At 49.3% G+C, this 238,556-nt stretch overlaps 60 protein-coding genes and 1 non-coding gene across 61 annotated transcripts, besides 44 other annotated features; 27 read left to right on the top strand and 34 right to left on the bottom strand.

Moving 5' to 3' along the window:
* Positions 1 to 344: 344 nt before the first annotated feature.
* On the bottom strand, positions 345 to 433 carry NFIA_031190. Its single transcript has one exon. It is a non-coding gene; the product is annotated as a tRNA-Pro (tRNA).
* Positions 434 to 6,238: 5,805 nt separating this feature from the next.
* Positions 6,239 to 7,920, top strand: NFIA_031180 (putative MFS alpha-glucoside transporter; the record flags this gene model as incomplete). The annotated part of the gene is made up of 2 exons (XM_001262581.1): positions 6,239 to 6,482; positions 6,536 to 7,920. The coding sequence occupies 2 exons, from the start codon at positions 6,239 to 6,241 to the stop codon at positions 7,918 to 7,920; spliced, it is 1,629 nt and encodes a 542-aa protein (XP_001262582.1).
* Positions 7,921 to 10,747: 2,827 nt separating this feature from the next.
* Positions 10,748 to 10,772: a microsatellite.
* Positions 10,749 to 10,772: a microsatellite.
* Positions 10,773 to 11,185: 413 nt separating this feature from the next.
* Positions 11,186 to 14,644: a mobile genetic element.
* A 1,304-nt stretch (positions 14,645 to 15,948) lies between these two features.
* On the bottom strand, positions 15,949 to 34,231 carry NFIA_031170 (putative nonribosomal peptide synthase; the record flags this gene model as incomplete). Its single annotated transcript, XM_001262580.1, has 6 exons — positions 15,949 to 26,097; positions 26,496 to 29,891; positions 29,992 to 30,570; positions 30,625 to 31,962; positions 32,201 to 34,115; positions 34,176 to 34,231. The coding sequence occupies 6 exons, from the start codon at positions 34,229 to 34,231 to the stop codon at positions 15,949 to 15,951; spliced, it is 17,433 nt and encodes a 5,810-aa protein (XP_001262581.1).
* Positions 34,078 to 34,106: a microsatellite.
* A 1,134-nt stretch (positions 34,232 to 35,365) lies between the features above and the next one.
* Positions 35,366 to 35,467: a mobile genetic element.
* Positions 35,468 to 35,948: 481 nt separating this feature from the next.
* On the top strand, positions 35,949 to 37,236 carry NFIA_031160 (uncharacterized protein; the record flags this gene model as incomplete). The annotated part of the gene is made up of 4 exons (XM_001262579.1): positions 35,949 to 36,185; positions 36,287 to 36,377; positions 36,436 to 36,822; positions 36,878 to 37,236. 4 exons carry the CDS (start codon positions 35,949 to 35,951, stop codon positions 37,234 to 37,236), a joined length of 1,074 nt encoding a protein of 357 aa, XP_001262580.1.
* Positions 36,195 to 36,236: a microsatellite.
* Positions 36,196 to 36,236: a microsatellite.
* A 780-nt stretch (positions 37,237 to 38,016) lies between the features above and the next one.
* NFIA_031150 (bZIP transcription factor) lies at positions 38,017 to 39,328 on the top strand (the record flags this gene model as incomplete). The annotated part of the gene is made up of 3 exons (XM_001262578.1): positions 38,017 to 38,182; positions 38,240 to 38,347; positions 38,589 to 39,328. The coding sequence occupies 3 exons, from the start codon at positions 38,017 to 38,019 to the stop codon at positions 39,326 to 39,328; spliced, it is 1,014 nt and encodes a 337-aa protein (XP_001262579.1).
* A 165-nt stretch (positions 39,329 to 39,493) lies between these two features.
* Positions 39,494 to 39,565: a microsatellite.
* Positions 39,496 to 39,557: a microsatellite.
* Positions 39,566 to 42,812: 3,247 nt separating the features above from the next.
* NFIA_031140 (HMG-box domain-containing protein) lies at positions 42,813 to 44,463 on the bottom strand (the record flags this gene model as incomplete). The annotated part of the gene is made up of 3 exons (XM_001262577.1): positions 42,813 to 44,087; positions 44,154 to 44,228; positions 44,281 to 44,463. The coding sequence occupies 3 exons, from the start codon at positions 44,461 to 44,463 to the stop codon at positions 42,813 to 42,815; spliced, it is 1,533 nt and encodes a 510-aa protein (XP_001262578.1).
* Positions 44,464 to 49,079: 4,616 nt separating this feature from the next.
* Positions 49,080 to 51,485: a mobile genetic element.
* A 6,435-nt stretch (positions 51,486 to 57,920) lies between these two features.
* On the bottom strand, positions 57,921 to 59,048 carry NFIA_031130 (uncharacterized protein; the record flags this gene model as incomplete). The annotated part of the gene is made up of 1 exon (XM_001262576.1): positions 57,921 to 59,048. One exon carries the CDS (start codon positions 59,046 to 59,048, stop codon positions 57,921 to 57,923), a length of 1,128 nt encoding a protein of 375 aa, XP_001262577.1.
* A 1,360-nt stretch (positions 59,049 to 60,408) lies between these two features.
* NFIA_031120 (putative metalloproteinase) lies at positions 60,409 to 61,925 on the bottom strand (the record flags this gene model as incomplete). Its single annotated transcript, XM_001262575.1, has 3 exons — positions 60,409 to 60,782; positions 60,831 to 61,640; positions 61,706 to 61,925. The coding sequence occupies 3 exons, from the start codon at positions 61,923 to 61,925 to the stop codon at positions 60,409 to 60,411; spliced, it is 1,404 nt and encodes a 467-aa protein (XP_001262576.1).
* Positions 60,448 to 60,747: a microsatellite.
* A 23-nt stretch (positions 61,926 to 61,948) lies between the features above and the next one.
* Positions 61,949 to 61,975: a microsatellite.
* Positions 61,976 to 64,775: 2,800 nt separating this feature from the next.
* NFIA_031110 (uncharacterized protein) lies at positions 64,776 to 67,488 on the top strand (the record flags this gene model as incomplete). Its single annotated transcript, XM_001262574.1, has 7 exons — positions 64,776 to 64,969; positions 65,029 to 65,254; positions 65,308 to 65,559; positions 65,612 to 65,721; positions 65,776 to 66,119; positions 66,174 to 66,825; positions 66,873 to 67,488. The coding sequence occupies 7 exons, from the start codon at positions 64,776 to 64,778 to the stop codon at positions 67,486 to 67,488; spliced, it is 2,394 nt and encodes a 797-aa protein (XP_001262575.1).
* Positions 67,489 to 68,555: 1,067 nt separating this feature from the next.
* NFIA_031100 (SUR7/PalI family protein) lies at positions 68,556 to 69,333 on the top strand (the record flags this gene model as incomplete). Its single annotated transcript, XM_001262573.1, has 3 exons — positions 68,556 to 68,685; positions 68,736 to 69,193; positions 69,229 to 69,333. 3 exons carry the CDS (start codon positions 68,556 to 68,558, stop codon positions 69,331 to 69,333), a joined length of 693 nt encoding a protein of 230 aa, XP_001262574.1.
* A 2,136-nt stretch (positions 69,334 to 71,469) lies between these two features.
* On the bottom strand, positions 71,470 to 72,046 carry NFIA_031090 (uncharacterized protein; the record flags this gene model as incomplete). The annotated part of the gene is made up of 2 exons (XM_001262572.1): positions 71,470 to 71,830; positions 71,880 to 72,046. The coding sequence occupies 2 exons, from the start codon at positions 72,044 to 72,046 to the stop codon at positions 71,470 to 71,472; spliced, it is 528 nt and encodes a 175-aa protein (XP_001262573.1).
* A 2,776-nt stretch (positions 72,047 to 74,822) lies between these two features.
* On the top strand, positions 74,823 to 76,234 carry NFIA_031080 (ferric reductase family protein; the record flags this gene model as incomplete). The annotated part of the gene is made up of 2 exons (XM_001262571.1): positions 74,823 to 75,311; positions 75,362 to 76,234. 2 exons carry the CDS (start codon positions 74,823 to 74,825, stop codon positions 76,232 to 76,234), a joined length of 1,362 nt encoding a protein of 453 aa, XP_001262572.1.
* Positions 76,235 to 77,620: 1,386 nt separating this feature from the next.
* Positions 77,621 to 78,029: a microsatellite.
* A 557-nt stretch (positions 78,030 to 78,586) lies between these two features.
* On the top strand, positions 78,587 to 79,561 carry NFIA_031070 (uncharacterized protein; the record flags this gene model as incomplete). The annotated part of the gene is made up of 1 exon (XM_001262570.1): positions 78,587 to 79,561. One exon carries the CDS (start codon positions 78,587 to 78,589, stop codon positions 79,559 to 79,561), a length of 975 nt encoding a protein of 324 aa, XP_001262571.1.
* A 410-nt stretch (positions 79,562 to 79,971) lies between these two features.
* Positions 79,972 to 80,766, top strand: NFIA_031060 (uncharacterized protein; the record flags this gene model as incomplete). The annotated part of the gene is made up of 1 exon (XM_001262569.1): positions 79,972 to 80,766. The coding sequence occupies one exon, from the start codon at positions 79,972 to 79,974 to the stop codon at positions 80,764 to 80,766; it is 795 nt and encodes a 264-aa protein (XP_001262570.1).
* A 10-nt stretch (positions 80,767 to 80,776) lies between these two features.
* Positions 80,777 to 82,507, top strand: NFIA_031050 (uncharacterized protein; the record flags this gene model as incomplete). Its single annotated transcript, XM_001262568.1, has 2 exons — positions 80,777 to 81,636; positions 81,745 to 82,507. The coding sequence occupies 2 exons, from the start codon at positions 80,777 to 80,779 to the stop codon at positions 82,505 to 82,507; spliced, it is 1,623 nt and encodes a 540-aa protein (XP_001262569.1).
* A 661-nt stretch (positions 82,508 to 83,168) lies between these two features.
* On the bottom strand, positions 83,169 to 83,669 carry NFIA_031040 (ankyrin repeat domain-containing protein; the record flags this gene model as incomplete). Its single annotated transcript, XM_001262567.1, has 1 exon — positions 83,169 to 83,669. One exon carries the CDS (start codon positions 83,667 to 83,669, stop codon positions 83,169 to 83,171), a length of 501 nt encoding a protein of 166 aa, XP_001262568.1.
* A 609-nt stretch (positions 83,670 to 84,278) lies between these two features.
* On the top strand, positions 84,279 to 85,203 carry NFIA_031030 (uncharacterized protein; the record flags this gene model as incomplete). Its single annotated transcript, XM_001262566.1, has 4 exons — positions 84,279 to 84,698; positions 84,753 to 84,855; positions 84,906 to 85,105; positions 85,150 to 85,203. The coding sequence occupies 4 exons, from the start codon at positions 84,279 to 84,281 to the stop codon at positions 85,201 to 85,203; spliced, it is 777 nt and encodes a 258-aa protein (XP_001262567.1).
* A 325-nt stretch (positions 85,204 to 85,528) lies between these two features.
* Positions 85,529 to 85,921: a mobile genetic element.
* Positions 85,649 to 85,933: a mobile genetic element.
* Positions 85,934 to 85,965: 32 nt separating this feature from the next.
* Positions 85,966 to 86,475: a mobile genetic element.
* Positions 85,966 to 86,493: a mobile genetic element.
* A 455-nt stretch (positions 86,494 to 86,948) lies between these two features.
* NFIA_031020 (uncharacterized protein) lies at positions 86,949 to 87,670 on the top strand (the record flags this gene model as incomplete). The annotated part of the gene is made up of 2 exons (XM_001262565.1): positions 86,949 to 87,334; positions 87,382 to 87,670. 2 exons carry the CDS (start codon positions 86,949 to 86,951, stop codon positions 87,668 to 87,670), a joined length of 675 nt encoding a protein of 224 aa, XP_001262566.1.
* A 5,344-nt stretch (positions 87,671 to 93,014) lies between these two features.
* NFIA_031010 (dynamin family protein) lies at positions 93,015 to 95,388 on the bottom strand (the record flags this gene model as incomplete). Its single annotated transcript, XM_001262564.1, has 5 exons — positions 93,015 to 94,328; positions 94,382 to 94,452; positions 94,766 to 94,913; positions 94,960 to 95,235; positions 95,284 to 95,388. The coding sequence occupies 5 exons, from the start codon at positions 95,386 to 95,388 to the stop codon at positions 93,015 to 93,017; spliced, it is 1,914 nt and encodes a 637-aa protein (XP_001262565.1).
* A 4,681-nt stretch (positions 95,389 to 100,069) lies between these two features.
* On the bottom strand, positions 100,070 to 105,464 carry NFIA_031000 (glycosyl hydrolase family 71 protein; the record flags this gene model as incomplete). The annotated part of the gene is made up of 7 exons (XM_001262563.1): positions 100,070 to 101,148; positions 101,221 to 101,609; positions 101,715 to 102,455; positions 102,560 to 102,631; positions 102,705 to 103,880; positions 103,981 to 105,317; positions 105,381 to 105,464. 7 exons carry the CDS (start codon positions 105,462 to 105,464, stop codon positions 100,070 to 100,072), a joined length of 4,878 nt encoding a protein of 1,625 aa, XP_001262564.1.
* Positions 100,359 to 100,406: a microsatellite.
* Positions 105,465 to 105,900: 436 nt separating the features above from the next.
* Positions 105,901 to 105,925: a microsatellite.
* A 62-nt stretch (positions 105,926 to 105,987) lies between these two features.
* Positions 105,988 to 106,014: a microsatellite.
* Positions 106,015 to 107,699: 1,685 nt separating this feature from the next.
* NFIA_030990 (uncharacterized protein) lies at positions 107,700 to 108,543 on the top strand (the record flags this gene model as incomplete). Its single annotated transcript, XM_001262562.1, has 2 exons — positions 107,700 to 107,948; positions 108,013 to 108,543. The coding sequence occupies 2 exons, from the start codon at positions 107,700 to 107,702 to the stop codon at positions 108,541 to 108,543; spliced, it is 780 nt and encodes a 259-aa protein (XP_001262563.1).
* Positions 108,544 to 108,972: 429 nt separating this feature from the next.
* Positions 108,973 to 109,609, bottom strand: NFIA_030980 (copper amine oxidase; the record flags this gene model as incomplete). Its single annotated transcript, XM_001262561.1, has 2 exons — positions 108,973 to 109,206; positions 109,250 to 109,609. 2 exons carry the CDS (start codon positions 109,607 to 109,609, stop codon positions 108,973 to 108,975), a joined length of 594 nt encoding a protein of 197 aa, XP_001262562.1.
* Positions 109,610 to 109,997: 388 nt separating this feature from the next.
* Positions 109,998 to 110,029: a microsatellite.
* A 667-nt stretch (positions 110,030 to 110,696) lies between these two features.
* Positions 110,697 to 110,888: a mobile genetic element.
* Positions 110,889 to 112,788: 1,900 nt separating this feature from the next.
* Positions 112,789 to 112,808: a microsatellite.
* Positions 112,809 to 113,720: 912 nt separating this feature from the next.
* On the top strand, positions 113,721 to 114,201 carry NFIA_030970 (uncharacterized protein; the record flags this gene model as incomplete). Its single annotated transcript, XM_001262560.1, has 2 exons — positions 113,721 to 113,897; positions 113,956 to 114,201. 2 exons carry the CDS (start codon positions 113,721 to 113,723, stop codon positions 114,199 to 114,201), a joined length of 423 nt encoding a protein of 140 aa, XP_001262561.1.
* Positions 114,202 to 114,952: 751 nt separating this feature from the next.
* NFIA_030960 (uncharacterized protein) lies at positions 114,953 to 115,717 on the bottom strand (the record flags this gene model as incomplete). Its single annotated transcript, XM_001262559.1, has 1 exon — positions 114,953 to 115,717. The coding sequence occupies one exon, from the start codon at positions 115,715 to 115,717 to the stop codon at positions 114,953 to 114,955; it is 765 nt and encodes a 254-aa protein (XP_001262560.1).
* A 2,060-nt stretch (positions 115,718 to 117,777) lies between these two features.
* On the top strand, positions 117,778 to 118,806 carry NFIA_030950 (DUF2841 domain-containing protein; the record flags this gene model as incomplete). Its single annotated transcript, XM_001262558.1, has 3 exons — positions 117,778 to 118,384; positions 118,438 to 118,632; positions 118,688 to 118,806. The coding sequence occupies 3 exons, from the start codon at positions 117,778 to 117,780 to the stop codon at positions 118,804 to 118,806; spliced, it is 921 nt and encodes a 306-aa protein (XP_001262559.1).
* A 125-nt stretch (positions 118,807 to 118,931) lies between these two features.
* Positions 118,932 to 119,051: a microsatellite.
* A 3,945-nt stretch (positions 119,052 to 122,996) lies between these two features.
* Positions 122,997 to 123,671: a mobile genetic element.
* Positions 123,672 to 123,735: 64 nt separating this feature from the next.
* Positions 123,736 to 124,047: a mobile genetic element.
* Positions 124,048 to 124,651: 604 nt separating this feature from the next.
* NFIA_030940 (uncharacterized protein) lies at positions 124,652 to 126,251 on the top strand (the record flags this gene model as incomplete). Its single annotated transcript, XM_001262557.1, is given in 2 exon segments — positions 124,652 to 125,762; positions 125,782 to 126,251. 2 exon segments carry the CDS (start codon positions 124,652 to 124,654, stop codon positions 126,249 to 126,251), a joined length of 1,581 nt encoding a protein of 526 aa, XP_001262558.1.
* Positions 126,252 to 126,901: 650 nt separating this feature from the next.
* Positions 126,902 to 127,675: a mobile genetic element.
* Positions 127,133 to 129,700: a mobile genetic element.
* A 2,268-nt stretch (positions 129,701 to 131,968) lies between these two features.
* On the top strand, positions 131,969 to 132,543 carry NFIA_030930 (uncharacterized protein; the record flags this gene model as incomplete). Its single annotated transcript, XM_001262556.1, has 2 exons — positions 131,969 to 132,293; positions 132,392 to 132,543. 2 exons carry the CDS (start codon positions 131,969 to 131,971, stop codon positions 132,541 to 132,543), a joined length of 477 nt encoding a protein of 158 aa, XP_001262557.1.
* Positions 132,544 to 134,329: 1,786 nt separating this feature from the next.
* Positions 134,330 to 134,374: a microsatellite.
* A 1,066-nt stretch (positions 134,375 to 135,440) lies between these two features.
* Positions 135,441 to 135,470: a microsatellite.
* A 1,627-nt stretch (positions 135,471 to 137,097) lies between these two features.
* Positions 137,098 to 137,448: a mobile genetic element.
* A 125-nt stretch (positions 137,449 to 137,573) lies between these two features.
* Positions 137,574 to 137,771: a mobile genetic element.
* Positions 137,772 to 138,336: 565 nt separating this feature from the next.
* Positions 138,337 to 138,361: a microsatellite.
* Positions 138,362 to 139,106: 745 nt separating this feature from the next.
* On the bottom strand, positions 139,107 to 140,991 carry NFIA_030920 (patatin-like phospholipase family protein; the record flags this gene model as incomplete). Its single annotated transcript, XM_001262555.1, has 4 exons — positions 139,107 to 140,055; positions 140,205 to 140,259; positions 140,310 to 140,705; positions 140,817 to 140,991. 4 exons carry the CDS (start codon positions 140,989 to 140,991, stop codon positions 139,107 to 139,109), a joined length of 1,575 nt encoding a protein of 524 aa, XP_001262556.1.
* Positions 140,992 to 141,017: 26 nt separating this feature from the next.
* Positions 141,018 to 143,558, bottom strand: NFIA_030910 (uncharacterized protein; the record flags this gene model as incomplete). The annotated part of the gene is made up of 4 exons (XM_001262554.1): positions 141,018 to 143,012; positions 143,074 to 143,095; positions 143,208 to 143,232; positions 143,312 to 143,558. 4 exons carry the CDS (start codon positions 143,556 to 143,558, stop codon positions 141,018 to 141,020), a joined length of 2,289 nt encoding a protein of 762 aa, XP_001262555.1.
* A 1,956-nt stretch (positions 143,559 to 145,514) lies between these two features.
* On the top strand, positions 145,515 to 145,977 carry NFIA_030900 (uncharacterized protein; the record flags this gene model as incomplete). The annotated part of the gene is made up of 3 exons (XM_001262553.1): positions 145,515 to 145,738; positions 145,811 to 145,910; positions 145,969 to 145,977. The coding sequence occupies 3 exons, from the start codon at positions 145,515 to 145,517 to the stop codon at positions 145,975 to 145,977; spliced, it is 333 nt and encodes a 110-aa protein (XP_001262554.1).
* A 3,893-nt stretch (positions 145,978 to 149,870) lies between these two features.
* NFIA_030890 (uncharacterized protein) lies at positions 149,871 to 151,446 on the bottom strand (the record flags this gene model as incomplete). Its single annotated transcript, XM_001262552.1, has 5 exons — positions 149,871 to 150,100; positions 150,154 to 150,643; positions 150,700 to 151,011; positions 151,061 to 151,271; positions 151,316 to 151,446. The coding sequence occupies 5 exons, from the start codon at positions 151,444 to 151,446 to the stop codon at positions 149,871 to 149,873; spliced, it is 1,374 nt and encodes a 457-aa protein (XP_001262553.1).
* A 761-nt stretch (positions 151,447 to 152,207) lies between these two features.
* On the bottom strand, positions 152,208 to 152,678 carry NFIA_030880 (uncharacterized protein; the record flags this gene model as incomplete). The annotated part of the gene is made up of 1 exon (XM_001262551.1): positions 152,208 to 152,678. One exon carries the CDS (start codon positions 152,676 to 152,678, stop codon positions 152,208 to 152,210), a length of 471 nt encoding a protein of 156 aa, XP_001262552.1.
* A 220-nt stretch (positions 152,679 to 152,898) lies between these two features.
* NFIA_030870 (glycoside hydrolase family 18 protein) lies at positions 152,899 to 153,759 on the bottom strand (the record flags this gene model as incomplete). The annotated part of the gene is made up of 2 exons (XM_001262550.1): positions 152,899 to 153,432; positions 153,718 to 153,759. The coding sequence occupies 2 exons, from the start codon at positions 153,757 to 153,759 to the stop codon at positions 152,899 to 152,901; spliced, it is 576 nt and encodes a 191-aa protein (XP_001262551.1).
* Positions 153,760 to 155,321: 1,562 nt separating this feature from the next.
* On the bottom strand, positions 155,322 to 156,237 carry NFIA_030860 (glycoside hydrolase family 76 protein; the record flags this gene model as incomplete). Its single annotated transcript, XM_001262549.1, has 2 exons — positions 155,322 to 155,837; positions 155,902 to 156,237. 2 exons carry the CDS (start codon positions 156,235 to 156,237, stop codon positions 155,322 to 155,324), a joined length of 852 nt encoding a protein of 283 aa, XP_001262550.1.
* A 2,149-nt stretch (positions 156,238 to 158,386) lies between these two features.
* On the bottom strand, positions 158,387 to 159,697 carry NFIA_030850 (uncharacterized protein; the record flags this gene model as incomplete). Its single annotated transcript, XM_001262548.1, has 3 exons — positions 158,387 to 159,139; positions 159,211 to 159,341; positions 159,400 to 159,697. 3 exons carry the CDS (start codon positions 159,695 to 159,697, stop codon positions 158,387 to 158,389), a joined length of 1,182 nt encoding a protein of 393 aa, XP_001262549.1.
* A 3,152-nt stretch (positions 159,698 to 162,849) lies between these two features.
* NFIA_030840 (cytochrome P450) lies at positions 162,850 to 164,642 on the bottom strand (the record flags this gene model as incomplete). The annotated part of the gene is made up of 2 exons (XM_001262547.1): positions 162,850 to 164,217; positions 164,274 to 164,642. 2 exons carry the CDS (start codon positions 164,640 to 164,642, stop codon positions 162,850 to 162,852), a joined length of 1,737 nt encoding a protein of 578 aa, XP_001262548.1.
* Positions 164,584 to 164,637: a microsatellite.
* A 980-nt stretch (positions 164,643 to 165,622) lies between the features above and the next one.
* Positions 165,623 to 166,967, bottom strand: NFIA_030830 (putative MFS monocarboxylate transporter; the record flags this gene model as incomplete). Its single annotated transcript, XM_001262546.1, has 2 exons — positions 165,623 to 166,290; positions 166,460 to 166,967. 2 exons carry the CDS (start codon positions 166,965 to 166,967, stop codon positions 165,623 to 165,625), a joined length of 1,176 nt encoding a protein of 391 aa, XP_001262547.1.
* Positions 166,901 to 166,926: a microsatellite.
* A 140-nt stretch (positions 166,968 to 167,107) lies between the features above and the next one.
* NFIA_030820 (TMEM53 family protein) lies at positions 167,108 to 168,160 on the top strand (the record flags this gene model as incomplete). Its single annotated transcript, XM_001262545.1, has 2 exons — positions 167,108 to 167,159; positions 167,346 to 168,160. The coding sequence occupies 2 exons, from the start codon at positions 167,108 to 167,110 to the stop codon at positions 168,158 to 168,160; spliced, it is 867 nt and encodes a 288-aa protein (XP_001262546.1).
* Positions 168,161 to 168,594: 434 nt separating this feature from the next.
* NFIA_030810 (putative arachidonate 5-lipoxygenase) lies at positions 168,595 to 170,445 on the bottom strand (the record flags this gene model as incomplete). The annotated part of the gene is made up of 3 exons (XM_001262544.1): positions 168,595 to 169,463; positions 169,521 to 170,115; positions 170,170 to 170,445. 3 exons carry the CDS (start codon positions 170,443 to 170,445, stop codon positions 168,595 to 168,597), a joined length of 1,740 nt encoding a protein of 579 aa, XP_001262545.1.
* Positions 170,446 to 171,182: 737 nt separating this feature from the next.
* Positions 171,183 to 172,253, top strand: NFIA_030800 (putative toxin biosynthesis peroxidase; the record flags this gene model as incomplete). The annotated part of the gene is made up of 3 exons (XM_001262543.1): positions 171,183 to 171,563; positions 171,743 to 171,953; positions 172,021 to 172,253. 3 exons carry the CDS (start codon positions 171,183 to 171,185, stop codon positions 172,251 to 172,253), a joined length of 825 nt encoding a protein of 274 aa, XP_001262544.1.
* A 1,180-nt stretch (positions 172,254 to 173,433) lies between these two features.
* Positions 173,434 to 174,497, bottom strand: NFIA_030790 (carbon-nitrogen hydrolase family protein; the record flags this gene model as incomplete). Its single annotated transcript, XM_001262542.1, has 2 exons — positions 173,434 to 174,318; positions 174,453 to 174,497. The coding sequence occupies 2 exons, from the start codon at positions 174,495 to 174,497 to the stop codon at positions 173,434 to 173,436; spliced, it is 930 nt and encodes a 309-aa protein (XP_001262543.1).
* Positions 174,498 to 175,718: 1,221 nt separating this feature from the next.
* Positions 175,719 to 176,578, top strand: NFIA_030780 (hemolysin-III family protein; the record flags this gene model as incomplete). The annotated part of the gene is made up of 4 exons (XM_001262541.1): positions 175,719 to 175,847; positions 175,915 to 176,153; positions 176,218 to 176,413; positions 176,468 to 176,578. The coding sequence occupies 4 exons, from the start codon at positions 175,719 to 175,721 to the stop codon at positions 176,576 to 176,578; spliced, it is 675 nt and encodes a 224-aa protein (XP_001262542.1).
* Positions 176,579 to 180,379: 3,801 nt separating this feature from the next.
* NFIA_030770 (uncharacterized protein) lies at positions 180,380 to 181,083 on the bottom strand (the record flags this gene model as incomplete). Its single annotated transcript, XM_001262540.1, has 2 exons — positions 180,380 to 180,928; positions 181,039 to 181,083. The coding sequence occupies 2 exons, from the start codon at positions 181,081 to 181,083 to the stop codon at positions 180,380 to 180,382; spliced, it is 594 nt and encodes a 197-aa protein (XP_001262541.1).
* Positions 181,084 to 181,271: 188 nt separating this feature from the next.
* Positions 181,272 to 181,299: a microsatellite.
* Positions 181,273 to 181,299: a microsatellite.
* A 1,496-nt stretch (positions 181,300 to 182,795) lies between these two features.
* On the bottom strand, positions 182,796 to 183,418 carry NFIA_030760 (Rieske (2Fe-2S) protein; the record flags this gene model as incomplete). Its single annotated transcript, XM_001262539.1, has 2 exons — positions 182,796 to 183,020; positions 183,146 to 183,418. 2 exons carry the CDS (start codon positions 183,416 to 183,418, stop codon positions 182,796 to 182,798), a joined length of 498 nt encoding a protein of 165 aa, XP_001262540.1.
* Positions 183,419 to 187,171: 3,753 nt separating this feature from the next.
* NFIA_030750 (aegerolysin family protein) lies at positions 187,172 to 187,653 on the bottom strand (the record flags this gene model as incomplete). The annotated part of the gene is made up of 2 exons (XM_001262538.1): positions 187,172 to 187,499; positions 187,562 to 187,653. The coding sequence occupies 2 exons, from the start codon at positions 187,651 to 187,653 to the stop codon at positions 187,172 to 187,174; spliced, it is 420 nt and encodes a 139-aa protein (XP_001262539.1).
* A 3,075-nt stretch (positions 187,654 to 190,728) lies between these two features.
* Positions 190,729 to 190,753: a microsatellite.
* Positions 190,754 to 191,215: 462 nt separating this feature from the next.
* Positions 191,216 to 192,220, bottom strand: NFIA_030740 (NAD-dependent epimerase/dehydratase family protein; the record flags this gene model as incomplete). Its single annotated transcript, XM_001262537.1, has 1 exon — positions 191,216 to 192,220. One exon carries the CDS (start codon positions 192,218 to 192,220, stop codon positions 191,216 to 191,218), a length of 1,005 nt encoding a protein of 334 aa, XP_001262538.1.
* Positions 192,221 to 193,142: 922 nt separating this feature from the next.
* Positions 193,143 to 194,466, bottom strand: NFIA_030730 (NAD-dependent epimerase/dehydratase family protein; the record flags this gene model as incomplete). Its single annotated transcript, XM_001262536.1, has 5 exons — positions 193,143 to 193,610; positions 193,661 to 193,770; positions 193,821 to 193,902; positions 193,951 to 194,076; positions 194,119 to 194,466. 5 exons carry the CDS (start codon positions 194,464 to 194,466, stop codon positions 193,143 to 193,145), a joined length of 1,134 nt encoding a protein of 377 aa, XP_001262537.1.
* Positions 194,467 to 194,937: 471 nt separating this feature from the next.
* Positions 194,938 to 196,083, bottom strand: NFIA_030720 (isocitrate lyase/PEP mutase family protein; the record flags this gene model as incomplete). The annotated part of the gene is made up of 4 exons (XM_001262535.1): positions 194,938 to 195,213; positions 195,267 to 195,590; positions 195,648 to 195,946; positions 195,993 to 196,083. 4 exons carry the CDS (start codon positions 196,081 to 196,083, stop codon positions 194,938 to 194,940), a joined length of 990 nt encoding a protein of 329 aa, XP_001262536.1.
* A 308-nt stretch (positions 196,084 to 196,391) lies between these two features.
* On the bottom strand, positions 196,392 to 197,875 carry NFIA_030710 (acyl-CoA dehydrogenase family protein; the record flags this gene model as incomplete). The annotated part of the gene is made up of 5 exons (XM_001262534.1): positions 196,392 to 196,557; positions 196,608 to 196,911; positions 196,956 to 197,043; positions 197,091 to 197,405; positions 197,462 to 197,875. 5 exons carry the CDS (start codon positions 197,873 to 197,875, stop codon positions 196,392 to 196,394), a joined length of 1,287 nt encoding a protein of 428 aa, XP_001262535.1.
* A 1,099-nt stretch (positions 197,876 to 198,974) lies between these two features.
* On the top strand, positions 198,975 to 200,487 carry NFIA_030700 (aldehyde dehydrogenase family protein; the record flags this gene model as incomplete). Its single annotated transcript, XM_001262533.1, has 3 exons — positions 198,975 to 198,992; positions 199,037 to 199,816; positions 199,861 to 200,487. 3 exons carry the CDS (start codon positions 198,975 to 198,977, stop codon positions 200,485 to 200,487), a joined length of 1,425 nt encoding a protein of 474 aa, XP_001262534.1.
* Positions 200,488 to 200,864: 377 nt separating this feature from the next.
* NFIA_030690 (putative NmrA-like family protein) lies at positions 200,865 to 201,887 on the bottom strand (the record flags this gene model as incomplete). The annotated part of the gene is made up of 3 exons (XM_001262532.1): positions 200,865 to 201,387; positions 201,436 to 201,530; positions 201,579 to 201,887. 3 exons carry the CDS (start codon positions 201,885 to 201,887, stop codon positions 200,865 to 200,867), a joined length of 927 nt encoding a protein of 308 aa, XP_001262533.1.
* Positions 201,888 to 202,266: 379 nt separating this feature from the next.
* On the bottom strand, positions 202,267 to 202,977 carry NFIA_030680 (uncharacterized protein; the record flags this gene model as incomplete). The annotated part of the gene is made up of 2 exons (XM_001262531.1): positions 202,267 to 202,812; positions 202,864 to 202,977. 2 exons carry the CDS (start codon positions 202,975 to 202,977, stop codon positions 202,267 to 202,269), a joined length of 660 nt encoding a protein of 219 aa, XP_001262532.1.
* Positions 202,978 to 204,602: 1,625 nt separating this feature from the next.
* NFIA_030670 (glycoside hydrolase family 88/105 protein) lies at positions 204,603 to 205,709 on the bottom strand (the record flags this gene model as incomplete). The annotated part of the gene is made up of 1 exon (XM_001262530.1): positions 204,603 to 205,709. The coding sequence occupies one exon, from the start codon at positions 205,707 to 205,709 to the stop codon at positions 204,603 to 204,605; it is 1,107 nt and encodes a 368-aa protein (XP_001262531.1).
* Positions 205,710 to 206,356: 647 nt separating this feature from the next.
* Positions 206,357 to 208,192, top strand: NFIA_030660 (putative 2-ketogluconate transporter; the record flags this gene model as incomplete). The annotated part of the gene is made up of 5 exons (XM_001262529.1): positions 206,357 to 206,704; positions 206,776 to 207,053; positions 207,103 to 207,621; positions 207,681 to 207,892; positions 207,951 to 208,192. 5 exons carry the CDS (start codon positions 206,357 to 206,359, stop codon positions 208,190 to 208,192), a joined length of 1,599 nt encoding a protein of 532 aa, XP_001262530.1.
* A 230-nt stretch (positions 208,193 to 208,422) lies between these two features.
* On the bottom strand, positions 208,423 to 208,943 carry NFIA_030650 (uncharacterized protein; the record flags this gene model as incomplete). Its single annotated transcript, XM_001262528.1, has 2 exons — positions 208,423 to 208,459; positions 208,606 to 208,943. 2 exons carry the CDS (start codon positions 208,941 to 208,943, stop codon positions 208,423 to 208,425), a joined length of 375 nt encoding a protein of 124 aa, XP_001262529.1.
* Positions 208,944 to 211,630: 2,687 nt separating this feature from the next.
* Positions 211,631 to 212,602, top strand: NFIA_030640 (uncharacterized protein; the record flags this gene model as incomplete). The annotated part of the gene is made up of 1 exon (XM_001262527.1): positions 211,631 to 212,602. One exon carries the CDS (start codon positions 211,631 to 211,633, stop codon positions 212,600 to 212,602), a length of 972 nt encoding a protein of 323 aa, XP_001262528.1.
* Positions 212,603 to 212,826: 224 nt separating this feature from the next.
* Positions 212,827 to 212,850: a microsatellite.
* Positions 212,851 to 213,227: 377 nt separating this feature from the next.
* NFIA_030630 (uncharacterized protein) lies at positions 213,228 to 213,773 on the top strand (the record flags this gene model as incomplete). The annotated part of the gene is made up of 1 exon (XM_001262526.1): positions 213,228 to 213,773. One exon carries the CDS (start codon positions 213,228 to 213,230, stop codon positions 213,771 to 213,773), a length of 546 nt encoding a protein of 181 aa, XP_001262527.1.
* Positions 213,774 to 214,881: 1,108 nt separating this feature from the next.
* On the top strand, positions 214,882 to 219,060 carry fphA (putative sensor histidine kinase/response regulator; the record flags this gene model as incomplete). The annotated part of the gene is made up of 2 exons (XM_001262525.1): positions 214,882 to 218,691; positions 218,746 to 219,060. 2 exons carry the CDS (start codon positions 214,882 to 214,884, stop codon positions 219,058 to 219,060), a joined length of 4,125 nt encoding a protein of 1,374 aa, XP_001262526.1.
* A 131-nt stretch (positions 219,061 to 219,191) lies between these two features.
* Positions 219,192 to 219,222: a microsatellite.
* Positions 219,193 to 219,222: a microsatellite.
* A 122-nt stretch (positions 219,223 to 219,344) lies between these two features.
* Positions 219,345 to 219,364: a microsatellite.
* Positions 219,365 to 221,189: 1,825 nt separating this feature from the next.
* Positions 221,190 to 222,175, top strand: NFIA_030610 (putative bZIP transcription factor; the record flags this gene model as incomplete). The annotated part of the gene is made up of 3 exons (XM_001262524.1): positions 221,190 to 221,201; positions 221,347 to 221,610; positions 221,663 to 222,175. 3 exons carry the CDS (start codon positions 221,190 to 221,192, stop codon positions 222,173 to 222,175), a joined length of 789 nt encoding a protein of 262 aa, XP_001262525.1.
* A 919-nt stretch (positions 222,176 to 223,094) lies between these two features.
* Positions 223,095 to 227,655, top strand: NFIA_030600 (putative RNA helicase/RNAse III; the record flags this gene model as incomplete). Its single annotated transcript, XM_001262523.1, has 7 exons — positions 223,095 to 223,199; positions 223,258 to 223,286; positions 223,375 to 223,423; positions 223,492 to 223,744; positions 223,806 to 223,953; positions 224,011 to 225,093; positions 225,156 to 227,655. 7 exons carry the CDS (start codon positions 223,095 to 223,097, stop codon positions 227,653 to 227,655), a joined length of 4,167 nt encoding a protein of 1,388 aa, XP_001262524.1.
* A 147-nt stretch (positions 227,656 to 227,802) lies between these two features.
* Positions 227,803 to 229,131, bottom strand: NFIA_030590 (uncharacterized protein; the record flags this gene model as incomplete). The annotated part of the gene is made up of 3 exons (XM_001262522.1): positions 227,803 to 228,751; positions 228,808 to 229,043; positions 229,108 to 229,131. 3 exons carry the CDS (start codon positions 229,129 to 229,131, stop codon positions 227,803 to 227,805), a joined length of 1,209 nt encoding a protein of 402 aa, XP_001262523.1.
* Positions 229,132 to 234,797: 5,666 nt separating this feature from the next.
* Positions 234,798 to 234,919: a microsatellite.
* A 2,780-nt stretch (positions 234,920 to 237,699) lies between these two features.
* Positions 237,700 to 238,488: a mobile genetic element.
* Between the last annotated feature and the right edge of the window lie 68 nt (positions 238,489 to 238,556).

The raw sequence follows: 238,556 nt of genomic DNA, 5'->3' as shown, positions 1-238,556 counted from the left end.
CGAGTCAGGCTTTCCCGGGCGTAGTAATTGCGCTGTGAGAGTTCAAAGCATTCCGTTGATATTTCACGGCCACAGCTAACGATGTTAAATTTGAAAGAATCATCATGGCTGACCGCTACTCCGCTGAGCTGACATACCATAAGTCGATGTCGGTTCACGGCCGTACATTTACCACGAAAGCTCTCGCCGCGTTGTGTATTAAGAACCGTACCATCGCCGAAAATCTGGACCTTCAAAGATCCCAAGGAGGGAAGTCCGTGAAATGGAACTGGCACTACTTCTGTGACTCGAGATAAACAAAAAAAAAAAGGAGCCGAGAGACGCGGAGGGAAAAAAAGAAGATAGGCCCGAGCCGCGGATCGAACGCGGGACCTCTCGCAGATGTGCTTGGGTTAATCCCTAAGCGAGAATCATACCACTAGACCACCCGGGCAACTATGAAGATAGCGGGTTTCTTTAGTCCTCATGATCCAAAGAACAAGCTTACGGATCGAGTCTTACTCTTGAGTTACTAATGTGCTTAAGAGGGAAGAAGTGTACTTATCGCAGCATTGGGAACTGAGGAGCTTGGGGAAAATCATGCGGTACCAATCAACCGCGGTCAGTGTTACATATTACTAGACCACCCGGGCGATGATTGGTTAAATTGCGATATCTTTGACTTATAAGGCAGAGGCATAATGAAAGTGACGAAAGAACGAGTCAGGACTAACGAACTTATTGGAGCCACAAGCAACAAATGTATTATTACAGACATGATCGGATCCAAGACAGTTTTAGACCAGAAAAACAACCCACATATGCAACTCCAGTACTCCTGCGAAAAACGTACTCTGAAACCTATAGCACATCCGGTTATGTGAATCGCAATCAATCGAGGAGTTCTCTACGAGTGCAAATCATCTGAAGCATGCGTACCTACGGCTATTTGTGATTCGAACGGTGTCTCACGTGCGAAGACTATGTGCTGCCGCTGCTTTGGTCTCCAAGTTGCTAAAATGACCTTGCGAGGTGCGACAGCACCATTGTTCGAATCAAATCATGGCCAACAAACTATCCGTACTATGTTCACAACCACGAGCTGGTTGGTAAGTGTTCCGGTGGCCGCCTGGGTCTTTCTCACGTTTCCACGGTTGCGTTGACTTTTAACGATGGTACATGTGGAATCGATCCATGTACGGGTAATATGCCCATGTTGTTGATTCTGCCCATTGAAGGATATATATGTAATCTCCAAGCGATCTCAATGTACTGTGCCAAACCAAAAGATAATTCTATCATCTGTTCAAGTCTTAGTTGTCTCGAGTGTCAACACAATATCCAGCACCAGGAGTGTTCTAGTCTCTGGTGGACTGCACGGGAATATTGTAGCTGATCTGTAGTCAAACATAAGGGCCGCAAAGTCCCTCTTCCTCGATTGATCCGGCGGGTTAGGTGGATGATTGATCTACCTCCCACTCTCGAAACCTCCAAGTCTGTCGCTGCATGACAAGGTTAGGTGCATATGATTGAGCACTATTTCATCGCACTTGCGCCGAGCACGGATATACACCTGTTGCTAAGGCCTGGCTTACAACGGGTACCAATGCGGATATTTCCCTTCGTGATGATGAGACCCCAGTCTGAGCCAGGCTGAGAAATGAGATCTTGCCATAGTTAAATTGCTGATTAAGGATACCGCAGGCAACCTGTCCCTATGGATAGAGCGAACGCGTAATCACAAGCTCACTCTGGCGTTATACCACTCAATCACGCAACATACTCATGGTTCAGGTGCTGCTCTATCCCAGAGCCACATTCGTTCGGATTGGTACCGCTTGGATATTGTCGCTTTCAAGAGAAACAAGACATGAAACATGCTTCTCCTGGAGAGATGTACTACCATCACACATACAATGCTTGTGAACAAGCGGAGGCACGCTTGCTTGTGGACTATGCGGGACGACAGCTCGAACCATCAACCACCTACACCGAATGTTCCGCTGGCAGTGATGTGACGAGCACCTCTATTAAGGCTCTCCTTTTTATCTCAAGGACAAGATGTAAAGTTCAGGAACAACGAATTGGAACTTTGGAAGACTTCATTATGCTGGATGTCACTGTCGTAAGCCGCTCAGTGTTTGCCAGGCCGTCAGCTTGCAAGATGACGTCTCCGCCGGATAGTACCCAGCCCACGAAAAAAATTCGGCAGGCAATCGTGACGGCGTGGGTCTCTCAAACGTGCGGTTGACATCCTAATAAGCTTTCGCTCATCGCGGCGGTAGGACTGACCATGAGTTGACTAGTGTGCTGAAAATGGAGTTCGAGGTTGCTGCATTGGGAGTTTGACCTGATGATGACCTGTTCCTCCCGGATGCCCCCCACTGCGCAATACGCAGCCGGGCCCGAGGAACTGGTGTCATGCCGATGTTGAGCGATCTTCGAACGTTGTGCTAGAGAATCGGGATAGAGAGTCTGATTCTGATCCTCAGGGTGCCGGATCAGGATCGTGGGTGTCCACGCGTAGTGGCTCGTTACGGGGGCCCTGCTGACAGCGGATGCAGAAGAGATAGGCTCAGACGAGATTCAAAAGATGCGCCGTTGCTACTACTAGTAGTCTTGGGAGACAAAGGTCTCTGCCGTGCAGCTGCAATTCCACACGGATGTTAAAGCCGTTGTCTTATCCTCTGGCAAGTCTGGCTTCGACTGCATATTCGTAGACCAATAACTGTTCGAGATCTCTCTAGCCAAGAGGTATATCGGCCAGACATCTGAGAAGAACCAGCGTAATCCACTGGACAAGCTACCATAAGCTGTTCGTACGATATGTGATAGCAGATCGATATCTCTCTCAGTACGTACAATGTCTGCTCTAAGAGGAAGCATTGCCATCACCAAGTGGCAACCTGCCACATATACGGGGTGACCCGATGATACAGCGGGTCTCAAAGCCCGCCTCAGAATCGTTCGAGTATCCCATATCTCCCAGCCTCCCAGGTGGCGGCTTCCAACAGAATCGACCCCATAAGAATCATGGACACGAGCACAAGACCTATAAGAAAGCGAAAGACAGCGAGTCCAACGCATACCACAATGGAGAGACTGAGTCTGCGGGGTAGTTTACCAAAAATAGTCATCAGATTACTACTACGACGGGATTACCACGAAGAATACACGGACAGTCAAGAGCGAGGGCCTGCTAGCGAAGCACACTTTGCACAACCGATCCAATGTCATACCTGCGAGTAGCAATTTCCATCGAATAGTGATTATAAGGCTTTGCATGCTCATGCTCTGAATTGCGAAGGAATGGGTGCAGTTCACATTGATGTTGCAGACCTGCCGGTCAGTAAGGCAACACCCAAGCAAACCGTGTCCACGATGGGAGTACTGATTCGGTATCAAAATAAACGGGTGGAGGTACATTGGCTGTGCCAGGGCTTGAGAGGTCTGGGTGTTCTGGGTACGCCGCTTCTTCCTCGAGTCATCGTTGCTGTTATTGGTGGTGGTATTTCGGGTCAATTTGAATCTTTTGTGTTGGGTGTGCGAGTCATTAGGTCTAGTCAGCTTGTAATTCAAACGGCTCTCGTTATTATGTTGTGTAAAGCCTGATGGGAAGAACTTGGGTGGTTCCTGAGCTGGGTTCAAATTCGATGGTAAGTCTCTGAAGCACAAAGCTCGTATGCGATCTTTTTGAGGAGTCTTTCGGGACAAAAAGGGCAGCCCCTTCTGTCTTTCGAAATTCCTGGGTTGCTAACAATCACTGGTCTTCTCGAGCAAATTCCCCTCGCCCGTCTGCTTGTTACGTATTCTCTCCTCCGCCAGCGTTGCTTCCCTCGAGTCTCTCAGAGTTTGTGTCGCCAGCTTCCTGCTGTCAATTGGATTAACTATCCCTCGGGGTGTTAGGGCTCACGGTGTAGCTTGACTTCGACCGTATACAGCCAAAGGCGAAGATTTTCTCGTCTGGTGTCCTGTCCTCGAAATTTTCTAAGCTTTTGCTGAGCTCCCAGAAAGCAGGTCCTCAGTGATGGGGAAATTGTTATCAAATGTATTGAGGAAACCAAATGGGTGCTGGCAAATAATACAGGGCGCTGAATCCGATCACCACTGGCCAGTGTCGCAGTGCAACTCAGAATGAAAGCTACGGTCCTTGTCTCTGTTCCTGAGGTGCTCGATCAAGTACAAGACAGCAAGCCGTGCCCCTTGCTGTGTTCAAAGATCTTGTCGTGCTTGTATATCGGGATAGATTCTTTTGGAGAGAGTCTCTTCTTATAACACGGACAGCCGTACGTCTGGGGTACTGGCGAGGAGTGGGGTCATTAAGTCTGGACGAATCAAGGAGTGTCCGAGGCTTTTGTTAACGTCACCGGTGATGCGTAGCAGGTTCAGAACTTACCAGCATTCAGCATGACGCCCCCAGTAAAGCTTGCTCTCTTGTGCAGTTGACGGGTTTCATTGTGGTGAAAACGAATGGTTTCGTATGAGACATTGCTTGTAATCTCGCATGATCGAGGTACGGTTCCTTTTCCTGAGTGCCAGTCACTCCTTGACTTCTTGATTAAGGATGGACCAAGCAGTATGGAGATTTGAACCTACCGACATTGTGTTGATGGTTTGCATTCAATTGTAGTCAGGTGTACCTAACACATTGGATGCGCAAGATCTGAACAGTGTAAGCATCGAAAATATATCAAGACTGCGGCAGGCGCAGGACACGAACGAACAAACGTACGAGGGCGTAATTGCACAAACTGAGCGTACTATGACTACTCAGTTAGTCATGGAACGTTTGACCAAAGATCTATTCTGCTATTTATACGTTCGTCTGATAGTCATGCGAATAGGAAGTCGTTGCGATGTGTCCGATCATCGACAGCGGACGAAGAACAACTGGCACAGGTAGTGTTCGATTAAATCAGCAATACCACCGTCGAACACACTTACTAGGTACGCATGGAAGGTAGGTATCGAACTTCGGCTGTCTTTTGCTCAATAATCGAGTGCAGTCGACCGGACGAAAAAGAGGACTGTCCTCCGACCTCGAGCCTTCCATCAGCGCTATGGGCCACGAGGTGAGTATTACGTTCATTTTAGCCTTATGTTCAAAACTACGTCTACTGCTATGTCTCTGGTACAATTTTGGACGAGGTGAAGGGTATTTCTTCGGAGAGGTAGGTTGACGAGCTGGAGATGACCGCACTTGGACTCCCGAAATACTTCATGCGAAGCGCTAGTGTCATCACAGTGTATATCAAATGTGTCAGAACAGCTTCATGAAGGAGCCAAAGACGGCAAATCTAATGATTACTCCGAGAGATTCCTAAATGTAACAGAGTATGTGATTTAGGTTCATGAATTGAAGCTCTGCGAATCTGACGCATGTGGCTTGAGCACTGTGTGGCGCATGTATGTGTGGCTTCACATCGCCCAGCCCCATCCGTCCCGTGACCTCGCTTAACTCCAGCCTCTCGAGCACAGCACAGCCACCTACGTCTCTAGCCACCCAGTGGCTTGTCCACAATCAGCGTCCGAATCCAACCTCGAAACTCAGGCTCAGCGGTCAGTTCGCACGTAACTGGGTTTGGAGCGGATCGATCAGTGATGAAAACTGTGTTTCGTGGACTGTAATGGTTTTAGTAGCTAATTCTAGACTAAGAGGACACTCTTCCAAGTACTGCGGTAGAGCCCAGTGCGACCGTGTGCCCCAACCGAAGTCAAGTCATGTGATCACCACCTGCTCTCCTTGGTCTCAGAGTCAGAGCTCCCTCCATCGAACCCAATTGCACGATGAGAACCGAGTCTCGGTGAACTAATTATGTGGATATACAATTATATATGCTACATATTCACCATGAAATAGTCGTACGTCGGAAATTCCTATGTCTTTGCTCAATTTCTTCTGTTTGAGAGCGTCGGAAGTCCTCCGCAGCGGTAACACGACAGCGAAACAAGTGTTTCGTTTGCCTATTATCTTGCACCAGTATCTGGCTACCAGCATAGATTTTTGAGATCCGAATGGTCCTCGTCCTTATGGCAGATTCTCCTTCATCGCAGCTTGCCGACCGTGGAGATCTGCCAAGGCGACGGATTGAGCAGGAAGCGGAGGTCGACGAAAAATACTCGGCGGCTGATTGGAGACCATCGAATGGCCACGATTCAACGCGAGGGACCTTGTGAGCGCTATTACAATCTCGAATTGCGCAGTAGACATTCAAATGCTTGATCCCGCGCGGATTGTTCCTCAGGAGTGTCAGGGACGATGGCAATGACTGAAAAAGGCACGGCGTTGGTGCAGTCCATCCGCGCCTGCACCCTCGGCGACTCTCAACGGTCGCTTGAATTCACCAATGACGAACATTCGCTGACGTTTTGGGTTGCACTGCGACAACACTGGCCTGCAGTGACTTGGGGATTGTTTATGAATCTGGTACGTGAGGACTGGGACATTCGTGCCATTAGGACGATCATGCTGACCCCGACAGGCGACCGTGCTCAAGGGCATTGTAAGCATCCCGTCAATCGTGTTAAGAATTCCATCTGACCTCTTAGGACGGAGGTATCGTGCGCAGTATAGTCGGACTAGACGTCTTCAAGCGGACCTACGGCTACCAGCATGAAGGAGAGTACATCATCGCCGCCCGGTGGCTGTCAGCCTTCAACTACGCCACGCTCCTCGGCGCCATCATAGGGGCTTTCCTGTCGGGATTGGCCTACGATCGTTTCGGTCCACGCGTGATGATCACCATTTGCTCATGCCTCTCCATCGGCTTCATCTTCGTCCAGTTCTTCAGCCACACGCCCGCCCAACTGTTTGTTGGCGAGCTGGTGAACGGCTGCATCATCGCCTTCTACCCGATCTGCGCCTCCGCGTACGTAAGCGAGGTCACCCCGCTCGTGCTGCGCGGGTTCGTCGCGACAATGACCAACCTCGCCTTCTCGATCGGCTCGCTGATTGCCTCGGGGATCCTCAAGGGTACAGCAGCCATGGACACCACGTGGTCGTACAAGATCCCCATCGCGGCACAGTGGGCTCTCCCGACAGTCATGCTGCTGCTGGTCGCCTTCGTCCCCGACCCACCGTACTGGCTCTGCAAGCAAGGCCGGGACGACGCCGCGACCATCTCATTGCGTCGGCTGACAACCGCACCTGCGGCCGAGGTCCACGTGGCTCGCAAACTGGCGCATATCCGGGAGACGCTACGGCTGGAGGAAAGCTTCCAGGGCGACCGACCGACGTATCGGGAATGTCTGCGGGGTCCGAATCTCCGCCGGCTGGTGATCTGCGTGATGGCGTACAATATGCAGGCGTTCACTGGGAACGTCTTTTTCATCAACTACGCCGTGCATTTCATGGAGGTGGCGGGGCTGGACGCCTCGCATGCGTTCTCGATGAATATTGGTCTGACGGCCATCGGGCTGCTCGGGACGTGCCTCTCATGGTTTCTGCTGTCGTACATCGGCCGTCGGACAATGTACCTGGTCGGCTGTGCGTCGTTGATGGTCCTGCAGCTCGCCATCGGGGCGATTGATCTTGCTCCGCGCCGGACGAGTACGACCTGGGCGCAATGCGGACTTATGCTCGTCTGCAATTTCGTCTACGATCTGACGCTTGGCCCGTTCTGCTACGTGCTGCTGGCGGAAGTCTCGTCGGTGAAACTCCGGGGGCTGACCATCGCTTTAGCCACCGTCAGTTGCTACGTCTGGTCAATTGTCTTTGCGGTTGTCATTCCCTACGCCATGAACGAGGACGAGGGGAATTGGAAGGGCAAATTGGGGTTCCTCTTCGCAGGGACGAGTCTGTTGTGTACTATATACTGCTTTCTGTGTCTCCCGGAGACCAGAGGGAGGACCTTTGAGGAGCTGGATATTCTGTTCGAGAGGAGGGTTCCAAGTCGAAACTTCACGGGCTACAAAACCGAAGTCCAGATACATTCGGAATAAGAAACTAACCACACACTTGTAACGAGTTTATATCTTCCTGGAAACAACAATGGTCACAGATTCATGTAGCGCAGAATTTGAAACAGCAAACACAGGAGGACAAACATTAGTCAAGAGAAATCAGACGACAGAGTCGAGGACGGCAAGCCGAACAGACATGCAGAAAGAACAGACAGAAAGAACAAGCGAAAAGAACGACCAATTCAATAGTATTCCGGCGCTTTTGCAATTTGAAAATTGCGAATAAGAAAGAAAACAGAAGAAAAGAACATAGGAAAGGAAAAAAAGGAAAGAGCCTTTGTCCTCCAGTATAATTGCGAAACCTCAACTCTTCAACCCAGCCCTGGCCTACACGTCCAAATCAGAGCCCTCGCCCCCAGGAGTCGCAAGTGGACGAAGTGTCCGCCATGTACGACGTAACCGAAGTCGCTGAACTCTTTGAATGATGTGAAGAGTTGGAGGAGCCCGAAGAGACCGAGGTGTCCGAATCGCTCGGTGAATCCGACAACGCCGATGAGTCTTCGTCCTTACTCGCACGTTACCCTGGCGTCTGAGGCGCCGCTCCAATACCTCTTTGCGGGCACGGAGCCCGAAAAGCAAGTCCTCAGTCTTGATAATTGACTCTCCCACGCGCAAGAGGTCCCTTTCCTTGAGAGGCTCGGTGGACTGTCGCAGCGTTCGGTCTTCTATCTTCACACAAGAGGACTGCTTGGTGGCAGGAGGAGATGACTGGACCACGACTGATACTTTGGTTCGTCGCCCTTTCCGAGACAGGGCTTCCGACTCGACCTCGCGTTCACGCTGACGTTCACGTTCTCGTCGAATCCGTTTGGGTTCTGCCTGACGTTTCCTTTCTCGTTCAATTCGTTCGAGTTCTTCCTGCTTGATGAAGGCAAGCAACCCGCCGCGCTGAACGATTCCCCTGGACTTCAATCAGCATGCGTACCACAGGATGAGTCGAAGGCAGTCCATTTACTTCGTCTTCGTCTTCTCAGGATCATCAACCCAAGCGCTTCCTCCGTTTGCCTCAAAGTTCCCGCGCAAAGAGCACTCAGAAAGGCGGTTGTAATCAATACAATTCGAGCATGCATAAGTATAAAGTGTTTGATTTTGTAAATAGGCGCCACCCCGCACGACTACCACACGCCTTTACCACATCGGCAGCGTGAACAGGAGTCGGCCTCGGAAAGCTGCTCTCCCCGCTCGTGCAGCAGCGCCACTGATTTTTGATGAGAATCTTTGATGGGTGTTTTGACTGGCCTCCTGCGCGTGTCCGTCGACCAGCCCTTTTTGAAGTCACGGGTTATGTCAAGCAACTCGATTGCACATTGGTCTGCCTCCTTTTCTTACCTTTGCGCGCTTTGGTTAGGGCCGTGCCACGGTGCTTCTTACTACGCCTGCGAACGGCAGTCATTTTCGCGAAGAAGCAAAAAGGAAAAGGACGAATTCGACGAGTGAAGATGAGAACCCGGGTAGAGAGCAGAGGCAAACGAAAAGTGAGCGAGCGCAGCAGGGGACGAGGCCTAAGAGAGTTGCAGAGAATGCTTGGGTTGGAATAAGAAGTGGATTTCGAGGGGGCAGAAGGGGACTATTTAACCTTGCGCGAGGAGGAGGTCAAGAAAATCACGAAGTTGACCTGAAGGATCCAACATCAGAAACTGAGGGAAAAGGGCCTGCTAGTGCTCTCATCCTCCTGGTAAAATTGCTCTGTCACATTTGCTTGTGGATGGCGGGAGGCTGGAGCAGCGAGACAAGCCTGATCATTTCTCACATTGTTCGACTTTGCTGTTTGGAGTTTGGACGGGATCTGCGCTGTCAAATTACCGCCCCTGCACTCTTCAGTATGTGACCTTTTGGGGAAATTGCCGACCATCATTGATGGAAGGTGCTTTGTACCTGCAGCGTGCGTGATCGAGCTTTGAGCTAGACGAATAGGCGAATGATCAGGCTCCCGACGACACTGGAGTCTCGAATTATCACGTCAACGGCTTTACCCCTGTTCATGTTCAATGTGAAATTCTCTTGACATGCCACTAGCTGAATTGCCTACTATGGACCCACTGCTTGTTGCTTGTTGCACCCACACCAGCCTGACTGTATTCCTTGAACAGGGACCCCGGCAATTTCACTTGCTACTGACTGTAGCTTCATCCTCAACTGCAGTCCGATCCGCACTACTGCGATCTGTATGAATGTGATTTTGAGTCGGCAATTAGGCCTGCAGACTGTGGACTTTGTGAGGAGACAATCCCACAGACAGTCGAACGGCTCGGGCTGATGACAGGAGAATTCATGTACAAGAGCCCGTGCAACTTGTAGCTTGTGTTGCTATGCTTCTGAGTCCGTCAACAGTAATCCGTAGTCACCCTAAGGGTGTCCTTGACTGACTCCCTGCTGTTAACGAGATGCGTTGGGATGAGACTCACAGCCATCCCTCTTCGTGCATCATTGAAAACGAGACAAGCGACATCAATTGTGGAAAGATCAGCGAGGGACCCATTTGGCGGCGGAAGTCCAGACGTTCCCCGGACGCTACAGAAGTCGACGTATCTCGTTTTCTCCCGGAGTGAGCTCCAGCCTCCGTCCCCTGACAAGGATTGTAAGGCAAAGGTGCACATGGAATTGCCTGTTGACGATCCAGTTTAATTAAAAAAGGACGTCTGATTGCACATACGACCATAGGGAGTGGAAAACAGGGCTTCCCGTCCGCTCAGCCGTACTTAAGCCAGTATTATCAACGTGGTCGGAAGTTATATGCGCCCTTGAAGGCCTGCTGCTTTACGGGTGAGAGACGCTAAACCATAGTGTGAGTGTGGGTGAGTGAAGGTATTATTATTATTATTATTATTATTCTCATTCACGCATCTGTCAGCCCTATCGGCCGAGTGGCGGCAGGTCCCTGCCGGCGGCTGGGTAGGCCGCTGCTATCTTACATACACTGAATCCACAGCGGGTCTAATTGTCCCTATCCCCCCGTAGATACACCCAGTGTAATGCTCGCTGCCCCTATCTCCGCGTCTAGATGATCTGAACGCCCCGAAGGGCGCTTAGCCTAGTGTTCTTCCTCATCGAATAAGCCTGCAAGCGAGCCATGGCGGTGCGCAGGTTAGGGGTCGCCACCCTTGTCGCTAACCTGGAATGTGTCTGGTAAGCCCCGGAACTGGCCTAGGAGCCTTGTAGCAATCATGAAGCGGGTGGCTTGCTATACTAACTCTGGCTTGCAGAGCAGGCGAACATAGTTAGTCTCCTGTGAGCGCCGCCAGACCGTGCGGAGCCGGAGCCTCGCGTAGGTCGGGCAGGTGATTAGTATGTGCTGAACATCCTGGCGGCCGAGGCCGCAGGCGCAATCCGTCGTTGGTAGTGCACCGAAGGAGCCAAGATAGCTGGCTAGAGCGATCTTGCCCGTCTGCATCTGGACCACCACCGAGCTCGCCGCGCGTCGCAGGCCCGCGTGGAGCCGGAGCACCGCGCGGCTCGGGGTCGTGATGACCCTCCGAAGGGATGCGCCGTGGTCGTGGTCGGCCCAGAGTTGGCGCCAGCGTTCCCTTAGTAAGACCCGGAGGCGACGACGTAGCGAGGCGTAGAGCACCAGCGCTGGCCTACTGGCCCCCACGCTGTCCGCGGCTCCTTTGGCCAGCTGGTCGGCCCGTTTGTTGCCATAGACCCCCTCATGCCCAGGGAGCCACTATAGCTGTACCCACCACCCCTCTGCATGGAGGTGGTCAAGTAGCCTGACAATCCATTATGTATAGTGCTGGCCGGATGAGCTCTTCGGCTCTGCGCAGGCCCGAATCGCTGCTTGGTTGTTGGTGAAGATAGTGATTCGGCGTTCCCTCTGGGGGTTCAGGAATCGGGTGATGGGGCTTTCCGCGCGCGTGGCTAGGTATAAGGCTAGTTCTATGCCGCAGAGCTCTGCTGCATACACAGTATGTGTGTCCAGTGATTCAAGCTGGCACGCCCGGTTCCCTAGGGGAGATACCACTGCTGCACTGACTCCCTTATCAGTTCCACTCCCATCTATGTATGTAATGATCGTGCTTGGGCCACGGGCCCCAGTGAGCACCTTACAGTGTTCCTCTAGGGCCTTCTCCCAGGTGTCTGCAACCATGGTGTCGGGTGGCCGCCACCAAGGGCTGACCATGAACGGTTCAATCGTTTTGATATTAGTAGGGGCGATGCCAAGCTAGTCTGGGAGCTGGCGCTCCAGGCGCTCTAGCAGGGAGGTCAAGGGGTCCTTGTCGGGGTCCGCGTATTGTGAGCCCTCCGGCCTCCGGCCTAATGACTGTATGGCGTGCAGCTCCCAACATAGTGGTGATGTCATTAGCCATGCACATGTCTCCTCCGCCGTCCGGGCAAGATTCAGCATCGCTAGTGGCATGTTAAGGCAGACCTCTAGGGCTGCGCGGGCCGTGGTGCGGAAGGCGCCGGCTATGCGGTACAGGGCTTGGTACTAGATAGATTCCAGTGCCCTGCGGACCGCCGCTTCGGCCCCTTTGAAGCCAAAGCCACCCCGTACGAACCAGGTCGAGCACGCGTACGCGATCTGCGGCCATAGCACCGCGGTGTACATGCGTCGGAGGTGCAGCAGGCCTACTCCCCATGTTGAGCCCGCAATGGAGCTAAGCGCTGAGATAAGGTGGGCTGCCTTCCTCCGGATATGATCTACATGCACTGCGCCAGTGAGATTCTCATCAAGATAGACGCCCAAATATTTCAAGGACGGGCCCGGCATGACCTTAGTGTCACAGAACCAGGCCCCTGGGTCCAGCGGGCCTAGGGGCCTCGGTATACCGCGATGTTGGGACGAGAGATGGATGAGGCTATATTTAGCTGGATTGAATTGGGAGGCATGCCGCGCTTCCCAGTGTTCTGCGAGGGCATGTATTCGCTCTAGCCGGCGGTAGTTCACCAGGGCTGACTTACTCCAGACAAGTATACAGATATCGTCGATGTAGCCTGTGACCATGACCTGGCCGGGGAAGGCCGCATGTATCTCATCAATTAGGTCGGCGTTGAAGAATAGGTATAGTATTAGGGAGAGCGGGGAGCCCTGGGGGATACCCATGTTCACTCTATACCGGCCCATGGGGCCCTCCAGCAGAGCTAACATGGTCCAGCGTTCGCTAAGGAAGCTCACTATCCAGTTGATGATATTGGTGGGGATGCGCCGTTTGCGTAGGTTATGGAGGAGCCGCTGGTGAGATACATTATTAAATGCGCCAGAGACGTCCAGGGTGAGCAAGCTCGCGACCCAGCTATCAGCACGCCAGGCTGCATGCACCTGCTCTAGTAGCAGGTGGATGGCGTGTTTGCATGAATGGCCGCGCCTCCCCCCAACATGGTTAGTGGGGAGAAGCCCGTAGGTTTCCACAAGGTAGCTTATCCGTGTGGCGATGACAGCTTCCAGCGCCTTCCCTATCGTGCTGAGCAGCGCGATGGGCCAGTATGCCTTTAGGGTTGTGTAGTCTGGCTTCCCTGACTTGCGAATCACCACAGTGGTCGATTCGCGGAAGTGCCTAGGGCAATAGCCGAGCGAGAGGCAGGCGTTGAAGAGGTGTGTCAGGTATGGTCCGATCATTGGAAGGGCCCTCTGGATTGCCGCATTTAGTATGCCATCTGGGCCTGGAGCCTTAAGGGGCGCTACGCGCTTCACTGCGCATGTGACCTCCTCCTCAGTCACTAGGGGTATTAGAATTGGCTCTGGGTAGTCATAGCCAGCTGTGTCGGTTAGGTCCGCCTCTGGGGGTGGAGGGAATAGGGCCTCCCGTAGTACCACGGCTTTCTTCTCAGGCCGGTCTATCTCGCGGTCCCCAATGATTAGGGTCGGTATGAAGGTTGGTTGCGTCTCCCCGCAGCGCCAGGCCCAGTGGGCTAGCCTCCAGAAGCCATCTATGTCCTGAGTGGCCTCTTCCACGCGCTCCCTGTGGGCCTTCGTGGCCGTCTTATGGCTCTGGCGTTCCAGCTCATGGATGGCCTGTCGGTAGGCTTCCACGTCGGCTTTGTTGCCCGTGCGGGCCTATTAATGTGCTTGGTTGACCTGTGTGCGTAGTGCCCTTAGCTCATCAGTGTAGCCGGCGCGGGAGAATTGACAGAGGCGGGCTTCCAGAATGGAGGGGCCTGTGGCGCCAACTAGGGCATGTACTAAATATTCCGTGGCCTTGTTGGCCTGGTCAGGGGTGTGCAGGGTGTTAAGCGGCATGGGCACTGCTGCCAGTGCCCCTAGGAAGGCTTCCCAGTTGGCTTCTCGCCATTGTTGATGGCGTATCTCCACGCGAGGTGAGAGGGAGAGGTCGAATTCTGTTAGCATGGGCACATGGTCTGCGGCGTGGATCCAGTCGCGGTGGTCATGGCACTGGACTAGCCGGTCTGCCAGCTCTGTGGAGGCCTATATCAAATTAATTATCATGTGCTGGGGCTGGCCTTCCACTATCTTTTCATATGTAGTGGTGCCAGGCGGGGTGAGCAGCTCTAGGCCATGCTCTCCCATGATGTTGATCAGTTGGTCCGCTGCTTCATGATGGTGCTGATAGCCCTGGCTTACCCACATTGGGTGGTGGAGATTGAAGTCTCTAGTCACTATATGGTCCCCAGAGGTAGTGAGTGCCTGCTGCAGCAGGCCTAGAGCGCTAGGCTGCTGGGTGAACTGTGGGCTTGGGTTATAGATGTTATGGACATGGGCCAGGTGTTGCCCTGGAAGCTGGAGCGTCAGGGTGCTAAGGTCGCGGCACCAGTGCTTTATAGATCAGGTCTCTGGTTGAGGTATTTATTAACAAAGAAGCAAACCTGGGGGGTGTCTGCTATGTCTTCTGGGGCCATAGGCTGCAGTAGAACATGGAATTGGCCCCTAAGGGCCTGTGAGTAGGTAGAAACTGGCGTGGTATACTGGTTGACGCTTGGCTCCTGGATGGCCAGGATCTTGAGCTTCTATACCCCTTTATCACCAAAGAGGTGCATCATGACTTGCTCGCGTGAGTGCCAGATGTTGGCCTGTAATATGTGAAGTATAGGCTCTATGTTCATTACTCTGTGTCTTCACTAGAGCCCTGGTCAGCTGTGCCGCGGTCTTCGGCATCCATAAACTAGTCTGCCTCAGCGGATAGCTTGTCATCAGATTCAGCCTCTCTCTGGCTGTGGTTCCTGCTCTTTCTGCTGACCCTGCTTAGGGCTGCTGTGGAGAGGGCATTAGTGGTATTAGACTGGACCAGCTCTAGCGCAGGGTTTGGCTTAGGTCGGGAGCAGGAGCGCTGACGCTGCTCTGCTGGTGTCTCCATGATGATGGCAGCTATTCCTTCATGATCTAGCAGCTGGGGCGCCCCTTCTGGGTGTTGCCACTGGGCATCTTCATCTATGCAGTCTCTGCTTGCCTGTTGGGCTAGCCGGATCTGCTTGCTATCCCCCGTGGAGACGCTCTCCGCCGGTTCCTCTGGTGCCCATCGGCGGGCGCTTTTGCTGCGAGAGGTCATGATGCGGGCTTTAGACTGGCTCGTTGGCTCCCTGGTCAGGGGCCGGGTTGAGGGCCGGGCCGAGGGCACTATTGGGGGGGTATTAATCTGAGCTGTTGCTGCTGCCTCCGCCTCTGCTAGTGTTGGATTGATGGTGGAGGCGTCTCTAGGGCCCAATGGGCCGCAGGAGCATGGAATTAGGGGCCGCGTAGTCTCTCTGCACGGATAAGGGCCTGCTTATGCCCGCGAATTGGACAGCTTCAGTTATAGGCAAAGGAGGCATTGTCTGGCTGCTTCACTGCAGTGCAGACTGCGCATTTAGCCTTCTCCTAGTTCCTGGCGTTGGGGCATTCAGTGGGGGGATGATTGCCCGCGCAGTAGGGGCAGGTAGTGGGTTACTTGCAGTACTTTGTGATGTGTCTATAGAGTTGGCAGTTGTAGCACTGTTAGAGTTAGAAGTTCTGGTCATAGTAGGCGCAGGCATAGTTCTTACTATTAAGTGTAAGGCTGAGCTTAAGTGCCTGATTTACTGCCCTGTTACTGTTAAAGTTAACTAGGACTAGGGAGCTGCATAGCTTATCTGCATCTACCTTCTGCTGGCTATACAGCCAGCCTGCATAGATAATCTCTGTAGGGGTGGCTGCCAGGCGGCCTGTGTTGTCAGCTTTAAGGTGTTTAATAAAGTCCGCGGCCTTACTATTTTACTGGCAATTCGGCTGGTGTTGTTGAAGCACAAGTAAGACACCAGGCTCAAACCACCTTCTCTCTTCAGGACGTCCACGGCGACCTGTTTGACACCGTCCAGGCTGGCGCGAATGTGATGCTCTATCTCACTCAACTCCACCCGGAAACCCCGGATTTTAGTCTGTGTATCTTTGCGACTGGAGAACTCAATGGTTCCGTCAGAGTTATACGAGGCCAAATCGCCTGATTTGTAGAACCTGTTCCACGGGAATGCTTTACAACGGGGAGCCCAGTCCGGAAGCTCGAGGTCGCGAACGATGCTTTCCTCTGTTTGGTCGTTGTTTGCAAGATATTCACGCATGATGGTAGGACCCTGGATCACTACCTCGCCAACACAGCCGATGGGGGCTAGTTCTCGGGGGTTTGTCGGGTTCACAATCCAACACAGTCCTCCCACAGGGCGGCCAACTGTCAGGGGAGATTCGTCAATTGAGTTCCATTCATGCATAGTGCTGAACACGCAGGTTTCCGCTGGGCCCCAGCCATTGATCAGACGGACTTTCCCAAACCACTTATTCAGGATATCACGGCTGACGGCTTCCCCTGCAAGCATAAGAACCTCAAGACTAGGCACATCTTCAGGCTTGAGCGTTTGGATGAAAGAGGGTGTAAGCAGAGCCCAGCTGACATTATAATCATGAATGAACTCCCGGATGCTGTTCATTCGTATTTCTTCAGATGGCACACAAAGACAGCCCCCTGCAATCAATGTACCAATGGCTTCTCCAATGCAAGCATCGAATACATACGAAGAAAACTGCAACATCCGTATGTCTGATGATATCCCGAGTCGTTTACCAATGGCTCTTTGACTGGTGCAAACGGAACCATGTTCCATTACTAGGCCTTTGGGAGTCCCAGTACTGCCAGAGGTGAACAGGACGTATGAAGCGTTCCGCGGAGACAACTGGAAGGGCAATGGTTTGTTGAAGGCTGTGATCTGACTGAGCTGTGCATCAAGGTCAGGTGTCACGACCAGGACGTCCGCCACGAGGTTGTTGCAGATAGACATTGTGGTAGGGGATGTCAGAGCAATTCTGGCTCTTGTCTGCTCAACCACCTGCTGCTGCCTCTTCTCTGGATGTGATGGATCTAGAGGCACCCAGGCTCCACCGGCTTTATTAATAGCTAGGATTGAAACAAAGAACCAGACTGATTTCTCAAAGCAAACATGGACGAGTTCATCTGATTTGAGCGCGAAATTATCAACCAAATGGTTAGCCAGCCTGTTAGCTGCTGCGTTGAACTCGCTGTAGGTCAATTCCCCATCCCATGCGCATATTGCTGATGCGTTGGGTTGCAGCATGGCATGCCGCTCAATGAATTGGTGGACACAGGTGTCTATGATTTCTGGAGATTCATGATTCCAACCCATTGCCTGCTGGAGATCCCATGGACCAGCCACGGACACTTCAGCAAGACACTTGTCCTCTTGGTGGAGGAGCTGATCCACAACATGCTCAAAATGCTGCGATAACGCCTCGACTCGGCCCTCTGGTAGAACATTGGAGTCGTATATGATGATGAGTTTGACCTTGTTGGCTGATACGTGGCCCTGGACAATCAATGGGTAGTTGAAGTACCCCTCAACCATCTCATCGGAAGAGAAATGCGCGGTGTTGTCGTTCACCAGTATCATATCAGTATCATTCTCATTCGCGAGGGCCACTATTTGTGCTGGTTGGATGACCAGTAAGCTAGAGAAGTTGCAGACCTCTTTAGCTTCAGGGCTGAGTTTGATAATGTTTTGTAATCCAAACTGCTTATGCTTGACCATGTCTGAGGCCTGGCTCTGCATATTCTGAAGGAACGTTGACACTGTGCTCTGGCCGTCAAAGCGGACTCTGACAGGTACTGTTGCCACTGCCGGGCCTGTTATTCTCTCTACCCCATAGACAGGAGCTTGACGGCCAGAAATCGAGGTTCCAAAACAGATGTCATCGCTATCGCAATACCGTGATAGAACCACAGCCCATGCTGCGCGGAGAATCGTCGCCTTTGTAACTGAGGACTGGGTTGATGGAGGGAATGCTATCGTTCTCACCACAGATCGTGTGACTGAGCTGTCCGCACTCGCCTCTTGCTGAGGACCATAGCCTGGAAAGCTGGCACATGTGGCGCCCTGCAGCTCTGTCGCCCAGTAGTCACTGCTGGCCTGGTGGTCAAGACTCTTGACATATTGTATGAAATTGACATACGGCTGTAGTGCCGGAACCTTGCTACCATGGTAGAGCTGGTGCAGCGTTTCCATGATAATACGTCTAGTCCACCCATCGTAAATAGCATGGTGGGCAGTCCAGATGAAATAGACTGATCCGTCGGGTGCCGTGCCAAGAGAGTATTGACAGAGCCTGGAGCCGATAGTCATGCTTATATTGCGTGCATTGTCAAGAGCAGAAGCCAGGTCTGTATCAGCAGTGGTGTCCCAGTAAATGTCATCTTTGACTACAACTTGGATGGCAGACCCATTAAGAAAGAGAATTCGTGTGCGCAAGTTGCTGCAAAGCCTGACTGTCTGTTCCCATGCATCCTTGAATCGTCCAATGTCCACATATTCAGGAATGCGGTATATATATTTGGCTATGTAAGAGCCTGGCTGCTTGACTGCAAGTGCCATGAAGCCTTCCTGGAGTCCAGAGCATGGGTAGGCGTCCGCAATGATTTGGTTGTCCAGTAGGTTGCATTCTTGCCGAATTTGCAACTCAATATCGTCGAACTTGACACTCTCCGGCAATAAGCTGAACGGTTCCGATTCGACAGGAGCGTCTGCAGAATCACCAACCTCCGAAGCCGCTGCTGCAACAGCTGATAGTCGCGGGTCGTCGAAAATATCTTTGACCGTCAAGCGGATGCCGGAATCGCGAGCTTTAGAGACAAGGGTAATGGCAGTAATTGAATCACCTCCAAGACGGAGGAAGCTGTCATCACGTCCGATTTTCTCTGTTGCTGCGATACCTAGGGTCTCTGCCCATAAGCCCTGAAGCCGATACTCCATGGGTGTTTCCGGCGGGCGCTTTTTAGTATCCACAAGTGAATATACAGCTATTTCTTCCTTGCTGAGGCTCTCTGTTAGACCACGAAGCTTCCTTCTGTCTAACTTAGTCGAAGTAATGAATGGCATGTAGCGACAAGGCACGAAAAGTGTGGGTACCATATAACGAGGCAGCTTGATGTTGAGGTCTCCCAGCATGGCCACAACGCGTTCCTCCATGTCAGCAGTGAACGGCATGAATATGCTGCCTGTCTCTGTCTCGTCTTTATTAGCTATCCAGGTGGTCTGGTTGAAACAGAGATAAGCAACCAGGCTTATGCCATTCTCTCCGCCGGTTCTCCTGAATACATCCACCGCCACCTGTTGGACACCTTCCAAGCTCATGCGGACATGGTGTTCGACTTCACTCAGTTCAACACGGAGGCCACGGATTTTAATTTGTGTATCCTTTCGGCTTAAGAACTCAATGGTGCCGTCTGCATTGTATGAAGCCAGGTCCCCAGACTTATAAAAGCAATTCCAGTGAGGAGATAAACGCCGAGGGGCCCATTCAGGAAGATTCAGCACCTTCAGCTGTTGGGTTTGTTCAGGGTTAGCAAGATATTCCCGTAAGACAGTTGGACCCTGAATGACCACCTCCCCTACAGCTCCAATAGGTGTGAGCTGCTTGGGGTCTCTAGGGTCCACTATCCAACAGAAGCCGCCAACAGGCCGGCCAACCGTCAATGGGGATTCATCAATGGACTGCCACTCATGTATTGTACTGAATACACAAGTCTCTGCAGGCCCCCATCCATTGATGAGACGGACCTTGCCAAACCAAGTATCAAGAATATCGCGACCAACTGCTTCGCCTGCAAGCATTAAGACTTTTAGGGAAGGGACCTGTTCTGGTTTCACAGTACGAATAAAAGATGGTGTAAGTAGCGCCCAATTAATGTCTTGTTCGCGAATGAACTCCGTGATGTTATTTATTCGGGTCTCATCGGAGGGAACGCAAAGACAGCCACCAGCAATTAAAGTGCTGATGGTTTCACCGATACAAGCATCGAATACATATGACGCGAATTGTAACATGCGTCTATCAGATGATTCGGATGATCCTCCCACTCGCTTGTTGATAGCCGTCTGACTTGTACAGACGGATCCATGCTCCATCACAAGCCCTTTAGGGGTCCCTGTGGTACCGGAGGTAAAAAGCACGTATGCGGCATTGCGAGGAGAGACGCCACAAGCCGGTGGATTAAGACTCTCAACATTGAGGTTGGTGGAAAAGCCTGACTCACCGTAGTGAGTTAGACGGGTATCGAGTTCTGGCGTCACCTGGATCACCCGGGGTACCAGACCAACACAGATATCAGCGTTCAAAGATGATGTTAAGGCGAGCTTCGCCTTTGTTTGTTGAATGACCTGCTTGTGATACTGCCTTGGATGGGATGGGTCAAGAGGAACCCAGGCTGGGCCAGCTTTATTGATAGCTAAGATTGAGATAAAGAACCACACAGATTTCTCAAAGCACACGTGTATCAAGTCGTCGGGAACCACACCAAAGCTGGCAGTCAGATAGTGGGCTAGGCGATTCGCAGCACAGTTGAGTTGCCTGTACGTGAGGTTGCCATCCCAAGCACGTACGGCTGGCGCATCTGGTCGGATTCTTCCTTGCTCTTCAATAAGTTGGTGAACGCAGGCATCCACAATCTCAGGCTCTTCCTGGTTGCGGTCAAATGCTTGTTGAAGGTCCCAAGGGCCAGCTACCGAAACCTGTGCAAGTAGCGTCTTATTGTCCTGCTTCAGCAGTTGCTGAACGACGTGGTCAATTTGATGAGAAAGCGCAGTGACCTGCAACTCAGACAGATAACGAGAGTCATAGATCATGACCAGTCCCATCTGGTCTTCATACATGTGCCCTTGCACGATGAGCGGGTAGTTGAAATAACCATCTACCATCTCGTCCGCCCCGAAGTGTTCCGCATTCACAGATACTAGGAGTAATCCGGTAGTGTCATTAGAGTAGACCAGCTGTTTAATGGGCTGGATAACCAGCAAACTTGAGAAGTTACATGCTTCCCCGGCCTCTTTGCTGAGCTTTGAAATATTTTGTATGCCGAAGTGCTCGTATGCAACCATGTCAGACGCTTGTTTCTGGACCTTGGAAAGGAATTCTTGGATGCTCTGCTGTCGGTCAAGTTGAATCCTAACAGGCACAGTTGCGACTGCTGGGCCTGCAATTCTCTCCACACCTGCAACAGGGGCATGGCGACCTGAAATGGATGTTCCAAAACAGATATCATCTGTATCGCAGTAACTAGACAGCACGACTGCCCAAGCAGCGCGGAAGATGGTTGCTTTGGTTACAGAAGAACCAGTTAATTCAGGGAAGCTGATGATCTTCTTCGCAGATCGAGTGACACTCTTGATATTGCCTTGTGTTGATGAAGGGCTGTTGTCAATCTGCGGGAAGCTAGCTGCTGTGACACCCTGAAGCTGTGATTTCCGGTAGGTGCTCATAGCCTCGTTATCCAGTTGCTTGATGTAATTCATGAATACCGAGTATGGTCGCAGAGGCTTGATATCAAGACCATAATAGGCAGAGTGCAACATCTCCATAATAAGACGCACTGTCCACCCGTCATAGATGGCATGGTGGACAACCAGGAAGAAATAATGGCGCCCATCCTTCCCTGTTGCCAGGGAATAACGGCAGAGCCGGCAGCCACTGGCCATCTTCACATCTCTCATGGTATCAACAACAGATGCCAGATCTGCATTGCCTGCTGAGTCCCAGTGCACGTCATCTTTGATGACAACCTGGATTGCTGAACCCTCAACAAACACAATGCGCGTGCGTAGGTTACTACTGGCGAGAATGGTTTGCTCCCAGGCATCCTTGAACCGGAGCAAATTGACCTGGTCAGGAAGCTGGTACGCGTACCGAGCAATATAAGACCCTGGCTGCTTGATCGCCAGAGCCATGAAGCCCTCTTGAAGTTTGGTGCAGGGATAAGCATCTTCGATGATCTGGTCCTTATCGAGACCACATTCGTCCCGGATGGTTGTGCGAAGTGTCCTGCTGCCCTTCAGCTCGCCAGTGACCTGGGGCATGCCTTCAGATTGGGACTGAACGCTTTCGCGAACAGGTATGTCAAGGAGACTAAATGGAGCAATCGTAGACGTCGCCGAGTCCCACTCGCTACGGCCTGTTCCGGCTTCAGATGCTTTTATAGCCATAGCTGACAGTCGTGGGTCATCGAAGATGTCTTTGACGGTTAATCTGATGCCAACCTCTCGGGCGTCGGAAACAAGGCGAATTGCAGAGATTGAGTCACCCCCGATGCGCAGAAAGCTATCGTCTCTACCAATTGCATCTGTAGAGATATTGAGTATATTGGCACAAAGCTGTTGTAGCTGTACTTCCATTTCAGTTTCAGGCTTTCGTTTAATGCTTTCAGCAAGTGAGAATCTGGCGATCTCATCAGTCGTCAGCATGCTTGTCAGGCGACGTAGCTCTTTTCTATCCAGCTTGGTTGATGTGATGAATGGCATGCGGCGACACGGGATGAAAAGAGTCGGGATCATGTATCTAGGCAGCTTAACGCTTAGCTGGCTGACCATACTAGCGATTCGGGTTTCCAGCTCGGTTGTCAGCGATAGAAAGACGCTGTTGCTGGCAGATCCGCCCGCAGCATCACTGCTTACAGCTTCTGCGCTCATGTCGACACAGAAATAGGACGCGAGTCCGAGGCCATTTTCCGTATTAAAGGTATCCACGGCCACTTGCCGTACCCCTTCAAGGCTTGAAAGGGTATGATGCTCAATTTCATTCAGTTCCACGCGGAGCCCGCGGATTTTGACCTGTGTGTCCTTGCGGCTGGAAAACTCAATAGTCCCATCAGCATTATAGGAGCAGAGATCTCCTGACTTATAGAACCGGCTCCAGTAGGGAGATGACTGGTGTGGGGCCCATGTAGGGAGAGTTGTTACTATATGCTGCTCAGTCTGCTTAGGGCTGTCAAGATATCCTCGTAGTATTGTAGGTCCTTGAATCATGACTTCTCCAATGCAGCCCGTGGGGGCGAGTCGGCTAGGGTCATTAGGATCCACAATCCAACAGAAACCACCAACAGGTCGACCAACTGTTAATGGAGACTCTGTAATAGACTGCCACTCATGCAGTGTACTAAAGCAGCATGTCTCTGCAGGGCCCCATCCATTCACTAAACGCACCTTACCAAACCATGTGTCCAGGATGTTGTTTCTCACAGGTTCACCAGCTAACAAGAGGAGCTCGAGGGTTGGCACATCCTCTGGTTTTAATGTTTGCTGTACGAATGAAGGCGTAAGGAAAGCCCAATTTATCTTTTCATCCCAGATAAACTCCTTCAAGCTGTTCATCCTGATGTGCTCTGAAGGCACACAAAGACAGGCGCCAGAGATTAGAGGCGCAATGATCTCACCAATGCACAGGTCAAACACAAATGAAGCAAACTGCAACATTCGGACATGTGGTGTTAGGCGGAGTCTCTGGCTAATGGCTGTTTGACTAGTACACACTGATCGGTGTTCCATTACAAGGCCCTTTGGTGTACCAGTGCTGCCAGAAGTAAAGAGGACGTAGGCTGCATTGCTTGGTGAAATGGCACCCTGCGCAGGAGGGCTGAGGCTTGATTCTGGAAACTGGCTTTTCAAGCTCAAGTCAAGCTCAGGCGTGACTAGGAGTACCTGAAGCCCCACCCTGGCACAGATATTAGCGTTAGATGGCGAGCTCAAAGCAAGCCTTGCCTGTGTTTGTTGAACCACCTCTTGGTGGCGCTGCTCAGGGTGAGATGGATCAAGAGGAACCCAAGCTGCACCAGCCTTATTAATAGCAAGAATAGCAATAAAGAACCATACAGATTTTTCAAAACAGACATGAATGAGCTCATCTGTATGAATGGTGTAGTTATTGACAAGGTAATGTGTAAGCCTGTTTGCAGCAGCATTAAACTCATGGTAAGTGAGCACTCCATCCCAGGCTCGTATAGCTGGTGCATTAGGTCGAATCTCCACTTGTCGTCCGATGAGCTGGTGCACAGTTGAGTCAATGATTTCAGGATTTTCAGTGTTGAATGCAGTCGCTTGCTGGAAATCCCACTCGGCCGCTATAGACAGCTCACCCACAGTCCCTTGGGCGCCTGTCAGAAGTTGTTGGACAATGTGGTCGAATTGATGAGAGAGCGCCTGGACCTGAGGCTCAGTTATGACATCTGAGTTGTCAATCGTGAGCAACTCAACATGATTATCTGATACGTGAGCCTGTATGACCAGCGGGTAGCTGAAGTAGCTTTCCATGCGGTGGGTTGATGAAAGCTCATGTAGATCAGCAGGCATCAAGACCGTTTCTGCGCCGTTAGTAGCGTTCGTCAACACTTGGGCTGGCTGGATGACAAGGAGACTTGAAAAGTCACAGGCATCTTTGGCGTCAGCACTCAGTTTGGCAATGTTCTGTAACCCAAACTGCTCGTAGGCAATTATGTGAGATGCCTGGCTTTGAACGTCAGAAAGAAAGCTGGAAACCTTTCGGTCCTGCTCCAATCTGATCCTCACAGGAACTGTCGCCACCAGAGGGCCTAATATTGTTTCCACACCGGGCACGGGGGCTTGCCGTCCGGAAATTGTGGTGCCAAAGCAAATATCATCAGTGTCGCAGTATCGAGCCAGTACCAGAGCCCAGGCAGCACGTAGCACTGTCGCCTTGGTAATACATGAGTTGGTCGAACGGGGGAGCTGAATGGTCTTTCCAGACAGGCGAGTTGCTTGCTTGGACAGAGCAGCAGACGACGCAGACGACCGCTTGTCCCGGGGCCAATTGGCACGCTGGACTCTAAATAGCTGCTCTTGCCAGAACTCGCTGGCAGCTTTGCTGTCAAGCGCGGCTGTGTACCTGATGAAGGAGCTATGCGGATGCAGGGTTGAGATCTCAGTCTGTCTGTACACTTGGCCCAGCGTCTTCAAAGTGAGGCCCATAGACCATCCATCGTACACGGCGTGGTAGACAGCCCAAATGAAATGAGCTCCCTTCTTGTCGTCTTCAATCAGTGCATACTGACACAGGCGGGAAGCCTCTTTCATCTCAATCTCCCACATCTTGCTGATTGTTGCCTGCAGATCGAGACCTTCAGTGCCTTCCCATGTCACATCGTCCCTGACGACAACCTGCATCCAGGAGCCATTCACGAAGACGATGCGCGTACGGAGGTTGCTGCAGATCCTCATTGTCTGCTCCCATGCTGCTCTGAACTGAGCTATGTCAACATGGTCAGGAATACGGTATGTATGTTTGGCGACATAAGAGCCAGGCTGTTTCACCGCAAGAGCCATTAGCCCTTCCTGCAGAGCGGTGCAAGGGTAGGCATCCTCAATAGGCAGGTCCAGCCCTATCTGGCTCTGGACGGCGAGCATGATGTCGTTCAGAGTCATATTGGCTGGGATGAGGCTGAACCTCTCCTTGACAGAGACATCGTCTCCTGATTCCGCCACTTCGGAGGCAGAAAGAGCCACGGCGGACAATCGCGAGTCGTCAAAGATATCTTTAACCGTAATTCGAATCCCGCAGTCGCGAGCCATCGATACAAGGCTAATTGCGGATATAGAGTCGCCACCAATGCGTAGGAAGCTGTCGTCGCGGCCAATCGACTCTGTTGGCAAATTTAGTATCTCTGCCCACAGCTGTTGAAGCCTGTGCTCCATTATAGTCTCTGGTGCTCGCTTCTTGCTGTTGACCAAGGCATACATTGCCATGTTGGCGTGATCGAGGTTCTCTGCCATAGTACGCAATTTTCTTCTATCTACTTTTGTAGACGTGATGAAGGGTATAGAACAGCAAGGGATGAATAACGTGGGAATCATATACCCGGGTAGCTTGACGTTGAGAGTGCCAATTAAGTCCGTGATCTGATCCTGCAAGTCGAAGGTCAGCGGCAAGAACATATTAGCATTGTCGTCTTGGTTAACTGGGAAACTCTGTCAGTCTTTGCGTCGCCATTTGTAAGACGATGCGTGTCTATAGGCTGTGTATCATTGCTAAAGCAAAGGAATGTTGCAAGACTTGGGCCTTTATCTGTTTCGACGACATCAACAACAACTTGTTGCACGCCCTCCAGGGTGGAGCGTATATGATACTCAACCTCGCTCAGCTCAACCCGGAAGCCATGAATCTTGACCTGTGTGTCCTTACGACTCACAAAAAGGATCGTCCCATCAGGTTGATATGAGCACAGATCCCCCGATTTATAGAACCGGCTCCATTGTGGCAAGCCACACCTAGGAGCCCATTCAGGGAGTGCTTTGACTATGCTTCTTTCCGTTTGGTGCTGATTAGCCAGGTATTCACGTAGTATTGTTGGACCTTAAATCATCACTTCTCCCAGACAGCCTGTAGGAGCAAGTTGGGTAGAGTCATTAGGATCTACAATCCAACAGAAGCCTCCCACAGGCCTTCCCACCGTCAGGGGAGACTCATAGGGAGACGTCCATTCATGTAAAGTGCTGAAACAGCAGGTTTCAGCAGGTCCCCAGCCATTAATTAGTCGTAGTTTGCCAAACCATGTGTTGAAGATATCACGCCCAACGGCCTCGCCAGCCAGAAGTAAAAGGTCAAGGCTGGGGACTTTGCTGGGCTGTAAGGTTCGTACAAAGGCAGGTGTGAGGAACGCCCAATTAATGTTCATATCACGAATAAAGTCAGTAATGCTGTTCATCCTTGTAGATTCAGATGGCACACAGAGACAAGCACCGGAGATCAGAGTTGCAATAATCTCGCCAATAGACAAGTCAAAGACAAATGCCGCGAACTGGAGTATTCGCACGTCGGATCCCATACGCAACCGACGGCTGATAGCAGTTTGACTTGTGCACACAGCTCCATGTTCCATGAGGAGACCCTTGGGAACGCCTGTGCTGCCAGACGTGAATAGGACGTAGGCGGCGCTGCCCGAGGACGCGTTGGAAACAGGGGGACCAGAGATCGTGCTGTCAAGGGCGAGTTCTGAGTCCATTTCGGGTGTCACTTGCACGACATCTCTAAACAGACCGGCACAGATCAAAGCATTAGTGGGAGACGTCAACACAAGCTTCGCCTGCGTCTGCTGGACAATCTGTCGGTGATGGTGCTCTGGGTGTGATGGATCAAGTGGTATCCATGCAGCCCCTGCTTTATTAATAGCTAGGATTGAGACAAAATGCCAGGCTGACTTCTCAAAGCAGACGTGGATGAGATCATCTGCTTCAATACTGAATCTGCTAAGCAGGTAGTGCGCTAATCTATTTGCTTTGCTGTCCAGCTGCTCATAAGAGAAATTGCCATCCCATGCACATATGGCTGGTGCATGGGGCCGTAGGATGGCTTGTTTCTCGATGAGCTGGTGAATGGTCGAGTTGATGATCTCAGGGACTTCTTGATTCCATTCGAGTGCCTGATTCAGGTCGCTGGGTCCTGCTACTGAAATCTCGCTCAAGGTGCGTTCGGACTTGGACACAAGCTGCTCTGTGACATGTCCAAACTGGCGACATAAAGCAATCAACTGGGACTTATCCAGAACGCTCGAGTCATACGTAAGATTCAGGTCAACTCGATCATCCATCATGATAGCTTGCACAACCAGAGGATATGTGAAGTAATTTCCTACCCAAGCAGTGTCCTGCTCCTCTTCGGAGTCGGTACTGATGAGGATCCCTTGTGATGACGACCCATTGGCAGCGCTCATTTTCTCCAAGGGCTGTAAAACAAGGAGGCTGGAGAAATCACAGGTGCCCTTCGCGTCGGGGCTGACAGTAGAGATATTCTTGAGGCTGTACTGTTCATAAGCAATCATCTCGGATGCTTGGTTCTGAGTGTTTAACAAGAATTCAGAGACTGTTTGCCTCTGATCCAGGCGAACCCTCACTGGAACGGTAGCTATAACAGGGCCAGGCATCTTGTCGACCCCAGGAACCGGAGCCTGTCGTCCAGAGATAGTAGTGCCGAAACAGACATCGTCTGTCTCGCAGTACCGGGCCAAGACCATTGCCCAAGCCACACGCAGAATTGTGGCCTTTGTAATTGAGCTGTTGGTCAAGCGGGGGAGTTGGATGGCCTCTGTCAGGTTACGCCCCGACCCGTATGTGCGGCTGCCCTGAGCCGGGAATGTAGCAGGCTTCGCACCTTGGAGCTGAGCCTTCCAATAACTGCTTGTGGACTGATTCTGGAGAGCCGTCACGTACTTGATGAAACCTTTGTATGGCTGTAGAGGCGGCGCTTCGGCGCCGTTGTACATCCGCTGCAAAGTATCCAGGACCAGACGATTCGTCCAACCGTCAAAGATAGCGTGGTGGGTGGCCCAGATGAAATAGGTCTCGCCATTTTCGTCTTTGGCCAACGCATATCTGCAGAGTCGAGATCCATACTGCATTTGACCAGCTTCCGTAGAGCTGAGGACTAATTTTGGATGCAGGCCATTCGTATCCTCCCACGTTATGTCATTTTTGACGACAACCTGGATGGAACGGCCATCTGCGAGGAAGATTCTTGTCCGCAAGTTGCTGCAGATGGCGACAGTTTGGATCCATGCAGCCCTGAACCTCTCAATGTCGATATGGCCAGGCAATCGGTATAGATATCTGGCAACGTGAGAGCCAGGCTGCTTAACTGCCAGTGCCATTAGACCTTCCTGGAGACCAGTGCAAGGGTATGCATCCTCTATGGTTTGAGACTCCGATAGCTTGCAAGCAGTCCGGGCAAGAATTTTGACTTGCTCCGCGGTGATACCTTCAGGGAGCAAGCTGAAAGGCTCTGCCTCATACGTCGCGGTGCTATCAGGCTTCATGGCATTAGCTGCCATCGTATCTAGCCGTGGGCTCTCAAATATCTTCGTCACCGATAGTTCGATACCGTGTTCGCGAGCCAAAGCTACCAGCTGAATAGCAGAGATTGAATCGCCGCCGATCTTCAGAAAACTATCGTGCTTTCCAATCGCTTCGGCGCCCATCTTGAGAACGGTGGCCCACAGGTCTCGCAGCCGGAACTCCATCTCTTCGGACGGTGGGAATCTTTCCCGCTGTTCCAAGGAGAAGGAATCGAGTTGTTCCGGCTGGAGAGAGCTCGCGAGCTGTCGTATCTTCTTGCGATCAATCTTGGTCGAGCTGACAGTTGGCATCTCGTGGACCGGGACGAAAAACGACGGTACCATGTAGGCGGGCAAGGCGGCTTCCAGTGCTTCAGTAACCATGGCAAGAGATTTTCTTGCATTCTCGGTCATTGGCTGAAGCCATGAATTAGGGCTGCCATCTCCAAAGGCCTTCTGCTCATCCATGAAACTGACAACTGCAACCAGAAACTCGCCGGAGTTCCGCTGCAATTTGTCTACAACCGCATGCTTCACGGATGGCAAGGCCAGTTTGATGTTGTACTCGATCTCAGAAAGTTCAATCCGTTGTCCTCGGAGCTTTACTTGTGTGTCCTTCCTTCCCAGGAAGTCGATCGAGCCATCGAAGTTGTACTTGACCAAATCCCCTGTCTTGTAGAATCTCCGCTGCTGTTGAGCTCGTGAAGCAGGGGGAAGCCATTGAGGTGCTCCAACAAAGAGCTCTTTTGACCTCTCCTCGTCGTTTAGGTAGTCTCGAGCCAGGGCGTAGCCTTCAACCAGCAGCTCACCCATGCAGCCGATCGGAGCGAGGCGTTGATGATTGTCAGCATCAACGATCCAGCAACGATTGTTGAAGGCACGGCCAATATTGGTGGGGACCTCGTCAGTGGAGATTGTCTCTGCTTGGAGGCTCGCCTCCTAGAATCAGTGTTTTCAGGGTGGGCATGCTTTGTGGGCTGTAGCTTCTCGCGAGAGACGGCGTCATGATGGCAAGATTGACGCGAGTGTCTCCCACAAAGGCCGGCAGGTCCTGCAACCGCTCTGTGTCGGACGGCACGCAGACAGTACCTCCATATACCAGTGGCGTCATGATCTCGCTCAGGTTTCTATCGAAGGTGTAGTTGGCGAATTGTAGAACCCGAGACTCTTCACTCATGTGATAGGCCTTGCCGTGATACATGATGCTGGAGGATATCGCTGAATGCTCAACAACGACACCCTTTGGTTTACCTGTAGAGCCGGAAGTGAATATGAGGTAGGCAGCGTTGCTCGGACTAGGTCGATGGGACGGTTGCAAGGCCCGATCAGACTTCGAAAGCTGCGACAGTATCAGGCTTGGTGACAACTCGAGGACAGTTGAAGCCATACTGGCGCACGGAATTGCCTGCGACGGGGAAACAATCATGACTCGCGCACCTGACTCTGCAACCAACGCCTGCCGCCTGGATTTCGGATGTGCAGGGTCAAGCGGTAGGAACGCTCCGCCTGCTTTCCAGACAGCCAGCTGGGCAACGACGGTCCAGATTGACTTCTCGAAGCATATGGGCACTAGGGACTCTGGCCTCACGCCGTGCTGGGATAGATACACTGCAAACTAAGTTGACAACTGGTCCAATTGAGCATAGGTGAGCGTCTCTTGGCGCGATACAAGCGCCTCGTGGTCTGGAGTCCGCGAGGCTTGCTCTGCCACTAATTCGTGAACACAGGCATTCACAAGCTTCGGTTCTTCCCGGTGCCATTGGAGAACCTGTTCTCTATCCCAAGAGCCAGCGAGGCTCACCGAGCCCAGTTTTCTCTCGTCCTGCGCCGCCAGCTGCTGCGTGACGTGGTCGAAATGTTCGCACATCGCGTGAAGCTGAGGCTCATCTAGCACGCCGGAGTCATAGATGAAGACGAGATCAAAATATTCCTCGTAGGAATGGCACTGAACAATGAGCGGGTAATTGAAGTATCCGTCCATGGCATCCTTAGACCTGTCTTCGTACGATCCTGCCAGGGCCAGAATGCCGTCGGATGAGCTTCCCGTGCCGCTCATCTGGTTAATCGGCTGGACGGCGAACAAGCTAGAGAAATTGCAGTACTCATGAGCATCTTCACTGAGCTTGGAAATATTCTGGAGTCCGAACTGCTCGTAGGGTACCATGTCAGAGGCCTGATTCTGGACATCGAGGAGGAAATTCGACACGGTCTGCCGAGAGTCAAGCCGCATTCTGACGGGGACGGTAGCAACCACCACACCGGGCATTCTCTCCACCCCGGGGATGGGTGCATGTCGACCTGAGACGTTGGTGCCGAAACATATATCATCAGTGTCACAATACCGCGCCAGCACCAACGCCCAGGCAGCGCGGAGAATCGTCGCCTTCGTGATCGAACTATCCTTCGCACTAGGAAAGGCGATGGATCTCGCGAACGAGTGCGTTTTGCTTTTCTGGGCGCTGCGTGATGCCGATACACGCTGCTCTGGTGGGAATATAGCCCGCTGCGCCCCTTGGAGCTGGGATCTCCAGAACTCGCTGGCGGCATCGCGGTTCATGTCTGTGACATATTGTATGAAGCTGCTGTAAGGCTGCATAGCAGGGATCTCGGCATGCTGGTATGCCTGGTGCAGTGTATCCAACACCAACCGATTAGTCCATCCATCGTTGATGGTGTGATGGATGGCCCACAGGAAATAGTGCTTCCCATCATCCTTTGCAATGGCGTAGCGGCAGAGACGCAATCCATAAGCCATGTCCGCGTCCCACGTCGCGCTCAGTGCCGATTGCATATCTGCTCCGTTTTCCCACGATATGTCGTCCTTGACAACGACCTGGAGGGAGGAACCGTCATACAGAATAATTCGAGTTCGCAGATTGGCACAAACTCGCATGGTTTGCTCCCATGCTGCTCGGAAACGGTCAATATTGACATGGTTTGGAAGTCGGTATATATGCTTGGCGATATAAGAACCAGGCTGTCTGGCTGCAAGGGCCATCAGCCCTTCCTGGAGGGTGGTGCAAGGGTAAGAGTCTTCGATTACTTGATTATATGGCAAACGGCACTGATGACGTGCTTGGGCTGTCATACACTCGAGGTCAATTTCCCGTGGGATCAAAGCGAAAGGTCCGGCTTCGTATGAAATATTGTCTGTAGAACGACGTATCTATCTCAGAGGCTGCTAGGGCCATGGTGTACAGTCGTGGATCCCTGAAAATGTCCTTCGCTACGAGATTGATTCCCACAGATCGTGCCCTGGATACTAATTGAATGACAGAAATCGAATCACCGCCGATGCGTAAGAAGCTGTCGTCACGGCCTATCGCATCTAATGGTAGCTTGAGGAGCTCAGCCCAGATCTCCTGAAGTCTAAGCTCCATCGGAGTCTCTGGGGGTTGCTTTTTTTTGTCCATGAGTGAGTACATAGCAATATCCCCTTGGCTGAGGCTGCTGGTCAACTTCCGGAGCTTGTTTCTGTCAATTTTTGTTGACGTGATGACCGGCATGTAGCGGCAGGGTATGAAGAGTGATGGGATCATGTAACGGGGAAGTCTGATGTTCAACTCGCCAACCATGGCAGTAATCCGGCTTTCCAGCTGATCTGTAATCGGCATAAACAAGCCTTCGGCCTCGTCACTACCTTGAGCATCGGGCCCTTTCATGGCAGTTTTAAAACAGAAATACGCTGCAAGGCTCGGGCCGTTTGGAGTCTCATAGATATCGACAGCCACTTGTCGTGCCTCTTCCAGACTTGAGTTGATATGATGCTCAATCTCCCCAAGCTCCACCCTTAGACCACGGATCTTAACCTGGGTGTCTTTTCGGCTGATGAACTCGAGAGTACCGTTCGCGTTGTATTTGCACAAGTCTCCAGATTTATAAAAACGGTTCCAATAAGGTGATGTTCGACGAGGTGCCCATTCAGGGAGCTTCCTAACCGTACTCATTTCAGTTTGTTCAGGATTTGCCAGATATTCGCGCAGCATGGTTGGGCCCTGGATGACAACCTCGCCCACAGTCCCTATAGGAACAAGCCGCTGAGCATCATTGAGGTCAACGAGCCAGCAGTAGGATCCCACGGGGCGGCCGATGGTCGATGGAGATTCACTAGCTGACTCCCGATCCCACTCGTGAAGGGTACTGAAGCAACACGTCTCAGCAGGGCCCCATCCATTCACCAGGCGCACATGCCCAAACCAGATATCGAAAACATCCCGGCCCACGGCCTCACCAGCCAGAAGCAAGAGCTCCAGGTTTGGTACATCGCTGGGCTTCAAGATCCTGGCGAATGCGGGCGTAAGAAACGCCCAGCTGATATTCATGTTATTAATAAAATCTACCACTCCATTCATGCGGGTATCTTCAGAAATAACACAGAGACAGGCGCCGCTAATTAAAGTGGCAATAATTTCTCCAATAGAGAGATCGAAAACAAAGGAGGCAAATTGCAGCATTCGAACCTCTGGTGTAAGCTGCAGCCTGAGGCTGATGGCTGTCTGGCTGGTGCATACGGACCTATGTTCCATCACAAACTCCTTCGGGGTACCTGTACTGCCTGAGGTGAACAGAACATAGGCCGCATGGTGTGGTGAGACGCGAGAGACTGGCACACTTGAAGTCAAATCCCCATCTTGCTTCAGGCGCATGTCCAGCTCAGGCGTCACCTCGACGACATCGGCAACCAGCGCCGAGCAGATAGCAAAATTGGCCGGGGAGGAGAGAGCTAGTTGAGCACGGGTCTGGTTAACTATCTGCCGTTGGCGCTGCTCGGGGTGCGACGGGTCAAGAGGAACCCAGGCAGCGCCTGCTTTGTTAACGGCTAGAATCGATACAAAGAACCAAACAGACTTCTCGAAACACACGTGCACCAGGTCGTCTGGCTGAAGCGCAAAGGAATCTAGAAGATGGTGGGCCAGCCTATTGGCAGCGCTGTCAAGCTGGGCATACGTGAAGTGGCCATCCCACGCGTGCACAGCTGGCGCATCCGGTCGAGCCTTTGTCTGCAGTTCAATCAGGCGATGCACGCAGTTGTCGATGATTTCGGGGTCCTCAGTAGTATTCCACTGGGTTGCTCTCTTTGCATCCCAGTTGCTAGCTAGTGTTAGGTCGGCCAAGAGCTCCTCGCTCTCGTCGCTCTCGTCGCTCTCGTCGGTATATTCGCTGGACTAGGTTTTAGCTACCGTTTGCTCTCTTGCCAGCATTTCGAGCAGCATTTCTCACCTCTCGTCTTCATAGCTCCTTGTGATGTCATATGCATCATCGCCGTTTAGCGTCATGGTGTCGGAATTGGTTGACGTGGTTACAGAGATGTATGTTAGGTTGTTGGCACACACTTTCTTTATCGGCTATGGTGGTGGTATATCCAAATCAAAACTATCAAGTTGGTAGCTAACCGAACTGTGATTACGCCGGTTACAAATCGAGTAGCGACCAGCAAGGAGTGAACCGACAGAGTTACGCGCGAACGTCTAGCTCAGTCTCAGTCTAGCTCAGCCTATCTCAGGCTGTACGCAGTCATGTCGATGATCAAGCAGGCTGTGAGCTTCAGCTGAGACCGTGGCCCCATACAAGGAACGCATGAATAGTACTACTATTATCCGACGATACTTACCGAGCCCCGGCATCCGTAGGCCTTTGCTGTGCGCATCTACTTGTGTCATACGCACTAGTAATTTAAGGTAATAATCTAGCACTTGACTAGCTAGATCCAGACATTTCCTATCTAGCACCTGTACTTGTTCTAATATCCAGATAAAATGGATATTATCTAGTAATCATTTAGTCTACAGCATTCGAGCTGCGTTTAGCGCGGGCCCAATGCCATTCGCTTATTCATGAACCAGGATGCTCGAACGATGTAACATGTCAAAGGGACTTGAACAAATGTACGACGCGGGACGGAGCCGACTGCTTCGATCAGCCAGTGTCGTCTCAGCCTTAGTGCTTAGTGTCGCATCGCCGGACCTATTGAGTAGGTATGGATTGGTCTGCGTACAATGCCTCAAAAACCCACCAACTGAAACAACAGAAGGAATGGCCCCGCATTCCACAGTATTACTGTCGAGTCTGTCGTGATCCCTACTTGATCCTTGACCGTTTTCGGCTGCACCTGTGGGTCAGCATGAGTTGGCTTTACAGGGATCAGGGCGTGGAGCTGTCCTCTACACGAAGCCTTCAGGCCACGCGACTCATACCTACTCGCAATGGTAAGGTCGTAGCCTGTAAGCTGACGGAATGTACAATTCTACGTCAAAAGTTTCCGTCCTCCCCCCTGTAATTGAAAATATATATTTCTCTTGAGAAAATCAATTCTTCCACCATACTATATACAGACTCATAAAATTATATGGAAAGGTACGATTCTAGAGAAAAATAACTGTAGATTTCAAAAAACATAGTATTTCCACCTAGTATGTAGTATACCAACCATTAGCCTTAATGACAGCCTTCACACACTGTGGCATGGATGAAATCAATGCGTTAAAATCAAGCTTAGCCCAGGCGTGCTTAATATTAGGTTATGATTAGGTGAGCATGGCGGCTAGTTAGTAGTACATTTGAAGTATTCTAAAAATAGGTAGTAGACATTCTTCTGATAACAACAATTTCGAATCGTCCCAATCAAGATCACGACCTGGCTACGAACTTGACGTTATCAGGGGACTCGATTATAATTGCCATTATACGCCTGTTACTAGTATATGTAGCTAACTCTCTGAACGTCGAGCTGATCTATCTAAAACGCTAGACTGCTTTAGCCAACTCTGCATGGGTGTTGCAGGTCAGCTGATCTCCATCCGCCCCTGCATGAATTGTGAAATTATTGTCGAATTCAACTTCACTTTGTGCATCTCCCTTCGTCCTTTCTTATCCTGTCCAACATTTTACCCCGCCTCCTCCTCGCTATCCCCATTTCGCAGTGACCTTGCGATCGGCTGACGACTCCGTCCCCTTCTCTTTCAAACCAAACCCTCCCCCTTTCCTGCACGCGCCATGGCGAGTGCGCGAAACGGCGTCAGCAAGGATGAATTGCTTCCCGTCTACGAGCGTCGGTCGCAACGAGATGGCGACATCTCTGGATCCGTGAAGAGCTTTGCGTCGACTATTGGAAATAGTGCCAGCGCTGCTGTGCTCGCCTACTGCCTGTCCTCCATCAGCATGACTTTGGTGAACAAGTACGTCGTTTCTGGTGCCAGCTGGAATTTGAGCTTTCTCTATCTCGCCATGCAGGTGTGTCTCTTTTTTTTGTTTTTTTTTTTTTTTTTTTTTTTTTTTTTTTTTAATATTTATTCGGCATCACTCGAACAAATTGAACCCTAACTTCACACAAGTCTTTCATTGGCACCGTGGCGATATTGGCCTGCAAAAAGACAGGACTCATCCAGAACCTCGCCCTATTTGACTTGAAGAAGGCCCAAACGTGTAGGAGGCTTCCGCTTAGGCCCCGTCGCATGCAAACAAACACTAAACTCAATCGCAGGGCTGCCGATTTCCCTGCTGCTGGTCGGAATGATCTATACGGGCAACAAAGCGCTGCAATTCCTCTCCGTTCCCGTTTATACCATCTTCAAGAATTTGACAATCATCGTCATTGCGTACGGTGAAGTTCTCATGGTCGGGGGCGGCGTGAAGCCTCTCGCCCTGCTGTCTTTTGGCTTGATGGTGCTCAGCTCCGTTGTGGCAGCCTGGGCCGACATCCAGAACGCGACAACCGCTACCGTAGGGGCTAGCTCTGATTCAACAGCCGCGGCTCTGTCGGCTCTCAATGCTGGTTACGCTTGGATGGGGACGAACGTAATCTTCTCTGCCTCGTACGCACTGGGCATGCGCAGGGTAATCAAGAAGACGAATTTTGACAACTGGGACGGTGTGTGTATTGGGCTAGTAGGCGAAGCACCTTTACTGACGGCGCGCTGATTTAGTCATGTTCTACAATAATCTGCTCAGCATCCCCATTCTGCTGCTTGCTTCCGTGCTCGCCGAAGACTGGTCTTCTGAAAACCTACAGAGGAACTTCCCTGCCGAGTTACGACAAAGCTTGTTTATTGGAATCCTCTACTCTGGCGTGGCCGCCGTCTTTATCTCGTACTGCACAGCCTGGTGCGTTCGAGCCACGTCGTCTACCACCTACGCCATGGTGGGCGCCCTGAACAAGCTTCCTCTGGCTGTTGCAGGCATTGTCTTCTTCGCGGCTCCCGTCACATTCGGGAGCGTATCTGCTATTGTGCTTGGGTTTATCAGCGGCCTCGTCTACGCGAGGGCGAAGAGCACCGGTGCATAGAGGCCAACCCGTGCCTATGAGCTCTGACTGCAAACCAATTAGCGAGGCACGACCCGCGACCAATGTATGATTTACTGTAATTTTTACCAAATACTGTACGTGGCCATCCCTATTGAAGGGATATCCAAGTAACCATAGTATGAATGATCCTGATGAGCGAACTATATGTGCGAGTGAGTGTTCTCATATATTCTGGAGCACAATTGATTTGGTTGTGCCCACTGGTAATGGTTCTGGTAGCAGCGGATTTTCGGTACATATAGCAACATAGGTACAGGATAACGAGGTCGGCATCAGGCCAAGACTTGGTCATTACTTCTGAAGTGAAAGTATTTTGCTCTCTTGTCGCTGTCTGGTCTGGGGATATCAGAGGATCAGGGAATCTCATGCTGGGGTTGTTGCTGTCGTTCCTACGGAGTTACGCCTCGGGACTACTCGTAGTACTGGGTAGTTTAGCCGGTAAGCCCCCGCAGGGGTTGAGACTAGGGCTGTGCAGCAGCTAATAAGTACTGTAGCTGCTTGATCCTGAATCCTCCAGCGCCGTGCCGCGACGATGTAACCCCTGCTGAACATATTATTACACTACTATCGCTACTAAGCTAGGATGGTGGTCTGGATTCCCAAGGTGGCTGCTAACCAGCCTGGCGTTATTGCGGCACCACTGTGTTTTTGTATTTCAATTAGTCGTTAGATTGAAGGGTATTAAGTACACAGACTTGTCGATCGCGACCCGACATCAATTGATTGTTGCGAGCTCTGGACTACCTCCACATGCTCATCATGTCGTTCAACACGGACAAGCAGCAACCGTCCTCCAAACTACCTAACATCCCGCTCTATGCCCTGCCAAATCCTGTTGATCTAAGCCCCGAAGATGACTGGACGCGTATCAAAGATCGCAAGATGAAGAATAGGATTCAAAACAGGGTTGCCCAGAGAACCTATCGTAACTCAAAACTTCCCAACCAGCCAGGAAGATGCATACCTAACTAGTCGTCCACAGGCCAGCGCATGAAGTCTCGCATCGTCGAGCTCCAGGCCAGAGTAGAACAGAATGAGGGCAACAGCAAGAGGCAGTCGGCCGTCGATGAGGAGCCCTTTGCCGATAGCGGTTTGGGCAGCTCAATCGTCGATATCCAAGAGAACCACCAACCTGCGACGGACGCTGTTGTCGCCCCGTTGACGTCGCCGACGACGAGACCAGCAACGGACGGCGGCGCAGGCGAACGAAGAAACACCTTTCATGCCGGACAGCCTCTATGGACAACCGCTCTTGAACCATCACAACGATTCCGATTTCTAGAAAACCGACAATCTCTCGCGCTTAATGTGGCAGAATTCGTTCCCCACAGATCCCTTGGACGTCGTCACGCAGCCAAACTTATCATCAACCATGGCTCACATGACGACAGCCGGTATGGCCTCGCCGTCGGACTCGGCGGGCTCACCCAGTCTTCTGGACAATGACGCAACGATAAACGAACGGTTTGAATATATCATGGAATGTGTGGATGCACTGGGATTCAACGACTTCGATGCGCTGGTCATTGCATACTATGGAGAAAAGTTTACAGAGTCCTCGCAGCTCGCGAACGAACAACGACTCAGCCGCAACAGGCGCCTCCCCAAGGCGATAGCAGACATATTCAACGCCTCCAAGGAATGGAGCGCCTGGGAGCGGCGGGGGTTCTTCGAGGAGATATTGCGGTCAACCGAGGCCATGTTGGTGGCGGAGAAGAAGGACGCGAGCAGCGCCATCAACGCTGCCCTTGCGCCTCTAATGATGACGGCGGAGACTCGGAATGGTGCCAACATGGCAAACACAGCACAGGTCCTGCAGGCCTTGAAGAAGACAATTCCGAGGGAAGTAAGTTTGTTCCAAGAGACCAAAAGATTCGGCCCTTCTGCGCAGAAGACAGCTAACGACGGGCAGCTTCCGAACTTGTGGACGATCATGATTGCGTTGGCCTCCTCCAACGGCACCGCGTGGCAGAAAGACTCGGGGTCCGCGCTCGCGGCCACTCTGCTGTTACACTGCGCGGGGCGCGTACCCAAAGAACAGCTTCTCGCTCTGATAGGCGCCTGCCTGTGAAGATGGCTGTTATGATCTGGGATGCAGTATAGACCAGTCGACCTGTGAACCAGGTAAGGGTCCGTTCATACGAGAAGGGCAGTAGGAGAGGTACGAGTAGGGCTCCGAAAGGAATAAAGGAGTATGGATATGCGGGCATACTCATATTCGCGTGCATAAGCCTGTTATTCATATTCGCATTCATATTATTCATATTCGCATCCATATTATTTATATTCGCATCCATATTATTCATATCACCGACCCTGATATTTAATAATTATTCTGCGGTCAATAGCATGGTCAACCAACTCCGTCATCACTGTGCGCCATATCTTGCGCAGCTTCAACCTCTCCTTGGTATCGAATGATCTTTCTTAAGCTTCTAACCTGTGAGAGGCCTGAACTAGATACGGTGACTCCTACCCGTATCCGGTGTTTTGAGGCTTTAGATTGCTGCTCACGGGCCTTCTGCGCGGCAGCTGAATTGTATGGGTCTTTAGAGAGCACAGTATCCAGATGAGCCTGCGTAACAGCACCCTTGTCTAGCATCTTAAGATTATGTATTTGATTATACCCTTGCAGGTGATAAGCAGCATCTCTAACCATTTTGAATTGAGATACCGTCTTTATTGTGCTTCCATATGTCTAGATAGTGTTACTAGTTGCCTCTGAAGCTGGTGTATAATGTTGACATTCTGGTAGGCTCGTGATGATAATATCTGGATTCCATGGAACCAGCCTGGTAAGTTGGAGCCAGCTAAGATAGTAGACTTTTTGAAGGTTTGACGTTGTATCTCTGAGAGAGCATTCATGAATTTGATCTTACTAAACTCCCTGCATCCAGATTGGGTAGCATTGGTAATAGCTTTACTATGCCAGTGCTTAAAGACATTGAATGCAGCAACATTGAGAGGCTAAAGAATATAGTTTGTAAGCAGAATTAGAAAGAAGATTATGATACACCTTTGCTCACAGGATCTGATGAGTTATAGTTGATATAGGAGCCGTATCCATCGCAAAGAAGAAGGTAATATACCCCTTCTTAGACCACTGTAGCGGCATGGGAGTGCTGAATCCATTAATATGCCAGTTTGTCATTGATATGTCCACTCTCAAAGATATGAGTCTATTCAAAGAATCGCAACAAGATTATTTATGTCTAACAGCATAGACTCTTACACTATCACAGTATCACTGTCTAGAGCGCCTCAGTTTTGAAGATTACCTCAATGACCTTGATTGTACTGATGGTGTCATCTCACCATGATCCATAACGAGACGTAGTTATGTAATATACAGCTGAATCAGTATATGAATAATTCGTAATATAATTCTGGCAATACCCAAGTGGAAAGGGGAGATCTTTCCCAAACCCGAAAGCTTTGTTTCTCTTCGCCAACGCCACGCCCGCCTTAGTATTTACCGGATCCGGCCTAATAAGGGGCGATCAGTAAGACGGCGGACTCGAGGCGTCCAACAATCTACTAAGTAGCCCCTCCGTATCCAGTCAGACGTGCCGCTCAGCTGCACCTGTGGCGGGGCCCAACGGTAGTACAGTAGTACAGACTACACAGAGCTGAAGCCCAGCTAGGTGAGCTGCTGATCCCCAAACTCGGAAATTGCTCCGGCTGGGGCTAAAAGTACAGACCCACAGAAGTATGCTTGCGAGGCACTAGGACAGTAACGTTGTACGTTGTATGCCACTTAGCTCCGTAATTCAGGGCTATCAAGACGGTCCTAGAGCAGGGGTCATCCGCTCACCAGCAAGTTGGTATCGTACACGGACAGTCATTGTTATGATCTCCTTTTATAGGTCCTCCTCCTTAGCCGATGTGCCCTATCAAAAGAGATACGTCTGACAGAGCAGGTACCCCGCAGCGGGGGTAAAGTCGTACATTGGACCTATTTAGATTAGGGTGGCCGCGGGTCGGGTTAGGGTCAGACTTCGACCCTGACTCGCGAGCAGGCCGCTCAACCGGGACTCATGACTCTAGATCACATAAGGCCGGGTCAGGACATGACCATGATGACTCAATGGATCAAGATCACCTAACACACTAACCCAGAACAGCAGTTTTCCCTTTCCGTGTATAACTTGATACACTCTGTAATTTGGAGCATCCAATCACCACAGACCCATATTCACTGCCTTTACCACCCTTCGTACATAGATTACAGCGCTTAAGATGTAGTATGCAACCAATAGATGATCGAGGAGCAAGAAACACACCAACATAGAATTATTTAGCCTGGATTATTTGAGATGTCTCAGACATATCACAGTCTTCTTTTCAGAATGGTCACCATAACTCTTTCTCACCATCTTTGGCTTAAATGGCAAAAACTATTCCAAGTACAACACTATAGAAACAATAAGGTGGTTGCACTGTATATATATCCAGACCACCAAAAATGTTACGGTCTTTTCTTCCATGCACTTCCCTTTCTAGTTTCCTTGAGGTTATACCCACCTGACATATTCCCCTAAGAGAAGTGGTTTCTTTCTGCTATAAAATCAGTGGCGTGACTTGATTAGTTGCGCAGCTTGGTGTTCCCCTCTTTTAGGCAGCATGAGATGCGTATCTCTTGCATGGGTCCTTCAGCTGATGAGTTGTCCTTGTATTCAATTTCAAATCATTGATTACGCTCAACAAGGACTTAAGAAGTTTCTTAGGGAGGCTATATGTTAAATAGAATGCTTCATGAAGGATTCTTGAGGGTTCCTCAAGAAACAGTCTTGCCATAATTTGACTTGGTACCTTCTTCCTTACCTGACTGACAGGCCTTCTACCCTGCACAGTAGACACCTTAACACTAGGTAAGATGCTTATAATACTAATAATATTTTATTCTATTTCCTTTAGGGATATCCTACTATAGTTCTAGCCATAATGCTTATAGCAAATCCTGCAGCCTAGCTACTATAGCTATAAGGATCAGAACACTTGTTCTGTCGCAAATCCAGTACAAGTGGACAGGTATGTCAGCAGCACGAGGAATCATTTCACTTGTAGTGGGAGATATGCTCACTCGCTGTTATAACCTACCTTCCACCAAACAGCCGCGAAGACCGACACTGACTCCCTCGTGACCAATTAACCATCTCTCCGCTGAAAGTTTGTCTGCTTTATAGCGGCCCTTCTAGAAAATTCAGCAAATTCACAAAACGACAAGATACAACTGGCTCTGTATTATTTGTAGTTACACCTAATTCCTTATGTAAATGACGCCAATAACAGCCTAAACCTAGGATAGGGCCACCAAAGAGACAGAAGCACCAGGAGACCTGAAGAAAGCAGGGTATCACCCAGTCCCACCATACTAGACTCCGCGCCTGTACAACTCCGACCCTGAGGTTTTCTTCTAAATTACAAAAGGCCAGCCCAACATGACAGAAAGAAATCCCAAAACACACATGAGTAGGCATGACATGTCGCTCATCTTCTCGTTGCAAAAGACAGGGACACAAATGAAGCTGCCTTGATTAATGTCACATTGTCGATTAGCATGAATATCCGGATGCCTGAGAGTTGATCCAGTGTTCGAATTCGCCATTGGAAGCATCAAGGCTGGTCTCGTTGTCGGCAGAATCCCAAGTATCGCGGCTATCCCCGAGAGTCTGCATGCCTTGATTATAGGTGGCGCCGACATGGTATGTAGATGGCAGCGGGGAGGGAACAGGGACATAGCAGTTGCTTGTCGGGACTTCTTGCCAGATTGCATAGTGCGGCTGGCTGTACATCGCATGCTGACTAGAGTGGTCGCTTAATGACAGCAACTGAGGATCCAGCTGACCATTGGGTCCAGTTCCAGGGGTGTTCTGGGGTTGAAGAAGGTTGTGGTGGGCGGCTCCAGGCAGCCCGGCCAGCACCGTCGATGAGGTGAACGGGATGTCCTGGAGTCCAACATGCTTGAATCGAGGATCTTCAGTAGGATGGCCCATGAGGTTGTGATGCATTGACTGCTGGAGGTATGGAGAGGGCCTGGGAGGTGACAGCATGTCTTTGCTGTGATGACTGGTCTGCCACGAAGAACCATAATATGTCGTCGTGAGCAGCCCATGCTCGGGAAAGTTAATGGGTGTTGAGTCGCGGCTGGCCCAACCATTGCTGTCGACCTCGGACGAGCCCGCGGCACGAACCTGGAGGAACGTCGGGCTAGATCCAGAGGTCATCTCGCCACCATCCACGGTCAGCTGGTCGTCATCCGTCTCAGATCGTTTCTTCTTTTCCTTCGATGGAGAAAATTTGTAACCTGGGTGTGCTTTGAGATGATTGGCCTTTTCCATGTTCGCTAGAAGCTCATACTTCTCGCGAATCTCTGGCGTTTCGATCCTCCAGCTGTCACCTGCGACCTTTGAAACGACTTGGTGATTATTCTGTGCAACCCACTCCTTAGTCCGCTCGGCATATGCAGACCGGTAGAGCATGAACGAGTTCATGGGTCTGGCAACTTTGCCATTCTTTCTGGCAACCTCCTTGTGACGCACCTCTCTGGGCCGACGCACCCAGCTATCCATGTCTCTGAGGGGAACATGTGTCAGATGCTTGGTAACTCTGCTCAAAGGACCAGGTAGCTTGGGTTTCGATTCTCGATTGCTCGCCTTTTTCGCTCTGCGCCTAATTCTGGGAGTTTTAGCCACTCTTACTTCCCCTGGGGAAAGCTTCAAGGCTGATGAAGATGGCCAGCGAGGAGGAGTCGCTTTCAATTTGCTAGGAACAACTCCATCGTCCGCGGCAGGAGGCGCCGTATTGACCTGAATAGCTGAGGGTAACATCTGCCTTTCATTAGCACATTCTTGGCTAGCTAAACATGTCATTGAGGACGGGAGCGGGAACTCTACCGAATGCTGAAGTGGCGGAGGTGTTGGGTACTCGTGGTGGGAGACATATCGCGGTGACGATGAAGGGCCATAGGTCTGCTCCACAGTGAGTGGGTAATCAACAAGCTGGAAAAAGCTTTCAACTCACCATCGCTTGTGGCTTCAGCTCACTGTAAGCAGCTTTAGCGCTGCAGGTCAAGCGATATGTGATAAAAGGGTTCTGAGAGCAATCTAGTGAGTTGAGCATCTGTTCAGAAGCGGGATCTCCATTTGTTGACTGAGGGGGAGAAGGAGATTGAATGAATCTCGCAGTTGCAGCTGCAGCGGCCATTGTGTAGCAGATCAGAGGTGATGATGGTAGGAGATCTTGGGAATTGTCGCGCAATAGGAAATATGCGTCTTTAGGACGCAGTGGAAGTGGTTGTAGGACTTCTATCAGAGATCAAGAGTAGAAGTAGGCAAGATAGGTGGCACCAAGAAAAGAGAAGAAGAAGGATAGAGGAGGGGTATGAAGCATGTTTTATGAAAGATATTCAACAAACAGGATGGAAGGATGGATCAATTGGAAGAAAGGACTGGTTGATTGACAGACTGATTGATCAAGGTATGGGGATGTGAACGAGATGGTGAATCCCAAGAGCCCCGTCAATCTTATTTAATATATTTTAATGTCTGATCTCTGGGTAATAGTGGAGGGTATTATGGTTCTTGCATGCATCATTATTGCAGACCTGGAGCCAGTAGACAGACACATCCATATAGGTGGGCGATCATCTGCCAAAATGAGCCTAGCTGGCAATCAGGCACACTTAGTCATGGAACAAGAAAAGCATAATCCACTTAAACTGTGGCTCAGTCATCCTTTTTATGGACTATGACTGGCTGGAACCGGATCATCCCTTGCTTTTCCCGATTGCCTAATTCTGTCATCAATAGATGCTCAATAGGGATGAGAATGAGGAGCTTATGCCGCTACCCGATATGGATGCACCGCCCTGACCTTAATGGGGTCAAGTCAAGCGTGACCATGGCGTTCTCAGCTCCAGGCTACGACCTCTAAGCTTTCTACTCTCGTGTCTCTGGTAAGCTGGACAAAGAAATCAGTCATCGCAAACCACCGAGTCACAGACTAACTCAGCATCTTCTCCGGGAAAGGCGCGGACTGCGACAATGGTCCTTCTAGAGTCATCTGCTCCTGCAAATACTGGCCAACAAGTAGTCACATTCCCTGCCTTGGTGATGTGATGGCTGACCTTGGCATGCGCCTTTTCCCTTGGGAGTTGGGACCAGTCAGTCAGTCAGGGACTCCTCTCTCCCTGATCCGCTCCAGTAGGCTGAGGCCCTGAGTCAATGGCGGCGTTGTACTTGCTGGGAAATCAAACCAAAAATGCTCTGGGCGCTGTCTTTCTTCCACTGTGCTAGGACAGAGAGGAGACCGGGGGCTGCCATTAATATTATCAGGTCCTATTTCCTATTCTTTTCTGGCGTGCCATTTGAAGGCTTGGAACTAAATATACACCAGTGGATTTTCCTCCCAAAGAAAAAAAAAAGAAAAATCAGAAAATAAGTAATAATAATTATTATAATGAGAGAGTGTGTGAAACTGCGCTGCGCCCCTCCTTTGTTCTAATTCTAAATGCAGATGCTTTGAACTGCTTCTAGATCCCTTATTACTGAATCAATATGGGACTGAGTAGCTACAGTGGATGTAGGTACCGCAGTGTGGATGGAGCCATCCATGGATCATTATTTGATAGATGTTGAATATTTCAAACATTCAAGAAAATAAAAAGAAAGGAAGATTCAAAGAAGAATCTAATTACAGACTCAAAGACACAATTGTGTTCTGAATACTTTTCTGTCTATCTATGTCGGACTGTTCAATGTCCAGGCATTGTCACGCATGAGGGAAGATCCTCCTATATGGCTCTAACTGCCCGGAAACTGTCGCGGTAATAAATGCGACTTCTTTTAATTAGCTTCAGGAAAGTGACCAGCACTTACTGGTAAGTAATGGGTCTATGGGTCTATCAGTCTCGAGACGGGATCAGAGGACGAACCAAAGGGGGAAAGGGGGGGGGAAAAAGGAAAAAGATTCAAGTTGACTGGTAGATACTTACATGCCAAGCTGCACTAGTGGATGTCGTCAATACTTCACTGTACTGCAGCGTCAAACAATTGATAGCCAGTCGCAAAGTTGGGAGCCAAAACATACCAGGCACTAGCTATCTGTCCACGACCTGACTTACAATCCAAAGTGATAATGGCGATATGTGTGATGTAGAGTCTCATGATTCGTTTAGGAATACGGAGTAGAAGAGGGAAGACATCTCCACCCTCCGCTATGACACTCAGAGGATCTATCTATGATGATGATATCAGGAGCGATGTTCCATGGGATTGAGGATATAAGACTACATGTCATCGGAGTTCGTGGGTGGATATCTCAAATAGAACGTGAGGCGGTTACTGTACCTACTTCCCTCCCATGGAAAAGGTATATCAATTCAGGGCGAACTCCGTGTGGTGAGGAGACATCAGGACTCGCCCATGGAACCGCACTTTTCCCACATGGCTTTTTGGGACCTTCGTAACTTCCAGCAAATCATCCCATATGTAATAAAGTACGTATTTCAAAGAGGACCATGGGCATTTCCCAATAGTCAACTTAAATCGCGGCGGAATATGGGAACTTGAGATCATCGATCGCTGTCGGGTCCTGGGAGCTTGCAATAGTTCGTTACGGAGTAGATACCCACCTGTATGTGGACGTCTTGAGTGGGAAACGGAGTTGCCGTTATGTTGTCATTGATAGGTAGTTGGTTCGGGTGCAAGTGGTTCAGGGTTAGGAAGCCCCATAGCCGGACCAAACAGAGAGGATGGGGTATTGGGTTGGACTGGGCCAGTTTTGTGGGGAGCTTGACGTGGTTCACAGGTAGATTTGAGAAGAGGTAGATAGAATATCTCAGTATCGACCCTCTCTACCTACACAATCAGCTTCCGTAATTTTCCCTTTTTCCTCTTAATCGTCCCTCACCTGGAGTCCGCCCTATGTCGCCATTTGTAGATGCCGGGTTGTATGGAGTAATAGCCCGGCTTTTACTATTCCATTAAGGGTGGCTGCTGTATCCGTATCACAATTAAGTTCCCTCCCTGCCACGAGGATCCCATTGGTGGTGCTTTTGATTGGGTGAGCCAAATTTGCGCCGCACTGCCGCAGGCTGACTCGGACAACCCATCGGTGTCCACTGGGCGAAGATGCCTCCGGGCGGCCCCCTTGCGGGACGGCCCGAAACACGAACCCCTTAACCCCCTGACCGCGACGAACAGTAAAACTCACCACCACGGATAAGACCGAAACGCGTTACCAGACCACCAAACAAATATGCTCAGGAACAGGAAAATGAAGCTGAGAGGAACAACGCGCGTCCCCAGCGGGGAAGAAAGACCCAAGGCAGGCTGAGAAGCCAAAGTGACGCGCTAATGGGACACGAAGCACCACCTCCGGAAGACACCGCGACAGACGGCGAGGACCGCGAGACACCTAAGCTGCTCGCAGAGCTCGCAAAACTCAGGAGAGAGATTAGGAAACGCGATGAACTGCACCGAGATGAGCTACAGAAGGTCAAGGCTGAGTTTAGAGCAGCGTTAGCCGAGGTCCGACAGGAACTAGAAGACCTGAGAAGCGGAGCGGCCTTTCCGCACCACAACTCTGAGTCATGCTCACAAACTAGCCATGAAGAGATCCTTCAGGAACTCCAGTCCCTACGCAGTGCGATCACCACCCCAAACACAACAAGCGATCATGCAACGTGGGCCCAGGTTGCGGCCGCCGGAGACAAGACACAACCAACGCCCCGCAACCCCGTGCTCAACAAGAAGAAACAGCCCAAGGAGGTCAATTGCATTAGAGTCAGCACAAAACCGAGCGACACTGGCGGCGAAAATGATAACGAAAATACATTTGGGAGATACCTGCCACCTAGATTAGCAGTTACACACATCCAGAACGCACTCTCAATCACACACCAAAAGACATACAGGTCCTGGGAGTGGGAACCACCAGAACCGGGTACGTGATACGGTTCAAGGACCAGTTCCAAGCAGAGATAGCGAGATCCAACACAGAATGGCTAGAAGAACTAGGCAACAACACCAAGCTAGCGCGACCGCGGTTCGCAGTGGTGGCACACAGAACGCCGACGGAAGACTTTCTGTCACCAGAAAATGAAAAAGCCTTCATCGATAAGATCATGGAAGAAAATGAGATGGAACAACACGGCTTCCGCATCAGCCGGATAGCCTGGCTCAAACCAAGAGACAAACCGATTGGCAAACACGGATCGCTGGCTCTCTGGTTCGACACTCGCGAGGCAGCGGAGTGGGCCATTGACAACGGGCTCCTAATGGGACAAAGATATATTGGCAGTGTGATACCATACCAATTCAAAGAGAGAAGATGCTACCGGTGCCAGGGATTTGGCCACCTTGCTTGGGCATGTAGAGAAGAGGCCAGGTGTGGACATTGCGCAGGCGAGCACGAACTACGACGCTGCCCGCCTGGCGTGAGAGCCCGGTGCATCGACTGCACCGGTGAGCACCCGACTAACGACCGAAGCTGCCCCAGACCGGCCAGACCCCCCTTCACTCAATGACTACACCTAACCTACGTCTACTGCAATTGAACATATGGAAATCTAGACCAGGCATGGAAGCCTTGATCAACGACCCCCAAACACAAAACTTAGATATGCTCCTCATCCAGGAACCAGCACTCACAGCATACAACACACACGTCAACCACAGCGCCTGGCATCTCTATCAATCAACATGCCAGGAAGACACCCCCAAGAAACGCAGTTTACTCTATGTAAACAGGAGAATCTCAACAGCATCACAACAGCATCACATCGACAGATACATTGCAACTACCCTGATGTCACAGGAGTGAAACTATGGACCCCAGAGCGGCAGACGCTAATATTCTCAATATACGTCCCGCACACGAACTACAGCCAGGTCCTTGGAGAAATCTCAATCCAGCTGATGCTGAAGGAGATCGAAGCCTGTATCCAACAAGCCACAGAATCCACGGACAAGCCGACAACGATTATCATGGCAGGAGACTTTAACCGCCATCACCCAATGTGGAGCAAAAACCGCATCTACCATGTAGCAATTGAGCACGCCGAAGAGTTGGTCAGTTTCTTCCACAAGCACGGACTCCAGCCATGCCTGCCCCGAGGCACTCCCACATACTGGTCAATGAGCTACCCCGGAAGCAACTCCACCATCGACCTCACCGTAACGGACGCGCCCGAAAATCTCATAAAGTGCCACTTATATCATGATCACTATGGATCGGACCACCGGGCAACCTACTCCGAATGGTCCCTCTAACCAACACAGAATTCCGGACGCAAACCCCGAAGGGCATACGACTGTGCAGACTGGAGACGGATTGGAGAATCTGTGCAAGCTCAAATGGCACAATTCTCGCCCATACAGACGAAGGCCGAACTCGACGAAGTAGTGGCGAAGCTCATCTCATGCACCGCCTCTGCAATAAACCAATACACGCCGATGTCCAAGCCATCGCCGTACTCTAAACGGTGGTTCTCTCCAGAACTGAAGATACAACAAGGCGAAGTCAACAGGGCGCGAAGAAAATGGCAGGAGAGTTGCGCTGAGAGAGGGCGCCAAAATCCAATGTCACTAATCCTATTTGAAGACATGCGCAAGAAACGCAGAGCATGGACAAGAGCCATTGAAAAAGCAAAGGCTACTCACTGGAAGGAGTTCCTCGACAGAGCCGGAGAGGGCCACCTCTGGAAAGCAGCCTCATACATGCGTCCAAGGGAATCATACGGCAACATTCCGCCGTTGAAACGGGAGACGGAAGAAATAGTAGATAATCCAGGTAAAGCAAAACTGTTCATGGAAACTTTCTTCCCTAAGATGGCGGCCCCGGAGAATGAGGCGGACATGGAACAGAGAGAAGAGATTCCGTGGGTACCTATCACTGAGCAAGAGGTCCACCGGGCCCTTCAAGCCGCCAAGGGTATGAAAGCACCCGGGGAGGACGGAATGCCAATGCTAGTATGGAAGCAGCTATGGCAGTACCTGACCAAAGAGATCCTCCGAATCTTCTCTGCGTCGGTCAACCTAGGATACTACCCAGAACAGTGGAAGAGAGCGAAAATCATAGTGCTGCGGAAGCCAGGAAAACCAGACTACACTACGCCGGGCGCATATCGGCCGATTCCTCTCTTAAACACGCTGGGTAAAGTCCTGGAAGCAGTCATAGCCAAACGGCTTTCACACTATGCAGAAACATACGGCCTGCTACCAAATACCCAGTTCGGTGGTCGACCGGGTCGTAATACCGAACAAGCGCTGCTTGTACTGCGGAATGCAATCGATCGAGCATGGCTACGATCGAAAGTAGTAATGCTAGTAGCATTCGACCTAAAGGGGGCCTTCAATGTGGTCAGCAGAAACATCCTCGACCTACAACTCAAGGCCAAACGGATCCCTACCATATTGCGAACCTGGGTCGCTAGCTTCATGGAAGGCCGATCGGCTAGCATCTCGTTTGACGACTTTGAGTCCGCCTTGTCCCCGTTGGAAAACGCGGGCCTAGCACAAGGTTCGCCTCTGTCACCAATTCTCTTTATCTTCTTCAACTCCAGCCTGGTAAACCAGCCGGTGGACTTCCACGGAGGGGCTTCGGCATTCATTGACGACTACTTCCGGTGGCGCGTGGGAAAATCAGCGGAGGAAAACCTCAAGAAGCTCCAGGAGGAAGACATCTCCCGGATTGAACAGTGGGCCAAACAATCAGGATCACATTTCGCCGCAGAAAAAACCGAGCTCATTCACTTCACCAGGAAGAAAAGTGAACAATCCAAAGGGCGGCTACTAATGCAAGGCGCGGCTATCGAACCCTCAGCAACAGCTAAGCTTCTCAGTGTGGTATTTGACCACGAACTGAGAGAGAAGGAACACGTGCAGCAGGCAGTGAAGCGGGCCACAAGAGTTGACATTGCCCTAGCGGGACTCCGACACCTCTGCCCCAGCCAAATGAGACAAGTCTACCAGGCATGCGTGACCCTTATCATGGACTACGCATCAACAGTCTGGCACAACCCTCTTAAGGACAAGAGACACCTCAGAGTGCTCAATACTGTACAAAGATCAGCCTTGATTCAAATTCTGTCCGCGTTTCAAACAGTCGCAACAACAACGATGGAAGTAGAAACATACATGCTACCAACGCACCTGCGACTCAAACAGAGAGCACAGAATGTTATCGTCAGCCTGTGTACGCTCCCCAGAGACCACCCAGTACGGGAGGTATTGTCGAGGGCTCGGAGGCGACGCGATAACGTGGGATCCCAACCCCGGTTCCCTCAGAAAACATATGGGAGCCTATTGAGAACCTGACGGGCTGCCACTGACTTGTTTAATAATATTGTGCGCAGAAAAATCCACGTTCGCCTAAATCAAAGGATCGTTCCACAACTGAGAAGGACTAGGGTCGTCTGTCGCTGCCAGAACCGCGGCCTTATGCTCGTCTGTGAGATGGTCTAGCTCCTGGAGGTCCTGGGGACCAAGAGGGTCCTCCTCATTCAAACAATCCATCACCACAGTATCATGATCCAACATTTTCTTACCATGAGTATCGAGAAATTTGCGACAAGTCTTGAGACTCTTTAGTCTTGTGAATAATGCTTTAATCTGATTTTTGGTTTCATCAATTTGCGCAGTCAACGCGTCGCGATCATGATTTAATCTTTTCTACTCGTTTTCACTATGAAAATGTTTTTCACATTTCCGACCATGTTGAGTACAGGACGAATAGTTGCGACTCTTTGAATCCATAATGTAAAGGACACCATGACGAAGACAGGATTCACAAGGATTTTCAACGGGAATGCCTTGCCTCTCAATCTCATCAGCCTGACGACCAAATTCATGGTAATGATTTTGTTTGGGCATAATGAGGCGACATGAGGAGGAAGAGGAAGAAGAATAATATCACTCACCTGGGGAGCGCCGCCTTTTGAATCAAGTTTCGAGGACGAAATGCTAGGAGAGGGGGAGGTGATGTTATGACACCAACACAGCCGCACTAGCGTGAAGCAGAAGTGATGGGCAGAATCAATAAGGGTCATCAATCACCAATCGATCTCGAAAAGATCACTGAGTGATTAGGGAAAACGCCTAACTCGGATGAACCTTTTGCAGATAAACTGTTCAGTTATACACTACTATAATGCACAACACTAGATCACGTGATGGCCAACTTCTGGTAATGGCAAGAAGTTATGGAGGACAATTCACAATTACTACACGGATGCCAATTACGACCAACACGTCACATGATCAACTACCATGTACGACTACCGCGTAAGGGTAGTCATGATGGTAGACAACTACCATCGCAACTACCAGGGAATGGTAGTAATAATGGTAGACATGGAGGAGTATATAAGGATATTCATTATCATGTATCTAGCACACTTACTTTAGTTCCATGCATTTAATAAAGATATCTTACTTGAGTACAAGTTCACTAGTCTGATTTATTAGTTACTCTCTTACTATTGAGTATACGTACTCAATAGGCCTTGCTTCTATCTCTACTGTTATTGTTCTTGTGTTACCTTTGGTTGTCCTTGATCCTGTTCGGATCATTGTATCATTGCATCGACATATACCCGGTCGGTATATCGTCAGGCTACCTGGTCGGTAGGCCTCAGGCAAGTATCGGATATAGTCAAGGGACTATATCACCCCGTTCCCAAAGTAGTTGACTAGCAGAGAACAGCAGAGACGGATCCCAGGGTGTGACAGTAGGTTATAGGCCTATCTACTTTACATACAGGATAAGCATATAAATAGCTAAATATATATACTTGTCAGCCAGCTTGGCTGCCGAATCTAGTAAAGGATTTACGGAACTCTCTGGAATTCTGATTCGACCAATCAGATCACGAGAAATAGATCATATTGCGATTCAACTCGCCCATTCAATTTCAATTCGCTGGAATCTATCTTTCCTGTCTATAAATTCTAGTATTAGATCGTAGATTAGAAGAATCAGACCTTCTTCCCTTGATATTCCGTGTATATGCGTTCACCATACAAACGTTATTATCTCAGATTGGCTAACAATACTTTAATATAAGAGGCATGTTTTATTTAAGCTATCTAAGAGTATTTCTTATCTATATAATATAAGTAGCTTAGATAGTAATACTAGATTAGTATATTTTCCTACTAGTTTCTATTAGTGCCTATTAATAACATGTATAGGTAGTAATATTTAGTTTATATCTACTCTAATACCTAAGTATAGTAAACTCTTTTCTAAATATATTAGCACCTCTTACCCTATGTTAAGGTGTCTACTGTGCAGGGTAGAAGGCCTGTCAGTCAGGTAAGGAAGAAGGTACCAAGTCAAATTATGGCAAGACTGTTTCTTGAGGAACCTTCAAGAATCCTTCATGAAGCATTCTATTTAACATATAGCCTCCCTAAGAAACTTCTAAGTCCTTGTTGAGCGTAATCAATGATTTGAAATTGAATACGAGGACAACTCATCAGCTGAAGGACCCATGCAAGAGATATGCATCTCATGCTGCCTAAAAGAGGGGAACACCAAGCTGCGCAACTAATCAAGTCACGCCACTGATTTCATAGCGGAAAGAAACCACTTCTCTTAGGGGAATATGTCAGGTGGGTATAACCTCAAGGAAACTAGAAAGGGAAGTGCATGGAAGAAAAGACCGTAACACCCTACCTATAGAGGTTTTATAATCCAGCTTGCTGAACAGCCTAAATACTAGAGTATCTAAGAGGTCTTTTTAAAAATAGATCCTGGAGATAATATGGTTAGACTATAACTCTAAGTTACTAACCTTAATGGAGTCTACTTTATTAAGGATCTTAGTATATAATTTATAATAGTGGAAAGCATAGTCAGCAGAAAATAATAGAAGTATAAAGAAAATAAAGTTAAAAAAGAGTAGGACTTCCTCTTTATATATCTTATAGAAAGCATGCACTAGAGGTTCCTATTTTTTCTTTCTCTAGTACCCCTTCATGAACTCCTAAGCATAGGTTAATACTAATATTAGAATATTATTAACTAGTTTAATAGTAAGGATAAAATACTATATATAGTTAGCCTTAAAAGCCTTCTGCTAAATATAGATAGCTAGATACAGACCTTATAGCATGCAGCTATAGCACTAGCTTAGAGATTTATATTATTATTATTACTACTGTCCTTCTACTAGGTAAGAGATTAGTAAGCTATTAACTTATGTACCTCTCTAGTTTAGGTAGATAAAAAGTAATAGAGTAGTATTAATATAGTAAGCTATAGTCTGCTGACTACTCTAGTTAGGAAACTAGCTATAGTATTCCTTAAAGTCCTAACACTAGAGCTATATTAGAAGGATGGTTAAATTATTTAGAGAGAGTCTATCTCTAGACATCTTAATATCTAGAAGACTAATTTTAGTCTTTAAATCTGATATAATGTACTTTGAGGTTGATTAGTATATAGACTATATTAGGTTTGAAAATCCAAACCTCCTTTAAGGTATTAGATATATTCTTTAGGACATAGAAGCCTCTTAGCTAAGTAAGAGCTATTTTAAAGTCCTAGTAGAAATTCTCTATAGTCTCTATTATAGGCTTTTCCTTAATTTAACCTATTATATTTAGAGTTGCATAACCGAACCGCAAAAATCGAACCCAACCCTCACCGAACTCGCAGCGGTGCGGGTTCGGGGGTAAGCCTAGGGAATCGCTTCGGGTTCGGTTTCTATACCCCGGAACCGTTTCGGGTTCGGTTAAAACCGTACGGTTATTTCTTGCTTACTAATACCTAATTCCTAGGATTTAGCTAATAACTTTTATATTACTAGATAGCCTAGATTCAGGGCTATCTGGTGATATAAATATCGATTCAAAATACCTAGTGGTTGCTAAGATATTAAGGAATGATCACTTTTGTCATGAGTTGGTATGAAAGTGGTGCGGATATATATATATAAGGGCACCAAGGTCTGATAACCACCATGGTTTAGATATATTTTTAACCACCACCCATTCAGACCTATAGATATTGAATTGATATTTTACATATAGCTTAGTATGATGATAATTACTATATATTTCATATAAAAATTATAATTTTATATAAGCATGCTTGATAGGCTGAGAGAATAGGCCTAAGGTAGGAGAAATTGAATTCTGAAAACCATTGAAATTTTGGTTATTGCCTAGGCATACCGCTGGCCCAGATAGGTTAGTAGGGGCCTAGCTATACCTAGCTAGGCATAGTGGCGGGTTTTTGCGGTGAAACCGCAACCAAATCGCACCGGGTCCGGGGGGGTTGCGAGTTCTAAAATTTGAACCCGAAACCGCAGCGGTTCGGGGCCAACTAGGCTGGAACCCGCCCGAACCCGCACCAAATGCAACTCTAATTATATTCCTTACATAAAATTCTAAAAACCCTTTATAGATTTTAATATCTAGGGGAGAGCAGGCAGCGGGGTGTAGCTTAAGGAATCTAAGAGGATAAGATATAAGCCTCTATAGATTTAAAAGACTTACTAGTTAAAAATCTTCATACTCTACTCATATCTTTTAGCTGTTCATGGAAGAATGGCTTATTTAATCTCTTTATTATTATATTTATTAAGGTTAATTATATATATAAAAGTTACTACTAGCTTCTGTAGCATAGTATCTAATTAGTTTAAGTTAGGGATGAAGGTGTAGGAGTAAGATAGACTTATTATAGTTTAAAATAAGTTCTCTCCCTTATATGGGTACTACTATGTGCTTTTATTAAAATATAGCTTCTTAGTGTGACGGCCCGTCACCATCTCTCGTAACCGTCCTTCGTCACCTCGCTTACCTCTGAGCTTTCTGCCTCAGCTGACCGCTTGCCACTTCTGGATGTTTGACCTGTTTGCACTATCGCTCCGCGATATCTTTCTACTCTGTGTACATACTTTTTCTTCCTCTTCTCTAGACTTAGTATTTCTTCCGAATGCTACCATATCTGTTGATTTTGCCTGAGCGAACGTGATACTTAGTAGTTAAGTATAAAATATTTAGGTACCTAAATATTCACCTAACGGCTGCTGGAATATGGGCGGCAAAGCAGCAAGGGAACAGATACTAGGGTGGGTGAGCACTAACATATACAGGCTGTTGTATGTTTTTGTTTTTGTTTTATATTTCTTGACCTTTGATTAGATCTTGACCTTTGATGGCCTTGACGGAGGTGATGAACCATTCTGCCTGCGGGCCCGACCATGTCTCCTACGTTTATTGAAAAAGGGTACTGATTGAAGGGTTGATTGTTCACTGCAAAAGCATCTCAAACCTCTAAGCACTGCAGCAATTGTAGAAGCCAGCTTGCACCAATATTTCAAGACAAACGACGGCATGAACAATCTTTTCCTGCAGGATGCATCTCCCCTAGTCCTGCACCTCCTGCTTCCGGGAAGATCCCCACCCGTTTTACAGATCTATCATCTATCCCACGAGATAATGTCGCACAATCCCTGAATCCTTCTTCTTCAATCGTCCGTCCGATCTTTCATTGTTCAAGCAATCTGCAGCAAAACTGTATTTTACTAAGCGCACACGCGACACTTTTAAGCGCGTTCCATCACCTCTCTGGTTATCAGCTTCAGGATCACCAGACTTCTCCTCGTCATTGGGCCCTTTCTATGGCTGATTCTGCGATTTCTGATACAGACTATTGATACCCGACCTCCTTGATTTCCAAATATACCTTGCAAAGTCGGTGTGGCCTGATGTTGTTCACAAACTCGCCTTCGAGGCCAATCGGGTTGAAAGACATCTTCCGCGGTCGAGGCAGCCGACGAGGCAATGGTCAACGCAGAGCCGTTTGATGGCGATTGAGAGCCACATCTGGATTCCATGAATCGAGTCGCCGATCACAATGTTGTATGCGCTGAAGTATCCCAAGCCTGGTGGACCGTAGCTGGAGTGGATGGATCATGACCAAGTTGTGCACTTTCCTTCCTGGTGACTTGATGACGATTCCTTTCCTGCCATCAATCTGTCGCTGAGGACTAACTTCATCCTCCGCTGGCACATGGCAATCCTTTTCCTTTCCTCTTTTTCTCTTCGTCTTTTTATTCACCCTGATCGTCTGCGTGGGATTCTCACCTCTTCGCCAATGTGTCTTTGCCCCGTCTTTTGTGTCGTGCCGTGCTGCACCTTGAAGTTTCTCCATCATTTCGCTTCTCATATTTGTACGGCATGTGATGAACCTCGACAACCTCTACTGTTCTGGGTGTTCCTGGTTTCTTTCAGGTTTGCATCCTGCCCACTGAGCCTCTGGGAAGTCTTACAAATCTGCAGTCAGACACTCTTCAAATTCAGATTCTCTTTGTTTCAAGCATCACGGTGGTCCATCCTTTCCTCTCTTATATGCTGTTTGCTAATCTCCGTCTTGATACAGGCTCGCATCTGTCAACCCGTCCTTTCCACGAATTCCCATCGGTGATCCATAGAGCAGGTCGTTCCCACATCCTGCACACGTCCATACTCCGTCAATCTTTTCGGTTGAGATCGTCGGATGGAATGACTACAGCTCTCCAACATGATCGTGGTCGAGTATGATGGGGGCGGGAGATCCTGTCCGAATGCATCCGCCATACGGTTGAAGCTTGCGGGTGAGTAAAATGGATGTCATATTCAGGACCTTGATCGAATGGCTAACAGTTACCCCTCAAGGTCGATTATGCGCTCAAATAGTTGGATATGTGTCTCTTGGCGGAAGAAAATCTCCCCTCTCATCTCGGTATCCCAGGGATCCTCTTTGTAACATTCCCATTGTTCCCTGAATAACTCCAATTGCATCTCGTTGATTGTGCTGTCGGTATAGTCCACTGTGGTTAGGTGCCACAATTCCTCGGCTTTTGCACGAAATGCAGTAGCTGTCAAGCTCGACAGAATATCTCTATCCGGGAGATCAATGTCATACATGGTAACATGGTATGTCCGAAACCCGTCTGCCTTTGTTTGTTGCCACTGGTAAGTCTGGTCCAAGACGCCCAGCTTGCGTACATATTGCGGCCGGTCAAAGCCAGACTGGGATTTCGGATCCCAGGCTAATCGTAGCAGAAGTTCGATCACATGAGGTGGACGGATGATGGATCGCAGATCGTCTATAAACATACCCGTGCAGTCATCTTCGAGCGCTTCGTGAAAATTTAGTTGCAATCGGGAGGGATGTCTTAAGCCCCCTACGTGCGAAACGTATAGATCGAGAGGAGAAAAGCCGTGCGGCGTAGCAGACTCCGGTGTCACCTCGATCCAGTCGGCAACAGTTCCCGAGTGGTCGAATATCTGGCTCACCAGGAAGTACCATACAAAATCCAGAACCTCAAAGATGTCCAGCTTCTCCTCGAGGGAACGTTCTGGGTTGTTGGACCATCGATCGTAGACTTTCCTTTCCCACCGGTTGAACTCTCTCTCCGTTTTGTGCTTGGAGACCCGGATCACCCAGGTCAACTCCACGGCGACCCAATGGGCCGTGAGAGCACGGTAAAATCGCTGGTAGGCCCGCTGCTTCTCTTGCGGCGGAAGTTGGGCAAAAGAACTGCAAATACCTTTAGTAAATGGGCCGGCGGTTTCATCTTCTCCGGCGATTTCTGGAGAGCAGTTCCATGATGTCTCCCAATCCGCCAGATACGACGAGCGGACGGACTCTTTGCAATAGAGATCAAACAATACCTTCATTGCATGCCACCTGGTGACGATCTCCGCCACGACCAGTGGCGACGCGAGGAGGTCTGTCGACGATTCATGAAACGACTTGACCATATCCGTGTCCGGTCGGCGGGACATTGGGAGCCGCGGTTGTGTAGCGTAGATTTCTGTGCATTCCGCATGGAATTGCGTCAGTTGGGAGAGCTGGAGGTCGTGTTTGTGATACTCTGAGCGTTGCTATGAAGAGTCAATCGTTTATTAGAGACCTGTGTTTAAGAGACTTGAGCCTACAATAATCGACTTCATTATCGTGTGCCGATGACCTGGACGATCTAGGATACGATACAGCTGACGACAGGAACGCCCCAAACGGAGCGCATCGTCGATGTTATCCAACAAGCGGAAGATTTGGAGGGTAACCTCCGCCGGAAGACTCTGGAGGCTCATACTTTCCTGGTTGTTGATCGATGGGATATCAAGGCAGCCGGAGCGATCAGAGCAACACGAAATTGCTGCAGTCTAGCGATAAGATGATAAGGTGCGAGGCGGTAAGCCGATAAGCAGAGATCACGTGATGCGAGCAGACTCGTCGATTAACGTGTCTGCGCCATTGGAGATGCCTCCTGGTAGTTGGGAGCCTCTTGAACGAGAGACTACGTGTCGGAAGGAAATCAAGCGCGAAAGAAGATGGAAAATTCATGCCACGCTGTGACTCGATTCACTAGAATCGGTCATGCACTCATCACAGCAACAATCCCTCAGTTATTGAGATGCCTGACGAAAATCGGCAGCTCATGGCAATGGTTGATACTACACGCTCTATATTTTATATTGCTGTCAATCCAGCACATACGACCATAGGGAGTGGAAAACAGGGCTTCCCGTCCGCTCAGCCGTACTTAAGCCAGTATTATCAACGCGACTAGAAGTTATATGCGCCCCTGAAGGCCTGCTGCTTAACGGGCGAGAGACACTAAACCGCAGGGTGAGTGCGGGTGAGTGAGGATGAGTAAAGGTAAGCTGAGCAAGGCTATCCAGCGGCATAGGTAAGCATGGGTGATCAGTGGGTGAGTAATCCTGTGGTGACTGGACTCCCTGTAAATTCTAGGTATATATACTAGAAGCCATATCCCTCTAGGAAGGACATGATTATCCTAACATGGGACCCATTAATATTCGTATTGGCAGATCTACATAATATTTAAGGCTATTCTTGCTGTTAGCCTGTAGCTACACATTTAAGAATCAAGATTATGCATAGGTACATACGGTAACTGTTTCTATGCGCAGTGATGTAAAGGCCAGTATATAATTTACTATGGTGGAAATGGATAACATGTTAATGGTTAAACTTGCAGGTAGTAGTAAGAATTGTATAGGGTGAATTTATCACAGGGTGTGATTGATTATGCCTCTGGCATTCTACATTATGTTTATGCTTACGATGGTACGATTGTGAGAAGTAGGAGAATGATTGATACCCAAGACTGAATGCTATTTATGCTTGATAAAAGTTACCCCACGTTGTGTGTGCATCTGGCTCTGTCTGTCCTGGCTCAGAGCTTCCATCCCACATTGTCTGCGTACATGGCTCTGTCTGTCCTGGCTGAGAATTGCCATCCCACATTGTCTGTGTACCTGGCTCTGTCTGTCCTGGCTGAGAATTGCCATCCCACATTGTCTGTGTACCTGGCTCTGTCTGTCCTGGCTGAGAATTGCCATCCCACATTGTCTGTGTACCTGGCTCTGTCTGTCCTGGCTGAGAATTGCCATCCCACATTGTCTGTGTACCTGGCGCTGTCTGTCCTGGTTGAGAATTGCCATCCCACATTGTCTGCCCCCCTGTCTGCCCCTGGCAGTTGAGGTATACGGCTAGTTGATGTTAGCTAAAGGCAGTCAAAACGCAAAAGGAGGAGGTACCATTAGCAAAAAGTGCATATGAATCCGCATTGTTTAGCGCATTGTTAGCACTCAACGCCGTAGCAGCGCTGTATCCATAGCCCAGATCCTCCGTGCCAGGCGGGTACACACCAGGGGCATGGGTGAACTCATGGATGATGGTGGTGGCCTGGTCCTGGCCGTGGCAGTCATTTGTCACCTCTTGGAGGGTGTAGAAGAGCTCGCAGTTGACGACCTCGTTGGTCGAGGGGAGGGTGTAGGCGAGGACGTTGGAGTCGCAGTAGCCGTAGGGGTCGGAGCAGTAGTAGGTGGTTGAGCCACCCCCGTTCAATGAGGCCTCGCTGGCGACGGCTTTGAGGCGCGCGGCGACGGCGCTGCGGATGTTGCCGGAGGTTGACTTAAAGTATTCAGCGAAGAGCGCGGAGGAGCCCGAGGAGGCGGCATTGGCGGCTTTACCGGCGATTGAGGCGGCGTTACGGAGGGCTGTGTTAAGGACTGCAGCGCGGTCGCCAGTGCAGGACGAGGTGATCTTTGTGCGGCGATCGAGGGGCTTGATACTCGCGGGCACGGCGACAGCCTTCACAGCATCGACCTCGAGTTCGAGCTCGTTCGAGGAATAAGGGATGTAGCCAGCGATCTTATTATTCATAGCGATGGGGACGAAGCCCTGGGTTCGGACTGTGACGGGACCGCCTTGGGTGAGATTGGCGGTGCTGGCGATGTCAAACTCATCCTCGTAGGTGGCGCCGGGTGCGAGGGTGGTCAGGGCCTCGTTGGAGAGGCCATCGCTGCGGAGCCGCTGCTTGATCCCGGTGAACTCAACCTCGGTGGCTTGAACTCAGGTTAGCGATGTTTCCTCGGCGACAGGGAGATTTTACGGGAAGGGAGAGAGATACCATTGCGGTAGAGGGAAACCTTCTTAACAGGGCTAGGATCGTTGAAGAAGTTGAGGTGAACAAAGGTGATTTTCTCACTGCCGCTGTTCTTGACCACGGCCTTGATCCGGGTGTTGTTGACCTGGCTTAGGGTGATATCAAGAGCTGGGGCTCTGGCAGGAAGAGCCAGAGCGCCATGGACAACGGCCAGAATGGCAGAAGCGAGAGCAGTGATTTTCATGATGCTCTTGCGCTTGCTCTTGTGATGCTGATGCTGATGCTGATGCTGATACTGTCAGACACGCTGGGTCACCCTCATATTTATAGACATCCACGAACAAAACCTGGCCATTGAACACGGAGAACGACCAAACAGGAGGTTACATCGTGTCCCGTTTGCAAGGCTTGACTCGAGAGGTAAGACCTCGGTTGTTTGAAGACATCTCCATAGCGTTTTACCCACCAACATAATCACTCCACAAGGCTTATTGAAGCATCGCTACTAGCCAGATGAATGCCGAAGGGGAAGGCTTGGGTTGGGCCCGCCGGCCGTTGTATTCAAGTAGTTCAGTGCGAGAGTCCAGTCAATTCCTACCATCGTCCCCACCAGCCAAGATACCCGTATATTACTGAGGATATGTTGACCTTGTCTGCAGACATATGTTGGAGTTGGAAACGCCAAGAGGGTTGTATATGATGAAGAGGTCGACCTGCGGCGTCCGGATGCCTGATGGAGGAATCTGCGTCTAGTCCGGTCTGCAGGGTTATTTTGCTTATTATTCAGGTCGTATTGCTATGGTGTAGACATAAATCACCTACGACGAGGTTCGTTAATCCTGCGCGGGGTCTATCGGCCGCCCCGTATCTAGTTTCAGACCCTGAATTTAGTGAAACCGAGTGGAGTCGTTTACCAAAGAGTTGTAAGAGAAGTGATACAAGTACTCCGCAGTGAGTCAACAAAAAGAACGACTCATCGAGTAAATCGCCGATCATCACTCCTTATCAATCTCCTCAATATACGGCTGATACTTGAAGACCTGAAGAGAATGCAACCCAAGACTTCCTGTCTCACCGTCCCATTCTTTTATAATAGCTCGGCAATTTACACCGTGGGTCTAATTGGCGGTTCTGATATCCCTCATGCAAAACTTGCTGTTTCATTATTCATAAGGAAACAGGTATGTGGAGAATCAACATGGCTTCTTGACCAAGACCATCATCACCTCACTGAATTCACCAGCATGGCACAGTGCGCTGTTATTTAGGCACGTACTACAAATCCAGATTATGACAATTGGCTAGAGGCACGGTGACTGATTTGCTTCCCTCTTCTATCGTTTTTAGCCCGATATGAATGATAACTGTTAGTTACTACCTTCCAGGCAGAGCGGATCCAGGGCTCTACTATTCAGATATGTCCGATATAATCCACTGGTATATGAGTATCTTCACTCTGGGGTGAATAAGTGTACGTAAGGGCCTGAAAACTCCCCTGATTCTAGCGGAACCTACCTTATCTGCAGTGAATGATACTCTTAGGCTTGGCTTGAATAAGTAGTGAGTGGATAATTCCGTGAGAGGGGAAGTACTGTGTGGATAGGGCTGACGCTCAGGTCTAGAATTCACTGCATTGACCGTGGCCATAGTTATGGTTCGGATTCAAATGGAGCATGTAGAGTGCTGTTGGGCCAGTATGTTATATATGGTATATGCACTGAACCTTGTATCTCTTTATAGCAGACACACCGAGTGACTACAGATGGTCTAGAAGATAGCGTTTGGAAAAGATCGGAATCCGGAAGAGGAGAGAGGCCTAGTGATAGTACGACCTGTGATAGTAACTTCCCACCATACCATAGAAACGCCGACGATACCTCGTCTCTTCAAGGAAACTTAACCTTCAAATCCTCCTGTACCACTGAGTCACTGCTACAGCAAGCCTCAGTATCACTCGACGGGATTCCTAGGAAGATGCAAGACCTGTATGGACCTCTCTCCTCGTTCTTGCCCGGCTCTCCACTGATTTGGTCATTGGCAAATCTGTCTGCAGGGAGGAATTTGAAGCAACCGAAACAGTAAAAAGTGTTTGGCGTATCTAGAGGTAAATGAGCCCAAGAATCAGTATCTTATGTCTCTCACTTTCGCTGAGCATTGTTGCTTGAGAGCCACATTCTATCTGGCCACAATTCCAGGTCAGGTAGGACGAGTTCCCGGCAACAAAAGCTTTTTCGGGTTTTCAACGCTGGGGGTGGAACGAAGGTCCTTATTTGCGTTCTTGAAGGCCACTCGGAGGCAAGGTCGAGGCAAGGTGCAGCTCCGGGCGGTAGATCAAGAAAGGTAAGGGATTGCGAGGATGCCATGATAGCAGTAGCTTCGATGTTCAGGTAGATTCTGAAGAAACGGGTCTGAGAAAAGTGTCTCACACCTTAGCATCTGGACGGACGGCTGGCATGGTAAGAGTTAAGAAGACAGAGAGGTTGTCCAAAAGTACTAATTTCTAGGACAACGTGCTTCACATTGATGGCCACTTATAGATTGAAGAGCCCTCCTGGGCGAGCACACTGCACAGTGAATGAGCTCCCCTGATTGATACAGTAATGATATCTTGTCTTTACTTTTTGGATCTCCTCTGAAATGGGTGGGCTATAAGTGGGGCGAGTCATAGTTGCTGCTCCTGCGTGAGATAATCTCTCAACATCCTAATCTAGCACATACGACCACAGGGTGTGGAAAACAGGGCTTCCCGTCCGCTCAGCCGTACTTAAGCCAGTATTATCAACGCGGCCAGAAGTTATATGCGCCCTTGAAGGCCTGCTGCTTTACGGGTGAGAGACGCTAAACCACAGGGTGAGTGCGGGTGAGTGAAGGTGAGCTGAGCGATGCTATCCAACAGCATGGGTGAGCGTGGGTGATCAGTGGGTGACAGAGTGATTCTGTGGTGACTGGACTCCCTGTAGCCCATTATTAGTACCTCCATGGCCAGCTTAAATATGAGGGCCCCCTCTCTGCTCAACCATTGTCTCCTTTCCTATCTACAAGCGGTTTTTTGTGATTTATTTTCTTTCAGTTTTTCCTTCTATCCTTCCACAGCATGTCACGTGACATATTTTCAAATGATTTTGATCTGAGGAGAAAAGTGGAGGAGCTCCGCAAGTTTGCTGACTTGCGAGGATTCACAATAGAGTACCAGGAAGAACAAAAAAGCAAACCAAACGAAATCAGCCATAAGAAAAGGGCTCCGGCTACCGATGACAGATATGGCCGTTCAGTGGAGTTTTGGAAATTGTACGAATAAACACTCATTTATTACCTCAACTTTGTGCCTAGTTGCTGACGGCATATAGATGGATGCTTTCTCAAAATGAACCAGGTGATCGATATTTCACGAAGGAGGAACCTGATCCCCCCGTTCAAATCTTGAAGCTGTTTTCGGAGGCGTTTATTACTTTGCGCAAAGGAGACTTGCCCACTCAGTATACTGTCTGTCTTAACCTCTCTTGCTTTATCGCTGAATGGCAGAAAAAGACCTGCAGAAAGCTGCCAGATACAGTGAAGGATGATCTTTACAATGTGAGTTACCCTAGGCGAGTATGCTACGCCTATACTGCTAATTCCTTACATAGAATGTCCGGAACGAACTTACTCCGAAGTATGGACTTGCTACCAAACATCGAGAGAAGTTCCCGGTGACTAGAAGGGATCTCGATCTACTTCTTCGACATTTATTTGAAGACGATGACCATGATTACATACATGAGCGTGCCAGATTTCAAGATGCATTCTCGCTCTCTTTGTTCTCCGGTTCTGGTGCGAGAGCGGGTGCGATTGTTGAATCAAGTTCTTACAGAGGTACCAACGAGTGTCTCTACTATAAAGTTTGTCCCATCGCTCTACTTATCTGATAGTCCCATGCTAATTACTATATAGCATCTTTCCTTCAATCTACAATGGGATTCAAAAAATATGGAAGTCAAGTACTGGGTCACCATAGATCCAGAGTTCCTCAAAGGCCATCGCTACGATGATGAGGCTGTCATGTAAGATTTGTCTTCTCTATCCTTAACGCTACACAGCTGATTGCGGCGATATAGTCCCAGAAACTGGATACCAGAGCAAGATATACTTGGAAGAAATTTCGTATTCTATGTTATGGCTGCAGGTATCGCAGACAAGGCATTCAGGGGCATCCACACAGCCGACGAGTTATTGGATAAAAGACCACCGAAAGGGAGAGAGTCATGGACCCTTGAATGGGAAGCGCACGTACAAAACCTACCAGTGCTTCGCATGGTGACTGCTGATGGACCACACCCCACCCGTGCGTTGACATTTTCATCAATACGGCACCATTTTACGTCGCTTGCCCAACGGGCCTGTTTCCGAGACCGGTTGAGAATCCACGGGATTAGAGGGGGCGTTGCAAATGCAATTGACCGTGAGTCATTTCCTCTATTATACCAACTTGCAGCAAACACTAACAGGCTCGTAGCAAAGGCGTCTCAAGCGGCGAGAAGCCAAGCACTGGATCACCAGAACCCAGACACCTTCCTCAAGTATCAATCCAAATTTAAGCGTGTTGACGTCCAGGCCAGCTTCTGGAACCTAAAGCCAGACTATGAATGTCTGGAAATGGAAGAAAGTATGGCTCATCATCGCGACACTAATGTTCCGCAACGTCTTGACGCTGCTGCCACTGCGCAGGTTGAGAATGATGATGAAATGAAAGAGATCTACCACAGGATCGATGAGATTACTCAACAAATCGGAGGAAAGCCTGCTGAGCACGAAGAATTAGCACTTGAGAGGGAAAAGCTCTACACAAAAGCAGCTAAGAAGCGCCGAGCCAAGAAGGTGGAGTTCATTGACAACTGGTGGAGATCTTCTTATGATGAATATATTGCAGGGAATGAGTTTGGTGAGCACGATCCAACGTGCTTCTTTACCATCTGCCGCAAGTATATGCCTGAGAGAGCTCGTTTACGCGACAACCTCTTCACCAAAGCCTCGATTGGTAGTGAGATTGGAAGACAATGTCTACAGGATATGGTGAATATCTGCATCTCCGACGAGAGAGTGGCATATTATCCTTGTGAATTGCCAATTGAGGGGAGATGTCCAGTATGCTCCAGAGAAATGTCTAGGTTCGTTCAGACACCCTATCTCTGTTTCTGTAGCTAATTTTCGACAGTATTGATTTATCAAACCGGTCGAAGCACATTCTACAGTGCAGAAGGAAGTCCTTGAATGCCGCACCGTACCAGCAGCTCTATACGAACGGCAAGAGAGCTCATCGACGAGCGAAGAGATCTTTTCTTGAATGGTGCTACTTATGCGCCAAATGGTTCGATACAGAGGATGCTTGGACTGAGCACTGCCGATTCCATTTGGACCATCTACAACCTCGGTGTGGACTATTGAGATTCCGCTTTACATTGGTTGCGCCTGGATTCTGTCCTTTCTGCTTGGGTGACCACACTAAATCCCCCGTGGAACGATTCAAACAATGGCGGGAGAAGTCCACCCTCATCAACCACATTGATAATAAACATTTGGCTGGCAAAGGAAAGGATGAGGTTATTCAATGCCCTCATCCCTGCTGTGAGAGCAAATCATACAATGGTATCCTGCTGTTACAACGACATTTTTTTGACGCCCATTCTATTGAAGAACCTCGTCGAAACTGTGTATCTCGGAAGAGGAAGTGGGTTTGCGGTCTTGACGATTCCGAGATGCCAACTAAGAGACCGGCATTGAATGGAATCAGCGAAGAGCCTGTCGAGTCAAAGAGTCCCCCCTTATCTTAGCCTGTCACGGTGGGCATGAGAGCGCGATTAGCAGTCACACTTAAACACATATTACCTCTTGTGGCCAATAGAGCCCTGACTACATTGTTCCAAGAGCAAACTCATCCAAGTAGCTATAACTCTACTTGATTACTGCGGTGACGTACAAATGTAGTTTGCTAAAGCGTATTACATATCAAGTGGCTAGGACGTCCGACATAAATGAACCATGTTTGGAGGCCAGGATTGATCCATGACCGATGGCAGGTAAAGTTGGGTGTATTCTGACAATCTGTGCTCTTATTAAGAGCAAAATAGCTTCGTTGGAAATTGTCACACGATGAACTGTCGAAATAGCTGATCCTTGTCAGAGAACTAGGTTTCGAATTCGCGTGTTATAGTACAGAAATATCCAACTGCCCCTGACCTTGCAGTGATCGGAAGAGCTTAAAGCTGCGGGATACGTATGCATTGGAGATATTTCGCGCAAAGCTGATGTTATCGAAGGTGGTGAAGCCTATTTCCCCTTGGCAGTTGCTTTTGGTCCAAGCTCTAAGTCCTAGTGGGCCATAATAATCCTGAAAATGTGTAAGTGCAAAGCACAGAGCTGGACAGCCACATGACTTACTGGATAAGAGTCTCTTCGTTGATCTCGAGAAGCCATCGCCGGAACGCAAGCTACAACAGTTGCGAACTTGCGATCAATGTCGGTAGCTTCATCTTCGGTTCTAGAAAAGCAAACTGACAACTGTTGAGTACACTTTTTCTTTATGGCAGTGCACAATGCAAGTACTTACATGTGGTGATACAGAGGGAGAACCCGGATTAATGGACCTTTGTGCACGCTGCTTCTGGCGCGGCCACATGCTAGTTGGTAGCTACTGGTAGCTATTGGTCCAGGAAGGCGGGCCCTTATATTTAGCACCGACCCTACCATAAGGATAACTTTCCATGAGTGCTAGATAGCATGGCGTTGTCTGAATCGCTGCTACGTCCGCTGTCCACAATCGGCGCGGCAGTACTTAGTAAAACAGAGGTATATAAAGGACATCCGTCGTTTGATTGCACCAGTTGTTTGCCAATTCGCAATGCTACGAAATACTTTGAAGCTACTCCCCTTAGCATTATCCGCGGCTGCCTTGATATGTTTGGCCGTGGTCTTTGAGGGATGTAGATCTACTTCATCACCCCGAGATCTATTTTTCCTAGAGGTAAGGAGTTGCCCAATGCATAAAGCTAATTACTGACGGATTGAAACCTTCAGATAGATTGGACAAGCTTGTTGCATCAGAGAATCGTCCGGTCCTTCAGTCTGTCCGACCAAGCATCCAATCTCTCAGACTCCGCCCACGACGCATTAACCCACGCCAGCAGCAGTCTATCAGACCTGCGGAGCAATATCTGGTCAACCCTACCTGACTATTATGCAGTGGGACTCTGGGGATATTGTAGCGGCGAGAAGGGTGCATCTAAGTATTCAAGTTGCTCCACGCCCACGTTGTCATTCTCATTTGACTTGGTGGCAATATTGGAGTCTAACGCACCAGGTGCGGTTTCGCTACTGCCGGAGGCGAGCAAGGCTGTGCTTCCTGGACTCTCGAAATCTTCCAGATTGGCCGTCGCAGCATATATCATTGGAATGGCCGCAACCACCCTGACTGTCGTGGCGGAGCTCTTTACAATCATGTTCAAGTGGGGGACAGTTCCGACGCTCATATGCTCCCTTGTAAGCTAATTACCTAGGCGATGAAAAGGCAGAAGACTAACCTGCTGGCGGGTTGCCTCGATATCCACTGTCACTGCATCAATTACTGTGACGATCCTGTACAGCTTGATATCTGGAGGGATCCAAACCTTTCTAGGTGACATTGGGGTCCATTCTCACCTCGGGCCGCATATGCTGGCCGCAACGTGGCTAGGGAGCGCTTTTTCTTTGGGGGCTTCTCTTCTTTCTGTATTGGGCGCCTGCTGCCTGTGCTTTTGACAGGCGATATTGTGCATGCGAACTACCTGTGTCTTCCGATTCTTGGATTATGTAGGGGCAGGATACTGTAGTACCGAAGAGAGGAAGAGATGGTGATCACATGAACTTGATCACCTAGTCCTCTAGGGAAGGTCTTTGGTCTGGTAGGAGAGAGTTTTGATAGTATTAGCAACAGATCCCTCTAACCATGCTTATTATCTCTGCCTATCGGGGCCGTGATTTTCAACCTCCCAGCCAGTGATTTTAGGGTTATTCTTTGTAAGATCTGGATCATAGCGTCCGAGCGTGGCTCGATAGTATTACTCCCTTACTTTTTCCTGTACAGCCGTAGACTTATTGTTCGACATTACATGCCTGTAAACCTTCGAATGGTTATATCTTACTGTCGGAAAAAGAAATTCCTCACCCAGATTGAACGCAAATGACGGTTAGGTCCAACCTAGTGGTAATAGTTTTGAGACCAGGAGGCCAACCCGTAATGACATCACAACGAAGTGGACTTATGATGAAAGAGGCGCATTGTGCTAGTCTTTCTATGCTGTCGTAACTCACAAGGCCTATAGAATGAACATGATAGCTCAGGCATGGCCAATTTTGAGGACGAATAGCCATTTCCCACTCTAGGCATTTCTTAATTGAACAACACACTGGTCCAATTATTGTGCGCTTCAAAGCCATGGAATAAAGACCATGAATGAGCCAATACATAAGGTCGATCCTGCAGAATTCAAATGCCCGCCCTCTCGCGACCAGCGGCGCATTCCGCCGTTATCTAAGAGGTAACTCTGTCACAAACTGACACATTTATGGAACTAAGCTCGGATGCATTAGATGTATCATAAAACAGAAACACAGGTGAGATGGGAGGTGAGACTCACTGGATCTGCCACATGGATTATGATGGATCCTGTTCTGATAGACATGCTACTCTTAGCATTGCAGTTCCTGAGAGCTGGAGCCAGTAGTTCCAACATCTCATCAGTATGAACACATTGTGGCGTGGAAGCCTGTAAGCCACATCAGGGTATCATCCTGACAGTGAAATTAGTACCTACCATGTTTTGCAGGTAGATTGCAGTTCGTTGCAGTGTTGCTACGTTGCTGCATCCTTCTGGGTACATATGTTGGAAGCCGTGTCCCTCTAGGAAGGACATGATCGTCTTGAGGTGGGACCCGTTGATATTTGCATCTGCAGGTTTGCATAATATCTGAGGCTATTCTTGCTATCAGCCTGTGGCTGCACATTTAAGGTCGTGCATAGGTACATACTGTTTCTGTGCGCAGTGATGTTGTGAAGGCCAGTATATAATTTACTATGGTCGAAATGGACAACATGTTGATGGTTAAACTTGCAGGTATGGTTCAGAATCAAGGACCTCTAGGGTGTCCTAAGCCTCTGCTATACATCTATATATCATGTTTTTTCATTATAATATAAAATAGCCTTTGATTGCCCCGCAACGGATTCGAGACAGCCGTAAAGAGCCACGCCAGATTTGGCGCGACTTGTTGAGTGGGACTCGTCACGGTCCTTGTGTTGAACTTAAAAAAATCAGATACCACTACCGCAGATCCCTACCACTGCAGAACATACAGAAACAGAAGTAGTTTAAACTAAGATACATTCTAGTCCTAGGATGGGAAATATTGTCTATAGTATGTGGAGCATCGCAGTGACGCGGGAAGGACAAGCTCAGGATGGAAGCTGATATCCTACCTTTTGCTACCATATGTGCTATATACTCTTTCTTTGAAGACGAACATACTATGTTTCGTGCGAAATAGTCTTGATTTCCATCTTGAAAGAAGCCCAATGTCATACATAGACTATATAGCTTTGTGGAATAGTGGCGAGAGTGCACAGAAGAACGAGAGAACACACTCCCCTTTCATCAGAGTCGTGCCTGAACAATTGCAACTCTATGAAGAACCAAAAATGGCATATCGACATTGCTAGTTGAGTCCACATGATTGCATAGTCACTGATAGAATGGACCTTAAATACAGCGCTCATTATATCAAGGCGAGCTGAAATCGTAGGCGAGCAGGAAATCTTCGGGAATTGGGCTGTTGCCATTCAATACCTGGATAGTTGAATGCCCATTGTGGACCCCGGAAAGCTCTTTCGTCTCGCATGACGCTCTCTCCAATGGTTTGTGCAACGAGGGAAGCTCATCCTGTCCGTCATCCTCTCCCAAAACCGCCTTGATGCGAGCCACCACCTGGTCCATGTCTGTGCCTTGCATTGGGCCTTCATGGGCCAAGATGCTGCGTACGCTGCCGCTCAGAAGCTGGAAAACTTCAATAGCGTCTGGATACTGACTTGCTATCCCCTCCAAGAAAGCAATGAGATAACTATCACTCATACGAGTGTCATTTCTGTAGAGAGTTTAGTCTCCAGACGATGAAAGCAAGTAACCATACATACAAGTGCGATTCCAGTTGTTTGCTACCAACGAGAAGCACTCCAAAAGATAGCTTCGATGCTGCTAAGAGCCAACGTTTTGCACGTCGATTCTCCTTAAGGTATTGGCGCCGACGGTTGCACCGCACCTCACTCTTCACATCATCCCAATCTGCGTAGATACGTCTCATCGTGCTTTCGGTCACTGAAAAAATTCTGTTCTGAGCAGGAGCGTGTGTTTGTCCTGCGTTCTGTAATTTGGGAGAATTCTCCGAATGTATGGACTCAGTAAATCCCATGTAACGCATAAGCCTTATCAGACGGAACCGGACTCTCTGGGCCATCGCCAACAGCTCCAGATCGCAAACATCCGTTGAAGGGCACGGATCGTAGTCGACAACAGTGCCCACTGTCCCATAAAAGAGAAATCCGTGCTTTTGCCAAAAAGGTAAATATATTTGGAGAAATGCGGGAGAACAATGATGGATGAGTTCCGACTGATGAGGGATCAGGCTCTGAACCTGTCCTGGCGGCCGCAAGCAAGGTCGTTTCGCTCTCACAACCATCTCTAAGTGGTGGTTAACAAGCCCTTCCAGGTGACCTGCTGAGGGTTTCTGCATAATTAAAGTTCAATTGCTGTTGTCTTTGAACGTGTAGGCAAAGGAATATGGGATCGGAATCTCATCTTCCCCCACTAGAACAGGAGAGAGTTCGATCATTTATTACAGCACAGGGAATGTGCATTTTGCCCACACATCTTAATTCGGGTCGACATGATTGAAAGCTTTCCTAGTCCACAGAATTCTGCGTTTGTGAATGCCGCGCCGATTTTGGAGTGCGCCAGATTTCAAGATTGAAATAGCTGAGTAGAACTTCATCCAATCAGTGCTTTCGTGTTGCGAGAAGCAAAGGAAATTGGACAAGGCGAAAGATTCTGCATGGACACTCTCTTGCAGACAATTCGGTCATACATAATTCAGATCGGGGTACAGTTATCAGGGGCGATAATTTGACCGTTGGTGTAAAGCATTGCGAAAATGATCTTGTCTCAGGATCCCAGCTACATCCAATGGCTCCCAACTGAAATTCTGATTATCATAGTCAGAGAACTTTCATTAGTCGACTGTGTCGATTCTCTCTCACTCGTCAACCAAAGACTTCGCATGATTTGCAGCCCATATCTTTTCCAGAAGCTGAAAATCCCATTCTCCCTCGCTGGCCTAGAGCGCTTGCGTCACATCTCCTCGTCACACCTAGCAGCACATGTGAGGACTCTCCGCTACGAACCCACGGAGCTTATTGAGCCGCGTTAGTCGTCTGCAAGCTATTTTCATTCTCTAACTGACGTACCCAGTCGTTCAGCATCACGACTACTTCCGCAATTGTGTCTATACTCCTTCCGAGTACGCTCGTGATCGAAGAGATGCTTACTGGAACTCTTATGGCACCCGTATCTCCTACACGACGATACAAAACTACTTTAGTCGCCTAGCGGACGAGCAACAACGAATACTCGAAAGGGGAAGAGACTTAGTCACCTTTCAGACGTGTTTGCCACGTCTAGTCAACTTAAAATCTGTCCAACTACATTTCGTTGAAGGGATAAAGGAGCCGTTCCGTTGGTTTGCTGGCCGTGTTTTTGTGGACTGGAAGGATTCCTTTCCGGACCGTTTCAAGTCCGTCCTTCGCGCAATGATCCGAGCTAAGGACAACGGCGTCGCAATCCGTACCTTCCAAATCTCAGGATTCTATTCAAGGTTGTTGGTATCTAACTCTGAGCTTCCCAGTTTAGCTTCGGACGCTTTGAGCAGCGTTGAAGACCTGCAGCTTATCGACAGCCCGAGCATGCTGGAATTCATGTCCTACGTACATTTACCCTCTTTGCAGAGATTCGCTCTGGAAAGCTGTTGGCTCTGGATACCAGAACTTGAACAATTCATCTTCGCTCATGCAGGGACCCTTCGGGTTTTGCATTTACAGGACACATGGATTCAGTCCGAGACGATTCATGATTGGGGTATATCATTAAGCTTGGGGAACACCAAAACCATAGTCGAGGGGTTATCCAAGGTCCGCGCTGGAAAGGTCTTAAGCCAACTCACTATTAATCAGGAAGCAGTGAATCGGTACGAATATCAGGAGATCTTTGACAGTGTATTTACTAAATAGAAATTGGACCAAATGCTTGACGGTGGTGTTGGCCCCGACGAGCTCTCGGTTACTCAATCAAAGTACCCCACTGATTTCTTACGATCAGGTACAGCTCATTGAATAGCGTTACAGGCCGGTCCGTGAGTATGACAGTAGAGTATCCAGCGTCCGTTTTCATACTTTGAGATCTCCAGGTGGCTTTTGCCTTTCTCGTTGAGCCTTTTGGTAGGCGAGCCAATCTCAAGTAGCGGTGTTGCCGTGAAGGTTAATCTATTGGGAATAGTATCAATAGTTCCTAGTTTCGTCTTCATTTGTTGGCGTGGCAGACGTCCCAAAACCATGATAACGTGCAGTGTGCAAAGTGGGGCAATTCACTGTCCTATATTTGCTGTTCTTGTATGTACAATGTTGGTAGTAAACTGGCATAGTAATGATAACCAATCAACCCAAAGATACCATTAAACTTTGGACCAATACGTCCGCGCCCTTTAAGGCCATGGTTAGAGTATATCTGCACGCCATTTTTGAAGCGGCAAGGTCGCTCCCCGTAAAACTATTCTCCGTACTGCTATCTTGTTGACTATCTTTTGGAAGGAGAGACAACACAACGAGCAAGAAACAAGTGGATTCTCCAAGAACCTATTTTTTGCCTTGGCCACCTGAGGGAAGCGGCGCTTTCCTTTTCGTACTCCCATTTTCTAACTTTCGGTGACCACGGGGCGTCTTTAGTGGGCCATTAGACACCCTTCTCGTACTACGGCTATATAAAACGTTCTCAGCATCCCTAGACTAGTGAACGGAAAAGTTTCTCGTGCAATGCAGTCGATCGTGGTATATTACGCAGCTGCTATTGCAGCAATTGCTGCACTATTCATATTCAAACGAGTCTTTCACGCTGTCTCTAATCTCTTCTTTTTCCATATACGCCCCTGGTGCCTCGTAAATTTGGAGTATGCGCATGCAAGCTTACGGCTTTTTGGCATAAAGCTGGTGCTTCGATATCAACTCGTCTTTCCCTTCGCGTACTTTGCGGGCACCGCGGTCTGCAATACCGTGGGTGTGCACTCCATCTCCGAAGCAGGCGTGCGTGCCGCCCAAATCTCGATGATAACTCTTCTGTTGCTCTGCTGGACCGGAGATCACGAGATTGGGGCTTTTATTCTGGGCATAGAGCTTGCAACGTATCATTTTATCCACCGCATCGCTGCTTTTGTGGCAGTCATTGAAGCAGCCATCCATGTTGTCATTGCAGCTCAACAGACCCATTTCTCTGCTTCCGACTCTTCTCAATTTCACGGTCTACTTGTAGGCTCGACCCTCTCTAACCATTTTCGATTATGGACTAAGTCTCGCAGGCTGGCTGTATGTTTCTGTCACTGTTTTTCCTTCCCATGGTTAAGCGGCGTATATATGAACTTTTTTTAAGGACTCATCAAGGATGCGCCATCTTTGCGCTATATGCGATTTGGAAACATGTCTCATCTTCACAGAGCAAACGTTGGGTGCTCCTTCTGGCAATACTATCTGCCGTGACTGGTGCACTACAGTTCATCCGTATCATGTACCGCAACATCCCACATCGGAGATCCGTGAAATTCCTAACAGAGAATTGTGGAGCTGATGCACTCCGGCTGACTTTGTCTTTACCGCGCCCTTGGAGAATTCGCGCTGGACAACGCGTCTATGTCAGTATACCAAGAGTAGGGTTACTATACATGTTCCAGCCGCATCCATTCACGATTGCCTGGTGGGAGGACGACGGAAACGGCAGCATGTTTTCAATCACGTTAATTGTTCGAGCTCGATTCGGCTTTACTAAAAAGCTTCTTGATCGTATCGAATCTGGCTGCGAAGGCTGGGCCTGGATTGACGGACCCTATGGACCCTCGTCTGCCTCCACCTTTGGCTATTCTCCCGAGGTCGGAGATTATGGCCACATAATTATGGTGGCGACAGGTATGGGCATCGTTGCTCAGCTTCCCTATATCAAGGAACTTTTGGATGGGCAACGCCAAGGTCAGGTACGAACACGAAGAGTATCACTCGTTTGGCGACTCGAGCAGGAGGGCGACTATGAACTGGCTCGTGACCTGCTACAAGCTCTTGTTAAGCATGATGACAGTTATGTAAGTAGTTCCTATGGCCCCGACTTGACAGAGACTGTCTCCGTCCCTGCTCACGCGCATTCGACAACACTCCTGACCCTCAAGTTCCTGATTTTGCTTTAGAGCACCTCGAGGCTAACGATCAAGTCAGATGCTCAAAGTCACGGTTTATAACAAGATGGGATCTCCATCAGAGGCCCCAGGAGCAGTGGGTCATCATGATCTTATCGCTGTATATGGTGGGGACGTTAATTGGGAAGATGAACTGTCGGTTGAACTAGAAAAGCAAATTGGTACTCTCCTCGTCACAGGTATTGCTGCCCACGGCATTTGATCAATATTTTTGCTGTTAACTGACACAGTGCATCTATAAGTTTCTGCTCGGCATTCCGTCAGAGATATCATGAGGAGCATTGTGAATAGGTACGTGCAACGGAGGGTAGAGCTCTACGAACTAGAATTCCAGCCGTGGGAGAAGAGCCGTGATTGTTTATCTTTATTTTAGCTACATAGAGACCAGGAAAGGTTGACTGCGTATACATAGCATCCAGTCAATATATTTTAGCAGCGACTGTCTTCTCGTGTCTCTCAATTAGCTCAAGCTCAAGTAATATTGAACAATGGACTTGCATAAGAACCCACAGGACTAAGTTTAGACAATATAAACAAAACAAGAACGCGACCTAAGCGGTTGCGAGGACCCTCCTGCCAGTAAGGAAATCTAGGCTAAGATGGCTGAGCAGAATTGATGAAGCTCTAACTCTTTCCCTGCTTCAATCTTTTTCACAATTTCCTCAACTTTTGCAATCGGATAACACCATCGCAGTTCACGATTCTTCCAATGAACCACCCCTCTAGCGAAATCTTCCTGGTCGGTGAGTTTGTGTACGGTTCTCATCTGCTCTTCCTCCCCATATACGCCTTTAGCTTTAATGCATGCCCGACACAATGTGTGAATGCGGATTTCTCGTTTGGCGGGGAGAAAATACGAGAAAGTAGTCACTAGGCTTCCGCCAGGGTCACTGTAAATCGCTTTCGTACACACGTTCTTGTAGCGATAACGATCCTTATGGACGACACAGGTCCAAGTCACGTTGCACTACATGTCGACACGAGACAAATCGGGCTTTTCCTATTATCGTTAGTCGCCTAACCGGAAGGGACGTCTATGTATACTGCGTACCTTTCGAAATCTTGGGCAAAGAGATTCAGGTGGCAACAGGACGACCCAGATACCTGCCGCTGCTCTCATATTCTTTAATATATAGGCCTGTGACGACTAATAACCGAGCGTCTAACAATGTTGGAGTCCCTTCGAAAGAAGATATGGAAAGGATCTGCAATTGCAGGGCTGCTCAACCTCGATAAGGGTGGGGCTGAAGCTCCATCAACGCCGATAAAGTCGGCTGCGGAAGACGCGCCGAAAATGGCGTGGCAACCTGCACTCAACTGGAGTGGGTGATCCATACTGGTATTGGGCGGATGCCTGTCTCTCAGTAAGCAGATCTCTCCGTAGGGGGCATTGACTCCATCTGGATACGCAGGTCCGCACGGAGCTTCTGGTCCAAACGGAGCCCTCACTCCGTAGGGAGGATTGACTCCATCTGGATACGTAGGTCCGCACGGAGCTTCTGGTCCAAACGGAGCCCTCACTCCGTAGGGAGGATTGACTCCATCTGGATACGTAGGTCCGCACGGAGCTTCTGGTCCAAACGGAGCCCTCACTCCTTAGGGAGGATTGACTCCATCTGGATACGTAGGTCCGCACGGAGCTTCTATTCCAAACGGAGTCCTCACTCCGTAGGGGGCATTGACTCCATCTGGATACGCAGGTCCGCACGGAGCTTCTATTCCAAACGGAGCCCTCACTCCATAGGGGGGATTGACTTCAGCTGGATAGCTAGGTCCGCACGGAGCTGCTGTTCATACAAGTGCAAGACGCTTACAAGACATCGTCATCAATATTTTCGTGCAGTTGTGCCACTGAGTCACCGGGAACACTCCGGAGCCCACATCCACAGAAACGTGCATTCTTCGTCATGGTCTCGCACATAACAGCCCACTATGCTCTGTTCTTTAGTTGGACCGGTAGAGCTCACAAATACTGTACCTGTACTTCTCCAACACAGTTCACACGTCCAATAGAATAATTCTTCTTGTTTGATTACATTCTTGTGTAGAGAACGCTATCGGAGGCATAATTCACGGTTGCAGGGATCTCTTAAGTTGAGCAACATATCTCGAGGTCCAGCCTTGCAGACTTGCCTGGTTCCAGCCTTTGGCCAAGACCATTTGCTTTTCCTCAGGCCCACCAAATAAATTTCGCGAAATCCACCGCTCCAGGTATTTTCATGGAAGCAGCCATAAATTCAGACTATGGGCTCCCTATATCTCCTCATCCTACTATTTCCTTCCACAGCCGTTATATATGCTGTTTCATTCATCTCAAATCATCCCGCTCCTTTAGTTCTGACGATGGATCAACGTCAGAAACGGTTTACCAGGTTGCCACACGGACTTCAGAAAGCCTCTCATCCACCAGATGATAAAGGCACCTTACAAGACATATTAGAGGAAAAACTGTCCTCCCTGCACGTCAGCGACGCACGATTGGCGCAGCTTCAGAGTTCCGGAAAAGAAAAGGCCAACAAGATCACTAAACCCTACCGTCAGACTCAAAATCAGTCTGCGCCAGAGCTTATCAAAAACAGTGATTTCCTGAAGAGGGAACACCCCTCAGGGAAATATCTCATGACATGGGAGGTGAACCAGGCTGGTATAGGCCGTTTAGGCCTGGAGAATTGCGCTGGTTATAAATCAAGGGTGGTGGTCAAAAAAATTATGGCTGAAAGGCAACACAAATCCAAAAATCTGAGAGCCACCGATGATCAGTATTTGGTCAATTTACAAGAAGCATTTTTCGATCAGGGCTACTACTTCCTTGTCTATCTATTTCAAGGATTTGCAATTGATCTGGCAGTCACATGCGCCACACCTCATGTTCAATTCAGTGAAGCAGACATTGCAACTGTTTGTAGAAGCATTCTGAAAGGGCTGGACTATATCCACGAGGTTCTTCAGATGAGTCACGGAAACATGGATCTCAAGCACATTTTGCTCTCCGAAAACGGTTGCATTAAGATTGGTGCGTCTGCCGCCTTTCTCCTTTCCCACTTGTTGCTCACGCTACAGGTAGCCAACATTGGAAGAAGTCTGCTGGAACACCAAAGTCTTAAAGGCAGAAGAGACGACATCAAGAGTGTCGGCCTGTTTGTGGTCCATCTGAAGGAGCCGGCGACAATCCTGGAAGACAAAAGAACACATCTCTACAATCCACAGAATGTCTCGAACCAGGCAAAGGGATTCATTGAGGAGGCACATACTGCTTCCTGCAAACTTCTACTGCAGGTAGATTTCCCTTCTATTGAAAGATCTTGCGGAAATCACTAAATCCAAATTTCCTAGCATGATTTCCTCCTTCAAGCCAACCCCGATAATGAGACATGGAGCCTCATACCTCATTATTACGACGCCGTACGTTATGCACCATGCACTCCACGGGTGATAGAAGGGAGTCGAAAATTCTAGGTCAACCGAGGAGTAAAAGAGGAAAGAAGTAAATAGAAAGGGTGGGGAATAGGGTATTGGACGGGGTTGCTTGTCCGTAAAATGATCAGGTAATCTTTAGCAACGGCGTTCTGTAAAGGAATGAATATACTTGACAATATTCGAAGGGTGAGACCAGGTGAAACTAGATAAATATAGTCACCGAGACTGGAAAGAGTGACGAGGGATATTTAAGCCAGCCAACTCCCCCTTTCTGTCTTTTTACCACTCGTCAGATGCTGCGATCACGAGTAATGCAGCCCAATACAGTTGCCCCGGAGGGAGAAAGCCCGGCCGATAGTCTCACAAACTACCTATGTGGCTTTGCCAAGATAAAACTCCGACACCTATCTGGAGAATATCGGAAGAAGAACATGCTAAGGTTTAAGAGAGCTTTGGTGGGAGGCCAATGCTCTCTGCTCGATCTAGAGCACTATATCACCGCCCTGATTGACATGAATACGCTCAATAAGGGTTTGGAAAAATCGGGCATAAATGCTTCCACATTGCTTGATGCAATCGATCCACCACATCTTTCTCTGGAGGATGCCGTCGTCCTCGCGTGTTTACGAGGACGAGATCTCCTGGAGGCAGCTAGGCGCGTACTACCGCCGGGCCGAAGGTGGGTGGTTGTAAAACTATATGTTGACAGTATGTCCTCTCATGCTAGCTTGAGTCCGAGTCCTAATCGCTACTCTGAAGGTCTTCCTGTCAATTTACGAACCGAAATCGCTGAAAGTTTCTCCTATGTTGACGGAGTATCTAATGTGGAGATTTTCGGATCCCTTCTACGTGACTTTTCTGGTATGGAGTCAACTTTCTGGCGCAGCAGACTGCCTTCCGATTCGGATTTCCAGTATGTCCAAAGAGTCGCTCGGACCCCCGAGTTACGGGAATCGTTCATGGCTCTGATTCCATTTCCGGGGCTTTGGAGCACGTTTACTTTTCGCAAGCTAGAGCATGTTGTGTCCCCTCGGTGTGATGAGGTTAGACGCCGCCATGTTCCCAGCCTGTTTATTCATTACTTTGACTGGAATCCCGCTGAGTGAAATGCAGGTAATGGTTCACTACCTGCGGGAGATCATTCGTATTTGGTCACTCCTCTTGCCCGATAGAGCGGGTCAGGCCGATACGCTGTCAGTAGAACTCATTGAGGGGAAGATGCCGAAATACTCCACCCAGGACCGCTCAGATATTATGCGTCTAATGAACGACGGCACGCTCTTCCCGGATATTTCTGATGTGGATGAGCGGGATAGGGTACTGCAGGTCCTGCTTGAAATTCCTGGCAGGGTCCTGTCCCTGACGCTCTTCTTCGATGATGTGAAATGCTTCTCCGGGCCCTCCAAGGCTATGAGGGACCTATTTTCTGTAGGTCCTAAAACATCAATTTATAGCACGGCTCTACACTGTTGGGACGGAGGTACCCAGGCTTACAACATCCAATTAACCGACAGCGAGTACCAGACTGTCCCTATCAACGGTATAGTGCCAGCAGATAAAGCAGAAAGAGCCATAGCATCGGTTAGCTTGCTACAATTATGGCTGACAGCCTTTCGACACTTCATCAATCCTCGGACGGGGAGAACAAGAAAAGTAAAGAACGTTCAGCCTTTGTTTGAATTACGAGGAGAGCCTGAGCTTGCCAAGTCGGCCAGCAGATTGGGTTTTACAATTCCAAGGAAAGTTTCTACTGCAGTCGACTCGATTTTGCCGGCTTTTCATTATACCTTCGAAACGCTCACAGGTGCTTCTCACAATGATCTTGCACGGAAAACCTTGTATATGTCAAAACGGTTTCGACAAATCTTCGGTGATGGGCCCAGATCCCATCAGTCAGATCAGAAAATCCCTGAGCTCTCTGTGAAAACGGATAGCCGACGGTCAAGTTTCCGAGCCGGACGACCACTCAAAGATGAGTACATAAGTGACCGGTCGTTCTTCTTTCTTTGACATATGTTTTCTGATGAGGGAGAGATTCCCCTTTATCCGAGCTCATTTGCTGTCATAAGAGACATCTTCTGCAGTTTTTTCGGCCGACAACATCTTGGATCTCTCTTGAATCACGACGCCTCCGGAGCTTCCAACCAACTCTCATTTGCTGAAGAAGTTCCGGAAGGAGCCATTACGTCTGGGGCCTTGCTACCAGAAGAACCGCAAGCGTTGACAGATAATACAGATGTTCATACCGACTCCGTTGAAAACCGTGATTCATTAGCGACAAGTCCAATAGACCTTGAACTGCACCCAGAGCCAGGGCCCTCTGCTCAGATTATGGACGGTGTACAGCAGTCCGTACCTTTAGCTGCAGGTTTTGAAGACGAGCATAGCAAAGCCCCAGTGTCTCGGAAAGTCCCAATATCACTCCATCGAAGCGCCATTCATGAGATACTACCATTGTGGTATCAGTCAGATGTCACGAATGTCGTAGTCTTCTACCTGTTCAACTCAAGGGAGTACTACAAGTTTTTTGCCGACGCAGAAATGGAAATGCGACTCGTCCTAAACGACCTTGCCCGTGCCCATTATTTCCTCATCATTGATCAAGAAAAGGTCGTCTCTCCAAACATGGCAGATCTAGTCTCTGAGGTTCAACGGACGCGATTGCTCTTCGTTGGAGCAAAATCAAAACCAGGAGAGCTGGAGACCAAGGCAGGCGGCATTAGCAAGGCTGCTTTGGAGGATTACATATCCAAATATGATGTTCATACAGGGAAACGACGGTTCGAATTCGCTCCTGGCGACACTGACGATGGAGAGCAACCACACTCAACAAAAAGAAGAATCTGATACCGTGTAGTCGAACATCATCGATGTATAGGGTTTCAGTCAGAGTTCAGGCAGTCTCGTCATGACGAGCTGTCATTTCAAACAAATTCATAGATTCTAAGCAGTGCCAATTCCACGTTTTCGTCACTAAATTAGACGTGACTACAGGTATATTTATTAGTTTAATGTGAGGCATTCCTCATCAGGCAATCCCTCTGGGACCTGTGATATCGACAAAGAAAGATCTTTGCAAACACCACAGCGCAATGGCTTTGCCGTGTTCCGCTCGTTCTTACAAAAGGGGCTCTGCTGGAACGTTTGAGAGTATTATCAAGTGATTTCAGCGCTGGGAATTCCGTTTTGCTGATTGAGTTCTGAAGCCGGATAGACAATTTAATATAGATAGAAGATCTCTCCATTAACTCCGGACGTGTTCTCGACACCGTCTCTGATGCCCTCAAATGTTAGAAAGGATCGAAAAGGATCTACGCATCTCCTTAAGGCTCCCTAGGGGAGGGAAAAGGAAAAAGAAGTTGAAGTTCCAACTAGCCCTGACATCAAAATGAACTTTGAGAATTACAGGAAAACCAACTCATGTAATCACAAACGACTGTGTTTATTGGCCTGGAGTAAGAGTAGTCTCATAGCAGATCACGGCCACTGGATCTACATACAAAGTCTATCAGAACATTCTAATCTTTCTCAAGATCCAACGCCGCTTAGCGCCTTTCTCTTTCGCGCCGTTCTTCCTCAGGTAGACTTCAGTCGCTTTTGCTTCGTCCGTAGGTGGACTCGCATGAATTGACCACGACAAAGGGGTGGAATACGTATCATCCGTGGAATTGATCTTCGCTCCGTATTCCAAAAGAATCTTCACACAATCTAAGGCACCATATTCTGCAGCCCAGGAGAGGGGTGTACGCTTGTTCTGGTCGCGATCGTCTTTCGCAGCACCAGTTCTTAGGAGACAACGAAGAAGCTCAGGGCAATCTCCCATGGCCGCGTAGTGGATGAGAGATCTCTTGCAGGGGCCTCGGTGATTTGAAGCGCCCTTTGACTCGAATGAGGAATGCGCATCGTTTACAAAAGCCTTGATATGATCGCTTAGCCTAATCTCCCTGATATTTTTCATGCGCCGGAATTCGCCATCGATAACGGTTTTGGAGTCGGGGGGGATACTCATTGCGATAGTTCCCATACTGAATCTTTGCAATGTGTAGCTGCAGATGTATATAACCGCAGGAATATGCTCAAAATTATGGAAACGGGAAAGGATTTAAACGTAGCGGATACTCCCAGCGAGTACAGCATGTAGACAGTTTCATGAGATTCTCTTCATTAGCGTTGAAATGAATTTGCTGTGTTGGGCATGGAAGGCAATTTAATGTCCTATCTTACTACGTATACACATTGTTCTAAAATTTCTGACGAGTAAGTGGAAATACACATGCCTGTGATACTAGATAAATGTATGGAAACACCTGCGGATCACGTCCGCGGGTCTTTGGCAGGGAATGAAGAGCCTTCGGAGGTTCCAAGACTGGTAGTGATCAACAGAATCGGAGGGTCGAAGCCGCAGCGGGTCGATGGGTACTTGGGCCGTCTTAGACCCAAGGTGCCACGCCAGTTTATGCTCCCCACACGACTCGAAAGCGGCGCGGCACGTCCAGCATTAGATAAAAACAGGCGCGATGTACGGGGTCTAATCGTGCTGTAAAACAACATTCAATTCCTTGTCAAAGTGAAGTCGGAAATAATTCAGTGAAACTCAATGATATTGCGAAAAATGGTAATGACTCCTAAGTTGGGATCTCCAATCGAATTGCCAGTTCGAGGAGTCCCGCGGCATATGACACTACCCCAAACTCTAGACACTCAGTCGGATTTCGTGAAGTCTGGGTCCCCTTACGACCAGCTGAACCGCTTCTTCGTCGGCCTGGCACCGACTTGGGGACCCGTCAGTGCTATTGAGTTTTCTGAAGGCGCCAACTTGGCCTATGTCTACCAAGAACGGATCGAAGAAAGGGACCTACAGGCTGAGGACTTCAAAGAAACATCTCATCCGAATCTGGTTAACTTGAAAGAGGTATTCATTGCAAAACAGAGCGTCTTTTTCCTTTACGATACCTGGGGTATCTCCCTGGAGGAAATTCAACAATCATCATCAAAATTTTGCTTGGGCGAGGTGGAGATTGCAACTATCTCAAAAGGGGTATATAAACACTCAGACCGTCCTTTCAGAGAGGAACTACGCTAACATCCCTAGATCCTGCAAGCTTTGAAGTACGTGCATGAAGTGCTTGGGATCTGCCATGGGAATGTCACACCTTCCACAGTCTTAATCAACCAAGAGGGAATAGTCAAACTGGGTCAGTGCCATCCGAAAGGTATACGTTGAAAATGACCTGGCTATTGACAGGCTTCATAGCCGACGTCGGAAGCAGCCTGATTAGGGAATCAAAGAGACAGCAGAAGAGCAAGGACCTTCAGGCTGTTTGCTCGATAGCTCGCTCGCTCTTGAGACTGGACGAGACATCTGCAATTCGTGGGACAATGGGACTGCTCGCAGAGGACTTCACCGGGTCCTCTCGGAGAGCAACCGCAGCGGACCTTCTAAAGGTGAGTGGAACTTCAAACGGATCAATGGCAGCCAACTTATCAAGATTAGCATCCTTTCCTACGCATTAGCCTGGGACCGTGGTGTCTGCGTCCAGTAAGTGTCCTCTGCGGGATCGCTCGATAACGAGTCCTAGGAAGGATGATACTGGCCCACGGCAGAATGAAGGCATAGGAATATTTGAGGGGGAGCATGCATTGTTTCTGAGTCACAGATTCTTTGGAGTCTGTTTAATACACCCTTGACCATGCAACAGTTTTACGTCAAAAGTTTCCGTACCCCCCCACCAAAATTGAAAATATATATTTCTCTCGAGAAAATTAATTCTTCCACCATACCATATACATACTCATAAAATTATATGCAAAGGTATGATTCTATAGAAAAATAACTGTAGATTTCAAAAAGCATAGTATTTCCACCTAATATTTGGTATACCAACCATTAGCCTCAATGACGGCCTTCACACGCCGCGGCATGGATGAAATCAATGCATCAAAATACTCCTGGCCTAACGCCTCCCACGCTCTCTCGATAAGATCGCTAAAGTGATCTTTTATATCTTCAATGGTGCCTTGATAGTTTTCTATATCTGGATCTAGCCGGTGGATCATCTCCTTGAGCTTAGCCCAGGCGTGCTCAATCGGTTTGAGATCAGGTGAGTATGGCGGCCAGTCAATGGTAGAGATACCATTATCCTCGAAGCATTTCTTAACTATCCAAGGTGTATGGATAGGGGCGTTATCTTGCATGAAAGACATCTCTGGAGAATAGATAGCGAAGATATTCTCCTCCAAAATCTTGATATAGGAGGCCGCGGAGTACCCATTTCGACGAGGATTCTCATCTCTAGTCATTCGATTATGGCACCCCAAATCATGATAGAGATACCCTTGGACTTCTTGTATGTAATGATATGCTCCTTTTTCCACTTCTCTCCAAGCTGATTCAATCGCCAGACCCATTTATGTTGCCTCCCGCGGCCAAGTTCAATAGAACATTCGTCGCTCCAGATAATCCTATGAAACTCCTCCGCACCCCAATTCTCCCGCGCTTTAGCCCATTCTAGACGTATTTTGGCTGCTTCTTCAGTCAATCGAGGTCGTTTCTTTGCTCGCCAGTGTCCATAGCCTGATTTCTGGATGCATCGGAGGATGGTGCTGTTTGACGCGTTCACTCCTGTCTTTTCGCGGATATCTTTGTAAGATATAAATGGATTGGGATGAATCGCGCATAGAATTAATTGCTCATCTCTGCTAGATAGCCTAGTAGGTCGGCCAGAGCGAGCAAGGGTTGCACCTTGCTCACGAAGGGGGTTCTTCTGGAGGGTATACTGGACTGTGGATCGCGGAATTTCAAGGGTTTGACTGATATGACGATATCCATGCCCCCCAACGTTCAAACCTTTAATAATTCCGCGGCAATATGGACTTAGCTCATCTCCACGCCCTTTATTAGGGTCAATTTCTTTTAGAGGCGTGCGTTGCATGGTTCCATGGTAGAAAAAGATGCTGGGTTGAAAAACGCGTGTGTATGAGACGCGTTGTGGTACGGAAACTTGTGGGCCCGAGTGTATGTGTACTCTGAGAAGCACGATCGACTGAGTCAATAGAGTGTATAGATCTGTCGAAGGAGAGGAAATCAGGTAATTCCAGGTAGAAGCAATCTCTAGATTATGATATCGTACCCATAGCAGAATATTACAGGTCAGCTTGGGTGAAACACGCACAATAAAGAAGGCTGCACGCCTATTTCGGAGTCATGACCGTCCTCCTTATCCACCAACATATAAGAAGATCAGATACTGCACACAGGTTCTACCACTATTGCTCATTACAGGCCAGTATGGGTCAAACACAGCCATTTGACGATCTTGAAACAAACCTGCCCGAGGCTGAAAGTGCTTCAGTCATTGAGACTCGTTATGTGCGCATGCTTCTCGAGCTTGACTATATTCCATGGTTTTACAACACCTCAGCTAGCGCTGCGCACTGGGCACTGCTTGCTGGATATCTGGTTATTCCAGGAACATTTACTTCTCTTCAGAAGTCCGACTTTCTCACGGAAGGTCTGGAAACAAACCGCACCGGAAAAGCCATCCTCAGTACAATCCAGAATCCGCCCCTCCTTGCTATTGCTTGCTTTTTGATGGTTTTGGGCTCAGTAATGATTTCTTGGCTCACCTGGGAGCGGAGGGAGAATTACATATGGCTCGTAAACCGGTTGTTTATGTCAGTCTCAGTATCTCTTGTTAATTCAGATGCTGATCGTTTGATAGACCAGTCCTCCTGAATGCGATAGCTGGGCTACTCACCAGTTTCGTCAATGTGTATACAGCGCAAAATGGTGAATGGTCAATAATGGCTGTTGTGACGGTTGTCGTCACCGGGATGTCTACGGCAGTCTCCTTGAGCTTGACAATAATATACAAGTTCGGAAAGCTAGAGAGGGTGAAGAGAGAACATGAGATGGAAATAAAGGCTGGCTTCCATATGGTTTCGCACAAGGCCAGCAATTCATCTACTGGGAAAGTGGGACCTGGCGATCTAGAGAGAATCAGTGGCTAGTTTCTCATCTCGACTTGTCAAGGAATCATCAGCAGGACTGTACAGCACATCAACGTGCTAGGATTGCTGCGTGGTCATTGAAGGATAGACTGGACCTGCCATTTACGAGCAGCTGCTTCGGGGCGAGTTTTACTACTAAAGCAAAGCCTGTATTGATTAGTTCATTATTGATTAAGTAACAGGCCAAAGAACTCAATATAGCAACTAACGAGTATCAAGCAAGTGTCTTCCAAACCTTTCAATCCCTCCGCTCCACGAGAAGCTTCAGGACCCCAGAGCACACATCGACCACTTTGGCTTGATTTACCAGAAGGATAACATAATAGGTGGGCTCAATCGTGGCTTGTGAAACTAGGATATTACATCTAGCCAATTCCAACAAATATTAATTTGCTGTCAGAGATCCTTTCGAAGAGGTCCTCTGGAGAAGAGTAATCATTCCACGTCCGGGACTAATAGTGCTCAGATAACGGCCCACGCCGGAACTTGCGCGGGGTCACTCAGCATCAGGACACGACCTCGTGGCAAAGAGTATGGTATTAAACCTTTAAAAAGACGATTCGATCTCCTAGATCGTAGACCCAGACCATAAAGTTAATTTTTTCTTCGCGCTGCGGAATGGGGGCAACCTGGGAAAGGTAAGTCTTATGCCTCTTCATCAAATTAACGGATGCTAAGGGACCCATATCCAGTATTGTGCATACGGACATGGTGACCATTTATATAGATGACGGTGATTTACCATTTTTTGTTCATTCAGGAGCGCTTCGGGCTTTTCCACTGGCTATCAGGCAGTCTATCAAGGCGTCTAAAAATAAAGAGAAGAATACCTTTGTGCTTCTGGGTTGGATGGACGAGCTCACCTTTGAGCTCTGCTGTGAGTTTGTATACACAGGCAATTTTTTTGTGCCTGAACCATTCTTGGCAACGGTCACTGGCTATGCGAAGACGTCAACATCAGGAACAGTCATGTGGCCATATTCAGACATTTTCATGGCACAGAATTACCCTCCTAGTTCGGTACAACAATTTCCGCCATTCTCACGGGGAGACAACGAACTCGGCGTTTCCTGCGATGATACTCTACCCAACATACACCAGGATGAAGTTTGCAACGACGTACTCCTCAGTCATGCTCGCCTCTACCGATTAGCTCTAAAATCAGGCTGGGCATCCTTATGTGCAGCGGCCCTCCAACGTTTAACAATCGCATTGGCATGCTTTACTCGTTCTGAAGAGCGCATCTACAGCATTGTGGAGCTGCTACATTTTGTGTTTGACGGAGGTACTGAAAATGTAGACAGCTTGCATCACTTGCTTCGAGCATATGTAGCGTGGAATGTGTCTACCCTACAGCCAGACCCTGGCTTCCAACGATTTCTGGAAGGATGGACAGGTTGACTGTCCCAATGCAAAATCCGATGGCAGAGTAAATACGAATTTAGCGAAGAGTATGGCAATTATCCCTATCAGGCATCTAGTAGTCTCTCATTCAAGTGATATCATAGTGGTAGAGTCGTCTTCTCGTTCTTCTGTATACGCTTGCCAGCATTCCACGAAACTGTGTAATTTATGTAAGGCCTTTCCTTTTCCCAAGATCGGAATCCAGACGCTTCTAAACAAAACATAGTAAATTCGTCTCTAAAGAAACGGCATATGACACGTAGCGTTAGTAAAAGGTAGGACATCGGCTTGCATTCTCAGCTTCGTCTCTCCGCGTTACCACCATCCTCCATATAGTATAGACCGGATTTCCCATCCTAGGTTCAGAATGCATTTTAGTATTTATCCCTTTTCTTTTCCGATTTCTTCTGTCGTTGTAGCAGTAGCTAACTGGACACCCCTGGGATCCAGCTCGGATCTCACTTGCGTTTGCCTCGTCGTAACATTATGCGTGGTCTCTTGGTACGGAAGCTTAACAGACATCTTTCTGATGAGTCCATTACTTGGGATGGGAAAGCTGTGTCAACCCCAATCTGTATAGGCAAGTCTTCCTAGCATTTCTTCATCCTTCATATTCGCTCCATTGGTGTCCCATGCCCATTAATTAAAGAACTTCAGATGACGCCAGTGATAGTAAAACTAAGAACTGTAGCAGGACAGCTTGACCCTTGCTATTTTCCCTTTAGCCGTAACGAGAAAGCTGTTGTGATCATGGAGGGATATTTCAGTCATCAACGCCTGTGCATCAATCAGAGGGATAGAATGCTGTCCTTGCCTTACTATATTGGCTTCATCATCCGTCAGCCATTCAATACAGTAAGCTAGGCTTTTTAATCCAGTAGGAACCTCGACCTGGACTTCTAGACAGCCCGCAAAGTAGAACGGGGACACTCTATTTGAACAGACAGTGCCATACGCAGGGAGACCTTGAGACAAATTGCGCGTGTCACAATCCTTGGTGCTCAGAGTTTCAGATCTTGCCCTTTCGGACCCAGTAAACGCGGGAAGTGTCAGTTGGGAATGTCTCCAGGAAACAGCAGTATTATGTGCTGTAACTACAGATGCTTTCAATTCGATTGTCTGCTGATGTGATGTCATGGATGCTCAGCCCTTGTCAGTGGGAGCAGGCGAATCCCTTCTTCTGATCCAAGTGACGCTGGCTGCACTTCAGCCCTACCTATTTGGCATTGTGAGGTGGTCAACTGTGTGCTCACGGATACTGGTAAAGTAAGTAACGTGCTTTCATTAGGACATGGGTAGGTAGTCTGTTGCTGTCTTGAGAAGAGCGTGGAAAGGCTCTGCCTTATGTAGGCCTCAAGCGCCTCATTGAAATTCTCTTTCGCTTTGTTCAGAGGTGGGAAAAGGGGCAGCCGCCAGCCCGGGTATAATCTTCCGTGAGATCCAGGTGTATAGATCTTGCCGTACGTCAGGATGAAGAGATTACATAGCAAACAGGCCTTTTTGCTGGAGCATCTCACTCGTGGCGGCAATCTTTGCGTCTGCAGCTCGCAATAAGCGATCAGCTGGACCTCAGCGTGGATCTTGCCTTCTTCTAAGATCCTCTGCCACTGCACCAGAAATCGGCCTGTGGCTTCTTGCTCGGTCGTTTTCAGAAGAGTGAATATCCGCCGAAGACTTTCCGGCTTGCCGTAAGCGCGATCGATGCGTGATAACGTGGAGGTAAGGTTGCAAGAGAACGCACGGGCTGGAAGGGTAGGAAAGGCTGTGTGAGGAAGGTCAACGAGGACTATCCTCATTCGCCGAGCTATGGCCAACTTTCTCGACGTACGATAGAGCAGCCTAGCTGCTTCCCGGTATCTCGACACCTTGCCGATTATGTTCATTATAGTGGATTTTGCTGATGGATTCAGCATTCGGTTAGAAATTAGGCCCAGCAGAGCGTTGAGGTGTTCGACTTGTCCCAACCGGTTGATTCCCTCCACCAAGTCCATTAACTGAGTCGCAGTTTGGTGTCGAGACCATGAATCAGTCAAACGCACCATATCTCTCGACATTGTTACAAAGAGGTTCGCGACTGATGACAAATTCGTTTCTGTAAGCCTCCTGGAATCAATCCCTCTGACAAGTTCTATCGCTTCCTGCAAAATGGCTTTGAATGACTTCTTCTTGGGCTTTCGTTTGGTAGGTATTAATCGAAGTCGCTGAAGTATGCTGGTGGAACACATTGATACAATAGCAGCGAAGACGTTCTTTTCAATATTTGAGGGTTTCTCCCCATCTTTTTCTGGGTTAGCTAGGTAGTTATGCGCCTCTTCGGGGCACGAACTCTCTGATACTCTTCTGAGAATTGCAAATATTTTCTCGAATCCCCCTTTCAGGTCATTGAGGATGACGCTGCCATCAGCTTTCTTGGTTTTGTTGATAGCAAGGATGATATTCAGAGATCCAGAACTCGTATCTTGTTCGACACAAACAGCGGGTATGTGATTCGGATCATCTTCGGTTTGTGCGAGAAACGCAAACGTAGCAACCAGACCTTTCTCTCTCTCAAAAGACAGCGGATAACTAGTCAGGCAGCTCTGCGGGTACACAGGCAGTGGATTTCTTGATGGAGGAGTAGGGACTGCTTGGACAGGAGTTGAATTAGGCACAGAATGAAGCAAGGAGAGAAGGGCGATATTCAGATAAGGGCAGACACTCTAGAGGGCTCAGTCATTGAGTCACGCGTATAACTTGTAATTGGATAGTCCTTGATTGTCCAAGTGAATTCATACTTTCCCGGGTCAGGCGAGCAGGAGATGCCCCTTGATTGTGCTGTGCTAATGGTAGGTCACAAGTGACCAGAGCATCAACTTCGGGCGGTATTCAATAGAATATAGAATAGCCTTATCTTTCTCAGGCAGACAGTCGTTTACATTCAGTTTGCTCCTCCCATTCCACGACCGTCGGTGCTGCGGCAATTCGTGGAATCTGCAGGGATAGGTACAGGAACTTCTCATATTAAACGCAAGGTCGCTAATCACTTCTAAGCGCCGACACATGCATCTCAAGTCACGCATCATCCAGATACTATTATTGGCTTATTCTGCGGCCGTAATTTTTCACAAGAAAAGCTCGTTATAGTTGACTTTTCAGGAGACACGCTGTATCCAGATCACCTTCTCGGTTGAGACATTTTCCGCATGTTCAACTGTCAAGGATCAACCGATACAGCTCCTTGGTTTGCTTGACTTGGGCGGTCTATTGTGATTGTTAGACCAACCAATCACGCAAGGTAAGAAAGGCGCGAAGCTGGACTCTGTAATGCCACGTCAACATTTTTGAGCCTAGACAGGGGTCGGTAGCATGCTACAGGATTATTCCCACTTCCCACGCATACATGGCCAGCTCGATGTCCTACTCGATGGCGCGCGATGAGCCAGTGTCCCTTGACCCATAAGGTCTGGTCCTGATTACAGCAACGCAAAGTCAGCAATGATAACTTTTCTGCCCTCCATTTTTCGAGGACGAAAATTGATATGGATGGACTTCCGCACAATCGATCATTCTTATGCCTTCGAGGACGCCTTTATATGTTCCATTGCTTGGGTGACTTCAAGGATGCTCTGATTTTGTCTAAGGCGCGAACTATGTAGTCGCCGAATCGGAGCGTTCCCGGAAAAACTGACGTGATTTAAAGTATCTAAGCAAAGTCAAACAGAGTTCATTGCGAGCTATAGAGACAATGTTGAATTATCACAGGTAAAGACAAGCCAACAAGAGCCAAATGCAGAGCTGATATTGGGTCATCTGCAGATAACAGGAGCCAGAGAAAATGAAATGTGAGGGTGAAGTTGGATCACCACAGATAATGAGAAGTAGAAGAGTAAACCAGAGCAAGACACGGGGATGATGTTGAATCACCATGGATAACGAGCTCTTCGAGTCAGACGGGCAGCAATCAGATACCAGCTTGCCTGGCGATATCTAAAGCTCGATGAAGCCTATCCATTCGAGCCTGTAGCTCAGTTCTGGCGGAAGATGTTGCAAAGTTCTCGCTTGCAATATCAGCTAGCTCACCGTCAGAAAGTTCGCCAATCAACTCCGGAGATAGGAGTTTGACAGGCCCTCGTGGACCAAGAAGATGGCGTTCTGTGACTTGAACAATCACATTATCTGTGAATCGTTTCAAAGCAACCTTGTAGAAGGCTTTGAGAGTATCGTGACTATCGTAGATCGCTTGATCGTCATTACTCAGATGAATGCCACCCATCAGCTGTTTGATATCAACCAATTGCTGATGGTTATCTTGGATTCCCAATGACCCCAGTCTGGCGCGCATTCGCTCTTCCCTAATAGAGGCAATATTTTCTGCAAAATAATTATTCATAGTCTGCAATATGCCCTCTCTTTCATCCCGGAGAAGCTGGCTTAGGTATTCCTCGGCCGTTCGAAAAGCTGATGTTTCAAGTCGTTGGAGACGAGCCCCGAGGTTCCGCCTGAAATCTTCGTCGGGTACGATCAACCCAAAGACTCCGTCGCTAAAGGCGGCTATGGCCGCGCGAACTGAGTTGTAGTACTCCAAAGCAAGTTGGTTCCAAGGAGCCGACTGCTGGCGGAACATATTCTCCAAGACAGCGGGATTCACGGTCCCGGGAAGTTCCACTCCCCTAGAATCACGATAAAGCCTGCGAATCCAATCATAGATATTCTCATCGCCGCCCGAGTTACGAGAAAACTCCTGGTCGACCTCATCTTTTACGGTACGGAACACTCTTGCATGACCGTTGCGATTCATGCGTTCAGCGAACTCCTCATTCAGCTCGCGTATTCGCAGCCGAAGCCTCAATGTTCCATGGGCATCGAGTTCCGGACGGTAGATCCCTCTGAGTGCCTGGGTCACGTCATCTTGGTATGACAGAGCAATACGCAGTAACACTCTGCGTTGGTCTATTGATGTTTGGCGGGAAGGCCCAAGCATTTCGAGCTGATTCTGCGTTTCTTGAGTGAGGTCCTCGATCTCCTTGACCAATGAAGGGAACTCGAGTTGAATGTGGCGGTAAAGTAGCCCCGCAAGAAAGCGCTTGACATTTTCTATGCCAACATGATCTCTAGGAAGATCAGTCCAGGGCGCTGTGGAGGCAAAGAACTCTCTCTCGCGAATATGGCGTTCTTCAATAGTGACACCGTCGCGAATCTCCCTAGTCGAGCGATTCTTAACGACGTACCATCCATGGTTGAGCCGTTCAACCTCGTTTCTAGCAATTCTGAGCACCTGGCGCGTTTTGTCAGTTGACAACTTCCTCCAACTAAAGATGAAAGACGTACCCCATCCTCATCACCTGGTTCTAGAGCGTCGCACTTGGTAATGATCCCGACAGTTCGAGCACCTTGGGGATCTGCAGCACGTGCCATCGAAAAACTTCTCAAGTCAGAACGGACGGCCCATAGCCCCTATATTTGGCCAAACTTACACCTCTTAATTTGCAAGGTTGTTTCTCGCGTCCATCACTGCGCTAATTTCTGGGTCAGTTCACTTTGCAGTGGGCGAGGGACTTGGGGTCTCTGTTACAGAATGATTGTTCGTTTGTCAATTATATAACTCTCGATCAGATTTCGAATGATGACACGGTCCTCGGCCGTCTGGTACTTTGTGGGATCTACCATCGTCAGTAAAAATCCCCGCAAAGCTACCTAAGTTGTCGTCCTTACTATGAAACAGACCGGGTACATCGACCACGCTGAGATGCCGCTGTTCCGGGCCCGAAAGTTCAATCCTGAGTATATCGTCCGAAAAACGCTTCTCGAGATTTTCCAAGCTCTCTGTGTTAGGACCGGGTACACCCATGCATTGGGCAGCCTGGACAATTAGTAGTTTATCGAATGCCAAGGTCAAGATGGCCTACCTCATCAAAAATGCGGGTGAACTCCGTCGGGCCGAACTGGTCCACAGGAAGCCTCCTTTCAAAGTTCAGAAGACGCTCTTTCACCTCATCATTCATCTGAGCCGTGGGTCCTGGGATGATAGTGATCTTGACTTCTGCATCCTCGGAGCTCGCTCGACGAAGTACAATCTGAGTCGCAAACCGGGTGCAGAGATCGCTGGCTATTGGGAAGGACAGCCCGGTCAGTGCTTTGAGTAGCGAAGATTTTCCGCTTGACTGATCGCCGACGACAACGAGCTTTATTGCAATTAGCAAGGAAATGAAAAAAGAGGTATACTTTCTCACCTGCGGAAGCGACACATTTTCACTGACACCTAGTTCACGAAGCTTGTCAATGACACCAAGAACTCTGACGCGATTGTCGCTGTCGAAACTATCAACTGGTAGCATTGAGCTTTTTCTGAGTTTGATTCTCTTTCCCATCATGGTCGATCTTGCTCGATTTCGAAAGTTAACACCGATGGGATGATACGCTGCTTCAGTGCCTAAGGTGAACACTTTCAAGGAGACGTCAAGCTTTATAGTCTTGGATTAGATCAGACGATGAACTAAGCTACACGCGTCTTGAATGTTTATTGAACATCTTCGTCATGTAAGGACAATCGACATACCACAATAAACATTCCGTTCTCAGAGACTCCAACAGATCAAGGCACGGGGTCATAACATCTGCGGAATCCAGGAGGCAAGGTTATCTTTGCGTTGCGCCTTCCGAAGCGTGGTCCTCGCTGTGTTCTTTATGGACATCACTAGGGGACCGCTCTCGACGGGAGAACTCCGAAGCTCACATAATTCAATAGTGAAACCCACAACAAGATTGCCAAATGATAGGCGTTGGCTGGAACCTAGTCAACCGCATTAATGGACAGTAGCTAGGAAAGAAAAATAGACAGTACTATGAGATTTGTAAATGATTGTTCAGATAGCAAAACGTGTGGGTGGCTAACAAAGTCGCTGGAAGAGATCGACTTGGCCACAATGTTTATAAAGACGTTAGCTCCTCAACTTTATAGCGAAACAGGTAAAAAGGGCGTAGTTCAACGACGCCTCGCCAGCTTACAACATATATGGAACTACCAGTCAGTCAAGCTCCAATGAGGTTATAGTCACAACGTACCTTAATATCTTACCGAATTCAAACTTTCACTGGCTCTCAACTAAAGCGGATGTAGCAGGCGAAAATCTATCCTCAGGGCAGTTCCATTGGATTCAGTTTGCACGAAAATGCTCTTTAAGAGGCAAAAATCTTCCCCTTGATCACAACAGAAGGAGCTAAGGAGACTAGCTAGCAGAATCCTATTCACGATGTAACAGAGTAGTCGTTAAGCTAAACTTTATTTGAACCGAGAAAAGACCACAAATATGTCGAACATTAAATACAAAACAAGGTATGTAGTACGCACATGTTCACCATGGAAACCCACCTCCAGATCCCACCCATGGCGCAATTTTGCTAGCCAATTCCTCCTGTCTCATGTCCTCAGTTATGTCCTTCCAATATCCTCGACGCCGAATCAAATCAACATCCTCGTACAACCCTCCTGTCTTTATATGGATATAGACATACTCATAGCCACGTCTGGTCTCAACCCCGTCAATTGCTACTCTCCATCCAGGCCTCAGTGTCCCATCTGGATTGAAAATCTTCTGGTCTATGTCTGACTGCAGGGTTCCAGGGGGGAGATCAAGTTGAAAGTTCTGGGAGCACTTTTGTCTGGTTCATCTAGCAGGAATTTTTTTGGGACGATCATTCTGAGTAATTCGCTTCTCACGGCTTTTTGATTTAGCCCCATGGTGCCAGGCTATGCTCATTAGTGCAACTCCTGTATAAACATAGAAGGGCTACTCACGCATCCAGACTTTTAAGAATCTCCCCATGATGATCTTTGCAGTGAGAATCCAACTATGTTAGGTCACTTAAACCTGATCCAGTCACATTGGTACTTTTCTCTCTTGAATCTGGATTGATGGTCTTTATATATTGTTGAAAAACCACTAACTGCCGCGCCGATTTTGAAATAGTGGAGGGAGCAGTGGGTCGCAAAACCCCATGGTCTCTAGCACACAGAAAGAGCAGCTTGAAGACCATGCATAGTAATCAGTGTATTTACTCTTGAGATCCATTTTAGAAGGGCTGGGGCTAGGGCTAGTGGCGGGAGGGTGATTGAAGCTCCAGATTGAAACAATTCGATGTGCCACTATTCCACTAAACTATCAACTATGGGTAATCTACGGAATACAAAGCAACAGGAGGCTTCCGCGCCATTTCTGGCGCGGCTTCTTGGTCGTCTCCTCTTTCGGGCACTACCCTAGCTACAAGCCCAAGAGTCTCAGACAACATGAGATTTGTTTTGGACTCGTATCTCCAATTGACGTCTTTTAAGCCCGAGGCAGACTCAAGAAGTAGAGTTCCGGTCTAATGATCGTCTTATGAGCGAAAGGTTCCCCACCGGCTAGTAGACAGACCATGATTAAAAGCGTCACTAAGTATGCTTCACCTACTATTACCGCATCATGCAAGTAGGACTTGATTCACAGCTGGAGGTTATATTTTTGACAAACATCGCGTCTTAGGTTAACGTGGGCTAAGAGAAAACACATATTATTTGACCCATTTCTTTGTCACCCGTCTGAGCATTTATTCCTTCTATTGACAGTGCGGATCTGATATGCTTGATGATCTGAAAATGATACTTCTAAAATAGCAGTTCAAAGAGAACAGTTCAGAACATTGACGCCACTAGGACATTGATCTCAGCACAGTTTTCCACTAACATTGCCCGACATCGGTAGGATCAAACAATTGTCCTCACCTTAGCAAACAAGATCTTCACATGAAGCCGTACTTGGCTAGTTCCATATCCAATTAAACCCCAGGGTAGCACTCAGCTGCTCAAGGTAGTAATGACACCTCCGGTCTGGTTGACCACAATGGTTTGAGTTGTTGTTCTCTGAGGAGGAGCAGCAGCGTGGGTGATGTTTATGCAAATATGACCAATCAAATCAAAAAAATAATCCTTTTGAGTCCCAGGGTTCAGAGCAAAGTGAGCTGGCGAGCAGCAAGTATATTCGTCACGATTCTGAATGCCAATAAACCATAGTGGCTCTGTAGAATTGACCCGGAAAATCACATGTTTATAGGCATCGTCTCCGTATCTCTCGAGACGGCTACACGGCAATTCGAGAGTTGTGTTGTACAGTAAGAACGACCCATTCAAAGAATAGAACCAGACAGTGTCGCCGATGGAGACGTCAAGTGTTTGAGGGATAAACTTTGTGGGATTACCAGGCTCCACGCGGACCATCTGAGTGAAGCTCCTGCTGGATGTAGCGACTGTGCGTGATGATAGTGCTCCTGTAGTTACATGAGTGGAAGCTGATGCATATGATGAAATATACATCGCAGAACTGGCAGATGTTCTGGTTGGTGTTCCTGTGACGCTGCTTGTAGGATGAAAAGTAGTCTTAGCAACTTCCGAAGAAGGCAGTGGTTTTTGTTGCCAGGAAGTTCGCTGCGATGTTGTGCTTGATAACGGACTAAGTTCAACGGCCGGGGTCCCTGTCATGGCGCTCGCTGATGATGAAAATGATGGCGAGGAAGTTGTTGAAGAGGCTGAAATGGACGTTGAGCTGGGCAGGAAGCAGGAAGAAGGTATGATAGTTGGCAGGGTTAAGAGAAAGGCCCCACTTATAGACAGATTCGACCCTCTTAATGCTGGATCTAGCCCATAGTTTATCCACATTCGATGGCAAGTAAAGGGAGGTGTGTTGTGGCAGCTGTCACTCCCATTTACCGGAAAGTAACTTTGAATGAAGGATGTGCATGATAAACTGTTCACTCCGCCTTCATAGGGGTACCATAAGCTAGGCTCCTGAGTAATCGAGATATCCAGCTGCTCTTGGTTTTGAAGAGGTCGTAAAAGTTGGAAACTGCGAGCCAGACACACATTTGATATGTTTTTAGCAAGAGTGCTGCCATTAAATATGGTTGAAGCTGCAATACCCTGGCAGTTTGGTTCGGTCCAAGCGATCATCCCATTAACTGCATAGGGATCCGGGGTGTAACCCATATCAAATGAAATGGTTTGGGTCACCAGCGCATATAATAGGAGGATAATCAGTGAATGAGTATTCATCTTTAGAGCTGAGGCCACAAAGATGAAGAGGGCTCTTGAGTAGAGTAAGGGAAGACGTCTTCTTATATTTATGTCTTCTTATTTTTGACAGCTGGATGGAAAATGAATCAACAGTCCATGGGTAGAGTTCTGTTTGAGCCACTTTTCACTTTACTGCAGTACTGGGGCAATTCACGGTATACCCTCATGTGCTGGCGAAAGTAGTATGCATTGACATGGAGGTATCTAGAAGCATTTATGATGCATAGACTTTATACTATGTTCCGCTGCCTTGTTTAGGGGCTGAAACGCCAAGTGCCTTTGACTAATAGCCTTGAATATCCCAGTCCGCACGCCTGCAATGGTCTCTTGAAGATTCAGCCCAATGCTATTATGTAGTCAGCTAGAATATCAGCTGACTTATAGGCGCACGATGAGTGAGACCGCTTGGCCAGCTAGGTACGATACTCATTCCTTGTGCTACATCCCCATTACGTGTCATGGACACTTGATCCCACATTATTGATTCTTCATCTTCTCAGAATATACGCGCCAAAAATGGTGCGCACCAATTTTGGCACGGCACCTTGCTTAGTTCCTCAATTCCTAAATAATACATGTAAGATCCCGAGTCATGTCCGTCCTACGGTTGTTCAGGGGGGTCGGCATCAGAAAAGAGTGAACGAAGTCATAGGGATGAAAGGTCTTTGACGGGAGTTGTCGCTTTGGTTGAGAATACAGAGAAATTGCAGTAGCTTCCTTATATATATAATAGATTCTACATGCTCCTATATGCTTTATATAGTAATGAATATCATCATATTATCATCAGACATCAAAACTTCCTAGATTCTACAAACCACTACCCTCCTCACCCCAACTATCCAGTACTATTAGGTACATTTCACGCACACAGCACATCGCACTCCGCGCCATGCCATACGGCGTTGCCCATCTCAACTGCTATTCCCTTTTATACACTGACAGAGCCCATTCCCGTTGGAATAATCCGTTGGCTCACACACCATGAAGGCCCCAGACCCACAGTCATAAACATCCAAGCACTGCTGGACGTCATAGCACATCGCCGCATGAGGCGGGGTAGTTTTGGGAGGGGGGGGCCAGCAAGTGCACGCTCCGGATTGGCACTGAACGGCCCCGGGCTTGGGGCAGTTATCCTCGCATTCGTCAGTAAGACGGCAGGGGCCTCCGATTGGGACGCTCGAGATTTTGGGAGGCGTTGGAGTGGTGGTGGGGATGGTTTTGGTAGGGGTGGTGGTGCGAGTGATGGTGCCGTCCCAGTCCTCGTAGTAGGGGCTGTCCGGGTTCTGCACGCTGTCCGGGTTGCGCGGGTCCAGGAAGTCCGGGTTCTGCTTGAGCGGGGTGCCAGGGCAGAAGAAGCCTGCGCAGCTGCTGCCGCAGCCGGCGCCGGCGCAAGTCGGCTGGGGCGGGCCGGTGCGGAAGGTCAGGGGCGACGGCTGGGGCGGGAACGCGACGGGGCAGGACCCGCCGTTGCTCTGCCGCTTTGCTTTGGAGCCGCCGCTGCAGTCGCGGACAATGGATCGGCCCCACTTCTGACCGTTCCAGACCACATTGTCGGGATAGTCCTCGTCGGGGTAGGCGAGGGTCGGCTGCCGGCGGTATGCAAGGCGCACAATCCTCTCCTTCACCATGGCGGCGGTGGTCAAGGTGTCATCAAGGCCGCGGAAATACGCTGCCAGACCGGCGACCGTTGCGGAGGCGTACGACGTCCCAGCGAGGGTGGATTGGTACCCAGGGTCCCTTGAGTCAGTCGGGCCAGAGGTGGCCAACCGCAGGAAGAAACCAGGCGCGTAGCAGGTAACCCAGAGCGCATCGGCGTGGCCGCCCAAGAAGCCCCATCCGGTAACCGACCCGACGACGATGAGCTCTGGGATATAGTTGCGGTTGTCGGGGTCTCCGAAAAGCGCCGGATAGCCGTTGGGAGAGCCAGCCTCGTTTCCGGAGCCCGTGACGAACACGGCGCCGAGTTTGATGATCTCTCGAATCAGCAAGGCTAGGCAAGAGGCAAGAATGGTCAGTCAAAGAGCACGGCGTCCTACTTGGGGATGGACAAAAAGAGACTTACCCAGCTTGTCCACAAACGCGTCCGACACAAGGCCTTGGGGGAACGAGATGGAGAAGTTGACGACGCTCTTCGCGCCCCTCGCCCCGGTGGATATGTCGGCGTGCACCTTGGCGAGCCCGTCGAGGTAGTGCTCGAAAATCATCTTTGTAAAGTCCCACACGGTCGCCACCACGGTCGCCTTGCGGGCGATGCCAACCGTCTTCCCCACCGCCTTGGAGAGACACTTGGTTCCGTGCCGCTTTCTATCGTTTTCCATCCAGCCGCTCACGGGGTACGGCCCCGGAAGCAGCGGGTGGAGGAACGACACGCCGCTAAATTCTGGGTGCGAAGGCTGGGCGCCATAGTCGACGTGGTACACATAAGTGCCCTCGCCCGCCGACGAGTCGAACCTATTACAGTCTGTATTAGTCACGGTCACACACACATAGACATACTATCACACAGGAGGAGAGGAACACAGCAGGAGAAAAAACCAAATAAAAAAAAATGCGCACCTGTAATCTCCCTGGTCTGGGACGGGACCGATCCCATAAGGCCAGGAAAGTGAGACCATGACGTCGGGCAAATTCGACTGGACAATCTCGCTGCGCTTGGCAAGAATGGACCGCTCTTGTAATTCACTTTCAGTGCTGTTCAGGGTGTCCATAAACCAATCATCATCGCTAGCAGGTTGTCCTCCCCCTGAGGTCGGGTCACGGGCCATGCCCAAATAACTGATCAGTTGGCCCTGGGGGATATAGGCGTCCGCGACCTGCGCGTGGCCCTTGATGGCGTCGGTCTGGTCGTTGGTGAAGGCCGGGACAAAGAAGAACATGGTGCCCAGCTGGTCCGTTCTGGACTCGAAAAGGTCCAAGGCGGAGCCCCCAAGCTGCTGCTGCAGGGCTGTCCTGATGCCGTCGACGCTCCAAGGGTCGTGAGGGATAACCACGCGAGGAATGGGCGTGGCGGTGGTTGCGATTGCGGTTGTCGTCGTGATGTCGGTTGCGCCGCATCCCGTCACCTGGGTGCAGAAGGAGATGGTGGATGTCGTCGTGGTGACGGCACGCTTGGTGAGCTTCCGGTACTCTTCGAAGGGGATCCGAGGCGCCCGTGTCGGGGCGGCCCCTTCAGCGGCCCGCTTGGCCACAATGCCATATGAGAGGGTCGTGGTGCACACGCTGGCTGTCGCCGTCTCACAGCTGACCTCCTCCGGGTCTGGCTTGTCCGGGTACGTGGGCTTGCGGTCGGGGCCGATGCTAGAGGGAAGATCAAATAAAAGCGTCAGCAATGACACAGCGGAGTTGAGGTGGAGGTGAGACCAAGACCATGCATGGCTCGGGGTTGTTACCGGCCGACTTACGTGATTTGGGGCCAGGGGATTTTCAGTGTCAGACCCGGAGGCGGGTTGGGGCCGACGGGCGGCGGGCCTCCCCTATATGAAAAGTTTAGCACGGCGGCGGCCGAGAGTAGAAAGGTATTGGCTTGTGCCGGGGGGAGTGACATACTCGGGGTAGATGCCCGGATTCTTGAAGCCGGGCAAGACGATGCCACCAACATTGGGGGGGCACGACCATATGAACCAGGCCCAGCAGGGAACGACAGGAACAGGATCACCATCATCTACCTGGGTCGCAGTGGGCTCTGGGAGCCAGTCCCTGACCCAACTTGCTGTTTCCGTGGGGAAAACGGTGGTGGGGAACGGCCCGGTAACAATGGGCACAACGACGACAGGGCCACTAGTAGGGGTCGTTGTGGAAGTTCCGCTTGGATCTGGCATCGCACTAGCGCCACTCCATGGCCACGGAGGCGGACGGATGGTCCGGGCTACGGGCGCCGCTGTGATGTCGGCGACGGGAGTCGGCGTGATGACAAAGGGGGGCGGGCTGACACTCGCCGTCGGGATGATGATGGACGGGACGCCACCGTCGACTGTCGTGGTTAGGATCACCTCCGAGAAGCTGATGAGGTCCGTGATCACCGGTGGGATGGAAATCTCAGTGGAGACGGTGACAGCAGTGTAGTGGGTCGTCACGGTGCCGTCGACCGTATCCGTTGTCATCCACCCGAACTCGAGAGATGTTTGCCAGGGGTCGAAGGAGATGGTGGTCGGACTGGCGAGGGAAGAGGGGGGGAGGACAAGAACACAGGGGGGCGCACACTGGGCCGTTGGAGCGGTCCAGACGGCGGGATCCAGGGTGATGGTGGGATACTTGCCCTGATTCCCGTCGTCGCCAATGGGTCGGCTGCCACAGACATCGGGGCAGTAGCCGTGTTCGCAGGCAAACTTGCAGAGGCCGTAGTCGTCCGTGGACGAGTCCAGGTAGTATCCCGTCACGTTCGTCTTGGGCGGTGTCTGAACCAAGATGCCGGTCGAGGTACAGGTGCAAGCGTGGATGGGGCAGAAGCCAAGATGGCATCCAAAGTCGCAGAGGCCCTGGAAGGCGCCAGCGCCGGTCCCCCCCGTGCATGCGGGCGGCAGGAAAGGCGAGTAGCCCAGGACGACGCCGTCGTCGGGAGTCTGACCGCAAACCGAGTCCGGGCAGTACCCGTGGTTGCAGTCGAAACTGCAGAGCCCCGCGAAGGAGCCGCTCTTCCCGGGGAGCGGATAGCCCGCCAGTCCCGTCTCGTTGGGGGCATTGGCCACGCCCTTCTTGAGGCAAGTACAGGCGGCGCTGGGGCAGCTAGATAGGGCGGGTAGGTCACAATGTCAGTGATGTTGATTGATACACAAACGGGCCGGGAATTGTAGGGTCGGATTGGGAAGCCATGTAATGTACTTACTAGCCATTCGCACAGGCGAAGTCGCAGACGCCGATGAAGTCAAACACACCGAAGCCCTTGACGCAATCCAACTTGGAAAGGTCGCCAGTGGTCGTGACTGGAATGATGGGGGCCCCCCTGGCACTCCCCACCCAAGGGTTGTAGTTGTTGAGGCCTCCATTGCAGCTGCTGGTGATGGACGCCCCCGTGATGGTGGCAATGGTCGTGCCCCCTCTCTTCACCGTCACCACGACTTGACCGCTTGCCATCCCGATCGGGACGCTGCCGTGGTATACACCAACGCCCCCGTAGGGTTCCTGGTCCCATCCGCCGGCCTGAACGACGCCGCCGATGCTGACTTGGACCTGGGCGTTGCTTGTGAGGAGCACGTCGTAAAAAACCCTGTCCTCCATCATGACGTTGGGCGAGTACTCGAACTGCAGCTGGTTCGCCGTGTTGCCAGTGGTGCCGCCATCGGAGCAGGCCCCGTTCTTGTTGACTCGGTACCATGCCACGAGGCGCTCTTCCGTGACGGTGGCGGTTCCGGACTTGTACATGGAGATGTAGTACGGGAGCGTCTCGCGCCAGCCGTCGTGGGGCATGTCCTTGACGTAGTTGAAAGGAGCACGGCCAATGTCGAAAGCCTCGTACTGGCGGTCGTCCAGGGGGCCGATATAGTGCGACTCGCCGTAGTCATTCCACGAAATGATCTCGATGAAGTCGGGCTGGCGGTCGAGGGAGATGGCCTGCTGCCAGCGCTGGAACCACATGTCGTCGCCGCGCCACAGCCAATTCTTCCCGTAGCCGGGCAGGTTGGTGTAGAACCACGGAGAGATAGGCATCATGTACGGCTTCGAACCCAAAAAGTCGTAGTACGAGGCGTCGGGATAGGTTGTCATGTTGGCCGGCCCCTTCGGCCAGGCGTCCCAGCTAAAGAGACCGTCGGCAATGCCGTCGCCCAGGTGGACGGCAGGCTGGGCACCGACAGATGACCAGTCGGGCATGAAGAAACAGTTGGTCTCCTTCTTGATATCCTTCCAGTCGTCAGCATTATTGGGACCCTCGAAGGTTGAGACGAATGGCTTCCCGGCCGTCTTGAAGTAGGTGTCTTTGGCGCCGTATTCCTTGATCATGTCGATGACGATAGACTTGTCCCAGGGGCCGTTGCCGGCGTAGTCGAATGAAAAGAGGAGCTGAAAACCCATGTCATCGGCCGCGGTGAAGGCCATGGGCAGGGCAATGTTGTTGGTGGGGTCCTTGCTGGCCATGTTCAGCACAAAGGCATCTATGCCTGCAGCTTGGGCAGCCTGCATCTCATGTCTCCAGTCGATCAAGCCAAGGGACTTGGTGTTGCCCACCTGCGCGGCGTCCGCTGTCGTTAGTCAACCCCTGGGCCGGACAGAGAGTGAGATGTGACTTACCATATAGTGAGCAAACACGGCCTTGGCTTCGGCAAGGCTCACGCCCCATGCCAACGCCGAAGCGAGGGCAGCCAGCAGCTTCATGGTGACTTGGTCTGACTGAGGGAAGCAGCCGGGCTGGAAGGATGTGCAAGCATATGAACCGAGCCTGCGGTCCTACCTCCTTCTTATACCTGCAAGCTACCTACCCATCACCCATGGCATCCATCATGGCAACTGCTCAACTGCAACACAGTCCACCCGAAAGCCCACATGGCAGGAGGCACACTCCGGCCTGAGGTGCTCCGCCCGGAGATTATTCTAAACCATAGAGCGCAAGTGGCCGGGGCGTCCACAGTCCAATTTCCTTAGCGCTTAAGACTACAGAGTAGTCCTCTTCCACAGAACTAATATCGGCAAAATAGTGGCGGCAATTTGGAATTCTGACACCTCCTGCGCCGCAACTCAGTTTAGCAACTTTCGGAAAGAACGGAAACCACAGCTTCTTGCCGGCGGGCTGATTGTGAAAACTGACGATGGCTATGAAGGGCACCTATGAAGGGCACTAATGGTTTAGCGACCTTCCTCCTTGGTACACCCTGGCACTGCAGCCTCTGGATGACTCGATCGGAGTCATTCGGAGTCATTCGGAGTCGTTGACCGTTCCGTCGAACGGTCGAACCCATGTGGGACGCTATCAAAACGTGTCTAAGCGATGCTTAGCTGCTGGTCAGGAACAATGGAGGCAATTTCGCATAGACTTGGTGCAGGAGCAAATGGCATTGGCGACGAGGGCGGCTGGCCGGCCGCTCTAAACTGTCTTCGGACCAGTGCGCGCTGGTGACTATGAGGCTACTGCAGATGTCCCCCGTTGTCACGTCTCCGGTGCAACGTTGAGCGGCCTGTTTACCGTAGTAGAAACAAACTAGAGGAGAAGGAGAGGTAACTAGCGATGTCTTGAGACTAGACTAGAGAAAGTCCTGAGAAAAATGAGGAAGAGGACTTGTGATGGGGACTGAACTAGAAGTCCAGGCAGGTACCACCAAACAGTCTAACTAGATATAATTTAGTAAGAGAGGCTACGAGGTGACCGTTCTTTAAGCCTCCACACTAGGTTCAATTAGTACTAGTAAGGTTCCATCGCTAGGAAAAGGGACCAAGAAAGGGCCGAGACAAATGGGCTCACTTGTTTTAGTATCCGTGCCTTAGGCGCCTAATTCCGGCCGCGCCGGAATTGGTGCTCCGCATCGGAATCGTAGTTTTGACCGGAATCATAATGTACCTTTTATATAGCATCACTATAAAAGGTACATACTCCCTAAGTCTAATATCTAGGGTATTTACTAAGGGGGACTATGTTATTATTATATAGATATATAAATGTCTATCTTTTATTACCATCTTTATTAATATTAAGGATAATTATAAGTGCTAAGATAGAATGATCTCTCTTTACTTTTTTCTCTAAGAAAGTGCATTTTGGAGGGAAATCTTATATTCTTATATCTCTCCTTTTTTTAGTCAAAATTCCTAAAAACCCTTTAATTATAAGATGTTTCCTCTTAAACTTTTAATATTACTATCTAAAATATAGTCACCCCTAGTAAACACCCCAGATATTAGACTTAAGGAGTATGTACCTTTTATATGGTGATGCTATATAAAAGGTACAATACGAATTCCGGTGCAAAAACACGAACCTGGTGCGGCGCACCCATACTGCAGAGCGGTATGGGTGAGCGTAAGGCACGGATACGGAGTAGAAGGTGACCAGTGCTGTGAACCTCGCATGATACTCACCTGCTCGCGGCTCGCGCGTGATTTGTGAGTGGCCAAGGCGCCATTCATCCTTCGCGGTGGAACTAGTGCAGATTCCAAATAGTGTTGTGCTTTCCTCGGACGGTGGACCTTGAGGGAAAAGCAATGCCAAGACCTTGATCAGGCCAGCGCTAAATGATCGAAATATGATTGGTGTTCCTGAGGGTCTGGATTCTTGGCAGTAAGGCAGCAACTCCTCGCTAGGCTGGATTGGAAGGCACCACCATGCCAGTTTAATTCCTTGCGGTTTAATGGCCAGGTATCACGTGATTATTGATGAGTAGAGATCACTGATAGGCTGCCGGCCCGTCGGGCCGTGGCTTAGGCTGCATCCACTCCGGCGGGGTGGGGGTGAGCCTGAGGCACGGATACGCAGGAACCTGGCCCCCCTTCAACCATTAATATTGACTATCATGGAGCATCTCGGTCAGTCAATTCTGACAAGTTTTGCCTCGCTTCCAGGTAATATTCCGAGTATTGCTCGTATCCACTCACCTTGCCCACCTTACCCACCCGTCACCCATGCTGTCTCGCGCCAGAATCATTTTCCGCAAGCTCCGTGGTAGTGGCAGCAGCCGTGGCAGCGAGCCCGCGCCATCAGCGCCGGCCGCGACAGCAGAGAGTGAAACTGACGACCCACCCCCTCGCGCCCTCCATATCAGCGACTGGAGGCGGTCAGCCACCGAGCAACGCTACCATCGCGGTCAGCAGCACATGGAAATTATTGTCGTGAATGCCAAAGGCGCAGCCGATGGCACTCGTCTTTACGAAGTATGTGCCCAGTGTAATATGCTCTGAGAACCCCCAGCTGAGCTTACCCTGCGTGGTTCATTAGCTACTGGGGAGAGAGAAGGATTTTTGGCCCGAGTTCGACGTTACATTGGACGACTCTGGCACAGATTTCGTTTGTAATGGTTACCTCTACAATGTCCACTTCACCTCGGCCAGCGGTCTGGCGCGTTATTCAGCGATGCTCTCGCTCTATCAGCATATCCCCCTCATCTTCACATATGATGCTTCATCAAGGGAATCATGGGACGAAATGGTCACCGCGTATGAGAGCATGCGCAGCCGCTGCAAAGATGGGATCCACCCCTTTCTTGCGATAATGATTGCCGCTATGGGTGAAGGTGACGGTCAATTCCCTGTGTCGCATGCAGAAGCCGAGGCGTTTGCAGCCCAGCGGGACTGTCTATTTGTCAAGGGCTCACCCACAACTGGGCGCGGCCTTTGCGATGCAGTCTGCTCACTAGTTGAGCTGGCGTACGGCGCTCGTGATCAATATACTACGGATCAGAAGGATTCTCCCCAGAGGTTAAAGAGGGCGAACGCAATTGCGGCATTATTCCCACCTAGGGATGCCTAGCTCAAAAAAAGACTGGATAGGACCGGTGCGTTCGGGTAAGTGAGAGAATGGCCAGGAGATTAGGCGCTGCTAAATATATTGAGTGCTCTGCTCAGAATCAATGCAATGTGAAGGAGGTCTTACAAGCGGACGCTTCTCAGACTTGCGACACATCCAACGTATTCTTGAAAGCATTCATGGACTGATAATACTTGATTGGACCAGGAATCTGTGCTTCCTTAGAGCCAATGACTACTCCACAGGGGATGAGCACATGCGTAATTCTCTAAAACATTATGCTTTTAGGAGGGAAGTGCTGGATCGTCGAAGTCAAATGAGTTCCACTCGTTTAATGATTTAACTATTGGGCTACCAGCAATTTTTGTGCAACCTTCATCCTCAAAGCCAGCACAGGCGTACATGCAGATATACGGTGCTGCAGCACCTTGTTTAGTCCTCGACCAGGCACAAAAGGTCACCTTCAACTGCCCGCTGCTGGCAAAAGAATCCGTCGCCGTAAGGGTTGGTCTTGCTGTCATCCGTGTACTGAAGGGGTATAGCATCGCACTCGCGAACTTCGATTTTCATCCCATCAATCTCAGGATCGATTCTCAAGGAGAAGACATGTTGATGATTATGAGCTATGACCCCGCGAGCTACCTCCGTCCCATATGGATTTGCCGTCTCAGAAGAGTGTAAGCAGTAAGTATTCAAAATCTCGATCAACCTGACCTCTTAGCTTGTAGGTACCGTCAAGTGTGAATGTATGATAGGAACCGTAGTCATAGTTCGCGGCTGTGACAATCTGAGAAATGATCAGTCTCCGTGCTGAGATTGAGCGAGCATCTCGGAAGTCCGTATCTTTGACAAGCAACCCATTATCCTCCTCGTGAATGCAGATAGCATTCTTCACAACGACCGGGGCGCCCTGCTGGTCAGATATCCCCCCGTCGAGATATTGGATGGCACCTTTGCAATTGCATCCCAGCCTAAATGAGTTAGCCATCAGCCCCATGCCGTGTTCACCAACGTCGAATGCCTGCTTCCGATGGTGAGGTGGTTCGGGACATCCATAGGGGACCACCATCTCCGCAACACTGAGCCGGTAGAAGAATGTCGAAAAGCGTTAAAAATTTTTTTTTTTTTTTTTAAAAAAAAATTAAAATAAAAGTAAATATACTAAAAATTAAAAATTTCAAAGGGATCATCAGGCGTTTCAATGACCTACTGCGTGTTGAAAGGCTAGCCTTGTCAAGACTGTTCAACCAGGCCTGTTTCTGGAACCCGTGACGCCGTCTAGGCGACAGCTACTGACTGTTCTCAAATATCAGCCGATGATCAGAAACTTGGCAATCTCGAGGAACTCGACTTTGAATAGCTGGTCTTCTTTCGGCATGGGGTCGTATATAGCGTCGCTGTGTCGAGTGACTTTGTCTTGTTTGGACATAACTAGGCTGCGGCAACATCCGCGACGTATCCAAATCCGCATATCCAAATCCGCATATCCGTGGATATGGATGTAATCTAATATCTCCATATCCGCAACGATACGATATGGATAGTAAATGGTATCCGCAGTGTGGATTTGGATATTTTGCGGATAGGCAAACAATATAAACATGGCTAAATCCATTACTGCATAATTTATGCATGTTTTGTTTGTAATTTATCGTTCTAGGGGTGTATAGGAAAGTCACCTTTCGGAATCCAAGTATCAAGGTATAGAGTCGTAGTATAGACTATAAGACAAATTATAGAAACAGAGATACTACTTGAAAGTCTTCTATTAGGCTATGTGACTATGGTTTGATAATTTCATAATCCTCGAACCCTCTTGGAGCCTTCCGAGATCTCTTAGATCCCCGCGTCAGTATGTCATTCTGGGGTAAGGGATGTTCAGTCTCGTCATCTAACTCATGACGCTGCTCTACTAACTGTCCTTCTCTTTGGCCCCCTTCCCTAGTTCCTGTACATTGTCGCTTACTTGGCCGATGTTGTGTTTCAGTCTGAATATCACCAGCATCATCTTCTTCATCATCACTGACGGGCTCAAAATCCGCCTGTAGCTGAAGAGGAGCTCTTTCCTCCTCTATAGCAGCAACCTCACTAGCTGGAAGATACTCTTCCATTAGTTCTAGCTGCTCTTGTTCAAGCTCAAACTTTGATGTACACATCCACATCATCAAGTCTTTGATCGTGCAAGATTTAAGATGGCCGCGGCGATAGTGACAGATATCACGAGCAGAGTTGAAAAGACGTTCCACACCAGCCCCACTAGCTGGGATGGCAAGAACATCCCGAGCAAGTCTAGATAGTGCTGGGAACTCGTGCTCATGCTCTTTCCAGAAGGCCCTTGGTGATATATTAACTGTGCCTGTTATCTGACGTTAGTAATAAGTCATGGAGTTATTAGTCACTACTAACCACTCTCAAGATATTTCGTAAGCTCGTCATTATCCATGTTTGATCGAGAGCAGTGAGATCTGATTCCCTGCTGTGAGGCCCTGCTTGAAACTAGCATTTCGATCTGAGATAGGTTTCCAGATGATAATTGAGTGCTTGGTGGTGTTGGTAGATCAGCAAGCTGCTTGGTGTACTGCTCAAGGTAGTCCATAAGACTCTTATGATACCGTTCACGCCAGCCACCCTCCCACTCTCTTGTGGAAAAGAATTGAAGCTTATTTGAAGGGGCAATAATTGTGCCAATTGCAAAGATATCACTATGCATCTTATCAGTCTCTTTATAATAGAATGAGAGCTTGGCCTTTGCTGCTTCGAGTGCATAGAGCATTGTCTTTTTCCAAGAAACCCTTTTACGTTGAAGTTGGCGTATGAACTTCTCGAGATTGTCAAAGAGATTGTTATAGATACCAAAGATAAGATGAATGGTGTTGGTCCCACCAGCTAGGGTCTGTGTACACAGTTAAGTGAACAGGTTGCTTTGAAGCGAAAGTGTATATTCGTAGATAGATGTATGTTCTCAGTATCAGCGTCGGTTCAGGATGCCCCTGAATCCCAGACGCTGATTAGCGTGAGATTATGTTATCAGTTGCTAGTCCTAATACATGAGTAGCGCATACTCAGGCCACAGGCAATGCCAATGATTGGCATGGCCATAGTAGCAAGAGTGAATATGTTCCGACAGATATGTCTTTTAACGATTTGTTGGGCGGCCGAAAATTCACTAAGTAAGGTTGCTCTGGAGAGAAAGTGTATGAAATAGAGAAGTCATAAAGAACTGTATCATAGAAGTCACCCGGGAGCCTAAAATGTTCATCTTTCACATCACCATGAGTGATTGCAAGGCTGTGCAATGTTAAAAGACGGTGGCAGCGGTCTGCAAGTAGAGAACAATAGAACTCTTTTTCAAAATCACTTAGATTTAGGTTTATATTTTGAAGCCGTCGCCTTAGGCTTTCAATGCGTCCAGTTCCGTTGTGATTGTGTGCTGCCAGGATACGTCGAGAAGCCAACTCTGGCTTAATAGCTTTGAGGATAATCGCCCGGCGGTTAGGATAGCCAGAGCGAAAGTCGGATCTGTCAAGGTCGGTGACCACACCATAGAACCGGGGGAAATAGATCTTCCGTGCATTGTCACAACACTTCTCAATGCGTTGAAACACTCGGGCTTCATTCAGAAAGGGGTCGAGTTCATTCATAACTACTCTTGAACCCCGGTTGCGTAAGTCTGGAACGCGCTGGAGCTGGAGCTGGGCATCATGTTCAGTGTATTCAGGGAACTCACTTGATATCAGCGTGAAGTATAAAATATTTTTGCTGGGGGGCTACTCACCACCTTGGCCACGTACTTGCGCACCGTTCTTCCATGGTACTTGATAACTAGCCATAGCACTTGAATAACATCCTGACCTCTGCGTCTACCAGTAGCTACTGGTTCCCACAACAACCACTTTTCCCTATCCAGGTGGAAAGGCTTGAGGTCCACTTGAGTTTCATAGTCGACTTTGCTCAAGGTGGGTGTACTCTGGGAGAAGAAAAAGTCTGTCCAACTTCTGGCATCCCTATAGGCCATTCTCATAAGTCGTTGAGACTTAAGACCGCAAGGAGAGAGGGATGAGGAACCGATTTCAATGGTGGTTGTCCGTCACGTGAGCAGTTCTGCTGGACAACTCCGAAATGCAAACACGCTGTAATACCAGGGTGAATAAGGAGCAAGACCAATCGTGGGGGAAGAAGCTGGGAGGAAGGGAATTTGCAGTGCTCCTGTAAACCGATGTTGTTGGACTCTTTAGGTGTTTTATATAGGTGTGTGTGTGTGTGTGTGTTTCTATCTAACGGCTGTGGAATCCCCGATTGGGGCAAAGGCCGCCAGGGGGTGAACCCTGGGTGTCAACGGTCTATATACAGCGTCACAGACTATATACAGACTTTTCGTAAAAGGAAGAGACTCATTGGCGCTTTTACATAGCTGCCGTGGTCGAAAAGGAGGTCGGTGTACTGAAATTCTTCCCAACCAAAACCCTATATCCCAGGTCCCTCACCCCGCGGTGTTGCAGTTCCTTGAGGTAGCCACTCCCTCAAGTATATAGAATTTTGATGGCATGGAGGGAAAAACAACCCAAAACCCAGTAGGCAAAAGGAAAAAGAACCTCCACAAGCGCCGATAACAAATAGTCGGAGGAGCGGTAGTGATCCCGCTCCTAAGGGGCTCCGAGGAGCAGTGTTGTTGGGGTCTCCAAACGAAGATCCATGATGTGGTCGCTCACGAGGAGCGAAGGTCATAGGCCCGGAGGCCGATGGAGATGGGCAGGAGAATCCACGCGGCCGGCCGATAGAGGAAACGAACCGAAAGGCGTCAGTATCTGTTCGTGGAGTGCAAGCGCTCTCGTGTCTGGCGTCGAGCGTTCGGTCGAGTTCAGGTCGCCGCGGCATTCGAGTCCATCCCCGAGGGATGGTAGGTTCACAAGGAACCCATAATGGCCGCTCTGCTCTTGGCCATCACCACTTGGGTGATGTTACCAGGCTGCACCACGAGGAGGTGGCAGAGTCGGACTTCGCAGCCCTGTTTTATATAGGTTGCTGGCAGGAGAGTGGAATGGCACCGCGTGATAATGCTGGGCGTCACGTGCCGAAGATGATGTTGGGCACTAAGCGGCCCCGCATCCTCTCAAACTTATTTGTATGCGTCCTGGTCTTTGGAGGATAGCAATGGCCTGGTTGCTTCCGCTGCTTCGATCATGGCGCACATAGCACTCAATGATGCTGCTAGAGCCATTCTCAAAGAAGTGAAAAACCTCATCGCAAATGAACCCGAAATCAAGGAGGAAAAGCTTGGTATGGGACGTGTGTATGGTGGTGTTGTCCTGACGAAAATCGACGAGCTGAAATCAGAGCTAGAAATTGAAGGCTACAAGGTATGTGTAATCGCATTTAATCAACAGAATCATCCAATAACAGTTTTAGATCGTTCAGTGCAACATTTTCCATTTCCTTCGTGGTGCGAACGTTCGAAATCCTACAACTCGACTCCTTCTCATTCCCATAAACGGAAAAGCCACACTAAGTAAAGGTGAACCTTTGGTACAAGAAGAAGCCTATTTCATTGAGGACAAGAAGGAAAATGAGGACAAGGGAAACGCCGGAGACAATCGAGTACCACTCTTCGGAAACGAGTTGGATGTTATTATCGCCGTGTTGAAAGCAGACGTGGAGAAATAACATAAGAAGAGTTTCCTTGCTTTTCCAGAGTACAATAGTCGCCAAATAGGACTTCGACAGTCATGGTTCGTGGATTCTTGCCCAGATCTCGCACTTGTCAGTTGCAGTAGGCGAAAGTGTTGGCACGCTATGATCCGGAGGCGTCGATGACGAATGTGGGGTGGTGCCAGGGAAATGCGGGTATTCGAGAGGGTCGCAATCCCCAAGGACATGTACTGCCGGAGTATCAAGCACAGATTCAATGGAAGATGTGACTGGAGGATCCGGGAAATGTGGGTATCCGAGCGGGTCACATTCACCAAGTAAATCTGCTGGAGGATCAAGCAAAAGTTGATACTCAGCGGAATCAGTGTTTTGCGGAAGATGTGGAAAATGCGGGTATCCGAGTGGGTCACATTCACTGAGGAAATCTACTGTGTGATCAAGTCCAGATTGATACGCGGTAGAATCGGTGACTGGTGGAAGATCTGGGTGATAATCAGCTGGGACGTTCTCTGGTCCTGCTTGGAGTTCTCTGGTATCACGGCAGGACTCCGCTGGGGGATCAAGCCCAGATTGATACGCGGTAGAATCGGTGACTGGTGGAAGAACAGAGTGGCAATCAGCTGGGACGTTCTCTGGTCCTGCTTGGGATTCTCTAGTATCATAGCAGGTCTCCGTTGTCCTCGGTCGCTTCCTTGGCTCATCGGGCGGTGGCTCAGCGAAAGCCCTTTTAGAATGTGAATACTGATTAATCCTCTCTGTTTAAGCGTTAGCGACAGAATTTGAAGTCCAGACCAGACTGACCCTCATACACGGCCTGGCACTCCTCCATCCATTTCGACTTATCATTGGCCAGACCATGCCAACATTTCGACCGTTTGATCTTTTCAGCCAAAAGAGGCAGAAAACGATACTGTACCGCACGAAACTGTTGATTCGCAAAAATAAGAAAGCTTGAGACACCCTCACTCCCATAGGTCTTCTCGAATACGCGATATTTGATGCCCCGCAGAATGGAGTCTCCCGCCGCTCTTTTGCTCTTGAAAAGGCTGTTGCTGGTTACGTATTCCTGAACATGATGCTGTCGATTATTTGAATCGGGGTGAAGAACTAAGGTGTCCACTCTGGAAGTCCCGTACTCTTCCTTCTCCCATAATAAGTATGTGTCGGCCAGGGACCGCCGCGCTAGGCCAGCTCGAAGCCTGGCTTCGTTAGTACAACGCTTAGATGCCAACTGGATATCAACGATTCGAGGGTCCTCTTCTGGCCAATCTGTCGAAGTCTGTATCGCATCCTTCGCTGTCGAGGAGATGTACTTCAATATCAGGTCTTTCCTCTTATCCAGAGTCTCAAGAACCCGTAATACTTTACTCTCATCTGCTCTTTCCGATTCTGTAGCCTTCTCAGCTTGAAGTCGACTCTGTTCGGGGATACATGGAGACCCGGAAATTGAAGCATTTGACCCAATTTCTTGAAAGATCGGAGATTCAGGCAGTTCATTTACAGCAGGACTTTGGGAGCCAGTGCCAACCATGGCTGGGCCCTATGCCTGTTAGCTCAAGCCCGAAGCCAGTTGACTGTCATACGAAATGCTCCTTACTCTTCCTGAGGTGCCTAATGTCGAGGTATTGCTTTCATTAGAAAGCAGCTTAGTGGAGCCACTGTTGGTTTCATTTGTCGTGGGGACAGCTTTGAGGAGCTTTTGGATGTTGATAAATGCAGCTTTCAATGCACTGCGATGAGAGAGAACATCAATTTTTTCTAACTCTGATATTCGAAAGAAGAGCTAGAGCCTCCAGGACTGACTGGGAGGGAGCCATATCTTGATGCGTAGTATATGCTTAAGAAGAGAAGGGCAACACACTGGCGTTATAGAGAGGTTACCAGGTTAGTCCGCGTGACTGATGACCCCTGTCAGTTCTACGCGTCACGAGCTTCATGTTGGAAATTGTGAAATTGTTACCAACTCAGATGGATACTAGATACTACATGTACATGGCGGGTTCTGCTAGTTAGACATAGTATCTAGAACAGGCTTCTTCGCTGTTATGCATTCTTCTTAGAGCAAGTCGCTTTCCCTTACATCACACTGATCATCGTAGTAGGAAGCGTGTAGTTTCAACATCTGTTGAGGTACTTTTGAAGAAAGGGGATTCAGAACAACGTAGTGGGAAACCAAATGATTTTAAGATCCTATCATCCGCCTAGGTGTGCGAACAAGTCTCCTGCATTCATTGGCAGCCATACTGTCTGAACATGAATGACATGGACAGAATCACGGAGTGATTCGAAATATCTAGTGTCCGACCTTGATATTAACGGTGCAGGGTCCAGGTGCTTCGAAAAAACTATCTCAGACTTGCCGGCGCAAGTGAGAGACTCGTTGGTCTGCAGGATGTCTGGAGAATCTAGCAATAAGGTATCTTATGTCAAATAAGGCCTGTGAGCAGTTCGCTTGTGAGCGATATTAGTTATTATATATGCCACATCTCTTTTGATTTCATGAGAGAACTCGACGGTTAGCATTCACTACGCGCCAATTCAAGCAACTATTTAATACCCTCTCACTCTTGTGTCCGTCTTGGTTTGACCGACATCTATCTGATCCCCCATCCTCCTATCCACCACCACTGGGAGCGAAGCCCGCAATTGCAGAGTGTTGGGCATCAACCACCACTTCGCCGCAACGAGCTATGAAGCCGTTCGTCCCTATGGAACATAGCCAAGGCGAGCGCGCGCCTGTTGCATGCGGTTAGTACTCTGCTTTGCCAATTTCGGCAGTTGTTCTTGGTCCACTTCCTTATGCCACAGTTTCAAGTGCTCTGCCGAAGGCTCAAACAGAGATGTATCCATAACGCTCGGGGACAATGCGAACACTGCATTTTGCGGTGGGAGGACTGCCAATTCTTGGGCACTGGACAGGAAGAGACCTTGAATGCAGAGATGGGGTCTCCAGTTGAACAGTCTATATCAGGTGGGCACCAATGGCCTTAGGGCACGTTGGAGCTTCTAGTTGACGATAGTATCTCGCGGATGTTCAGCGTCGGTTGGCGCCTCCGCTCTCCAGGGTGTGTACGTATCCTACCCGCGGTTGACGGCAAACATGTTGCGAGCTGGGATGATTACAACTATGATCCCCAGTATTGGGAGTGGGACACATGCTTCGATGCCCACCTTTGATATAGCCGCGACGTATCCAACCACCGACGCGCTTGGGGAGTCGATAGCCCACGGCCCGACGAGAAGGGTGGTGGATCCCCTTTGGCCTCTTACTAGTGGCCAAGTTGATCCGGGAGTTCCTTCTCTACCAGACTCCAAGGGACGCCGATGTTTGCCTCGGACCCGTCAGTAGGTGTAGGGTATCCGGCACGGCAGACAGAGAATATGATGCCCCAGAACGGCTTTAACGCGGTTAAGGAAGAAATGTCACCTAGTTATCCCGTCTCCGGGTATGCAGCAGTTGAGCAACCCTTGCCGTTTCTGCCTGGGGACTGTACAACCTGGGAGCATGTACCGGTACGCGAAGCACATTAGCATGAGAATCTTGACTAAATTTTTCAGACGTCCCTCAAAATTCCATTCGAGCATTATGCCATGATGTACCTTGACCACTTGGGTCAACTCGGCGTGGTCGAGTCTCCTTCTATCCAGGGACACGGGCCCATCTTCACTACCGAAGCACAAAATAGGTTTATGGAAATATTGGAGCGTTCCGAGCAACGACGTCGTAAGTCTTTGGTCTGCTCTATGATAACAGTTCCCGCCCGTTTTATTTCCCAGCTAACAAGCTCGGTATTAGGAGCGCCTACTACTCCCTGCGGGTACGGTCAACCCCACGACACGGCCTACCATCACGAGGTGAAATGTGTCAATGCTTCTGTTGATAATTCTGAGTCTCCTGTATCGTTAGAGCGCTTTTCGCAGCCCTTTCAGGAGACTTCAGAATCATTTACGGAGAAGGTTTTGATGATCGGAGATACGGCAAAAATAGTCGCGTACTACGAGTCTTGTTTCAAAGAATTGAGGCAGAAAAACTGCACGCTAATTGCCAAAGCTTTCATTAAGTTCATTGAGCCAAAGAAAAGGGCAAAGCACCCGTACAAGGGTCTCAAACGTCTTAAAGGTGATCGACAGAGCACGAAGCCGGATTGGTGGCCTTCTGATGTTCCTCACAAGGAACCAGACCATCTGCTGAAGGACCGTAAGTTGTTCGGTGCGCAACTTGCTCCATGAGGCGCTTACAAGTTACGGCAGAGCGACTTCGCCTCTTGATCCACATCTTGCGAAACCTTGGCGGGCGGAGAATAACTTCTCACAAACTGCAAGTCGTCGCTGGTGATTATGCACGGCAGCTACATCCAAGAAAGGAGATCGAAATGAAGATGAAGATCCTTAACAATATCTTCAAGGTCCGGGGGCTTGAAGAGCAATATGAGTGTCGGAAAATCGGTCTGTCGCTCTAGAAGCTGAAGACGCACAACGGAACGAAGCTGATTCATGCCAGATCCGTGCACCCGTATATACATTGACAACGACCGCACAATTTTTATAGAGTTCGGAGGTCATGAGGCGACCAGCGACGCGAAAGAGGAAGTTGCGTCTGAAGAGCTAGATGATCTTTAGGAATGGATACCCCCCGAGCCGACATCATCTCGCAGCATCTATATCAGGCGCACGAACAACAGCCTCAGTCAATTTGGTCGTTTGCTCTAAAGAAGTAGAGTTGGTGTATATACAGAGAGGGCTCTTACTACAAGAACTAGAACCTCTACTGCCTTTACTACCACTACAGCCACTAGCACTAGCACTAGCACTAGGACAACCACCACCACTGCGACGACTACTACTACCGCCACAGCGACCCCTACAATCTGCTTCTGCTGTAAGACCAATCAACAGCCAGCAAGCGGTGGACTTCAAGGGAGCTGCGACCCGGCGACATCTTCTACTTGTACTGGGTCTGGCAACACAAACCGTTTCTGTTGTAGCGGTGTGACTTGTACTCCCGCATGAGCACTGCTAAATGTGGCAGTTGAGTCTGTCGAATACTGGACCAACTCGGACAAGCAATCCTATTGGGGACAGACATGCCAATTGAAGAAGTTGATGGTTATTTGCTTTTTGGATAATTCATTTCTCAGATAGTTTTAATACTGACCAACACGTTCTCTTCTAAACTAATCTTATCCATTCATAGAATATTTAATCCCTACAGAAAGTACTAATTAGCAAGGATCCCTAGTCACTTACAGGTATAACCTATGGGAAAAGAGAGTGTACAGTAGATCCTTTGTTGAATTACCTGCCTTCTCATTGTACGACGAGCTTCGACGTCAGAAGGAGCCGAAGCAACTCGAAAGGCTCGCAGGGTCGAGTTTCAAACCGCCAAACAGCCGTGTCCAATCAGTACTCGGAAGAACCACGCATTATCTCTGTGTTTGAGAGATCACTCCAGAGTCCAGAAGTTCAAGAACACGTCAAGTTAGCTGTTCTGAACAACCTCATTCAAAACCTTGCTCTTCTGACGTTTCATGAGACGCAAGGCTACTTAAAAGACTAGCCCTCTCACTCGCTTACAGATCAATGGAGATTGGCTACCATGGTTGCCTGTTATTGTCGGAGTAAAATCGCCCGGCTCCCTAATCCTGATATTTACTTAAAAGTTGCATTCAGCATCCTGCGAATCGTGTCCAGCCCATGGTTGGTTGTGAAACCCAGCGTCTAGACTGGATTCGATGTCGTAGTTTGAACTAGCATTAAACCATTCTGACGAAGACAAACTCGTGAAAGTACTCAAAGCTACGATCTCAAACTGGGGGAATATTGGTCGACGCTTTTCCTACGCCGAGGAAGGCCGTACCGCAGTCTTGACTGTCTCTCGGGCACTTCCGCGCTTGTTGACTGCCACTTGAGCGCCACAGCTTGAACGGGGCTGTTCGCAGGCCACCGTCAGACAGGAAGGGGAGCTTTCCTTCGCATTGTGAATGTTCTCTTGATTTGACCAAAAACAATGCAGGTTACGTACGAAATTGGCCTATCTGTTGAATGTCTACAAGCAGGATTTAGTGGAAGTTAGCACTGAATTTGGAAAATGTAGCAATATCCAATATTCCAAATACCCAACTGTGTTACATTGAGCGCCAGTGCCAACAGTTTCGGAGAATAGGCCTGCTAGTACAGGATATGGGTCTTAAGCCTAGTCTGTATCGCCAAGGCCCTAAATGGACCAGGGTAGACAGGCAGTCAGGCACTGAGAGAATGAAGGAAGAAGATTGGTCCGGAAAACAAAACTACGCGACGCCAAGAAAAGCTAAATCTAACCGATGGCTTACCAAAGCTTAGTCCCAACACCTCCTCAGTGTCTGGTTGCTCAGTTCTCACACTAATAAGTAACTCTCTTCCTGGACGGCCGGACTAGTCAACTGGTGCTATTACTAGCCCATGGCTCCTGCACTGTGAACTACGTCCCTAGCTATTCTTAATCAATTAGACCTCAGCGTCGGGTAGAGCGGCATCTCTGGTGATATGAAAGGGGCAGTGCATCTGGTTAAAGGCTAAGTCGCATTAGTTGGTGGGGGTGAAATAGAAGGAAAGGGGGAGGCGATAAGTCTAGGTAGCAAGTTAAATTCTAAAGATCTTATCCTATGGTCTACCTCTAACCGACCTTTCCACATAATTTCAGGGTCAGCCCGCTATCTCTAATTAACCAACCCCTACAACATTGCGGCGTAGTAATACTGAGCCTTAGTTTATAGGGTCGCGCACGAGCCACCGTCAAAACTTTTGATGCACACCTCCGTCCGTGCCTTACACTCACCCACACCACTTCTGCTCCGGCGAGGCCGGAGTGGGTGCGCCTAAAGGCACAGATAGGTGGAGACTGGAGAGCCAATTATGGCCCCACGCAAATCACCGGTTGGGCTTCGACCCTTGACCCACAACCCGCCAAGAAATTTAAAGGTAATATCATATTATTTATATTGGATATGCTTTACATGCTGAGGTATATTACAACTCTTATTCTGTAATATACAGGCTCATGGTTTCTTGGCGGGTTTGCGGGGAGCTTACAGTGATAGGCCTGTGAGACCTAGCACAGTTTTAGTCAGCAGAGAGTAGGCAGTCACTTGACATAAAGATAAAGCCAACACTCATTCACCACAATGTACCTGATTGCTCACTCCCACACTATAAGCCATCTCAAAATCCCATCCACACCGCTGCTAGATGATGAAATCAACTTTCCTACACTTCCTGTATCTTTGCGCCGCCACACTAACTGTCCTTGTTAACGCCAAACCCACGCAGCAAAAATCTCTCGTTGGCGTGGACGTTATGTCTAGACTGCGGCATATCCGCGGATATCAGATAGCAAATGGTATCCATATCGTATCCACGCGGATACCAGATACCTAAGATGCTGTCTTTATCTGCATCCAAATCCGCGCGGATACGATGCGGATATCTTGTTATTATCCATACTAGCATAATTCTCTCCAAATTAACCCGATCTAGCCTGACACATGATGCATAACCTGCTGAATAAGATCAATAACTAACTGTTATTTACGTCTGTTCTGGTCGTGACAGGCTTGACGGCACCACGCAGCACTTTTGCCTGATACTATCCTCCAACATGTACAAAATATATATCCGTGTCGATGCTGGCTACGCTGGATTTGCTGGATCTGCTGGCTCTAAACCAGAACTTCTGGTGGATTGATTGGTTCAGCCTTCTTAAACTACATTGCCTTACCAATATTCCTCAAATACAGCTCTTATTGTAACGGGCAAGTGCCCGTAGGGTGCTCGAGCCCATCGAGGTCATATCGAACTCATATATCTATTTGATAGCCTGATTATGTGGTTTGAATATACAGAACTCTTGCTTTCATGGTAAGCTTGTGGATATATGCGGATATCTATCAGATATCCGTGGATAATTATACGACATCTGCAGGATATCTGACGGATATCCATGGGTTATTACACGATATCCAATGGATATCATGTAGGTAACCACACTAATATTACTAGTAAACCAATCAGAACAGAAGATAATCTAGGAAAATAGACCTGTCTAATCTACGCGTGTATCCTTGTAACCCCCAGATTTTGTTATCTACCCCTCGAATTTTCCCTCTAAAGGCTTTGTAAGTTTCTTACCTTTCTCTTATTCCTAACTCATGGTATTATCCTTACATTTAAGATGTCGCAAAGCCAACAATCTCAATTCTCTGATTCTTTCTATGAACCTGACTTCCTACAATCAGATAATACACAGCATATCGCTGATAGTCAGCGTACTATCATCTCCACATCAGACTCAGACTTCATCTTCCCACTACCACGGCCCCGCCCCCCTGAGACCCTCACACGTGTTGGGCCTAACTTTCGCAAACATTGGATCCTTTACTCTGATATGTCAAAGGATGACTTTGTAAGATGGTGGCTACAGACAGACTTCGGATCAAAGAAGGAGCTACAGGATACAATCCACTGGGATGGGAAAAAGAGCTCATTAAGTCATTATATTGGGAGCAATTTCATCAGGTTGCAGATGAAAAAACTGGCCAGCCTAAGGTTATGTGTAGACACTGCTGCAGTGTTCTTGTTCACCCAGGTCATCGCCGAGCAGGGTTATCTCCAATGAAAGCGCACCTTAAAGGAGCTGCCTGTCAGCGTACCGTACCTAAACAGCAGAAGGGTATAGACCAGCTTATCCAGAACTCGGTTAGTATAAGGCCCTGGTATAGTTCATCAAGTATGCTCACTTTACTCTTATTTAGCCTCAGCGTTCTCCTCAAAGGCTATATAGTCAAGAGCTTTTCATGGAGAAGCTACTTAATATGGTTGCTGTTGGGCGTCTTCCCTTTCGATTCAGTGAGCGTCGCGAGCTTGATGAGTTTATTGATATTGTGCGACTTGCACCATGAAAGCCAAAACTCCCCTCTAGCAGGACCCTTCGACGATATCTAGAGAAGAATGTCAAAGAAAAACAAGCAACTCTCCTCCAGAAGCTTCCACCAAATGGGAAGCTTTCAATTGCACTTGACTGCTGGACATCACCTTTTAACCAGGCATTCATGGCAATCACTGGCTACTTTATTGACCAAGAATGGAACTACTGTGAGATTCTTCTTGGGTTTGAACCTCTTCATGGTACGCATAATGGAAGCAATCTAAGCTCAGTTGTCTTTGACGTCCTCCAAGAGCATGAGATCACCAACCGCATATTATCAATTACTACTGATAATGCATCAAACAACAACACTATGATGGTGAGATTGCAGGAGTCGATCCAGTCTCAGGATATTGGTAGTAATGCTACGATTATCCGAATCCCATGCATCGCCCATGTTATTCAGCTTAGTTTGAATCAACTGCTTGGAAAGATGAAAGTGAACCCAGTCAATGATTCTATAGAAAGGGAATGGTCCGATCAAAGTATGCAATCTCTCCAGAAAAAGAGTGATTCAAGTGGAATTGTGGATACACTAAATAAGGTATGATATACTATTATACAAAACTCTTATTTTACTAATAAGAAGAAAGGTTCGACGACTTGCTACCTTCATCAATGCAAGTCCACAGCGAAAAGAGGCATTTCTGAGTCTTCAAACTACAGAGCCAAAGCTTGTTCCCTGCCAGGATGTCCGTACTCGCTGGAATTCCACCTACTTGATGCTTCGCCGAGCCAAGCAACTACAGTCTGTCTTCGATGAATACTGTACAATGCATCAGTATCTCCAGTTTAAGCTTAATAAGGAAGAATGGCGCCAAATCGAGTATCTGCTCTGGATTACCCAACCTTTCTTTGATTACACCACTGCGCTCTCTACAACGAAGGAGGTCACCATTTGTCGGAACATATTCACTCTTGCTACTATGGCCATGCCAATCATTGGCATTGCCTGTGGCCTGAGTATGCGCTACTCATGTATTAGGACTAGCAACTGATAACATAATCTCACGCTAATCAGCGTCTGGGATTCAGGGGCATCCTGAACCGACGCTGATACTGAGAACATACATCTATCTACGAATATACACTTTCGCTTCAAAGCAACCTGTTCACTTAACTGTGTACACAGACCCTAGCTGGTGGGACCAACACTGATCAGTGGTTGATTACAACCACAGAACAGCTCGGTTTACACGACCTGGAAGAGACATTAACCGCAAGGGAACGGGGAAACGCTTGCAGTACCCTCATTGCGGAAGGTGTGCTAAAGGATATCAAAGTATCTTATTGGGAAACGCATGCAGTACCTTTAAGACACAGAGGATATCTAAAAGATCTACAGTTGAAACCGCAACGAAGATCTGCGTCCATCACGCGAACAACGCGTTAACGGGAAACGCTTGCAGTACCGTCACGACACGCAACCCAACACATTCATTTCTTCAATACATTTTTATTTATCTTTTATCCATTTTGCTCACAGTTACTTTCACCTAGACAACCATGATTTCCATCCCGAACGACCTCACGTACGCTATCGATGACACAACATGGGGCAAATCCATTGATACACTCAACGAGGAGAATCAGACAGAGGAAAGACTGAACGGTTATATAACATGTATGGTGCGGGCATGGAATACAATGCCTCTTACCGACCTTGCCCTATGGAAGGACTTCCAGGATGAGTTTAATGGATGGACTCTCGACACATTCAAGGTGGTGAATAAAACTGTATTAAAAATGCTTCGACTTCACCTCACTACACACGGAGTATGGATCAGGGTAGGTCCAGGGATATCTTTCGCGAAGGGACTATACGACTGCCTCCAAGAAGTCACTCAGCACGAATGGACCAAAGAGGACATCGAGGACCATCTGAAGGAGCACCCAGACAACTTCAACTCTAGATGGAACCCTACACGCCAGTCACAGATCACCCAACCATTGATTATACAAGCTACTACGGCGAACCTACCGGATCCTCAAACTGCGCAAACTGTGATGAAACCATCCATCGAACCTGCCAACGCGAGGTGGAATGAAGACAGACCCACGACACTTGATAAAGCCCAGATGGATGATCACATCCAGCAACAGTCCCGTTACACCAGATTTCAACAAAGCCTGCAGGATACACCAATGCCGAAGGCGATTGAAGCAATGACAAGGCAATATAACAACACAGATGACAAGTATGGTGGAGGACCATATGATGATCTGAACACAAAATTGCTCAAGTTCTATGATATCTGTGGCAAGATTGGTCTACAAGAGTATCAGTTCCATATTACATTCTCGCTCATGCTGAAAGGGAAAGCGGAAAAGTTCTACTTGACAAAGGTCAAGGGAAAGACGAATGACTTTCAGACAATGGTAGGGATGATGAGAGCACACTTCGACACTGAGGAGAACCGCCAGAGGTCTATAACTGAATGGAGAGAGACCACCCTTCCAAGGATCATTGCTCAAAACCCAACTAAATCACGATCAGAGTGCCTCAAGATACTCTTTGAAACTCTTGAGAGAATTCAACCAGGATTATCACCAGAACACCAGTCTGAGATGACCCTCCGGGAACAGACCATCAATGCGTGCAGAGGTGTTGAGGAATGTAAATTCACCATACACAGGCCAGCAAGCACGCTGGAGGGAGTACATGCAGAACTGCGATCAGCAGTTGCAAATGCGACTTTTTCACCAGAGTCAAGGCAATTCCAAGCCCATGAGGAGTATGTGCATGATCAGCATTGGACTGACCGCACGTACGGAGGAAGAGGCCGCGGATACAGCCGTGGGGGCCATAGCCAACGCAGAGGAAGCTATGGATATAGCAACAACCATGGACCCACCCGGTTTCAGGGATCAGGACCGCGAGGAGGCTACCACGGAGGCCGACGAGGCGATCAAAAATCCCGCCAAGGGAAATGCTATGTCTGCGGACGACAAGGATGCTGGTCAAAGTATCATACTGGGGAGGAACAAAGACGATCTCTTGATAACTTCCGCCAACAGCACTACTTCACCACGGGCCAGGCAGCCACGCCACAGGACTTCCAGATGTTTCTTAGTGACTTTGAAGGAGAGGAGACGGAAGAAATAGACAACAGCAATAGACATGAATCATCCCAGATGCTTGTGGACATGACTATTGAGGATGACGAGCACGAGCACGAGTATGATGGATTCTTGACAGAGCTTGGAGAGGTTGATGGAGCAAGGATGATATCCGTCCTGAATGACCAGTCAGCATACCACTTCTTCACCAAGGATGACATATTTCAGCAACGACAAGCAGATGAACAGGCCATGGAGGTGTTCACACTTGACAACCGGTATTCATCTGACATATTTCATGGCATCATGCCAGACACTGGAGCCTCTGGAGTTTCATCTGCTGATGAACCTCAGTTCAGGGCATTGTGCAAACTTGACTCCAAAGTCCAACTCAACACATCTCGCGCTGGAGAACAAAAGATCAAATTTGGAGATGGGGATCCAAAACCCTCCTTAGGGACTGCTGATGTTGATACTCCAATTGGCACCATTACATTTCATGTACTTCCTACAAACACGCCATTCCTCTTCTGCCTCAAGGACATGGACGCTATGGGCGTGGAACTCCGGAACAAGAAAAATGTGCTTGAACGAGGAGCCAAAAAGGTACCTATTATACGAAAATGGGGACACCCATGGATGCTGCTGCACAATCTGGAGGAGACAGTAGCTTGGAGCCACCTCACAGAAACAGAGTTACGACAACTCCATTGACGCTTTGGACATCCATCTGTACAAAGATTGATCCGAATCCTTCAACGCGCCGGTCATGAGGTAGATTTGAAATACGTCAACTACCTCACAAAGTTCTGCCATCAGTGCCAGATGAAGGGCAAATCCCCAGGACGATTCAAATTTACCTTGAAGGATGACTATGAGTTCAATTACTCAGTTATGGTCGATATTCTGTACCTTGAAGGAAAGCCTGTGTTGCAGGTCATTGATGCAGCCACATCATTTGGAGCTGCGAGATTCCTGAAGGACATGTCTGCACGCAATGCATGGGACACACTTCGTACATGCTGGATCGACGCTTACCAAGGACCACCGGACTATGTTGTGCATGATGCAGGGAAGAACTTCACATCTGCAGAGTTCAAGCAGCTCGCATCATCAATGTCAATCAAGGTTAAGGAGGTTCCTGTAGAGTCTCACAATAGTGTGGGGAAGGTGGAACGATACCATGCGCCGCTGCGCCGTGCGTACGAGATTCTCAGAGAAGAACTCAAGGATGAGCATCTTGACAGGGAGATGATCCTGCAGATGGCTGTGAAAGCCGTCAACGACTCGGCCGGCCCGGACGGAATTGTCCCAACATTACTTGTTTTCGGTGCATATCCAAGAATGACCGAAATGGATCCGCCATCACCTTCAGTGGTCAAGAGAGCTGAGGCCATCCGTGCTGCAACCAAGGAGGTACGCCGCATACATGCTGAACGCCAGGTAAACGACGCCCTCGCCATGCGCAATGGCCCTAATACCATCACCACTTTGAACCTGCCTTTACAATCAGAAGTTCGAGTCTGGCGTGAGAAAGGTGGATGGAAGGGCCCATACAAGCTCCTAGCAGTTGACGGAGAAACATGTACTGTAGACATGCCACATGGTCCTACAAAATTCCGATCAACCATCATCAAGCCTTATCACAAAGAAGAAAATCCAGAGGAAGATGAAGGACGACAACAACGTGGTATGGCAGAGGACAACCAAACAGATAAAAATGTTAATTCGGAACCCGTGAACGAACCGGATAGACAAGTTGAGACCCAACGACGGGCTCGAGGACGACCACCAGGATCAAAGAACAAACCAAAGCAGGAAACAACAATCGTACGGCGGAGCAATCGACGAAGTGCACCTGATCATCAAGACCTTGAGGACCAGTTCATCAATGCCATCCAGGAGCGACAGGACATCTCAATGACACTCATGACAAACAAAGAACGAGCCGACATGGAACTGTCCATCAAGTTGAGGAATGAAGGCGTCATCACAACCCCTGGATCACCATTTGAGCAATCTCAGCACAAGGAGATTGAAGGACTCATAGCAAAAGGTGTGTTCGACTTTGTACAATATGATCCACCCAAGCATGCAGGAATACGCATCTTCAATTCACGCCTAGTCAATGAGATCAAGGGCAAGGCCACGAATACGCCATTCGAGAAGTCACGGCTTGTTGTCCAAGCATACAATGATGAAGGGAAGGAGATGATCCTCACCCAGTCTCCGACAATTCAGCGAGCCAGCCAACGTGTCATCATCGCTCTGGCACCGTCACTGAGTGGAAAGAAGATCAGTCTGTCGATCCGAGACATAACCCAGGCATATGTCCAGTCAACAACCTCACTGAATCGACCGATCCTGGCGCATCTACCCAAGGAGATCAAGGGCAAATTTCCGGCAGGCACAATCATGATCGTACGAAAACCGTTATACGGAATCCCTGAAGCTGGAACCCATTGGTGGGCAACGTACCACAAACATCATCAGGAAAAGCTTCAGATGGCTACTTCTACGTATGACCCGTGCCTCTTGATTACGACATCAAAGGGAGTGTTTGGTGTTGTTGGAATGCAAACTGACGACACTCTGATCTTGGGATCTGATGAGTTTGCCAGGCTTGAAGAGAAGGAATTGGCGGAGGCAAAGTTCAGCGCCAAACCCAAGGATACACTGTCTCCAGAGACCCCACTGATATTTAATGGCTGTATTCTGACGAAGCAGGAAGGAGATGTTGCTATTGAATTACGTCAGAAGGAGCAGGGTAAAAGGCTCAAGCTCATCGACCACAAATCCAAGGACTTCAAACATGCATACATGGAACAGCGTGCCCGCGGAGCTTATATCGCGACAATCTGCCAGCCAGAGGCTGCATTTGATCTATCTGTTGCTGCCCAACACCAGGATCCTACAGAGTCCGACATCGACGCCTTGAACAAACGCATCACATGGCAAATGAAGAACCTGGATAGGGGTATCAAATACATTGCCTTGGATCTATCAACTGCAAAGCTCTTCGTTTTTGTCGATGGATCATTTGCAAACAACAAAGATTTCAGCTCCCAGATCGGATATGAGATCATCCTCGCAAATGAATCCATAGAGAATGATGAATTTAAAATCACAGGAAATCTGATCCATTGGAGCTCAACCAAGAGCAAACGAGTGACTAGGAGCGTTCTAGCATCGGAGATCTATGGTATGGTAGGAGGTGTTGATATGGCAATCGCAATCAGCACGACAATCAAGATGATCACAGACCAACTCGGATTTGAGAAGATCCCTATGATGGTGTGTACAGATTCATATTCTCTGTACGAATGCCTCGTCAAACTCGGAACCACCAAGGAGAAACGGCTCATGATTGATATTATGGCACTTCGCCAGTCATACGAGCGAAGGGAGATCATGGAGATACGGTGGATCAATGGAGATGACAACCCGGCAGATGCAATGACTAAGGCAGACCCCAACAAAGCCTTGGAGAAGTTTATCACCACAAACACCTTGCGAGTGCGTGTAGAGGGATGGGTGGAAAGAAGGTAATAGGGTATGGCATAATATGGTATGGCGAGACCTATGTGCGTAACGATGCACAGTAGGACAGGAGGATCTCTTTGTTCACTTACTTTTCTACTTGAGGATGCACTGGTTTCTTTGCACAAAAGAAAAGTTGCCAGTGTCGGAACATATTCACTCTTGCTACTATGGCCATGCCAATCATTGGCATTGCCTGTGGCCTGAGTATGCGCTACTCATGTATTAGGACTAGCAACTGATAACATAATCTCACGCTAATCAGCGTCTGGGATTCAGGGGCATCCTGAACCGACGCTGATACTGAGAACATACATCTATCTACGAATATACACTTTCGCTTCAAAGCAACCTGTTCACTTAACTGTGTACACAGACCCTAGCTGGTGGGACCAACAATATCACACTACGAACTAAAAAGGGTTGAGGAACAAGTGTATGAACGGTAGGTGATACATTCCTACTTTTGGGATATTACTGACTTGCATAAAGAGCCAAAAAGCTAGATTTACAGGATCATATTGCAAAGTCAACTACTGCTACTCAGAAAGATATTCAAGATGCACTCTTCCAACCTCTAGAGGATGGACCTCTGGAATTAATAATTCTAAGAGTAAAGATTCGGCCTGATGGTTAGTCTTATCTCTATCTCCCTCTTTTCGCGGTCACTTTGCTTATTATTTAATAGCCTTCTCTATGCCCTCATTGAACTCGGTCTTCCCTTTCCTTGAAGCCATTTGCCCACTGGATGACCCTACTTGGCATATCCGTAGGGGTCGGCAGCTGGACTGCTATGAATCAGCTTGGTTATTTTCCCAAAGATCTCTGGATACGCCAAATCCAGTAACCTTGGTATCAATCAGCCACAGGCTACTAACTGATGCTGAACATTTTACCGAAGCTAGAGGTTGCTTTTTGCTTTGTCTGATTCCCAGGAAGTGGGGGGTAGAAGGAGTCCATGACCAACTGTTACGAGTCTGCACACTATTAATGCCACACGGCGGCTCTGGACATGTTATTAGTCAAGTCGACTTTCATAAGTACAAGTGATAAATACAATAGCAGTGCCTGAAAAGTTCCGCTTCTACAAACATTTGACTATCTCCCCAGGCTGCATTATCTGGGAATTCTGTAGATATACGCACAGATAAGACGAATGTGTGGCATGTTAGCCCCTGTACTGATCAGTCACCTGTTTAGCTATGTAGTAGCTAGAGTTTCAGTAGTGGCATGGAAACAAAGCTAATGGCCTTGAATTAAAGTGAAGCCAAACAGCTCAATCTAGTGACATACGATCCTCAGAAGCCGGGAAAATTATTGAAAAAATGTCCTGATTCGGACTACAATTGCGGAGATAACCCATCACGTTGTTACCTTGACGATCCTCGTAGTGATCCTCGTCTCCGGTTTTTCTGGCAGGCTGCAAGTATAAAAGGCCCCGATAATCGCTTTTTGCTCGATCACTCTGACAGACTTCTATCATCACCAAACCATCACGATGACGGAGCGACTATTGGACTACCTAACGAGGCCCAATCCCACAGTCAGGGTTGAGTCCGAAGGGCGTACGGCATTCACTTACAACACACAGTGGCAGCCAATCGAGAACATGGAGAGATGGGACGAGTTTAATTACCAGACCCTCACAACACGGTTCAGGATTCAGTTGGATCGCCTTGTTACCTTGTCTGATGTGACGCGTCAGTGTGAAGAGGCAAGATTCAACACCCTTTATGATGAGACGATGTTGGGACACCTGGTTGCATCGTCAATCATGCTGTCTGTATCATCTGCTCTTCCATCGAATTTATTCATCGTTGCAGGAGGGGCAACATGGGAGAGCGATGCCTGTGTTCCCGACTGGGGTGCTGGGATAACAAACGCATCCCGAAACCGGGCGCAACGATCTAAAGCCATTCTTCTTGGAGATACCAAGTACCGTTGGTCACACCAGCGGGCCATTGATGTCGTACGTTCAAGTCAGGAGAGTTACTACAACGATGATGTTGTCAGCCCAATTGAGCAAGTACAGTACTATTGCGCTATGTACAGATGTCGATTTGGATTCTTGATAACTGAAAAAGGTTTACTGGTTATGCAATTTGGCAGGAACGAGATTTGCAGCGAGCACCGAGAGTTCCACGGAATATACAGCAATCCCATCGACGAATGTTGTCGTCCTCAACTATGGACATATCTATCATATCGGAATCTCTTACAGACATGTCAGTCACTTCTCAGGATGTGTCAGCTCCTACGATCCGTCTGGTGCAGTACGCCTTTGTACCCTGGGAGGCGCAAGGGCGCGAGAAGTTGACAGTCAAGCTGGCTCTCTATTGCATCACTCTTCTGGCGAATGAGGCCAGCGAGCTCAGACCAGATTACGCCGCACTCGTTCCTGTATCTCAACCGCCGCTCAACACTGCGTCATCGCTCAATCAGGCCAGAACGCACACAGCAAGTTCACCGCGCAGAGAGCAACCACAGGAACAATCGACTGGCGCTCCCAAGAACCAAAGCTATACTGATATTAGTCTCACGGAACATGGTAATTATTACACTTTCTCCCTTGATTCTGGACCTGTGGCGAAGAATAAAAAAGAGTGGAGAGAGGAGCGTGACTATCTATTTCACGATGGCTTGAAGGTGAAGGGCAAGAAGCCACAATCCACGGCTGCTTCGAGTACCATGAGCACTTCGGTGGGCAAAAAGCCACAATCCACGACCGCTCCAAGTTCTACGGGCTACACATTTGTCGGACAACTATCGGAGCACGAAGGGCATTACCGAACCTCTAACGGGTCCGTTAACTTGCCAATGAAAGAATGGAAAACTATAGGCGGTTATTGCTATCACGAAGGGAGGAAACTTCAAGGCAAGAAGCCTTAAGCCAGAGGCTTGAATAGCAAAACAGAGTCGGGAAGCTTTTCGACGGTTTGGGTCTCAGCTATGCCTTAATATTCAACATACACTGGGCGACCATATCTTGAATAGCTACTTTCATTTTGATACTTCTGATATCAGTCGCGCCTTTGTATTCAACATACACTTGGCCATGATTTTTCAACAGCTACTTTCGGTTTTCATGCGTCATTGAATACACTGACTTCACATCACGTTTTGATTGCTAAGCATGGCTCCAATTTAGTTCCTGAACCAGGTGCGATGCCCTCACAATCAGTAATCAGGGTACAACTTTTAAATTGTGCAGCCACCAGTCCTCGGCTCTTCTGTGTCCGGCGGAGAAATAGCAGGCATCTCCTGACCTATATTTTTTGTCTCACTTTTCTATTCCCTTGAATTCATTTTCTTTTCCCAGAGGAACTCTTTACTTGTAAAACTGGATGATTATTAATTAAAGTAGTTAATATGTGAGAAAAGGGAGTACTCCTAGTACAGCTAACCGTACAGGTATGGACTTTGGATCAAACCAATGGGCGCCTCCAAACTCTTGAGGGCCATACTGATCCACTGAAAACAATTGCCTTATTGCCATCAACAACTGATACTATAATACTGTAACACGGTGCGGATTTCGCCAACAAACCGTTGAGAACGCTCATTCAATGAGAACCTTGTCATTGCCGGAGGATGGAGGCCGTCTCATTTCGGACCAAGGTACCACGGACCGATGCCCAAATCATGGACCATGATTCAAGCTTACCTGCGAGGTTTTCGTGATCGGCACAGTTAAACTGGATTGTCTGCTCCGCATGGCACAGCTCTCCATTAATAATTGGAACGCGGATGGTGGTCGAACACTTTTACATTGCTCAACCATTGATGGATGCTCAACCGAACTGCGGTTGGTTCAACTGTCGATGTGCTGACCGCTTGAACATCAACAATGCCTTTCACACTTGAAAGTTTAAGAACAAGCAATATCAATAAATATTGATGAATACCTTGCTTAGCCCTTATTGGGCCACCCTTTTGAATACTATATCCAACCCTGTGCAACGTCCAATTGCTTCATTGTCTAAAAGATGAACACTGTATCTCCAAGGATACTTTCGAAAGAAATTTTCGCAAAGTTAGCTGCACGCGTTTTGGCCCAGCTTGCATTATTGTTGGTGTCAGTGCCGACTTCGTTTGACGATAGTTTCCGGACATACTGGTCGTACATCTTGTACAGAGTCTGCATCCACGCACTCGATTTCACAACGTTGGCGGGCCCATTGTGACCACCATCCTTTAGAAGGTTTTTATGCTTGTTGAGATTGATAAATTGTTAACAAGCATAATACTCGTTCTGGGGATCCCCGCATTTGGAGGTTACAACAACCTTGTGGAAGCTAATTGGTTACCTGTTCACTGTGCTTCCTGGCTTGTATGGACGACTCCTTGACTAGTCCTGTATCATGAGCATCTTCCACTGACACTCTCCGGAAGGGACTTCTACTTGAACAGTTAAGCTCGTTTATCATACGTTGTTGAGCGTGCCCTGCTCGTGGGATGCCCAATGGCTTGCTGTCCGCACCGTCGTTGCCCACCAAGGCTTGGTTGAGGCTGACAACATGAAGCTAATGACTCACATGCACGCTTCAGGCAAAGATCAGGCTGCGGGAATTGCTGAAAACATTCTTTATTAAGTAAACTTACATATGCTTTATTACGTAGATTTACATACGCATGCCGCTCAGACTGGTGAACCACTGTCAAGCAGATAGCTCATTGGAAATACTCTTCCGGCGGATGTACTCATCTTCTCCGCATGATAGCTATTCAACTAGACTGTTGGCAGCCTCCTATAGACGTCATCAATTTCAGAGGGCTGGACGCCCTCATTTCCTTTAGTGCATCACTCACAAGTCGACACATATCAACGCCAATTCGGACCTGTATGTTTGAATAACGACGAACGGCCTCTGTCTATGAGAAACCATTACAGCTTGTTGAACTCATTACTCACCTTCTGCTCCGAGCGCCGATTTACGTGGTTGAGCTGCTCGAGAATAGGTATTCCCTTTGTGGACATTATTCCGGGAGAATAGCCCTTCGATGAACGATGCTGCACAATTGGCTCAACATTACTGATTTGCTCAATTCAAAGTGCCCACTAAGCGTGGAGTGACTGGTCCCTGGTCCGGGCACTCGCCGAGCGCAACTCCCGTCAAAGGCAACAGTCTGGGGTTTTGCATACTCACCAGTTAATGCGTCGAAGAACTTTGTGGGGGTTGCGCATTGGGGATCCCAATGGGGATGGGCCGACCATAGGGATTCACTGGTTGCGCATAGGTGGGAACGCTTGGTATCAAGCCCTGTCAGTAGCCTTGTCCCTCATGGTTGCGCCCTCATTCTACAGAATACCGACCTGCTTGCCGAAACTTAACGGCTCCAGTCCAATACTTAGTCTGAATCAGTCTGTGTTAGTTACTAGGACCATTACACAATGCGATGCATGTACGATTGCGAATAATAGACCAGGTATCGGATTTTCGAAAGATCAAAGAGAGAACCCGGATCAAAAAACCGTGTCTCAAGCTTCACCAGGGTCGCGTGCCGATGGGGCACAAGGGTCCTCGTATTGACTTGGAAGATCAAGGCTAAGAATGACTTGACTGGAGCTGAAAATCTGACTTGTTGTCCAGACCCCTGCCTCTTACTCGTAGCCTTCATACGTGGAGCTCTGATGATATTGGTCAAAGCCCCTATCATTGACGCCTAGTATAGCCAAATTTCTGTGCAGGCTATTTTTCTAGCGCCTACTTTTCCAGCGCCTACTATACAGCACATCGGAATCTCTAGCGATTGTGTGTCCTCTACCTAGCAAAGCCAACCCCACCTACGCAAAAGTCGAACCATTTGAGAATATCTGTTCGCCGTCCTCAGTCGCCCAGGGTCAGCATACTGGACGAATATACTACTGTTTTGCGAACATTTATGTGCGAGGGCGCTGAGAGAGAGCCTAGGGCTGAGGCGAGACTAAGGAGGGCGAAAAAGTCATTGCGACCCTTTAATGAACTATGGTTATGCCTGTGTTTCTATGATCCTGCTTGACTCACGCAGCTTCAGGCACATGTACAATACCTCAGTACACCTGCCCAGGTCAAAGAATATCTCGGTTGACTTTGAAATGGACTCATGGATCTCTGTAGGGGCGATAATAATATGTAGGATGCAGTATGTACCATATACCTATCCAACTTGCCATCTATGAAGGGCCTTCTGTCTCAGCTTGCTTGCCTGGTAGTGCATTGTACATCCTGAGCCACGTTACAAAGACTTAATGGCCAGGCCCTTGCTAACACATCTTCGCTTCTGGTAGCACGTTAGCAATAACAGTCAATTTACGTCACGTCTTTTAAAAGTTTCGTCGTATGTTCTTCTCGTTTCTATCAGGACCTGAATGATGCTGCGGTAAGCATCTGTTCGAAGGTCTTGCTGAAATTGAGGCACTGGGGGCAGTACCCTGTCTGCGAGATGCTTAAGAGTCAAGCATGCATTATGTCGGCCATTGTCACCCTGAAGCGTAGGCAGGATGAGGTTTCTTTCGTCTACGAAAGTCGACGTCTCTCCATGCCATGATGTAGTGTGTAGACCTCGTAAGGAGTCGCGACTCGTCAGGTTCGATTCGACTCGGAACCGCCAAGACTCAGGTTCAGGTTCTAAGGTCTTGGAGTCGCGATCCGACTCCAGCATTCTTAGAGTCGAACCTGACAGGTTCGACTCGAACCTCAGGTTCCACAAACAGTGCAAACATAGGAAATCTCGTAATATGCATATTTTGTGCAGTTTTCGTCTGTATTTTTGAGTATTTGGTTTACAGTATAGGCGAAAAGGTCAGAACCGTCAGATTAAAATGATTTTAGTATAGAATCGGATGGGAGCTTTCACATTTTAAATTCTACTATTTTTATGGCTTGTGATACACAAATTGATCTTCATCTCGCTTCGAACGCTTTGGAACCCGCCCTGATGTTCGCCTCTGAGTACTACTTTCGCCATGCAGGTCGTTGTTGTCAGGCAGAGGGACTTCGTCCTGATAATCTTCATTATCCAGTTCAATCAGTGGCCCTTGGTCCTCTGTGGCTTCAGTCCTTGGTCTTTTACCAAGCACACGCTCACTGGGCCGCTGTATCGGTGGAGATATAGCTGCTGGGGCATCTTCTTCGTTGTCACTGATTAGATCGAATTCATCTACCGCATTACGAGCATCTTGTTCTTCTCTTGCTGCTTGAATCTCCTGGGCTGTGAGATATTCATTGACGAAGGTTAGCTGCTCTGATTCAATGTCAAATCTTGATGTACACATAGACGTCATGAGATCCTTCATTGTGTTTGGCTTCAGGGAGCCTCGACGGTAGTGACATATGTCACGAGCCGAGTTGAATAGTCGTTCAACACCAGAACAGATTGACTCCTGTATGTGTGCCATGAAGTGGTTTAAAGCCAAGCAAGATCTCACGATAGTTCCAATCCTCATCGATAAAGTAGCCTCTGACAGCCATAAAAGCCTGGCGAAAGGGCGAGGTCCAGCAATCTAATGCAATAGAGAGCTTAGCGCCTGTAGGAAGCTTGGAAAGAAGATTCTGCAGTTGTTCTTCAACTATCTCTCGAAGGTGACGTCGGACCATATATGCGGAAGGGATTTTGGGTAAGGATGGCGCAAGCCGGGCCATCTCAATGAGGGCACTAAACTGAGGGTGCTCAACGAGTTGAAATGGCAATCGTAAGGCAGTAATAAATGCAATTACCCTCTCCATCCAAGCTTGTGGAGTAAAGGTAGGTTTTTGAGAGGCCAGATGTGCCTAAGATAACTAGAACTTAGTAGGGATAAAATGAATCTGTAGGGATGAATATCTCAATATACCCCTTCTTGTATGAGCCTTCTGATATCTTGCGACCGAGGCGCTACCCTCCGACAGTTAACCCCTTGCAAGTGTTTGTTCGTAGAGGATGTTCCACGATGGCCGTTCGCTGGATGATTGAGGATTTGGCCGCATGTTTTACACATAACCTTCGGAGACCCATCTTGGATAGAGGCGACCTGGTGAAAATGCTTCCAACACTCTGCCTAGCGCTTATTCTCAAAGATATTCCGTTTCAACCGACTTCCAAACTTGGTCTTCAACCACCACGCAACGAATTCATCATTCACCATCTCTGTCCAGAGAAGATAGTTCTTCTTTTTCTCTGCGCCAACGCGTTCAAGGGTGTTAGGATGGAGGGCGGTACTGGAGGCCGGGCGAATTCACCGTCAGGTGTAGAAGCAGGCGTCTGCTGGCTGGATGAAGCATCAGGGAAGAATGGCTGTGGACCATCGGATGGAAGGAAGGGAAAACTATCTAGAGGGGTATCCTCATAGATAGATGAGGCATAATTATCGGAGAACTGAGAGATTTGACTCTGTGACATGGTAAATAATAGAGTTAGGATGATAGAGAAGGACTGGAAGAGACTTACTAGAGGTCAAGTGAGGTAGAACTGAGGGAAATAGGAAAAACTACGAGAATCGGCTGCCAACGCGAGCTGAATGAAGGTGTTGATACGTCTATTATAATATAGACTGCTAAGACTGGGCTATCTACCTGCGTGTGTGACAATTGGTCAGTGAGGCCCCCTACAGTCAGGGTCCGTCAGGTTCGAACCTGACGGACCCTGACGGACCCTGACAGAACCTGAATTAGAACCTGAGGAACCTGGCCTGGAACCTGACCTGGAAGCTCACCTTGACCCACATGAAGAGTCGTTTCAATCTGATTTTCGCCCAAGTCCTCGACCCCCAAGTATATAGTCTCGTTGCTTTCAAGGGATAAACACACAATATACAGAGTAAATATAGGATAAACTGATTGAAAATAGCATTAAGATATGCTGCTCCTTGTGGTCCTAGTAAAATTAGTGCGTGTACCATAGTGGTAGCTTAAGAAGTTACTTGCCGGAGCTAGGGTTGGTGGTGGCCAAGAATGATCCTCTACGGAATTGAAAATTGTGGTACCTCGAGGGTGTTCGATAAGGAGGAAGACCTTAGCATGGCAAAGATCTGCTAACTCGAATGCTTTATGGATTGCAGTCTTCTTTCTCTTTGAGATCTTGTCGCGTTCCGATTTGCCAGGGTCGGAACCACCCATGTTAGGCAATGCACGCAGAATACAAGGAAGCAAAGCTCAGGCGCAGGGAAAAATTGAGGATTTGAAGAAAAAAAAAAAAAAAAAGGAGCTGGCTAGAAGGAAAACAGATCTCTCCACGAGATGGTAACTCTTTTTAAATTGAATCCAAAAGGGGGGTAAGTCAACCTCCCCGACTAGTTATGGGAAGAACAATTAGTGATGCATCGCTATGGATCGGACAAAGCTAGGGTAAGTAGCTTGACCCACAACGAGCCACTCCAAAGTACCTTGTGAACCGTGCTGTCTGATCACGCGACCCGCGATCGCTTCCCGCCCCCATCCTGTTGTGAGACATCTGAAGCTCGCTTTCTGCGCTTTCCCTGAAATGGACCAACATGAGCGGTGCACTCACTACAGGCCGCAATTCCAGCGCGACCGTGGTGATGCTGACCAAATGGAGAGTCGATCTTCTGCGCCAAAATGAATGACCGTACAGTGTCTGGAAATCCGTTGATCCTCCACCTCTTTTGGGAATTTGATCGCAAATAAATGTTCACGGTTTCGTCTAGGTGGTTGATAAAAAATGACACGGCTTTGCGATAACGACCGCAGCCTCTACAGACATCTTCCAAGGCTTGAAAGGATCCGAGTGATTCGGAGTCAGTTATAAAGTCCAGACGCTGTGGATGAAGGCGTTCTATCGCCGTGATTATCTGTCGCGCGACCCCTTTACACCGGACAGTTCCCCGGCAAGAAAGCGGTAAATTCCCTGTCTCGGGGATAGCCTCCACCACAAAATATAGGCGAGAGATCAGGAACGCAATGGCTGCGTCGCGCGCAAGAGCGGTGCTTCCAGCCTGAAGTATGACGAGATTGCGGTAATCATCCATGGCCTCAACGCTGTCAATAGCATTTGGGATTTCACGTAAATGGACGTTGAACCGAAAATAATCAGGTTTGTCAGCTTCGTCCAGTTGGTTGAACATCTCCATCCATTTTGGATCCGTATCCATTGATGCCATCCAGGCGTCGAAACCGCGGCGGACGAAACTATCCCTGAAAACATGGCGGAAATGCGGAGTCTCTGCGGACGGTTGCGGTATCGCGCCGGTCCCAATAGATAACAGCCTTGCTGGATGTTTTCTCGAGGGCCAAACCTGGCGTACGAGCCTGCGAGCGATGCCAGCAGCAAAGTTGTCTCGAAGCCCGCCATCCTGGAACGAACCGATGTCTCTAATATCCGCTGTGGGGAAAAAGCTGTTGCTGAAGTCAGTAGATATCCTGTGATCTACAGCCAATGCATAGCAAGGGCGTTCTCACAAAGGGGCTGCTGCCGTGGCTCTTGCTCTGGTTACTCAATCGTCAGTTACAACGCTGAGAGGAACATAAGAATCCTCCGGACTCACGCTTCCCATACGAGAGGCTCGTGGTGTGGATTGAGCGGCCGTACAATCTTGAACTCTAAGATGAGGTTAGCAACGTCTTCCCTGCAGACGCCTGGTTGCACAAACCGCAGTTATCAGTAGATCCGTGGTCGGAGTTGAAGTTACCAAAGACACATGAGTGTGTATCCTTAGCGATGCTGGTTGCCACAACACCGAATCTCGTACCGGAGATTGCGGTCGATTGCCTGTCGAATGCACCGAAGATCCTATGATCGTCGCCGAAAACATCCTTCAATGCCAGATCAAAAGTACCGCTGTCGTAGCATCCGTCATGGAGGAGCCATAGCACCCATCTGGGGAGAATGGCCAAGGGAAGCTCTGCCTTAAATACCGTTCGGAAAAAACGAGAGATGGCCGACTCACGTCTTTCATGGAAAATACGTCGCGCTACCCTATCGAACATATCTGAGCATTTGCGAGCGTTCCATTTCATCTTGAACAGACCAAGAGTACTTAATCCGCCTAGGAGCGGTCAGCAAGTGCCCAGACCCCTTGAGCGGCGCTAATAAAGGGATCAGGAAAACCCGCGGCGCGCAGAATGCAAGAGAGAGGAAAGTCGGTAATTTCACTTACCCGAGCTCGTCCCCACAGCAAGGTCTACCAGGTCCTGAAGCGGGCAGGAAGGACCGAGATGCTCCTGAATCAAGACCAAAAATTCGAGTGGGATGACACCACGTACACCGCCGCCGTCAATGGCAAGGATTGTGGGATTCATTGTTGGCGAAAGGATGTCGATCACCAGCGGCATCTTGTAGAGGCAATAAATACAGCTTTTTATGGTAAACCGGTAGTCCACGGACAAAGTGGGCTCCCCAAATATTTGGGCACAATGATCGCAGATTGTGTGACCGCAAGCCAATGCGTGCCTGTGCTCGCCGAGATCAACCGGGAGCTACCTCCACTGCTTGAAGCTAAGATCGCCCGTACCTCGAAGGGGATACCAGAGGATCCGGGGTCGATCATGCCAATCGTAGCTCGGGTCAATGAGGCTGGCAGTTCCAGTACCTGTGCACCGTTCTTATACACCGCGTAGCCAAGAGCATTCCCGACTGATGACCAGGTAAGGGTGACGGAGCTATAGTCCGCAGAGGAGACGACCGTGTCGCTTGGAAGACCAGCAACGTAGGAGCCAGTAACTTTAGCGGGGTCATGAATGCGAGGCTTGCCACCTGATACGGCGCCGATGACTGCTTGCATATAAGCCTCGTTGGGTAAATTATCGTAAGGGTTAGGTTGGTCATCATTGGTAATTTCCAGTAACCCTGCATGGCGGCTCCAGGCCAAAGCAGCAACATTCGCAATCTTATCCTGTGGTACTTTGTAGATGATATGCCATATCTTTCGGGGATCTTTTGGCGTCCAATCATTCGGTACAAAAGAGTTTGTATAAGTCTCATAGCTGCTCTCGAATGTCAACAGCGTATCCATAGTGTTTTCAAAGCATTGAGCTATTGGCGAGCCAGGATTGAGTACTGTATATGCGCCGGGGTGTTTCCGCTTCGTATAACTGTTGATATATGCGTATAAGTCTGCGTAGATATTGTTGGGACCGCATTCTGGCCAGCCTCCATCGAAAAAGATGCCGCCGAGACTGGTGCCGTATAGCTCAAACCACTTGTCGACATCTTGTTCAATTTGCGAAGCCCAGTCTGCGAGGTCGTGCGAGCCTAGTCGAGTTGTGAATCGTTGCTGACTTACCCCCAGGTAGCCAGTCCGAACGTAACCAAGGATCTTTTTGCCTTGACTGGCAGCCTGATCGATGACCGATTTCCAGTTCTTCTCGATCACATAATCCGGACCGTTTAGAACGTTCGCGACCAAGACGCTGACCTTGCCAGAGTCGTATGCGAGGAGCCGTTTCCACGAGGCCGGGTCTCCGAGGGGGTTGATGTATGACGCAATGGCGATCTGCTGGCCTCCATCACCACCCGTTCCAGCCACTCCTCTGTTATTCGCGATGGCGGCAAATAGCTCCTCGGCGTGTGTAGCATACGCCGTTGCCTTGGGGTGGAACGAGCGCATGTAATGTAACGGCACCAGACTCTGGGCGTTGGCGTCGTCACCGGCAGCAGCGTGAATGGCATCCAGCAGCGACTGCCAGTCTGGGTACTTCTCAGCGCCCTCCCATTCCCACGGCGGCGTGCCGTTGGCAGGCTTTGCTGTGGGAACTACCTTGCCCTGACCGGGGAAAATGAAATCAAGCAGGCCCTGCGCAAGGTCGACACGGTTCGTTGACGCAGCGTTATTGGGGTCGCCAGGGCCTTCAGAGGGGGTGTCGATGTGGTTGTTCGGCGCCCAGAACCACACACTGTATTCCGTCATGTCCTGGGAGGCCCCCGGTTCACAGTAGCGGTGGCCGTTGTAGGCGTCTTGGATTCCTTCCACATATATGACGCCCATTCCCTTGAGATCTTCAGCTGCCGCTTTGATGGCCGCGTTGACCTGGCGAACCTTGTCATTAAGCTTCTGGCGGAGCTCCAGGGTGAGTTTGGGCTGCTCGCTCCACCAACCTGGCCAAACTGACCAAGTATAATTGTTACATTCGGGACCCATGCCGAAGAAGGTAACATACTCGAGGACAAACACCTGGAAGCTTTCGCGAGGCTTGGCGCCGCCGGCCTGCCGTCCTGCGTGTGCTACTTGGTACAGGGCCAAGTTGACTTTGTCCTTAAACCTCCCGCTGTCAAGTTCGTCTTGAAGTTTATCAAGGGTACTCTGGCAGTTGTCCGCCTTGTAGGCTTTGTATATGCAATCGTTCAATATACTATTCTCCAGCGGTCAGTAAGCAAAATATGGTGCACAGTGAATCATAGGGAGGGGGGATGCTCACGTAGATAGCATCGCGTCGTTGCCTCCAATAGTCATCACAGCAATTTGCGGTTTTCCAAAGGGCTGGTTGCGTGGGCGATCGTCGCCCTCTAGATAGTTTCCCTGCTTCAGCTGATAGGCAACCGGTTCTTCTACCTTGTCGCCAGTATAAGCGTGGAAGCTAAAACGCGGTAGAGTGTCGTCGTTGTTGATAAAGGCCTAATTGTCTGTGTCCTGGGCCATTTGCCTGGGATACGCACGTTTCCCACGAATGGCGTCCCCGCCCATTTGTTCATTTATGCCATTGCAGCCAGTACCTGCGGTGTACGAATCACCGACGGCGATGAACTCCGAAATCTTTTGGGTGGGCCTTGTATAGGGCAAGAACGAGGGATCGGCCAATTCAGCAGATATCGACTGGGCGGCAGCCGAGTAGTCAATGGCTTGGGCTAATACACCGGGGACGGCGAACAGTCCCCAAAGGTGGAGGTAGTACCTAAGGCGCATGGTGCTCTGACTGATGCGAGATGGAAAAAGATCAGATGCCTATAGATTCTGGGAAGAGTGCAGGCCAACAGTACGAGTATATATAGTAAAATTGCTTGACCCAAAGAACAAGCGGCCAATAGTGGAAATTCCATATACTATACCCCTAGACCTCAGCGTGCCATAGAAATGCCAAAGCGAAGCCCAGGCCCATCTTGACATCCTCGAAGGCCCCCAATATCGGATTGCACGATGAGTATATGGGCTAGACTAACTGAGGATGAATGTAACAGTTCAAGTAGCCCTAGTGCGTAAGCTATTTTGTCCCTGACATTGAGGATATCCATTACAGTTGCGAGAAGGAGAAAGTTAGCACTGTGTCCCATTTCCACCTTCTAATTTGAAGGACGTAAACCAGGCGCTGTCGGTTGGTAGTGATCCTATGGATCCACTCTAGAGAAATAGACTAATTAATACCAACCAGTTTAGACCCTTCCGGACCGAGATCCATCATCCTTGGAAGATGTTAGCGTGGTGACGTCCCCTTAATAGTGCAGGAATAGGTCGATATAAACTGCTATCGCCGCCCCTAGTGCTACAATAGTTTGGAATGGGTTAATTCACATCTCCTATGCGCCATTTTGCCGGACCAGGTGAAATCTCTGCCAGGGACCGTTTGCGCTCTTAGTGTATAGTTAGCAGTTACATGCAATGTCACGTCCAACGGAGGAAGACCCTGAAGGGGACCTTAATGCGGAGGCGCTGCTGGTTGACAGCCATCCCAACCCACAGAGCTACTCTGGGAAAATCAGAACCGAATGCACTCTACATCCTCCCCTACGAGCGATCCGAAACCCTGAAATCCTGTGGCTCAAAAAACTTCCCAACACGCATGACTGGGATCGATTTGCCTCGCTCCCGTTAAGGTGTACAGCGCTTTAGAGAGCGCCAAGGGACTAGTAGTGGAATTAAACTACAGGGATGATGAGCCACTAAGTGTCCCGCGGGCTTCCTAGTACAGTGATTCGGAATACTCCGTCCGGAGAGACGGACAGACGATCAACGGAACAGCTAGTATGAATCTCGAGAATCGAATCGATGGATACAGGACACCTCTCGTCTGCAGCCATTCTTCGGATCATTCCCATTATGTCACCACAAGGTAATCACTTTCCAGTCGTTGTCGACCAAGACGGCCTATGGACATGGAGCCCAAAGGACAATATCAGGCCTCATGCAAATCCCAGTAGTGGACCGGCTCTAGTTGCATAAGAATCGTAGAAGCCGTCCAATCATGTTCCATAATTAGATTGAATTAAGCCCAGACCATAAGGTACCCACAAAATCCTTCCCTGCGATTTATAAAAATGTCCACCAGTTATAATATCTTCCGGTGTCGGCTATATCTGAGAACCGCACTATGACAATCATTGGACCAAAGATTGCACTCAGGAAGGTATCCAACACAATAGACTGAGAGAGACAAGGATCATGGAGACAGTACTTCAATTATTTTTCTATTTGCCGCGATTGGCAAGTAATATTCAATCTAAACAGAACTCTCCACCATCCTCATTTCAAGCCCACTCTAAACGGTGGATAAGCTTCGAATGTCACTCGAAGCCCAGCCAAGCCAGCCATTTGATGCCATTCGGTCGAGAGAGAAGCTCGACCGCCATACAAGGCAATCATAGCGGCGAGTGAGGAGCCATGGCCTCCGATATCTTTTTCAGCAGGCGCGCGGCTTCCAGGCTGGGGAGATTGTGAACAATATGAGCCAAATGGTTCGGACAATCCGGATTCCCAGCGTTGTGGTTGGGCGCTAGTTTAGGGCGGCTATGGAGAGGCAGTTTCTAGACTCTAATAGTACTAGCCTAGTAGGCAGTCAAGTGACATAAAGCCAACACTCCTCTCGTCCCTTATTGTTCACTCACCCTGAGCTGTCTCAAAAATGTAATCCGCAACCGCTGCCACGCGATGAAATCAATTCTCCCACAAATCTTTTCTCTTTGCACCGCTGCACTCGCTGCTCTTGCCAAGACCAACCCCACACAGCAAGAATTACTCGTCGGCGTGGATATTATGGCTCAACAAGACAACAAAGTCCGCGGCCACAACAATGCCATCTATGACACCGTGCCTAAGGATGACCAGATATTCAGAATCCAGTTCCTAGAGATTGCCCCAACACCTATTATCGCGTGAGATCTCCCCTCTCCTTAAAGTACAGCTTAATCTTAATTATAACATTTGATGTTAACATCCTGATGAAGCGACCGTGTCTTCTTCGTCTACCTACGCGGTTATCTACCTGAATCTAAAAAGAAGGAGCTGGCACTTCCTGATGAGGGCCTCATTAATGCGACCCTCAAAGTGAGCGCCTCTACTGTCTACCCAGATGGTAGTCATGATAATGAAGACTCCACTACAGGGCCATTAAAGACTACGCCCTTTAATGATCTAGCCCACCTCACTATTCGTAATACCTGTGGAGTTCAGGTTGACTACATGCCTAGTAGCGGCCGCAGTGATATTTTACTAGATTTCCAGATTCCTACAATGTTTTTGAGGAGTGGTATGTGGACTTTTAAGGTTGATGCACGAGTTGGAGATGTAAATAATACGTGCCTATTTGCTATGAAGTTGACACAATGGTTAGAGGGGGGGCTTAAATAGGATATTTGGAATGATCTAGGAGCTCCATGACACAACTACTCTCACAATGTTCTGTAATTTCCTGTCAAGATTTAAAGCCGCGCGAAGACTTTTGAGAGATGAGGAGGAGAACGGGAGGGGGAAGTCTCCTTCCAGTTTTTAATAATATGTTAGCACTTGGGTGTATTAGTGGCAAGGTTTGTTTTATACATTTTTGTAGCTAGTGCTGGCAATTATATTACTACCTCTAACTGATACATTCTTGTATCTAGTTTAGGTGATCATATCCTACTTCCAGTTGTTCTTTATTTTCGAGTATCTTTATCAAAGGAGGGCCCGGGAGGATAGTGAAATATATGCTACTTTTGCCCGCCTGGTAAATCTTTGAACCTTTTCCATGAAGTGCGTTAGTAAGCTGTACGGAACTTTTTGTAAATAAAAACCATTATATTTAACTGACTGTATAGTACTGTATAGTGCCCTGAACTGAACGTAGTAAGAGGAAGGGAAGAACTAAACCTGCCTGCGACAGGCATACCCACAACAGAGAGGGATTTCTATGTAGAAAGGCTATTTCCACGCGTGTTTCTCCTTCGTCAGTGCCCCATCTGCTTTTATCTCTAGTATACCTTGGCACTTAGTTGCTACAGTTTTCATGCAAAACTCTCATTCTTCATTGGGGGCTAGTCCACGAGAGCTCCACCTTCTTATTGCAACGACCCCATATACAATTGCCTTTCAACCAGATTCATGCAATCACGTATAAGAACGTGCCGTTGAGATAGACCATGCATGGAAACTTCGACTGTGAGGGCAAATTCCTGCTAGATTGCTGTAGTTTTCTGACATATCAGATTTTGCTCAACGTCGTCTGACTGCTTCAACCCACGAGTACTCGCTTTCTAAAATGGCTTACTTTCGTTTCTCTCTGTGCGTTCAACCTCTTCTTCTCCTCCTTCGTCTCCTTTTCGCGTCTCACCACGCAATATTATCACTCGGTTTGTCAGCACTGTGTCCAGTGAATAGAGGACTCTTACAGTCATGGCTACCCTGCCCCTGAAATAGCGTATCCCCAACCTCCTTCCGAGACGCGTGTATGCTTAGACTATGGCTTCCCGCTTCGCGCCAACGGCCAGCTTGTGCGCTGCGATTCTTGTCGAATAGCTTCCTCGCCAATTCCTCTTGAGGCCCGAGGATGCTTGGACTGTGGTCGTTCTATTCTCGCAAATCGCGCTTATACTCGCTGCGAGCTTTGTCGTCAGACATCACCACTTCAACAACCATCATCTTTGCGTCCTGCCAGAAGTCCTAACATGTTGATTTATTGGGCGTGTGGCAACCCTTTTTCTCCTCGTCCAGGGGTGACCCGCTGCTTCTCTGTAGGCCTAGACCCTCAACCACTGTGCAGCCAGCAACAGATTTTGCCCAGTTTTCTAAGGCTTTCAACCCATTCATAAATACCTTTCACCCAGTCAGCCGTCCCCCGCCAGCTACTCGCAAAAGAAAGGATGCCCCTAATCCCCCTTCATCAAACCCGATCAGACAGAAAACTTCAGCGAACAAGAGCCATCTTTCTCTGCTCCAGCAGGCACTTGGCTTTCTACATCAGGAGTTTGTATCCAGAGCTAAGGCTTCTGCTACATTCCCACCAGAGGTTTCTCCATCATATGTACATTCATCTATTTCTCATTATGAAAACAGGATTGCAGCTGCGGCGCAAGAGGCGACTTGTTGCGTATGCGGCCGCCTAGTCCCTCAAAGCAACATACGACAGTTAGTAGAAGACGACCACCTCCTTGAAGCTTGGAGAGATCATCTCGATAATTATGGCCGGCAAGACGGTTTCTGGACTGTGTGCTCCTCATGTTATTCTGCAATCTTTCAGCGACTCATTCCTAAATTCTCCTCCCAAAACCAAGTGAATGTTACAGTTCATCAGCACTATCCTACTGCCCTCAGTGACCTTACTCTTCCCGAAGAGTATCTCGTCGCCAAGCATATCGCCAATACGGACTTAGTCGTGAACATCAAAGCCCCTTATATGAGGCGTGGACGTTCACGCCGCCCCACACCAGAGATAATCAAGCTCTTTATGGATAGCCTCATTTAACCTTGATAAGTGGGCTATATTCCATTTCGAGGAAAGTACAGGCTCAACCAGAAAACTGAATGACTATGACCTTTTCTTTTAGAGAGGCAGAGTTGTTTCTGGGTCTTGAGTGTCTGAGTTGTCGTAGCGACCTTCTTCTGCACTCCTCGATGCCACCGAACCCATACCAAGACGGTGAACAACGTCAGTGACGCGGTCACTACAAAATATATCCACAAATACTTAAACCACAAGCGGGAAGCGGTGTGGGTGGGCTAGTCACGGATAGAAATGCGTAAGTTGAAACCAGCTGCTGCACTGAAGGCGCTAATCCGCTACAAAGTCGCTCAGCGCTCACTGTTTCGACCAGTCAAGCGGAGGTGCTGGGAGGCTTTCAGTATTGCTAGAACTGTAGTCTTGGTACTGTACACACCTCTTCTGGATTTGGGTATATGTTGCTGGCACTCTGCGGAATCAGTGATCACAGTGACGAGCCGAACAAGCAACATATCCTTGGTACTTCCAATTTCGGTGAGTACTTGGGTCGCTGCCGGAAGGCTGACACAAAGATATAGAGAAAATTATAAGATCATCTAATAGTTACGTAACACACGGATGAGGAATACATTGTACGAATCCGCAGGCACAACTTCGTTCTCTGTCCTAGTCATGGTTCCAATAATCGCTTCTTTCCACGAGGAGGCTTGTAGCAGTGGACATCTTCAAGATGGCATGCCAAGTCAGTCAACGACCCGTATCCCTGTGTACATGCGGGGTGCCGGCAGTGAAACTCGCCCGATAAGTTCTAGTGGCTGAGGTGAGATTGAACATGACCGTACCACTTGCTCATATCCAGATATTGCTCCATCTGTCGGGTCGGGCCTAGGCTTGTGTTACCCAGACAGAAAGAGCAGTAACCAGGCTTCACTGGGCAATTCCGGAATATTATCGGATCGCAGCGAAGCAATTCAGTAGGCTTGCTGAGGTGATCTTCGCAGTGCTGGCGCCATTCGTTGTGATTGTTAAACCACATGTCGCACTCAAAGCAAAACTCCGCAAAATCGTCTACGCTCATTTGACTGAGTCTCTTGTGATAGCACCGATATAGATGTAGCCATTGACGATGAGCGTGAAACCTACCAGGTCAGTAACAGTACTGTATATTAGCAGGGAAACACTTACCTATCGACTGATTTACCACACATGCACTTGCCGTCGTTGCCGGGTCGTAAGCCTGAGCAATAGGTAACCGGATGGTACTGGCTGCAGATTGTTTCCAGAGCCTTCATAGCCTCCCGCCCAGCTGAGCTTCGTATAGTTGTCCTAGTTGGCAAAATTTGAGCGAGGAGGTCCCACTCTGGCATAGCTCGCCGGCAGTAGTGGAAGAGAGTTTGTTCATAGACACTTCCTGTTTGAGTACCCTGTTGGACCTCGCGTTGTCACTTAAGTTCCTCCAGATACAGCTTATCCTTTTGATTTTGGACTCGGCGCCGTTACAGGTGAATCTGGTGCGCAGTTTCCTGGGCGTCGGCTTTCGCAAGTTGGGCGTTGAGGAACGCAATTTCTGTGTCAAGTGTCACAACATCCTCTCATTCCTGGAATTCAAATTCCGCCTTTGCAGGTAGAGATTGCCACAGATTTGGGTTGCGGTGTATGCCCATGCTGCGTCGATTTTGAATATGCTCATGGCGGGAAGCAATATTCAAGTAGGTTGCGGGTCCATCCACTTCGCACACAGGACGAGCATACAATCGGCCAAAAGTGCATGCTTCAGTGTGAGAAGCATGCTTCATTCGAGCCGTCTGGGAGTATTTCTTATCTATATAACGTGAGTGGCTCAGACGGCAACACTGGATTAGCATATTTTCCTACCAGTTTCCATCAGTGCCCATCGACGACACGCACAGGCAGTAACATTCAGTTCATACCCGCTCCGATACTCAAGTGCAGCAAACTCTTTTCCAAATGCGTCGGCACCTCTTGCCCTACCCGTGGAGGTTTCACAATCCAGCTCGCTGAACGGCCTAAATACCGGAGTATCCAAGAGATCTTTTCGAAAATGGATCCTGGAGATAACGTGGTTGGACTGCGACTCTAAGTCGCTGACCTTGATGGAGTCCACTTCATCAAGGATCTCAGTATATGATTTGTAATGGCGAAAAGCACAGTCAGCAGAAAACAACGGAAGCATGAAGAAAATCAAGTTGAAAAAGAGCGGGACTTCCTCTTTGTACACCTCATAGAAAGCATGCACTGGAGGTTCCCATTTTTTCTTTCTCCAGTACCCCTTCACGAACTCCCGAGCATAGGTCAACACCAACATCGGAATGCCATCAACCAGTTCAATGGTGAGGATAAAATGCTGTGCGCGGTCAGCCTCAAAAGCCTTCTGCCAAATACAGATAGCTGGATACAGACCTTGTAGCATGCAGCCATGGCACTGGCTTGGAGATTCGCGTCATTGTTGTCACCGCCGTCCTTCTGCCGGGCAAGAGATCGGCGAGCTGTTGACTCATGCACCTCTCCAGTTCGGGCGGACGAAAAGCAATAGAGTAGTATTGATGCGGTAAGCTGTAGTCTACTCCGGTCAGGAAACTGGCCGCGGTATTCCTTAAAGTCCCGACACCAGAGCTGTGTTAGAAGGATCGTCAAATCATTTGGAGAGAGTCCATCTCTGGACATCTCAACATCTGGAAGACTAAGTTTGGTCTTCAAATCCGATATGATGTACTTTGAGGTAGATTAGTATACAGACTATATCGGGTTCGAAAATCCAAACCTCCTTCAAGGTATTAGACATGTTCTTTGGGACACGGAAGCCCCTCAGCCGAGCAAGAGCTGTTTCGAAGTCCCGGCGGAAATTCTCCACGGTCTCTGTCGTAGGCTTTTCCTCTATTCGACCTGTTGTGTTCCTTGCGTAAAATTCCAAAAACCCTTTGTAGGTTTTGATATCTGGGGGAGAGCAGGCAGCGGGGTGCAGCTCAAGGAATCTGAGAGGATGAGACGCGAGCCTCCGTAGATTTGAAAGACTTACCGGTCAAAAATCTTCACACTCCGCTCATACCTTTCGGCCGTTCGTGGAAGAACGGCTCGTTTGATCTCTTTATCATCGTGTTTGTCAAGGTTGATCACGCACGTAAAAGTTGCTACTGGCTTCTGTGGCATAGTGTCCGATCAGTTTGAGTTAGGGATGAAGGTGTAGGAGTAAGACGGACTCATCGTGGTTTAAAACAAGTTCTCTCCCTCACATGGGCACTACTGTGCGCTTTTGTCAAAATGTAGCTTCTTGGTAGTCGAGTGCAAAATATTCAGGTACCTGAATGTTCACCTGAAGGCCGCCGGAACGTGTGCGGCAAAGCGGCGAGGGAACAGACGCTGGGATGGGTGAGCACCGACATATACATGCTGTTGTATGTTTTTTGCTTTCTGATCTTTTAGATCTGATAGCGCTTGGCCCCATGTATGTATGTTCATGTCGTCAGTAATCTAATTGATGCGGCTAGATTAGGGCCGTTTATGATAACACTGCTGTGTCTTCCTTCAGGTATATAACGGTAAATCAGCTTGAGCCGAGTCTTCCTTTTCGGAAGGATCATCTAATCAAAGTTCAAACAAGGTCGGAGGCAGGGACTGGGTTAGGGCCAAGATTTTGACGGGTCGGGTGGCCCTTTGGGAGAGAAAACCAATCTAGGCTTCTGACTTCTCATTTTCTATGGCAGAATCACTTCATCCCGTTGACTTCTTATCCTCTGAGGGCAAAACAAAGTTTCTAGAACCCTACTGGTTTGTCACTGAGGCCAAAACGCATCGAAACCTTTGCAGAGGGCTTATCATCCTCCGCCATGATACTTCTGCATTGTGCAGGTGTGCGGATGGGGGCCCATAGAGTTGAGCATATAGTCATTGGAGCTCCTGCGCCATTTATCCTACTGCTTGATCATCTGCCAGCCTGCCGGACAGGGCTCGCCGTAGTTACTCCACTTGCAGGTATTATTGTTGGTTATGTTGACGACATAGTCATTGTCTTGTACCTGCCGTTGCGCCAAAATGCGCCAAGTTGATACTGCAGCCAGCGCGCCTGCGAAGGTGCCGGTCTGAGTATCATAGCTACTGGGCCAAACCATGACGCTGCTAAGATACTGCTCTCGGGCAAAGTCGGTCTTCATCTGAAATGTCTCTATCACCTCATCGTAGGACACCCACTGGTCATCCCAGTGTACCACTTTGACAGCTGCATCCTTGTACAGTTTCGCAGACAGCTGTTTGCTGGACATGATATCCATGATTTCACTATTAAGCAAAACTCTAATTTCATCACTGCACTCACCCTTTTTCCCACCAGACAGATAAAAGACACCCAGGCTCCATGCAGCCCGGGCTGGCAACAGAGTAGGCATGCCCGTAGAACGCTAAGCCCATAGTTACCATGTCCGCATCAATGTCATTCCGCCACAGCAGATTGAACACCGTCTTCATCTCAGTCAAGTTAGTGTGGGCATTCAAGTATTCGCCGGTCTATTTGTTTTCCCGATCCCAGGTCCTATGCAGATCATAAGTCATCATATTGAAGAAGCTGACGTGCTTTGCGAGTGCCTTGATATCAAACTGCTGGAGATACTAATACAATGCAGGCAGAGTGATTGACAGCTTGCTTCGTCCAGGCGTTTTGTCCAGGCTACTTTTCAAGTTCACCGTGAACCTGGGGAAGTTATCATAGTCGGCCGGTCTTCCACTCCAATCTGAAGCCTCAGGATACTCCCAGTCTAGATTCACACCGTCAAAGTCACAGGTCGACATGAACGAGACGGATTTGACGAACTTCTTTTGTTTCTCCTCGGACGCTGCCAGATCGAAAAAGAGAGTCGCTGCGGGACCAGGGTCGTTGAAGGTCCAGCCTCCCAGTACAATCATGACCTTGAGGTTCGGATCATATTGCTTCAGGTCTGCAGGATGTTTATACAGCGGCACGTCCCACTCATTCGCCGGCAGTACCTCGTAGGTCTTCGGGTGGATGGTCGCGAACGCAAAGTTGATGTGACTGTAGACGCCCAACTTGATTTGCTCCGGCCAGACCGTATTGCAACCTCGCCGGGAGCTCCAGAACTCGTAGTAGCCAACCACGCGCAAGAAGAGAGAAGCACAATTAAAATGCTAAGTGAGGAAATCAAGGATGTGGTGACGACCTGGTGGATCTCTTACTCACACAGATCTGGTAACTTGATGAATTAGCAGGTGACTATTTATCATTCATGGCTTGTGTAAAGCCATGAGATATTCTGTAGTTGATTCTTCCACTCGTAGCGTCAGCCAAAAAGCAAGCTAAGGCAATAGGTCTTCTGAATGTGTATTCATTATTACTGCACAGGTCAGTGATGGGCGGCTATTCAGTCTCATCGACTTGTGTATCTTGCAACTCGAAATTGGATGAGAACTAACAAGACTCGTAATATTTAGGCAGAAAGACTGAAAGAGCCGCATGCCGGTTAGATAATGTCTTCCTTAATAATGATGACCATCGCAATCGAAAAATATGGAGAGACTACCTACCACATGCGCTCTATTAAATAAACAATAAAGAATTGCAAATTTATTGCCATGAGCATTATGGATTTCGTTCAAGAATAGGAGGATGTCTGCAGAGTGGTGGAAGATATAATGAGGCTCACATTTTCTTTACTCATGTTATGGAGATCGCGGAGACAGTTATCAGTCCTCAGTATCCACACACTCTCACTAGTGTCGGCTATATTAGTTCAGTGCTTGCACGACAGGCAAGTATGAAGAGGCCAAAGCCATGCATCGGCGAGTACTAGAATGCAGAGAGAAATCTTAGGTCCAGAGCTTCCTGACACTCTCATCAGTGCCAGCAAGCTTGGTTCGGTGCTTGAACGACAGGGAAAGTATGAAGAGGCCGAAGCCTTGCACCGCCAAGCACTTGCAGGCTACGAGCAGGCTCTAGGACCAGATGCCTGGATCAAGTAGCACACTAAAGAACAATGGGTGGAGGCCTGGCGCCAGTCTCCGCATGGCTGACACCTCCGGGACCTCCTCCCCGAGATCAGCAAGCATCCGATCACTATCTAGGACAACCTCACCCCCGTGGAACGCAGTGTTCCGGCCCAGATGCGTACCGGGAAGATGGGGCTGAATCACTACCTCCCAACCAGTAACTGGGCCGACGGACCCCGTCTGCCTGTGTGGCCGGGCCCCAGAGACGATCCACTATTGCTATTCAGCTGCACCTGACACAAACGACCTTCAGTAGATAGTGTAGCCCAGCGCAGAAGGAAACCCCCGAAACCTGACAGAGGTCTTAACAGAGAAGTAGTATGTTTAGTGGACCGCGTGGCTCGTGTTGAGCACCAGCCAGCTGATATATCTGGCAGAGGCTACCCAGCTAGCATGGCTTAAGTCGAGCGCCCCAGCAGCGTGTAGCTACTGACTGCCCAACCGATAATAGCTGACAAACCGCAATCACACACTATTACATACTACTAGTTACTCCCACTGGCGCGGTGTTGCCACCTGCAGCCCCGGCATGCTATCAAGCGGCCCTGTCCGGTGGGGGCGCCCCAGAAACCCTCGCAGGCCTGGGAACCTGCGACATCCGAATGGGTCAGCGGCTATCTAGTGGACTTGGCTTGTACGGGCACCTAGGCAGGCGGAAGGGCATTTACGGGGGAAGCAAGGACTGCAAGGTAGCACTCACTGATTTCGGCCCCGGTCGACATGGATCTACGGGGAGTATGGCCTAGCCTAGGGGCCTGAGATATATAGATATTTGTATACTGACGGCGCCAGTCTGCAAAGACGGTCGTCAGTTAGATAGTCGCTGCTCATTAGGAGCCTCCGGCATGGCCCAGCCCGGCGCCGCAACGGAGTAAGGAATAATCAATCAATCAATAGATCCAACCAATCAGCATAACAGTATCCACCAAATTAATGTTTCTAGAGCAGATGAGCAAGTTCACATCTTGTCACGTCTTGACTAACCACCAAACCGACCGCCCGGCGGTAAGCAGGATGATCACAGTGAGAATTCACGCCCCCGCACGATCGCCTGCGTCAATGGGGAGGAGCGTATCCAAGATCGTCTCCTCCTCATGGGTCGCAATAATCTGATGCTCCTTGCCGTCCGGGTTTGTGTCAATGGTCTTCGGTGCGGTTGATTTGAAGTACATCAGATTGGCTGTGATACCGCCCAGGGCCGCCATTTGCGACTCCAGTCCGGGAGTGAAGCCATCCCATGTGGACTGCCACCAACGAATGCCGCAGGTATTATCAGGCTGCTTAGAGCATTGCTTAGAGATGGCGAGGGCAGACCCCTGCAGGACTGGGTAGATCCGGGTTGCGGTTGAGGGAACGAGAATAGCAGTATGCGCCAGCCACATGGCCGTGTATCCTTTAAAGCCTATCTGATTGCAATCACAGGTCATAATGGGCTCACAGGCAACCTCAGACAGGATGTTACCACCCTTGTCATCGGGGCAGAAGGTCCCAAGAAGGGAGTTCAACAGCCCGTTGACTCTCTCCAGCCACTGTTCATTCCCGTTGGTCTTTTTATCACCACATGTAATCAGCGAGCTGGTTAGGTAAGTCACGAGACACAGGACCACTTACATAGTTATACATGAATGAGGCTTCTGACAAATAGGTGCCATAATTATATGACCATTGAGTATTTCCGGCATCCTTGCACTTGGCTTCAATGGAGGTTGAGTCAGCAATGTACCAGTGATTAGTCTGTAAGAGCGGCGTGCTGGCCGACCAGTCCCAGATCTTCTCAGCCCATTGCGCATAGGTGTTATTCATAGTGAAGCGTGCGAGCCGGGCCGACAGTTCAAAAAGACCGCCATTAGATATGGCGTTCTTCATTGTGTAACCCGGCAGATAGAGTGGGATCTGCCATCGCATGCCGCCGTCGCAATCCGTGGTATCCCATCGGGCAACCTGCATGTTGAAGACAGCCCGCGCCAGGGAGGTCCAGGTGGGTTTGTCTGGGATCTCTGGGAACCCAGTCTCTGAAGCGGTGATGGAGGCAAGACCCCAGAATATCTGATCATCATTACCCTGGGAGAGGTTAATATAGATAAATATGAGACCAACGCGATGATCAGCTCTATCAGCCTCCTAGATTCACCTAGATATCAGACACCTCGCTTAACAGTCACACCCCAAGGCGAAAAAGTCGATTAATCGGTGCGTTTACCACAAAAGGAAACCGAGTGCTAACTCCAACGGCAGGGGCCGACTATAGCGAGGTTCGGGCTTCGGCACTATCAGACAGACCAGACAGACCAAGCAGACCATCAGTATTAACGCTAAACATGGACTAATCGTTGACTTCCAAATCGCCGTCTATCAGCGTAACGGTGCGATTTGCCGCTGGTCCCGATAGGTGGCGATTGTGAGGCTGGGGGCCCTGTTAATCCACGTTTTCTCACTAAATCATACAGCAAGTTATCGGACCCGGATGGTGATGGAAGGATAATGCTGCCTGGAGTGATAAAAACATGGTTGTGTACTTCGCCAAGGGCGCTGGTGTTTCAAAATGGAATTAGCCCCCAATAATAGATAAACCTCAAGAGTATTGTGGGGTTAATTGTGATTTCAATGGGTGATTGCTCACCTTGTTTATTCTGCACTCACCTAAGCTCACCCAGGGTTGCGCAACTGCAGCACCCACCAACCTTTTGACTGCGTTCAAGCCACACGCCGGCCGGTTATAGGTGGGTGGCTGACCACTAGTGAATCCCGGCTGTTGTTTGTTTTTGATCTCTTTTCTTTTCGCTTTTTGCTATGTCAGTCCGGCCTTTATGGCTCTGACTCTCCCCGAGATGCTGTAAAGTCGAAGGGTATATCGTCAGCTTTCACTGGGGTTGCTGGTGGAACATCCCGTCCTGCTGTTTGGTAATCAGCGACTGTGACCTCCTCGATCTTGGTCGTGAGTCTCCTGCGACTGGAGGATGCCTAGATAGGGAATGTTCCGAGGCAAGGCTGATCCACTGTCGAACAAATAAGCGCCACAGGACAACATCGAGGATGATTATATCCGGACCTTCATTGGCGCCATTGGGCCAACTTCCAGCTATTAATGACGGGCGGAATAGAGCAAAGATGGAGAAAAGATAGTCAATCCGTGAGAGACATGGGAAAGCTGCATGCATTGAACGAAGCCTGGCGTTATCGATGAAGTACGAAGCAGATATCAACTTCGACGACAGTCGATATGAGAGTCGGAGTAATCCGAGTTCCACAGGTTTCATCCTCCCCTTGGCCGGATACCTGCTGAACCGCGGCCAGGTTCCTACTTTATAGAGAACGGGAATGGCAAGACAATGCTGATACGTACGAGAAGATCCCATGTCTCTTCCTCAAGCCACTCCTTTAATACTCGCGAATCGATTTGCAGAATACTCTTCGAAAAATTTCCGATGTTGCGTCCCTATCGGCTTCTGAATTCCTTAGGGCATGAAATTATTCTCTCCCCTGGAAGCGCCCCAGGCACTTCTTCGCGAGAAAGCATACTGTTTTCGCCCCTTACGGCCCAAATTCACGTTCGCACCATCCTTGATTAGCAGTCGCACAATAAGGTCCTTCTAATTGACTACTGCTTTTATTAGTGAGCTGTCCCTGGTTGGAAAAGCCGTAACGTCAACCGCAGTTGCATCCTACGACCACCGTAAGGTTCTGAGTCGATTCTGGTCTCATCAAACTTAGAGAGCGGTATTAGTCCCCCCTGAGGGCGCAAGCAAGGATATCCTGGAGAGTCCTCGCGAAATACATTGGAAGCAGTGTAGCTGCGGCATTGATGAGCCATACAGCCCTGACGAGAACAAAGGATCAGCTGTCCAAGTTGGATCCCGTACAGGCGCGGTAGCCCGGAGCAAAATGAAAAGGCTCGAAAGAAAAGTTGACCTCCTGTGTCACTGACATATAAAAGTGAGACAAGAACCGCCCGTCCAGAGCATTGATCTTCCATATCTGATGAAGGTGTTCATATTTTCCTCGACCTGATTGGACTTGGTTAACTGACCAGAAGTGCCAGTGAGTCGAGACAGTAAAATACCTGGGCTGAGAGTTATAGTATTGTACTTTATGTTTCTTAAAGGATAATCCCAGCTTTTCTGAATCTCTCGAATGCATCCAGCCAGCCTTCAACGGGGTTTCTTTGCTCAGTGAACCCTAACCCCCGCAACCTCTCTGAGCTTAAATGACGATGGAAAGACAACCACCATCCCAGGGAATCCAACTGGGCACTTCCAGCACCTACACCACACGTCACTCCTTTCGGTCGTCCGTTCTCCGTAAACAGATGACGGAACTTGGTCACATATTCTCCCGGCTTCAAAGCGTCACCTGTTTCCGAGGGTCCTACTCCCTTTAGCCCGAACCAGTTGGCGATGGCAGGCCATAATTCGGCAAAGTTCACGGGGCGGTCGTTATCCACCATGTTGATGATTTTCTGACCGCATTTATCAGGGTTGAGGGCTGCATGGATGGCAATTCGACCGAGAATCTTCTCAGAGACCGGCGTCAAGAGAGATTGATATCCAGCTTCATTTCCCGGAAAGGGTACTTCCACCTCATACTTGTTTGAACTGGATGTATCATCTGGTCGGATTCCATGGTTGTAAGCGTACAGAGAAAGATATTGCGCCCAGTGGAGCGTCAGAGAAAAGGCAGAGCCATTCGGCGTAAAGCCCACGACGGCGTCAGACCTCGGTCCAGGTCCAACTGCGTCCTTTGCTGGACTCTGTGAGGATTTTGCGGAACCAAGGGTAAGCAACTGTCCTGGCGTAGTCGTCTGGGAGGTTGTCGGCCATGGATTCCACAAGGGGTGGCTGGAATATGCCACCTGGTATGTAGATACCGTAGCCCTGAAAAGAGTTATCAGAAAAGTACTGAACAGGCTGCAGACATGCTTACTCTGGTGCCACCGGAATAGACAAAGGTTTGTAGGTTTGGTGCTACCATGTTGAGGGCATCCGCGAGTCTCTGCATCATGCCACAGTTTTGTGTGTATTCTTTGACGGCATCCTCATTGAGGGAGGCAAACACTGGTGGCAGTCAGGGACAGGTAAACAATAAAGGAAACACGTATCGCATAGCAGATACCAAAGTAAAAAACATGAGTTATCTGCTCCACTCCGTCAACCTTCTCCTTCAATTGCTTTGCCAGGTCGTCTCCTGTTCCTTGGAGGAGATCCATTCCTGAGACAATCTGTAGCTGCGGTCTATCTGGACCTTCAGACGGCCAGTGGAGTTCCGCTTCTGGCAAAGAACGATTGAGCACAGCTGTGACTCGGGAAAACGAGCGGGAAGTAGGGTAGCCAGAGAGAAGTTGATTCACTGCGGACCAGCCCAGTAATCCAGCTGCCCCGAAAACGATTGCGTGGTTCGAGTCTTGCGCCATTGGGTTTGTGGTGGATTTCATGTGCGTGAGGTTTGGATCTGAGGATACGAGCAGGAGCTCTTTTATGTTGGTCAGGGTTGGATAATAAATCATTCGAGTCATGATGACTCATGATGAGTGAGTAGTTATATTTTGACCGCCAAGCATGTAAATGCGCATCTAGTGACTCCTTTGGTGAGAATGTAACCGAGACCTCTCTGACACTGCCTCTGAACTGCTGAACTGCCTCATTCTATGCATATGATGCTAGTATGGGCCGCGGTGGCCGCTGTGGCTGTTACCTGAGCTATAGCCGATATTGATACCACCCTATATAAGGAAGTGGAGAACAGGGAACTTGTAACAAGGCACGTACTGGCTCGGATGTATGCCGCTACAAAACTAGCATCCACTAGTATGTTGACCCTGGTTCCTACCGATGGTGTCCGTTGCCCCCCATCCACCGCGAGAGGATGATTGAGAAAGTGTTACTCTGTCAATTACTGCATCATATATCAAGCACAGTCCCCAAACATTCTATGCCCCAAGCCTGCGAATAGCAGGTTCTTCAGAGGAGCCGGGAATTTATTCTCCTTGATACCTCGACACTACCAGCCAAACGGTAGCAGGTTGGATCTGCACCGGGAGTCACGTCTCTCCTGACTTTCCACAACAGTTTTCGTGATCTCAACAACAAATCTCTCTCGATATCATCTGCTACCCATGTAGGATCAAGCACATACGACCACGGTGAAAAACAAGGCTTCCCATCCGCTCCGTCCAGTCAGCCGTACTTAAGCCACCTGTTGAACGCGGCCGAGTGGAAATTGAGCCGTTCGGAAGTTGCTGCTTGTTGGTGAGCATCGCTAAGTTGCAGGTGGAGTGTGGTGGGCACGTAAGCCGTTTGCCGCTCGAAACCTTTGGCAGCACCGTTGCTGATTCCGTGCAATCCCCTTGAATCTAAAAGAAACCAATTGCCATACATCTATCATGGCTCCCAGTCCTAGGCTTTGCTCTTTCTGGAACACTCCATGCAACACTGCGCCCCGACTCCAGCAAACTATCGCCTTCTTTGCTGGCGTGGGTGGGAGTTAAACACCTAACCCTTGATGTTATCATGATTGGGGAACAACTCCGGTCTCAGCGCCACAGAAGACCTCAGTCATGCTAGGCATGCGATAGTCAAGGCCCAAATCTGCATTGCTAGGTTTAGCTGTTGCGTGTGCCGCAGCAATTCCTCTTCGCCAGCGACGCCGCGCAGCGTAATGGGAGAATTCACCGCGGATGTCGGCACAAACCGAAAGGGTCATCAGGCTCCCCTAAAGCCATATCTCTCCACCCTGACGGAACTCGTTTTCAGATGCTTTGAGATTGGCATCTTCTGTTTGTTTCCGCTTGAGTTGTCGTTGCTGCAGGGACTGGAACTGATCTGTCCCATAGTGCACACAAGGAATCTGCATCTCTCCAGGAATTCTCGAAGCCGCCGGACATTTCGTTTTCAATCAGGGAGGAAAGGCTCCGTCGCCTTCCGTTGATCGCAGACTGCTTGTCCGAAGACTGACTATATCTGTTTGCGCTTGACCGGAGGAACAGTGCTACGTAACTAGACCTAGACAAGCAATAGCAGTCGGCCCTCATTCCAAGAAACAGCGTCGCCACTTCAGCGTAGGCTAGCCTAAGGGGCACTCTATAAGCTGGATACCTAACCGCTAAATTTGAATTGGATATCGGAGATCCTTAGCTGAGTTCTGGGACACCAATCCAGGGCAGAGAATGATTAACCAGGCTTAGATGTTGGATTGCCTGGCGTTACGTAGACACAAGATGAACCTGGATTTCCTTCCGTATCCGCCCAGATGATTGCAGCTGTTGGAGAAAAATAGCGGTCCCCCATCAAACTCATCAAATTGGATCGCTTCCACTGATGAATGGCGAGCTAGATAGAGCAGCACATTTGTGGATTTAAATGAGCTGCAGTGCTGGATTGCTATCGAACGCGTGACGGCGGTAAAGACGCTTTCACGGATAGCCTCTGAAGAGCAGGAGAGTCTCCGAAGGATCCAAACTTCGGGGTCTCATCGTATGATATTCGATAGTTAGCCATGATCCTGCACAAGAAATTCCCCCAGGCGATCTTTGTGAAGAAGCAAAGCTTCATATATACCTGGAGCATTGAGGGGCACAATGCCTATAAAAGCCTCTTGGCGAAGGAGAGGACGAAGATATTGGAAGCTCACCAGACGCTTGCAGACCCGATCATCACACATATAGCTTGCGAACCAAGGTTGCATCCCTCAAGCAAGATATGCTCAATAGGTAGACTGGATGCCTGTAAGTGCAGTGTAGACGGGTCGCATGAATGATTCCTTAGAGATAGCCGAGATAACCACGGAAAATGTGATATAATTCCCATTGAAGACTCCCAGGTATTCTGTGATATCGATATAAGGATCCGGTTTGCCATAAATGATGGTGCCGACATCCAACGGAGTTCTGCTCGGATGGGCATCGGCCATCCCAAGAGAAGAGAGAAGATCGTCAATCAAAGGCGTTGAGAAAGGATCACACCATTGTCGTTCACACACACATCAGTGCCGAGATAATGCTTGACGGAGCCTAAGTCCTTTATATCAAACTTGGTTTTGAGCTCATCAAGTACGGATTGAGCAATCTCACGGCTCTCAGAAACAATTTTGAAGTCGTCGACATGGTGCGGGAATGTATAAACCTGGGTCGTATAGCGAAACACGAATTCCGATCTCCTTGAGACACCGCGTCAAGATGTCATACCATATGCGAGCATGTCTAACCTGCTCTGGAAGCTGAAGCGCCAGAGCTCATTCAGTCCCTGCTGGATTCGCAGCTTCCTTTCTCTCAACAACTACTGCTCGCTGATTGGATAAACATGCACTCAGGAGTCGACAGGGAGGCTTTACATGACTAAGTGGCTGGAGTAGCACGATCAGGAGGGTAGACGACTGACGTTCACTTGCTTGAGTTCTATATACCCTGTGAGACAGATATGTACGAGACGATCCAAATTTGAACATATTGTACGTATGAGCAAAACTGTTGAATTCTGAGCAGTTACAGCACTACCTTAACCTTTCAATAAAGAGAAAAACCCTGCACAAGTGAGCAGTATATTTTGAAAGTCATTAATGATATGATCCTTATGCCTTCACCTTTGCGCTGCCTCTCACTCCTCCATCCGCGTCGACATGTGCACCTCGCAGGACGTACCCATCCTTCTGGGCCTGTTCCCATGACTCCTGGATAAGATGGGACCGCGCCGGATTTCTTTCCAGGATTCGGACGGTGTACTGCTTTGGCACGCGGATGGCACCTTCCATGAATCCCTCGTCGCTGATATCTAGGGTGATCTCGTTGCCCTTCTCGTCCAAAGGCAGCTTGAACTCGTAGGCCCAGATGAGGTTGGACACGGCCAAAAACAGCCCGTTCTCTGCCAGGTGGATTCCTGGACAGATGCGACGTCCGGCGCCGAAGGTGAAGTGGTCACGGGCCATGATGTCGCCCCCGGCTGCGTACACCGCTGATCGATGGGGATGGTTGAGGTACCGCTCCGGCTTGAAGCTGAACGGATCCGGGAAACGCTCCGGGTCCCAATGCAGTGCGTTCAGGTTTGCGAGCAGGATTGTTCCCTTGGGGATGACGTGATCACGGTACTTGACATCACCGTCAGCCATCCGACGCAGGCCCGTCGTGGCCACGGGGCACAGCCGCAGCGTCTCCTTGATCACTGCTTTGATATAGGGCATTTGTGGCTCATCAGCTAGGGTGGCCATCCGTCCATCGCCAAGGATTCGTGTGACCTCCTCGTGGGCCCGGGCCTGTGCCTCCGGGAACATGGCCAAGTACCTGATCATGCCATTGAGTGCGCTGGCCGTTGTCTCCGCTCCGGCTTCCGGCACCGCACTCGCTAGCCAGGAGACCGTCTCCTCCTCGAGTCCGTGATCGCGGTAGTTTGACTCCATGAGGTCTTTAGCGAAGCAGTCGGGCGCATTCCCGAGGGCAATCCGCTCCTTGAGGTTGTTCCAGTGCCTCATCTTGTTTGCATGCATCTTCTGCGCCATGAACTTGGCTTTGGGCCATGAAGGGAATAGAAACCGTGGCAACCAGTTCAGAGGCGGGAACACGTCAATCCAGAACACCCCGGGGCTTAGAATGATTGACAGCATCCGCATGTTTCCATATACATCACGGACCTCCTGGCAGTCCCACTGAGGGATCCGAAGGCCGTACGCGGACGTCATTACAATGGAGAAGGTCATGCGGCGGATGTGCATATAGAAATCTGTGCTGTTTTTCCCAGCCTCATGGCTGAGATCCCATAAAAGTTGCTTGATCTCAAATTCCTGGCTGGGGATGAACGCCGCCGATGCCTTGGCATTAAGCAGCTGCTTCAAAAAGGCATGCAAACGTTTCCACTTTGCATTATAGGTCATCGGCAGCACACCATCGCCCCGAAGACAATATTCTTGGGCTATCGGGAGAGGTGGTTTACCGGACGTGACAGCCGCCTGTACTGTATGAGCATTCTGAAAGCAAGGGACTCGTAGTTGCGGGGTTGGATTACCTGCCGATCAAACACTTCCTTGACCGCATCTGGATGGTTGAAAAACACCCAGTTGTACCACCCCACGCGTACCTTGAAGGTATCCCCAAACTGGGTTGCCCAGGAGTTTAACAATTTGCGAGGGCGAGCCGGCAGATCCAGGCCAATCCCGATAATGGGCCATCCAGATGGACCAGGGATATCTGCCAGACCCTTGGACTTCTTGCGCGAGTACTTGACAGTCCAGACCAGAAGCTGGGAGAACAGAAAAACACAGGCAAAGCCAACAAGGACGGTCGGTCTGCCAAGGGCAGAGACGAAGTGAGGGGGAAGGGGCAGGTCAGCGGCTTTGAAGTAAAGGGGCAGGTCAACGGCTTTGAAGTAATCCATGTCTGGCTCAGAATACTTCACAGGAACACGACAGAGGTTCCAGTAAGATAGGCAAAGAGCAGTTTTGACGGGAGAATGATGAGCAGCCACATATCCTTTGCCGCCGGTGCCTTTTATCTCTTGCACTGGGCGGGGTAGGACTTTTCTCTGCCTCGGTGGAAGCTGATATCTCTAAACAACCCATGTGGAAGCACACCGCAAGAAGGACGGTGATTGTATTGAGCATGGACTGGCCACGGCTTCAATTGGGTGTCTCCTCCTACCTAATCGAGTCCTATGTCCGGCATGATCATTTCAATGCCCCGAGTTATCGTCCGTCATCCCGCATCTCCGAGGGAAATGCCTTGATTTCGTGCTTGACCATATCACTCGGAGGCCCTCACCAACACGACAAAAACAAGATCATGAACAGAGACGCCCCGCTCCATGCAAGCCAGGACCGGAATGTCCATATTCAGCCAGCGGTCCGAAAGGAGCGCCTACTGGCAAGGCGACGAAGGATTCTCCGTGCATCATTTGACACTTGCCTGGATGGTAACAGAAGCTGACATGCATGATGCATGTCGTCAAGGCTGTTCTGAAGCTGAGAAACTAGAGGATGTGTTACTGCATTGAGTTCAGCTGGCGAATCTCATATATTAGTGACAAGAGTTCAGAATGATATATTTGGGTAAATACAATACGTGAAGAAACGTGGTGTATGGTAACTGGTATTGGTATTAATACGATATGTTTTGTACTACCTAGACATAGTTACCATACGACGATGCAGCGAGGAAGATGATCAGCATAAGCGCTAACACTACCTTGCGTTTCTCGTACTTTGGTCGTGTTGACCAGATCATGCACTAACATAGAAATGCGACGTTGTCTGGACACCTTTTGAACCGAGGTTTTGGTGGCTGAAAGGCGCCCGCCCCCAATCTAGCATTTTGCCCAGTTGCTTCCCCTACCACCCTTGGGGTAGGCTGGATGCCAAATTACGCCTTGTTTTGCATATGATCATGTCGCCAAACTGCCATAAGGGGTACCAGCAGAAACGCAGCTCCCGCAGCCATCCCCGCTCCACTGAAGATTTGCAATCCCAGAAAGCCATTATCTCCACCATGACCCTCAATAACGCCCGCAATAGGCGCCCCAATCAACACGCCGAGACTGGTAGCAAACCACTGCATGCCCATACGCGTCCCAATCACTGAAGGGGTGGGCGAGACTACCGGGTGGGCAATGACCAGCGGATTAGCGGAGATGAGCACGCCAGAGAAAATACCGAAGAGCACACAGAAGACGACAAATGAGGCGACTGAGTGGATGCCAATCCAGCCAAAAAGGAGCACCGCCGAAGCAATCACGCTGGCAAGTAGGATGCTACTGGCGCCGAGTCGGTAGGTCAGAAGGGAGGACCCGATGCGGCCGAATGCGGAGCCTGCGTTGAGGATGGAGACCATGTAAAAACTAAGGTCAGTGGAAGAGTGGAGGGCGGTAGAGGCAAAGGCAGGGACGTAGAAGAGCGGAATGAAGTAGGCCATGAATATGAGGAAGTTGGCGATCCCATAAGCGTTGAAACTCCATTCCTTCATCGCATGCCAGTGGATGAGCTGCCGGGGAGGACTGCGTCGGGTCTTGGTGGTCACCATCAACAGCGGGACTGCGATGCACGAGCAGGCTAGCTGAATGAAGCCCAAGCTCCGTACAGTCCAGGGAAACCCTATACGTGGTTGAAGACGAATGAAGATGATAGGAAAGAGGACTCCGCCTGGGGTGGAGTGATTTCAATCAGCTCAGCGGTTCAATAAACTTGAATTAGAGAAGTATACCCACGCTCGCGCCTGAGGTGACCAGGCCAACTGCAATGCCACGCCGCGTTGTAAAGCGCGTTGAGACTAATGACAAGGCGGGGACGTAGATCAAGCCACTACCCAGGCCACAACAGACTCCTTGGGAGAGAAACACTTGGTAGTACTGCGTGGACAGACTCAGCATCATGAGCCCGAAGGTGGTCAGGAAACAGCCGGCGATCATCAGATGGTGGAGGTATCCCCGATCGAAAAGGGGACCGGCGATGACGCCAGTGGAGATGAGGAAAAAGGCATTGACAGTGCCCACCCAAGCAATGCGAGACGGAGAGCTGGTGTGCAGCAGATCGGATTGGTAGTAGCTCTGGAATGCACCGAAAGCTGTCGAAAAGCCCCAGGTGGTGAGGAAGAGGAGAAACGAGGCAAAGACGCCCGACCAGGCCGCCAATCCACCGTTAGGGGGAGCTGGAGCTGGAGCTGGAGCTGGATATTCCTCGGCCTGAGTCTGCTCAGACTGCTTAGTCTCCATAGCGAGTAGGTGTGGGGCACTGAAATAATGAGGAGAATGAACGTGAAAGCGAAGAACCGAATCGGATTATCGGACAACTAAATCAGTATTGGGGGCAGAAAAACTGGCCGCTATGCCAGGTCAGAAAAGAGATGAAGGGAATGGCATATAATAGAGAAGGGGCAGCCTCCTTTTTGTTCCATTTTCGTTTCCGTCCGTATCTGCAGAAAGGCATCACAGCAAAACAAAACAAAGAGCAAAAGAACGTCTGATTTGTCATCCCCGCAGCATGTAAGCACCCTTGTCAATACTCCCCTTTGTTAATGCACAACCAATACTTTCGAAAATACCGAGGTTGAACGCGGAGCAGGTCTGTAATTCCACATTTCACTCGTATAGCCACACGCACCTGGCTCTCAACCCCCGACAAAGCGCTGCCTGGTCATCTTGTCATTGTCTGTACCTGGCTGGGGGCCTCGGCCAAGCACATCACCAAATATACCGATCTGCACCGCTCCATTGCTCCTCATGCCCGGATCCTGTTGATTGAATCCGAGGTCTCGATCCTAGTGAGCAGCTACGCCCGCCAGCGTCGACTGATCCGGCCCGCCGTGGACGTCGTACTCGAGACCCTAGCAGATAGTACTGAAAGCGACGCGCCGCGGATCCTGCTGCATACATTCTCTAATGGCGGAACCAACACCGCGACGCAGCTGCTGATTACGCTCGGGAAGACTGTTTTCCAGCCGTTGCCGCTGGTTGGACTTGTGCTGGACAGTACACCAGCAAAGGGAACGTACTGGAAATCCTACAATGCCATGGTCTTCTCTCTTCCTCCATCATCTCGCCTCATGGGCTCAGTTGTGGTTCACTTTCTCTTGATCCTGCTATACACCTGGATTGCATGCGGAAACGAGAACCCGGCAGGTCTCATGCGCCGCACCCTCCTGGATGAGGAGACAGTCGGTCCAGCGCCCCAACGAGATGACCTTGGATACGTGTGCTACATGTATTCGAAGGAGGATCGTATGACTGACTGGCGGGATGTCTGGGATCACGCTCAGGAAGCCAAAGAGAAGGGTTGGAAGGTCGACAAGGTGCTTTTTGAGGGTACGGGTCACTGCGCGCACATGCCAGATAATCCTGCACGGTATGCGGAAGCAGTTGAGAAAGCATGGAACTCCGCTCCGTGCAAGATTGAGTCTAAGCTGTAGTTAGTTCGCTGCACATACGTTATATCAGGGTCTTGTTGAATTGAGATTCACTATCGATGCAAGCCCACTCCCCCTCGGCATATGGATATGCCGTCATGAATACCTGCCAATCTTTTTGCTTGGTTAGTTGAAAGTTACTAGGTATCTGCTGTGCTGCAAATAATCTATTAAATGGAGGACTATGAGAAATACTTTGGCCTCTCTATATATAGCCCATCATTTTGTACCTGGTGTAAACTCACAATTCAATATATATGTGTAGATACGTTGGGCATATGATTTAGGAACATCATACAAAAGATATATAATGGGTTGCCCTCACCAAACACAAACACATGCAAATATTCTTGTATCGTATGTAGCTATAACAAGTCCGCGAAGGGGTTAACAGCGACTTCTTCGACAATGCAGTGGGTAACCGTGCACAATGCAAGCTACACACACAAGTAGTATGGAATTTTTCGAGGATCAATCGATCGCCAGATGAACGGCATCCCCTGCGACAGACCCCTCTCGTCAAACTGCCTCATCCGGATCTCGTCGCTAATCGCCCACATCTTCTCCCGGAACCTCCTCTCAGCATGATGAATCGCGGTCCCGGTCCGCGCCAGGAAGCTGGATCCTGAAAACATATGAGGCAGGCTTCCCTCCTGTACATCCAGCAATGGTCTGTTAAAACGTACAAGGAGGGAGGCCTGTTTCAGCGCTTCGGTCTCGTTATGCAACCAGGGGAGTAGGGAATCGATACTCCCCTTGGCTTCAGGGAGGGGCCGGTTGAAGGAGGAAGGGTGGAGAGGGAGGACCCCTGAGGCCTCGCCGACCGTCGCGCCATTGAGGGCATGATGAGCAATACCTGCGATGAAAGCCATGTGTGAGAGCACAGAGATCAGTTGCTCGGGCTCGCGCATCGGAGCCGGCACGAAATCGATAACCTCGGCCGCTTCAGTGGCCTCGATGATCCAATCCTGTAGTTCATTGTCTACATCCATTAATGCCTCCTCTGGGTAATACAATTCCACGAATGTTCGCGTAATGTCCTCGATAGCCTCCACCATGGGTGCCACTGTCTCATAGAACGGGAACGAGGTCAAGCGGGGTCCATAAGTGCAGTCCACCAGCCCGCGGTCAAACAGGTCTTGGTAGAAGTTCGTAGCCTTGAAATGCCCCGCGTGCTCCCAGTAGGCATCTGTCGCGAACTTCTTGCCAGCCCAGTTTGGAAGCGCAAATGAACTGTCGTAGAAACCCCCATCGTTGAAGAGGAATTCCTCTCCGATAGGGCGGACTGCATACGCCTGATACATCACTGTAACCGTCAGTAGTAGGCCACACTAAAGGAAAGAGGACGAATTATGGAACATACGGCGATCGAGGTATCCCCGGACAGGATGACGAGCGCTCATGGTCCGCAAGGCCGCCTGATGGACGGGTTCCGCCACGTCATGCGTATTTGCAAGGTGGTACAGCTGCGAGTGGAACAGATCGTTCATCTCAAAAGCCATCTTCGCAAACAGCCAGTCATTTGTCTCATCCATCGGGGTATATGTGAGGTCACTCCCCATGTTGGTCTTGATGGCCAGAGGGAGAAAGGCGCCGGAGCGGGGATGGATGAAGAAGTAGGCAGTGCAAGCCGCTGTCCAACGTTCAGGAGTCTTGGGATACGGCGCCTGGTATGAATGATTGGCGAAGAAAAGACGCCCGTCACGGTGGAGGGCCTCAAGGGTACTTCCTGCCGCCAGGTGCTGCACCACTCTGTCATCTACCGCAAAGGGGAGCCGGTCCTTGCGCGGGTGAAGACGTCGAACAACATAGGGATTGATTGAGAGCCGTTCCATAGAGAACAGCAGGTCCTGGGTCCAGTTTGTCAGCATACCGGAGGCAACCCCGTCCGGCAAGGTGGAGGCCCATTGGTCCTCGTAGATAACTGCGTAGCTGGAGAGAGATTGTATACCTCCCGCCTCGTTCAGTTAGCAGGGTCCTTCTGCGGGCGTCGATTCCTTCAGCAAACAAACCTTTGCCAGTGCTGTGGCTGCCTTGTCCCACTCGGGGTACACATTGTTGCTGACATATTCTACATCACGGAACCACGCAGCCTTATCTCGGGCCACCATGGCATCCCCCAGCACCCCGGTGGGAAAGAACGATGTGTTCCCAAGCAAAGGTGGCCCATAGAGATATCCCTCACGGGCCATACGGACCTCATACACTCGCTCCCAGGGTCTGATATCAAACATTGGAAGTGTGTACAGGTGGTCCCCGTCATCAGGAAGGGCTGCGGAAGGTTCCATCACTGTTTGGCTGGGAACCACTGGCAGTCCAAGAGCATAGTAAATCAAAAGGGACCAGAAAAACAGGCAATGATTGAAGACCATCATGGATAGATTCTGAATTTCTTGAAGACTGGACGAAGCAGAAACAGGACCTTCCAACTAGAAACTCACCTATCTATATGCCCTTTTTCTACCCTACACACCACAGATCCTGACCACCTCACTCATCTCATCTTGGACTTCAATCTGGCCAGTATCTGACCTGACCCACAGGCATGAGCTCATCTCTCAAGTGTACATAGGAGCATTCCTGATAAGGAAAGCCGCATTAAGCAATAAGACAACAATGTATGCAAGAATACTCTATTGCCTGATACACGTGTATCAAGACTGTATGATGTTTGTATGCAATTACCGTAAATACCTGTATGCACTTTCCTAACAGGACCACCAACATGTCCTTCTGGACACACCCACCCTCATTGGTCGCACTGAGGAGATACACGTGTAGGTTAGAAGGTATGTCTCCGTTGCGGGGCATCATCCATCCGATTCACGCATGGATGATGGAACGCTCGAAACGGGACTGAGACATCTCATTGAGGCATGTCCGCAATCCAGCAAATGCTGGTTTGCTGACGCTGGAAGTAAGTACAAGCAAGATAAACCTCGTATATAGGTAACCCATATTAAACCGAGATTCTGGAAATCTCTCTCTCTTCCACTACCCTCTGGATCACATTCCTCCTCTCCAAATGAGAACGATTATTCTTGTCTTTCTGTGGCTCACCGCCGTCAGTTCCCATCCCCGTGGAATCGACTGGGGCTATGCTATAAAGTATCACCAGCAAGTCCTCCAAGGAGATGACGATCGAGGATTTGGGCTTAACGAGCCATTCATCCCAACTCCATCTCATATCCTTCCTGAAAAGAAACCTTTTTATATTGATGAATCCGTCAATTACTACGAGAGACACTTCAATGGCTCGGGGAAAGACGGGGAATACCGTCGCTCGTCATGTCCCGCGGTAAATGCGCTGGCGAACCGGGGGTATATCAATCGAAGTGGAAGGAATATCACCTACGCTGAGCTGGCGCATGCCGTCCGCAAGGTGTGGAATTTTGGCGATGATAACGTTATTCTCCCAACAGAAGACTCCCTTGTCTTCGTTATACTAATTCTCTGCCGCAGAGTATGCTAGTGTTGGCGCCGACGTTCGCAATGCATAGATGGCCTGAGACCATTGATCTCGATTATTTCAATGCAAGATATTGCTCTCGTTTTCCAAAAGAGTATGAATTAACGCTCTAGTAGGATGACCTGGTACAGTATGTGATCAATTGTCCGGCCGCGCCAACTCGCAACGACCGTGCAGTAGGCGACAATATCAACCTCAACATGACTCTATTCGAGACCCTGCTCTCATTCTCTAAGGACGGCGAGACTTTATCCTTAGAAGACATGGCGGAGCACCATCACCTGCGACACAACCAAAGCAAAGCAGAAAACCCAGAATTTGTCTTCGGTAATCAGGGCGCTATCTGCTCTCTGTGAGGCACACTCAGACATTGTCCTTCCCCCTTTGCTAACAGGAAGCAGTGCCCAGTACACGAACATGGTGGGTGTGCTGGGTAAGTTCGGCAAGCACGGCCGAACAACCCTCTTCATTGACGACGTCAAGACATTCTATCTGGACGAGGACATACCCCGGAACTACGAACGAAGAGAAGCACCAGTATGTAGCCTCCCCCCGACGGACTCAATCCTCTTCGTAGCAGCCACGACTGACAAGTTCAGCACTACTCGCCGGAATCCAACGCGATGATTGACCGCATGTCTCACCACGTCGGATACACCATTCAGAGACCATTTCCCGACGGGGATCAGGATCCTGGACGGGACATTTGTCCGATGAAGGCGCGTTTCCAGCGGGATGAGTGTAATTGATACAAGGAACCTGATGGCCACTGGCAGGGTAGGGCTAACTTAGGCTGAGTGTATGTCGTCGTACAGCGTAAGGTATTGAATGGTACGGAATCTCTTGCCAAGAACTCGTTTTAATCACAAAATGCTGTGCTGATATGCGGTTGGATCTGCATGGTCGGTAGATCCCGATGTGAAAAGCTTACTTAGTTATCAGATTGCTCACTCGCGAATTAATCCGCGCTTGTCATCGTCCGTAATATAACATTGGGAGATTACCATCAAGGGCGCCTAACAGGGTCAGACTTTGTATGTTTTGCACTTTGCTATCGGACTCGTCAAGAGCTGCATATGAATAAATTCGCACAATGCTAGCTGTGATACTCTAGACTTGGCTTGTCCAAAAGGCACTAGTAATCAAGTACCATCATCTGAGTCTTTATGATGATCACCACATTTTCAACGTCTGGTAAGGGTGTAATGAATCCTGAAAACTCCGTAGCGCAAGCCACAAAGTCCAGTACTGATCGTAGGAAGATAGTACGTCCCACGTTGGTTGGAGCTATTCCTCGTCTTAAAAGCCTCATACATGGGCAATTATCCTTCAACAGGAACAATCACGTTTTGAGCATGAGTAAAACCGGCTACTGAATGATTCATGCAGAAATTAAAAAACCAATAGAGAATGCTTCGATTAACCTAGATCAACTTTCGCAGTAAATGAGAAAATAACTCTCCCAGAACCTTCCGTTGGGGGCCACAGAGCCGATGTAACACCTATGTGATGAAACAATGAGAGAGTCCAATCAATCTGCCGACTGTAGCGGAAATTTAATGATGTGTTGTCACCTGCCAGACCCCAGACAATGTGGGGGAGAGGCTCCACAGCCGGCTTTACCCCGTTTGTCCCGCGCCATTTTCGCTGATCCTTCATCATCAATTGAACGGAGAATTCTCCGAGTTTGGTATCGGTTGTTCCTGTTACATACTAAGTTAATTGACATGCTTGAACGGCTCTGATTACTACATTCGACTAAGGCAGGTAAGCACAGCCTAGAGCGCCATCGCCGTTCCCGCCCTATCTATAGCCTGCCTTTTGGTGATTCCACTGGAACCCGGCGAGTGTGCCTGTAATTCCACGAAGGGTCTGTCAGATCAGAACGTATCGCGTAGTTTTCTTCCGCATCTTCCAGAACCGCCAAATCGAGCGTCGCCACGCCCATTCCTTCAGTGGAAGTACCTAAACGGACCAGGGGACCCGCGTATGGAATGTTGATCTGGGAGAGTCCGCAGTAATTCCTCCCCGGAGGTCCGCCTGCATTGGCAAAGACAACAGCGCAGGTATTCTCAAATGTTCGCGCAGTCAGAGTGCTGTCAAGGAACAGGGAGGGTGCACTTGGATTCTGGCGATGGCCTGCCTCAGAGGCGCCGCTGCGAGTCCACAGGGTCGGCACAATGATGATCTTAGCTCCCTGCGACACCAATTCTCTCCAGGCTTCAGGGAAGGCCAGGTCCCAGCACACTAGCAAGCCTACAGGGCCCAGCGGGGTCGAAATGACCCGGTGTGGACTGTCGCCGGACGATCGAAGGTACGCTCGCTCGGTGGGTCCCCAGAGATTCTTTTTCACGTAGGAGCCTAGAATCTCACCGGTGTTGGAGATGAAGAAGGTTACATTTTCTAGGCTCGGTGTCTGCTTATCAGAAACAGTCCCTGCTGCAGCTGTAGGGGAGGCAGACGCAGGTCGAACTATCGATCCGGGTACGATGCATATGTTACACTCTTTAGCGAGGGCCTGATAACGATGCAGATAGGTCTCCCAGTCATCGCAGAGGGAAGCAAAACGAGGATCAGTAGGGATCCAATTCGTCAGATGAAATTCAGGCAGTACAGCCAATTGACAGCCCTGCGCAGCAGCCTCAGTGATAAATTTCACAGCCCGCGCGAAGTTGTCGGCGGGGTTGAGGGGCTAGAAGAAGAGCGTATTAGAGACGATATTCCAGGATTTGAGACATAATGTGGCTCTATTTTTTTGTTTTTACCCTTTTTCTGTTTGCTCATTGATGAAGCTATTTTAGAAAGATGCAAGTGATAGAAACTTACCTTGACATAGAGCTGGATGACGGCAATCTTGCAGAATGGTGGCATGATGACGAATACGAGGCGGGGGAGTGGAATGGAATTGAGGGCATTGGAGCCTCAAGCGCGGGAACCCATCATTTTATGTCATTGGTTGCCAAGGTCGAGACGTGTTGATCATGCTAAGATTAGCCCGATAAGGTGTACGTTTATCACGGCCCCGGACTCGGAGACGCCGGTGTACCTCGGTTGGCGCCGCGTGGATACTGGCAGGGACCGTGGGGGCTGTCCGAATGGTTAGATGCTAAGGCTGGTATGGCAGCGTTCAAAACTGTTAAGATACATACTTGGTAAGGTAAGGTACGCCCGGCGTGTATTGTATTATCAATTGGTCATTACACCTGCCGTACCGAGATCTATGCCTCAGACCTGTGCTCAATGCCCAGGGCCCAGGCCCAGGACCCATCAGTCAATGTAGTCTTGACCGGAATGACCCTTTCTTGGGCAAAGCCTCCGTGAGGATATTCCCCGTCAGCGTCTTCAATTCAAGGAAAAGTATTCTGCTTGCAGGCTCAGTCGGCTTTTCTGACGAGGAATCGGGTAGAGCCTCGCATGATTACTGATTATGGTTATATCGCCGAAGCACGCGCAGTAGAAGACACTGTTAGAGAATCTTCTGTTTCTGTGGCTCAGATTAGAGCTCCATGACGTTTTTTTCGTTGCCAGGAAAGTTGCCATTATACCGGGTGACATATGGTCTTAAATTGGACTGTTCTAAGAACTTGGGCGGTAGATGGTCTCCGTTGCCTCCGTAAGTACGTTCAGGGAAGGTTCGGATAAGACAGTGGATCTGGTACATTTCTGCTGTTTCTTGCTTTATCTCACATCAACTTATCCTGTGTTCTCGTCATGTCAGCTAAGTACAAATAGTTCCTGCTTAACCAGCTTGTGGTCTAAACCACACACACAACTATTCAATCAAGCCTTTGCTGTTCTGAAGAGTCTAAGTCCTCCGCTGAAACCATGGCCATGACTACTGTCCGGCTCACATTTTCCTATCTATTAAGCTCATCAAGCCCCAAGGTGGTGAGAAATCCTCCTGTCAAGGTGTCTGAGTCTGTTAAGAAGCAACGCGTATTCCATGCATCGCAGATCCCCGCGTGGATGCAATGGGACCCCTATATCCTTCACGGGTATCGGGCTCAGTTAGACAGCTATGGGCAGTGTTTCCGGTCTTTGTTCTACCTACACAATGAATCAGTCAATACTTGGTCTCATATCATTCCTGGCATGTACTTTCTCACACTGCTTCTCGCAATCGACTATTGGATCATTCAACTGCCGCTCGAGGTGCCTGTGATTGATATTCTTGCTATTCAGACCTATGTTGCTGGCACGGCAGGATGCCTGATCTTTTCCGTCAGTTTCTGTTGCCTGGTTCAGGAGACCTGAGAACTTGCTGACGGGCTGAACATTACCTTCATAGGCCGCATTCCATGCCACCAATGCACATTCACCTGAAGTCGCTCACGCCTTCTTGAAGCTTGACTATCTGGGGATTGTGATGACCATTACAACCACATGTATCTCCGTGACCTATTTTGCCTTATACAGCTATCCCGTCTTGCAAGTTACATATATCTTCTTCACCGTGCTCTGTGCCGCCATAATATTTTGGGTTGCGCTAGATCCCCAGATGGATGGTGCACGTGCTGGTCCATGCAGGTCAGTATTTTGCCGTGCCATTTTTGGCTCTACAGCGTCTTGACTCTGCCAACCTTCTTTGTAGAGCAGCTGTGTTTTCCCTCCTGGCCACGAGTGGCTTAGCTCCCATTTTTCATGTTATTTGGGCCGAGGCTTCTTCCGGCCTAATTAACATTCCTCTGGACAGTCTTACGGTGACCTGCTCGTCATATGCCGTCGGCACGGCGGTGTACGTCACCCGGTTTCCAGAAAGGTTTTGGCCAGCGCGATTCGATCTGATTGTAAGTTGAAAGTGGCTTGTCCTTATCACCTTTGGCTGTGGCTGACAGACATAGGGAGCGAGCCATCAAATTTTCCATATCCTGGTTGCATTTGGCCAGATTGTGCACTTGTTCGGGCTGCGGGAGGTGCTTCTTCGGATCCACATGGGCATGTGCGCAGTATAGACCGTGTCCATAAGGAAACAGGCCTCCTGGAAGATTGGATCACTTGTTGAACCCCTTCTTCGCTGGGGTTCAGATATGCGGACTGCGAGCCAGGAATATTCGTCTGCATCCCAATGATAAGGGATGGCATGCGAAGATGTGATTGTTGGCGCTTCCACAAGAATCACAGCCGCTACTGGGAATAGAGCTAGAAGAGACTTATCACAATATCCCACTATGTCCACATTTAGACGCAACGCATATATGTTGAGAGGCTAGGCGCTTGTTTGCTTTCCTGTCCGTTTAGGCTTCAGTATCAAGATATCTGCTCAACAGTGCAGCCAGATAGCATATCAACCTGAAGCAGTCTACTTATAGGAACATATCTAACTCTGATGTTACTACTAGGCTCCTCTGTGATAATAGAGAACTATATGAATAACTAGCTACATCTTCAAGGATAAATCAGAGAGCATATAATGGCTAAAAATATCAACGGAGCATTGAAAAGGAAGCCCGAAGCGTGCTCTTGGCTTTGAAATTGTTCTCCGACCCCAGGGAAGGAGTAGCAGCCCATCAGACGTAAATGTTCTCTTTATTCTGATATACCACTTTTGCGCGATTGTGACACGGCATTGAATGCTCAACCCGCTTAGCGTTTGCAGCCTGACTCTATTGCGGACATTAAACGCTTCCAGCTTCCCTACGCTCTACACAAGCGATGAAGTCGGGCCTTCAACTACTAACACAAGTCCTGAGATTCCACCAATTGACCCGCAGTTAATGTAAGATTGTAACTCTTTGATCTTAGGTCGGCATGAGCCAGGGACTTCTGAGGACAGGGAACGGAGCGACTCTTCAAATGCCACATGCAGCCCATATTTAACACCTATCCCACATCGCTCAAGTTAAGTGATGCAAGATCGTCCCTCAGAGAAGCCCTGTCAAGCGCAGAGATGACAGGATCGCCTGTTAGCACCAACTTAGAAGCTTCCTCATCCTTACTGTTACACCTGGGAAGAAAGCACTTAAGAAAACTGGGTGTTGTACCATGGATAACAAGGGAATTCATGCAAACCATTAACTAATTTGCATAATGACGTGAAGACAAGCTAATAACACTCAATGTGGCCACATTCAACGACCTAAGAGCACCAGAGCGGCAAACCATCTTTCTAAGGAAGAAGAGATCACATCAATTTCAAGATATTGGTATGTTAGCGCAGCCATCGCCGCGCGTCACTCACTTGACTTCCAGGATATGTCTTTATCAGTGAAGAGTTAATGGCAACTAGACACTGTGGATCCGCCATTTTATCACAACTTTTCGGGTTTCAAGAATCAACAGATCTTATGAATGGGTCTACTAATAGTAATGCCACCACCCTGTTTGGTATGTGACCCTGGCTGCGAGAATGGAACGCTTCCAAGGAGGGTCTCAAGGGCGACAGAGCTCGCTGTGAGTTGCTTAACTTGCTTTAGCTTCACAAATGTAAAAATATAATCAGTGCTTCTCAGCAGGATGGTCGTCCTGGCTGCAACTATGATGGAGGTGGCAGATGATCAGATCTATAGGCACAGCTAACCTTAATGAAGTTACCGCCCCTCTGCCTGTCTATGATCCTTAAGAGAAGTCCATACAGCAGGATAATAATTTAGAGAACTAACTAATGTCTTAAGTCCTCTGAAGTAGGACTATAATTAAACCCTACTTTGTCCAGAGCCCGGTGCCAAGCCTCAGATGAGATGTGCTAGGCAAGGCTTATGGTGCATGCAACCTAGAATCAGCCTTATTAACACCACATTCTGCTTGACCAAAGGTATGTCTGAACCATTCAGTCCCACTATAGGATGTTATAGCAAACCTATACCAGTCAGATTCCACCAAATCACTAACTCTGACGCGTCTTACAACCCAGTAGGATTTTTGGAAGTTAAATAGCGGCACTCGACATAGTTGTCCATCACTTTTTTTCTTTCCTTCAAGATACTCATTCTCAAAAAATGACTTCAAGTGTGATCCTGTACGGAAATCAACCATATAAGGTGATAAAGTCTCAGTGCTATTCAAGGAGGAAAGGCAGAGAAGAGTTAATGAGTTCCATAATCTTAGTGAATTGCGTGGTTTTACCAGAGAGTACCAGCAAGATACAAAAAGAGAGAGAACGACACACGCCACAAATTCCTATAGGTCAGGCTGAGAGAGTACTGAATAGCCTCTCGTTCAAAGTTAATTGATTGGAAGCGACCTAGAACCACAGGGAAACCGCAAAGTATTCTCAGTGAGTTGTTGTCTGGCTTCATGGCTTCTTGATCTCCAAGTCTGCGTCAGTGAGCTCGCCGTCCTCGAAATCCGCATCCAGGGTTATGATGGGAGTAAACTTGCCATTTTTAACAACTCCAGTACGCCCCTCAATGAACTTGTATACTTCGGAGTGAAGGGCACGCGTCTCTATGGAGTCATTCGCTTCCTAACTTTATCTTTAGAGTCACCAGTCGCATGTTAGTACACAAGGCTTCCTCCAATCTTAACCATGTACCAGACCCAGTTGTTGAGGTTTATTTTCTTGCCAAACAAGGACTCCTCGGGATTCTTGCAAATACTCGTGTCTGGAGGGTCTCTTTGTAGCGCCTGGCAGAATGAGCCTAAGTCGTCCGTGAATGTGATTCTGAACCATTCGTCCATTCTTCCAGGCTGATTTCGCTTCTCCGGAAGCCTGTCTGGATAGCATTGCCTTGTTCTATTCTAAGTATTAGAAGTATTGGAGCAGCTCATTGACGCAAGCCATGGTGTAACGTACGTTTTTGTTGATACCTCGTCGCAGGGAGCAAATTGGCCCCTGAGCCCCCTTGTGCCATACTCTCCCATGGAAACTCTTCTGCGCTATTGGTCTCCGACTTCACCCCAGGATTGGGATTTATTTGCCCGGTATGATATTTGGGCACCTGACCCTTACGGAAAGGCACCTCCTTTGCTCCCGAATCTTTGTAATTGACCTCGTTCAAACCAGGCGTGTCGACTCTTTGCCTATGAGTTGGGTCAATTCGTAACTGGGACGGTAGCTGGGCACTTATAATGGTACTCACCATGTTCTTTCTCCTCAATTTGAACCATATTAACTATATACAGTCTTGAATCAATGCACCGAGAATGGGGTTTCAGGCAAGACTAGGAAGGTTTGGGTTCACAATAAGTGTACCAATGTTTGCTTATCAAGCCGCGGAACCCATTGTTAAATTTGAAGGTTCTAAACTTTAAGGGCAGGAGGGAAAGTATGCACATACGTGTATTGTTCTGCTGACTCCTGAGAGATTCACTCTTTCCATTATTGCGCGTGTGCCTAGCTAGTCTCATGTATTGTTTTCGTTTATTTGGCTTATTCCAGTATCTTGAATATACACTGTTTATCGACCTCATGGATTCACACCTGAGAACCTCAACAGTAGTCTGGCAGCTCCTCGTCAAATTGACTTACATCGGTGGGTATGTGCTCCTGATTAGTGAATATAATAGCTAGATAATCTCAATAATCCTTGACAGAAAGTATAAGATAAAAGCTTCAAAACCATGATCCTTAGGACTGCTCGACACTTCTGACCTTCGCAGTGTGCAGGATGTGTCAAATTTCAGTGATAATGTGTGCATGTAGCTTACTCTCTAGTTCATGGTATCTACGTGCTGTGTGCCTAGCAAACTGTGTAGACATAACAAGCGAACGGTACAAGTCACTATTTAGAATAGTCTGAAGGATAATGCATTTGTCATCGTACTAGAACCAGAAATGTTACAAGTTGGTGTATTATGAAAGGCGCTAGAGAGCTCTATTCATCCTCGTCACTGTCTTTGCCATTCATACATTTCACTGCTTTGAACACGTTGAAGATGCCAGTTTCATTCGTAAATTTCTCTGGGCATCCAAAGTAGATCGGATAGGCAGACTCCCGTGGGGTCCACATAAGAGAGCCATGGAACTCATCAGCTGCGCGATGATCGATTCTGAAGTCGTACCAGGTGTTGGCCTTTGGAGGGAGAGGTCCCCATCCGTCAAATTCGAAAGTAGGCTCTTCCGGGCTAACTTCTGGGTAGTAGAAGCTCATAAGTAGAGTCCCGTCTCGAGCGCTTCGCTCATCTGCGATAGCGATGACAATCGGTTCAATAAATTTAACTTTAGCTTGGTACCACTTGTCTAGCGCCCAATTTTGGCATTGCTCCTTAGAGGCGTTGATGAAATCTGAATCGAAAGTCTCGCCGTCTTGTAATTCAATTCTAAACCCCTCTCGCTTGTCCGGGCAGATCTCCGATTCAACAAGATAGTACAGAGGAGGGGCATCCTTCTCGATGCTAAATTCGCGCAAAGCCTTAGGTATGATCTAATAACCAGAGTCAGCATCGTTCTGTTACTGATATACAGTTGGAATTATTCAGCCTAGTCCGATAGACTTTCAACAACGTGTTCCTGATCAATCACAGATGGACTTACAGGCTTGGCCTCCTCCCCAATACAAAATAGCAAGGTGCGTGTCATGGCAAGGAATTTATGTCATGTCTTCCAGGGTGGTATCAGGCGTGACAAGTAGCACTGAAAACGGGCAAGATAACTTTTTTATACTACAGATCCACAAGTAGGGATGCAATGACCTCATCATCAACTTGGCATAGCCCCACTAAAACAGGAACTTTTGCGGCCCCAGCCTCCAGGCGCCGCTGCAGGGTCCCGCCCCGCCCCGCCCCGCCCCGCCCCCGGCTCCCAACGTGGAAGTCGCTGCCATATCTAGCACAGCTACACTGTAGAAAATCGCCAACAAACTATAGAGTATTTTGTTTGGCCTAAATCGGCGCCGGTTAGTAGCTGACCACCAGCGAATCCCGGCTGTTATGCTGTTGTATGTTTTTTTCTTCTCTCCCTTTTTAGCTTCATGCGAGGCGCCTCTGCATGAAACGCCACTGCCTGAATCTGGTTTCATGTCTTGATTGGCGCAGACCCGGCTAAGACTCGCTCAATCTGACTTATGTCGCAGAGAGTATTTCCCGGGAATCGAGTTATTCCAGGAACGCGAATGACAGTCGGCAGACTTAGTCGTCTTCGAGAGTCGGCAGTGCCGAAAAGTGCAGCATAAGAAGTTGCGTAAGATCGATGTAGTGTATACGATGCTTCTCGGTTTATAGAGGCCGTATATACTCCCTATTCGCTGCTTGAGCTGATAGCAGTCATAACCATCCTTGACTGTCCTTGTTCAGTCCCATTCCTGGTTGACTGGCTTGGATTCTGGTGAGATATTTTTGCCATTAACTCATGGGTCCTGTGTTCTGTGTTTTGCCTCCCTCTTTACTTCTCATTGGCACGGAATAAGATGATGTTGGTGGCTCCATCAATGCCCTTGGATGTACTGAACTAGTGTTGTTAAGGCCAGGGCCCCAGGCAGGTTCTTTTGGATCTATGCTGATGTGTGTCATTGGTTTAGCCTTTTGGGCTGATACCTTAATGATACTATATATATGCCGAGCTAGACTTAGCCTTAGCACTAGTTCCTGTGTTCTCCCGCCACGTTGCCTATTTCCTTCATGATTCTCATGAGATGATTGCTCTTCGATGACTCGGGCCGTCAGCTTGATGAGTTTGCAACAGTGGAAAGGAGATGTAAATACTGATATCGCGAGAGCTTCTTGGCATGTAGGTCCTGCTCTAGACCTGGGCCCGAGTCCTACGATTTCAGTTCATTGATCCAAACACAATACGCAGCAAATCAGCGCAGGACGGTGCTCTCTTATTCTGGAGCTAGTGATAAGATGTCAGAGATTTCCCTTATGTTCTTTGTAGTCCTTGACACCTAATATATATTTTTACATGAGCCCTTAAGATAAGTCGGTGCTTGGATATACTCATTCCTCCGTCACATCTATCCGGTCTGTTTTCCTGTGAGTGAACAGGTGCAGCCACGACTACCTCCTCATACAGCCACAGAAGAGTAGCACTAGTGGCATGCACGGTGTGATGTGGAATGACATCCGCGGGACTACCACAGACTGTAAATATATGGCAATTGGCTGCGGATGAATGGTATCAAGGTGCTCTTCACGACAGGTAACCTTTCAGTACAAGCGCAAATAGCAAGAGCAGCAGTTCTTTCCTGCGATAGATGCATGACACTGCTGTTCATGCCGAGTTGATTGCAGCAGAGAGACCGATAGGAGATACGCAATGCTCAGGTCGATCCTGCTCGGGTCTGAATCGCTCACTTAGCCTATTCGTGGCTTCCGCCTCACCCACACCTCCTTGTCGGTAGCCTTAGAAGCCCCATCAGTTGATGCGGGAGGGTCACGCAGCTGAACCTCCCAAACCTTAAGCTTGTAGTTGCCACGATCCGACTGCCCGGAAAAGAGGTCAAAGGACCAGCCGTGCTTGGGACATGTGATACCGGCGCTGAGCACGACGCCAAAGTCTTCGATGTCGAAGAGGCTCCCCTGTGACAGTGGGAACGACGAGTGCGGGCATTGCTGGAAGGGTCAGCTTGATTCTGCGTATTCGTCTCCGTCTCACTCACGTGATCAATTGCATGAAATTTTCCCTTATATTTGAACACAAGGACCTGATCCTTCAGGTCACCTGGTAAGTCAATGTCCGCTTCGACTGGACACCGTGCGTCTTGAGGCCCGTTTGTATTGGGGTTCGGGATCCGGAAAGCTTTGCATTTCGCTGTGATCCGTCGTCCATCATAGTCGATATTAACGTCCGGAAATGTCGATGCAAGGCCGACCTTGTGCCAAGCTCCCTCTAGTCGAGACGGAGCTCGAAAGGGGTTCATCGCTAATGTAAGCGACGTGGCGGATTTTCTCACAAATTGGGTGAATTCGGTCGGCATCGTGAGATGAGACTGCCGTCGCACGTGATCTTCCATACAAATCAGAAACGATCCGCGTTTGTCATGTGATCATTGGATATCCAGTTGAGGAAAATGAACCCATCTGGGTCATCTCGTCTCTGCGTACGAAGCAGTTCCTCGAGCTGACCTCCATGTCGACAAGATGCGGATTCTTCCCATAGGTAGTAATGGAATGGATTACGTTGTATCCTAGTGGGCTGAGTGAATGTTACCACGACACCCGTGAGGCAACAGTTGGTCCACTCTCGTCCCTGCTGGCCCTGATGAAGTAAGTTGTTGAGTACGTTTCTCGTCCACACTTATCATGCTCCATGGTGATTGACACCGACTACTGGTAAGGTGGTCGTTGAAGCCGTGGTATCGCTACCAGACGGACCCCTTGTGCTGTTTCCCTCTACTGGCTGCAGTAATGAGGAGAGAGGCTGGGGCACACTAAACTGTTGTGGGGACTTGTATCTTGAAAAGTAGGTACTGCACGCAGTGGAAGCGGAGAAAAAAAAACCACTCATCTATCTCTATTCAAGATTACCAATGCAAGAACAAGATATCCAAAAGTAATCAAGCTTTCGCCCTGTTCGCTATCCTAACAGGGTGGGCCATTCTCAGAGGTCCATAAACCATGGATGTTCCAATGCCTGACGCGCTGTGAGTCGTTTAGCGGGATCCAGATTTGTCAGTCCTCGAATAAGGTCTCTGAATGCAGGATCGACAACCTCTGGCCACTCAGAGAATGGTTTGTATGGGATGTCCTCGTCAGTCCTCCCGTCCCATAGCATCTTCAGAACTTGGCAACTAGATTTATCCTCCTGGAGGTGTCTCAAGAGACCATTAACCCCGTCATGGTTGCCAAAATATGAAACCTGGCGCTGCAAGCGAATAATGGCAGGGAATACACCCTGCATTTGATGCATCCGGAAATCATCATCATCAGGACCAAGGATTACGCGTCCAAGTACAGCATAGATGCACTAATAATATTTGTCAGTAACCAGTAGCAGGAGCAGAAGTTGAGGACGTACAACAATGCCAAATGAGAAGATATCAGTTGGTTTGTTCAGTTCACCCTTGAAATGGGCCTCGGGACTGCGCCAGTTGTCAATTCCAGCGAGCATACCCTTAATGCACCTTCCCTTAGGAAGGTATGCGGCATTTTCAAGGTCAATGATCTGAACGTCCTCAATGATCGGCCCATGACCATCTTGACGGCAGTCAACTAGTACATTGTCTGGCTTGATATCTAACCATGATTAGTTCCCAAGTCTGTGATTGTGTTAAGGCAGAATACCGAGATGAACAATATGCCTTTCGTGCAACTCAGCAATGGCTAGGACGCAGTTTTTTAAGATTTTCTTCCGAGCTTGCATTGGAATACAATTCCGGACAAGGTGTAAGAAGTTATCCGTCAAGTATTAATAGACTAATATCCGATGATCTGGAATAGTGTCGCATGGAAGTCGGATGTAGCGGCTTTCAGGAAGCTGGGGCTTTATATTCTCGATGAAGTTTGTATAAATGTCCTTTGGTATGTCTTTCAGGACAAATTTATCACGCCCAGATCTAGAAGATATTAGTTCGCGATCGAGATAAGTCCAATTGGCTTGATATTCAAACCTTGCCAACCAGACACGTCCTACGTGTGGTCTCTCTTGCAGCAATTCCTCAAACTGATAGCGCCGACCAGTAGTCCCAATATGTTCGCAAGAAACCATTCGAGGAATGGTTCTACGGAACATGCTATATGCTGCACCCGATTGTGTCTGGATTTGCAGCAAGCATTGAGAATGTTTCATATCTGATGCCATCCATATGAGAAGGAAACAGTGACGTAGAAGGAGTTAGGAAGGTCAAGGGCCCGTCGAAAGGAATGACGTGACGTACCTTAGCGCCCAGACGATCCTTGCGTCCACTTCTGACTCGTTCAAATGATACTTTCCTAAACTCTTTGATGGAAATCAATATTAACACGAGATTTGTCACTATCGCTACTGTTTCAGTAATCCACTTCCCTTGTTTTCCTCAGGCTGTTTCGGCAATATGTAAAGCACTAACCAGAACTTGAGTGCGCCGGTATGATCAAACAACAGTCATCCTTGCCTCCACCCGGAAACAACACCTACCTCATCTTTAAGAGTCATATTTAGCCATCCAAAGCCAAATTCGCAATGGTGTAGGAGACTCACGTTCGCCAATTCAGCTGTACAAAGGATACTCTGGCTCCACGAGCGTCGTTTTCAGCAGCTATGATCACGTCTCGATAAGTGAATCTGTGCTCAGGAGACATCACAGTGTGAGAGAGGATATTTATGAGAGTTAAGACTTCGAGCATGTATTCTTTGCGACCAAGCTAATGGTATAAGGTGCATGCATACCCTTGGAACTCCGAAGTTGGAGCCTCTATTAATATAACGTCAATCTGAGATCTACTTGATTCGTTCCTTGAAATCGGCGGTAGAGCTTATCTACAACCAAGGTAAACAGGGATCGCGAAGCCTGGGCCACAAAATCTCCTGACGATCAGTAAGGTGGACTGATTCTACGAAGCAGTAGTAGCGTGATTATCTGGATTAGTCGGATCGACCTGTCTATATAATGAATCTATGGGTTACAGAATCCCCCCTTGATAGCTTCCGCGCTTATAATCCAATTACAGCATGGCACGTTGAAGGATCGGCTGATATTATTCTCTCACGCCGAGATCTATTTCCCTTCCTCTATAGCTGGCCCAAGTCAGCATTGATGGACCACAGAGGACTCCGAAAGCAGCATGACGAAGCTTATTCATCAAGATCAAAATTATCACGGCCCTCCAGGTTCTATAGGCACAGTAAGAGGCGTATACGCTTGCCAGTCCGTCAGTCAGAGTTAGCAAATCGATTCATTGCGCTTGAGAATCTCATGCAACCACCTGGCGTGCAGCTGCGCCAAGGACTATCTTTTCGTGGGAAGTGGAAAGATGCCTACAGGATGATTATTCTGCGAAGATGTCTTCAGAGAATTGAGAATCTTCAATTCCAGGCCAAATCGAAAAGTAACGAACTTGAGGAACTAAAAAAGCGCTTGGTGGATAGAAATTCTATTGTTCCAACCTGATTTTGAGTGCAGCCATGTCCATGTAGGCACCAAACTATCTCTGCAGGAATGGTTGGACTTTTTGTGACTTACGGGGGTTTCCCTTGATTTAAGATCCAAGGTCCCGATCAGGAGATATAGCCGTACATATGCTAATCAAGCGTTTTCGTTGCCTGTTGGTTTGACTTTTGTGACGTATTGCTCAGCGCTTACAATATGCTTCATCTTACAACGGTAGCAGCGCAGTCAGTCCATTTCCGAAGTCTGCAAGTCCAGCTATTAGGAGTTGGACAATCTATGTGACTTATCAATGACCATTTGACATGCAGTTACGGTGTTTATTTGGGATATCTTCAGGCTCAAGCAAAGGAAACGAAGGACATCTAACAACCTCTACCATTGGATGACCGATCTACGCTGTCGAGTTGACCTCTGAACTAGCGCATCTAGACAGTAGATGTCCCGGAACAGCGAATTAGATTAAACTAGCTCATATCTTGACACAATATAGTACGTCTTTGGAGGTCAGCAAGATGTGGCTTGTGTCCGATGGGGGTATTAACGTTTCGAGCCTCCATTGCATAAAAGCTTCATATATAAGTTTCGTATGTAGGAAAAGAAGCCACACAAGGACAAATCATCCTGCTACAAACTCCAGACATCCTACTCGTCGCTGATGGTAACTGGAACCCTGCCCAAGATACCGGATTCATTCCACTTTCCGATGTTGATATTGTATCGTGGGTCCTGATCACGCAGCATGAATGTATTCCTCTTTCCAGGCTCCATAGGAGCATTCCATGCTAGGGTGCAGATTCTGGCATCCTTTACATCGTCGATGAGGTCAATTGTGCCTTGCAGCCCCTTGAAGCCTTTTTCTTCGCCACAGGAACAGACATGCCGCAGACCCCCGTTATGGCGAATAATCATATCTTCAATGTCGTCGGTGGTTAGGGTATCGTTTTGGTCACCCTCCCTGTAAAACTCGCCGCTACGCGATGTCAGACCAAACTGCAAGTCACCGATGATTCAGGCAGACTGAGAAGTAGATACCTTTCTATATGAGCATTTTCGATTCGGATGTCATACTTCATGTCATCTTTAATTTCAATGTCGAGGTATTGTTGTCCTGTTGTAGATGCCATATCGATTTGATAGGTAGATGGAGGATTGACACAGTGTTTCAAATAGTCAAGCTACAATGCAATAGAGATCTTACACGCTCGGAAGAGAACTGACTCTGCTCAGGAAGGGAACGAGCACTATATACGGATTGGATGGATGCGGAATCGATGACGGAGGTCCTTTTCTGTTTTTATGGTACGGTGCGGGGTCCGCATCCGCCAATCTATGTCCATTATCATCTCTTTTATGAACAGAAGTCAAGGGATTGGTGGTTACGATAAAGTATCGACAGCAGATAGCGGCTAAATTAATCCAGTGCATGGGTTGGTCTAGTAGCACTGGTTGTGCGTCATTGTTACACTGACATGGCACGCCGCGGAGCACCACCAATACCCAGATTGCGGCATCGTCCCAACAGTATGAATGTGACTGAAATCTTTGATGAGTAAGACTTTGTTGGGATCTGTGAAAGGACAGCACCCCTAAGCAAAGTCTCTCTAAGTATGAACTTGCGGCACTCGGCCTTGTTCTAAAGTTCCTCATTGAATCAATAGCTAAGGATTCTGACCATACGAAAGTCACCATTGCTTGTTCTGTTACTCAAAGCTCTTGATACAAGCAGGAACATGAACATAAATCGACCAAGTATCAACAATCCCGTCTCTCCTTCGGCACAACATCACAGGCCACGTGACCTGCGTCGAATCTAGGGCAGGGATTCTCTGCTTCTCACAGAATAGTCTCTTTATGAACTTCGATAACGAGGTATAGACAACGGGATACGGCAAAGATAGGTGTCGTCGTCAGCGATGGGCTTCCCAGTCACTGCTTGGACAGCCTTCGTAGATATGACGATCTGTGCGGCTCCCACATCAACGGCAAGACTGGTGACAGGTATGGTGGACAATGGAATGTCGACTATACTGGACCCGACATCATTTGCTGTGTTTATCTCGAAAGGAAAAGATGACTGTCGGACGCCAGACATATGCAGAGAGAAGCATCAAGGACAATGGTAGGTACCGACGTAAGAAGGAAAATCCTCTCTAAAGGTCCCTGATACCTTTCTCTTCATAATGTGAAGCAGATACAGGAATATCGCGCCCCAACTTTGCAGATGCTGGTGAGTGCGAGACCTAGCGTATACCATCTCGCGTGGGACCAGTTGCCCTCTTATCCTCGCGCTGGTCAGATCATCTGAGTTTGAGGCCTTCATACAGAACAGTAAGCTTATTTTCCCAGGCCATACTAGGCGAATCATTGGCGAGTAGTACATACTGTAGTTCGAAAAGCAGGGCCCACTCCTCTCCACCCTCTGTCTTCTGCCTCAGTCATGGTGTTACGCATTCTCCCGAAAATTCCTCGATTCCTTCGATAAATATGCCCTATGGACGGAAAGGAAGTGGATAGGTTGCCTCATTTCGTTTCCATCTTAAGCTGCAGACTTGGTAAAAGCTGCAGCTGCTTAATCTCATAGGCAATACTGACCAGCGGGTCGGACATAGAGTCATGGTATATAACCTTTCTGGTGCTGTAATGACAGTTGTCTAAAGGCTACTGCAGTGGTGGACGCTATGTGTCTTGTGACCAGTATAAACCAGCAGGATCAACAAATGCATTGTTGTGTTCCATCATATTTTGGTTTCTGAAGCGGGCATTGACACATGACTCTCATATTAGAGTTAGAACAGGCTTTGGATCACACGGAGCTCAGAAAGCTTCCTGGTTTAAAACACTCCGGAGCCAAATTTGTCTTCGAGCAACCTTGGTAGAGTGATTTACACTTCTGGCTCGATATCACATCTCGCCTCTGGGTCAGGCCACATCTTCAACAGTATATAGTTGCCTCTCCGGAGCAGTCTGCGTTCATTGATAATCTGCTCAGATTTGTCTTTAAATAAGTCGGCAAATATTCTTCTGTACTTGTCCGAGACAGCTTGAATACGCATAGTTATGTCCGCGACCAGAACATACAGTACCTTTAGCAGAGGGTTGGCAAACTCGAGACCCTTCTCTACCTGCTTCTTGGCTGACATTACACGATAAATAAGCCTAAGTGCGTTTGCAATTGGAGCCATCGTTGGCGGTACCTCTGCATACCGATACACCATGGCGAAATATAGGGTGCCGCAGAATATCAATCTCATTGTGAGTATATACCACTGTCTCGTGAAAGGTTCTCCAACATAAGTCAGTCGTTACCAGCAGCGGTGTGTCATGGCGGCTGGAAAACTACCAGCTGTTTGTTGCGCAGGACAAGCTGACTATAGTTGTAGATGCTACAGAAGCGACTGCTACTGCTTTCGGGGCGCGTTGCAGAACTAGAGAGACGTAGTATAAGGAAATCTTAATGGAATGGAAATGTAACTTTCGATCCTGCTTGTAGCATTCTATGCGAAAATCTGACTACAGGATTTAGCTGGCAACTGGACATCCTTCTTACCTGTGTATACCCCGATATGACTTGTGTGCCAGAGCAAGAGCAAATAGCTGCATTCAATTTTGTTCATAATCAGTACAAATGTGTCTATCTGATTTCCTGTACAGAAGCAATATGATACATGAGAAGAAATAGCAGTAGTACATCCACATAGAGCATATTGACCATCAATCATTCTTATGCCTGTCGTCCACATCCCTGTTGTGAGTCCTTACATCATCCGAATCATACTCCTTACCCAGCTCGCCGCTCTCCGGGTTCGGTCCCTCCCTGTAATCCTTGAGGCTGTAGTACTTTTTCCCATTCGAGTCCACAACTACTGGCCGAGTCGACGTTGTCTCTTTCTCTGGTGGCGGTTGCGGAAATTTTGCATCATCCTTGGTTGTCTCTTGCTCTGGTATATTTCGCATTTGTCCAGTCCGGAACCCTCTCGGCCAGCCATTACTCTGCGGCCTCTGCACGCCGATTCTGTGGCAATTCCGGGGAAGAGCCAGTATAGCGTTGGGACGGGGGCAGGTTCTCAAGGAGACGAACCGCACCCGACCTTTTGGAGATATTGCACGAGACAGGCTGATTTTCGGCATAATGACAGCTGCCGGTTGAGACGGGCAGGTAAACTGCTGGATTCCATCGGCGAAGCTGGCATATCGCCAGGGTATATGTATATGATATGTATATGTGGGCCCATTGTTTGGCTGGGGGTGGCAATTTCCGGGTTCGCGTGACGTAACTATCGACAGCCCTACCAGGGCACCGAGCTGATATTCTTCCTTTGAATCTTGGTTAGGATACGAAAGTTTGGAAGCAAGTCCAGTCTGTGGATTCGGAGAATATGTACCAGAGAACACTAAGAGACTATGAGAAGGGCCGGGGCCAGTCCATGCATCCATCTTCCGACAGTAAACAACGCAGTGTTCAGCCTCAGTTAGATCCAATATCAACTTGTACTTGTGCTCCCAGCAGGGCTTTGACGATTTCAATATACCATTTCTGGCAGCTAACGAGTGGTGTCTGACTTGCCTATCCGCCTCCGTCTTCACCCTCACAAAGCAGCAAAAGAACGCGGTCCATCCCAATCTATCATTGCTCGTCCTTTCTCGAAAAGAGGTATGATGTGATAACCTCTACTTCTGATATAAAGACTATCGCTTTGTATACACCCCAGTGCTCACAGCATGGTACCCCTTCCTGCCTACCTTCGCCGTCAATTCACTCCTCCACTCTTTGCCCATCACCAACCTCTCCACCGTCTTCTCAAATGTATACTGTGGCTCCCATCCCAGCTCCCTCATCGCCTTGCTCGAATCATACACTCGATCAATCCTCGGAAGATGCTTCCACCCTTTCTTCTCAAACACGGCCCCTAATCCCGGACACATCTCGTTAAACACTCCTTCCGGGTTCCGGTTAAGCCTGTCGAGCGTGTTCGCATCATTCTTGAAGAGCGGCGGCGCGCTGATAATGTACTTTCCCCAGCGAACATCCCTCGCTTTCTCCATCGCGCAGACCGCCGCCCGCACGATATCCTCAATATCGCATCTGCGATACGCAAGCTCCAAAACCTTCAAGTTCTCATCGTCCATGGCGGCGCGGCGCCCCTCGTCGTCGTCCTCTTCGGGGAAAAAGCGACTCGTCCGGAGAACCAACACTGGCATGCCGCTCTGCTTCTGGATCAGCGCGCAGAGATCCTCCGCTGCGACCTTTGTCACGCCGTATATGTTTTTGGGTTCCGGGACAACTGTTTCGTCGATCCATGCGGCGGGGAATCCCGGCTTGGGACTGAGTGCCATGCCGAATGTGCTGGTCGTGCTGAAGAAGATGAAGCTCTCGATCTGGTGGGTATACTTGGCTGATTCTTCGAGGAGAACTAGCGTTCCCAGAATATTCGTGGAGATAAAGTCCTCGTTTTTATGGCTGCAGATGTGTGGCTTATGCAATGTTGCAGCGTGGAGGACGTGCTTGATGGGGTGGGACATTAGGATGGAGCTGATGAAAGCTCGATCCGTAATAGATCCTACACTTGTGGTGGTGGAGGAGGGCAGGATATCAATGCCAAAAGGTGTGAAGCCGAGCGAAGGAAGGGAGAGCATGAGAGCAGTGCCAAGGTGGCCTGCTGAACCGGTGACAAGCACATCATATGAAGACATTGATCTCGTATGTGTCGGCTGGAGTACGTATATACAAGTCTCCTCCAATTGGTCTCTACAGACGCAGCAGAGTAAGTTGCAGGAAGTAAACCGATTGAAATTTCGTCCAGGACTTTTTTATTCAATAATCATGTGATTGAGTATGTACAAGAACCGGGTTTAACCTACCGTTCCATAGTTATTTGAATATCTGTGACTCATACTGCTGTCGCTTCCGCCAAGTAGTCAGTTACTCGAATCGCTTATTAATCACCCATATTCTGAGATGAAACTTCGTATTAATCACTTTACCAACACGTCCTAGGAAGAATCTGGCACTTCCTTGTAGAAGTTAGTATCAGCCCTATATCATCCGTTTGATTATGTGTGATTGGGTTGGAACTATCCAGGGCTTGTCACTTAACGCCTCTGGCACCTTTGGCGTTATTTCAGGATGGACACCACACATTACGTAAATTGTCGGAAGTTGGAACCACTGCATGACTAGACAGTAGTAGAGTTGGATATGTCAATGGTAGCAAGAGGGAAGCTGGTTATTATATGAGCCAGAAACACTGCAAATTTGCGATAGAGGTTCATAAATAGCGCAAAGAGAGGGCTTCTACAAGGATATCTTGACCAAGTGACTCTTCGACATTAACTGAGAGTTTATGTTATTTGAGCTCCGGTTGAGAAGCCGGGAATGAATCTTATCTAGATACGTCAAATATGTGTCTCCAAGGAGCTATTTTCCTAATAATGGCAGTACGATGTATAGCTTGCGTGGTATGCAAGAGACTTCGCAAGAAAGATTAAGACGACCAACACACAAATCCCTGTCGACCATAACATACACTATGAGGATTAAGATTCCTGCCAATTGCCAGTTCCAAGCTCATTTGCTTTATTGATGACAACCTCGCGTGATTCTCTGCGAGACATCTCAGCGAGACTTCTGAGCATCGTCGCAAAGAACGAGATTGACTTCTTGATCGAGGACATCGAGGATATGCTCAGGAGGGAACACCGGCTTCCAGCCAATTTTGAGGCCATTCCTTGCTTCCAAAAGACATCTGTGTGAAAACCAGTTACTCTTGTGACCTTTGACCTGAGAGGGATTCGCATACTCGCCGCCAATTTGGACCGCGACCATCTCTTTCGGTGACTCGAGCGCCGCAGCCATAGCACCTAGGATGTCATCGTCGGACGAATAAACAGCACTATCCTCGAGGAGACCTCTTTTGAAAAGCGCAGTGGCAATGGATGCGTAAACGTCTTTCCATGCAACCCGACCACTTGACGGGAGGTAGTAACCATTTCGACCGTGGGGGATATCTTCGCGTGAAAGTATCTTCCGCAGTATCTCGACGTACAACGTGGTGTTGTCAAGCAAATGGCAGACCGGCCAAGTCTGTCACCCGGAGATTAGAGTTGGATGTCATTGCGTGGGAGATTACTCACCCAGTCGTCTCTTTCATTCAGATTGTATACTCGCCCAGTTGCTTTGGCTGCTCTCACGATAGCAGCTGTTTGGATCGACACCATGTTCCCGAATCCTTCTCCTTTACCATCTGTGTTTACGTTCAGTTCCTAGCTCTGCATGATAAGCGCAATAACTTACAAACCACGCAGGGGGAGAATATGTAACTTTTCACACCGAGAGATTCGCTCAGATCTATGATCCGATTGTTTGTTTCCACGCCCTAAGACGTAATGAGATTGAGAAACAGTTGATAACCTATCAAACTAACCCGTTGCATGATCGGGAGCGAGGACCGCTGAGATTTCTGAATCTCGTACAAGTTGGGGTCATCGTCGAGAAGAAGACGATCAGTTGGAGCTCCAGCATGGTTGGAGAACGCTTTCGCTCCACTGGTCTAGGCCTCGCAATAAGAGTCAGCAGCTGGGAATTAAAATACCCAAGGATGAGAACTTGCATGAAGAAAATGCACGTCCTGTCCAGTCGTCTTGCTCAGTTCCGCCAACGCCTTGATAAAGGACTCTTGAGTGCTCGAGCTGATTGCGTCGACGAGAAAGAAGACAACATTGATTCTCTTTTGCAAGATGATGTCGCGCACGCTGGCCTCGTCCTGCATATCAAACTGCAGGGGTTCGGCGGCGTACTGCTTCACGGCCTCGGCCTGGGCGGAGGTTCTCACAGATGCAAACAGCTTGTGGTATTTGGGGAGGTCTGCGCTTTTTAACTGGTTCAAAAGTGTGCCTCCCAGGTAGCCTGAGCCACCGGTGACGAGGATGTTATATCCCATTGCAGGAGATAATAGACGGACTTGTAAGCACAGATGACACGTGGACAGGTGGTGGCTCGAAGATATCTCGCAAAGTGAGAGATACGGGAGTACCCCCGTGGTGAACGTTAACTTATATTCTCTATAATAGCACTGAGTAATCACTGACGAAGGAGAAATCGAGTATTGCTAAGAATTGATAATCCTACGAGTAGCACCGGAGACTTTCTATTCTTCCGCTTTTGTTAGTGCTGGCGCTATACCCGACCGAAGAATAATTAGAGTCACCATTATCATCACTGATATTCAACTGCGGCAATTCCATTGCTCATTTCGCTGAAAACATGGAGCTCCTCATCGAGACCTAAGTGGCTATGCTGGTGATATGCTCGAGAAGAAAAGAGGCCGGTGATCTGGGTGAACAAAACATGTCTAGGTCTGCCACCCAATTGGATATGCATTACTAAAAGAAAAAGATGGATGAGATGTCCTTCAACTCTCCTCCTGAGCTCCTTTTCCCTCAGTTTGCTTCTTGCTAAACTCGCTAATTCTAGCATCAAACTCCCAGGCCTCCCCCAACCCAACCTGGTCGAAGAAATCTTTGATCGTCTGTCCCTCGCACGCTTCAAGATCCGTTCCCGTGGCTTTTAGAGCACCATACGACCGTTGCATGGCCAGCATCGCAGGAATGAACCCGGTACACGGGTAGATCGCAGCCCGAAAGCCCAGCCGATTGCACTCTGCTATCTTCAAGTTGGGAGTGAGACCCTGGATACCCTGTCAGCACACCGCTGTGAATCGCTCAAAAGAGACCTACTCACATTGGGAAGAACATTGATCAGAACGGGCACATCTCCCATCTCCTTGACCAGGGTCCGACACTCGTCCTCGGTGCGCGGGGATTCCATGAAGACCATATCGGCCCCCGCAGCTACAGCAGCCTTGAGCCGCTTGATCCCTTCATGGAAGGCCTCCGATCCAGCGTTTGGACCGCCAAACTTCTTGGCTTGCCGCGCATCCGTCCGCGCGATGATGACAAAGTCCGGATCCTGGCGTGCCTCGACGGCGCTGCGGACGCGCTCAATGAAGACTTCCAGGTCCACGACGTCTTTACCTTGGAGCTGGCCACACCGCTTGGGGAAGACCTGATGTGATTGCAGTCAATACGGACAAGGTACATCCGAATCGGAAACCTGTCATACCTGGTCTTCAATGTGCAGTCCCGCGATTCCCGCGTGCTCATACAGTCGCACAGTGCGAGAGATGTTGAGCGGTCCGCCGAAACCGGTATCCGCATCGGCAATGATAGGTAGCTCTGTGTGCAGCGCGACCATGCGCCCCAGTTGAAAGAACTCGGTCTGGGTCATGACAGAGAGGTCGGGTTCGCCGCAGTACGAGCCTGTGGCTCCGCTGCCGGCCAGGTACAAAAAGTCAAACCCGACCTGGCTTGCAACGCGTGTTGAGATCCCATCGAAGACCCCGGGTCCGATGAGGCATTTCCCTGGTATACGTGTTAGGGATTCCGGCAAGGGACGCCGTGGACATACCTTGCCTCAAGGCTTCCCGAAAACGCCTTGTTGGTCTGTTATTTTGTATGCTACTCATTTTGCCTGAGTGTACAAGAGCATACAATGGCATGGAGGAGAACAATCAATGGTGCAGAGGGCATTCTACCCGCAGATGGGAGCAGAAGAGGGATGAAGTCATCGTGACGGAGGGAGAGACACGTCAGTATACTTGCTTGATTGTTTCAGTCTCTTCTTGGTTGCACTGAGATGCTTAAATTTAGATTGCTGGTCGAAAAATGGTATCAATTTCCTCTTTCAACATGCATTCGTAGTTACCATAGCTGCAGCGCACGGCCATTGCTGCGGCATACTAAGACAGCGAAATACCGGAGAGAACACGCCATACCTAGGACGCATACCCTCACAGGCAATTGCCTACTAGTTATCGAATCCAAACGTCGTTCCCCACGGCTGATATCCTTCTTCAAGGAACAAATCCTGCAGTGCCCGTCGGCGGATCCCCACATTCCCTCCGTCAAAAATAGGCAGAACAAGCGCAGTAGCGAGGAGGGAAGCAAATGGCGTTTCAAGGTTATACGCCGACCTTCCAGCAGCGTTAGGCTGTGCAGACAAGATTGAGATTGAAATACGTACACCCCCACCGCATTGATCGCGTCCAGACACGACTGCACCGCTGCATCGGAGCAATGTACCTTGGCCAGCAGGGCATGCTCCCGCCGCTGTGCATGCTCGCCAGGACCCGACGTCAAACAGTGCGCGGCTTTCCACGTCAGGTAGCGCGATGTCTCTGTCCGCATTTTGATGTTGATCAGTAGGTCCGCGACGGACTGACGTTGGGCGATCGGGACGGTGCCACCGCGTGTATCGTGAGAGAAGGCCAGGGCCGCATCGAACACGGCTCGTTGCACCCCGACGCCCATGGCTCCCACAAGCATTGCTGTAGATGTCAGTTGGCTCTCTCCTGGGGTGGACAATACCAACCCGATATCTCAAAAGAGTGTAGCACGATGGGAGCGCCGGTGCCTGGCGCGCAGAGCACGTTTTCGACTGGGACCCGGAGGTTTGTGTACTGTCTCTTCAGCGTCATTCGTAATGTAGAGGAAAGACCAAACCTACCTTGATATGCGGTCCTGAGGTAGCTTTGTGTCCCGCGGTCTCGACATGTTTGAGGACCTGGAAACAGTCTGGTCCGTTTCTTTGGATATCCTGCCGAGTAACCAGCAGAATCATGATGAGGTCCTGGGGACAGGAAGCTTGCGCAACCTCGCCCTCGTCAACGCATCGACACACCACGCAGCTCAGATCGGCGCCTCGAAAGTCCCAGCCTGCGGAGTTGGTCGCCCATATCTTTTCACCGTTCACAACCCACTCATCTCCCTCCCGGCGTGCTGTTGTTTGCAAACCAGGCGCTCCAGGTTCCAGCCAATTTGCCTAAGACGCGATCAGCATAATCATACAAGAACCTGAAAGAAGAGCGGAAAGCATACCACGCCGGCAGGCTCCGAAAACACCAACGAAGCAAGCGGTGCCCCCTCGCTTGCAAGGAAGGGATCCAAGAATTTCTGAATTGAAGGCCGATAAGCCAGCGCAACAGGAGTCAAGCCCAGTCCGGTTCCGAAAATGGTTAATGAAGCGGATGCCTCGACGGCGTAGAACTCCTCTACTAGGATCGCAGCCTCGACCAAATTAGTGCTGCTGCCCCCGATCTGAGCCGGAACCTGGGCTTTGATGAGATTAGCCTTGACTGCGGCGGCATAGATGGGCTGGAGGCTTTGAAATCGCTCTTCGGGTGTCGCGAGATCGGAATATATTGCTTGAGCGCCGGCTAAGTGGGCAGCAGCAAAGCTGCGTGCTGCCGCTCTTGTTTGCTGTTCGGAGTTGGAGAGGGTGAAGTCGACCATGTTGCCGTGCGCCGTCTGATGTGATGGTCTCCTGTTCGAAAGAAGAAAAGCCCATGCCACTATAGATACTTATTTATGTTGTATGGAACTCGACCATCCCCGCCAGCGCTGTCTGATATCTACCCCTCATGAACAGCAGGGGCTGGGATGGTATATTCTTAAAGATCACGTCAGATTTTAGCTCAGATAGCCAAGTACATATTCAACAGTAATGTGCTTTCTGAGCTTGTCATGTTTCAGCTTTTCGACAACTCTTGAGAATGACTGAGAAACCCCGCTCTTTCATTATTTTGGTTAACTCTGTCCTACTCGGAAGTTGTCGAAGGCTGACAGCAAAGCACAGAAGACCCGGAGGTGTGATGTTTTATTTCTCTCTGGAATGCAATCACTGTGATGTCAGTCCTGATACTCATTCGCTTCTCTAGAGAGATGGCTCGTGGCCTTGTCGATGGCAACTGGATTGTAACAATCGGTGTCAGCCACACCTGCGGTACCTATCATGCCTGTTAGCCCAAAATCCTGCATCTTGCTGTAAGCTAGCCTGATATTCAGATGTAGTGGTACACCTACATGGCACATATTGAACAGAAACAACAACTCCGCCTACTGCCCCGCCATCAATTAAGCGGAGTTTGTCAACCGCATGAGGCAGCACACAACTGCTTTCTCGCAACACGACCTCGTTATTTCATTACATAGACAGCATATTCAATTGATCATGATTTGAGAACCCTATTATTTGAACCCTTCAAGGCGATTAACTCCCGTCATTAACATCCGTAGCTGGTCGGATTGCCGGCCTCAACACCGATTGGATTGCCCCGCACAGCATCACAGTTACTATCGCTGACGATCAGCCTTGGTGTCACGGTGGCTGACTGAAAATAACACTAATTGAGTATCGAATACCTGACAGTAATACTAACCAGTCCAGGAACTCGTTGCTTGATCGATGATAGGCTTGACCAGGACTGAATGAGGGGACAGATCTTGCTGAGCCACATACTTAAGGCTCATCTTCCTGCCAGTCACCAGTGAATAGTATCTCTCTTAAGTTCCAGTTCATTCTACTACTCCACCAACGCATCAATCCATCATCATGTCTTTGGACATTACGGTAATGATTCCTATCCCTCGGTCGCCGTCTACTAACATGTCCAGACCTTCCACAATGTCATTAACAATGAGTTGACCACCACCTTGCAAACCCGTCACGGCATCAACCCTGCGAACAGACAACCCAACCCCGAGGTTCCCGTTTCGACACAAGAAGATCTCGATCGAGCCGTCGATGCCGCTCGCAAAGCCTTTCGCACATGGTCGAAGACCTCGTTCGATGAGCGTCGCACCGCCCTCAGCGCCTTTGCCGACAAGATCGAAGCAAACAAGGACGCACTGGCTCGGCTCATGACGCAGGAACAAGGCAAACCGCTCAGCCAGTCCACCGTCGAGGTCGGAATGGCCGTGCAGTGGGCCCGCAGCATCCCCACAATTGAGATCCCTGAAACGGTCATCGAAGACACGGACGAACATAAGATCATCCAGCGGTACACCCCCCTCGGCGTCTGCGGGGCCATCGTGCCGTGGAACTTTCCCGTCCTGCTGGCCGTCGGCAAGATCGTTCCCGCTGTATACACAGGGAACACTGTGATCGTCAAACCCTCCCCATATACGCCGTACTGCGGCCTGAAGCTCGCTGAGCTGGCAGCGCAGTGCTTCCCGCCCGGGGTGGTCCAGGCATTGAGTGGAGGCGATGACCTCGGCCCTATGATCACGGAGCACCTGGGCATCGACAAGATCAGCTTTACCGGCTCGATACTCACGGGGAAGCGCGTCATGGCGAGTTGTGCGAAGACCCTGAAGCGGGTGACGCTGGAGCTGGGCGGGAACGACCCGGCCATTGTCTGCGACGATGTCAATATCGATGCAGTCATTCCAAAGGTATGCACCTCGTTTGTAGCTGATGCGCACTACTGACGTCGCAGATCGGGATCCTCTCCTTCCTCTGCTCGAGCCAAATCTGCATGATGGTCAAACGACTGTACGTGCACGAGAAGATCTACGACGAGTTTCGGGAGAAGCTCGTGGCGTTTGTGGGATCGCTCAAGGTCGGCGACGGCACCGAGCCCGACGTCTTCTTTGGCCCCGTGCAGAACAGCATGCAGTACGACAAGGCCAAGGATCTTTGGCAGAGCCTGTCCACAGAAGGTCTGACGACGGCCCTTGGCGGAACCATCCAGGACTCAGCGGGCTACTTCGTCCCCCCGACCATCGTCGATAACCCTCCTGAGTCGGCCCGGGTCGTGCAAGAAGAGCCGTTTGCGCCGATCCTGCCGATGCTCAAGTGGTCGGACGAGGACGATGTCATTGCGCGGGCGAATGGCACCGACACGGGGCTCGGGGCATCAGTATGGAGCAAGGATATGACGCGAGCGCGTCGCATAGCCGATCAGCTTGAGTCGGGGAGCGTGTGGATCAACTCGCACTTTGATGTTTCGCCCAAGGCGCCGTTCGGAGGACACAAGACCAGCGGGATTGGCACGGAATGGGGACTGAACGGGTTGATCGCGTATTGTAACTCCCAGACCTTGTGGGTGAAGCCAAGTCTTTAGCCTTATGCAGTCATATCATTGGTAATGCAACATGATCATCTTCATCGATCTTCCATAATTGAAACTACTCCACCGGCCGGCGATCCCTCAGTCTCCGTCAAGACAGCCCCAGCCGCCACCTGCGGACTACGTAGCTGGCCTCGTCCATGGTCAACAGCTCCCCGTTCCGAATTAGTCGACCACGTCGTCGAGGGGTCGACGGTGATGACGTTTGCGTGGGAGTACAGCATATCGAGATAGCTTTAGTCAGTCAATGAGCTTGAGAATGACTGGACAGCATATTGAAGGTGTATCTTTATTCCTCTACCCCTCTGTAAGTCACAGCGGAAGACGCGCGAGACTGACCCTCGGTCTCAACTAAGCGATTATGTATAATGCTAATTACTTTTGACATAATTCTGATGCCATGTATAGTCCCGATTCTCCAGCAAAAACCCCCGAATCGCCTCCCGCGGCGTGGTGGGCTCCCGCCCCAGCACCTCCTTCATCAACGGATGGGTATGGCTGATTTCCCCCTGCGCAACACTTTCGTACCAGCTCACCAGCGCCTGGAAGAACTCGGCGGGCTTGCCTCCCTGGTCGTTTGCTGCGCTCAAGCGCACATACTCGTCCGGAGAGACGATCTGGAATCGGACGTTCCGCCCGGTCGTCTCGTTAATCACATCCACCGCCTCGGCGAAACTGATGGTCTCCCCTGCTGCCAGGAGGACGATCTCGTTCTCGTGGCCACCCTGAAGCATCAATCGGGCGTTGGCTTCCCCGAGCTCTTTTCGCAGAGTGAAAGCGCAGCGTCCGTCTGCGGGGAGGGACACGGTGGTGGTATCGGGATACCAGTTGATGAACAGCGGGAATGCATCGGCGTAGACTCCCTCGCGGATGGAGGTGAATGTGATTCCGGACCTGGATGGTCAGTGAACTGTACATCTAAACGTCATGGTCGTATCTTACTCTCGGAGTAAATCTTCCGTCTGGAGATGGGCCTGCTGAATCGCCGCTTTGGAATCGGATTTCAACCCCCCGAATGCGAGCGACGTATACCACACCTATCCAGTCAGCCCTGCTGATGAAAATGAAAGATGGAGGGAATGTACATGTTTGACACCCGCTCTCTTGGCAGCCTCCACGAAATTCCGATGCTGCTTGATGCGCCTCTCATTGTCAAAGACATTGGTACTGACAAAGAAGAGATTCTCGACGCCCGGAAACGCTGCGTCGAGCGTGCGCGGGTCATCATAGTCTACATGGCGAAAGGCAATTCCTCGTTCTTCGAATTGTTTTCGATTCGACTCCCTCGATGAGGCGGCTGCGTATTCTGCGGAGGGACGGTTGGCTTCGAAGTAGGCGAGGACTTCTTTGCCGAGGCCGCCGGTAGCTCCGGTAATGAGATATTTGAGGGTCATGGTGTTCTTATTCTGTTGATTGGCATCGATAAAAGTTTACTCGTGTCTGATGTGAGCGTAGTTTTATAGTTAGTTGTTGAGAGAGATGATTTATAATCAACTTGGGCTTGCATGCGACATGGTGATTCGTAAGCAGCAGCAGGTGCTGGAGATCTCGAAGCCAATGACGATGCACGATGGGCCAACTGCCGCCATAGAATCAGATCGAATGAGAGCTGAGAAGGACTGTCAAATAATAATGGCATTTTACGTAAATAATCAATGGCTGTATTCTCTCGTTGATGACACCTAAATCTAACCAAACATGTGATGATGTGGAGCCTGGCATCACTAGTGCACGAAAGCCATAGGACAACATCTTCACAACTGTCCTTTCAGATCAAATCTCCTCGTCAGCGATGAGCTCCATCCCACGAACTTCCCGAATGGTATTCATCAACCGAAATACATTCTTATTCAACAACCGGATCGCCTTCAACATCTCGCTCCTCTCTTGTCCCGACGATCCAGATCCAGCATTTTCCTTGGTAGGTACTTCCTCTTCATTCTTGCGCTCATATGCCTCCAGAGCATTCTTAATCCCAGTGCATGCTCTCCGTCGCGCACGACCAGTGGGTTTCTGCGCCGCGGAGAGCGGGCCGTAAAAGTGATGCGGAAGTCCGCTGCATTCCGCGCCGGCTTGGCTGCAGGAACGACACTTCCCGAGCGCAGCGTCGCGGTGGCAGACGGTCGAGTCATCGTCGGTCCATTTCTTGATGCACCGGAGACAGGGCGAGAAGGTTGCAACCATAGACCCAGTGGAGATCAGAGGGGGAGCAGGAGGAGCGGCTCGGCGAGCAGCTGGGGCTGGGACCGGGGCGGGAGCGGCGGAACGGGTGGATCTCGGCAGAGCTGGAGATGGGGGTTGACTGGGAATCCGGCTGAGCTGTTGTCATGTCAGAATGATTTGGGAGATCTGCTTGGTAGATGTACTTACCACAATGGGCTCATCCGAGTCGCTGTTTTCGGGCTTTGTGCGCCGGGTTTTCTTCCTGTCTGATCCTGCAGGACCACTAACCGCTGCGCGTCTCTTCTTGGACTGATCCGTCATGTTGGTTTGAATCTTGTATAAAAATTTCTAGAGAGAGAGCAGGCGGTGAGAATATTTAACAAGTCAGAGTCTTCGACGAGGAACCCTTACTATTTATGATGCCGTTGCAAAGACTGTCACTTCTCTATTCTCAAATGGAAACAACTATTGTCGAATGCCTTAGATCAAACATCATTTGCTCGTCGATCCGGTGTCGTGATTCTTTTCCCTATTGAGCTCGATTCAACAATAGGATCCGTGAGCCGTCGTATTGACTACTTTGGCGGTATTCGACAGAACAAAGAAAAGCATCGCTTAAAGCATACAAAGAGCCGTTGACACTGGACAAACTCGGATATCCTTTGACATGTCGTGGAATTGATCCTAGATTAGATTCCTTATTCATCGAGTAAAGTCCACAGCGGAGACTTCAGGCAGCTGGCGGCCTCTCAGTGCGGATGTCCACAATGCAACGTCCAGCAGTAGGATTGGCCGCACTAGATGCGGATAAACCTTTGTCAACTACTGCGCACATGGAAGAAATTGAACGGCTCTTTTTTCCCATACCTGACCGCTCAAGTTTTCCGTCAAGGAATTCATGGCGCAACCACAGTGTGTGGAAAAGGATCATGGGCTTAGAGGTGGACCAAGTCTCATTGATTGCCTGTAAAGAAACCGCCTTGTTCAAACTAGCCTGATACTGGATTCTTTGCTTGTTGTAGAGTGGTTTATACAGCTGGTCAACCAGGCCATCCAAGGCTGCGGATCGGACCTTTAGGTTGTGTGGTGGATTCGACCTGGGTGAGCTTGTTGTTTGAATCTGTAGCGGTTGCTTTTTCTTGATATGCTCGTAGCTGAGTATTGATGTGTCGTCTGATGCTGAGACGGTTGTTGTCGAGAGAACCGAATCCGCAGATTATCAGCAGAGAACCGAGCATGCCAGATAAGTCTAATGCAGCTTTAGAAAGGTGTCCCAAGTGGCAACATCGTAGAGTACATACCGTGCTATGCATATAGCAACAAGTAGAGCCAGGCTCATTGATCTTCTCAGATCAAAGCATGTTGGCGTCTGTTGTGGTGGATGTCAATGTGAAGTGCCGCAGCATCACGTGGTTCTATGGGTGCCGGTACAGGCTCCGACACAATGAGACCCTTTGCTCGCTGAATCAGTTTACAAGGTCTCGGTCTTATAGTTTTCTGCGAGGTTAATTGGACTGTTCTGGGTTTGCATACGTCGTCTTACCATTTCCATCGATCCTGAAGCTATCCGGAATCCTTTTCCGCCCGCCCGCTGATCCCAGTGTCCACATCTGAGCTCACGTTTAATGTACATGCCAATCACTTCATGGACAGTGACTGTTTAAATCTGTGGAATTTCCAATCAATTTGGTCTTTATTATTCACCTGCGGAGAGCTGATACCGACAAACTGCCCGTACGGTGCTCATCATCGATGAGGAACTGCCAGTCGGGAACTCTCTACATAACATGGTGAAGTAAAATTCTCGAGATGTTTGCTCTTTCATCAAGTGATTCAAGTCACGCAAGACTGACACATGAATTTGCCGCAGAAAACCATATACAAAGTCAACTCCGACCAACCAATCTATCAATGCAGCTCTTCATAAGATAACAAAAGAACTGAACCTATAAACATGTCCGCAGATACTCTCCCAACGCCATGATTGCCATCGCCTGTCCGTATGGCATCGCCGTCAGCGGAATGTCCTTGTAGAACTGCAAGCAATCACCCATTCCCGTGCCAAAGCTGGTATTCTGGAGCTCTCCGTGCTCATCCACTGCGCTCATCACGGCCAGAATCGCTTTCTCTGCGACGGGCCGATACTGCGCGCCGATGTACCGCTTGCGGACGGCTTTCAAGATGCCATACGCAAACCCCGCGGTTGCGGACGCTTCGATGTATGAGTCCGGATGGTCGAGGAGGGTATGCCAGAAACCCGTCTCGCTCTCCTGCAGCCGCTGCAGGGCCTCGCACTGGGCCTCGAGCGTGTCGATGAGGTGGACGCGGATCGGATCTGTCGGCTCGAGGTCGAGCAGCTCGATGATCTCAGGAATGACGATGGTGACCCAGCTGTTACCGCGGGCCCAGCGCGCTCGTGCAAAGTTGTGCCCTCCCTCCTCGAAGGTCCAGCCGTGGAACCAAAGCCCTGTTTGGGTGTCGAAGAGGTACTTGATGTGAACGAGAAATTGCCTCTTGGCCTCGGCAATGTACTCGGGACGGTTGAGGAGCTTGCCGATCTTCGCCAGCGGCAGGACGGTCATCATTAGCGTGTCGTCCCACAGCTGCTGGTAGTTCTCGGTCAGGTAGGTCGCGTGCTGCATGCCGCCGTATCGCGTGCGAGGCAGCTCGTACATGGCCCATTCGGCCCAAGCATCCAGCCAAGGCAGGTAGGTCACGTTGCCCGTCTTCTCGTAGACGTAGGCCAGCGTCAGGAAGACAGCCATGGTGTTGATATTCTTGGTGGTGCCGCCTTCGGCGAACCGTGCAGCAAACCAATCTTCAATAATGCGCAGGAGGGACTCGTCGCCGGTCATCTCATAGTACTTCCAGATGCCGTACAGGCCGATACCATGCGTCCACTCCCATCCGTGCCAGGATTTGGTGTCAATGACGCGGCCATCCTGTAGCCGCAGCAGGAACTTTCCTGTGGCGTCTTTGATGTTGACCAGGTTATTGATGAGCTGCTTGACGGTCTGATGGACCTCGGTCTGCGAGGGTCTGTTGGAAGCCATTCTTGTTTATTTGTTTATGCAGCAATGGTCAATCGGCAAGCGGTCTTTCTTTATTCACTTTCTCCGGGATAATAAAAGGCTGACTCGCTGCATCTGGCTATAAATCCTGCGGGGTGGAACCGGCCACTGATGATACGCGGAAGAAATGGGGGGAATTCTCCGCGTGGGACACAGCAGTCTTCGGGCCATCGACGCACCGAAACCCAACGCCAAGCAGGAGCCAATTCGAATCTAGAAGCGACGTTATTGGCCGTGTCTAAATCGGTTACGGATAGGAACCGTTGAGTGGTTGACCCTGTCAGTGCTCTCGGGCCATTCCACCCCGCTTACCTCTCAGATCCAGTTATCTCCAGTCATTTGTCCCATGGGGAGGCGTTGCCAAGAAAGCCGGGGAAAAGAGTCAAGCCAGCCAGGAAACCATCCGCACAGTCGATTTGTGTTGCGACCGGGGTAATGATCTCTCGAATTGGCTGTTTGTCTGAGACTCGACAAGCCTGGGCTGCTTTCTCTTGATAAAAAGGCCAGAGCTCCCCCGTGTCTTACTTCTCGGTCGGACCTCTCCCCCTTTGCTGCTGGTATCTGTTCGCACTGCTCTCAAGCTTTGGTTTCTTTGATCTCCATATTCCACAAGCTCTGATTCTACCGTCATGGCAGAAAAGCTTGCCTCGAGCCCGGTGACCTCCAGCTCACCAGAAGCTGGAGATGACCGGAAGCAGCCCAAGGACATCAACCATGTCGAACGGGTGTTGTCTGATGGGCTCATGAAAGATGAGGCCGACTACTCTCGGATGGACAAGGATCTCCAGGAGTATGTGGCTCGCGGACAGGTCGATGTCGATGAAGCTACCAGCAAGCGTTTGAGACGCATGATCGATCGCCGCGTGCTGATCATCATGATCTTAACGTATTTCCTCCAGGCTCTGGATAAGGGTACCTTGTCTTTTGCCTCTATCATGGGAATCCGTACCGATCTGCATTTGCAGAACGGCCAGAAGGTGACTTTTTCATCCCTTTTCTCACTGGGATATCTTATATGAGCGACGGATGCTAATGGCCATCGCTCTAGTACTCCTGGCTCACCACCTGTATCTACATCGCCGTCTTGATCGTCGAATACCCGACCAACTGGATTATCCAACGTGTTCCTATTGCCAAGTACCTGGGCATCAACATTTGTCTCTGGGGTGCCGTGCTGGCTCTGCATGCTGTTAGCAAGAATTTCACGCACATGGTCGTGCTGCGTACCCTGCTGGGTATCTTTGAGGCCTGCTGCCAGCCAACCTTCGTCTTGCTGTCCAGTATGTGGTACAAGAGAGAGGAGCAGGCGTCGACCGTAACCTACTGGTATGTCGATCACACAACGTTAACATGAATGCTCCTGACAATCCATCAGGTACATGATGAATGGTGGTCAGCAGATCGTCGGCGGTCTGCTCGCATACTGCTTCAGTCTGATCGGCAAGGACAAGGCCATCCACTCGTGGCAGGCCCTTTTCATCACCTACGGCGTCATCTCCGTGCTGTGGGGTGTCTTCGTCATCTTCTGGATGCCCGACTCGCCTATGCGCGCCAAGTGCTTCAGCGAGGAGGACAAGCACCTGATGGTCGAGCGAGTCCGCGCCAACCAGACTGGTATGCAGAACAAGAAGTTCCGCGCCTACCAGATGTGGGAGGCCTTCCGCGATCCCCAGATGTACTGCTACTGCGCCATTCAGATCTTCACCACCCTGCCGACCAGCGGTCTGGGTGCGTTCGCCAACATCATCATCAGCGGCTTCAAGTTCACCGTGCTGCAGACGCAGCTTCTCGCCATGGTCCTGGGCTTCTATATCATTATCGTCCTCCTGGGCTCCGCCTGGCTGGTCAAGAAGACCGGACAGAATCTGCTCGTCATGCTGGCTTTTGTCATCCCGTGAGTTTTCCCTTTTCTACTGCTAGCGTCCCATCCACTGACACCATGGCCCATCCCAGATCCTACGTCGGAACCATCGTCCTCATGACCGTTGAGAACAAGAACATGGGCACCAAGGTCGGCCTGCTAATCAGCTACTACATTACCCTCTCCTTCTGGTCCGCCCAGACCCTCTGCCTCTCCATGGTCTCCCGCAACATCGCCGGCGCCACCAAGAAATCCACCGTCGTAGCAGCCACCTTCGTCTCCTGGGCCGTCGGCAACTCCATCGGTAGTCCTCCTTCATTCCCCCAAAAAGCAGACTCCAAACTGACACGAATCTCATCCAGGCCCTCAAGTCTTCCTCGACAGAGACGCCCCCCGCTACTTCATCGCTTTCGGCGTCCACCTGGGCTGCTACGTCTGCCTGACCCTCGCCATCATCTTCCTGCGCTTCTGGCTCGTCCTCCAGAACAAGAGGAAGGCCCGTGTGCTGGAGGAGAGTGGCCTGTCCGCGGCGGATAACAACCTCACCCATGCCTTTGAGGACCGCACGGACCAGGAGAATTTGCATTTCCGGTATATCTACTAGATGTCTGCACATGGTTATGGTTATGAAGGGTTTATTTATGTACGTGTTGGATGTTATCGATTGGTAATAGCACAGCGTTTAATGTTCCCGTATGTGTTTTCTGTAGCGGAATCTTATTCATCCGTACCCGCTCAACCGTACATTTAAACGGGTGTTTTGGTTTTTCTGACGACCTCGGACTGGTCAGTGCTGTAGAGTATGCATAAACTCTTGCAAATACCAAAGGCAGTCTACACTCCGAACTGCTCTCCGGCATAGTGGAGAAGGCTAGAGCCTCTTTCACAACTCACCTAATGGGATTTCTTCGAGACACGGCCAAGGCGTTAGTTACTATTCGGTTCGTCGTGTGAATTAGACAAATACTATCTAGTATCTATTTCTGAAGCAGGTATACAGCCGCGGCTTGAAACTACCGCTTCGCACTGTTTAGATCATATTCCTCGATCAACACCTCCGCGCAGGTCATACCGATCATATACGCGGGAACCTGCAAGTGGGTGCTCAGGAGAACTGGCACAACGCTCATGTCCGCCACGAGCAGATTCTCGATGCCGAACACGCGGAATCGGCTGCCCACTGCCGCGTCCGCGTCACCGGGTCTGCCCATCTTGACTGTCACCATCATGTGGCAGACCGAACTGACGGTGTTCTTCCAGAACTCGAAGAGGTCGTCGGATTCGGACGGCGGCACAACCATTGGGGCCACGGTGTCTTTCTGGAATGACTCGTCCCAGGTTGCCTCAGAGCCCATACTGTATGCTTAGACAAAGGAACCCCGCCAAGCTGTTCACCAAGGAGCGGTAAGCTAGTCTCGGTGACTCATGGATAAGAGTGCAGAGAATTGCAAAATGCACAAATCGAAAAGAGAAAGAGGAATGCCTGATTCTCAGTATTCGATTGGCGCTAGGGGTAGCTATCAAGCGATCTGTGGTGTAGTTTCAGCATGTTAAAACGCAGTCAGTCAACAGCTGTAATCGAGACTAAGTGTCTCAAAGTATGGAGTTGACAGAGCTACACAGTGACCGTGGACGATAATTATTCTTTGACCGGCTCATTGTCGGTGGGAAAATATGCATCGACGCCGGAACTGAACTCTGTGGGTTGGAGTTCCGAGCCCCGCTGGTTTGTTGACGGCTGAAATGTGCCAGAGCATTGCGAGCATTATGATGCCCTGCACAAGGTGTATCTATCTGATTCACAGTCTCATATCCCAGTTTCCCGTGAAGCCATGTTCCTCTGGCACTGGCTTGAGGCTAGCAGGCGTATCCTCCTAGCAAGCTGGGTCTAGGACCCAATTTACCAAGCTTCGACCAATTCCTCGCCGTTGATATTCGGGATGAACCGCCAAAATAGCTAGATACCATAGCTCCATAAAGGGAGAGAATGGACATATTCTGTCTTCAGAGCGTTGTAGCTCGCTAGGCGAGCTTTGACGACACTGCGGTCGGGATATAGACAGTAGAAGAAAAGATCGGTAGGGTCTTTGAGAACTGAAAGAGAGAGAAAGCTTGCGATTAGCGATGTTCCTCTCCTGTGTGTTCTTGGATCAAGCGCGATGGAACAAACCATTCCATCATATTGTCTCCTTCGTCCCCCTCCATTGCGTCGTGGACTTATCCGCCCTTGTATCAACGCGTTCCCAGGAAGCGTATCCGACAACTCATGGTGAGAGCTCGGCGCTATCCGCGACCGGTAAGACGTCCTCGACGGCACCGATGATCAACCAGCCTGACAGAAATTTGGAGCGCAATCTGCGCAGGAAGTTCTAATAATCGGCATGATACTCTTTCCGCCAGAGGCAGAGGTATGCAAAAAGCTCATCTTCAAGCATAGCTTGTGCGGCCACGTCTGCTATTGAGGGCAGATCTTGCGACCTGGGTAGCCGTAGATGCATGGTGCTTCTGATGTGAATTAAGTAATCATAATTGTTTCACCAGTCATAATAGAAAACAGATCGTAAAATGAGAATACATCGTTCAACCCTTCACCAAGTAACCGCCATGTCGTTTAGTATCAACATTTAGGTATGCTCAGGAGCCGAGGACTGTTGGTCGGAGTCACTGTCACCGAGCTAGGCAAAGGACCCGAGAAAAGTGGACACTTTCCCAAGTGGGGTCCTCTCCAATTCCGAGGCTTCCAATTGAAGTTAAAGCAGCAGAGATCCAAACTTGTCCTCGCAGAGTCAAGGCGGCATCAGACAGCCACTTTCCCAAACAGGTCACCAACGAAGAGATTCGTCCTCGTATCTCCTCGGAGGTCACCTGACTCGAGCCTCTCCCTGGGAGTCCTCGTTAAATGGTAGCAGTCATGCTCTGGACATCTCGGGCGAATGGGAAATGTCTGTGGACACTTCTGAACGTGGATCAAAAGTTTGCTACTGCTTTTTCGATCAATCAACAGCCGCGTTTCCACAGCAAAATGACTTTTGACTCGGCCGGCTCGAAGTGAACCGTGGACTGCTCAAAGGCCACAATATCTGGACCTCAATACACTGGGCACCCGCCACCACGGAACCGACCTGACAACCAGAGGAATACCATACCATTGGAGGCAAATCAACGAGCAGCACAATTATGACGGATGGAGAACTTTTGGATCGCGTCTTCCAGTCGCCTGGTCCATAGCGAGCCATTCGGGGTTCACTTCGACGATTCGCCGACCTCTATGTGGGCTTTTCCGCCTCAGGCGACATGAGGCATTCATATACCGTATCAGGTTTAGTGCCAGCCCTGCCTCTCATTCCCCCATAATTTTCTGGGTCGATGGGAAATGATCGAATCGCCTCAAGGGCGAGAAAGCTGGGAAAAAAATTGGCTCTTGAACCCCAGACCCCACGCGGCCCATGCGTTCGTTCCCTTTTTACTTCCTTCACTTTCTCATCTCCTGAACTTCTCCATTCATTCCCTTGTGTGCTTATTTATTTCCTTTCCCTCACCAGCCATTGTGTTTGTTGTTTTACATCCGCTCTTGATCGGTCTCTTCGGAGGAGGGGATTCCGCCGCCACCGCGTTATCCCGTTATTCGGCAATCCAGAAAGCCACCCCCATAGCCAGGAAACCTAGGCTACAGCATTTATCCCTGGTGGTTCGGCTGGTTGCTCAATTGAGGTCTCTTCGACTTGCAATCTACTCCAGCATCGGTCACCATAGGAGATGCAACTGCGAGTAGTGATTGTCGAAACAAAGGCATCAGCGACTTGGTTATGACAAACAGGAGATTTGCGAGATTCGATCTGAAGAGGGTGGCTCTGGAAATACTATGGCGCTCTACCTGACAATTGCAGACCAATTTGTGATATTCGAAATTCTGGCAAAACAACTTCTCTCGATATCGCCGCCTCATTTGCCGTGACTGTCTCAGCCGGGTCGTTTCCCTCGTCGCTCCTTCTCAGCAACCTGTCTTCCAACGCTCTTTACGAACACGACACTTCGTTTCACCATGTTGAACTCCATTACTGAGCTTCCTGAGGGTGTGGGGGCCAACCCTGAAATCCACAGTCTGGCAATTCGGATCTTGGTGGTGGTGTTTAACTCGATCGCTCTTTACAATGCCGTTGAGCTCGTGATTCTCATTTTCCTTACCTTCAATCGCTACAGCGGCCTCTACTTTTGGAGTCTTTTACTGTCGGGTGTACTTGGGGTCATTCCCCATGCTGTTGGTCACCTGCTGCAGTTCTTCCGTATTGGGCCCATTGGCCTCGCCATCTCCATTGCCACTATTGGTTTTTACTTCATGGTACCCGGCCAGTCGTTTGTGTTATACTCGCGACTTCATTTGGTGGTGCAGAATCAGAAACTTCTTCGGCGCGTACTTTATATTATCATCATTGACTCCATCGTCCTGCTGATTCCAACGACCGTTCTCAACTATCTGACCGTCTACGTCGGCACTCAGCCCGTTATCAAAGGATACAATGTTGTGGAGCGAATGCAGATTTCCTGGTTCGCAGCCCAGGAAATGTTCATTTCTGGAATCTATATCGTGGAGACCGTCAGGTTGCTTCGGCTGCGGCCGGACAAAGCATCGAGCCGAAACAAGATCATGTACGAGTTGATTGCTATCAACCTTGTAATGGTACTCTTGGACGTGGCTCTTCTGGTCTTGGAGTATCTCGGTCTCTACACGCTCCAGGTCACCCTCAAGGCGGCGGTATACAGTGTCAAGCTCAAACTCGAGTTTGGCGTACTGAGGAAGCTTGTCTCTCTCATCCATGCTCCTCAAGTCTCGAGTACCACCGACATCGATGAGTATCCCACCTTTGTCGACCCATCTCAAATCACTGGCGATGTTACACACGCGGCGCCGGTCAATCAACGAACCTCCTCACGCCGATGGGATGCAATCTCACTCGACAGCCTTGTTCGATCCGAACGGAACAGTCGACACTTTGAACATACCGAACCTCCATGACACTGCACATGATATCATCAACCTTTTGAAAATACGCACTAAATGTGTCTCAACCTTCGAAACAGGGTAGGACGGGTCCTCTTCCAGTACATCCAGATTCTGGAATATTGGTATCGACGGCAGCCTGCAATCACTTTTGTCTCAGCCAGACTGAGATTCTAAGCAGCCGCCTGCACCGGGCTGACACCATCATCGGTATGAAGCTTTGCCGTCGGTCTGGGCAATCGAGCTTGGCCATCGAGCTTGGCGTCATGTACGATTTCGGCAAGTACACACTCGTACACCTCCAGCCGTGATTCGGCATCTGTTGTGCTCTGCACTGTACTGTCTGTGAAAACACTCTGACACGATTTGGAAAGCATGTCCTTGTCACCTCATGTACATTGATTGCATCGGAGATGTATCTTACTCCTGTATATTATGACACCACCTTTGTAGACATGAGTCTAATATGAATATATGAGCCTATATTCATAATCCATGAAGATGTCATGTTGTTTCTTGCAGGTACCTACGGTAGAGCGGCGATTCATCTGTGCAACGCCACACCGGTGGCACTCATAGCCACCACATATACACACCCTGCCCGTAACCAGACAAAACCTACGACCAACCTACATCAACCATGCAGCAAGTCTACACCCACGAAGGACCCTACGAGTCAATCCCCTCGACCGCATCGCCAGGCCTCCAGTTCCTCAGACACTTCCTCCCAGCCCTGGACTCCCTCGATCCAATTACAAATCCCGTCTCCCCCTTCATCCACCCCGACGCCCGTGTCTTCGTGGGCAGCGGGCCCCCCAACAGAGGCACAGACGTAGTCGGCCTCCTAAACGTCCGCCAGCGACATATCCAGCACTTTCACCACGAGGTCCACAAGGCGTGGGATATCGCACGACCGGATACGGGGAACGGTCCCCGGACGGTGATGTTCGAGGCGACGAGCGGCACCGTCTTCCGTAATGACCCGGATGAGTTCGAGGTGCGGGTGAGGGAGTTTAACATCCTCGAGCTGCAGAGGGCAGGCTCTCAGTCCGATGGCGACGACGAGTGTAAGGGTGGGTTTGTCGCAGTCGAGATGCGGACGTACATGGATGCTCGGCCGGTGCAGGACCAGGCGGCGCGGTTGCAGCGCGAGTCGGCGTATGGGGAGGCAAAGTCGACGGGGTGATTTGGCGTTCAGTATTCCATAGCCGTTAGAACGTCGGAGAAGCTCCGTTGGGATACATGATGTCATCCATAACAAAGTTGCCGCACTGGCGAATCGATGATGTGTACTGGGTTTTAGGATGGAGTCTCTGCAGGAGAATGTAGCAGACAAGTTGAGATGCAGGCCAGCGACGCAAGTACGAGTCATTTGCTGGGTGCTGCGCCCCAAGTGACTCAGGGGGTGCCTGAGGCGCTAATCAGACCCCTTCTTGGCCTCAAATCTCGCTTGGGGATACTCCGTAGATTACTGACACCTCAGGCATCTATCTAGGCGTGATTCATGGCTACAAAACGACGGAGAATGTAATTGGCGGGTTCTAGGCCTAGGCAGAAGTGGCGCCTCAGGCATTCACCACAAGAGGCAGGCTTCAGAACGATCATTGGATAGCCAAGCTCGGCGGGTCGGGAATTTTCGATGAGATGGGGCTGCTAAAACTGGGATCACTCCACTCTCAACTGTCGTACGTCCTTGCAATGGGTCCAGCCAAGTTGGCAACAGAATTGAGCTCTGTGCGAAGTCCAGTCCTATGACCTTGATTTTCACGACTGTGGGTTTTCAGTAGTCCATCTGCCGCTGCGAATGTGTACTGACTAAGATATTCCGTCAGCTTGGTTCGATGGAGGGACACTGGGGCAGTTGCCCGCAATTCGCAACGCATTGAAGCCCTCTTGAAGTTTTCGGTAGCGTCGTACATCATATGTTTCTATTCGGCTCTTGTTTGTCTCGGTACGGCTATCTCACCCACCTACTTCGTTAAACCGTCGCTAACTGTTTTCTGTCATGTTCAGAGCTCCTTCCACCTGCCCCGCATTCAACTGGGCTCTGCGACTACGATTTCTCTTAACTTTTTCCACAGTGATTCGCACCCGGAATCCGCTCCATCGGCGCTTTCTGGCTGCCTTTCGAGCCAGCTACGGTGACGAGGTACAGGGGCCGACCTGGATTTACGGGGTGGACTTGAACCCGAATTCGACGTGATTGGGGTCGTGCCAACCAAACAACCCATTCGCCAAATGATGGTATAGCCACGTCGGTGGCCGCGTTTCGATTTTCCAAGCTGTCGTCCAGCATGGCGTCAGGAGCCAATGCCTCCTCTCCAACGAGGCAGAAGAATGACGAGGACCCCTCCGAAACGACGTCAGGAGCTGTAGGAGAGGAAGGCGCCGTGACTCGCGCACCGAAGTCAGGTATGGAGCGTTCCACCGGCTTCGAGAGTGAAGACCGAGTGTATCCGATCCGGTCGGTCATCTCCGTTGATCCCTCAACGGTCTCTCAGTCGCAACAGCAGGCGCAGAGTAATTTGAGCTCACCCACCACTGGAGCGCGAGAATGGTCTATTATCAATGCCGAGACCTGGGATAAGATGCAAGCGCAGACAAAAACAAGCGCTGGTGAATCTGCCGCTACTGAGCCATCTCCGCCAGCACCGGATACTGCAGGTTCATCATCGGAGCTACCCGACCAAGGCCGTTCTCACGGCCTCGGTCACGCGCCGGTTCCGGATTCCGCTCTGACCAAGACTCAGGTTCCAGAGGTCGATTCCGAGCATGGTCTTGTTACTGCCCGATTTCGTCATGTAGTGACCGATGGCGGCCATATGGTCATCACCGGAAGAGCCAATGACTCGTATCAAGCATGCGAAGACGAACCGATCCACATCCCTGGTGCGGTGCAGAGTTTTGGGTGTTTGCTTGTGCTGCGGGAGGAAATTGAAGGAAAGTTGGTGGTCCGTGTAGCCAGCGAGAATTCTGAGGTCATCCTTGGACACTCACCCAAGTGTCTCTTTGCATTACCAAACTTCTGTGACATTTTGGATGAAGAGCAGACAGATAATTTATTGGATCATCTTGATTTCGTCCGCGATGATGGATATGACCCTTCCGTCGATGGCCCCGAGGTTTTCCTTTTGTCTGTGAAGCTCCCTTCTGGTAAACCTCGGCGATTCTGGTGCGCCGCCCATCTCAGCCCAGCCGACTCAAATTCGGTTATCTGCGAGTTTGAATTGGAGGACGACCGAATCAATCCCTTGAGTGTTTCCGGTCTAACTACCCCGGTGACACCGACCGATACTCTTGGAGTCGAACCGACGCCAGAGCAACTCGAACACAGCACAGTCAATATCAGTCAACCCCTGCGAGTGCTACGAAACGCGCGTCGGAGACGAGGCGAGGCCGCTGCAATGGAAGTGTTTAGCATTTTGTCTCAGATCCAAGACCAATTGGGTCGTGCCAAGTCGTTGGATTCCTTGTTAAACACGGCCACTGGTTTGGTGAAAGAATTGACTGGTTTCCATCGTGTTCTGATCTATCAGTTCGATACCGAATGGAACGGAACTGTTGTTGCTGAACTGGTTGATCCCAAAGCGAGCGTCGACTTGTACAAAGGACTCTGCTTTCCGGCCTCTGATATTCCGAAGCAAGCGCGTGACTTGTATCGAATCAACAAAGTCCGCTTGCTGTATGATCGCGATCAGGTCACATCGCGATTGGTCTGTCGGACGCTGGAGGACTTGCAAACGCCTGTAGACATGACACATTCCTACCTGCGTGCAATGTCGCCCATCCACCTCAAATATCTGGCAAATATGGGCGTACGTGCTTCTATGTCGATCAGTATCAGTGGCTTCAACGAGCTGTGGGGTCTCATCTCATGCCACACCTACGGGACTCACGGCATGAGAGTCTCCTTTCCGGTTCGAAAAATGTGCCGGTTGATTGGCGACACTGTGTCGCGGAATATCGAACGTCTATCTTACGCATCACGGCTCCAAGCCCGCAAACTGATCAATACCGTCCCAACCGACCAAAATCCCTCGGGATACATCATCGCCACTTCGGACGATCTGCTCAAACTGTTTGACGCCGACTATGGTGCTCTCTCAATCCGTGATGAGACGAAGCTTCTGGGAAAGATGACGCACTCACAGGAAATCTTGGCTTTACTGGAATACCTCAGGATGCGACGGATGAATTCTGTGGTTGCTTCACATCACATCACTAAAGACTTTCCAGATCTCTTTTATCCTCCTGGGTTCAAACACATCTCCGGCATGCTCTATGTGCCTTTGTCGCCCGGTGGCACCGATTTCATGGTCTTCTTCCGTCGGGGACATCTTACGGAGATCAAATGGGCCGGAAACCCATATGACAAGAAATCTCAAAATGGCCATCTGGAACCGCGCAAGAGTTTTCAAACCTGGCGAGAAACAGTCCTAGATCAGTCTCGAGAATGGACCGAGTCCGATGTCGAGACGGCAGCTGTGTTATGTCTCGTTTATGGCAAGTTCATTAAAGTGTGGCGACAAAAGGAAGCCGCAATGGAGAACTCGCAATTGACGCGGCTCCTCCTCGCAAACTCGGCCCATGAATTTCGCACGCCGCTGAACGCTGTCATCAACTATCTGGAGATCGCTTTGGAAGGCTCCTTGGACCCTGAGACCCGCGACAACCTTACGAAATCCTACTCTGCATCTAAATCTCTGATCTATGTCATCAACGACCTTCTGGATCTGACCAACGCTGAAAAGGGCCAGAAACTCATCAAAGACGAAATATTTGGACTTCCAGTCACTTTCCGAGAAGCCACTGATATGTTTGAGGGAGAGGCCAAGCGTAAGAAGATTGATTACAAAGTAGTAGCGCACCCTGGACTTCCCCCAGCGGTTATTGGCGACCAGCGTCGTGTTCGCCAGGTGTTCACCAATCTCATTTCCAATGCCGTTCGGCATACAACAGCAGGCAGCGTGACCACGGAGATTTGGCGCTCTCTCGAGCAGGCGCAGCCAGGATGCGTGGTGGTCCAAATGACCGTTTTGGACACGGGATCAGGAATGTCTCAGAGCACCCTTGAGGCTTTGTTCCAAGAACTTGAGCAGGTCTCGACGGATGATGACAGTTATTGGTTTGATCCAGAAGACCAGACACACTCTCCCGACTCGTGCGGTCAGGATAAACGTGTACTCGGTTTGGGTCTGGCGTTGGTCGCTCGAATTGTTCGCAACATGCACGGCCAGTTGAGTGTTCGGTCGGAGGAGGGCAAGGGCAGCTGTTTCAAAATCTCACTTAACTTCCCAGTTCCGGACGACGTGGCATCTGGTAAACCAGAAGAGCCATCCGTGCCAGAGATCGTGGAACCAGCTGTTCCGATTCGGCCGGAAGTGGAGTTCATGCTCGTCGACAGCAAGTCCACTCGAAGCGGCGAGCGGCGGCGTAGTACTGGCAGCAATAACAGCAGGGGCAGTTACAATAGCTCTCGCAGCGGCAGAAGCAACAGGAGTGAAGCCGATCGATTGATTAGTGCCATGCAGGAATCCCCTCTGCTACAACGAACAACCAGCGAAGGATCTGAGGAGAGAGGTCCCAGACCAGTGGAACGCACTCAGGACAGCGCGCACAACAGACATGCAACGTCTACCCAATCTCTTCCAAACTTAAAGGACAGATCGATCCCGCAACAATGGCCGGTGACACAAGCTCGCGCCTTTCCGAGCATGGCACGCACGATGATGCCTCCGGTCTCCCCGCCTTTGCCTGGCCACGAACCCGTTACCGACTCTGGAGTCCCAATGACAGCGATACGAATTCCCCCAGAAGACGTGGAGCCGCCACCTTCACCCCCTGCCAAAGCTTTGCTAAGCCAACCTGGGACCTCGGCAGAGCTGCCAAGCGCGGCTGAACCATCCTCAGCACCTGCCCCCAACGCTGAACCGACTACTCTGCGCGTTCTCGTTGCCGAGGACGACCCTGTTAACAGCAAGATCGTGGAGAAACGACTGAGTAAATCGGGGCACGCTGTCATCCTCACAGGAAATGGCGAAGAATGTGCGGCTGCGTTTCGCCGTGATTCTGCAAAGGTCGACGTTGTTCTGATGGATATTCAGGTAATTAACTTCATTTCCTCAGCGACGTGTTCAAGCCATGCTAACCCGGGTTAGATGCCAATTGTCGACGGTACAGAGTCTACCAGGATGATCCGCCAGTTCGAGCAAGAATTTCAACTCCCGCTGTCTGAAAAAGCGAGCAAGAATGGCCGCGTACCCGTCTTCGCGGTCTCAGCATCGCTCCTCGAAAAAGACGCACAACTGTACATTGAAGCCGGTTTTGACGGGTGGATCATGAAACCTATCAACTTCAACCGGTTGGGTGTTCTCTTGGACGGTCTTGAGAACCACGACATCCGCAATGCAGCCACTTACCGACCCGGCCACTGGGAGTTGGGAGGCTGGTTCAAACACCATGGGGAGCTTTGAACTTTTACAACTTTTTCTCTGCCCCTATATCATCTCATCACATCACCATCGACACCTTACCTCAGCAGCTCGTTCCGACGGGTCTCATTTGTGGAATTGTCAGTTGTCGTCATCAATCATTAGCGGAGGGGTTTTTTTTTTTTTTTTTTTTTTTTTTTTTTTGGCAAGGTATCCAGGAGTTCAAGGAAGTTTTCCATCGTTATCTGTTTCGTCATTTTGATTGATTTTGCCTCACATATACCCAAGTGAAGAATATGTCCATATCATGTGTCACTGATTGGTGAATGTCATGTCATGTCATGTCGTCAGGCAATGATAGCTCTGCGTGCATTGGATGGTTTTCTTCTTCCGTAATTGTTCGTGGTGTTAATTAGCTCTCTCTCTTTATTTGGCAATGTTGAGACGGGATAGCAAAATATGCCTGTTACGAGAGGTCGCTTCCCTAGTCACCACTTGACATCCCGACCTCTAGATTATTCCCTCTTCTTCATGTAACTACCTACCATATTCGAATCATCAAGATACCACCAGCTTTCTTCAATTCCATCGCAGAATTAACTGTATCTGCGCGCAGCTCCACAAAATCTTCCCTCTCTAGCCAACGAGAGACATCCTTGGGCGTACCGACAGAGTACTCCGTGAGTACAGCTTCGTCTTATCAGTCAACGTCTTCCTCCTCTAGGTAAGGATCTACTTTTCTAATCCCGTTCCTAGCTCTAAGTTTCTATAGCTGCGTGCGTAACAGAATCATGTCTATTCACTCGACCCAAATGGATGTCGACACTGCTCCAGCTCAATCATCCCCAGTGGGACAACGTTCGACCACAGTGATATACCACGGTCCAGATGTCCAGAATCAACCAAAACAGCTTCTGTACTGACCCAGACGTGGGCTGGTACAACCAGATCAGTCACCAGCCCTGCCGTTGTTGCAGATCGTATCAGAGGTTGCATGTGTTGCGAAATCTCCTAACAAATGAGCTGGATATGCAAGTGCTTCGGACCGCATCAAACAGCAACAGTTAACTCCTAGCCCCATGCTTTAGGAGAAATGGCGCAAGATACAAAGTATGAAAGGCTAAAATCTCCCCTTAGTATTACCGAGACTCATTATCATGCGAATAAAAGCATATATAATATCAGTTTCCACTCTCCTTCAGAATTCAGCTGCTGAGGGCGTAACTGTACCAAGAGAGATGCGGAATTAGCCAAGCGCTGTCATGAGTCAGCGGATCCGTGGAAGTTGTTGCCTTACAGTATTCTTACTGTAATCTTACTTCACAGGTTGGGGCAAGGTCAGCACGATGAGCCAAGGTGCTAAGGAAAGAGGTTGCAAGAAATAGTGTGTACATAGTGACGCTGTACAATCAAAAGATACACATCTTTTTAAAGAGATCTCGAAAGACTGCTATCTGCCTCCATCTGATAATGCGAATGAACAGCGTTACTCATACAGACGCATAGCTTAGTAATACGCGTTCGATCGCCGCCGACCTGTCCATCCTCCCCCAACGTCACTTTTTTGCTTTAAGTAATCTCTTTCCTTCCCTCCTTTCGTGCTTACGAGATCATCTTTCTGCGAAGTTGCAATCAGGCTGATTTATCTGCTTGGATCTCCCGACACATCTGCTTACCTCATCAGCTTCTCTCGCCCATTCTTCCTCATCATCCAACTCCCATCTTGCGTGACGAGTGACTGTGCCGTATAGGCAGATCTGCTTCTTTTGCTCTTCTCTTGAACTAATTCGAATTGATTGCGTCCTGTGTGTTTTCGTTGGGCGCGTCTTTGTTGTCTTGTTCATAATGCAACCGGCATTAGCACCTCATCCTTCTGCTCAGGTAAGCAGCTTCTTGTCGCGGTTTGTCATCGGATCGTCTTCCCCAATTTCCCCAGATCCCAAATCCCCTCAGCTGCTGTGTCATCCGGTGGGACTTGATATCCTTCCTTCCATCGTCGTCGCCGCGATTTCCTCGGTCGCGGGTCTCTCTGACGCGATGGCGATCGGCCTCACCTGCTTCCCTCAATGGATTTTCGAGTCTTCTGCCGGTCGCATCGACAGCTCGCTTTCAACCACTTCTTCTGTTCATTCGCTGAAACCTGATGCTAATGCTGTTGACGTTGTAGGACCATGCGGATCAGGGTAAGTGACTTTCCATGTTGTACCAGTTGAGAATACAGCACAACGCGCGCGTTCCTGCGCATGCTATGCATTCCACCCGCCGACACCTTTCACACTTCGTCGCCTTACAACTGCTAACATCATATCTCTAGTGCTCCATGATCAGCTTCTAGCTGCTCAACATCAGCATCTGACGCATCCTCAGCAAGCTCGACCCCAACCTCCTGCACCGCAACCTCCGCACATGCAGCCCAATACGCCGGCTCGCGATCAGAATAACATCGATCCTGCCATTTCAGGCGCTACCATGCTGACCGGTCCACCCCAAACTCCCACCCAGCCTGATGTAACTGGCCAGGAGACCCCGAAAACCTACGGCAAACGGCCGTTATCCACCTCGAAACGCGCCGCACAGAACCGTGCTGCGCAGGTACGTGCACTCCTAAGAACTGTTCACAAGATTTTGTCTAACTTGCGCGTAGCGGGCGTTCCGTCAGCGGAAGGAAGCGCACATCCGGGAGTTGGAAGGCAAGGTGAAGGCATACGAGAACATGGGAGAAGCGATCAAAGCTCTGCAGGCGGAAAACTACCAGCTCCGGGAGTACATCATCAACCTGCAGTCTCGCTTGTTGGATTCTCAAGGCGAGGTTCCGGAGCTGCCTGGCAACATCGACCTGAGTCAACCGCGGAGTGAAATTCCTGTGCCTCCTATTCCAAACTCGGGGACGACCACCACTGCTGCCCCTCCTCCGACTGCACCCCAGCAACCCCAACCTCCTCACGCTCAAGCCCCCACATCGAATGACGATATGAACTCCTTGAACCGCATAGCTGTTGCCGGGCTTGGAATGCGCAAACCTCCTACCGAAGAGGCAAATTATCTCGGCAACAACTTTCAGGCACAGGCAAGGCGCGTCCGTCCTGATGAAGGACAAACCGAAGCTTCGGAACTGCCCAAGCAGGAACAAACACATGGCCTCCCGCTCATATCATAGGTCGTTCTCAATCTCCTCTTGTTAACATCATTCTTGTTCTCCTGCAATATCGTTGGCCCCTTCTATTGCTGGCCAAAGGCCTCCGCGTTTCTCTGCCTGAAAGCCGGTCCTGCGATGTTTTGCCTTGGTTGTCTCCGGTGTATGGCGCGATTCTAGTGGATCTATCGTATTTCTGGCCCTGTTTGAGGCGGAGTTCTGTGTTCTTGCTTTAGACTGGAACCGGAGGGGTTGGGACGTCGATATTGTCTGTATGATTTTGTGTTTCCAGCTGGTTCTATAATGCATGTGTCTCAGTGCTTTTTCATGCTCGTTGCTCCTTTTCCTATCACTGGATCCCACCTCTCCTTTACCGACATCGGCGGACAAGGTACACACTTCGGAAGTCAAGAGGCGGATCCTGCGCAAGGAAATATGGTGATTTGATGTAATTGGCTTCATCTCTTGTTCAGTTCTTCTGGCGAAGGCCCGGAAGCTTCCTGTGGTGGTACATTTATCATGTCGGGTTATTGTCTTGTGACTGCGGATGCTACCTAGATACGGAGTGTATACATGTCCCCTTTAATTGATTGTAATCATGACAAGAATGTCTTTCACTGGCCCCGCTGGACTTGATCATTGAAACCTTGCTGTTCCCTGATAGGTAGTGAACGAACTCTCACTCACTGTGTCTATGATATTCTAATACTGTTATAACGTTAGCAACAAGGCTGCAGAGCTGCTTTATCTGGTGTCCGCTCATCAGCCCCGCCCCACACTCTGTTTCCCCCTCAACTCGGCGTTTAGATCAAACAGCATTTGTTGAGCTGCCATGCCTTCAGGATCATCTCAGATTCATTTATGATCTCTCTTGCAAATGGCAGGCAAATGAGGACTTTTCTTCTGCTGGTCTGCCTTACCTAGGTTGTCACAATTCTTCACAATGGCCTCCTCCGTTACTGCATGCCAAGGTGCCTCTCCTTACCAGCCACGGAATTATCAGCTTGAGATGCTGGAGGCTAGCATGAAAGAGAATATTATTGTGGCAGTATGTTCCCTTATTCCCTACTTTAAGCTTCAGAATGGCAATGATAACGACCCTTTAGATGGATACAGGGAGTGGCAAAACGCATATGTATGTCTGTCTGTGTGGTCCTTGCCAGACTATCATTGCTCCTTCCCCTCAGTGCGGTACCGCCCCTTATTTTGACAGTCAACTGTAGAGCAGTACTACGAATCAAGGCAGAGCTGGACATTTGCCCTCCGGACAAGGTATATTCTTATTGATCCTGAGCACTGGCATTTTCCACTTCAAACTGTGCTGATCATTCCCTCTCCAGCTCGTCTGGTTCTTGGCCCCGACAGTCGCCTTGTGTATACAACAGCATGAAGTGATCGCGTCCAATTTACCAGCGGTGAGAACGCGGACACTCACTGGACTCGACAAAGTCGAATTATGGACGGAGCAGTCCATCTGGGACGCCGTTCTGAATGGTTACCGAGTCATTGTATCGACGCACGCGGTCCTTGCGGATGCCCTTAGCCACGGCTTCGTGAAAATGTCTCGGTTGGCTCTGCTCATCTTTGATGAAGGTATGTCTACATTCTGCGCTCTGCTCATGGAAAGAATTGTGTTGATAGAGAAGAACTGTAGCGCACCACTGCACGCGACGGCATGCTGCAAACAAGATCATGCGGGACTTCTATCATCCGACTTTAACGAAATCTGGCCCCGGTGCTGTCCCTCGCATTATGGGCCTAACAGCCAGCCCGGTGGTCAGATCGAATCACCAGGAGCTCTTGTCAGTACGCTAAGCTTTCACGATGTCTCTGCTTAACCTTGCTGACTTGCCATCCAGGACGGTCGAATCCAACCTTGATGCGGTATGCAGAACACCGCGCGTGCACCGACAAGAACTCGTGAAATTCACCCATAGACCGCACTTGCAGCAGATTTGGTACACGCCGACTGATCCTGCGGGGTTCAAGAGCGCAAGCCAGACTTTGGGGGCACTTTACCACGCCTGGGAAACCTTGGATATCGGGGATGACCCCTATATACAGCGGCTCAGAAAAAGTCCCCTTGACGACACAGCTCTGAAAAAAGCCCTTTTAACGGGCAAAACGTATTGTCGGGAGCAGTTGAGAAGATTCGTCGATCGAAGTCGCCATATCTTCGAGGAGCTCGGAGAATGGGCTGCCGAGTACTACATCTACGCGTCCATCAAGCAGCTCGGGGATCGCGTCCGCAACTCGTATATGAGCGGTGACTGGGACGAAGCCGAGAAAGCGTACCTAGTAGACTTTCTCTCCAAAATACCGGCTTCAGAAATCCAGCTTGCGTTGAACGATCCGGGTAGTTTTCGCATCTCCCCGAAGTTTGAATCTCTCCTCAACTTCCTGGACTCATTGGATGAGCGGGAGTTCTCGGGGCTGATCTTTGTCAAACAGAGGGCAACAGTCAGCGCAATGACTAGCCTTCTTTCAGTGCATCCTTGCACGCGCGAACGGTTCAGATGTGCTGCCTACGTTGGCTGGTCCAACGGCAGCGCCAGCAAGGACATTCTCGGCGATCTCTTGAACATGCAGTTACAGCGCGATACACTGGATGATTTCCGCAGCGGCCGCAAGAACCTCATCATAGCCACAGACGTCCTCGAAGAAGGTATTGACATCAGTGCCTGTAGCGTTGTCGTGTGCTATGACAAACCACCCAACCTCAAGTCCTTCGTCCAACGCCGTGGGCGGGCAAGGCGGAAGCAGTCGACCTTCGCAATCATGTTCCCAACAGACGATGCTTCTGCTGATGTTTCCAAGTGGCAAGATCTCGAACAGGCCATGATAGAGGCCTATCAGGATGACGAGCGACAGCTGCAAAGTGTCTCTGCATTAGAGAGTCTGGATGAGGAAGTTATGGAGCGACTTACAGTTGAGTCTACGAGGTACGATTCCTTTCACTTCCCAAGTTCCTTGAATCTTCCTAGTAACGACCTTTTATCATCAGCGCCGTCCTCACAGCTGACATGGCCATGGCACACCTGCACCACTTCTGCGCCGTATTGCCTCCTCAACCTTACGCGGACATGCGGCCCGTGTTCTCGTTCGAGACGAACGAGGACGGGCTTCTAAAGGGGACGGTAATCCTGCCCAGTTGCGTGCACCCGAAGGTCCGGCGCACTGAGGGTAGAAGGTGGTGGCGCACAGAGAGAGCAGCGATGAAAGAGACTGCCTTCCAGGCTTATAAAGCTCTGTACGAGTTTGGCCTCGTCAACGATCACCTCCTGCCGTTGACGAAAAGGCCAGAACTAAAGTCGCATGACTTGGGAGCTATGCCCTCGATATTGGAGACTTCAGAACAATATGATCCATGGATTGAATGGGCCTACTCATGGTCGTCGCCTGATATCCATCAAAGTCGGATCGTGGTGAGAATGAACGAAGGGCGAGGCGATGAGCTGTGTATGCGGTTGATGGGACCTACGTACTTGCCGCCCCTCTCGCCGATGACTCTGTTTTGGAACAATTCGACCACATTTACTGTGACCTTTGAAGCCGCAGAGCGGGTACCACTCGTGCCCTTGAGCAGTGTCGAAGACATGAGGGCGATCACAGCACTCTATCTCAAGGCGACCAACTCTCGTGTCTGCAGCTCTGAGAGAGATTTTACGGCACTGTTCGCACCCGATCTGCATCACACAGAGCTGAAGGGGTGGCTGAATGCATATGAGGGATGTGACCCGGCCATGGAAGTCTACTCGCGTGGCCACAACCCACTGCTCATGGGCGTGGTTCGGGATCATTCGCGTTACGGAGAACCATTTTTGTTCCGGAAATGGCTTGTCTCCGACCAGAACCCGTCATGTTCGGTCGTTGAGTTGGAATGTGCTCCCTTTCCACATCGACGCAATCTCCTGCATCGTCAGAGGCTGGCTAATAGCCAGGTGGATGTCGATGAAGAAACCCCCGAGTCTGCAGCCAAGAATCCCATTGTCGCTGCAGATGCGTGCACCATCGATAGGCTTCCGTTCACAATGGCTATATTCGGCCTGTTCATCTCCGCCATTGTAGAGCGATTGGAAACTGAACTGATCGCAACCAGACTCAGAGAAACGATCCTCAGAGATGTCGGTTTCAAGAGCACTGATCACATCATTACCGCAATCAGTACCCCTTTCGCTCACGCACTGACCAATTACCAGCGGTACGAGTTCCTAGGCGACTCGATCCTCAAATTCTCCGTTTCCTGCCAGTTGTTTTTTCAGCACCCGAACTGGCACGAAGGGTATCTATCCGAGGGGCGGGCCATGATCGTGCAGAATCCTCGCCTTGCCAAAGCCGCGCTGGACACCGGCCTGGACGCCTACATCGTCACCAAGAGGATTGCGTCGCGAAAATGGTCCGCTCCGTTGATTTCGGAAAAGCTGGAGCGTGTGCCGGCCAAGCGCCAGATGTCGACGAAAGTGCTGGCAGACGTGGTAGAGGCGCTGATCGGAGCCGCATACATGGACGGCGGCCACGCAACCGCACAGGCATGCATCCGCCGACTCTTGCCCGAGATTAACCTCCACGCGGTGGACACTCGAACCGCAACCCGGAGTGTGGCTCCCGAAAGCGCCCGGCATATGATGAACGAGCGACTGAAAGACCACATCGGCTACACATTCGAGGACGAGTCCCTCCTCGTCGAGGCCCTCACCCACCCCTCCTGCGACTACGACTCGACAACCCAGTCCTACCAGCGCCTCGAATACCTCGGCGACGCAGTCCTCGACATGGTCATCGTCTCCGCGATCTTCAACCACCCCATCCAACGCCCGCAAGGCGACATGACCAAGATCAAGCATGCCGTCGTAAACGCGAACCTCCTCGCCTTCCTCTGCATGGAATCCGCCACCTCCGAAGAGAAACTCGACGTCGCACAGACATCCAAGGACTCCTTCGCCGTGACTACCTCCCAGGAATCCGTCGAGCTCTGGCGCTTCATGCGCTACCGCGGTCAAAATCTCAACGCCGCCCGCGACGCCTCGCTCGCCCGCCACCGCGCCCTCCGAGACGAGATCGCGTCGTCCCTGTTGCATGCCCCGCATTACCCCTGGCACGCTCTCTCCCGGCTCAACGCGGACAAGTTCTTCTCGGATATCGTCGAGAGCGTCCTCGGCGCGATTTTCGTCGACTCAGGGGGCGACCTTGCGCCTTGTGAGGTCTTCGTCGAGCGGATCGGGCTGATGGCCTACCTGCGTCGGATACTGGACCAGGAGATTGACGTTAGGCATCCGAGGAGCGTGGCGCAGCAGTTGGCTAAGACAAATATCCAGTTTGTGTTGCAGCGGGTTCCGAACGAGGAGGGAGGTGCGAGCTATCAGTGCTCGGTTCGGATTGAGCAGGCGGAGCTGTTTGTTGTGACGGGGTGCTTGACGGCTGAAGAGGCGGAGGTGACCGCTGCGGTTGAGGCGATTAAGTTCCTGACACGGGATGAGGGTTCTACACCATTGAACACGAGCTGAAAGTCCCAGTCCTTCCGAGATTTTGCGGAGATTCTGACATGTATGCACCATATGAGTGAATGCCATTTGATGATGTGACGCCCAAAGAATACCCTATGCTATAGTGACCGTAGGTATAAATATAGCTGGAAAATACATATCACCCGCTCATCCTTTCCTGGTCCCCTTCCGCCGTCCGCGGCCTGACTTGCCGCTACCACTGGCCTCCGGACTCTCCTTCTCTTGTGACTGCTGATCAGCTTCATTCTGAGACTCCTCCCCTGAACTCCGTGCTTCAACCTGCTCATCCTCGCTCGTTGCGACCATAACCGCCTCATCCGTTGCGTCACCTGCCGAGTGCGAATCCGAGTCCGGCTTCGCGACCGATTCCCACGCTCCGTCCGCAGATCGGGCCTGATTTCGCATCCCCGCGAGCATCTTCTTCGCCTCGCTCTCTTCCCCATTCCATGCCCCGCAGCTTCCACACCGCCAGCGGCCGAGCTCTTCCAGCGTCTTGACGCCCGGCGGGGCTTGCCCGTTGACGAGTCGGCAGGTGGCGCATATCAACGCCATCCGGTTCTTTGGTTGTGTCTCGTCCTCGCCGAGTAGGACGTCTAGCAACCGGTCATACCAGTGAGAGTGCTCGACATATTGCGGAGCGCTTGGAAACGCGTTGGGCGCAAAGCCGGGCTCGTCAAGTGCAGGCGGGACTGGTGGATGGAGGTTCTGCGGTTGTGGCTGTTCTTGAATCGGGTACGGTGGCGGAGACTGAGGCTGGCCGGGAGAAGACACTGGCGATTGAGCCGGAGTTGGTCTTCGAATGTTGGCGGTCGGTGGGGGAGGAAGCCCGGTTCTCATGACGGGTTGTTGCGGGGTAGAAGGCTGCTTGCGTTTGGTGTCCGTCTTGCGTTTCTCGTCGCCGCCCTTGGGACGCGAGGGCTTGGGTGACTCTCCGCCATACTTTTCCAGCAGCTGTTGAGTCGAGTTATATTTCGTTGCGACCTTGAGCTTCTCGATTGTCTCGTCCCGCTGTTTCTGTAGATCATCGAGGTATCGCTGGGTCTTGTTGATGCGGTAGTCGAAGAACTTGCTAGCTACGGCTCGGACAGCGTAGATCCTGCTCAAGTCAGACGTCATACAAGGACTCGAGGTTATCGTGGGACATTTTCGTACAGGACTGGACCCCCAATGATGGCGGCATATTCCGTCACGCCCCAATTCTGCCAGCCGAGAACGAGAGCTAGGATAATCGAGTAAAGGAGGTATGCGAAAGTTGTGTAAAGAGTCCAGAGAGCCTTGAATCGACGGGCATGCTGGCGGTGAAGGTCGAGTCGGCTCGTTGTCTGTGTTATCTTTGTGGAGAGGGCTGAGAGGGCTTTTTCGAAGGATGCTGGAGAATTGTCTTCGCCCTGCAATCGTGCAATAGACGTCAGTACTCTGTCACGCGCATTCGAGGAGACACGGGTAGCTTACCTTCCACGGCCACAGGGACACCATGGCTGGCGGTTCCTGAATCGAAAGGAAGGAGCAGTATGGATACTAATCGCAGGACACTACCGCAAATACATTCTGCGGCAGATAGAGGGAGGAGACCTCGAATTCCAAGGTAGAGGGTGATAGATGAGGAAGAAGGTCTGGGTGTGTTTAGAGTGGAGGCATGACAGGCTGCAATGACGATAATGAGGAAGTTGATCAGCAGCTTCAGCACGGACCACCCCCTCGATCTCCTGTCCATTCCTCCCAACTGTCAACACTGCCAACTATTCTGAGCTGAGTGTGATACTACGATCTGTCTCCTGAGCCAGACTATTTATGCGCAGTGTATAGTTTGTCAATCTGTCTCTAAGTTTGAGGTTAACGCTTGAGCCAGACTAGTTTCACATGAGGAGTCTGTGTGGACCGTATATATATATATCCCAGCATCATCCTGCTCATGTCGAGAGAGACCACATCTCGGGATCGAGCGACTACAGGTACACTGTATCGTGAAATTGAAGAGACATTTCAAATAAAGACCAATGTCTTTTGTTCCTATTCAGTCTTTTGAGCACCCCACTAGCTAAAGTATCTCTGATAACGTACCTGGTGTAAATCTTGTTGTTCCGGAGCATACGAGACGAGCGCAACATGAAACGTCCAAACTCGAAACGTTTCCTAGTACTACAGTGGCATGAGATTATTTTGACCTACAAGAGTAAGCTCATCTTAGCTTCGTCAGTCTATAGTTATACACAAGTTACTAGACTCCAGCACCACGGTGAGGTGTGAGCTTGTCGCTGGAGGCCTGAGGCCATCGAAGACGACCAGACACCTACCTGAGCAGAATTTTGGTTCATCGTAGTGGATGTCGAGCTGAGAGAAAGCCTTGTAATCTGACTCTTGCAGTGAAAAGTCGATCGTCATCGTCAGATGGCTCTGCCAGCCATTTGTCTATAACTTCTTTGTTATAGGTCTCCGACTCGTTGTCATCATCTTCTGGGTCTGGGTCCTCTGCGGCCGCAGATATGGCCATGATGTGGCTCGACTCCCACGCATACCCTCAACAACACGGTGTAAGTGGGCTCCCAGAAACTGGTTGCTTTCCGTCACAATCTGCATTGCAAGGAAGTTCTCATAGGTGATATTGAATTTTCCGAGTATGTCCCTGACCTCTATATATGCTGAGTAGTCCTGTTCATCTGCATTATTATCCGTGCCTACGCGCGCACTGCGGAGGCGGTTTAGCTGGGCATAGAAAGAATTAATCCGACGCAAGCCTCGGCACACCCGCAGCGCATTACCAAAAACACCAGAGAAAAAATGAAAAATGTGATTATTGGAATTGTATCCACACTCTCACATTTACAGGACAACTCAGTTCTCAAAGATACCAGTCATTTTCTTTAATGGCATGTTGCATGACGGCATTTCAGGCTTGATCAAAGACCAGCGCCACTTAAGACTTCATCAATCCCTCTCCTTCCAAGGAGTCCTTTTCATGTTCGGACACGCTTCATGCGACTGGGCTTCTGATCCGAGACCTTTCTGACTATCCTCATTGATTCCGTGGTCAACGTTTAAGTCTTCCAACCGAACTCATCAAAGATCTGCTCCCGCAGGAGCCCTCTTGATCTAACTAATTCCCGTCGAATCTCACCTTCGACCGGCTAATAAGACGTAACACTATCTGATAACCTCATTAGGTGGAAACTGGGAGTGTCACCTCTTCCGAGAGCTTGACATCGCTGTGTCCCACAAGGCCACAGTCTGGTTAGTACTTGGCATGTACTGGTCAAACAGTGCATATTGGATGGTGGGCCCATCTCTGGTTGACATGTTTGCGTTCCAGTAGCCCATCTTCTGTCTGGAGCTCCGCTATAATCTCTTCCCTGGTGTATCACCTATATATATACACCACCATGCTTATTTCCCGTATCTATGTATTATGCCTGGATCTGACACATCTTTACTTCACTGACAGAGTTGTGATTGAACTAACTGCGGCTCAGCTGCCCTGCACTACTACTACTCTCTGAAGCTTGATGTCTGAATCCCCATGATAGAAAGAGCACATCCTCATCAGTCCAATCAGTTTTCAACATTATCGCATTAACAATAATAGAATAGTTTGCTCATGGAGGCACATTACTTACACTATAGTTATAGTCCTAATTAGAAATAGGCTGTTAGTAGTCCACAATAAAATTACAGCACAAAGCCAGCACACATTTAGGAAAGCAGCAAAGATACTAAAGAGCAAGAGAACACAGGGTTTTTTTCATAAATAAATCAATACCCCCCAGTTTTATCCTCAAAAGGCCACGCCTCACTCCATAACAGCCGCTCCTCCGGAGTTATCAATTCTCAATCTAAGAACCTTTCTTTCACAATCTCAAGTCTCCTAACAACCTCATTATAGTCACCAGGAGATACAGCTCCATTCCAGCCTGTATACACCCCTATTTCATCAATCACTCATGCTTTCCTCTCAATGTCCCTCTCCCATTTGGCATACTCCTCACTCTGTTTATCTAAATCAGATTTTATGTAGTTCAGAGGACATAGTACTATTAGATTGCCATGATCATCTTCCCCAACCAGTTATTTCCATGCATCATCCCTTAAGATATCAGCAAGAAGCTTCTGGACATGTGGCTCCCCATCATCAAATATCAATCTAATAAGACTTAGTATCTCAGACACCAATATCTCCCGGTATTCAAATGCACAAAGCAAATCTAGGGCTTCTTTATAGACTTATGACTCATAGTAAAGCCAGAGTGTCTATATAAGAAATAGCTCCTTAGCAGTATTTTTGTCTTCTGCATTAAGTTCTTCAATATTCTCTGGAAGACTAGGTTAAATAAAGCATTATAGCTTTGGACCGTTATACTCTATAAGAGATAGATGGTGGGCGACAAGAAACATCAGGTAAATAGGAACTGCTTGCCAGTCTATGATACTGGTTATTTTAGTAGGATTATGTTTGTCAACAAAGATATTATCTATGTGTAGGTCATTATGCCAGATTATGCCCATATTAAGTGCATCACCTTTTGGTAGGATATGTTGATAGATTTTCAGAAAATCTTATAAAACAGAGACTTTTGCTGCTTTTATTGGATGGTAGCCACCAGGCCCATTAAAAATACCCTGTTAGCAATCTTAGGGAAATTCTGGAAATTTTTTTAGACAGGCTAGTTCCCACTGAACTAAAGCATCTATAGTGCTCTTCATACTTAACCCTGGTAGGAGATGCAATCAGCCTAATAAGTATATAGTTACAGAGCTAGAACAGCTTACAGGGTCCTCTGTCCACATCAACTTCCCCTCTTCTATCATCAAACTAAGCTCACCCTGTTGTGGGTCCGATTGCAAAGGTCTAGTTAATTTTAATACTCTCAGATTCTGAAACGTCTTAACAGCAGTATAATGAACCATAAAATGGGAACTTTGCCTGAGAGAGTGTGCAACTAATAGAACCAATCTGTTTCACAATAGATAATTTATCATAAGGCTTGAGGTTCTCCCATAAGCAGCTAAGCTTAATATCTTGCGCCTTCTCCATGACAATATACTCTAAACCTAGCTTACTCTCAGTACTCCGGGAACAGTAGGTGAGAACTCTGGGAATAGGTAGTTAAAGATTCTCCCTTGCCTTAAAGAAGTCAGTCTAACTAAGATACTTTGGTCAGAAATTGCAGGATTTCACACATATTGTATTGTTGCCACTTCCGATGCAGTTGTATAGTGGGTAGGGCCAGCATTAGGATTCAGGATCTTAACAACTAGCTCAAACCCATCTTTCATGGTAATAAGAAAAGCCTTATTAAAGTTTCCCTCTAGTAGCTTTAAGACATTAATGCAAACTATATTATCTCCAGCGGCTTCCTGAGCAACTTGAATTAAGGCATTCAAATTAAATAAAATGTATCTACTTTGCAGCTACTTTATTTCATTCCAGATCCATCACTAAGCTAAGTATGTGTAAAGGTCCTCCAGATCACAGTCTGAAACTTTGTGAGCTTGGAAAGGATATTATCATGAAGACACAATACTGAAAATCTTCATTTCAGAGATTTGGCCTCTCCTGCCTATGTGTGAGAGCACCTATAAGATGCTCTCTATCGAGTGGTAGATAGCGTGGTAGTAGCAATGCCTTCGTAGTTGAACTAATCGCTGAGGTGCGAGCATCTCTCGCACCTCAGCGGAGATGATATCTCCGTGGGTCACGTGCTATCCACGTGACCACCCACAGTTCGCTACATACATGTTCTTTGTGTCTAACACTATGATAGACAGTGGCTAAGACAGTATTACATGTAATCTTGAGTACTTAATAATAGATAGAAAAGATAATTTCTTTGTGATTATTGATGGCATTTCATACAGGATTTCTTAACAGGACGGAAGTTTGCCTTCACAGTTTTCAAGGATTCCTCACTATCTTGAATATTCTTGCTTAAAATTATCACATGATATCTTGTGCACCAGTTAATCCGACACTACACAGCCATTTAGATATAAGCTAAGCAGGCTCTGAGAGGCAACACTTCATGGTCATTAATTAGGTTCAAGATAGTATGCGCTGCGTTGGCACAACTTAAGGTTTATCCTAGTGTGAATTGAAGGTTAGGGTAGTGCGCTGAACCTGGCACTTAGAATTAACAAGTGGACTCTTTATATTTCGCGCAGAGACATCAAATATAGAAATCGCACCTTAGGTACTACAGAGATCATCTAGATTAGCCGCCTGGCAAGCGGCTGCATTTGGTACTTTTTTTTAGCTGGTAATATATTTAAGGATGCTATCATCATGTACAATACTCAATAGAAAGCTCTTCCATATCTTCCCCAACAGCTGAAATCTTTCTATCTTCATCTTCTTATTGAGTTAATTGTACTAAAAGTATATTTGTCCCTATAAGTCAATCTACAGAAAGCTATAAGCATAAACTTATATAACATAGTGACACAATGATGACTATAATTAAGAGGGCCCTTCAGAGCTTGTTTGCAGAGGTAAAGAAAAGTAATTCAGCAATGAAAAGGATCCTTAATCCACCATAGGATGAGTCTTTTGCTGGAAGCCATATTTATCCTGCGGCCCTGCCTGGGACAAAAAGAAGGATGAAGACTTCGGTGTCTGAATTGACTAAGGGCCATCTATGAAGGACAAACCCAACATGGTCAATATTAATTCATAAATTAATTTGAAAGCCAGGAAGAAATCTCTGCAGTAGCTTGTCAAGAAGCATGGTTCCCATAAGAAGTATGTAACTATTTAGGTGGATGTATAATAGGTTATAGGATGTGATGGGGGAAAATATGGACAAGCTTCAGGAAAGGATGGAATCTGAGATTAATAAGATAGCTGGCCTTTGATTTGCATAGTAATGGTGAAAGTGTTTAAAGGGCTGATCTATCAATCCATTATCACCCTTCAATATCAATAGCTATGAACTCTTATTTGTTCTAATTATGTGCTGGGATTACTTCAGTCAATAAACAGTTATCAATCCCCTGCTAAGCCTTTCTGACTTTTAAGACCCTTAAAAAGCAGTAGTTAGCTGCCTCACTTCTTGTGTTTATACAAGACTTATGTTCACAAAATTCAGTGGCCTAGGGACAATAAGCACAGGTACAGTAAGTGGCGCTGGTGGTCACATAGCATTGCTGGTAGATAGTGGTGCTGGTGGTTGTATAGTGGTGCTGATGGTTGTATAGTGGTGCTGATGGTTGTATAGCGGTGCTGATGGTTGCATAGCAGTGCTGGTAGTGGCATAGCGGTGCTGGTGGTTGCATACTAGCAAGACCTGTCAGACAAGGTGGGTTGGCAGTTGGCTTATATCGAAATATAATACCACTAGGCTAAAAAGGTGTCCGGACATTAGTCCTATCAGTCCAGGGTCTTATACTTTTCAACAGCTTATCCACTTTCAGCCTCAATGTGACCCACCCCAAGGTCGAACTTTAACGCACCTATGATCACCCAGACCTGATCTAGTCTTTCCACACTCTATACTTTGGTTACTTACTCCACATACCGCTACGCCCGCGTTACCGTCTGGCAAGGGCAGAACCTGAGATATCTGACAGTTTGATCCTTTGCGAGTAGATCTGAGCACTACCATCTTTTTGAAAGTTAATAATATTCCTCATGGACTCAGAGTCAAGGCTATTAATTAAGATGCTCCCATCTGTATATGCTAGTATGAGGACTGAAAATACCAGAGTCTGCATCTGCCCCATTTCTTCCTGCAACTGATAATATACAGGTAAACATTCATTCGATTGCCTCTGAGAGCATTTATAAAGCTTCAGTTTGAAATGCAATAATCACAAATTTTATTTATGCTTTATATATCCCTTCACAAGGGTAAGTAATTTGGAATGTGTGACCTGTGGCAAATAATTTAGGCAGATTTCCACTTTAAAGAGATATGAAGAGATGCGTGAGTTTCTCAGATAGTCTCCTGAATCTATCTAATCTAGTTTTAAACACCCTAGATCACTCAGGAAAGCTGCCTTATCCTATTTGCAATCAGGAATTCACCCAACAAAAATACATAAAGCAACATTTTGCATAATGCCACAAGACAAGCAGCTAGTCTCCAGTGAGGAATAATCCCCAAGCTAGTCTGGTCATGGAAATAGACTTCAATCCCAAATGGATATTAAACCCAGTGGGACAGAGTGTTCTCTTCGACAGCCCAAAGACCATGACACTTCAAAAGCACAGCTATCCAGAAACTGCATGCAGAAATGGCCCAGATTATAACCAGAGATTGATTGACTCTGACAGAGGTGTCCTAGAATTCTCTGCTGTTCAAGCTATGGTGTGGTCTAGTACCACCTTCACTGAGGACCTAAATTAATACAACCTTGAGGCTCTACAGAATGTTGATGATGTCAGTGGAATAGAAGGAGTGCCCACTCTAACCAGTAATATAAATCTCTCCCAATACAAGCAAGCAGACATTTCAACAGACCAGTGCTTAGAGTCTTCCCAGGAAGCAAACGCGCAACAGTATCAGATGGGCTTGCCAGGGTCATTTCCTCATTACCAGACAACACAGATGCAGCCTAGCATTATTAAGGAATTAGATCAGCATCAGTCAATCATCTACCCAGAAGCATGGTTGAACCCAGTTTACATCATTAGCATGCCACAGGTTATTCAATCAGTGCCAGCAAGCGCTGCAGGATAGCTATTAGTGCTATTAGAGGCCAACCAAAAGTAGCTGCAAGTACATTAATAAAAGCGCCATGTGATTTAAATTTATTGTCAGTAACTATCATACTGGATGATATCTGCCTAATCAACACTGATTAGCTGGAATCTATTCAGGCAATAGTGGGGTAGGTATAGTGGCTAATCTGATATAATACTTGTCATCTTCATGGCTATAACCCCGCTAATAATCTGTGATATCCATCATGAAGGTGACTTTATTTAAACCCAGTCAACTCTCAGTAATTTAATTTAAGAGTAGCACATTAGTTATCTTTACTAATGATATTATGCTTAGGGATGGACCACTCCTTCAAGCCATCCTATGTGAATGAAACCAGGCACTCTTAAACATCCCAGACCTTCCATCCGTGCCTTATCTTCTTAGTGAAGGCTTAGTCTGTTTTATAACCATACACTAGTAGGCAAAGGAGCTAACAGCAGTCTATTAGAACTTCCAGCACCTAATAGGATGAAACTATCCCAGCCCATTTGAAATCCTTTCAGGCTTGCAAGTCTATAAGTTTAAGAAGAATTTGTCTATTAAATGGATCCCAAGGGCCAAAATAGACTTATTGCCCATGTGATGCTAGATGACATATATGTGACACCCCCTGGTGGTGAGAGGGTGTTGATTGATTGATTGATTCCTTACTCCGTTTCGGTGCCGGGCTGGGCCATGCCGGAGGCTCCTAGTGAGCAGCGACTATCTAACCAATGGCCGTCTTTGCAGACTGACGCCATCGGCATACATATATATATATATTTCTCAGGCACCTAGGCTAGGCCGAACCCTCATATCTGCCCCCGTTTTGGCCCCGGCCGAAATTGCTGAGTGCCTCATATATCCATCCATTTTGGCCGGGGCCGAAATCAGTGAGTGCCAGCAACCTTGCTGCCCCGTAGAAGCCCTCCTGCCTAGGTGCCCGTACACGCCCAATCTGCCTAGATAGCCGCCTACCCGTTCGGATGTCGCAGATTCCCAGGCCTGCGAGGGTTTCGGGGGCGTCACCACCAAAGCGGTGCCGATTGGGCGGGCCGATCCCGCGGGGTGCGCGGGTCGGGGCCGCGGGCAGTGGCGCCATACCGGTGGGAGTGACTAGTAGTATGCGATAGTATGTGATAATGGTTTGTCAGCCATTGCCTGCTGGGGCTGTCTGCAGCTGCGCGCTGCTGGGGGCGCTCGGCCCAAGCCATGCTGGTTTGGTGGCCTCCGCCAGATACATCAGCCGGCCGGTGTTCAATATGAACCTTGCAGCCCGCCGCACGTTCTGCTTCTCTGTCAAGGCTTCCACAAGGCCTCAGGGGGTCCCTTCCAGCCACGTCATGCATTGAAGGTTATCATATTAGGTGCAGCTGAAGAGCATGTGGTGAATCGTCTCCGGGGCCCTTCCGCATGGGTAAAGGGGGTCATTGGCTCAGTTAATAGTAGTAAGATAGTGATTCAGCCTGATCTTCCCAGTGCGCAACTAAGCTAAAATGCTGCGCTCCACAGGGGTGAGGTTGTCATAGATCGTGATTGAATGCCTGGTGACCTCAGGGAGGAAGCACTGGAGGTGTCCACCATGCTTAGACTACTGCCAGGCCTCCTCCCATTGTTCCTTGGTGTGCTGCTTGATCTAGGCATCCAGGGGCCCATGTGTGGGGTGGTCTAGGAGCATGACCGGCGGCAAGGGCCCGCACTGCCTGTCAGTGAGGCCCTGTCGCCATCTAGCTGCCTCCTTTGCTTTCTAGTCTGCAAGCTTGTTACCAGCAACTCCTTGGTGCGCTGCCAGCCAGTGAAATAAGATATTAAGTACTGGGTCAAGCCAGTTGAGCAGGGCCACCAGCTCCCAAACCAGATACTGGCCGGAGCCTTGCTTTAGGGTGAGCAGCGTGTGCAGCGCGCCTTGGTTGTTAGAATATATCTCAGCCTGAGTCCATTAGCTGCGGGGCATTGACGCTGCCCAGGCGTCACGTGGAACCAGGTCTCACTTAAGGAGCTGCAGGGCCAGCACCAGCCCCGCAACCTCCGCCACTGGCACCGTGTGTTCGAGATCCGTCCCCAGGTAATACTAGAGGCAGATGAGAGGGTCTAAGCATACTGCAGCAGTGCCCACCTACTAGTGGATGCCTGACCCGTCTGTGTAGACCTGGATAGCCTCTAGGTATGTGATACAGTAAATGTCATGGTGAATTACTGAAGAGAGTTGACAAGAAGATACAATGC

Source organism: Aspergillus fischeri, genomic scaffold, assembly GCF_000149645.3.
Source record: "Aspergillus fischeri NRRL 181 1099437636261 genomic scaffold, whole genome shotgun sequence".
In the NCBI taxonomy this organism is placed as follows: domain Eukaryota; kingdom Fungi; phylum Ascomycota; class Eurotiomycetes; order Eurotiales; family Aspergillaceae; genus Aspergillus; species Aspergillus fischeri.
The sequence above is the reverse complement of the archived record's forward strand: the minus strand, read 5'-3'. Positions and strand labels throughout refer to the sequence as shown.